The following is a 253,473-nucleotide window of genomic DNA, read 5'->3' as shown; positions in this document are numbered from 1 at the left end:
TTATCTTAGCCTGCTGGACACACTTTCCTCATTCCTGAAGAAGGGCTTATGCCCGAAACGTCGATTCTCCTGTTCCCTGGATGCTGCCTGACCTGCTGCGCTGTTCCAGCAACACATTTTCAGCACTATCTCACCCACCTCTACCAACTCCACTGGCAAAGTGTTCCAGGCACCCACCACCTTCTGCGTAAGGAACTTTCCAAACATATCTCCCTTAAGCTTTTCCCCTGTCTCCTTGAGCTTGTGACTCCTGGTGGTGGAGTCCCCCACACTGGGGAAAAAGCTTTTGCTATCCACCCTGTCTATACCTCAAATTTTGTACACTTCAATCAGGTACCCCCTCAACCCCTGTCTTTTTATTGAAAATAATTCTAACCTACTCAAAGTTTCTTCATAGCTAGTGCCCTCCATCCTGGTGAACCTCATCTGTACCCTCTCCAGAGCAGCCACATCCTTCTGGTAATGTGGAGACCAGAACTGAATGCAGTATTCCAAGTGTGGCCGAACCAAAGTCGTTACAATTGTGACATGATCTCCCAACTCTTGTACTCAATACCCCATCCGATGAAGGAAGGCATGCCGTATGCCTTCGTGACCACTATCGACCTGCGTTGCAACCTTCAGGGTACAATGGACCTGAACACCCAGATCTCTCTGTAGATCAATTTTCCTCAGGACTTTTCCACTTACTGTTTGCTCTAGAATTGGATCTTCCAAAATACATCACCTTGCATTTGCCTGGATTGAACTCCATCTGCCAACTCTCCAATCTAAATTCTGCTGCATTCTGACAGTCCCCTTCACTATCTGCTACTCCACCGATCTTGGTGGCATCTACAAAGTTGTTAATCAGATCACCTCTACCTTTTGCCAGATCATTTATATATGGTCCCAACACAGAAGACCACTGGTCAGAGTTCTCCATTTTAAGAAACTCCCTTCCACTACTACTGCCTCCTGCTGCCCATCCAGTTCTCTATCCATCTAGCTAGTACCCCCAGGACCCCATGCAACTTCATTTTCTCCATCAGCCTACCAGGGGGAACCTTATCAAATGCCTTACTGAAGTCCATGTATATGACAACTACAGCCCTTCCCTTAATCAACTTTGTCAGTTCCTCAAAAGAATTCTATTAAGTTGGTAAGAAATGACCTTCCCTGCTCAAAATCATGTTGCCTATCATTGATAAGCCCATTTTCTTCCAAATGGGAATAGATCCTATCCCTCAGTATCTTCTCCAGCAGCACCCCTACCACAGACATCAGGCTCACCGGTCTATAATTATCTAGATTATCCCTGCTACCCTTCTTAAAACAAAGGAACAACATTAGCAATTCTTCCACCTTCCAGGACCTCACCCATGTTCAAGGATGCTGCAAAGATATCTGTGAAGGCCCCAGGTATTTCCTCTATTACTTCCTTCAGTAACCTGGGATAAATCCTATCTGGATCTGAGAACCTGTCCACCTTAATGCCTTTTAGAATACCCAACACTTCCTTCTTACGCCAATTTGATCAAGTAATCAACATCTATCCCTAACCTCAACATCCTCATAAATACCGATGCAAAGTACTCACCCATTTTCTCTAACTTTCCTCCTTTGTCCTTGAGTGGGCCAACCCTTTCTCTAGTTATCCTCTTTCTCTCATATATAAATAAAAGGCTTTGGGATTTTCCTTAACCCCTTTTGCTAAAATTAAAAATCACACACCAGGTTATAGTCCTACAGGTTTAATTGGAAGCACTAGCTTTTAGAGCACTGCTCCTTCATTAGGTGATTGTGAAGTACACAATTGTGAAGCACTCCAAAAGCTAGTGCTTACAATTAAACCTGTAGGATTATAACCTGGTGTTGTGATTTTTAAACTTTGTACACCCCAGTCCAACACCAGCGTCTCCAAATCAGTCCAAACAGTTTATTTGGAAGCACTAGCTTGGAGCACTGTTCTCTCATCAGGTAGCTGTTTGCTAAAGGTATTTCATGACCCTTTTAGCCCTTTTAATTCTTCATTTCAGATTGGTCCTACTTTCCTGATATTCAGTCACCTAGGCCTTATGAATGCTTCCTTTGTCCTCTGAGCTAGCCTCACAATTTCACCAGTCATCTATGGTTCCCTGGTCTTGCCATTTCTATCCCACATTGTCACAGGGACATGTCTGTCCTGCACTCTAATCAACCACTCTTTAAAAGCCTCCCATATATCAAATGTGGATTTACCTTCAAATAGCTGCTCCCAAACTTTACGATAGTTGGCCATCCCCCAATTTAGCACTCTTTCTTTAGGACCACTCCAGTCTTTGTCCATAAGTATTCTAAAACTTATGAAGTTGTGATCACTGTTCCCAAGTAATCCCCTACTGGAACTTCAACCACAACAGTCCACAACACCAGGTCCAGTATGGCCCCTTCCTGAGTTGGAGTATTTACATACTGTTCTATAAAACCCTCCTGGATACTCCATACAAGTCCTGCTCCATCTAGACCTTCAACACTAAGTGAATCCCAGTCAATGTTGGGAAAATTAAAATCTCCTATCACTACCACCCTGTTGCTCCTACATCTTTCCATAGTCTGTTTACATATTTGTACCTCTATCTCACGCTCGCTGTTCAGAGGCCTGTAGTACAGTCCCAATATTGTTACCGCACCCTTCTAATTTCTGAGCTCTGCCCATATTGCCTCACTGCTTGAGTCCTCCACAGTGCCCTCCTTCAGCGCAACTGTGATATTCTCTGACCAGTAATGCAACTCCTCCACCCCTTTTACCTCCCTCTGTACTGCCTGAAGCATCCTGAGATAATTAGTTTCCAATCATGCCCTTACCTCAACCAAGTCTCAGGAATAGCAATAACATCCTACTCCAAGCCCTAAATTCATCTGCCTTACCTATTACACTTCCCGTGCTATAACAAATGCACCTCAGATCACCCATCCCTTTGTGTTTATCATCTGCTCCCTGCTAATTCTTCCATTAACTCATGCTGACTTCATTTAGTTCCTTTCAGACTTTAGTTACTACCTCCTTACTGTCCGCTAACCTCCTCATTTGGCTCCCATCACCCTGTCACATTAGTTTAAACCCTCTCTGGCAACATTAGCAAAAGCACCCTTGAGGAGATTGGTTCCAGTCTGGCCCAGGTGAAGACCATCCAATTTGTAATAGTCCCAACTGCCCCACAACCGGTCCCAGAATGTCCCAAAAATCTGAATCCCTCCTTCCTGCACACTCAAGTCACGCATTCATCCTGCTCATCCTTTCATTTCTACTGACTAGCACATGACACCGGTAGCAATCCTGGAGATTACTACTTCTGAGGTCCTACTTTTTAACTTGGCTCCTAATTCTTAAATTCTGCATGTAGGACCTCATCCCATTTATTACCTATATTAATTGGTGCCTATGTGTACCATGACAGCTGGCGATTCACTCTCCCCCACTTCAGAATGTTCTGCAGCTGATCGGAGACACCCTAACCTGTGCACTTGGGAAACAACATACTATTCGGGAGTCTTATTTTCCACCACAGAACCGCCTATCTACTCCCCTTACAATTCAATCCCCTATGACTATAGCCCTTCCATTCTTTTTCCCATCCTTCTATAGAGAAGATTGCCATGAACCTGGCTATTGCTGCCTTCTCCTGGTGAGCCATCTCCCCCAACAGTATCCAAAAAGGTATTCCTGTTTTAGAGGGAGATGACCGCAAGAGACACTTGCACTGCTTTCCTGCTCTTTCTCTGCCTCTTAGTCACCCATTTCCTTTCTCCCTCAGCTAGGTGACCAATTTGCTAAATATGCTGCCCAAATATCACTTCACTCACCTTCCCAGAGTGCAATTTGACCACTCCCACTCAGCTCTGCTGCCAAAAATGAAAGGGAAACTTATCTCCTGGCAGCCCCCTGATCCTTGCTCTCACTGCTCCCACTGCTGCATTGTGGTTTAATGTCTGTAATAAAACTGACCGTATACGATAAAGTGCCATATAGTATAAAAGGTTCTTTGATTTTTTTTTTGTAAAGTTGCTGCGCAAGAAAGTAACCCTTGGCACCATTCCTTTAAGTGCTTGGATTTCCAAAAACCAAAAAGTCCCTACTGAGGTTGTAACAATTGGTGGGTCTAACAAAATCACAGATTGAGGTGTGGTTGGAGTTAAAAGTTAACTGGTTTTCATTATACTAAGTGAACAGCAGTCTGGCTTTGTTAATGGTGAACACTATTTCTCAAAGAGGAATTTCTCACCCAAGAGTGTTTTATGACCAGCAAACACAGCTACAATAAAAAGCATGAACAGAAAAATTGAAGACAGTTATAAGCAAGGGCAAAAGCAAAAAGGATATTTTAGTACATTTGGAATAAGTTAAAATCAGCTAAAGCACAGATTGGAGATAATTAAAATGCAATTGTAAAGGGAGACAACTTGAATTGGAAGGGTACAAAGAAAACCAAAATCTTGAATTGGAAGAAAAGGAGAAAAGAAAGCTAAATGAAAAAACAAACAAACATGGAAGACAGATAGAATAGAAAGGAAGAGAAATGTGAAAATTTGAAATTGAAGGTAGCAAAGGAAGAGGAAACAAATGAAATTTAAACTTGAATTTGAGACAATGAAAAAAAAGGAAGAGACTGTTGTTTGCTATGGATGGAGAAATGCTCAGTCTATCTGGTGAATAAAGAACTGATGGTTGGACAATATCAAATAAAGTCAAAAATTGGATGTAAACCAAAGGATACTTGCCTCATGCATAAATTTACTTTATTTGAAGAGGCTGCAACACAGTTGGAGGCCCACAAAAGTATCAACCTTGATTTTCCCAGAATTGTTAGAGTGAAGAAACAGACCAAACACCCTACAATGTTTTCTCCACTGATTCCCTGATCATTTTGACTTCATGCCAATATCTAGCTTTTCCCCTGGAACTCTGAACATTCTTTCCATTTTAAATAATCATTTAATGTCCTCTTGAATGTTCCAACTGAACTGCCTTCACCACATGTGCAGGCAGTGCATTTCAAATCTGAACCACTCACTGTGTGAAAACATTTTCCTCCTCCATCCAGGAGGCCACAAGATTATAAGTGCAGGATTAAGCCATTTGGCCCAGAATCTGCTCCACCATTTGATCATGAGACAAAAAACAAACAACTGCAGATGATGGAATCCAAAATAGACAGGCAGGAGGCTGGAAGGACACAGCAAACCGGGCAGCATCAAGAGTGGAGAAGTCAACATTTCTGGTTTAACCCTTCTTCAGGGCTGGTGGTGGGTGTAGGGAGAGCTGCAGATAAAGGGGGTGTCTGGGGAAGGTGGTGTATTGGTGTTTTAAAAAATTCTCAAGGTCAGGTTCGTAGGAGAGTAGTCTGACACAGAACAAACGACCAAGAGGCGAGTCTGCTAGAATATGGGCATTTTATTCCCCGCAGCGTCGCCACAACGGGTCTGGCTTATACTCACTCTACATGTTACCAAAACTGGGAGCCGTCAGTTCTCGTAGAGCGGTTGCCAACAACCCACGCTCGGCGGTTAAACGTAACCCCGGAGCAGACTCACCGAACTGGAGACTTTTCCAGCTGATATACTCTTTTCCAGATATAAACATTCATGTGAACAGCAGAGCAAGGCTAAAAAACACATTCCATTCTGGTTACATACAGATAAGAAGATTCACACGGGACTAAGCAACACCTCCATTCCGGTTAGATTCACACATGTATTGGGACATAATTTTTAACCGTTTAACCACATTCCACTGCTTGGAATTTTACACCACATTCCACTGCTTGGCCCAATACATGTGTTACATTATGATTCACACATGTATTGGGACATAATTTTACACCACATTCCACTGCTTGGCCCAATACATGTGTTACATTATGCTTAATTCAGTTCAATTCGTTTCAGTTAATTTCAGTTCAGTCAATTCAGTGTAATTCAATTCAGCTCAGTTCAGGTCTGTTCAGTTCAATTCAATTGTGTTCAATTCAGTTCCGTCCATTTCAATTCAATTTAGCTCAGTTCCATTTTGTTCCGTTCAATTAGATTCACTTCAGTTCCACTCAGTTCAGTTCAGTTCAATCCGCTGGGCCTCCTCCACCGCCGCTCCCTCACCACCAGACGCCTGGAGGAAGAACGCCTCATCTTCCGCCTCGGAACACTTCAACCCCAGGGCATCAATGTGGATTTTAACAGTTTCCTCATTTCCCCTTCCCCCACCTCATCCTAGCTTCTAACCTCCAGAAACTCGATCCCCTGACCTGTCCGGACTTGTCCGACCTGCCCAGCTCCTTTTCCACCTATCCACTCCACCCTCTCCTCCCTGACCTATCACCTTCATCTCCTTCCCCACTGACCTATTGTACTCTATGCCACTCTCTCCCACCCCCACCCTCCTCTAGCTTATCTCTCCACGCTTCAGGCTCTCTGCCTTTATTCCTGATGAAGGGCTTTTGCCCGAAACGTCGATTTTGCCTGTCCTCGGATGCTGCCTGAATTGCTGTGCTCTTCCAGCACCACTGATCCAGAATCTGGTTTCCAGCATCTGCAGTCATTGTTTTTACCTCAATCCCATTCAATTCTGTTAACTCCGCTTCAGCTTTTTGGACATGCCCACATCCTCCGCTGTACCCCAGGCAAGGGGTTCTTCGGCAGGACTGGGATCCTTTCTCAAACAAACTGCCACGTACATGCCCACATCCATGCCATCCCGGGACGGTCGGGACCTCCACAGTTTGTTCTTCTGGTTTCTTAGTCTTTTTCCAAAACATTGTTCTGTATCAAAATCTCTCCTCAATTGCGCTTGACCCTGCTCGACTACGCCAAATGTTTTAAAAAATTCTCAAGGTCAGGTTCGTAGGAGAGTAGTCTGACACAGAACAAACGACCAAGAGGCGAGTCTGCTAGAATATGGGCATTTTATTCCCCGCAGCGTCGCCACAACGGGTCTGGCTTATACTCACTCTACATGTTACCAAAACTGGGAGCCGTCAGTTCTCGTAGAGCGGTTGCCAACAACCCACGCTCGGCGGTTAAACGTAACCCCGGAGCAGACTCACCGAACTGGAGACTTTTCCAGCTGATATACTCTTTTCCAGATATAAACATTCATGTGAACAGCAGAGCAAGGCTAAAAAACACATTCCATTCTGGTTACATACAGATAAGAAGATTCACACGGGACTAAGCAACACCTCCATTCCGGTTAGATTCACACATGTATTGGGACATAATTTTTAACCGTTTCACCACATTCCACTGCTTGGAATTTTACACCACAATTGGGGATAGGTGAAGACAGGTAGAGGGTACAATCTGGTTGGTCAGTGGGAGAAATGAATCCAATTGGTGGCAGGGAGGAGTGGAAGAGGGAGGAGGAGCTGGAAAGGGAGTCAGGGGACGGGAAGGGAGGTTATTCAAAATTAGATAACTGAATATTGAGTCCTCTGAGCTGTAGGCTGCCCAAGTGGAAGATGAGGTGTTGTTCCTCCAATTTGCGGTGTGGTTCGTTGTGGCAATGGAGGAGGCCAAGGATGTTCATGTCGGAAAGGGAATGGAAAGGGGAATTAAAATGGGCGATGACTTGGAGGTCCAGTCAGCACCTGTGGGCCTGGCCGCAATGCTCAGTGAACCATTCTCTAAGTTTAGGCTCGGTCTCCCAGATGTAGAGAAGAGAACATCAGGAGCACTGGATGCAGTAAACTAGGTTTGAAGAGAGGCAGGTGAACCTCTGCCTCACCTGGATGGACTGTTTGGGGACACCTCCACTCCTCCCTGCCACCCAACCAGATTCATTGCTCCCCTTGACCAATCAGGTCATATATCTACTTCACCACTCTGCCCCCACCACCCCTTTTATCTGCAGCACCTCTCCATCCAATCCCAGTCCTGAAGAAGGGTTAAACCTGAAATGTCGACCTCTCCACCTCCTGATGCTGCCTGGCTTACTGCGTTCTTCCAGCCTCCTGCCCACCATTTGATCATGGCTGATTTGACTTTTAACCTCCTCCTTCTGCCTTCTCCCCACAACTCTTGATCCCTTTCCTTTTGGAAAAAAAGCACTAAGACTGCCGTCTGGTTCTTGATCTTTTGAGAACAGTTTTTCCCCTGTCCAGAACCCTAATGCTTTTGCCAGCTCTATCAAATCTCTGCTTTTCCTCCAAGAAAAACAATCCCAACTTCTCAAATCTTCCTTCAAAACTGAAGCTTTTCATTCAGAGAAACTTTCTCATAACTTCTATGCTCTGTTCAATACATTTATCTCCTTCCTAAAGTGTGGCACCCAGAACTGACCACAATACTCCAGGTGAGGTCTACCTGGTGACCAAAAGGCTCAGCATAAAACTTGCCTGCTCATGTAATCCATACCTCTACAAATAAGATGCAGAATTACAAATGCTTTATTAATCCCTCTACACCTGTTCTGTCTTGACACCTTTAATTATGTGCCTATGTACACCCAGGTTTCTTTGCTCTCCCACACTCTCAAACAGTATCATTTTGGTTTTGCTTTTGGAAATCCTGCTTTGATAGGGGAAAAAGTACTGGACGTTTATTAAAGTATTTCATGAAATGAGACTCAATGTGGTACTTAACATTTGAGCCAGTTCCTGAGGCATAACAATTTCAATTTGGGATGGTCAGTAATAAAGTGGTGTAAAAAAATCTGTAAGTGCCTTTTGTGAAGAAATGGCCGCATGACAATGAATTATTGGAAACTTAAAAGAACAAGTTGCTGTCATAGGACTGTCTAAGGAATCTTAAAAGACTAATGGTAAAATAAATGAGTAGTAAATACATAGCAATAGTATAGTTGCAGATGCATTCATCAGTACAATGGTGAATATCATTTATTAGGCTAGGGTAGATGATTCTTTGCTATTTACTGAATAAGGAAATAGAATTAAATCACTGGTTTCAGTTCCTTTTAGTTAGCTTGTGGATACATGGTAAGAAAACCACTTAAATTTATTAAACAAACACTCATGAATTAGGAAGAGAAAGTATTTCCAATATTTAAGAGGGTGGTTTATGAGAATGAACTTCCTGAGGACGTGGCGGATGCAGGCACGGTTACAAAGACACTTAAGTACATGAATAGGAAAGGTTTGGAGGAATATGGGCCAGGAGCAGGCGGATGGGACTACTTTAGTTTGGGACTACGGTCAGCATGAACCGGTTGGACTAAAGCATCTGTTTCCATGCTCTATGACTGAGACAGACTGTCAAAAATGTGAATAGTTAATTGAGAACACTTTAATGTTTCCCAATGGGTAATGAAGATACAAGTAGATTAGACAACTGAAATAAAATGCACTTTTAAAACTTGGAGATCATAAAACCATAAGACAAGGAGCAGACCTAAGCCATTTGGCCCATTGAATTTGTTCTACCATTTGATCATGGCTGATTTTTCTCAACTCTATTCTCCTGCCTTCTCCCCTTACTAATCAAGGATCTGTCTTAAATACACTGTGGCTTGACCTCCACAACCTTTTGTGACAAGGATTTCAACAGATTCACCACTCTGGTTGAAGACATTCCTCCTCGTTTCAGTTCTAGAGGGTCATCCCTTCACTGAGACTGGGTCTTCGATTCCTGGTCTCTCCTACTTATTGGAAGAATCTTCTTCACATTATTTCTAACCAGATCTCTCAGTATTCTGTGTTTAAATGAGATTTTTCCTCCCTCAGCCTTCTAAATTTCATTGACAGACTCAGAATCCTCAACTGCTCCTCATATGATAATCTCTTCATCCCTGGGATCATTCTTGTAAACCTCCTCTGGACCCTCTCCAAGGCTAGCACATCCTTCCTTAGATAGGGGCCCAAAACTGGTCACAATATTCCAAACCAAATATGGTCTGGCTAAAGCCTTATACACAGAGCTGAAACGTGTAGTACTGGAAAAGCACAGCAGGTCAGGCAGCATCCAAGGAGCAGGAGAGTTGACATTTCGGGCATAAGCCCTTCACCAGGAATTCCTGATGAAAGTTTATGCCTGAAATGTAAATTCTTCTGCTCCTCTACTGCGCTTTTCCAGCATCACACTTTTTGACTCTGGTCTCCAGCATCTGCAGTCCTCACTTTCTCCTAGAGCCTATATAGCCTCAGCAGCACATCCCTGTTCTTCTATTCCAACTTGCTCTGAATAAGATGCAAACATGACATTTGTTTTTCTAACTGCTAACTGAACCTGCATGTTAACCTGGGCTAAGAGAATCCTGAAGCAGAACTCCCTAATCCCTTTGTCCTTCAGAATTCTGAAACCCTTCCCCATTTAGAAAAAAGTCTGCACCTCAATTCTTCATACCAAAGTTAATAACCTCACACTTTGCCACATTTGTCTTCCATCTGCCACCACTTGGCCCACTCTCCTAGCCTAATCAAGTTCATCTGCAACCTCTCTGCCTCAACACTATGAACTCAAATTCTCAGACCACATTTAAGTTGCAAACTAAACACACTTTATTGTGATTAAGACAGAGCGAGACCAATCGTCAATAATCCAGAGTATCAGTCATAGATATTCATGAATATGTTAAAAGATCTATAATTCTTACTGAAGATGCAGCATAATTAAACCCTTAATGTGCATTATCTCTAATTTCCACCATATAATGTTTCTTGTATTAATTAGATTACCATTAGATAATTATTTAGTTTTGTTAAACAAAGCTCACGTCTTTTCATTTGCGCCACTGCATATGAACCAGATAAATAATGCTTGTATAGTTTCACATAGGTTAAACAAAGCCATTAATGGATGTCATTTACATCAACATAGATAACATCTAGGTTGCAATCAGGATTCTGGTCATTACGTTATACCAATTGTCTGGGAAAGAGACAAATGCTAGTTTTTAAACCAAGATGTGTGCATTCTTTATTTCATTCTCATAGCCGCTGCACTTAGCCATTTTAGAAGTCAAGTCATTATTACAAAATGGACACTTGCAAAATGGAGGATTAAGGCTATTATTTCTCCAATACTCTATCACTACCTGTCCCTATCTTTGTGCCATCTGCAAGCTTAGCAATAATGTCCTCAGTTCCTTCAACCAAGTTGTTAATATGTCAAATAAGATTGTCAAATAACTGTGGTCCCAAAACTGCCCTATCATCAATAGCTGCCATATATCTCCATTGTCTGCCTCTGCCAGTCACTCCTCTATCTAAGCCAATACCTTGCCCCTAACACCATAGGCTCTCATCTTATTTAGCAGCCTCCTGTGCAACATCTTGTCAAAGGCTTTCTGGAAATCCAAATAGGTCATGGACACTGGCTTTTTTTTGTCTAACTTGCTTGTTGCTTCTTCAAAATATTCCAAACAGGAAGCAATATTTTACTATGCACTTCTAAGTATTCAGTCTCATCCTTAATAACAGGCTCTAAAATCTTACCAACAACCAAGGTCAGGCTATCTCTCCCTCACTTCACAAACGGAAGTGTTAGATGAGCCATTTTCCAGTCCTCTAGGACTCTCCCTGCCTCCAGAGATGTGGTCATAGTTCTGTTGCCCATGTTGGGTGAACCACTGAAGATTTGTTGAACACTTTATAGTTAAAAAGAAACGGAGGTAAACTCTCAGTCATTATAGTAAAGAATGAGCAAATCTAGGAGCAGGCATTATATTTTATTCACCATTGAGATGTGTATGTCACTGGTGATCAGGATTTATTGTTCATCCTTTGCTTTTGAGAAGGTGCTGTGAGCTGCGCTCTTGAACTGCTGCAGTTCAGATGCTAAAAGATATAAGCAGAACAGAGAGGGTGAGGGTTCACTGAGAGCAAATGGCAAGACTAAGATGAGGATTGGGAGTTTTAGAAATTTAGTTAATTCATTAACGGGATGTAGGCTTTGCTGCTTGGCCAGTACTTACTGTCCATCCCTAACTGCCCAAGAAGGTGGTACCAAACTGTCTTCCCGAACTTGCTGCATTTCTTGAACTGTAAGCCCACGATGCTGTTAGAGAGGGAGTTCCATTATTTTACCAGCAGCACTGAAGGAATGCTGACAATTCCAAATGATGGTGGTACATAACTTTGAGGGGAGTTTTTGTAGTGTGGGGTAGGGAGGTGACATTCCAATGTAACTACTGTCCTTCAACTATAGTGGTGTCCAGGGAGCCTCAGTGAGTTGTTTCAGTATGCCTTGTTAATTACACACAGCTGCTACTGAGAGTCAGTTACGGAGGGATTGATTTAGATATTGTGCCAGTCAGGTGAGCTGCTTTGTTTGGTTGGTATCAAGCGTCTTTGATATGTTTTTGGAGCTGCACTCTTCCAGTCAAGTGAGGAGAATTCCACCACACACCTGACCTTGACGGACTAATAGGTTTAAAAGAAAGATCGGGACAAAAGATGTGAGGAAAATCACATTTAAAAAACCCATAGGGTGATGAGAATCTGGAATTGGAGGGTGGGAAGGGCTGAAACCCTCAAAACACTTTTAAAAGTATTTAGTTAGCACTTGCGAAGCCAAGGCATACAAGGCCATGGGCCAAATGAATTTAAAATAAAGAAGTTAGTTGCTTTTGACTGGTCCAGATGGAATAAACCAAAGGGTCTCTGCTCCAAATCTCTAATGAATTGTACGTTGTAGATGATAAACCAGACTGAGGAGTCACCAGCTGAGTTACTCACTCCAAAATTCCCAGCCTCAACCCTGCTGTAAAGCACCTTGAGCAAAAAGCGACTGATTGATAGGATCTCAAGAGAAGCCAGTGAACACAATTGGACCTCTGACACTGAGGGGAGCTGAGACAGGTGCGCATGCGTAGAGGTGGCCGCCTGGTCGGTGGTTGTCAGTTGTCGCGCGGGGCGCATGCGCAGTGTTGTTGTTGTTGGTGGTGGTCGTGCTGGAGATGGAGGAGGTGTCGGACTGTGACAGTGAGGAGACGATTGTGGAGGCGTCGCTCCCGGACAGCGGCGGCGAGGACGAAGAGCTCCGACTGGACAGGTAAATCCGAGTGAAAACCAGAGCGGGGCGACGACGGACAGCTGCTGTCCACAGCCCTCACGCCTTGCCGCCTTCCCAAAGGCACAGCAACATCCCCTCAGGGCGCCCACCCACCCCCACGGCACCTTCCTCAAATACCAGCACCCTCGCCCACCCACCCCAGCCTCGTGTCCCCTCAGAACCCACCCCTCACCCACTTCCCCAGCCTTGTATCCCCTCAAATGCACCCATCTCTCACCAAACTGTGCCCCTCATTTTTCCCTTCTAGCACCTTTGTCATCCGCGTTCGTCTCAGGGACCCAACATTTGCTGGTGTGTCTTGTGGTAGAGATAGTTGGTAAATACCACTGCAGCAATGGGCCTGAACTCAACAGGAATCTATCAGCTATACAGATCTATGACTATTGTAGCAGGTTAGGTTACAATGTTTTAGTATTACTATTAAAATTACATTTGTGTTTATTCTCTATAGGATGCTGTTCATTCAAAGAAATGCTTTTCAGCTTTATCATACAATGAGTGATTTCACTTCAGGCAAGGAAGCAACATTTGGAGGTAATATTTCTACAGTTTTATTCATCCAATAAAAAAAAATGTATGTGTTCATCTTTTCTTGTCACTTTGTTCCCCACTCCCACCCCTTTCCAGAACACATCATGGCACTGACATCTAAGCTACGCTTCGCAGGTGTCAGCAATCTTGCTCACAAGTGCAATCTTACTTGAACCTACATGGTGTTATTTAGCCCAAGCTGTCTTATTGAGCTGAATACCCTATACAGGGCATCACAGTTGAACCAAAACCTTTCCTTTCACAATTCATGCATGGACACTAAGCCCAATGGGGCCACCAAACTTATAATTGAACTAGGAAGCAGAACAAGAAGTCACTTTGCATAAGAACCATTAATAATAAAAAAATGATATGTGAGACCCATCATTTAAATAAAGTTACATAAATGTTTGAAATGGATTAGAGATGGAGAAAAATTCTCCCTTCAACTTGGTTTTCATTGTCCTTACAAGCTTTTGTTTATATATAATTGGCCACATTTTTCCCTTACCAAAAAAACACCTAAAGGCTATTTGAAGAAGTGTCTTCATTTTTGTCACACTGAAGAAATGGAGAAAATTTCTTTCTACTGTTGGTAACACAGTTACTTGGAGGAGGATGATGATATTTAAGATCAGAAAGAGGGAGACAAGAACTTATGCAAAAAAGATTATAGACATGAAATAAGGTGATGGAAATCTGAGATCCCATGTTTATTGTGGAGAAAACTATGGAAATATACACAGCTTTAACAAAATGGAAGGAACAGGAAGTTACCAAACAGGTAGTTACAAAAAAAGCTGACAGACAAGGGTTTGTGCTACAAAATAATTTAGTTTTAAAATGCTGATTCCTCTCCCCAGGTCAGTGGGATTGAACTCACTTGTGTAATTTTGCCAGCTGTTCTTGAGTTCAATGTAAACCATTTAGTTAAATCCAAATTTTATGGTGAATGTGCATTAGTATTATATCTTGTGCCATTGTTACACAGAAGTTCTTTGGAAGAAAGTGTTTCATATCTCAGACAAATCTGTTACAGCACAGCTACAACACTGGGATCTACATGGCAATGTGGAAAATTGTTGAAACTTTATTGCTGGAACAGCACAGCAGGTCAGGCAGCATCCAGGGAACAGGAGATTCGACGTTTCGGGCACAGGCCCTTCTTCAGGAATCAAATGTGGAAAATTGCCCAGATATATCCTTGCTTAAAAATGTGTTGCTGGAAAAGCGCAGCAGGTCAGGCAGCATCAAAGGAACAGAACTGACGTTTCAAGCATAAGCCCTTCTTCAGGAAGAAGAAAGGTTTATGCCCAAAACGTCGATTCTCCTGTTCCTTTGATGCTGCCTGACCTGCTGCGCTTTTCCAGCAACACATTAAGCTCTGATCTCCAGCATCTGCAGTCCTCATTTTCTCCCAGATATATCCTTGACCTAATTCATAAATCCAACCTGGCTAATTACTGATTTATCAAAAGTAGACTAGAGGAGGAAAGGGATGGAATCAACAATGCTATCAAGCATTAGCCTGTCATTCAGTTTGTACCACCAGAGCCATTCCACTCTTGACTTCAATACAGCCATCGTTTAAACATAAGAGTTGAATGAAGGTGAAAATGATTGTCCTGGATGAAGACTGCATTTGTGCGTGATAATAAGGAGGAAACCTGAAGTCAATGGGAAACGTGGGGGAAAACTGGAGACAATAGAAATTGGAGAAAAATCTCCACTTGTTGTAGACATACCTCATAAATGAAGCAGCTTATCTGTTTCAGGACATCACTGCAGGCATCTATATAGTGACCTAGATCCAACCATTTTCAGCTATTACAGTGACCTTCTCTCCAGAGGACAAAAGGCAGGATGTTTACTGACAATTGCACAATGTTCAGTACCATTCACAGATCCTCATACCAAAAATAGCAAGTCTTGGATACTATCCAGGTTTGAGCTGACAATTGACTAGTAACATTCACATCACAAGTGTCAGCAAATAGCTATAACAGTTAGTAATGTCATTGAATGTCAAGGGCTAAGAGTCTATCAACATTCTTGGAGTTATCCTCAAGAAAGTGAACTGGACTAGCCATACTCAGTGCAAATGAGAGGATAAGAATCCTGCAGTGACTATCTCTCCTCCTGGATTCCTAAACCCTGTTCATCGTCAAGTCAGAATTTAAGACTGAGATGGAATAACTGTTTGTTGCCTGGGAGAGTAAAACTTTGCTGAAGCAACCAGATATCATCCAAGGCAAAGCAACCCACTCGATTGGCACCTCATCCACAAACATTCAACTCCTCCAATGTACAACTGTGTGCCACCTACTAGACACTGCAACGTTTCTCAAAGGCTCCAAGACAATACATTCTAAATCCTACCACTACCATTTAGTAAGACAAGGGCAGTAGATGCATTTGAACACTACCACGTATATGTTCTGAAAGCCACTTACCACCCTGACAAAATATATTGCCTTTCCTTCAGTGGCACTGGGTCAATATGATGGAACTCCCCTAATGGAGTTGAGTCCCCAGGCAACCTGCACAAATGGACTGCAGCATTAAGAAAGCAGCTCATCACCTTAAAGAGCAACTAGGGATGGATAAGTGCTGGCCCACCCTAAATCTAATTTTTGAAAAAGCTAGTTAATGAGAAGATTCATGATGTGGGTATTGAAATAGTTATTAACTACAAAGTATCAAGGTGTTATTGATTGCAGGTTGAGTTCAGGAATGTATATAGATGCTGATACCATGTGACCATAGTCCATAAGGCCATAGAAGTAGAAACAGGACAAGGCCATTTAGATCAGAGCTTACTCCACCATTCAGTAGGATTTGACTGATCCAACATGCCTCACATCCACTTTCCTGCCTTTCCCCTTGTAACGTTCAATTTCCCCTACTGATCAAGAATTTTACCAATCACAGCCTTAAATATACACAAGGACTGCCGATACAGCTTATTGCGACAAGGAGTTTCAAGGACTGTCAGAAATTCCTCTTCAAACGGTAACTCTTTTGACCCTGTCCTCCAGTCTTAGACTCAGAGGGGGAACAGTCTCAGCATTTACCCTGTTCAGCCCCTTCAGAAAAAAGTAGTGATTCCGTTGAAATGTGGGATTCTGAACTCCAGCAAATAAGAGTCCCTAATCTATTTACCCTTTGCTTACATCACTCCATTCTAGGGGTCATCCTAGTGAACCTTCTCAGCTACGCCCAATGAAATGATATCTCTTTATATGAAGGGGACCAAAACTACTCAGTACTCCCAATGTGATCTCATCACCTGCACAGTTGCAGTAAGATGTCCCTACTGTTATACTCCATTCCTCTTGAAATATTAACCTTCCTCTGACTTGCTGGACCTGTGTGTGAACTTTGTTTCATGCACAATTTACCAAAATTCCTTTGTGTTGCATCTTTCTGCAGTTTTTCTCCATTTAAATACTATACCAGGCTGTTAGTCTCGAGAGGAAGTAGCAAGAGGATACTGCTTTGCAATCCACTCGGGATACAGGGGTAGTGCCAGATTATTGGCAAACTGCGAATGTTTTAAACAAGTGAGGGAGAAACCTTATTATAGACATGTCAGTTTAACCTTGGTAGTGGCCAATATTGAGACCCGTTAAATTATCAGATTAATCAAGGCTGGTCAAGATGGTATTTTAGGGTAAAGAAGAAAAACATCTGACTAACTTGAATGAGCTTTTTGGAGGAACTAGTAAGGTGGCATATTGAGGGATGTACAGTTGATCTGGTCTATGGACTTTAGCAAGACCTATGTCAAGGTCTCACATGGCAGACTGGTTTAAAAGCCTCTAGGATTAAAGGGACAACGAGCTGGATACACAATTGTCTCAGTAGGAAGCAAAAGACTCAATTGGGGAAGAGTACTGATGAGTAGTCACAGATATGAAAGTATCTAATTAAACCATTACAGTGATCAATTTTAGACCATAAATAAATATCTTCAGTTCTACATTGATTGCCCGCAACCTTCTCACACTTATCCCCTATCTGTAGGGGAAGTAGCTAAATCCCTCACCCTTTCCATACTCTATCTTGTTAGATGTTCTGGAAGGTTTGATAGCCTCTGCTCCCTCTATTAATCCTTTCCATGGTTTTCCATATAACTGAACCCACCCCACCACTAGTTTAAAGCCCTCTCCACAAAGATAGTTCTTCTAATCACTAGGACTTTGGTCCCATCATGATTCAGATGGGGCCTATCCCATCAGATTAGCTCCTTCCTTTCCCACTATTGGGGATAGTGTCCTATGAATTGGGATCAAACTAATCTTTGAGCTGTACATTTGCTTCTAATCTTTTGATCCACAACCAATTTACTCATGGCTTATGCACTAGTCCAGGGATACTAGTTTAGTGCTCGTTTTTAAATTTAGCACTTAACTGCTTGTATTTCCTCAGCAGAGCTTTTTTTGTTCTATCTAGATCAGTACCTACAACAACTAGATCTACCCCTCCTATGCTAAATTCCTTTGCAGCCTAGCAATATTCTGAACTCAGGCACCAGGTAGGCAACACTGCTTTCACAAAATTCAATCCTGGCCATAGGACAGTATCCATTTCCTTGACTATATTTTACCCATTTATAGCTACCTCACCACCCCCCCCCCCCAAACTCCCTCTTGAATGATTCTCTGTACCGCAGAGCAATGATCACATTGCTCATCCTCCTTGCTGTCCCTGCCTTCTCCCACTTGGAGCAAGAATGGGGCATACAGTGGCTCATGGGTAGCATTGCTGCCTTGTAGCACCAGGGACTCAGGTTCAATTCCTACCTCTGGGTGACTGTCTCTAGAGTTTGCACCTTCTCCCCTTGTCTGCATTGGTTTCCCCCAGGTGCTCCAGTTTCCTCCCACAATCCAAACACATGCAGTTTAGATGAATTGGACATACTAAGTTGCCCATAGTGTTAAGTGCTTTAGTCAGGGGTAAATGAAGGGGAATGGGTCTGGGTGGATTACTCTTCAGAGGGTCAGTGTGGACTTGTTGGCTCAAAGGGCTTATTTCAATATGGTAGGGAATCTAATCTAAAAGAAGCTCCTTCAGCACTATTTCCTGATCCCATTATCTGCCTCACTTGTAGTCAAACCCTCCTGGCTGAGAAAGTTCACAATAGTTAATTTAAGAGGTGTGACCACCTCTTGAGACAGTATCCAGGTAACTCTTCCCCTTTCCTGATACCAAATGTTCAGAGGTCAGATTGGCTGGAGTCCCTGTTTCTCCATCATCTGCAGTCCTTACTTTCTCCTCCTGTAGTTCCTCAAGTAAGGAACTTGAGGCATAGTTACCATGAACTATAATGGATCAACCAGTTCTCGCACCATGCAGGTATAACACACCACCTGGCCCTTCATCTTGATTTAGAAATCTCTTAGTTGGATTTAAAATATATCCTACTGGTCTTTAAGTTTTAACCTGTAAATATGTCCCCTATTTCCCTTCAGTAGGAAAGTAATTTTAATAGACAGTCAAATTAGTAGCAATCACCAACCTGTAATATTGCTCTTTGTGCTAAGCCCCGATCTTGTGCTTAACATTATCTTGTTACAAAAACAAACAAAAGGCATTTCTTCCCCTCTGCACTAAATTCCCTGAATTTATCTACTCACTCAGGCTGTCACATTCACTCCTTCATAACCATACACAGCTTAACAGTCACACACATTCAACAGACCCTCTCTTAAATAAAGCTAAGATAATCACTAATTAAGCTTCAGTAGTAATCAACATGTATTAAGACCCTATTCATACTTCAGGTCATTGACTGATAACTCTTCCTCAGTCAGCTGTGTCAACTGCCTTATTAACCTTTTCACTGAATTTTAAGCTTTGAAAATTGAGAAAGAAAAGAGAAGTTTATCTGTTTATTTCCACGGTACCTACAAATTCCCAATTTATACTGATTCAGGCTGTGTCTCACTCTGGATAACATGTCTCCTGTGGACTGTGCACAGCTTACTGGTTGTGCGCTTTAAACAGGCCCTCTCAAATTTTCCTGACAAACTATTATTTCAGAACAGAAGTAATTCACAATAGGTTTTGTCATTAACAGGAAAGTGTTTATTGTAAAGAAACTTATTCAAACAACTGACCAAAAATGAATTATCAATTTACTACTACATGATTTAACATGACACTCAAAACTGAAGAACACACTAATTCAGTCACAAATAAGTCAGGCAATTTGATGTAAGTGTTATGCATGGAAAAATATATGAAGGAAACTATCTGTAGATCAAAAGTCCACACCACAAGGTGGAGACTATTTTCTCATACTCCTTTTGATTTTAGCAATTATGACACAATCTTTCGGGCGATGGTCCAACTTCGATTTGATAGCTGATCAGAGGGACCTAGATTTCCCCCCACCACCCAGCCAGAGGCTTGGTTACCCTCTAGTTATACCACTAGTTGTCTATCACTAATGAGGGAACAGCCCTGTGTGACAATAGCAGCTTTACCTTTTCATAAGTCAATAATTCAAGTTTTCTATGCCAATGGTTATAGCTGTTTTATTTATATTAAATCATAATTTCTTGTTACGTACAGAAATTTCTGTTGACTTTATCAGACGGAAAAGTTGGGCACTTGATTAATTTGGAGAAAGTGAGGACTGCAGATGCTGGAGATCAGAGCTGAAAAATGTGTTGCTGGAAAAGCGCAGCAGGTCAGGCAGCATCCAAGGAGCAGGAGAATCGACGTTTCAGGCATAAGCCCTTCTTCAGGAATGAGGAGGGTGTGCCAAGCAGGCAAAGATAAAAGGTAGGGAGGAGGGACTTGGGGGAGGGGCGTTGGGAATACGATAGGTGGAAGGAGGTTAAGATGAGGGTGATAGGCCACAGAGGGGGTGGGGGCGGAGAAGTCGGGAAGAAGATTGCAGGTCAAGAAGGCGGTGCTGAGTCCGAGGGTTGGGACTGAGACAAGGTGGGGGGAGGGAAAATGAGGAAGCTGGAGAAATCTGCATTCATCCCTTGTGGTTGGAGGGTTCCTAGGCGCAAGATGAGGCGCTCTTCCTCCAGGCGTCGTGTTGCCATGGTCTGGCGATGGAGGAGGCCAAGGACCTGCATGTCCTTGACGGAGTGGGAAGGGGAGTTAAAGTGTTCCCCTCAGACGTGGTTGACGATGCTCTCCACCGCATCTCCTCCACTTCCCGTTCCTCCGCCCTTGAACCCCGCCCCTCCAATCGCTACCAGGACAGAACCCCACTGTCCTCTCCTACCACCCCACCAACCTCCAGATACATCGTATCATCCTTCGTCATTTCCGCCACCTCCAAACAGACCCCACCACCAAGGATATATTTTCCTCCCCTCCCCTATCAGCGTTCTGGAAAGACCACTCCCTCCGCGACTCCCTCGTCAGGTCCACACCCCCCACAACCCAACCTCCACTCCCGGCACCTTCCCCTGCAACCGCAAGAAATGCAAAACTTGCGCCCACACCTCCCCCCTCACTTCCCTCCAAGGCCCCAAGGGATCCTTCCATATCCGTCACAAATTCACCTGCACCTCCACACACATCATTTACTGCATCTGCTGCACCCGATATGGCCTCCTCTACATTGGGGAGACAGGCCGCCTACTAGCGGAACGTTTCAGAGAACACCTCTGGGACACCCGCACCAACCAACCCAACCGCTCTGTGGCTGAACACTTTAACTCCCCCTCCCACTCCGCCAAAGGACATGCAGGTCCTTGGCCTCCTCCATTGCCAGACCATGGTAATATGATGCCTGGAGGAAGAGCGCCTCATCTTCCGCCTAGGAACCCTCCAACCACAAGGGATGAATACAGATTTCTCCAGCTTCCTCATTTCCCCTCCCCCCACCTTATCTCAGTCCCAACCCTCGGACTCAGCACCGCCTTCTTGACGTGCAATCTTCTTACCGACTTCTCCGCCCCCACCTCCTCTCCGGCTTATCACCCTCACCTTAACCTCCTTCCACCTGTCGCATTTCCAATGCCCCTCCCCCAAGTCCCTCCTCCCTACCTTTAATCTTAGCCTGCTTGGCACACCCTCCTCATTCCTGAAGAAGGGCTTCTGCCCGAAACGTCGATTCTCCTGCTCCTTGGATGCTGCCTGACCTGCTGCGCTTTTCCAGCAACACATTTTTCAGCACTTGATTAATTTGAATACATTTCTAACTTCTGTGATGACTCAAGGATTATTGGTGCTCAAGTGGGTCATGGCACTATTCTCAGATCTACCATTTCTTATGTGGAGAAGCAGGAGTGCTCCCTCAGGCCTCTTAATGTTTGGTCCCTATTGTGCTTCTCTTTGTTTCTTCTCTGATTGCTAGGAATCATTCCCTTCGGATGTTATTTTGGCCAGCTGCTGAATGGGAATGGATCAAAAATCTTAGAATGCTCTTAGTTCAGCAGGATTTCTGTGCTTAGTCAAGCTGATTATTGTTTCTGGCATTTACTGTACCCGCTACATAAATATTATGGTTTCTATCTCTGATTCCTTTATACCAAATTTTGTGAATTGAAATATTGTATTTAATTTTTCCTGGATTAGGTTAGTACATGAAGTGTATCATAACTTAAAGAGAGCGGACCACTTAAAATTGCTTTTCTTTTTAGGAAGTTCTTCACCTGTGATACAGATGATTCCTAAAACCAAATGTTTCCGAATACATCTTGAAAATTGTCAACAGCAAGTGAGAAGTCTGGTATGAATTATAAGATCAAATTTAGAAATTGGCATGGAATAGAGGCTGAGTGTGGGATATTTGAGTCCTGAAATGTCTCTGCTTGGCTAGAATCATAAAGTCTGAAGGAATTTGAACTGTAACCAAGTTGTTCAATGATATCAGAACGTCTTTTGTGGTTAAATGAAATCAGAAGAAATACTTTTATGGAGTCTTCTATGGTGATCTTGGGAATTAGATTTATGGGAATAGGTTATTTGCCTGAATTGTCCCTCGCTTGATTGCCCTCAATACTATTATGTTTGTGGTAGTTTTCCTTGGGCAGCCAATGCAGATCGTAGTACCACAGAGGAATCTCTCTCTTTCCGAGTCTGAGCCCATCTGATGAATGTAGGATTAACAGTCCTGACCCCAGAATTGGAACAGGGTCAATGACCCAATTATGAATAGGTAGAAATTACATTCTATTCCCCATTGACCCCTTCAATTCTTCAGATGAGGCTTTTCTTTCTCTCTGCTTTTTCAGTTGAAAATATATGTTGTTGGCATTCTTCCTACTGTCTGTACTTATTTAGATACTGTTTATAGTGTTCATCTGTGGTATTCTGACCACAACCTGTTCATATTTTCTCTTCACATCAAAATAGGTGAACTTTGTGCTTGGTTCTTCCATATCCTTTTCCACAGTAAATACTGATGTAAAATACTCATTTAGAATCTCCCCCATTTTCTGCAGCTCTACACAAAGGTTGCCTTGCTGATCTTTGAGGGGCCCTATTCTCTCCCTAGTTACCCTTTTGTTCTTAATGTATTGGTGAAAGCCCTTTGGATTCTTCTTAATTCTATTTGCCAAAGCTATCTCATGTCCCCTTTTTGCCCTATTGATTTCCCTGTTAAGTATACTCCTACTTCCTTTATACTCTTCCAAGGATTCACTCGATCTATCCTGTCTATACCTTACATATGCTTCCTTCTTTTTCTTAACCAAACCCTCAATTTCTTTGGTCATCCAACATTCCCTATACCACCAGCCTTCCCTTTCACCCTGACAGGAATATACTTTCTCTGGATTCTTGTTATCTCTTTTCTGAAGGCTTCCCATTTTCCAGCCGTCCCTTTACCTGCGAGCATCTGCCCCCATCGGCTTTCAAACGTTCTTGCCTAATACCGTCAAAATTGGCCTTTCTCCAATTTAGAACTTCAACTTTTAGATCTGGCCTATCCTTTTCCATCATTATTTTAAATCTAATAGAATTATGGTCACTGGCCCCAAAGTGCTCCTCCCACTGACACCTCAGTCACCTGCCCTACCTTATTTCCCAAGAGTAGGTCAAGTTTTGCACATTCTTTAGTAGGTACGTCTACATACTGAATCAGAAAATTGTCTTGCACACACTTAACAAATCCCTCTCCATCTAAACCCTTAACAGTATGGCAGTCCCAGTCTATGTTTGGAAAGTTAAAATCTCCTTCCATAATTACCCTATTATTTTTGCAGATAGCTGAGATCTCCTTAGAAGTTTGTTTCTCAATTTCCCTCTGACTATTAGGGGGTCTATAATACAATCCCAATAAGGTGGTCATCCCTTTCTTATTTCTCAGTTCCACCCAAATAACTTCCCTGGATGTATTTCCCGGAATATCCTCCCTCAGCACAGCTGTAATGCTATCCCTTATCAAAAACGCCTCTCCCCCTCCTCTCTTGCCTCCCTTTCTATCCTTCCTGTAGCATTTGTATCCTGGAATATTAAGCTGCCAGTCCTGCCCATCCCTGAACAATGTTTCTGTAATTGCTATGATGTCCCAGTCCCATGTTCCTAACCATGCCCTGAGTTCATCTGCCTTCCCTGTTAGGCCCCTTGTATAGAAATAAATGCAGTTTAATTTATTAGTCCTACCTTGCCCCTGTCTGCCCTGACTGTTTGACTTGCTTGAGTTCTCAACTGTACCAATCTCAGCTTGATCTCTTTCTTCACTATCTCCCTGGGTCCCCCCCCCACCTTATTAGTTTAAATCCTCCCGAGCAGCTCTACACATTTTCCTGCCAGTATATTAGTCCCCTTCCAATTTAGGTGCAATCCGTCCTTCTTGTACAGGTCACTTCTACCCCAAAAGAGATTCCAATGATCCAAAAATGTGAATCCTTCTCCCATACACCAGCTCCTCAGCCATGCATTTATCTGCTCTATCCTCCTATTCCTGCCCTCACTGGCTCGTAGCACCAGGAGTAATCCAGATATTACTACCCTTGAGGACCTCCTTTTTAAATTTCTGCCTAACTCTCTGTAATCTCCCTCAGAATCTCAACATTTTCCCTTCCTTTGTCATTGGTTTCAATATGGACAATCACCTCTTGCTGGCCCCTCTCCCCCATGAGAACATTCTGCACCCTCTCTGAGACATCCTTGATCCTGGCACCAGAGAAGCAACACACCATTCTGCTTTTTCGCTGCTGGCCACGTTTCGCTGCTGACCACAGAAACGTCTGTCTGTACCTCTGACTACAGTATCCCCTAACACAATTGATCTCTTGGAACCCAACATACCCCTCATTGCATTAGAGCCAGTCTTAATACCAGAAACTTGGCTGTTTGTGCTACATTCCCCTGAGAATCCATCACCCCCTCCAGTTTCCAAAACAGCATACCTGTTTGAAATGGATATATCCACAAAAGACTCCTGCACTAGCTGCCTACCTCTCTTACCTTTCCTAGAGTTCACCCATCTATGTGACTGTCTCTGAGACTTCCCCCCTCTTCCTGTAACTGCCATTCATCACATACTGTTGCTGTTGCAAATTCCTCATTGCTTCTATCTGTCTCTCTAACCGATCCATTTGATCTGATAAGATTCACAGCCAGCAGCATTTATGGCAGATATAATCCACAGTAACCCTTAAACTCTCTTTAAACTCCCACATCTGACAAGAAGTACATATCACTCTATTAAAGGCCATTTTTGCTCCTTCACAATCTACAGACCCAGAAAATAACACCGTCTTATTCCTCAACAAACACTGCCCCAGGTTAAAATAATAGTTATGGCTTATATTTTAAGCTTAATCAAGAGACATATCTCCAAAAACATATAATCAAGAAAGAACCCATTCCACTCACTACTGCAAATTCTCTGTAGGCCACACGATTAACTTATCTGATTCTGTGCTGTGAACTTCGCCCAACAGTTCCTCCAAGATCAGTTGTGAATTTCAATGTTTGTTAGTTTTCCCAGATGCACTCCGATGTCTAGCGATACATGAATTCAAACATCAAAGGCAGTAACTGTGCAGTCGTTCTCTTCTCTCTCTCTGTCTCCTGCAATGAGCTCACCATGTGCTTCCTTTGTCTGTTCTTCTGCCTTTTAAAAATGCTGTTGTTTTGACTTTTTTTTCCAAAGTTCCAAAACAATGCAACAGCTTATGAAACAGTAATTGCTGCTCCTGCAATTCGAGGAAATCAACTCCAGCATCTAAAATACCTCAAAAAAGGAGCAGCTGTTACAACCAGAAACTTTCCCCATCCTCTGTCTTGGATTACCCAGAATCGGCTCTTAATAATCAGTGAAGTGTTGGAGGCGGTTTTTAAAAGCAAGCAGCACTTGCTTTTTGCAATAATTTGCTGACTGATAGGAGAAAGTGACGACTGCAGATGCTGGAGGTCAGAGTTGAAAAGTGTGGTGCTGGAAAAGCACTGGAGGTCAGGCAGCATCCAAGGAGTAGGAGAGTCGACGTTTCGGGCATAAGCTCTTCATTAGGATGCCTACTTTTTGATCTGATGACTGATGTTTGGTTTACTTTCTGTCATGGCCAATCAGCTGCTGACCTCATTACAGCCTTGGTTCAGACATGGACAAAAGAGCTGAATTCCAAACTTGAATTGTTATGAAGTTGTGTACAATAGGAGAAAGTGAGGTCTGCAGATGCTGGAGATCAAAGTTGAAACTTTATTGCTGGAACAGCACAGCAGGTCAGGCAGCATCCAGGGAACAGGAGATTCGACGTTTCGGGCACAGGCCCTTCTTCAGGAGGGATACTGAAGAAGGGCCTGTGCCCGAAACGTCGAATCTCCTGTTCCCTGGATGCTGCCTGACCTGCTGTGCTGTTCCAGCAATAAAGTTTCAACAGTTGTGTACAATACTCATGAATTAAAAGGCAGAGCATGGTCCCTTTAAAGGATTGTGCTTTGGCTGTGTGTGGAAGTTTGCAAGCATTATACAGAGCCACAAAATTGAAACAAGTGTATTGAAGGGCCTTACGGTTGGCACGCAAAACAGCAGTCTTGTTTTCACATTTTGGCAATGAGCTGGACTCAGCCAATTATTTTAAATCAAGCCCTTAGATACTGAAAAACTATCAAATTTAAATCTGATGGTGTTGACAACCTTGAACCAATCTGATTGTAAATAAATTAATAGGTAATCAAGGATATAAAGAAAATTGGAGAGAGCCAGATGCCACCTAAAGAGATAAGAACTTACCAGCTGTCAGAAAAGAAAAGCACTATCTATTCGTAAAGGTACCCGACACTCTTGGATTATCTTTCTGACACCAGAATTCAGTGGAGAGAGGTGTTCGGGATAGAAGAAATTACAGAGGAAACATTTCTGACAGCAGAATCAGCAAAAGAAAGACTCGAGAGACAGAGGAGCACTTTAGCACCATTTTTCATACTTCTTTTATCAGATTACGAGACAGGGTTATTTTCTCTGGGTGTTTCGGTTTCAATTATCAGAGTGGTGTTGACTTTTGCTCCATAACAGAAGTGAAAGTGACTGCCCATGACATCAAGCTAGCACTTGATCAAATGTAGGCTTTGAGGATACTTAGCAGAACTGGAGACATTGAGAATCGAGGAAGAACTCTCTGCTGTTTGAAGTCATATGCAGTTATGGTTGTTGGTGATCAAATCATCTGTCTCAAGATATCACTGCAGAAATTCCCTCAGAATAATATCTCAGGCTAAACAACTTCAGTTGCCTCATTAATGACTTTCCTTCCATCATAAGATAAGAAATATAACTGCACAGTAAGCAGTGAAAAATGTTTAGCTTGATTTGTGATTCCTCAGACACTGAAGCAGTCTGTGTCATTATCAGAAAGACATAGAAGGAATTCAGGCTGTGACAGGTAAATGGCAAATAATGTTTGCACCACAAGCAATACCATCATGAATAAGTGATGATTTGGAGGTGCCAGTGTTAGACTGGAGTGTACAAAGTTAAATATCACACAACATCAGGTTATAGTCCAACAGGTTTATTTGTAAGCACTAGCTTTCGGAGCGGTACTCTTTTATCAGGTGGTTAATGAACTACCTGATGAAGGAGCAGCACTCCGAAAGCTAGTGCTTACAAACAAACTTGTTGGACCATAACCTGGTGTTGTGTGATTTTTAACAATGAATAAAAACTTTGTCATTCAGTGGCATTGCCATCATGTGGCGATGTTTGTAAATACCACTGACCAGAATCTGATTGAACCAGTTACATAAAATATATGGCTACAAGAGCAGGTCAGAGGTTGAAATTCAGTGGCATGTAACTCACCTTCTGATGCCCAGAGCATCTCTATTGTCTACAAGAGTGTGTTGGAACACTCTCCGCTTGCCTGGCTGTGTATATCTACAAGAAGTTGATGCTATCCAACAGAAAGCAACCTGCTTGATCACACCCTATCTGCCACCTTTAAACCTTAATTTTCTCCACCACCAATAGATAGTGGCAAGCTTTGTACGCCTTACACAAGCTGCACAGCAACAACTCAAGAAGACTTCTTGGACTATGTTTTCCAAATCCATGTCCTCTACTAACTTGAAGGACAACAGTGGCAACAGCAATGCAAATCACCTGCAAGATGCCCATAAGGCATGCTGACTTAGAGTGATATAGTCATTCCTTCACTGTCAATAAGCTCAAAATCCTGAAACTTGCTCCAGTCCTGAAGAAGGGTTACACCCGAAACATTGACTTCTCCACCTCCTGATACTGCCTAGCTTGCTGTTCTACCAGCCTCCTGCTTGTCTACTCTGAACAACATTGCAAAATTCCTTACTTCAAATAGATTGCAGAGATTCAAAAAAACAGATAATCACCAACGTCTTAATGATTGGACTTTCAAAGTTATCATAGTGCTGTTTAAAAAGAGAACTTCTCTGACGTCTACTCAACTGTTGTCCGTTCCACCAGAATTCATATAAGGTGGCGTGGTGGCTCAGTGGTTAGCACTGCTGTCTCACAGCACCAGGGACCGGGTGCTGTGAACGATTCTCGCCTCAGGCGACTGTCTGTGTGGAGTTTGTACATTCTCCCTGTGTCTGTGTGGATTTCCTCTGGGTGCTCTGGTTTCCTCCCGCAATCCAAAGATGTGCAGCTCAGGTGAATTGACCAAGCTAAATTGCCCATAGTGTTAGGTGCATTAGTCAGGGGTAAATATAGGGTAGGGAATGACTCTGGGTGGGTTATTCTTCAAAGGGTCAATGTGGACTTGTAGGGCCAAATGGCCTGTTTCCAAACTGTAGGGAATCTAATCAAATAAGGGATTCTGCACTGAATATCTGTGAAAGTTGGATCCACAGAAATGTGCAGTAACATTGAATTGGGAAATTTATGAAAGCTGTGACAATCTTCTTCATGCCTCTGCTTGAAATGTTTGGACCAAACAATGCTTACGTCACTTTCATTTTCTCTCGTACACTCTTTCTTTCTCTCTCTCTCAGACACACACTCTGTCTTTAATACTGTCTCTTTGTCCACCAAGATGGCAGTGGAGTAGGCTGCTTCAGTCGGAGTCTGTCTATTTCTTTCTCTTGTTTTCCTCTCTCGGTGTTTCTTTTCTTCAGTCTTGGCAAGGCGTCCTCTTGGCCCAGCCCGGTCTGTGGCAGTTTCTCGGCAACATGTGATTGTTTTTGCCCGACGTGGCAGTGACTTGGCCTGGTGTATGGTGGCCAGTGGCGGTGTCTCAGCCCAGCGTGGCAGAGTCTCGGCGAGCAAATAGGTCCTGACTGGGCGTGTTCCAGGAGCAGCAGGAGGAGGTCAGAGAGGTGGCAGCAACAACAATGGCAGTGGCGCAACACAGAAAGAGCGAGCGGTGAGGGAGTTCTTCTAGTATTTGTGGTGGCGGTGACAAGAACAGGTAGCTGAGGTGTTCTGGAGAGTGAGGAGAAAGTGAGGACTGCAGAAGCTGGAGATCAGAGCTGAAAATGTGTTGCTGGAAAAGCGCAGCAGGTCAGGCAGCAGCCAAGGAACAGGAGAATCGATGTTTCGAGCATAAGCCCTTCTTCAGGAATGAGGAAAGTGTGTCCAGCAGGTTAGGATAAAAGGTAGGGAGGAGGGACTTGGGGGAGGGGCGTTGGAAATGCGATAGGTGGAAGGAGGTCAAGGTGAGGGAGATAGGCTGGAGTGGGGTGGGGTGGAGGCGGAGAGGTCCACACACATCATTTATTGCATCCGCTGCACCCGATGTGGCCTCCTCTATATTGGGGAGACAGGCCGCCTACTTGCGGAACGTTTCAGAGAACACCTCTGGGACACCAGGACCAACCAACCCAACCACCCCGTGGCTGAACACTTCAACTCCCCCTCCCACTCCATCAAGGACATGCAGGTCCTTGGACTCCTCCATCGCCAGACCATAGCAACACAACGGTTGGAGGAAGAGCGCCTCATCTTCTGCTTAGGAACCCTCCAACCACAAGGGATGAACTCGGATTTCTTCAGTTTCCTCATTTCCCCTCCCCCCACCTTGTCTCAGTCAAATCCCTCTAACTCTGCACTGCCTTCCTAACCTGCAATCTTCTTCCTGACCTCTCAGCCCCCACCCCACTCCGGCCCATCACCCTCACCTTGACCTCCTTCCACCTATCGCATTTCCAACACCCCTCCCCCAAGTCCCTCCTCCCTACCTTTTATCCTAACCTGCTGGACACACTTTCCTCGTTCCTGAAGAAGGACTTATGCCCGAAACGTCGATTCTCCTGTTCCTTGGATGCTGCCTGACCTGCTGTGCTTTTCCAGCAACACATTTTCAGTTCTGGAGAGTGAGCTAAGCAGAGGATTCGTCAAAGATTATTGAACTTTTAACTTTATTCCATTATTTTTCTAGTTTATATTAAGAACGTCTTTAATGTTAAATGTTACCTTATTTCTTTATTTTTTCTACTTATTCTATGAAAATAATGCTTAACTTTTTTAACTTTGATTGTTTTACTACTTTGCACCTAGGTACTTTGTATCTAGGTACCTTTGTATCTAAGATGGTACCATCTGTGTGGCAACATAATACACGATTCACTGCCCTCCAGTGATTGAGTACGTGATAAAAAATCTAAATCTGTCTCTTGTACTCTTTTTCTTCTCTCTCTGTCTCTAGTACTCTTTCTCATACTCTCTCAAGCCCTTGAAAGCTGTATCTTTCTCACTCTGTCTTGTAATCTCATTCTGTTTCTTGCTGTAACTCTATCTTGCATGCTCTCTTCCATACTTACTCAATGTTCTCGCACTCTTTCTCTCTCATGATCTCATAGTCTCCCTCTATCTCCCTGTCTCTCTCGTGGTCTTGTCCACTCTCGTGGTCTTGCAGTCTCTCTCACGTTCTTGCATTCTTGTTCTCTCTCACTCCTTTGAACCAGTTTCCCAATTTGTGTGGCATTCAACAATGCACTCATAGCTACTTCTGTTCTTGCAACCTTTTATTAATTGTGCCTTTTTCTCTTGTACAGGAAGTTCTTACTTAAAATAGTGGTTTTGCCCCTGTAAATCACAACTTTAAATGAATTGATTGAGCGAAGCATGGATTCCTATGTAAAAGAATGTTAAAGCTAGAGCTAGTTTCCTGCAGACATTATTTGCTCAGACAAAATTCATTGGACAGATTCAAATACTATACTATATTTATAATCTATATATTCTTACCTGGAAAAAATATGGAAAATAAATTACTGAATACAAAAGAAACAAAATATAGTTAGATACTTCAAGGCTTTCTCAGCAGAAAACAACTTTAAAACATTAAGTTGAAATGGTGTACATTCCTAAATGTTTCTATTCATAAGTAAAATAACCTTAAATATGTCTTATAACTTAGAAGAAATGTAGTATACATGTAGTTAAATACTTGTTCAAAGTTCAATTTAGTATTGTTTCCTATAGGCCTCCTGTGTGGCCTACCTAGGAGCACTACCACTCTGCCACAAGAATCCCTCTAGTAAATTCTAGCTACCTGCTAGCCAACCTGTTTAGAGGTGGTATTACACGCCTCTGAAGCAGGTGGGGCTTGAACCTGGGTGATCTGGCTCAGAGGTGGAGACACTACCAATTTATCATTAGGGCGGCATGGTGGCTAGCACTGTTGCCTCGTAGCACCAGGGTCCCAGGTTTGATTCCCACCTTGGGCGACTGTCTGTTCGGAGTTTGCACATTCTCCCTGTGTCTGCGTGGGTTTTCTCCGGGTGCTCCGGTTTCCTCCCACAGTCCAAAAATGTGCAGTTCAGGTGAATTGGCTAAGCTAAATTGCCCATAGTGTTAGGTGCATTAGTCAGAGGGAAATAATGGGTCTGGGTGGGTTACTCTTCAGAGGGTCGGTGTGGACTGGTTGGGCCGAAGGGCCTGTTTCCACACTGTAGGTAATCTAATCCCAAGAAGTATATTATTGAAACAGCCTGTTCAGACATTATACATCTCTGGAGCAGGTGGGATTTGGTTGTGGATCTTCTGGCTCAAGGATAGGGACCTTACCACTGTGCAACAAAAGCTCTACGTATTGTAATTAGACATTTTTTCATCAACCTTTTCAGAAATGTTATGACACATGTCTGTAGCAGGTATAAATGTTATACGTTTAGTTGAACAGTCTCCATCTAGTGGTAGATATGGTAAATGTAAGTAGTTAGTGCTTGCACTGAATGGCTTCTGACACTAGAATCATCGAACCCCTACAATGTGGAAGCAGGCCATTCAGCCTATCGAGTCCACGCAAGCCGTCTGAAGGGCATCCCACCAGAAGCATCCCCCTACTCTATCCCCGTAACCCTCCATTTCTCATGGCTAACCTATCAAGCCTGCACATCTCTGGACACTATGGGCAATTTAGCATGGCTGATCCACCTAACCTGCACATCTTTGGACAGTGGGAGAAAACTCACACAGGCAAAGGGGGAATGTGCAAACTCCACTTAGACAGTCACCTGAGTGTCGAATTGAACCTGAGTCCTTAGCACTGAGGCAGCAGCCCTAACCACTGAGCTACTGTGCCGCCCAACTAGGTAAAGCCCTGGACTCAATTCTAAATTTGGAATGGCAGGCAGCCGAGAAAGCCGATACCAGAGCTTTGAAGGTAAGAACTTTAAAAGGGGGAAGGGTATGAAGAAGGTCTGAGGAAGGGAGGCCGGGTAACTGAATGTGGAAATGGAATCACTGGGTATATTATTGAGAGCAGTTAGGTCACACAGGAGGCCTGTAGGAAACAATATTAAATTGGAACTCTCAGTATTATGTATATCGTCACTGTTTCATTTACAACATTAAAGTAAAACAATTCTAAGTGCGTTGTCTTTAAGCAGAAGTTCCTGTATTACCTCTCATCATTCTTATTACCAAGTGCACTACATGACACTTTTCCTACATCACTACTTGAAGTTTACCACCAGCTTTCTTACAGTTCACTAATTGCCAAGTTTCATGTTGTCTGCAAATTTAGCAATTGTGCCCTACATGCCCAAGTTTAGGTAATTTCTCAAAAATTATGCATGTATTACTAGTAACGCCCTCTAGGTAACTCCACTTATAGCTTCCTTTAACCTGAAGGAGAACCATTCATCCCTACTCGTTTCCTGTCATACTGCCAACTTCATTTTCATGTTGCTACTATCTCTTTTATTCCATGCACTTCAACTTTGCAGTGTCTGTTATGTGGTATTTCGCAGATGACTTCTGGAAATTCATTTTCAGTGAATAAACTGAATTAGCCTCATAATCATCACTGTTGCCCTATTAATAAACTGCAAGTAGTTGCACATGATTTTGCCTTTAACAAATCTCTCCTAGCTTTCTTGAATTAATCCTCATTTGTCTGTTAGTGATTATTAGTTTTAGCCTGGATTATCATCAAAAGATTTTCCACTGCTGAGTTTGAACTAATCGATCTGCAGCTTCTTCTGTTCCTTGTGTCCATTTTTGCCAGTGTTTCTCTCTTATTCAATCTCCAGTCCTCTGGTATCATCCCTATATCTTAAATGAATTGGAAAATTATGGCCAGCATCTTGTTTGCTTCCGCATCCTTGGGACCATCAAGATTCTGAAGAAGGGTCACTTGACCCGAAACGTTAACTCTTGATTTCTCTCCACAGATGCTGCCAGACCTGCAGAGCAGTTCTTACTTCAGTGTAGATTGGAGTTGTACATGATGACCCTGCAGAATCCCCATTTTAGCAGACTCTGAAGGAAAGCCCTGAAGATTCATTTGGCAGTTCCCCCATGCTTGAAATCCTCAGAATCCCAATATAAATCTGAGAATTTGGAACGTTCAGATTGAAATTAAGTAACTATTTAGGAGAAGTTAGACCATTCAATGCATAGTCTAACTCCTGCATAACTATTCAACTGACCCCATTTTAATGTCATAATCCCCATATGTTCTCCCCCAGATGACTTGCCCTCAGACTTTGACCTGACACCCATCCCTAACCTTGGGCCTCCATTCTACTCTGTGGATGATGTACTGTTTCCCCCAGACCCAATTGCCCTTTCCCATCATTGATTCCCTATCCCTTGCCACTAAACGAACCTCTCATTCCAGACTTGACATCGCCTTTATCTCCCAGGAACAGATCTGATCCCCACCTTTGCTCTGGACATAATACCCACCCTATCCCACCCAATTTCACCCAAGCACCTGGACATACCTTAAACTAAATTATCTACCTGGATCACTAGCCCCCTTTCACACTACTCATCTTGTACACACCAACTAGCACCCTATTCACTTGATATCCAACAACACCTCGGCACTCTACACCCTACCCACCCTGGCAGTCTACTTACCTGGCATCCTGCCCCTACTCATTTGAAATGATACCTACTAGGCATCCAATGCAACTTGAATGTTATCCAGCTTACACACTCCTAACTTAGCTCCCTAGCATTCTATGCAGCTGGCACTCCAACATCTTGACACCATAACCTCTACAAGATTGGGATTCCGGCTTTCAGATTTCAGAATAAGCTGACCTCTATGAAAATGTGATGGTTTTCCTTCCCACAATATTAGAAATCTGTCAGAATGGAAATATAGCTTTTCAGAAAGAGCCCTGATGGGAATTTCTTGTCAGAAATGTGGAGTGCTCTCTTTTCATAAGATAGAAAAGATAGAGTGGCAATTTGCATGAGACTGCATGAACTCTTGTTTGCCTGAACTACCTTTACAATTGGTGGGAATGTACACCATCCCTGCCAGAACTACCTTCTCTTCTGTTCCATCGGAGAATTGTTTACCCTTGATTCATTACATGGGAAGAGATCTGTTCTCACCCCATTTCAGTTGGTTCTCATCTATTTAGTATGGTTCCATCTATTTGTTTGGTGTTTTTTACTATGGCTAAGATAAGTAATGAACCTGTTTCAAATCTTTATGAATCATTTTTATCTGTAGATGCCTTCCCATTAAATACATTGAAAACCTGTGTTTCTCACAATTCTACTTCTGAAACATCTTAAGCTTTTAAAAGAACTTTAAAGCTACTAAAAAGCAGTCTCAGTTATATTATAATGAAGAAAATATAATCAAACAATATTCTGTGAAGTTTGATCCCAGGCTGCCCTTGACCAAAATCTGGAGCTGAGGAATGAGGGACTAAGTTACCAGTAAATGAGTAGGTTTTGTTTTTGAGGTTGAGGAAGACATACTAATTTGGTAAAGAACCTTCCATGCATATTATTTCTTGCTGCATTTTCTAAACTGTCAGATCTCCATTAAAACAAACCTTTCCAAAATGTGCAAAGTTTAAAACAAAAACATTTACAGTTCTAAAGAGAGTGCAGGAGCAGAGGGACCTGGGTGTACATCTGCTCAGATCATTGAAGATGGGAGGACACCTAGAGAGAGGAGTACACAAAGTGTAGTATGAGATTGCTCTGATTGTGTTATATCTCAATCTCGTTTTAGTAAAAAGGCATTGAGTACAAGAGAAAGGAGCTGATGTTGAACTTGCATAAAACACTTATTAAGCCTCAGCTAGAGTACTCTGTACAGTTGTGGGCACCACATTACAGGAAAGATGCAAATACAATGGACAGTGTGCAAAAGTGATTTACTAGGAAGGTTCCAGGTATAAGAAACCGCTGCTATGAAGCTCTGAGTATAGATTGAAGAAAGTTCTTCCTGGAAAGAAGATAACTGAGAGATTTGATTGAGGTTTTCAAAATCATGAGCAGGCTGGGCAGTAGATAGGATGAAGCAGTTCCTGCTCGTAAAAGCAACAAGAAAGGAAGGGCATAGATCTATTATAATATGCAAATGAAGCAAAGGTAATGTGAGAGAATACTTTTTCACACAGCGAGTTGTTGGAATATGGAATGCACTGCCTGGAAATGTGTACAAAGGTTCAGTTGAGACATTCAAATGGGCATTGAGTGGTCATTTGGATAGTAATGGTGTGCAGGGATATGAGGAAAGGCAGGACATTGGCACTGGATAATGTAGCCAGTGCAGGCACAATGGGCCAAATGCCTCCTGAGCTGTAATAATTCAGTGATCTTCCTAGAACTGAAAAATCTTTTGATTCGGGTCTCAGTGACGTTTTTTAACATGCTGTTTTTGTTTCTGTAGGTTTGTGATGAGGTAACAGAATCAGAGCAATCTCAGTCTTTACTGAGGTAAGATTATATAAATACTTGAGAAATCAATTGTATTTCAAAATAGTAACTGGCTGTACATTATTATTTTGTGAAACAATAGCTAAGTTTCAGTAATTTTATATCCTGAACTATAGAATTGCTGACAATGTCATCAGATATCGATTCTTCAAGCTGATTTTGCCTGACTTCTGTAAAGATAAAATGACAAACACTAGAGAAGTGAGACATAGCCAAGGAGCACTCTGCCTCAAGAGGGTTAGATTTGCCTGTGTCTGCTATCTGGCGCTATTGACATAATCTGGATGCTACTCCTTCCTGTTCCTGGCCCATCCCATGTCAGGATCTTGCACAAGGAATGCATCTGCATTGAATGTAGGTTTGCTTGCTGAGCTTGAAGGTTCATTTCCACGCGTTTCGTCACCCTACTAGGTAGCATCTTTAGTGGGCCTCAGGCGAAGCACTGCTGAAAATTTCTGCTTTCTATTTATATGTTTGGGTTTCTTGGGTTGGTGATGTCATTTCCTGTGGCGGTGTCATTTCCTGTGGCAAAGTGACTCCCTGTTCCTTTTCTCAGGGGGTGGTAGATGGGGTCTAACTTGATGTGTTTGTTGATAGAGTTCTGGTTCAAATACCATGCTTCTAGGAATTCTCGTGGGTGTCTTTGATTAGCTTGTCCTAGGATGGATGTGTTGTCCCAGTTGAAGTGGTGTCCTTCCTCATCCATATGTAAGGATACTACTGAGAAATGACATCACCAACCCAAAGAAACCCAAACATATAAATAGAAAGCAGGAATTTTCAGCAGTGCTTTGCCTGAGGCCCACTGAAGATGTTACTCAGGGTGACGGAAAGTCTGGAAATGAACCTTCAAGCTCAGCGAGCAAACCTACATCCAAAACCTCAACCTGAGCAACAAATCTTCTCAAAACTCGCTCAGACCTATGGGCGCAATATGCTAAATATGGCCCGAAAATGGGAAACGAATACTATCTGACAGAGTGCTACCCGCGAACAGCTGTACTTCCTACACGAATGCCTAAGAAAACAGGTACTACCTAAATGTCTTCAATACAAACCTCCCCTTAACATCCCACTAGCCAAAAGAATAGCAGAGCAAAATGGCCGCAGAATGCTTCGAGAAATGATTAATGATGCCCACAACAGACTCCGTAAATACAATCGGGAAATTTTGCACCAAAAATCTTTACTCCCTATTCAACATACCATGAATGGATAGACACAGTACAACAAGCCATAGACATTAGACAGCGACAAACACAGAAAATTAAGAAACTAGACCTGCAGAAAAAACTAGACAAATTTACACAAAGTAACAACAGTGACAATACAGAAAAATGGGTAAAAAAACTTATCTGACTGACCCTTAACAGACTCTGAAAAAGCCGTCTTACTAAGAGGATTAAGTTACAACTGGCAGGATGCAGACAAGAAAGATTTCTTAGCATTAGAAACAACACTAAAAGAACCAACTCAGAAGAAACCCAGCAAACCATCAGACTGGTAGTTGCACCAACATTAAGCAGAAAAAAGGAAGGAAAGCACTGAAAAGACTAAAAAAAGATAAAAACATTGTTTTCCTACCTGCAGACATAGGACGCTTGACAGTCATTCTAAATCGAAGACATTACATTGAAAAAGCGAATGCACTACTTACAGATACCAACACTTAGCAACAGGTGGCGATAGACCTGACTCCACAACTAGAGAACTGAATCACAGCCCTAATCAAAAAACTTCAGAAATCTGGAGAAACAAATAAGACCGACTTTCAAAAAACAAAACCAGACAGATTTAACACACCACACTTCTACGGATTACCCAAAATTCACAAACCAGGAGTCCCCTCAGACTCAGACTCGCTACCTGGAAACACCAACTTACAGATTGGCCAAGGAGCTACACTAAAGACTAAAACACTTAGTAGAAGACTCACACCACTCCATCCACTCCACACAAGAATTCCTAAAGACCATCAAAAACACTGAGATAGAAGAGGGTGAAATAATATAACAGCCTTTGATATAACAGCCCTGTTTACATCAATCAACATTAACCTGGCCAAGGAAACACTGACTACACTATTAGAAGACGCAAAGACACATACACCAAACACCACTAACTTCTTCAACAAGGACAGTATCATCGAGCTAGTGGACCTATGCCTTACCTTACACTTCACCTTCAACATCAAAACCTACAGCCAAACCAACAAAACACCCATGGGATCTCCGATATCAGGGTTCTTAGCAGAGGCAGTAATGCAGGGACTTGAACAAACAGCTCTATCAACCATCAAATTCCGCTACTTGGATGACACCTTTGTCATCACTAAACAAAACAAAGTAGAGGAAACCTTCAAGACCATCAATAATACCTTTACTGGCATAAAATTCACTAAAGAGGAGGAAAACAACAACAAACTGCCATTCCTAGATGTCACAGTAGAGCGAACAGCCAACGGGGAACTTCAAACCAGTGTCTTCAGGAAAACAACACATACAGACCAAATATTGAACTACAGAAGCGACCACCCCAACAACCACAAATGAAGCTGCATCAGAACATTATTTCAATGAGCCAACATACTGCAGCACAGAGGAACTCCACAGAGCAGAGGAAAATCACCTATACCATGTATTCAAAAAGAATGGAACAAGCAGACAAAACACGTCCAGAAACCCTAGCCACTCTCCCATACATCAAAGACATCTCGGAAATGACTGCCAGACTACTCAGACCCCTTGGCATCATGGTAGCCCACAAACCCACTAACACACTAAAACAGCAACTAATGAAAGACACTATACAGACAACAAGCAAAATTAATGGCGTTTACAAAATACCGTGCAAGGACTGTAACAACACTACATTGGACAAACAGGCAGAAAACTAGCCACCAGGATACATGAACACCAACTAGCCACAAAACGACATAACCCTCTGTCATGAGTATCCTTACATAAGGATGAGGAAGGACACAATTTCGACTGGGACAACACATCCATTCTAGGACAAGCCAAACAGAGGCACGCATGAGAATTCCTAGATGCATGGCATTCCATCCGGAACTCTATCAACAAACACATCGAGTTGGACTCCATCTACCACCCACTGAGAAAAGGAACAGGAAGTAACTTCACCACAGGAAATTATCACCAACCCAAAGAAACCCAGACATATAAATAGAAAGGAGGAATTATCAGCAGTGCTTCGCCTGAAGCCCACTGAAGATGTTACCTAGTAGGGTGACGAAACATCTGGAAATGAACCTTCAAACTCAGCAAGCAAACCTACGCCCAAAATCTCAACCTGAGCTACAAATCTTCTCAAAACTAATGCATCTGCCTTCCTAGCTGGAAACTTCACATTTTCTAGCTGTCACTGGAAAGATTGGGAAGCTCAAATCATGTGGCGATTTACTTTTTATTTTTATATGGGATGTGGGAGTTAGTGATAAAGCTGGCATTTGTCCATCCATAATTTCTCTTGAGCTGATTAGCCCTCAAGGCTGTTTCAGAGGGCATTTAAGAGTCAACCATATTTCTATGGATCTGGACTCAGGTGTATGGGCAGACTAGATAAGGTATATAAATTTCCTTCCCTAATGGACATTAGTGAACTTGATGGGTATTTTTAAAAGTGACAATCGACATTCGTTACATGGACACCATTAGAATAGCTTTTTAAATTCTAGATTATATTGAATTAAAATTTGACCATTTGCTGTGATGAATTTTGAACTTTTGTACCCAAAACATTAGTGTGGAGCTCTGATTTACTATCCTAGTGACAACATCACTATGCCACTACAGCCTGTTGTGATATAATGCAATAGTTTCATTCTCATATGATTCCGTGTTATCAGAAAATTGCATAATAGCAGCACTGTTTAGACCAATGGGACCAGAATTGCATTATAGCCAAAACAGGTAAGGAAAGTTCGCATTCCACTAATAATGATCTGAACCCTTCAATCACATTATAGCCAATTTGAGTTGAAGAAACTCGCTTTATAGCAGAAAAGATTCTACCTCTGGAAAAGGGAAAATTTATCTTTAGTCAGTATCGGTCATTGCTTTTTCGCCATCTTACCCTTTCTTTGTTATTCACATGGGATGGGAATGGCAGCTGGAATTAATTTGTAGTGATTCATGTACTATGTCATATGGATTTTTCTCCGATTCAAGATACCATGTATGGGTCATTAGACCCATTTACATAAGTTATACCTGCCAAACTTGGCCCATTTCCACATCATAACCAGACCAACCCGTGACCTTGCCTTCATCTGAAATTTTAACACCTGCAAAAATTCTTATTTTTTCTGAAAACACATGGACTGCTCATCCAATTAAAAGCAAGTACTGTAAATATTAGAGACCTAAAATAAAAACAAAATACTGGAGAAACTTAGCAGATCTGGCACTATCAGGAGAGAGAGCATAGTTAACATTTTGAGTCAGATATAACTGTTCTTCAAAAGCAAAGAAGAGTCATATCGGACTCAAAATATTACTTGTGTTTCTCACTCCATCGATGCTGTCAAACCTGGACTGTTCATTCAATTCCTTCATGTAAATCATTGATAAAGAATGTGAAAATTAGTTGTTTGAGAATGGATTGCTCTAATAATCAGTTACCAAGTAGAACAATTCTCAACATTGACAGGTTTCTGTCTTGAGCAGGTTGATTGAAAATAATTAACACTCAGAAAGATTAGGATAGTTGAGCAATGTCTTGGATTGCTCTTTGGAGCAGTTGCAGTGCCTCTACCTCTGGTCTGGGAGACCCCGTTCAAGTTGTGTCTGAATAGGTTGATTAGAAAATAAATTTTAAAATGTCTGGATTATGTAAACAGTAAATCCACTGACTTCCCAAAGAAAATTGCCTTGTCATGTTCCATAATCCAGTTTTCCAATAAAATTTAGACAAGCTGTGTAGAAGGTGAAGGTGTTGGAGAAACCCAGCAGGTCTAGCAACACCCATGGGGAGAGAAACTAAATGAATGATTCTTGTCAAATATGACTCTTCAGAATTGAAGGGAGGTGGAAATGTGATGACTTTTGAGCTGTTGGAAACAGGGGAAGGGTGGACAAGTTAGTGAGGTAAAGGAGATCAGAGATCAAAGATGTAATGGAACAAAAGACAAAGGAAGCTCCAAAGGAGAGTTATATTGGTCTTGAAAGGTTAACTCCATGTCTCTCCCCACAGAGTCAAAAAGTTGTACAGCATGGAAACAAACCCTTCAGTCCAATTTGTCTCTGCTGACCAGATATCCTAAGTTAACCTAGTCCCATTTGCCAGCATTTGGACCTTGAAGCTGCACATGCTAAGTTTCCTGTTTTTAATTCAGGTCTCCAACATACAATTTTATTTATAGAAGATGAGATATGAGAAATATGTTCAATATCTCACTGCTTGTAAATTTAAATGAATTATATTTCCTAAGATAATGAGCTGGCTTGCAAATGTCAAATGTAAATGGACTTTTAATTTAATAATTACTACTTAGTTATAATTCATATGATTTACTTAGGAATTTAATTTTCCTTAGGCCTGATGTGACCTGTTTGGCTGATGTATCAAATGGTGAAAACATTAACTCTGCAGTGACTCATGTTTATGTTGATCATAACTACAGTCAAGGTATGTAATAAAATTTATTTCTGAAACTGAAAATCACACTAGCATACTGGTCACTGGATTTGCTGAGTAGATTTTAAATATTCTGAAGCAGAACACATTTTTAGTGGGCATTGTAACACCACAAAACTAACTAGCAAACAAAATTTGTGCCATATTATTAAGCTACACCATTGTTACTTCCAGTCTGATTCTTATAAACTGAGATGACCACAGCTTTGACTCTGACTTTGGGTTGTTAGCTGATTTCAGCAGGGGCAATAATTTCTGTAGTGACCTTGGGATCTGTTAGGAAAAAAAAACTGGCGAGGTTTCCAGCTTCTGGTGACTTCAGTGTTGTCCAGTCTAACTGTAACATGGTAGTTGTAGACTCTGACCATTAGGTTGCATTTGGAATGTATTTGTCTCCCAACACCAATAGCAATTTGAACCTAATATACAAAATAGCAAATGATTAGCCTATTTTGAATTTTCTCCAGCATTCATCAAAATTATGGCTTATCTTCTACCACAACACCATCTTTCTGTACCACCCTTTATGTACATTAGTACTTAAAAATATGTTGAACACAATATCAAAAATACACTGAACATCAATTTCAGAGCATTCACAGCTTTCTAGCACAGAGAATTCCAAATATCCATAACTAGTTCTTCAGTATGCTTTCACAAAGGAGTTAAGTGAGGCTTGAAGATTCTCTTGCAAGAAGAGTGGTGATGACATCATCCACACATTGAAATTCCACAAGCAAAACTGGTGTCGATTTCTTGGATTTCAACTAGTTGAAGTTAAAAAGTTTTTGGTTCATCCCATAGCTAGTGTCCATACCATTGGGAAGCTTGTTCTTGACAAGATGAAGAATGATGGTGATAAAGACACATCCCTGCTTATCATCTGTGTTGACCTCAAAGGATTTTGTCATATTACTGTTGCTGACATTTTATCATGGTAGAGATTGAGGATGTTGATAACTTTCACTGGACAGCCTGCCTTTGACTAGGTCTTCTGTTGTACTTCCCAATTGACTGAATCAAAAACCTTTGCCACATTATTAAAGGCCAAATAAAGTGGCTGGTGTTGTCCCTGGCATTTCTCTTGGAGCTCCCTCACAATAAAAATCATAGCCATAGTTCTATGGTTTGGTTGGAAGCCACATTGGGTTTCAGGAAGGATTTAGTCAGAGACTAGGAGAAGGTGCCTAGAGACAGTTCAGACGTTGATCTTCCAGCGATGGAGAGTAGAGCAATTTCTGGGTAGTTCCCACAGTCCACTTTGTCTCCTTTCTTGAAGATGGTAGCATCTTTGAGATTTTGTATTTTTCTCAGATTTTCAGGAAAGGGTTGATGGAGATTGCAGGTAAGCTATCTCCTGCAAGTTCGAAAAGCTCTGTTGGATTCCTCTTTACTTAAGGAGTTTTCCCAGTCTTCATATGTCTAATATTGGCTTAAACGTCTGCCACACGAGGTGGGAGTCCAATATCATCTTTGAAGGGGAGTTGGGGGACTTCATCAAATGTGCCCTCATTGACAATCCCAGTTTGAAGCCAGGGATGTTGGGTCCATATGTTGCTTTAATGGCACTGAAGAAACACTGGATGCCATGTTTTTCAGTGAGGAGTCACAGATCCTTAGCTTTTTTTGTATACCATTGGTTCTGACTTCCCTAGTTCTTCTTTCTAACTCTGCCTTTGCTGTTTGCTGAGATCTCCTTTTTGACTAGCTGGTGATGCTGTTTTGCAGGTTTAAAGACCTTTCATTTTCCTTTCAGTGAGGTCTTGGATGAGATAGTCATTCTTGTTGAACCAGTCTCTGTGTTTCTTGGTCTTAAAGCTGATGACTTCTTCACAGCATAAGGCTATTTCCAGCTCTTTCCAGATTTCCTCCACTCTAGATTTTGTTGAAGACATTGTAGTTCGCTAGTTTATTCTACTCTTGAAACTGTTCAATGTTGAGCTGTTTTTCTGAAATGTTTCTTCATCTTCAGGTGCTTCTGATGGCATCTGATGGAGGTAGAGAAAAACAGATAAGCCAGTAGGTCCTGCACTGATCATTGCTTTGGTAAGGAGGACATCCTTTTGATCTCAGCATCGAATATTGATGTCGCCAATCATGTGCCAGTGCTTTGATCGTAGATTCTTTGAAGAAGTCTTGAACTTGTTTTTTTGGCGCAATGATGTGTTGGTATTGACCAGCTGGTGTTTGCACATTTGGAAAGCAGCAGATGTCAAATCCTTCCCTTCCGATGGTTCCTTTCTACAGTTGGCAGTCCTTTTCAACACTGTTTTGAAGTCTTCAAGGAGGATAATTTTATCTTCCTAGATATGTTGGTGAGTATGGCCTTCTTTTGATGCATCTATGGCATCAAGGGTTGAAGCATACGCATACTCAACCATGGCCTGCTAATTCTTGGCAAGTTGTAGACGGATAGTTATGAAATGATTCTTGATGAAAATTTATGATGGTGAATCTAATTCCATTTGTTCTGGGATGATTCTTGGGTTTTCCTGTCCAGAAGAAGGACTAACCACCATTGCTTCCCTCAGCTGCCCTTCACCTGCTCTTGAAGTCTTCTGCAGGACAGTGATATCAGCATTGAAATGCCTGAATTTGTGAGATATCTTTTAATGTGGAATTACTGTTGAACATCAGACACATGGTTCTCAACAGAAGGTAGATCCAGTTCCTGTGGCAGTTCCAATCCATGGAAGGGAGTTCCAAGTAGAGTATACTGGACACAAAGCATTGTTTGTCTCTCTCTCTCTCTCTCTCCTCAGCTGTTGCCAGGTCAGTTTTGCCAGATCTGCAGTATTTTGCTTGTAGTTTAGGTGTGGCCTCACCAATGCTTTGAATGTAGTAGGACATTTTTACTCTTGCACTCCAGCCCCTTCAACGTACTATTTGCCTGCATAAATTTCTTATAGCAACTTTTTGTGATTCAGGTCCCTGTGAATGTGCACCTTTTCTTAACAATTTCATGCAATAATCTTTTGGAACCTTTTCAAAATCCAAAACCAGCATACCTGCTGGTTATCCCAGATTCACGTTGCAAGATTTGTTTTCAAAGATCTCTTCAGAGATTTGTAAAATTTTAGTTTTCTTGGAAAAATCCACATCACCTCTGCTTAATAATATGATTTTCTAAGTGCAGTACTACCTGAAAATGCTTTCTAGTATTTTCCCTACGCTAATATTAGTCTAATTATTACAATTTTTCTCTTCCTTCTTCCTTAAGTAGTGGGATTACATTTGCTACCTTCCAATCCTTGGAAACCGTGGCAGACTCCAGGGACATTTTGGAAGATCAAAGCCAACCTATTTACTGCAGCAGCAGCAGCATATTTTTTTTAATCCCTAGGATGCAAGGTTGTCAGTCCTGGAGATTTGTCTTTTCCTTGTCCCACGAATTACACTAATTTTTGTACTCAAGATGATTTGTTTAAATGCCTCAATATTGTTAGGTCCTTGAATCTGCACCATTTCTGGATTTTATTATGTCTTCCATTGTGATAGATAGTGACTATTTGTTTAATGTCTCTATTATTTTCTTACTCACATCGTAATTTCACCTGTCCCTATCTGTATATCTCATTATAATTTCTGATTTCTTGCAATTTAAATAGTTATAAAAGCTTTTGCAATCTATTTTTGCAGGTGTTAATAGTCTATTACAATTCTAGTAGCCTAATTCAAATAGTCTGTTCTAATAGTATATTCTTTACTCCTTTATCAACTTGTTGATCCTGCCATGCTGAATTCTAAAATTTTCCCAAAATCTCCGACTCTACAGTTCTTTTTTGTATCATTAGAAGATGTCACAGTTTCAAGATTGTCAGCAAGAAAATTAGTAGTGAGATGAGGAGAAACCTCTTGGAGATTTGTTAGAATTTGGAATGTGCTGCTTGGGAGAGTGGTGGTGGCAGATTTCATATGAGGGATTTCAAAAGAGAGCTGGATATATATTTGAAAGTGATAAATTTAGAGGGCTTTGGAGATAGGGCTAGAGAGTGAGACTAGCTGAGTAGCTCTTTTGGGAGGCAGTACAGATATGGTAGGTTGAATAGCCTCCTTCTGTACTGCAAGACCTTTGATCTATGATATTTTAAACAGTGAGTGGTAGGTGCTAGTGTCTTTATTTTGGGTGTTGGTTTGGTTGGGTTGATAAAGCTTGGGATAGTAATGGCTCTTTCAGTCACCAAAAGTTTGCTGGAAGTGGATGTGGCGACTTTGGAAGTTTTGCAAAAGCTGAATAAGACCAAGTTGTAGGAATTAGCAGACAAGCTGGGATTGGAGCTGCCTGCTTCTGTGAGGAAAGGAGAGATAATTACTGCAGTAGCTCAGCATTTAAACTTGCTGGAGAAACCATCAGGATCTCAATTGCAAATGAAGCAGCTTGAGTTAAAGGCGAGAGATAAGGAAAGGACAGCAGAAATGAAACAGTTTGAGTTACGATTAAAAGCAAAAGAGAAATAAAAAGAATGAAGGGCTTTAGCATAGAGAAAGAAAAAGGGTTTGAACTTCAGAAACTGACACTTAAAAAGGAAAAAACAATGATTGCAGATGCTGGAAACCAGATTCTGGATCAATGGTGTTGGAAGAGCACAGCAATTCAGGCAGCATCGAGGAGCTTCAGCAAAATCGACGTTTCGGGCAAAAGCCCTTCATCAGGAATAAAAAGGAAAGTCAGCTTAAAAGCATGGAAATGAAGGCTGAAGGCAAGTCTAGTGAGGAAGAGAGTGGGAATGAGCAAACCCATGGTGGACGAAAGCCTGATGAGATACTATTTAAGTATGTTCAAGCATTGCCTAAATTTGATGAGAAGGATGTGGAAGCCCTTTTCATCTCATTTGAAACGGTGGCTCGACAAATGAAACCTGTAGGTAGGGCTAGTGAGGTCTTCGCATTACTATTAGAGGAGGTATCTGGGGAGTATGAGGAGGTGAAAAAAGCCACTTAACGTCCATGTGAACTTGTACCAGAAGCCGGTGGACAATGTTTCAGGGGTCTCAGGAGGGACTCTGGTCAAACTTATATTGAGATCGAAAGGATCAGAATAATTTCAATAGATGGATAAGAGTTTAAAAATAGAGCAAACCTACCAAGCCCTTAGAGAGGTAATTATTTTGGAGGAATTCAAAAATTCACGGCCTGAAGCAACGCAAACTCATGTGGCAGAGTAGAGAGTTAAAACGGCAAGGTTAGCAGATGAAGTGACTGATGATTATGAGCTGGTCCATAAAATACGGTTTGGCTTCCAGCATCAATTTCAGTCCATGAGAAATAGAAATCGGGACAAAGAGAAATCCTCACGTGGAAAGGGAAAGGTAGACCTCGGTGAAGATCATAAGGATAACTTACCACAGAGAGACAAAGAAGTTAAAAAGCTCCGGTGTTTTCATTGTAATAAAGTGGGCCACACAAAATAATTGTGTTGGTGGGCTAGGAGAAAGCCAGATGTAGCAAAACTAGCCAGACAAGCCTGAGAGTTTTGTTGGACTAGTAACAAAAAGCACAAGGGAAGTTAGACAACTGCCTCAGAGGGTACAAGATGATCAGAGGTTGGTTAAGGAGGAAGTGCCAAATCTGCTTAAAAAGTATACATGCAAGAGTAAAGTTTATTCACATAGGCCAGGAGCAGCAGGTAAAGTGGTTACAATATTAAGGGACACAGTATCCTCTCAGTCTGTAATGCTGAAGGATGAGGAGATATGTACTTCTGAAGGATTATTGCCAGAAAAGGTACTGGAAACAGGAATTCCTGGTGAGACAAAAAGTGCTCAATTATGTAAAGTGAGGCGAGAGAATTGAGAGAAGAGTGGAGTATTTGGGGTAGAAGTACTGGACAAACTCTCAGCTCCAGGAATACAATTTGTCCTTGCAAATGATATAGCTGATTCACTGGTAGGCACGCTGCCTACTCTAGTTGAAAAGCCAGTGGAGACTCAAGCAACTGAAGAAATGTAGGAGTCTTATTTTGAAATTTTCCCAGATTGTGTCTTAATGAGGTCACAGAGTCACAAGCTGAAGTAGAAGAGATCAGAAGGTACAGGTAAGGAAGCTGACATAACTTTATCAGGGACTTTGTTGATCAGATAAGTGGTACAGAGCAGGAGCAAATAGGTAAACATGCAAGTATATTTAGCTCTGCTAAACATATCGAGTTATAGCAGAAAGATGAGAATTTAAAACAGTTATATCAAAAGGCATATACAGATAAGGAGAGTGAATGCATCTCTGTGTTATTACTAAACAAATTATGTCTTAAAGGGGAAATGGAGACTATCATACATTCAAGCAGATGAGAAATGGGCAGAAGGAGAGAAAGTTTAGCAGCCTGTTTCCACACTGCCCACAGTTGAACTCCCTCAAATGTCAGATTTCAGAACTGACCATTCCCCTTTCATTATGCAGGTTACTTCTAAAACATGACCAGTTTGGCCTGAAGTCTTATCTGTTCACATATAAACAAAAGGCCTCTGAAAATCAAAAGGGCAACTAGGGAGAGAATCGGGCATCTTAAAGATCAAGGTTGTCTGTGTGGAACCACAGGAGATGGGAGAGGTACTAAGTTAATATGTTGCATCAGTTTTTACTGTGGAAAAAGAAATGGAGGTCAGAGAATCTGGGAAATAAATATTGATGTGTTGAAAGCAGTCAGCATTACAGATTAGGAATTACTGGAGATCTTAAATGTGAAGCTGGATGAATCTGATCAAGTGTATTCTCAGACATTAAGGGAATGTGGAACATAGAACAATACAGCACAGTACAGGCCCTTCAGCCCTCGATGTTGTGCCAACCTTTTATCCTACCCTAAGATCAAACTAACCTACATACCCTACATTTTGCTATCATCCATGTGCCTGTCCAAGAGTAGCTTAAATGTCCCTAATATATCTGACTCTTCTGTCACTGTTGGCAGTGCATTCCACGCCCCCCACCACTCTCTATGTAAAGAATCTCCCACTGACATCTCCCCTAAACCATCCTCCAATCACCCTAAAACTATGCCCCCTTATGACAGTCATTTCTGCCCTGGGAGAAAGCCTCTGATTGTCCGCTCTATGTATGTCACTCATCATCTTGTACAGCTCTCATCCTTCTTTGCTCCAATGAGAAAAGCCCTAGCTCTCTCAACCTTTCTGCATAAGACATGCCCTCCAGACCAGGCAGCATCCTGGAAAATCTCCTCTGCACACTCCCTAAAGCTTCTACATCCTTCCTATAATGAGACAACCAGAACTGAATGCAATACTCCAAGTGTGATTTAACCAGGGCTTCATAGAGCTGCAGCATAACCTTGCGGCTCTTAAACTCAATCCTCCTGCTAATGAAAGCCAACACACCATATGCCTTCTTAACCCAATCAACTTGAGTGGCAACTTTGAGGGATCAATGGACATGGATCCCAAAATCCCTCTGTTCCTCCACACTGCCAAGAATCCTGCTTTTAACCCTGTAATCGTCTTTTAAGTTTGACCTTTCAAAATAAATCACTTCACATTTTTCCAGATTGTGCTCCATCTGCCACTTCTCAGCCTAGTTTTGCATCCTGTCAGTGTCCCGTAGCAACTTACAGTAGCCCTCCACTGTATCCACAACTCCACCAACCTTTGTATCATCAGCAGACTTACTAATCCATCCTTCTGCTTCCTCATCTAAGTCATTATAAAAATCACAAAGAGCAGAGGTCCCAGAACAGATCCCTGCAGAATACCACTGGTCACCGAGTTCTAGGCTGAATATTTTCCATTTACTACCCCCCGTCTGTCTTCTATGGGCCAGCCAATCCTGCAGAATAGCACTGGTCACCAAGCTCTAGGCTGAATACTTCCCATTTACTACCACCCTCTGTCTTCTTTGGGCCAGCCAATTCTGAATCCAGAAGTCAAATTTCCCTGTAACCCATGCCTCCTTACTTTCTGAATGATTCTACCATGGGGAACGTTATCAAATGCCTTGCTAAAATCCATACACTCGACATCCAATGCTCTGCGTTCAATGTGTTTTGTCACATCCTGAAAGAATTCACTGAGGCAGGACCTGCCCCTCACAGAGCCAGGCTAACTATCTCTAATCAAACTATGCTTTTCCAAATATAATAAATCCTTTCTGTCAGAATCCTCTCCAATTATTTGCCCACCACCGATGTAATACTGACTGGTCTGTAGTTCCCAGGGTTATCCCTATTCCTTATCTTGAATAAGGGAATAATATTTGCTACACTCCGATCATCTGGTATAACTCCAGTGGACAGTGAGGATACAAAGATCATTGCCAAAGACGCAGCAATCTCTTCCCTTGCTTCCCATAGCAACCTTGGGTATATCCCATCTCGCCCAGGGTCTTATTCTTTCTCATGTTTTTCAAAATTTCCAGCACATCCTCCTTCTTAACATCAACCTGTTTGAGCATAAAAGCCTGTTTCATGCTGTCTTCACAAATAACATGGTCCCTCTCACTAGTGGATACTGAAGCAAACTACAGTGGAAACTCGAGTATCCGAACGTGATGGGCAGGCACTATTTCGTTTGGATAATCGAGTATTCAGAAAATCGATTAAATGCCTTACCTCTGGGGCTTGGAGTTTTAAAGTCTGCTCCCTATTCAGGAGAATGCAGCAGTGTACAGTGCGCGAAGCCCAGCCCCAACACCACCCCCCCTGTCCAACACCGCCCCCGCCCCCCAGCACAAAGTGCGTGAGCCCCTGACCCCCCCAACTGAGCCCAACACCGCCTCCGCCCCCTAGCACAAAGCGCATGAGCCCTTCCCCCAACACTGATCCCCACCCAACCCTGCCCCCCAACCCAGTCCAACACAGCTCCCGCTCTCCAGTACGAAGTGCATGATTCCCCACGCCTCCAACACTGCCCCCCAACCCAGTCCAACACCGCCCCCACCTTCCAGCACAAAACGTACAAGCCCCCGCCCTCAAACCCAGTCCAACCCCTCCCCCCAGCACAAAGCGCGCAAGCCCCGGCTCCCAGCACAAACCCCCCACCCCACTCCTGGCCCCTATCCGGGGCATCTGGACTGTACACCAACAAGAAGACTGCTGCTGCTGCTGCCTTTTTGTGTGTGGGGGGGTGGGGGGAACGGGTGTTAGGGTACATCCTTCCATAGAACTCCAGAGAAAGAAGGGGGGGAGAGAGAGGCCGCGTGGTCAGTCATTTGAAGACGGTGTCTATTTAATCACTGTTTTAAAAAAAAGACGCGATCACTGCTGGAAACACGTCTTTGATGTAATCTTGCTATCGGGACCTCGAGATCTCTTTCGGGTAATCCGATTTTCAGATAATTGGTATTCGGATAATCGAGGTTCCCCTGTATTCACTAAGGACTTCCCCGACTTCCTCCGAATCCAGACGCAGCTTCCCTCCATTATCCCTGATCAGCTCTACCCTCACTCTAGTCTTTCTCTTGTTCCTCACGTGTGTAGAATGCCTTGGGGTTTTCCTTAATCCTACCCGCCAAGGCTATTTCATGCCTCCTTCTCGCTCCCCCAAGTCCATTCTTCAGTTCCTTCCTGGCTACATTGTAACCCTCTAGAGCCCTGTCTGATTCTTGCTTCCTCAACCTTAAATAAACTTCCTTCTTCCTCTTGACTAGATGTTCCACATCTCTGCAGATGCTGGAGATTAGAGTCAAGATTAGAGTGGTGCTGGAAATGCACACCAGGTCAGGCAGCATCCAAGGAGCAGGAAAATCAACAATTCGGGCAGGAGCCCTTCATTAGGAATGAGGCTGCAAGCCTCGGGGGTGGAGAGGTAACTAGGAGAGGGTGGGGCTGAGAAGAAGGTAGCTGGGAGTGCAATACATGGATGGAGGAAGGGTTAAAGGTGATAGGTTGGAGAGGAGGGTAGAGCGGATAGGTGGGAAGGAAGATAGACAGATGGGACTGATCATGAGGATGGTGCTGAGGTGGAAGTTTGGAACTGGGGTAAGGTGGGGGCAGGGGAAATGAGGAAACTGGTGAAGTCCACATTGATGCCCTCGGGTTGAAGGGTTCCGAGGCGGAAGATGAGGTGTTCTTCCTCCAGGCGCGGGTGGTGAGGGAGTACCAGTGGAGGAGGCCCAGGACCTGCATGTGTGGGTGGTGAGGGTGGGGGGTGGGGTGTTGAAATGTTTGGCCACGGGACATTGGGATTGATTGGTGCGAGTTTCATGAAGATGTTCCCTGAAGCGGTCTGCGAGAAGGCGTCCAATCTCCCCAATGTAAAGGAGACTGTATCGGGAGCAACGGATACAATAAATGACATTGGTGGATGTGCAGGTGAAACTTTGATGGATGTGTAGACTCCTTTGGGATCTTGGATGGAGGTGAGGTGTGGTCGCAGGTTTTGAAATTCCTGCAGTGGCAGGGGAAGGTGTCAGGAGGGGACGGTGGGTTGTTGGGGGGCGTGGACCTGACCAGATAGTCACTGAAGGAATGGTCTTTGCAGAAAACGGATAAGGATGGGGAGGGAAATATATTCATGGTGGTAGGGTCCGTTTGTAGGTGGCGGAAATGTCGCGGATGATGTGGTTTATGCAGAGGGTGGTGGGGTGGAAGGTGAGGACCAGGGGTGAGGTTTGAGGGTGGAGGTGTGGGACGTGGATGAGATGCGTTGGAGGGCATCTTCAACCACATGGGAGGGTCTTTAAAGAGGAGACCATCTGGTATGTTCTGTGGTGGAACTGGTCCTCCTGGAAGCAGATACAGCAGAGGCGGAGGAGTTGGGAATACAGGATAGCATTTTTGCAGGAGGTAGGGTGGGAGGAGGTGTAATCCAGGTAACTTTGGGAGTCAGTGTGTTTGTAAAAAAACGTCGGTGTTGCGTTGGTCGTCGTTGATGGAGATGGAGAGGTCTAGGAAGGGAAGGGAAGTGTCAGGATGGTTCACGTGAATTTAAGGTCGGGGTGGAATGTGTTAGTTAAGTTGATGAACTGCTCAACCTCCTCATGGGAGCATGAGGTGGTGCCGATACAGTCATCAGTATAGCAGAGAAAAAGGTGGGGAGTGGTGCCGGTGTAACTATGGAAGATGGACTGTTCTACGTAGCCGACAAAGATACAGGCATAGCTGCGGCCCATGTGGGTGCCCATGTCTACCCCTTTCGTCTCTTGTCATCCAAGGTTCCTTCACCCTACCATTCCTTCCTTGCCTCAGTGGGACAAACCTATCCAGCACCCGCAGCAAGTGCTCCCTAAACAGCCTCCACATTTCTGTGTGCATTTTCATAAGAACATCTGTTCCCAATTTATAGTCCACAGTTCCTGCCTAATAGCATTGTAATTCCCCCTCCTCCAATTAAATACTTTCCATTACCGTCTGCCCTATCCCCCTCCGTGACTATAATAAAGGTCACGGAGTTGTGATCATTATCACAGAAATGCTTTCCCACCAAGAGATTTTACACTTGACCTGGTTCGTCACCAAGCACCAAATCTAATGTAGCCTCCCCTATAGTTGGCTTGTCTATTAAGTTAGGAATCCTTCCTATGCACACCTGACAAAATCTTCTCCATCCAAACTATTTGCACTAAGGAGGTTCTAATCAATATTATGGAAGTTGAAGTCACCCATGACAACAGCCCTGTTACTTCTGCACCTTTCCAAACTCTGTTTCCCAGTCTGCTCCTCCGTGTCTCTGTTGATTTTGGTGGTCTATAGAAAATTCTTAATAAAGTGACTGCTGTTTTCCTATTTCTGACTTCCACCCATAATGACTCAGTCACCAAACCCTCCTCGACAATCTCCCTTTCTGCAGCTGTTATATGATCCCTGATTATCAATGCTGCTCCCTTATCTCTTTTACCTGCCTCCCTATTCCTTTTGAAACATCTAAACCCGAACATCCAACAACCATTCCTGACTCTGTGCTATCCAAGTTTCCGTAATGGCTCCAACATCATAGCTCCAAGTACTGATCCATGCTCTAAGTTCCCTTATTCTTATTCCTGATACATCTTGAATTAAAATAGACACACTTCAATCCTTCGCTTTGACCTATTGTGTACATCATTCCTCACAGATTCTCTGCTCACTGTATCTGCTTGTTCACCAGCTACCCCATCCTCTGACACCCCCCTCCCCAAACTAGGTTAAACCCTCCTGAAGAGCTCTTGCAAACCTCCCGCCCAGGATATTGGTGTCCTCCAGTCCAGGTGCAAACCATCTTCCTTGTACAGGTTCCATCTTCCCCAGAAGGTATCCCAATGATCCACATTTCAGAAGTCCTCCCTCCTAAACCAACTCTGCAACCACTTGTTCAGCTGTACTCACTCTCTGTTCCTAGCCTCTCTACCCTGTGGCACAGGGAGCAGTCATAAGATTATTACTCTGCTCTTCCTGCCTTTTAGCTTCCAACCTAATACCCTAATACTTTTCAGGTCCTCATCCCCTTTTGTAGTTATGTCATTGGTACTGACATGTACCACAACTACCGGCTCCTCCTTACAAATCCTGTAGACTCGATCCGAGACATCCATGACCCTGGCATCCAGGAGGCAACATACCATCCACAAGTCTTGTTTGCGACCACAGAATCTCCTGTCTATTCCTCTAACCATTGAATCTCCAATCACTATTCTTCCCCTCTTCCCTTCTGAGCCACAGAGCCAGGCTCAGTGCTAGAGACCTGACCCTGGTAGGACCCTGCCAAAAAAGTATCCAAAATGACATACTTGTTACTGGTCCTTACACTGCCTGCCTATTCCCTTTCCCACTCCTGACGGTCACCCTGCTACCTGTATCCTGTAATGTAGATGTGACTATCTCCTTATATAACTCTCCTTTATCACTGCCTCAGCTTCCCGAATGATCCAAAATTCATCTAGCTCCAGTTCTCTAATGCGGTATGTGAGGTACCCTTCTCGAAGGTGAAGTCAGCAGGGATCTTAGTGGTGACCCTTGCCTCCCACATCCTGCAAGAGGAGCATGCAACTTCCCTAGCTTCCATCCCCTCTGCTCTAAATTGCCAAAAGACATTTTTAAAAAAAAGCTATACCTTACCAAGCCTTGTTGAGGGAACTTAGGGAAGAAATTGTGGGGTCCCTAGCAGGTATATTTGTATTGTCTACTGCATGGGATGAGGTGCCAGAGGACTGGAGAGTGGCTAATGTACTTTTATTTAAGAAAGGTTGTAAGGAGAAGCCCAGGAGCTATAGACTTGTGAATCTAACATCAGCGGTGGGTAAGATATTGGAAAAGATTCTGAGAGGTAGGATTTACATGTATTTGGAGAGACTGATTAGGGAAATCATGTCTCACAAACCTGATTAAGTGTTTTGAGGATGTTTTGGGCATGGTGGTTCAGTGGTTAGCACTGCTGCCTCACAGCACCAGGGTCCCAGGTTCAATTCCAGCCTTGGGCGACTGTGTGTGGAGTTTGCACATTCTCCCTGTGTCTGTGTGGGTTTCCTCTGGGTACTCCGGTTTCCTCCCACATTCCAAAGATGTGCAGGTCAGGTGAATTGGCCATGCTAAATTGTCCATAGTTGTTAGGTGCATGTCAGAGTGGGGTGAGTTACTCTTCGGAGGTCGGTGTGGACTTGTTGAGCCAAAGAGCCTGTTTCCACACTGTAGGGAGTGTGGAAACAGGCTATAGGGACTCTAACCAAAAGGATTGATGAGGGCAGAGCAGTAAACATTGTCAATGTGGACTTTAGAAAAGCCTTTGGCATAGTTGATTAATTCGTAAAGTTAGATCACATGGGATTCAAGGGGAGTTTGCCAATTGGATACAAAATTAGCTTAATGGTAAGAGACAGAGGGTGGTCGTAGACAGTTATTTTGCAGACTGGAGGCCTGTGACCAGTGGTCTTCTGAAGGGGTCAGTGATGGGTTTACTTTTGTTTGTCACTTATATAAACAATTTGGATTAGAATTTAGGAGGCATGGTTCGTAAGTTTTTGGATGATGCCAAAATTGGTGGTTTAGTCACAGTGAAGAAGGTTATCTAAGATTACAAAGGGATCTTGATCAATGGGCTGAGGACTGGCAAATGGAGTTTAATTTGGATAAATGTGAAGAGCAGGACTTGTAAACTTAATGGTCGTGTTGTAGGTAGTGTTGTTGAACAGAAAGACCTAGGAGTTCATTTACATAGTTCTTTGAAAGTTGCATCACAAGTATACAGGGTGGTTAAGAAGCCATTTAGTACACTTGCCTCATTGCTCAGACCTTTGAGTATTGGTGTTGGGATGTCAAATTGAGGTTGTACATGATGATATGAGGCCCTTTGGACTATTGTGTACAGTTCTGGTCATCCCACTATAGGAAGGATATTATTAAATTTGAGAGGGTTGATTATCCACCCAGGATGTTGCTGGGACTGGAAGTTATAAGGATTGGCTGGATAGACTGGGACCTTTTTCACTGGAGCATAGAAGGTTGAGGGGTGAACTTAACAGAGGTTTATAAAATCAGGGAGATATAGATAAGGTGAATAGCAAAGGTCTGGATGGAGTTCAAGACGAGGAGGCATACTTTTAAGATGAGAGGAGGAAGATTTTAAAGGATCTCAGGGACAATATTTTCACACAGAGTGTGGTTGGTATGTGGAATGAACTGCCAGAGGAAGTGATAGATACAGGTACAGTTACAGCATTAAAAGACATTTGGATAGGTACATGAATATGAAAGGTTTAGAGGAATATGGGCCGAAACACAGGCAAGTGGGACTTGTTTAGTTTAGGAAATGTGGTTGGCAGAGATGAGGTTGACTGAAGTGTCTGTTTCCATTCTGTTTGACTCTATTTCTTCATAACATAAACCCTTCATCCTAGTAATGAGGTTCAAACATTGGTTCTTGGCATCATCCAAAAATATCTTATCCCAAATTCAGTAATGTCTTAAGTTTTCAGCATTTCAAAACCTAGTTTAAATTGCAGAATAAACATATTTACTCTAGAAAGCTCAGTTTCTAGTTCTAATTTGCAAATCTACCATTAATTAGAGATTTCTGCTCATGAGGCTAGAATGTAGCCGATGTGCTATAATATGTATTTAATCAACATTCCATAGGAAATGAACCTTTCGCATTAATCTATGCTATCAATGTTTATGGAAATGAGTGTAAAATATGCATAGTACATTCACTACTGGATTTTTCTATTTACTCTATTGAATCAACTAAAATATTTAGCGAAAAGAGAAGTTGCAGAAAAGGATCATATTGAGATTTGTAATAAGGATCAAACTACTGTTATGATGAGAACACTCTCAACGTTTTCAGCTTCTTGTTATTTCTCAGCTCCACCCTTCTATATTTCATCTGGCTGGCGCTATGGAAACCCACAACTTGTAAATTGGTGGGTGACAGCTGCCAGTGTGATGCATGCAGTGCTCTGTGATTGTATGAATGATAAGGTGTATTCAGGAAACGGAGGGTGGATGAATTGTGACTTCGAGCAGTATCTAACAGTTCACAATCTGCCATTTTTGATTTCTCACTTCTTGTGAACACACCTTGCATCAAACATGCATTTATCTATAATAATGCTATTGAAAGGAATCACCATGGAACTTCCAGATGAACTGTTTTATTGATGCATAATGAGTAGAATACAGCGTTTATTTCTGTTAGACAAATTTAGTAAATGTTTTAGAATTAAAAAGTATTGCTGGTGCACTTTGACAAAAAGGCTGGAGAATTTTGAAGGCCTGTTAGCGCATAGTTTCTGTCAGTAATCATGGTGGACATAGGAGACAGTCAATAGAGGGAGGAGATGGATCTTAATAACCACTAAGTGTTTTCAGGGAGCCTTACTCCTCCATCTCATGCAATAGCAGTTTATTGGGTAAGATCAGTATCAATTACCCCTAACTTCCTTACTCTGCATTTTCAGATAATACAAAATGACATCCTTATTGATGAATTTAGGATGGCCTGGTGGCTCAGTGGTTAGTACAGCTGCCTCAAAGTACCAGAGATCTGGTTTCAGTTTTACCCTTGGACTGTCTGTGTGGAGTTTGTACATTCTCTTCATGTCTGCGTGGGTTTCCTTTGGGTGCTCCAGTTTCCTCCCACAGTCCAAAGATGTGCAGGTTTGGTGGATTGGCCTTGCTAAATTGCCCATAGTGTCTAGGAGATGCGGGCTAGGTGGATTAACCCCCATGGGAAATGCAGGGTTACAGGGATAGGGTAAGGGGGTGGATCTGGGTGGGATGCTCTTCAGAGAGGCGGTGTGGACTTGATGGGTGGAATGCCCTGCTTCCACGCTGTAATGATTCTGTGATTCTATTTGATGATTCTGTGACTATAGTTGCATTTTATCAGTACTGTATAATCAAGTTTTGACACACAGTAAAGTCTGAGCAGATGAGTCAAAGCTCAGGACCGTTACGCTCTACATTAAAGAGCAAATAGTATTTAATTACTACAAATGGTCATGCTCCAGGAACTACCATCAGTCTGTATTACACGTTCACATGTAGACCCTCTGTCAGCTCATTCTTCGGCATGGATTTATTTGTAGAATGATCCCAAACCTTTTGTTCAAATACCTCTGTACCTTAAGTACTTAAAACACCTTTACTCATATGCTATTTACATAGCAAGGCGTATGGACACCATGTAACTGCTGTGATTTGAACTGATCATTTGAAAGAAAAACACAGACCTATCAACTCACCTTTTCAGATCAATGTCTTAATATTCCTGAAGCTGTCTGTTTCTCCACTTGTAGACCCGTATTTCAATGTTCATGCCTGACAAGAGTGAAGAAAACATTGACTTTATATACTACTGGCTATCTGGAATTTTCTACTGTACACCTATGTCTGGAATTATACAAAGGAGTTTACGTTTCAGTTCTGTCACAGTGACCTTGTTGAAGTTTTGAAAACCTTTGGTGTCAATTAAACTTTTGGCTTAAAAAGCCCAATTTAGTCATCAAGTCACATTGTCAATCATTTCTAACCAGGATATGTCATAAACTGGAAGGAAAAGTTCAATTCATTGTCACAATTAAGGAAACTTCTAGGTTGCAATTGGTCTCAGAATCCTTCAGCAGTCATTTCCTATCTTAGAAGGACAAGGCCAGGAATGTTTGAGAACACTACTACCTACAGGTTATTCTCCCAAGCTACACACTAACCTGAATTGGAATTCTGTTATGGCATCCATCAATGACATGGTCGAAATCCTGAAGCTTACTTCCTAACAACATTGTTGTATTGTGATTCAGAAGAAAGCACGCCACTAACTCAGGGTCACATTAGATTTGAAGATATCAATTGTACTTCCTTTATTCAAAAGGAGGGAGACTGCATACAGAAAACTATTAGCCTCTTAGTTGTTATAGTCATGTCATAGGTAAAATATTAGAAGCTTTTGTTAGAAAAATTATTCAAGAAGTTACAGCAAGGCTATTGGATAAGGTAATCAGAATCAACAAGGTTTTATGAAAGGGAAATCATTTTGACTAATCTATGGAGTTCTTCAAGAAGGTTAACGTGTGTTGGGGAAAAAGGGAAGCTGATGGATATACTGTACTCAGATCTCAACAAGGTATTTGATAAAGTGCCATATCAAAGGTTATTGTGGAAAATAAAAGTTCATTGATGAAGAGAAGAGCATGGATAGAAGATTGGCTAACACGAAGCAGAATAGACACAAATGGGTCCTTCTCAGTTAGGCAAGATGTAACACAGGGTGTGCCACAGCGATCAGTGCTGGGACCGTAGCAGCTTACAACTTGTATGAATAACCTGGATGAAAAGAAAGAAGAATGGTTACAAAATTTGCTGAAGACAAAAATTTAGGTAGGAAAGTAAGTTGTAAAGAGGACATAATGATGCTACAGAGGGATATAAGTAAGTTAGGTAAGTGGGCAAAGACATGGCAAATGGAGTATATTTGAAATTGTCAATGTTGACAGGAAGGAAGAATAAAAGGCATATTACTTAAATAGAGTGAGATTGCAGAACTCTAAGACGCAGAGGAATTAGGAGTCCCAGTGCATGATTAATGTTAATATTCAGGTACAGCACGATAATAGAATATAGGAGCATCAGTATTCCATTCAGCCCCTTTAGCCTGTTCTGCTATTTAATGAGATCATGGCTGACCTGTGGCTTAACCCTATACCTGTCTTTGGCCTATATCCCTTAATACCTTTGCTTAACAAAAGTTTAATTACCTCAGATTTAAAACAAACAACTGATCAAGCATCAATTGCTGTTTGTAGAAGGCAGTTCCGAGCCTCTACTACCCTTTGTATGTAGAAGTGCTTCCTGAATGGTCTCCTAATTCACAAACGATGCCCTCTCATTCTAGATCTATTCCTGTTAATATCTTGAAGACTGTGATTAGATCATACCTTAACCTCCTAAATTCTAGAGAAAATGAGCCTAATTTATATAATCTCTCCTCATAACTTAACCCCTGAAGTCCAGGTATCACTCTTTTAAACTTACATTGTGCCCCCTCCAAGACATATGTTGCCCAGATTTGCTCACAATACTTTCTCCAAGTGAGTCTAACCAGGATTTTGCATACATATAGCATAACTTAGAGGACACCAGTCCTCTATATATAAAGGTCAGTATTCCATTACCTGCCTTGATTACTTTCTGCGTGTGGCATTTTAAAGATCTGTGCACCTAAATCGACAAGTCTCTTTGGACATCCACTATATTTAGCCTCATGCCACCTTGAAAATATCCTGATCAATTCAGTATTGGTCTAACATGGATAACCTCTCGCTTACTTATATTGAACTCCATCTGCCACAGTTTTGTCCATTGGACCCAATCTATCAATATCCCTTTATAATTTATGCTGTCATGTTGTCATTGTTTATTGTGAGGAGAATTGAATGCAAAAGTAGGTTATGCTTCAGTTATTGTAGGATGCTGGTGAGACCACATCTTGAGTAGTCTGCACAGCATTGAACAGCTTATTTAAGGAAGGATATAATTGTTGGAGACCATTCAGAGGAATGCATGGGTAGTCTTATGAAGAAAGATTGAACAGACTAGGCTCAGATCTGCTGGTGTTTAGAAGAGCAAGATTTGACTTGAATGAGAAATAGAAGTTCTTAAGATGTTGTGATGAGGTAGACATAGGATGATTTCTGTTATGAGAAAATATATTAGGGGTCACTGGTGATTTTTTTATTTCTGATGATTGAGTGTTTATGGAACTGTCTTCCTGAAAAGGTGGTGGAAGAAAAGACTTTGAATATTTTGAAGGCAAAGTTGGACGGATTGTTGTTAAGCCAAGGGGTGGAAGGTTGTCAGGAGTAGGTGGAAATGTGGTTTGAGATTGAAATCTGATCAGACCATGATCTTATTAAATGCAGAGCTGGCTTGAGGAACTGATTGATCTCCTTTTGTTCTTGTTCATATGTAGTTATGATTGGTGATAAATGTTAGCTTAGCTTGTGATGCCCACGTTTCATGAATGAAGAAAAAATAAGTCAGTCACCATATTTAAATTAATTTGCATTAGCTAGTAAGACTACCTAACCTGGAGATTTCTCAGGATTCTTGAGGGTGGTGACTGGATTGTCAACTCCTACTTGGACCTTCAGCCCCAAAGCAGTGCAAGGATGGCAGTACCAAAACCATGAATATCATTATGGCCCTCAGTTTCTACTTCAGTATTTCCTTCCAGGCAAGTGCTGATGATATTCCTGATATATTGGAATTTTCTTTTGCTATATGTTGCTGCACTATGGATCCGAAAGAGACCCCCATGTTCTAAAAGAGGGAACATCATAGACCTAACTAAAAAGGAGGAGGAAATGGGATGTGGCTTTGCTACAGTTATGTTCATGTTTCTGCAGTCCCCACAAGTTTATGAAGATTACTGCAACAATACATGCTTTCATTACCTGTGCAATTGGTATTGACCATGTACGGATCACTTTGGTGATGAATGCTCATTTTTCTGTCAGTAGCCACAGCTATTTCATCTTGTACTGTTATTTGAGCCACCATGATAAAATCAGAGGTTAGACTTATCAACCAGCTTGTTGACAACTGTGCACCTGGCTTACAACACCACTATGCTACCTGCCCATATGTGAATGGCATGCATACAATGAGAGCTATCATTACATATCAGAAGTATCACTGAGCAAACTATTTACCTGAAACAATAGTTCTATCTGGACCACTTAAAGAAGAATTCCTCCAGTACTCCCTGGCCTTGTCTCCAGCTGTAGGGTTCTCTGCTCCGTTTGCCAAGCTTGCTGTCATCAGGGTGCAGCTCTCATTACCAGACCATCAGAATGTCACCATAAGAAGAATAAGGGGGAAGAATTTGGAACCCTTTCACTCTGAATCTGCTAAAATACCGAATTGAGTTTTGATCTACTGTCTTTAAGTATTAATAATTGCATAAAAGATCTGTAAGAAATCTGCAGATTATTTTCTCAAATATTTTCAGAGTAATAGTTGAAATAAATAATATGCTTATACTGTTATTTTGAGAGGCAGTACCTTTGCTTTTTGTTAGCTCCAACTAAAAGTAAATGACATGGAATTTGAAATCTGGCCAATGTTTAAAGATAGTCACTTGATGAGCTCAAAAACTTGGCGTACAGTAAATCATGAAATTACATTAATTGAAATTTTGTACAAATGTTATGAAAACCATGGCAGAAAAAGTATTGATGTAAAGGCTGTAGACGTGGGCAGAGACATCTTTTGTATGTCTAGATAACAATTCTTTGGATGTTCATAAAACTCTTGCAGCACCAGATAATCTAAGATTGATGGAGCCATTCTGGATGAGATTATTCTCTGGGATAACTTTTAATTTTTAAAAAATTTGTATCCAATCAGTTTGTTTTGACCACTTGTGTAGGAAAGCATCTAATAAAATTGCCAATAACTTGACCATGCTTGTTGAATGTTGAAATGTTCTGATATATTTTTACAACTGATTTGAATGATAATTATACATTAACTTAGCGAAACATCCACTAGCATTGTTATTCTTCTCCTCAAGCAGTTGAAGATAATGCAACAGATATGCATTTGGAACTTCTTCAACTGGAGAAAGAGAAGTTACAGTTGGAAATAGTAAATGCCAAATTATGGAACAAAGTGCTTGTTCTACAGAAAGATATTTTAGACATTCAAAAGCAGAATCTACAAACTTCAAGCACTGCATCAACAGTTCCATCCCCAAAAATAGCTTTACCACCTAACACAAGTGAAGTTCCGTATGTTTTGCCAAAGATTACTGTAAGAGTTTGAATAATGGTTTTATTTATATTGTTTGTAATTTACATAAAGATTTGAAAATTTGTGTTTAAAAATTTAAGTTGAACATTGTAAAAATTATCAAGTTTGTGAACTATCTTTTGTTAGTTAAGTTGAAATTTATTATAATACTTAGAATATCGAAAGCAGTAAATATTTTTAATTTCACAGGTAGATTAACATGATTCCTTGTAAAAGAAAATATCACAATTCATTATTTTGGCTCAATAATGAAGTTATAAACTGTGAATTGTATCAGATTATTTTCCTCTCTTTAATGGAGTCAATTAACTCCATTAAAAAGGGATAAAACCTCCACATTAAAAGGGATTTAGTACAGATGGCATACAATACTCACCATTGAAAGATTATCAATTTACAGAAGGTACCAATTAAAAATGTGGTTGAGTATATTTTCTGACCAAAGGTAACTCCAATTTTAATTAAGTCATCACCAAATGGAATGTGTGAGAGGAAAGGCAATGTGGAAATTGCAAGCTGCAGGGCGGTACAAAGTTGGAAGGAAAGGGAGGGATGTTTTGAGTTGGGGAGCACAGAAAGGGAAAGAGGTATTTGGAAAAGTAGGATAGGTGCAATGCCTTTTAGCTGCAGGAATTTCTGAGACCTGAGAAATCCTTGCTGGTCAGCATCAGATTTACAGAGGTAAATTCTGAGGTACAGAGCCTCATTTAAGTAATTAATTGAGCAATTCGCCTTTTGGGAATGTGTTGTTCTCCCATTACATAGAAGGTGGATTTGAGTTTGGGGATTTTAAGGTTTAAACTTTCTGCCCAACATTTTTTTTGGAGGTTAAAATTCCTTTAAGCAGAAATGTCAAAAACAATCAGGACCAGCCTTATTTTTCATTTTATCTAACGGTGACCACTTGAAGTGTAGAGCTTTAGAACATAGAAGAGTATATCACAGAATAGGCCCTTAGGCCCACGATGTTGGGCTGAGACTTAATCCTAATGTAAAATATAGTAACTTAACCTACGGACCTCTCAACTCACTGCTATCCATGTGCATGTCCAGCAGTCGCTTAAATGTCCCCAATGACTTTGCTTTCACCACCTCAGCTGGCAATGCATTCCATGCATTTTCAACTCTATGCATAAAGAACTTACCTCTGATGTCTCCTTTATACCTTCCTCCCTTCAAACTATGACTTCTTGCACCAATCAACCCTGCCCTGGGGAAAGGTCTCTGGCTATTGACTCTATCTATTCCTCTCATTATTTTGTACTCCTCTCTTCCTCCTTCTCTCCAGAGAGAAAAGTCCGAGCTTATTCAACCTTTCTTCATAAGGCAAGCCCTCCAGTCCAGGCAGAATCCTGGCAAATTTTCTTTGCACCCTCTCCAAAGCCTCTGTATCTTTCCAATAGTAGGGCGACCAGAACTGGACACAATATTCCAAGTGTGGTCTCACCAGGGACTTGTAGAGCTGCAGCAAAACCTCACAACTCTTAAACTCGATACCACTGTTAATGAAAGCCAAAACACCATATGCTTTCTTAACAACCCTATCCACTTGAGTGGCTACTTTGGGGGATCTATGTACTTGCACACCCAGATCCCTCTGTTCCTCCACACTGCCAAGACTCCTGTCTTTAATCCTATGTTCAGCATTCGGTTTTGACCTTCCAAAATGCATCACTTTGCATTTATCCAGGTTGAACTTCACCTGCCATTTCTAGGCCCAGCTCTGCATCTTGTCTATGTCGCGCTGCAGCCTGCAGTAGCCCTCTATACTATCGACGACACCTCCAATCTTTAGTGTCATCTGCAAATTTACTAACCCACCCCTCAACTTCCTCATCCAAGTCATTTATAAAAACTACAAAGAGCAGAGGCCTAAGAACAGAGCCCTGCGGGACCCCACTCAACACTGACCTCCAGGCAGAATACTTTCCATCTACACCCACTCTCTGCCTTCTGTCAGCCAGCCAATTCTGAATCCAGATAACCAAATCTCCCTGTATCCCATACTTCCTGACTTTATGAATGATGGGGAACCCTATCAAATGCCTTGCTGAAATCCATATACACCGCATCCACTGCTTGACCGTCGTTGACCTGTCTTGACACCTCCTCAAAGAACTCAATAAGTTTTGTGAGGCATGACCTGTCCCTCACAAAGCCATGCTGACAGCCTTTAATCACACTGTGCTTTGTCAAATAGTCAAAAATCCTATCCCTCAGAAGTCTTTCCACAACTTTGCTGACCACAGACGTAAGACTGACTGGTCTGTAATTGCCAGGGATTTGCCTATTACCCTTCTTGAAAAGTGGAACAACATTCGCCTCTTTCCAATCCTCTGATACGACTCCCATGGAGGGTGAGGAGGCAAATATCCTTGCCAGCGGCTTAGCAACCTCCTTTCTCGCTTCCCGGAGCAGCCTAGGATAAATCTGGTCTGGCCCTGGGGACTTATTAATCTTAATGTTTTCCAAAATTTCTATCACATCATATTCATCAATCTTGATCTTGTCAAGACTGTATCCCAGCTCCTCTAAGTTTTCATTTACAACAAGTTCCCTTTCCTTGGTGAAAAACTGAAGCAAAAAATTCATTTAGGGCTTCCCCTATCTGCTCAGACACCACGCACAAGTTCCTTCCGCTATCCCTGATCGGCCCTACATTCTCCCTGATCATTCTCTTATTCCTCACGTATGAGTAAAACACCTTTGGGTTCTCCCTAATCCTTCTTGCTAAGCCTTTTTTATGCCCCCTCCTGGCTCTCCTCAGTCTATTTCTGAGCTCCTTTCTAGCAAGCCTGTAATCCTCTAAAGTTGTGCTAGATCCTTGCTTCCTCCAACTAACGTAAGCTGCCTTCTTCCTTTTGATGAGAAGCTCCTCTGTTCTCGTCATCCAAGGTTCCCTTACCCCTTCTTACCTGTCACAGAGGAACAAAGTCGTGCATCACTCACAACAACTGCTCCTTAAATAGTTACATTTAGGCAGTATAATGGCTCTTGCAAATTGCTTTGCCATCATATTGAAAATCTTCCTCTGTGAAATGAATGAAATGCAAAGGGCTAAATTTATTTGGAAATTTATCCTGTTAGAATTTTCATCAATCTTTTTGCCTTTATCCCTCAACAAGGCAAACATAGAAAACATAAAAATTAGAAGCACAGTAAGATAATTTGACTCTTTGAGCCTGCTCTGTCATTTATTAAGATCATTGCTGATCTGATTTTAGCTTCCACCCACTTTCCTGCATAACCTCAGTAATCCTTTGACTTCCTTGTTAGTCAAGAACCTATCTAACTCTGTTTTAAATATTATTCAATTACCCTTTCTTCAATGCTTTTTGAGAAAGGATTCCACACACACCAACCCTCTGGGAAAAGAAGATCGGCCATTTCCAAGATTCGGAGATGCTGGTGTTCAACTGGGGTGTACAAAGTTAAAAATCACACAACACTAGGTTATAGTCCAACAGATTTATTTGGAAGCAGTAGCTTTCAGAGCATTACTCCTTCATCAGGTGATTATGGAGTATAAGATCGTAAGACACAGAACTTATAGCAGAAGTTTACGGTGTGATGTAACTGAAATTATTATATTGAAAAGGACCTGGATTGTTTGTTAAGTCTCTCAGCTTTTAGAATTAACATGTTGGTTTCAGTTCTTTCATATGTAAATCGCAGAACGTTTAAAAGTTACATTCTCAAGTGAACTTGTCGGCCCAGATAATGCATTTAAAGTGTGAGCTGCACTGTTTGAGACTGTGTCACAATGGTCAGACTAATTCTAATCTAAAAAATGGTTTTACAGAATCTTACATGGATTCATGCAGTTTTTGAGCAAAATAAAATGTAGTTCTGCAAGTACTTATATATGTACGTGTATGTGGGGGGGAGTGGTTATGAGCATCTGTGAGAGAATGTGTGTTTGTGAGTGGAAAGGGGTATAAATCTGTGAGAGGGTACGTGTGAGATTGTGGGAGTATTGGTGTGAGCGTATGAGATAGGGTCCGCGTGAGTGTATGGATCTGTAGGAGTGTGTGTGTGTGTAGAGTGCAATGGAGTCAGCTGTAATGTGACATGAACCCAAGGTCCTGGTTGAGGCCATCCCCATGGGTACCGAACACACGCACTCTCTCACAGACTCATACCCCTTTATTCTCACACATAGGGCAGCACGGTGGCACTGTGGTTAGCACTGCTGCCTCGCAGCGCCAGAGACCCGGGTTCAATTCCCGCCTCAGGCGACTGACTGTGTGGAGTTTGCACATTCTCCCCGTGTCTGCGTGGGTTTCCTCCGGGTGCTCCGGTTTCCTTCCACAGTCCAAAGATGTGCAGGTCAGGTGAATTGGCCATGCTAAATTGCCCGTAGTGTTAGGTAAGGGGTAGATGTAGGGGTATGGGTGGGTTGCGCTTCGGCGGGGCAGTGTGGACTTGTTGGGCCGAAGGGCCTGTTTCCACACTGTAATGTAATGTAATGTAATGTAATATATACACACTCTCTCACAGACACTCATAACCCTCATACTTTTAAAAAACATCTGCAATTTACATATGAAAGAACTGAAACCAACGTTAATTCTAAAAGCTGAGAGACTTAAACAATCCAGATCCTTTTCAATATATAATTTCAGTTACATCACAGTGTAAACCTTTGCTATAAATTCTGTGTCTTACGATCTTATACTCCACAACCACCTGATGAAGGAGCAGCGCTCCAAAAGCTAGTGCTTCCAAATAAACCTTTTGGACTATCATCTTATTTCCAATTTGAACAGGAGAAGTCTCGTTTTTCAATTTGTTTTCTCTAGTTCTAGTGTCTCCCATGGATGAAGCATTTTTTTCAACATCCACTATATAGTCCTTTGGCTATTCACTCTTTCCATGCCCTTCATGTTTTTATAAACCTCTATAAGGTCACCCCACGGCCTCCCATGCTCCTTGGAATAAAGCTCCCGTCTGTTCAGTTTCTCCCTATAAACCTAGCCCTCGAGACCCAGCATCCAAGTAAATCCTTAAAGCACCTCTCAAGTTTAACAACATCTTCCCTATAGAACGATGACCAGAATTGAACAAAGTATTCTAAAAGTGGCTTGTCAATGTTCTAATGCCCCAACTCCTGTACTTAATGCACTGACCAATGAAGGCAAGTCTTAGGAATGAGATGAAAGAACCTTCTCAGAAATACTTATGATCCAATTATGCCCCTTTTTCAACAAGGAGACTAAATCTGTGCATTGTACTTTACATGTTTCTTAACAGTGCCCTGTGCCATAAGACCATAAGGTATAGGAACAGAATTAGGGCATTCGGCATAATGAGTCTGCTGCGCCATTTAATCATGGCTGATATGTTTCTCATACCTGTTCCCCTTGGCCCCCTTGTAACCTTTGATCCCCTTACAGGTCGAAAAATCTATCCATTTCTGTCTTAAAGATACTCAATGTTTTGGTCTCTACAGCCTTCTGGGCAATGAATTTTACAGATTAACCACCCTTTGTCTGAAAGAATTCCTCCACATCTCAGTCCTAAAGAGACGTCCCTTTACAGTGAGGCTATGCCCTTTAATTCTTATCTCTCCTAGTAATGGAAACATCAACTCCATGTGAACTCTATCTAGGCCTCCCAGTATTCTGTAAGTTTCAATGAGAATCCTCCCTAGTTTTCTAAACTCTAAATACAGACCCAACGTTCCCTTTAAGCTGCCGGCTTCAATGTTTGATGCGTGGCACTCAGTGTGCCGACGGCAATCGTGGCATTTACTTCTGATTCTGATATTGCTATTTCACATGGACCTTGAAGGCCAAAGAAAATGAGAGGGAATGCTGCCCCATACATCTTAGTAAAATGTCCTTTATGTTTAATCAATTTCCCTTGCAATGTATTATAATGCTTTATTTGCCATCCTGATCACTTGCTGTACTTGCATACTTGTCTGTTGATTATGTATCTGAATGCAGAAACTCTGTACTCCCATTCTGCAATCTCTCCATTGAAATAAAATGCTGCTTATGTTTTGTTTTGCCTACGTAAACAGGTTCACATATTCCCACATTCTATTCCATCTGGGAACTTTTAGCCCACTCACCCACTTGACTGTAGCCTTATTATGTTCTCTTTGCAACTTACTTTTCTATCTTTGCGTCAGCCCCAGCCTCAACGACTGTGGGGTTAACTGGAATAGATGGTAAAATATTTTACAATTCCAAGTATCCATTAAGTAAATTTGCAATTGTGTATACCCGATATCAGAAAAAATATGTAAAACTATTCAATATTGCATCTCATTGCTGGTATTATAAGCTGCAACTGGTATTAACAAGTGTAGTTAGTATACTTGTGTGTTTTATGCAAATGCATTTTCCCTGCAGTGTGCTTTGAAATTAGTAATGTGAAAACCCAGCAGCCTTGTGCCTCAGATCACATGATTAATCACAACAGTCTATCAGTACATATGGAGATTAATAGTTTGCAAAATGTTGCAAGGCTATAAAGAAATTTGTGGCGTGATTTGAATTTTTTTTAGTTTATAATGTTATTCAAATGCTTTAGTGTAATATTGTACCATAGAACATAAGAACGAGGAATAGAAATAGGCATTTCAGCTCCTTAAGCTACCTTGACTATTTAATGCAAACATGTTTCTGTTTCATCTTTACTTTCCTGCCCGCTCTCCATAACTCTTCAACTCATTACGAATTAAAAATCTACCTCCTCCTGAAGTTTACCCAGTGTCCCAGCATCTTCTGCACTCTGCGGTAGTGAATCCCACAGATTCATGATCTTTGAAAATTAATTCATCCTCATCTCTTTTAAATCTGCTACCCCTTAACATAAAACTATGGCTTTGTGTTGCAGATTGCCCCACATGAGAAAGTATCCCCTTTACATCTGTTTTCTTAATCCCCTTTATTATCTGACATACCTCAATTAGATTTCTCATTCTTCTAAATGCTAGAGAGTTTAGGTCTAAACTGCTCAATCTTTCTTTATAAGAAATTAGAATTAATCTAGTGAACCTTCTCTGAATTTCCTCCAGTGCAACTATATCCCTCCTCAACCAAAATTATTTGCAATACTCGAAGTGCAATCTCAATGATGCCTTGTACAGTTGCTTTCCTGCATGGTAATTTTATGTGATTCATGTATTGATTCATTAATGTGTTTATCTTAATTGTATCCCAAATGGAAGGAGACATTTAACTTTTTTTATTGGTAATTTATTCTCACATCTCACTCTATGACTTGGAGAACAGTGGTGATATATCACTATTGTTTTGTGACGGTGCTGCCAAACATTATGAGGAAAAAAGATGCTTTCCACTAACTGTTTTAGAAAGCATATTAGCTGATCAATCATTTGGCCTATCATTTTGATTCTTAACTTTCTATTACTTATTAAAACATGGCTAATCTACCTGTGTTTGTTGATGTCAAATCTACAGTCTTCACTCTGTACCATTGTCCTATAGCAAATTAAATAAAAGAATTTATGCATGTCAGGAATTTCTAAATAAAACAAGTAATGAAGCTCAGGGTTTAGATGACTCACATTAAACCTTTTATTCAAATTTTGTGTGGCATCTTACACTTCTGCAAAGATTATCCTTGTGTGTTTATAATGTTGAAAGATATGCTTAGCTGTTTTATTTATATGATGGAATGTTAGATTTATGCAAAAACAGTTTTAAACATAGTAAATGTTATTTTAAACTTATTTTATTACACATTGTTATTTACTGTACTGTGATTTGGATACTTCCTCCAGCTGTACCCCTCAAAGTCTTTCAATCACATGAGCAAAGCACTTTGATACTGGCCTTATTCAATCATTGTTTTGCCATTGTGAGTTAATAAAATATTTAAGCATGCTTTCCATCCAGCTGTGCAGTTATATATTTATACAAGAGAACAACTTTGGGTAATTGTGGGCTGATGCCGTGACTACGCTAGAATTTAGGCAAAAGACCCAATAAATCCTAATGAAATGTGTGCTGGAGTATCTATTGCTGACTAGAAGTAAAAGAAATCTGACTTAATAGTAGAATATGCACAATATGACGATATTGAGTATTTAAGCTTGCTTCCAGTTTAAAGGAAAAAAGTAAATTGCGGCTGACTGAGAATGCTACTCAGCTTTTATTATCATGAATGTTGCAGAGATGTTTTGTTAATCTTTTATAATTGCATGTGTTTTTAAGTTCAGAGCTGGCAATGGTTTTATAATTGTAGCTTTAAAATTTGTTAAATCTAGGGGGCATAGTTTGAGAATTAGGGCCAGATCGTTCGGGAGAGATGTTAGGAAGCATTTCTACACACACAGGGTGGTAGAAACTCGGAACTATCTTCCACAAATGGCAATGGATTCTGGATTATTTGTTAATTTTAAATCTAAGATAGGTCATTTTTGTTAAACATAGGCATTAAGGGTTATAGGCCAAAAGCAGGTATATGGAGTTGGACCACAGATTAGCCATGATATTATTGAATGGTGAAATAGGCTCAAGGGGCTGATTGGCCTCCTCCTATTCCTGTATAAACTACAGCTTTAAGGTAGTTTGGGTGTGAAGAACTAAATGATAGGCGAAAGTGAGGACTGCGGATGCTGGAGATTAGAGTCGAGAGCGTGGTGCTGGAAAAGCACAGATCAGGCAGCACCTGACGTTTCGGGCAAAAGTCCTTCATCAGGAATCAGAAAATGGTGAAACCATCTATAAAAAATCTCAATGAAAATATATATCCTAATTTATATAGTGCTGAATTAAAGACCTGTAAATTAAATATTTAATTTCTATAATTATTTCTTTATTTTATTTGAATTGCTATCGTACTTAGATTCAAGTCTGGAAAATCTTTCTGCCTCATGCAATACAATTGGTTCATCGGTAACTTGTTAGCAAAGGATACAGAAGCAAGTTACTCTTTTTTGGCAGCTGACATTAGCTGCTGTTTAACTGCTTCAGCCAGTTGTCATGAATTAAGGGTTTGAACAACTATAATGCGACCATAATTTTTTTGGTTAGGATGTATCACTAAACAGATCTGTACACAGCTTAATCTCAAGTCCACGTCATTAAAGATGCCAAGAAAATGCCCAACAAGAAACAATCAGTAATAAGGGAGGACATCCTAGAAGAGTTTTCAAATGAAGCCATCTGGATACTGAAATATAAAAAAAATGACAACCTTGCTGGGATAATACTACAAGCCTCCTAACAATTAAGGGGAGATAGAGGAACAGATATGAGATTAGATTCCCTACAATGTGCAAACAGGCCATTTGGCCCAACAAGTCCACACCGACCCTCTGAAGAGTAACTCACCCCCGACCTTTACCCCTGACTAATGCTCCTAATACTTTGGGCAATTTAGCTTGGGCAATTTACCTAACCGGCACATCTTTGGTTTGTGGGAGGAAACCGGAGCACCCGGAAGAAACCCATGCAGACATGGGGAAATTTTGCAAACTCGACACGAACAGTCGCCAGAGTGTGACATCAAACCAAGGAAATATTAGATATTCTCGTGATGTGCAGGTGCGTAAATCCCTGGGCCTGATGAGATGTATCCCATTCTGCAGAGTCAATGGGGGAGATTGCTGGCCCCTGTTGGATATATTTAATACTTTGCTGGATGACTGCAGGATGGCTCATTTGATTCTTTTGTTCAAGAAAGGCAGCACAGATAGGCAAGGTCATTACAGATCTGTTAGTCTGGTGCAAGTGGTAAGGAATTTATTTGAAAAAGTCTGAAGAATTAATCAGTATTTGGAATTGCAGGAATTCATCAAGGATAGTCAGCATGTATTGTTAGAGGGAAATCCTGTCTGACTAATTTTTTTAAAAGGTGACAAAATCTATTGTTGTGGTTTACATGGATTTCAATAAAGCATTTGATAAGGTTCTGGGTCTAAAATTGACTCACAGATAGGAGGCAAAGGGTGATTGTGGTGGTTTGGTTTGAAATTGGAAGCTATGACAAGCAGTGTACCACAGGGATCACAGCCGAGACTCTTGCTGTTTCTAAATGTGGGGGGGGGGTGTAAATAACTTTTCGGAGGATCGGTGTGGACCTGTTGGGCCAAGTGGTCTATTTCCACATTGTCGGGAATCTAATCTCATATCTGCTCCTCTATCTCCCCCTGATTATTCATTAATAACTTGGATGTAGATGTACAAGGTTTAATTAATAAGTTTGCAGATGACACACAAATTAGGGGTGTTATAGTGAGGAGGATGATCTCAGGCTAGTTTCTTATTGATCAGTTGATAAATTGGATAAAGCAATGGCAGATGAAATTTAATCCTAATAAGTGTAAGATGATGCATTTTGGGAGGTCTAATAAGGGAAGGAGATACACATTGAATAGTAGATCCCTTGGGAGTAGTGAGGTACAAAGGTACCTTTGTGTACATTGATATCTGAAGGTGTCAGCAAAGGTAGACAGGATGGTGAAGAATGTATATGGGATGATTGCTTTCATTAGCCGGATGTAGAATATAAATACAAGGAAATCTTGATACAACTTTATAAAATATTTGTTACGCCACAATTGAAATACTGTGTGCAGTTCCATTGACACACTATCACAAGGATGTGATTGCGCTGGAAAAGGTGCAGAGGATATTCACCAGAATGTATCCTGGGATGAAAAGTCTCAGTTATGTGGAGAGACTGGATAGGCTGGGAGTTTTTGTCTTGGAGCAGAGGAGGCTGAGGAGCATCTGTTTGTGGAATACAAAATTATGAGAGGCATAAATTGAGTAGACTGTGAGAATCTCTTCCCCATGGCAAACATTTCTAAGTTCAGAGTGTATAAGTTTAAAGTGAGACACAAGTGGTTTAGTGGAGATCTGAGAAAAAAAATAGTCACCCAGAGGGTGGTAGGTGTGGAACGTCTAGCTTGAAAGTGTGGTGGATGCAGGTCTTTCCACAACACTTAAGAAGTGGAAGAGTACTTAAAATGCCAGACATAGTGGACTATGGACCAAGTGTATGTAATTGGGTTAGTGTAGTTTGATGTTTTTGGTGGGCTGAAGAGCCTGTTTCTATGCTGTATGGCTATACAACTCTCTGTGACTCATAGGGAACCCCCTCCAATAGAGTGTGCCACAAGATCCCTCGAAAATCGAGTCTTGGATTCTTAGTGGTAGGTTATTTCTGAATCTAGTAGCATTTTCCCTTGCTAACAGTTACAAACAAGTATATTTAAATTATATTTCAAATCAACAAATTAAAAGTAAAATTGGAGAGAATAATAAACTAGGTTAAAAGCGTTTGAATCATTTGGTACTTCAACTCATTGCCATTTGTTAAACCTAGTTGGGCTGTAAATTGGCTGAATAAATTTACCTACAAAATAACTTCAAAGGTGATTCATAGAATCTTTGAATCTTTTCCCCCATTTGTCATTTTTGCTCTTATGTTTATTGTACAGACTTCTTTGCAGAGTACCTTAAGAACTGTGTCTTGCTCACCCATTATCACTACTTTTCACAATGCTTCATTCTCACCTAATAATTTTCACAGTTCCAAGATGCATTGTCTATTTCATTCTGTCGACAATCTCTCATCCCTAAGTTTACTTAAATTATTAACTGCTTCAAAAAACACACACATTGAATGTATTTCAATGACGACCAAAGCAAACCACCTGGTCTTGTATTTTTTTAAAAAATTAACAAATATCAAATACTTTAAAATAAATTGCAAATATAATGCATGTCTTAGGGTATACATGAGATAGGTGACAGGATATAATAATCACTGTAAAGTATACATTGATCCAGATCTCTCTCATTCAGTTCCTCTTTTGAATTATGTATCCAACATCACTGGTCTCCAAATAATTTAATATGGATATCAGACTGCAAAGACTTATTTGCACTTTCGTTATCGCTTTATTTTAACTGAGATACTAATCTGTTTAAATAAGTTACAAAAGTTTCAAAAAAAAATTTAAGTATTAGTATACGAATACTTCTAGTGCATCTTCAAATTACCAAATTCATTTTCATGTCCTGTATCTTACAATTTTGAACAGGCTAAAAATATATAGTGTGGAATTAGGTAAACTTGATTTAAATTCTAACCTAAGATATGGAAAAAAGTTATTGGTGCATTCACACAAAAGAAAACATGCTCACATTAAAGTTGACTGTAAATGTACTTTGGAGCAAAATGTTCTGAATAAAACTGTCATAAAAGTTTAGTTAATATCTATGTAGTGTTAGAAAAAATTGCAGATTGTGCATGTGCCTAACACATTAACAATAATTTTTAAGTTCATGCCTTATTCTAGAATTCAGCATTTTCTGTGATATGCATCTGCAATGGCCAAAAGATAAATTTAATACAAATAAATTGCTTGTAATTTTTCAATGCATATTTCAGAAATTTTGCAAGAACCTAATTTATTAGATATCAAGTAGTTAACCCTTAGGTAGCAATTCTTCATCTTAGCTTCAGACTGAAAACAGTGGGCAAAAGTTATTTGTTTCGAAGGGCTATGTTCTACACACCAAGAAAGCCTGAATAACATCAAATGGCTCGCTGACCTTAGTTAACATTCGGATATCCAAGACTACCAAACTAAAACAAGTCCTTTGTGTGAAAGGAAGTCCCAAATCTATGAATTAGAATCTGTATTGAAATTAATTCGAATCTATGAGTTAGAATTTAGATTGGTCCAAGTAGGGATAGTGGGGGGGGGGGCTATCTTGCTGAGGTTTTCTTCATGTAGGAAATTGACTGTCACTGAGAAGATGCATTTAAATAAAAGTCAGGTGGAACCAGGCAAAGCAAATATGTTTCTTTCAACTCCAGTGCATTCCTCACAGTTGAATCCCCACCTACCCATATTCACTGATACTATTTGGAATAGAATGTGATATTGCCCCAATGTGCTGTCTGCCTTGCTGTAGTCGTGTGACCATTATCCTGAGCCACCTTGTAGTCAGTTTCTGTAAAGTCACAGGCAAACATTTATTGCTTATCCCTAATTGCCAGCACTCTACCTACCACCTTCAACATTCACTCCCTTCACTACTAACACATTGGCAATGATGATGGTTATGAGTTGCCTTATGAACTGCTGCACTCCTTGCGATGTAGGGACACACGGTCTGTTATTATGAAGGGAGTTCTGGGATTTTGAGCCAGCAATATTGAACAGATGGTGAAATAGTTCCAAGTCAGGATAGTGTGTAGTTTGGAGGGAATGTTCAATGTGTTCCCATGCATATGCTGCCTTTGTCCTTCTAGGTAGTAGAGATTATGGATTTGGAGTGTGCTTTCAGAAGAGCTTTGGTGAGTTACTTGAAGGTAGTGGATAGAGTGCTGGTCAAGTGGACTACTTTATCATGAATGGTGTTGAGCTTATTGAGTATTGGAGCTGTACCCATCTACATAAATGGAGGATATTCCATCACACTCCTGACTTGTATCTTGAAGATGATGAATAGGTATTGAAGAGTTAGGAGGTGAGTTATTCATGCTTCTGACTTTTATATGGCTGGTCCAGTTCAATTTATGGTCGATAATAATCCCCAAGATGTTGAAAGTGGGGAATTAAGTGATGGTAATGTCATGGATTGTTGAGTGATGATTCTCTCTTGTTGGAGATGGTTATTGCTTGGCATCTGCTTGCTACTTATCACCCCAAATCTGGATGTTGTCAGGTTTTGCTTTATTTTTATATGGACTGTTTCAGTATCTGACATGTCGAGAATAGCAAAGAACAGTGTGCAATCATGAGCAAACTCCCCCAATTGCATGACAAATTTGGCTCAGGATGGATGCAAATAGCTCTGTCTTGTCTTTTGTATTGTTGTTCTTCTTCACTTTTTACTTGTTTAATTGTGCACCACCATTCACAACTCGTGGCAGGACTACAAAATGTATATCCGATCTGTTGGCCTGGCATGCAAATTTTTCAGTAGATTATACCTCATTTTAAAATAGGTTTGGCATTTATAAAGTCATACAGCACAGAAACAGACCTTTCAATTCAGCTCGATAATGCCAACCAAACTAAACTAGTCCCATTTGCTGTGTTTGGCCTATATTCCTCTAAACCTTTTCTATTCATGTAATTATCCAAATGTCTTTTAAATATTGTAATTGTAATGGCATCTACCACTTTGGCAGTTCATTTCCACATACAAAAAGTTGCTCCTCAGGTCTCTTTTAAATCTTTCTCCCCTCACCTTAAAAAAGTGTCCCGGAGTTCTGAACTCCTCCACCCAAGGGAAAAGACCTTTGCTGTTCACTTTATCAATGCCTATCATGATTTTCTACATCTCCATAAGGTCACCCCTCAACTTCCTATTCTCCAGTGAACAAAATCCCAGCCTATCCTTGTAACTTAAACCTTCCAGACCTGGTAACATCCTGGTAAATCTTTTCTGAACCATCTCCAATTTAATAACATCCTTCCAAAAGTAGGATGACCAGAACTGTACTCAGTACTCCAAAAGTGGCCTTATCAATTTACTGTACAACCTCAACATGATGTCCCAACTCCTATAGTCAGTGGTCTGACCAATGATGTGGTGTGCTAAATGCCTTCTTGACCATCCTGTCTACCTGTGATGCAACTTTCAAAGAACTGTGTACTTGAATCCCTCGGTCTGTCTGTCCAGGAACACTACCTGGGGCCCTACCATTAACTGTATAAGTCCTGCCTTTGTTTGTTTTACCAAAACACACATACTTCGCATTTATCCAAATTAAACTCCATCCATGACTCCTCAGCCCATTGGCCCAATTGATCAAGGTCCCTTTGTAATCTTAGATAAGTCCCGATCCACCACTACCCTCCTCCGCCTGGCTGAGCTTGTCCTTATTTTGAACAATCTCTCCTTAATTCCTCCTACTTTCCTCTGGTCAAAGGTACATCCATGGGTACCTGAGTGGGTTGTAGTTATATCTGCCTGTTTGCGGGATACATGGAATATTCCTTGTTCCAGTTCTACACTGGCTGCCAACCACAACTTGTTCTCCGGTATGTCAATGAGATCATCAGACTTACTTTCCTCTCTTGTCCGGAATTGGAAAAATTTAGCAATTTTGCTTGCAGTTTCCACCCCACTCTCGCCTTCACCTGGTCCATCTCTGACTCCTCCCTTTCCTTCATTGATATCTCTGTTTCCATTTCTGGGGATAGGCTGGCTACCAATATCCACTGCAAACCCAGTGACTTCCACAGTTAGCTCAGCTATACCCTGCTTCTGGTAAAGACACTATTCCATTCTCCCAGTTCTGTCCTGGGCCACCTGTGTCGAGGCAATGATCAAGAAAGCACAACAACATCTCTACTTCCTCAGGGTGCTGAGGAAATTTGGAATGTCCACAAGGACATGGTAATTTTTATGAAAGCACCATGGAAAGCATCACAGCGTGGTTTGGCAACTGCTCTTCCAAAGACCACAGAGAGTCATGAACATAGCCCACTCCATCATGCAAACCAGCCTTCCATCTATTAATGCTGTCTATACTTCCTGCTGCCTCAGAAAAACAATCAAGATAACCAAAGACCCCTTTAACCATGGCTATACTCTGTTCTACCCTCTTCTGTCAGTCAAAAGGTGTAAACATTTGAATGTATGTACAAATAGATTTAAGAACAGTTTCTTCCCTGCAGTTATTAGAATTCTGAATGGACCTCAAATTTTAAATTTAATATTGATCTCGCTTTCTGTGCACCCTCTGTGCAGCTGTAACATTTAGTCCTTCGGTCTGTTCTATTACTCCATGCACTTTGCATGGTATGATTTGCCTGTATAGCATGCAAATCAACATTTTTTTCTGCATAGATACATGTGACAATAATAAATAATAAATCAAACCAGTTCCTCTGTCATATCTGTTCCAATGATGCCAACTTCGTCAAGGGGGCCTCCCAAGTGTCCAGCACTGTGGTTGACAGGGCCCTCAGCTGAGTCTGGCACATCTCCCACACTTCAGCCCTCACCTTCTGTCTTCACCCACAACTCTGGGACACCTTAGTCCACTCCTGCACTTGCAAAATCTTCTCAAATCACCACGGCACCTTCCCAAGCAATTTTAGAAGGTGTAACACTGACTCATTCACATCCTCACTCTTTACCAACCAAGGCCAGACACGTCTTTCACACCACATTTGAGAGCAGCTAAAACTCTCGACTCTAATCTTCAGCATCTGCAGTACTCACTTTCTTCGAATTGATTTCAACCTTATTGCGAAGCCGCCTCCAAGGATGCCTACCTTGAAGAGGTTCTCCTCCTCTCTCTACAAGATGAAGCAGTGATTTACTTGCACTTCACTCAATCTGTATTTGCTGGGGAGACAAAGTGCAGACTGGGTGACTGCTTTGCAGAATACCTACATTCTGCAAAAATAACTCTGAGCTTCTAGTTGTGGTTGCCTGCTATTTCAACACACTAGCATTTTCCCTGGTGAACATCTTTGTTTCGGGCTTACTAAAGTGCTTCAGCAAAACTCAGGACAGGCTGGAAGGACAACAACTCATTTTCTGCTTGGGAACCTTGCAACCTTCTGGTCTCAATATCAAGTTCAATAATTTTAGAGCCTGAGCACCTTCTCCCATGTCCGTATGCCCATCCCCACATACTAGGCCCTGCTACTGCAATCAACCATTGTCAGCCACTAACGATCCCCATTAGCATCTATTCATTCTCCCAGGCTGGCCTTGACCCACTGTTTTGCATAACTTTTTCTCTCTCCCGCCATTCGCTTTTCTTAGCTACAATCAGTTCTGAAGAAGGGTCACTGGACCTGAAATGTTAATCTCTCCATAGATCCTGCCTGACATACTGAATTTTTCCAGCAATTTCTGATTTTGTTGTTAATTAACAGTACCTGTTTAACTTTGGAGCCTACGTTTTAAAAAAAGAGTATATTCGATGGCATAAATACAGTTCACAGTATCCTGTGACATTGTGCCACTAATAGATGATCAAATTAAATAAAGAATTGTATAACGGATAACAGGTCCCCCAGTGAGAGTGCATCCACTGAGAAAGAAGAAACTTACTGACATGAAAGTAACTGAAATGCACAGAACTGCTGAGGTTGTAAATCAGCAGCTGGAACTTATTGAACAACAGACCAGGCTGTGCATTATGCTGATAGACTTTCCCAAGCCAAAGGACAGAACAATCATGGAGAAACAGCAGGATACAAATATTGCAGGACATGTCAGACAATGAAAAAGACTATCAGCTTAAGGTTCTGATGCATTACTGTACACCAAGCAACAGGTTGGTACAGTCAGGTCAATATGGATAAAATTATTTGTCACTGTTGGACCAATAACTGCAGAAGGAGAACATCAAGTCAATAAAAGTGGTAGTCACAGGTGTACGATGTAATATCAGATCTGTGCACAGTGGCTCAACATGCCAATCCAAAATGGAAACCCTCAAAAGTAAGGTTGGGGTTAGATGATGGAATTGTCCCAAGAGCCCTTGCACTGGCAAAAATAAATGTCTGGAGTTCCAAACTGCAGATGGCAAGCAAATGCTACTTACTTTAACTAGTGCAAATCTAAAGTTTGGACTGGTAACTCTCAATAAGCCTAAAGAGATTTGCAACATGTCACAGCGCATTAAACCATTGATCGCAGAACAGATCCTGGAGGAGTTCAACAACGTGTTTACCAGTCTTCCTGGAGAATATAATCTCGATGTAGAAAACTGAGTAACAGAAATTCAAACAAGGCAAGGTTTAGCTGCTAGGAGAAAATGAGAAAGTGGAGATCAGAGTCAAGAATATGGTGCTAGAAAAGCACAGCAGGTCAGGCAGCATCCGAGGAGCAAGAGTATTGATGTTTCAGTCATAAGCCGTTCATCAGGAATGAAGCTTATGGGTCAGGCTGAGGATAGTTGGGAGGGTGTGGGGCTGGTGGGAAGGTAGCTGAGAATGCAATAAGTAGATGAAGATGGGGGGAGAAGGTGATGGGTGGGAGAGGAGGGTGGAGCAAGTAGATGGGAAAGATGATGGACAGGTCAGGGCAGTGCCAAGTTGGAGGCTTGGGACTGGGCAAGGCGGAGGAGATGACCTGGGGGGGTGCAGTGAGAGAGAGACTCACTAAGATCCTTGTAGAGAGAGGAGGAGAACCTTTTCAAAGTAGGCATCCTTGGAAGATGCTTCGCAGTAGGGTTGAAATCAGCTCGGAGAAAGTGAGTACTGCAGATGCTGAAGATCAGAGTCGAGAGTTTTAGCAGCTCTCAAGTGTAGTGTGAAAGACAAGATAGAAGAGCTGGACAAGAACGGAGTCATGAAGGAGGTAACAACTTCTACAGAGCATGTTCACAGAATGGTAGCAGTAAAATAGCTACTAAGTTGAGAATTTGCATTGATATAAAGAATCTAAATAAAGTCCTGAAGAAATCTCTACCCATTGGCAACATTTGAAGATTTTTTTCCAGAATTTGAGAAGACAATCTTCATTACCCAACGAAAGCTGGATACTAGCAAGTGAAACTGAATGAAAGAAGCAGCTTTCTAACAGCATTCTGGCTGTCCTTTGGGAGATACAGATGTTGCAGACGTCATTTGGCATTTCCACAGCTCCAGAGGAATATCAATGCAGATGTTATGAGGTAGGGATGCGACTTAGATGGAAGCTATAGTGGATGCAAGTTTATTGATGTGGAAATAAAATGGAAGAAGCTATTGCTCACTACAGTCTCAATCTAGTGTGACTATTAGCAGACTCACTGGAACAAGAAAATATTGCAATTAAAGATATCTAATGTGAAGTGCATAAATGATGTACTGACAACAAAAAGACATGGCTGAGTGGAAAAGTGAGAGCTGTAGCAGCGATGCGGTGACCAACAATCACAAAGCAGTGCAGCAATTTGTTGACTTCATCAGCTACTCAGCAAAATTCTTGCATAATTTCTTGCCAAACTATGAGCCATTTCTCCAAGTTATTGGCAAAATCATACAGTGATATTGGGGCACAGAACCACTAATACTAAGCAAGTGGTGACAGCAAAGCCAGTGCCGAAACGTTGTGACATAAATAATCACATCACCCTGCACTGTGATGCCAGCTAGACAGAACTTGGAGCAATCGTAATACTGCAAGGACAACCAGTTGTACTTACATCCAGAGTGATAACATAATTGGAACAATGGTTCTTCAGACTAAGAAAGAGATCTGTCTTTGTCTGTGAATACATATCTACTTGGAAGAGATAAAATGATAATTGAGTCTTACCACATGTCACTTTAAAGCGTTTTTCTGGCTGTCCTTTGGGAGATACAGATGTTGCAGACGTCATTTGGCAAACTGTCTTCAAGGAGCGTTCCTCTGATTACGGAGATATCAAATGGATGTGACATATGACCAAGTGAAACAGACATATATCACTAATATGTGGCTGAGAGTAATGTTCCCTATGATGAAAGTAGAAGATGCTTAAGGCAGAGTGTGAAACCTTACAGATCCAATGAGAAATAATGAGAATTTGCTCAACATGCTTTGAAAGTTGTCAACAGACAAACAACTTGTTCAAATTAAGTGAACTACCGAACAAGGTGAAACTCTCCAGATTTTGAAAGAAGTAGTTATAGTTGGACAGACCTGCTGCTTTAGGAGCATATTGGACCTACAGAGATGAATTAAACACCAAAGAAGACATATTTTACAAAGGGAACAAAGTCATTGCTAAGGAGTTCAAAGGAGAGTTGAGAAAGTGTGTCCATGCAAGCCACCAAGACATTGAGCTGAAAATGTGTTGCTGGAAAAGCGCAGCAGGTCAGGCAGCATCCAGGGAACAGGAGAATCGACGTTTCGGGCATAAGCCCTTCTTCAGGAATGAGGAAGCCCTTCTTCTCATTCCTGAAGAAGGGCTTATGCCCGAAACGTCAATTCTCCTGTTCCCTGGATGCTGCCTGACCTGCTGCGCTTTTCCAGCAACACATTTTCAGCTCTGATCTCCAGCATCTGCAGACCTCACTTTCTCCACCAAGACATTGAGGTAAATCAAAGACTATTTCAGCCATTCACTAAGCATCCTGTTAACACATGATCATCAGGCTGAGGGGTGATCTTTTAAAGGCTTAGAAAATCATGAGGGACATGGATCGGGTAAACGAACAGGGTCTTTTCCATAGGGTAGTGAAATCCAGAACCAGAGGGCACAGGTTTAGGGTGAGAGGGGAAAAATTTAAAAAGGACCTAAGGGGCAAAGGGAATCCCTCCAGGATGTTGATAGTGGGGTGTCACTGATGGTAGTGCCATTGAATGTCCAGGGATGATGGTTAAGATTCACTAATGTTGGAAGTTACCATTGTCTGGCACCTGTGTGGTTCGAATGTTAATTATCACTTGTCTGCCTAAACCTGGCTGTTGTCCAGGTCATGTCACATTCAGAAATGGACTACTTCAGCATCCGATGAATTGCGAATGATGCTGAACATTGTGCAATCATGAATGATATCTCCACTTCTGACCTTATGATGGAGGAAAGATGATAGATAAAGCCTCTTGTAATGATTGGGCCTCAGTCTTAGATGGTTGATCTCTTGCTTCCATTATTTAGACTAAAATCCCTTTTACTCTCTAGTTAGACAGTTTGCAAAACATGGTCCACAGCAGGATTCAAATGGAGACCATCATCTTTATACTGATCACAGTTGCCCCACTATTGGTGCTGTTGGAACTCAGTTTTCCCCAACATTTTGAGCCACATTTCCATCTGTCCGATCTGATTTGCCTTTGCCAAATTGCACATGGCTCAGATAATATTGCATAAAGTATGACTTTTGAGATTCTGCTTTGACTTGGTGCCTCGCTTCTCATACTGACTATGCAGAAACTTCTTTATCCTGCCAGTGTTGTTGGTATTACCTATAACATGGTGACTGGATCTTCTCACTGCAAGTTCCTCTCCTGTACAGAAGAGATGTACCACACCCTGACAGAGGGTATGAAACACAGCCATCTGGACTCTCACTCTTTCTGCAGAGAACAGTGTCAATCCCTATGACTCTACTGCCCCTTATCACCACTATATTAATTTTTGTTGTTTTCACTTGAATGGCATCCAGTACCATGGTGTTCTGGTCCATTAGCTCACCCACCCTGCAGGCCCTTTTTTTTTTACAAATTGAAACCTGTTCAATAATTGCAAAGTCTGATGCCAATGTTCTTCTTCTCTCTGTCTAACTTGAAATCACCCTCTTATATCACTGAACACTGACCAAATTAGAAAGCTAAATTCTAAAAGGTGCAATTGCTTCCTATTTTAAAAACTCCAGACAATTTTCCCCCTCTGTGATGGGTCATAGCATTTGAAGTTCAATGTCCAGCTCACAAACTTTGAGTTGAAGTTGTTTGATCTTCAGCACTTACTGAAGGTGTGTATTCTGTGGAACAAACTGGCATTTCCACAAGCTTCTCATCTTGTGTAACTCATCTTGTCATGCTTCTAATTCATTGTTTAATTATGCAATTCAATTATTTATATCTACTTGTGTTTTTACATACTTATTAATTTTACCACCATGTATGCTAGTAAAAATTCTACACTACCGGTATTTTCATGTCAGGAATAGAATAAACCTTAGTTACTTACATGGTGCTTACCAAATAATTAGCTTCCTGTCCTCTTTTTGAAGGGTAAGAATCAGTTTCTGGACATTGATAAAATTAATAGAAGTAAAAGCAAAAGGGCACCCCTTTACCATTTTCCCTAACTCCCTTAGTCACCCAAGTCCCACATTCTACTGTGAGTTGCTCATCCTTAATTATGCAACTCTACTACTCTATTAAAAGTTGCATTTGTCACACAGCTGTTCCTTTTCTCAAGGATACTGTGTCCTTGGTTTTTTCAGAGGGGTCATAAAACTCTCCCGGCTCCAAGGTGACTGGTTTGATACAGAGATTAAAGGGTATTGAGAGGTCATTTTGTTTATATGTAAACAGATGAGACTTGAGGCCAATTATGAGGGGCATGGATAGGATAAATAGGCAAAGTCTTTTCCCTGGGGTCGGAGAGTCCAGAACTAGAGGGCATAAGTTTAGGGTGACAGGGGAAAGATATAAAAGAGACCTAAGGGGCAACTTTTTCACACAGAGGGTGGTACGTATATGGAATGAGCTGCCAGAGGATGTGGTGGAGGCTGGTACAATTGCAACATTTAAGAGGCATTTGGATGGGTATATGAATAGGAAGGGTTTGGAGGGATATGGGCCAGGTGCTGGCAGGTGGGACTAGATTGGGTTGGGATATCTGGTTGGCATGGACGGGTTGGACCGAAGGGTCTGTTTCCATGTTGTACATCTCTATGACTCTATGGTCATGTTTTAGAAGTGGCCTGTATAATGAAAGGGAAATAGTCAGCTCTCTAGCTGAGCAGTTCAGTCCAGAATTAGTTCGGAGTTCAACAGTGAGCTGTGTGGAATCAGGTTGCTAAACTGTCTCTCTCTCCTCCTGCCCTTCTAACCTCAACCTGTACGCATTTGTTCCATTTTTTACTGTTTTTTTTAATTTTGAGTTTTACTTATTGGGACTGTTGTATATATTCGGAACAGCATAATTAAGTCTAGTTTGGATAGACTGAGTTCTGTAGGGGTTCTTTATTCTGTTCTTTGTGTTTCATTGTGTAATTTTGTGAAAAACTTTTTGTCTGTTTTAAAACCTGGTAGTCAACCTAGCTAATTACTCTGGGTAATTTTTACTGTACACTTACTGAAACAAATTGCAAAGTTATGGTCTGGGCTAACTGCTTAAGAATGTTTTGAGTAGTTTGGCCTAATCCACAACACATTCCCTGAATCATCCAGCTCCTACGCTCTATACAAAGTCACATTCAAGTGCTAAGTCACATTAAGTTGGCTAGTTTTACTTGCTCTTAACAGAAAACCAGTTATAGAGCAACCAATTTCAACTGTTCTCTGAATTAATTTACCCCTCAATGAAAATCTTTTAGACCCTTTCTTAAGGCTGGGAACATCAGAATTTAAGCTGTAGTTCTCAGTTAAATACTAACTACAAACAAACTTAGATTTGTGCAAAAGTTAGGACTTTCTTGCCCACCAGCTACCAACATTCATTCATGCGATGTGAGTATTGCGGCGAGGGCTACGTACAGGTTCTTACTAATTTGGGTATGGCATGTGGTTGTCACTGGCTAAGCAAATATTTATCACTAATTGCTCAAAAGAATTAAGAGCCACCCCCATTACTATGAGTCAGGAATCATATGTTGGCAAGTCCAGATAAGAATGGAAGGTTTTCATCCATGAAGGGTATTAATGAACCAGATTCTTTTGTATATGACAATCAATAGTAGTTTACTGACCATTTTGATGGATAGGTACTCCATTTCCATTACCTAATTTGGATTTCAGTTAATGCTGTGAACTATGGTTTAGCCTTGGTTGACTGTACTTTTCAGTTGAGAAGAGCCAAGCATCTGCCTATCTGACAACAGCTGAGCCTAGGAACAGGTAGCTTATCAGCCCTGACCCAAATACTTTATTATGAAAATCATTACATTGTTATTATAAAAGTTGGCTTAAAATCTTTGTTTTTCTTGTGATTTTAATAATACTGTCATAGCAATGTTAAAATTATGTTTTATTTGTTAATTCATGTTACCGTTCAGAAAGATCACAAGCTAAGGATAAAACAATGTTGGATATTGATTTTATCAACGATGTGCCAGCAGAGACTACTGAACAAGTGGGTAATTTTTTTTTGCTAACGAGCAAAACATTGAATATTTTATGTAAACGTTATTTGGCATATCAATTATAGTTCATGTATATCTCATAGAGTCATAAAGATGTACAGCATGGAAACAGACCCTTCGGTCCAACCCGTCCTTGCCGACTAGATATCGCAACCCAATCTAGTCCCACCTGCAGCACCTGGCCCATATCCCTCCAAACCCTTCCTATTCATATACCCATCCAAATGTTGCAATTGTACCAGCCTCTACCACATCCTCTGGCAGCTCATTCCATATACGTACCACCCTCTGTGTGAAAACGTTGCCCCTTAGGTCTCTTTTATATCTTTCCCCTCTCACCCTAAACCTATGCCTTCTAGTTCTGGACTCCCCGACCCCAGGGAAAAGACTTTGTTTATTTATCCTATCCATGCCCCTCATAATTTTGTAAACCTGTATAACGTCACCCCTCAGCCTCCGACGCTCCAGGGAAAACAGCCCCAGCCTGTTCAGCCTCTCCCTGTAGCTCAGATCCTCCAACCCAGGCAACATCCTTGTAAATCTTTTCTGAACACTTTCAAGTTTCACAACATCTTTCTGATAGGAAGGAGACCAGAATTGCACGCAATATTCCAACAGTGGCCTAACCAATGTCCAGTACAGCCGCAACATGACCTCCCAACTCCTGTACTCAATATTCTGACCAATAAAGGAAAGCATACCAAATGTCTTCTTCACTATTCCATGTACCTACGACTCCACTTTCAAGGAGCTATGAACTTGCACTCCAAGGTCTCTTTGTTCAGCAACACTCCCTAGGCCCTTACCATTAAGTGTATAAGTCCTGCTAAGATTTGCTTTCCCAAAATGCAGCACCTCGCATTTATCTGAATTAAACTCCATCTGCCACTTCTCAGCCCATTGGCCTATCTGATCCAGATCCTGTTGTAATCTGAGGTAACCCTCTTCGCTGTCCACTACACCTCCAATTTTGGTGTCATCTGCAAACTTACTAACTGTACCTCTTATGCTCGCATCCAAATCATTTATGTAAATAACAAAAAGTAGAGGGCCCAGCACCGATCCTTGTGGCACTCCACTGGTCACAGGCCTCCAGTCTGAAAAACAACACTCCACCACCACCCTCTGTCTTCTACCTTTGAGTCAGTTCTGTATCCAAATGGCTAGTTCCCCTGTATTCCATGAGATTTAACCTTGTTAATCAGTCTCCCATGGGGAACCTTGTCGAACGCTTTACTGAAGTCCATATAGACCACATCTACTGCTCTGCCCTCATCAACCCTCTTTGTTACTTCTTCAAAAAATTCAATCAAGTTTGTGAGAAATGATTTCCCACGCACAAAGCCATGTTGACTATCCCGACTCAGTCCTTGCTTTTCTAAATACATGTACATCCTGTCCCTCAGGATTCCCTCCAACAACTTGACCATCACCGAGGTCAGGCTCACTGGTCTATAGTTCCCTGGTTTGTCTTTACCGCCCTTCTTAAACAGTGGCACCACGTTTGCCAACCTCCAGTCTTCCTGCACCTCACCTGTGACTATTGATTATTCAAATATCTCAGCAAGAGGCCCAGCAATCACTTCTCTAGCTTCCCACAGAGTTCTAGGGTACACCTGATCAGGTCCTGGGGATTTATCCACCTTTAACCATTTCAAGACATCCAGCACTTCCTCCTCTGTAATCTGGGCATTTTGCAGGATGTCACCATCTATTTCCCTACAGTCTATATCTTCCATATCCTTTTCCACAGTAAATACTGATGCAAAATATTCATTTAGTATCTCCCCCATTTTCTGTGGCTGCACACAAAGGCCGCCTTGCTGATCTTTGAGGGGCCCTATTCTCTCCCGAGTTACCCTTTTGTCCTTAGTATATTTGTAAAAGCCCTTTGGATTCTCCTTAATTGTATTTGCCAACTATATCTCATTTCCTCGTTTTGCCCTCCTGATTTCCCTATTAAGTATACTTCTACTTTCTTTATACTCTTCTAAGCATTCACTTGATCTAACTATACCTTACATATGCTTCCTTTTTCTTAACCAAACCCTTAATTTCTTTAGTCATCCAGCATTCCCTATACCTACCAGCCTTCCCTTTCACCCTGACAGAAATATACTTTCTCTGGATTCTTGTTATCTCATTTCTGAAGGCTTCACATTTTCCAGCCGTCCCTTTACCTGCAAACATCTGCCTCCAATCAGCTTTCGAAAGTTCTTGCCTAATACCGTCAAAATTGGCCTTTCTCCAATTTAGGACTTCAACTTTTAGATCTGGTCTATCCTTTTCCATCACTATTTTAAAACGAATAGAATTATGGTTGCTGGGCCCAAAGTGCTCCCCCACTGATACCTCAGTCACCTGCCCTGCCTTATTTCCCAAGAGTAGGTCAAGTTTTGCACCTTCTCTAGTAGGTACATCCACATACTGAATCCACATACACACTTAAGAAATTCCTCTCCATCTAAACCTTTAACACTATGACAATCCCAGTCGATGTTTGGAAAGTTAAAATCCCCTACCATAACTACCCTACTATTCTTACCGATAGCTGAGATCTCCTTACAAGTTTGTTTTGCAATTTCCCTCTGACTATTGGGGGGTCTATAATACAATCCCAATAAGGTGATCATCCCTTTCTTATTTCTCAGTTCCACCCAAATAACTTCCCTGGATGTATTTCCCAGAATATTCTCCCTTAGCACAGCTGTAATGCTATCCCTTAACAAAAATGCCACTTCCCCTCCTCTCTTGCTTCCCTTTCTATCCTTCCTGTAGCATTTGTATCTTGGAACATTCAGCTGCCAGTCCTGCCCATCCCTGAGCCATGTTTCCGTAATTGCTATGATATCCCAGTCCCATGTTCCTAACCATGCCCTAAGTTCATCTGCCTTCCCTGTTAGGCCCCTTGTATTGAAATAAATGCAGTTCAATTTATTAGTCCTACCTTGTCCCTGCCTGCCCTGACAGTTTGACTCACTTCTGTTCTCAGTTGTACCCATCTCAGATCGATCTCTTTCCTCACTATCTCCCTGGGTCCCACCCCCCCACCTTACTAGTTTAAATCCTCCCAATCAGTTCTAGCAAATTTTCCTGCCAGTATATTAGTCCCCTTCCAATTTAAGTGCAATCATCCTTCTTGTACAGGTCACTTCTACCCCAAAAGAGATTCCAATGATCCAAAACTGTGAATCCTTCTCCCACACACCAGCTCCTCAGCCATGCATTCATCTGCTCTATCCTCCTATTCCTGCCCTCACTAGCTCATAGCACTGGGAGTAATCCAGATATTACTAGCCTTGAGGACCTCCTTTTTAAATTTCTACCTAACTCTCTGTAATCTCCCTTCAGAGTCTCAACCTTTTCCCTTCCAATGTCGTTGGTTCCAATGTGGACAATGACCTCCTGCTGGCCCCTCTCTCCTGTGAGAAAATTCTGCACCCTCTCTGAGACATCCTTGTTTCCCTTGACCAGGGAAACAATACACCATTCTGCTTTTTCTCTGCTGGCCACAGAAACGTCTGTCTGTACCTCTGACTACAGAATCCCCTAACACAATTGATCTCTTGGAAGCCGATGTACCCCTTCTTGCATTAGAGCCAGTCTCAACACCAGAAACTTGGCTGTTCGTGCTACATTCCCCTGAGAATTCATCACCCCCTACATTTCCCAAAACAGCATACCTTCTTCTAGTAGGTCTGAAATATTATACCCTTAAAGATGTTGAATATCATTGAATATAAGAAATCATTTTAAGAGCTATCATTCCTTTTCAAGTATTTAATGATTTAGCTATTAGTGTAGTTAATGTGTTTCAATGTGACGATGCTATGAAAATAGATATTTTTAATCAACCTGTTCAGAAATGTCAACTTCCTCAGTACGCTAAAGACATTTGGCACGCTCACAAGGACTCTTACCAATTTTTATAGGTGCACCATAGAAACCATCCTACCTGGATGCATCACAGCATGGTTTGGCATCTGCTGTTCCCAAAATGGCAAGAAACTACAGAAAATCAGTAGATCAGTTGATCACGCAAACCAGCCTTCCATCTATTGGCTGCATTTATACTTCCCGCTGCCTTGGGAAAGCATAATCAAAGACCTGTTCCTCCCCATTTATACTCTCTTCCTCCCTCTTCCATCAGGCAGAAGATAGAAAAGATTGAATTCACATGCAAACAGTTTCAAAAATAGTTTCTTCACCGCTATTATCAGATGTTTGAATGGGCCTCTCAAATATTAATTCTGATCTCTTTCTCTTTGCACCTTCTCTGTGGTAGTGTTATTGAATTCTGCATTCTGTTCTGCTACCATGATGCACTTTGTTTTGTAGTATCTGCCTGTGTAGTACGAAGAACAACACTTTTCTTGATATGTGTGACAACACTCAATCAACCAATCACCTCTGGAACAAATAAGACTTGAACCCATGCCCCGTGGCTCAAGATAAGGACAGTACTATTGTGCTACAAGACCCCCTGCTTTAAACATAGAAGACAAGCCAAATAAAGTGGAGCAGATGCACTGAATTCAGAAGGATGACATTCTTTAGAGGCATTAGGTAACAGATGCAGTTCGATGAAGCGAGACATAATTATTATGGAATCAACAAACTAAAGTAAGACACAAGTTTATTAGGAACAAAAGCAAATTGCTGGAAAAGCTCAGCAGTTTGGCAGTATCTGTGAAGAGAATTCGGAGTTAACATTTGGTCTGGTGATTCAAGTTCTGTGGCATGGTCACCAGATCTGAAATGTTAACTGATTTCTCTTCACAGGTGCTGCCAGACCTGCTGAGCTTTTCTAGCAACTTCTGTTTTTGTTTCTGATTTATAGCATCCACAGTTCTTTCGGTATTTATATGTTTACTGGGGCAAAAGTATAGTATATAGAATCCTTGCAGTGTGGAAGGAGGCCATTTAACTCATTGGGTCTGCACTGACTCTCTGAAGAGCATCTTACCCAGACTCATGACCCAAAGCTTTCCCCCATAACCCTGCATTTGCCGTGGCCAATCCACCTAACTTGCACATCTTTGATCTGTGGAAGGAAATCAGTGGAAACCCCTGCGGACATGGGGAGAATGTGCAAACTTCAACAGACAGTCACTGAAGGCTGGAATTAAATGTGAGTCATTGGCGCCATGAACCACCGTGCTATTGTACCGCCCACAATTGTGGAAAAGAAATAAAGATGACGCTGCTTCATTTATAACGATAAACAAAATATAAAATTGTATTAGCAGCTATACAAAGCCAGTCCTGTGCCATCAAGAGTATTTTTTAAAAATTCCAGTTACTTAATTATAGCAAAATGGCATTACTGTTGGTAACCTACAGAAATGAACAGCAGATAGAATTTATGAGGGATGCTTTTATGATTTTATGCTGCCTGTGATGTGTCTCAATTAATGACATCGATATTCAAAATTTGAGTGCACATGACTATGATTCTGAATCTCGATTTTCGATTCACACTGCCAAGAACATCCCTAATTACAAGTGGAATACACAGAGCACAACAGAAGGTGCACTTATAGTCTCTGTGGCAAGTTTCCATGGTTTCATAATAAAAGATACAAGCAATTAAATCATAAAGTAAGATTGTTTATGAAAGCAATGGTGAAGACATATAAAGCCGGGAAGTGAGGTTGAATTTCAACAGAGATCAGGTCGACATTTTTAGAATTTTGCCTCAGTTAAGATATTATAAGAACATAAGAACCAGGAGCAAGAGTAGCTATCTGGCCCCTCGAGCCTGCTCCACCATTCAATACGATCATGGCTGATCTTTTTGTGGACTCAGCTTCACTTACCTGCCATCTCACCACATCCCTTAATTCCTTTATTTTTCAAAAAAAATCTATCTTAGCTTTAAAAATGTTTACTGAAGTAGCGTCAACTATCTCATTGGGCAAGGAATGCCATAGATTTACAACCCTCTGGGTGAAGAAGTTCCTTCTCAATTCAGTCCTAAATCTGCTTCCCTCACTTTGAGGCTATGCCCTCTTGTCTGAGTTTCACCTGCCAGTGGAAATATCCTCTCTACTTCTATCTTAACTATTCCCTTCATAATTTTGTATGTTTTTGTAAGATCCCTCCTCATTCTTCTGAATTCAAATGAATATAATCCAAGTCTACTCAGTCTTTCCTTATAAACCAAACCCCTCAACTCCAGAATCAACCTAGTGAACCTCCTCTCCAGTGCCAGTACGTCCTTTCTCAAGTAAGGAGACCAAACCTGCACACAGTACTCTAGGTGTGGCCTCACCAGCACCCAGTAAAGCTACAACATACCCTCTCTATTTTTAAATTCAATCCCTTTCGCAATGAAGGACAAAATTCCATTTGCCCTCCTAATTACTTATTGTACCTGCAGATCAACCTTTTGTGATTCATGCACAAGGACACCCAGGCCCCTCTGCATTCCTGAAGAAGGGCCTGTGCCCGAAACGTCGAATCTCCTGTTCCCTGAATGCTGCCTGACCTGCTGTGCTGTTCCAGCAATAAAGTTTCAACCCTCTGCATAGCAGCAATGTGGAACTTTTTACTGTTCAAATAATAATCCCTTTTACTGTTACTCCTATCAAAATGGATGACATCACATTTATTAATATTGTATTCCAATTGCCAGGCCTTTGCCCACTCACTTAAAGTATTTATATTCCTCTGCAAAGTTTCACAGTTCTGTGTACACTTTACTCTGCCATTTATCTTAGTGTCATCTGCGAACTTTGACACACTACACATGGTCCCCAACTCCAAATCATCTATGTAAATTGTGAATAATTGCAGTCCCAACACTGATCCCCAAGGCACAGCACTAGTTATTGATTGCCAACCAAAATAGCACTGATTTATCCCCACTCTTTTCTTCCTGTTAGTCAACCAATCCTCTATCCATGTTAATTCTTTACTGGTAACACCACGCATCTTTATATTATGCAGCAGCCTTTGGTGCGGCACCTTGTCGAAGGCCTTTTGGAAATCTAGGTACAGCACATCCACTGGGACCTCATCCATCTTGCTTGTAACGTTTTCATAGAATTCCAAGAGATTTGTGAAGCATAACCTGTCCTTCATGAACCCATGCTGCATCTGCCCAATGGGACAATTTCTATCTAGATGCCATACTATTTTCTCCTTGATTATAGACTCAAGTATCTTACCGAGCGAAAGTGAGGACTGCAGATGCTGAAGATCAGAGTCAAGATTAGAGTGATGCTGGAAAAGCAGAGCAGGTCAAGCAGCATCCAAGGAGCAGGAAATTTGACATTTCGGTGATGAAGGGCTTTTGCCTGAAATGTCGATTTTCCTGCTCCTTGGATGCTGCCTGGCCTGCTGTGCTTTTCCAGCACCACTCTAATCTTGACTCAAGCATCCTATCTTATCCAGTAACTGCAGTCCTCACTTTTGCCTTTGTCAAACATCTTATCCACAACTGAGGTTAAGCCAACCGGTTTATAATTCTCCATCTTTTGTCGACCACCCTTTTTAAACAGTGGCGCTACATTTGTTGTTTTCTAATCTGCTGGAAATGCCCCAGAGTCCAGCAAATTTTGGAAAATTACCACAAGTACACTTGCTATTTCTCCCACCATCTCCTGCCATCTCTTTTAGTGGAATGCATTCCTTCATGGGTTCTGAAGTCTGGTCTCCATTACCTCCTCTTCTTGGTGGATTTGCCCCGTTCTAACAATGACCATTGCTTGAACCTGGCACCGCCCTGACCAAACATCCACAGACAAATTAGATTGGCCAGCAATTGTCTAAAGTGGCACCTCAGTTGGAGGTGTAAATCTCACCTTGAGCCAGTTAATGCTCTGCTATGTAAAAAGACTGAAGAGCGGCTGGCCTTTTGGGCTGGGTCATAGAGTCATAGAGATGTACAGCACAGAAACAGACCTTTCGGTCCAACCCGCTAATGCTGACCAGATATCCCAACACAATCGAATCCCATCTGCCAGCATCCAGCCATATCCCTCCAAACTCTTCCTATTCATATACCGATCCAAATGCCTCTTAAATGTTGCAATTGTACCAGCCTCTATGACTTCCTCTGGCAGCTAATTTCATACACCTACCACCCTCTGCCTGATAAGGTTGCCCCATAGGTCTCTTTTATATCTTTCCCATCTCACCCTAAACCAATTCCCTCTAGTTCTGGACTCACCCACCCTAGGAAAAGACCTTGTCTATTTACCTTATCCATGCCCCTCATAATTTTGTAAATCTCTATAAGGTTACCCCTCAGCCTCTGCGCTCCAGGGCAAACAGCCCCAGCCTATTCAACCTCTCCTTATAGCTCAGATCTTCCAACCCTGGCAACATCCTTGTAAATCTTTTCTGAACCCTTTCAAGTTTCACAACATCCTTCCGATCAAAAGGAGACCAGAATTGCACACAATATTCCAAAAGTGTCCTAACCAATATCCTGTACAGCCGCAACATGACCTCCTAATTCCTGAGCAATACTCTGACCAATAAAGGAAAGCATACCAAACACCTTCTTGACTATCCTATCTACCTGCGACTCCACTTTCAAGGGGCTATGAACCTGCACTCCAAGGTCTCTTTGTTCAGCAACACTCCCTAGGACCTTACCATAAGTCCTGCTAAGATTTGCTTTCCCAAAATGCAGCACCTCACATTTATCTGAATTAAACTCCATCTGCCACTTCTCAGTCCATTGGCCCATCTGGTCCAGATCCTGTTGTAATCTGAGGTACCCCTCTTCGCTGACCACTACATCTCCAATTTTGGTGTCATCTGCAAACTTATTAACTATATCTCGTATGTTCACATCCAAATCATTTGTGTAAATGACAAAAAGTAGAGGACCCAGCACCGATCCTTGTGTCACTCCACTGGTCACAGGCCTCCAGTCTGAAAAAACAACACTCCACCACCACCCTCTGTCTTCTACCTTTGAGCCAGTTCTGTATCCAAATGGCTAGTTCTCCCTGTGTTCCATGAGATCTAACCTTGCTAACCAGTTTATAATGGGGAACCTTGTTGAACACCTTACTGAAGTCCATATAGGTCATGTCCACCACTCTGCCCTTATCAATCCTCTTTGTTACTTCTTCAAAAACTCAATCAAGTTTGTAAGACATGATTTCCCACACACAAAGCCATGTTGACTATCCCTAATCAGTCCTTGCCTTTCCAAATACATGTACATCCTGTCCCTCAGGATTCCCTCCAACAACTTGCCCACCAATGAGGTCAGGCTCACTGGTCTATAGTTCCCTGGCTTGTCCTTACCACCCTTCTTAAACAGTGGCACCATGTTAGCCAACCTTCAGTCCTCCTGCACCTCACCTCATTGATGATACAAATCCCTCAGCAAAAGGCCCAGCAATCACTTCTCTAGCTTCCCACAGAGTTCTCGGGTACACCTGATCAGGTCCTGGGGATTTATCCACTTTTATGTGTTTCAGATTCTAACCGACCTTGTAGTCATTAGGTCGGCAATGTAGTAGCTGTAAAGTTGAACCCCATGACCTCTTCATAAAGACAAAGGCTAAATTACAACTTCCTGCTGACCCTCCCAGAAACTGAAAGTATGCTGGAGGTGGAAACATGCCAGTAGACTGGTAAAGCGACTGGTAGGGAGAAATTGCCAGTGTGGCCAACTCTATCCTTGTCTTCACTACCTTATTAAAAGTTGTACCAGAGTGCATAAGTGATGACAAAAGCTACTTGTTTTCTTATACTGCTAGACATTAAATGGCCTTATCTTCTGTGTGGTAATGTTTTTGTTGTGACAATTTTAACGTAACCCACCAGTTACAAAGTCTACAGGACAAGGTGGAACTATCATTTTACACCTTGCTCAGTATTACTTATTGACCTCAGTGGAGACTAAAATAAGCCATAAAATCCCTACAGTGTGGAAGCAGGCCATTTGGCTCATCGAGTTCACACTGACATTCTGAAGAGCATCCCATCCAGACTCACCACTATCCACGTAACCCCATATTTCCCATGGCTAATCCACCTAGCTTGCACATCCCTGAACACTATGGGCAATTTAGCATGATCAGTCCACCTAGCCTGCACATCTTTGGACTGTAGGAGGAAACTGAAGTACCCGGAGGAAACCCACACAGACATGGGGAAAGCATTCAAATATCACACGGAGGGTCACCAGAGGATGGAATTGAACCTGGGTCACTGGTTTGTGCGACAGCATTGCTAACCACTGAGCCATGATGCTGCTTGTCACTAGGATTCGTACTCTGATAAATTGAGTTATTTACGAATACTAATAGAGTTATATTTGTATAAGCAAGGAACACAGGTCTGTCCAGTTGACCTTTCCAAGCTGTTTCTTTGTCATGATTTTGTAACAGTAATTTCTTAAAAATCAATTACATTCACGTAACTAACGTGAATTCATCTTTTTTTTTTAACTCTTCTATGATTTTCTCTTCCAGCAACCTTTAAAGCCACCATAAATATCTCTGCCTTCATTGTTTCCTGCTTTTGGGATGCTGTTTCAGACTACCTTTTCAATTAATCTGTGGCCACTTGCCCTTTTATCTCCTTGTGTAGCTGTGTTAAATTTTGTTTGCTAAAGTTCTGAGAGGCATTGGGGTCTTTTACTTTGTAAAAACATGAGTAAGTTCATGTTGTAGAACTAGTAAGGTCATCTGTTGATACCTTCATCTGTTCTGCACTATGAATCCGGTACCCATTAAGCACTCAGCAGTGGTTGAACTCTCAATGGTTAACTTCAACTATCTGATCTCTTCAAATAGGCTAGGGTGGAAACCAAACATTTTACTCAATCTCATCAGTTTCCTGACTTTCTGGATAAATCAGATTTGCCTTCATTGAGTGAGGTGTAAAATCACCGTCTACTTGATTCCATGTATTTTTCACTAGGAGATTTAAGTTAAAATTGTCCCTGTGGTCTTTATCATCAAACAAACTGATTGTTAATTTTTCTTAGATAATTTCTGAAGAAGAAGACTCTCCAGAAATAAATCTACTCACAGGCGCTGTTATTACCCCAGGCATGTCAACAAAAAAGAGGGGAGTATCGTTATCTAAAGATATGTCAGAAACAGACTGCACAGTACAGAATGTGCCATCAGTACTCTCAAGACAAGCATCTTCATTGGGTCCTGGTGACTCGTCCATGGTGGAAACCTTGATATCAAATACATTGCCACCTGAAGCAGAAATGGCTGAACAACAAATGCAGGGCTCATTGACTCAAAGCATTATCTCATCCCAGGAAGAGAATTTAGTTGCACAAGGCAATGTTAATGAGAAAACAAATTCACATTCAAGAGACAGTGAGTTAACGCTCACAGATTTGTTGAGGCCACTGAGCAATGAATCTATGACTAATACATTTACACCGATGAATATGTCACCTTTAATGGATTCTGAGATTGCACTGAATGATGGTTCAATAACAGTTGAACCATTGGCAGAAAGAAAGGATGCATTGCCTGTAGATTTGTTGGCAGCACTGAACAAAATGCCATTAATGGTGTCAGTTACACCAGTCATTCAGGCATTATCATCAGCAAATGGCAAATCAGCAATTGATGCTGGCATTCAAGACAACCTAGGACTCAGGACTGGAACAGTTACACTGCATGATAATGATACACACGATGATGATGATGACCTCACACAAATAACACATTGTGAACCGGACTCTCAGCCTTCGAGGAAAACTGATCAGCCGGAACAGACAAGTATTGAGGTACATTTTTAAAATCACTTACCATTGAAACTAAAAGAAATCAATTATTATAATGGAATTTTCTTTGTCAGCATTAATCATTGTAAAATCCCATCTCAACTAGTCAACATTTTGCTAAAGTCCAGGCTGGTGAAGTCTGATATCATTTCCAATTTTGCTAATCCAATTGAATACTCTTAAATGCTAGATGCTCGAAACAGTACCTTTGCTGGAAAGACTTTAGACTCATTTGCTGGAGGCATCAGAATTTGGAAAGATTCCTTCAAATTGTGACCCTTCTGTTTAGCTCAAGAAAATTGTGAAGTGAGACAAATGAATCGTTCTACTTATTTCTTATGCTCAAAAATCAGCTTGGGGGGAGAGCACAGACAACAGTGCTGTTTGAAGTTGTAATTCAGACCCGCCAAGTATGAATTCAGTAAGTGAGTCCAAATCTATTCTGAGCATCCAGCAATGAATTACAAGAATAGCATTCTATTTTCTTTAAATGCAGATTTTTAACATTTGTTCATGGGTTGTGATCTTGCTGGCTCGGCTGGCATTTATTGCCTTCCCTAATTATCTTTGAACAGGTGGTGGTGAGCACTTTGAACCACTGCAGCACAGGTACACCCATAGTGCTTTTATTTTTATTTATTCATTCTTGGGATGTGGATGTTACTGCCTATGCCAGCATTTATTCCAATCCCCAATTGTCCTTGACAAGGTGGTGGTGAGCTGCCTTCTACAATCTACTACAATCCATGTAGTGTAGGTACATCTCTCATGCTGTTAGGAAAGGAGTTGTAAGATTTTGACCCAGCAACCATGAAGGAACAAGATAATTCCAAGTCAAGTGGCCTTCAACTTGGAGCAGAACTTGCAGATGGTGGTGTTTTTGTGTATCTTTGTCCACCAAGATATTAGAGGCTCTGAGATTGGCAGATACAGTTGAGGAACCTTGGTAAGTTGCTGCACTGCAGCTTGTAAATGGTACAGTGCAGCCATTGTGCATCGGTGCTGGATGGAGTGTCAACCAAGTAGACTGCTTTGTCACTTCACCTCTTGCGTTCATTTCCTTTGTCAATATTTGAACTAGGGCTGTAATGAACTCAGGAGCAGAGTAGCCCTTGGAGAATCTAAACTGAGCATCATTGGGTATGTTATTGCTGAGTAAGTTCTGCTTGATATTATGTTCAATGATCTTGTCATCACTTTTCTGAAGATTGGGAATAGACTGAAGCTATGGTAATTAGCTTTGTGAAGAAGGCATACCTGGCAATCTAGATGTCAGCATGTATCGGAACAGCTAGGTCAGGTTGGATTAGTTCTGGAATACACAACTTTAATATTGTTGCCGTATTGTTTTCCAATCCCATAGCAGTATCCAGTATTGTCAGTGGCTTCTTGATGTCACGTCGAGTGAATTGAATTGGCTAAAGACTGGCATCTGTGATACTGGGTCCTCAGGACAAGTCTGAAATAAAATTGCCCACTTGGAACTTATAGCTGAAGATAGCTGCAAATTCTTCAGCCTTATCTTTTGAACTGATGTGCTGCGCTCCCACATTATTGAGGATTGGAATATTTGTGGAACTTTCTCCTTCCGTTAGTTGGTAAATTGCCCACTGCCGTTCATGACTGTATGAGGAAGACTGCAGAGCTTAAAAATGATCCGTTGGCTGTGGAATCACTTTGCTCTGTCAATCATATTCAGTTTCCAATATTTGGCATGCAAATAGTCCTGCGTCATAACTTCACCAGATTGACACCTCATTTTTAGGTATGTCCAATCCTACTTTTGGTATGTTTTCCTGCATTGTTCATTGAACAGGACTGATCCCATAACTTGATGGTAAGGTTGGGTGCAAAATTTGCTGGGCCATGATATTACAGATTGGAGTTGAATACATTTCTGTTACTGCCAACGGGCCTCAGTCCATCATGGATTCTGAGCTTCAGTTGCTAGATTTGTTTGAAATTTATCCCGTTTAGAATGGTGATGCTGGAGAGTAGCGTCAGTGTGAAGATGAAACTTTGTCTCCACAGAAGTGATCACCACCTACAGCAGATGTAATCTAGCAGTTATATCCTTCAGAACTTGGCCAGTTTAGTCAAAGGTGGTGCTACTAAGCTATTCTTGGTGTCGAATATTGAAGGTCCCACTTGGAACACTCTCTGTGCTCTTGTCACCTCAGACCTCTTCCAGTTGATGTTCAACATATTCCCATGTTGAGTGGCAACTTCCTAACTATTTCTGATCCTGGATGTTGTGAACTGCTGCCAACAAATTAATGATGCCCACAAGAAATTTGGTTTGGAGCCTGGCAGGATCATCAGACTGATCATCAGGTTGAATCCTACCACATTTCCAGTGGCACCACTAGACTGATTACTGTCGAGTACTTACCTCAAACTGTAAAAAAACCACACATGCCATCAGTGTATTTTCATCCTTAAAACTCAAAAAGACAAAAAATAAATACATAATCATGGACAAATATGTTTACATAGAATTGTGTAGAATTTACAGTACAGAAATAGGTCATTTGGCCCAGTTGGTCTCTGATGACATTTATGCTCCATATGAGCCTTCTCCTATTCCACTTTATCTCAAGATGCAACAAACATATTAGTACATATGAATTAGGAGCAAACGTAAGCCAGTCAGCCCCACAAACCTGTTGTGCCATTCAGTAAGATCATAGTCACTCCTTATTCTCACCTCCTCTGATAACCTTGAAACCCCTTGCTTAACAATTCCTGATGAAGGGCTTTTGCCCAAAACGTCGATTTTCCTGATCCTCGGATGCTGCCTGACCTGCTGTGCTTTTCCAGCACCAGTCTAATCTAGACTCTGATCTCCAGCATATGCAGTCCTCACTTTTGCCAAGAATCTATCTACCTCCGCCTTCAAAATATCCAAAGACTTGGCTTTCAGGAAGAGAATCCAAAGAATCACTAACACTCTGTGGAAAAGGATTTCTCCTCATTTCATGAATCCTCATTCTCCATCATTAATTGGGCAACCCTTTAGTTTTTAAGCAGTGACTCTAGTTCTAAATTCTCCCACAGAAGGAAACATCCTTTCTACATCCACCCTGTCAAGAACCTCAGAAACATATATGTTTAAATCAAACCACCTCCTAATTTTCTAAATTCCTGCTGATACATGCCAAGCCTTTCCAACTTTTCCTTGTAAGATAATACACCTACACCATAGTCTAGCAAACCTTATTTTAAAAGTTTCCAATACATTTGCTCATTGACACTCAAATTGGGTCACCTGGCTGCTGACTTCAATACAGTCTTGGTTCAAGCATGGACAAAAGTGCTGAAGTAAAAGTGACAGTCTCTGATATCAATGCAGCATTTGACCAAGTATGGCATCAAGGATCTCTAGCAAAACGGTGTCAGTACAAATCGGGTAAACTCTCTGCTGGTTGTCATACCTAGTCCAAAAAAGGAGGGTTGTAGTTGTTGGAGATCAATGATCTCAGCACCAGGACATCTCTGCATGAGTTCCTCAGGTCCTTGGCCCAATCATCTTCAGCTGCTTCAATCTTCCCTCTATCATGAGGTTAGACGTGGAGATGTTTACTGATGATAGTGATGCAATCTTATCTATATGCAGTAAGATCTGGACCACATCCAGATTTGGGCTGATAAGTGTCAAGTAATATTTCTGCCACACATGTGCCAGGGACTGACCATCTCCAACAAGAAAGTACCTTAGTATTGCCTTCTTAATGTTCAGTGACATTACAATCACTGAATTCTCCCATTCTCAATATCCTAGGGATTACCATTGACCAGACTCTGAACTGTACTGGCCATTAGGAGTTTGCACGTTCTCCCCGTGTCTGCGTGGGTTTCCTCCGGGTGCTCCGGTTTCCTCCCACAGTCCAAAGATGTGCAGGTCAGGTGAATTGGCCATGCTAAATTGCCCGTAGTGTTAGGTAAGGGGTACATGTAGGGGTATGGGTGGGTTGCGCTTCGGCGGGGCGGAGTGGACTTGTTGGGCCGAAGGGCCTGTTTCCACACTGTAATGTAATCTAATCTAATATAAATACTATGGCAAGCCAGAGGCTAGGAATTGGTAGCAAGTAACTCATCTCAGGACTCCCTAAAACCTGTTCACCATTTACAAGGCACATATCAGGAATGTAATGGAAAACTCTCCACTTGTCTGGAGTGGATAAAGCTCCAATAAAGCTCGAATCTTTACACCAAGCAGAATAAAGCAGCCTGCTTGATTGGCACTGGATCCACCACCCTCAACATTTACTCTCTTTACCACTGCAATAACTCTTCAAGGCTCCTCTGATAGCATCTTCCAAACCTTCAATTATTTCACCCAGAAGGACAAGAGTAGTAACTGTGTTGGAATAGAATTGTCTGCAGGTTCCCTTCAAGTCCCACAACATTATGTCTGAGAAATAGATCAATATTCTTTAACTGTAAAAATCCTGGAGCTCTCTCCCCTGCAACACTGTTGACGTTGCTACACCCCAAGCACTGTGGCAGTTTAGGGTGGCAACTTCAGTTTTGATGGCTAGGAAGGGTATTTTACATTGAGAACATATTAAGGTGATGCAAAAGGAAATTAAGTTCAAGGAAATCTTTGTTCTTTTATTTCTCTACAGTTTTCAAATAAGAGTGAAGCTGAGGTGAATACTTCTAAATGTGAGACCATAGACAAGTTAGCGAAAGAGCCAATTCTCCAAACAACAGACACAGACTTAACAACCTCTTCCCAACAAGATAACGTAGCTGGTTCTATTACCCTTCGGAAATCATCTCGGAAAAGAGCTTTAACTGACTTTACCTGTCCCTGCTGTGAGTTTTCTGCTTCTAGAATACAAAACTTTGATTTTAACGATGGATCAGCAGGTAAAAAGAGAAAAACAATGTCTCCTGTACATGAAGATCTCTCAAAACCGCAAAGCTCAGGAACAACTTACAAGAATAATTTAACATCCAATGGCCAACAAGCAGCTTGCAATGAAGTATCACATTCTAACAACAGACCAAACCCTAAAACTAGTGTTAACATTGTTGTTCAGCCTCTGAATCATCAAAGACAGTCCAGGCAAATATTGAATTGTGTACGAGGTTGCACAAATACCAGGAACAGGTAAGTGTGATACACATATGTGGATTTTATCTGTTATGAAAGTGTTTAATGATTAACTAGTCAGTTTTTCTGTAGCCAAAGTGTTTCTTCTAAGGAGATAGCTGTTCCAGAGTAATGGGGTTTTGTTTTCATTGGGAAAGTTTACAAGCAAATGCAGTAAACTGTTACACATTAGGCTTTTTGTGTGCAGGATTCAAAAACACCTGACAAAAGTATAATCCCATTACAGTACTGAACACCAGAGAGGATTCCCTTCTGTTTCACACCTATAGGACTTAATTTAACTCATTTGAAAACCTGATAGCCTCTTCCCCGAGGTTGTTTCTTTCCTCTTTAGATTAGGGGAAACACCCTTGGCGTGAGGAAAATGTTTGAGTTTTGGTTTGGCAGTTTTGAAGAAGTCCTGGTTGAAGTTGGATGTGTAAACAGTTGTCTCTAAAGAAAGGCAACTGTTAATAATCTGTTTACATACTGATAAAAAAATTACTGCAGTATATGTGGTTTAGTTTGGAAGTTACAGACCAGAAGTATTTGGTTACAAAGCTGGAGGAGTTATTTGAAGTGAGAATGTCTAAATTCAGTTCAATGAAGACTCCAGGGAAAGCTCAGCCTTAAGTATACACAGGTAATCTGCCCACAGTTCTCTGTGCCAAGGAGTTCCAAAGGTCCACAACCCTTTGACAGAGAAAAGTTTTCCTCATCTTAGTCTTAAATTGGTGCCCCTGAATTCTGAGACCATGCCCTCTGATCCTGGACTCTCACATGAGGGGAAACATCCTCTCAACATTTATCTGTCAAGCTCCTTAAGAATCCTGCCTGTTTCAATGGGATCACCTGTCATTTCTTCAAAACTCTAGTGAGTAGAGTCCCAATCTGTTTAGCCTTTGCTCCACGTTGGGGGAACGTCCTAGTGAACCTTTTGCCACCGATGAAGTAATATCTTCTCTTAAATAAGGGAACCAAAACTGCTGACAGTACTCTAAATTTGATCTCACTAGCATCTTGTAGCTTTGCATAAGATTGTTCTTATTCCTATCCTAAATCCCTATTCTTATACTCCAACGTCCTTGAAATAAGACCCACCATTCCATTATCCTTCCTGATTACCTGCTGCATCTATGTGCTAGCTTTCGGTGTTTCATGCACAAGCACTCCCCACTACACCTCACCCTGGTCCCTTTTGTTGCAGCTTTCATTGAAATAATACTGCTCTTCTGTTCTCCATTCCAAAATTAACAACGTTTATTTTCCCACATGATATTCCATTTGCTTTTTACCCACTTAGAACATAGAACAGTACAGCACAGAACAGGCCCTTCAGCCCACGATGTTGTGCCGACCACTGATCCTCATGTATGCACCCTCAAATTTCTGTGACCATATGCATGTCCAGTAGTCTCTTAAATGTCCCCAATGACCTTGCTTCCACAACTGCTGCTGGCAATGCATTCCATGCTCTCACAACTCTCTGTGTAAAGAACCCGCCTCTGACATCCCCTCTAAACTTTCCTCCAACCAGCTTAAAACTATGACCCCTCGTGTTAGTCATTTCTGCCCTGGGAAATAGTCTCTGGTTATCGACTCTATCTATGCCTCTCATTATCTTGTATACCCTCAATTAGGTCCCCTCTCCTCCTCCTTTTCTCCAATGAAAAAAGTCAACCTCTCTTCATAAGATAAGCCCTCCAGTCCAGGCAGCATCCTGGTAAACCTTCTCTGAACCGTCTCCAAAGCATCCATATCTTTCCTATAATTGGGCGACCAGAACTGGACGCAGTATTCCCAGTGCGGTCTAACCAAAGTTTTATAGAGCTGCAACAAGATCTCACGACTCTTAAACTCAATTCCCCCTGTTAATGAAAGCCAAAACACCATATGCTTTCTTAACAACCTTGTCCACTTGGGTGGCCATTTTAAAGGATCTATGTACCTGCACACCAAGATCCCTCTGTTCCTCCACACTGCCAAGAATCCTATCCTTAATCCTGTACTCAGCTTTCAAATTCGACCTTCCAAAATGCATCACCTCGCATTTATCCAGGTTGAACACCATCTGCTACCTCACAGCCCATCTCTGCATCCTGTCAATGTCCTGCTGCAGCCTACAACAGCCCTCTATACTGTCAACGACACCTCCGACCTTTGTGTCGTCTGCAAACTTGCTGACCCATCCTTCAATCCCCTCATCCAAGTCATTAATAAAAATTACAAACAGTAGAGGCCCAAGGACAGAGCCTTGTGGAACACCACTCACCACAGACTTCCAGGCAGAATATTTTCCTTCTACTACCACTCGCTGTCTTCTGTTGGCCAGCCAATTCTGTATCCAGACAGCTAGGTTCCCCTGTATCACATTCCTCCTGACCTTCTGAATGAGCCTACCATGGGGAACCTTATCAAATGCCTTGCTGAAGTCCATATACACCACATCCACAGCTTGACCCTCATCAACTTTTCTAGTCACATCCTCAAAGAACTCGATAAGGTTTGTGAGGCATGACCTGCCCCTCACAAAGCCATGTTGACTGCATTTAATCAAGCCATGATCTTCCAGATGGTCATAAATTCTATCCCTCAGAATCTTTTCTAACACCTTGCAGACGACAGATGTGAGACTTACTGGTCTGTAATTGCCGGGGATTTCCCTATTTCCTTTCTTGAAGAGAGGAATTACATTTGCCTCTCTCCAGTCCTCAGGTACGACTCCAGTGGAGAGCGAGGATGCAAAGATCTTCGCAAGTGGCGAAGCAATTGCATTTCTCGTTTCCCAAAACAGCCGAGGACAAATCTGGTCCAGGCCTGGCGACTTGTCAATCTTAATGTTTGACAAAATTTTCAGCACATCAGCTTCCTCCATCTCTATCCATTCCAGCATGCACACCTGCTTTTCAAAGGTTTCATTCACTAAAATGTTCGTTTCTTTCGTAAAGACAGAAGCAAAAACTCATTTAGAGCTTCCCCTACCTCCTCAGACTCTACATACAAATTCCCTATGCTATCCCTGATCGGCCCTACTCTTTCTTTGACCATTCTCTTATTCCTCACATAAGTGTAAAATGCCTTTATGTTCTCCCTAATCCATTCTGCCAAGCCTTTCTCGTGCCCCCTCCTGGCTCTCCTCAGACCATTTTTGAGCTCCTTCCTCGCCTGCCTGTAATCCTGTAGAGCTGAGCTTGACCCTAGCTACCTCCACCTTATGTAAGCTACCTTTTTCCTTTTGACGAGAAGCTCCACTGCTCTTGTCATCCAAGGTTCCTTTATCTTACCACTTCTTGCCTGTCTCAGAGGGACATATTTATTCATTCACTTGCAACAACTGTTCCTTAAACAGTCTCCACATGTCTATAGTGCCTTTACCATGGAACAATTGCTCCCAATCCATGCTTCCTAATCATGTCTAGTCACATCATAGTTTCCTCTTCCCCAATTAAATATCCTCCCATTTTGCCTAATCCTATCCTTCTCCATAGCTATGTAACTACTTACTGAATCTATCAATATCTCTCTGTAAATATTTATATCCCTCTCAGGAATTGCCTTTCCACCTATTTTTGTGATGCCTGTAAATTTGGATACAGTATATTCACTTCCTTCCTCCAAGTCATTAATATATATTGTACAAAGTCATGGTGCCGGCGCTGATTCCTGTGGAAACTCAATGGTCACAGATCGTCCGCCTGAGAAATAACCTTTGCTGTTATCTCCACTTGCTGTTTCCTGCCCAATAACCAATTCTCTATCTATGCCAATATAATACCTCTGACACCATGGATTCTTATTTTATGACTTAACCTTTCGTGATGTACCTTGTTGAACACCTTCTGGAAATTCAAATATGGAACATCTACTGGTTCGCCTCCATCCATTCTGGTTGAGACTTCTTCAGAGTTAATTTCCCTTTCGTGAAGCCAAACAGTAATAAAACAAATGGTGGTGGTAAGGATTGAAGGAGTGTTAATTATTTGAGAATGAGAGGGATTGCTTATGTGAATGAATTATACTAAGTTGCTCCTGTTCTTTCTTATTTTTGCTGCTCTTCCTCCATCATCTGTTAAATATTTGCTGCCTTAGCTAGTAATGAGTTCTCTCATTATTGTAAATATGTGCAACATATAGTACAACCACAAGTCTGGATATATATTCCGCACTTTTAAATGGTCCATAACATCAAACAGGGAGATGGTTCTGGTCACTTGCTTCATCCTGGAAGAAACCTATTGCATTAGCTTTAAAGACCATGGTGACTCAAGTCTTAAACACTGATTTGAGGACTTCTGTTGTAACTGTAATAGCTGATGTTGCTTGATGATAGTCTTCTTGGTGAAGTGAAGGTGACTGACATATTACCTCCTAGTCAAGTTCAATTAGTGGTGTGTTCACTGAGGATTCTTCGAGAAGGATCCTATTCAGTGTTGACCTCTTCTTTCCTCTTTTGCACCAGCTCTATCCAATCTTCTTTGCTGGCTCCATCGTCCTCTAGCACTACACAATTATTACACGCATACATCTACTTGAAGATAAACAAAATAGTTCAGTTCCAGACCAAACCTAAGAGAAGTCAAAATTAAGTTACAGAAGGGAGGTCACAAGCCAGATAATACGTAGCTAGTAAGCATCAGTCAAAAAGAACAAATCAGAAACTGTAAAGAAAATTACTGCAGATACTAGGAATCAGAAATAGAAACAGAAAATGCTGGAAATACTCAGCTGATCTGGAAGATCAAGTTGGAGAGATCAATAGAGTTAACATTTCGGTTGTGACTTCTCATCAAACTAATAACTAAGTTAGAAGTATAAATTATAAAATAGGGGGAGGTGCTCATACCCGAGTACTAACATCCCTGGACTAGTAGCCTTGAACACGAGTCCAACATTCTATGGAATGACATGTAGGGAAATTTGGATTTAATGTAAATTTGCAATTTAAACGTAATCTAATGATTATCATGTAACCACTGTTGATTGTTGTGAAAATCCATCTAGTACACTAATGTCCTGTTAGGGAAGGAAATCTTCTGGTGTTCATGTGCCAACAGACCCATGGTGTTTAATTCTTAGCTGCCCTCTGGCTGTAACATGACTTTTTTTTAAAAAAAAACACCTTTGCTAGTGCCATGAGTTGCTAAATGAGATGAAAGTGTGAAGATTCAGACACTGGTGCAAATCAATTTCCTAAAGAAGCTTACGTGCCTTATTCAAACATATTATGTCTTTTACATGATCCTTGGTTGTACTTTTAGAGAAGACCGATCCAACACGATGGGCAAAACACTTTCATTGTGGAATGGTGGAGTGTGCCCATGTTGCTCACCGCACTTAATAATGATCTGTTATATTTTGACAAGAAATATGATAGACCATTATTAAGTGCTCATTATGTGCTGGTAAAAGGGAGATTGCATAAATGTTGAAACAAACACATTTCAACTGTCCCAGTAGAATACGTTTCAATATTTTATTGGTAATAGTTTAAGTGACAGTAGGAATAATAGAATGAAATTACTAGTTTTATATTCATTATGTGAGTTTGCATTTTCCTGATCATTGGCTGGAATTGACAGTACTCGGTTGTAATGGAAAGGTAAAAGGAGGCAACTCACAATCTGGTATATAGCTCCATTGCATTACACCAGCATCCCCTGTGGCTCCTCTAAGTACTCCACTGGGACTGAGCGTTCCAATGCTATAGCAACCGAAGCATTTCTAACTTTTGCCTCACTTTGCTCTTCCAATGTACTTTGTGTGTCCCAGCAGGGGCACTCTTGAAGAAACCTCGCGTAAGAACCAGTACCAGGAGTGCAGAGGGCATATAGAGATCAAAGTGTGTACTGTAGCACTAATGTTTTCCAAGATTTGAAGCCTGTAGGTGATTCTCTGGCTTTGGGGTCTTGGTCAGAGCAAAAAATGCACATGGGCAAACTTGCCAGTGATGCTCACAACCCATGAAAAGATTAAATAAACACTTTTCATGTTTGCAGCTGCACTGTTGCTTCCTGCTCTATTTTTAAAAGTAGCTATGATACAGGTCTTGTTTAGGGCAAAAGAAAATGCCTTATCCCCTCCACTGACAGGTGCAAATAAACTTTTTAAGGCAACCAACTTACAGAAGAAAGATAATTTGGAACTGTAATATCTTCAAATATTAAAATCACATGTATAAGCATAGCAGTATTTATTGTAATAAGTTGCTCTTTTCATTCAGAGAGACAGTTTTGCTAAGAAATGCCAAAATCAAGAAAGAAAGGGAAAACATAGCTAATGTAGAATATGAAAATCCACGAAGAGCCTTACAACATGGAATGATGTCTGTAATGAATGCATGTCAGAGTTCAAGAGCTCAAAAAGAAAATGGTGAGCATCATCATGTCCAGTACCAGGACAGAAATCTTAGGAATGAAGCAGAACCTGGTGAGCATAATTTTACCTGAATGTCACTAATAGATTATCTCTTTGACCATTTATTTCTGCACCCATAAAATTGTCTGACTCTGTTCTTGTCTCAGGTAATCTGCTGCTAAAACAACCAGGATCCCTTCTTTTGTTACTCCTAGACAAGACTATCCAAAAGCACTTCTTGCTGACCAACATTTTCTTTGTTAATCTCAGGACACCCAAAACATCCCAACTTGCCCCAAGTATCACAGACTCATCAATTCTGTGCTTATGGGCTATATTTGCTCCCTGTTAAGCAACATTTCCATTTTCAAATTCTCAGCCTTGTTTTCAAATTTCTCATGGTCTTGGCCCTCCCTTTCTCTGTAACCTCTGACAGCTTGATGGCCTTTTGAGGTATCTGCACTTCTCCAGTCGTTTTGCACAATCCCAATTTCATTGGCTGCACCATTGGCAACTCTGCCTTCCACTGCTAAGGAATTCCCTCATTAATCCTTTATTTCCATCTCTTCTTTCGCTTTAAAGATGTTTATTAAAAACTATCTGATATTTCCTAACATTGGATTTGTGTAGAAAAGAAATTTTTAAAAACCCAATAAAGCAAATAACTGCAGATGCTGGAAATCTGAAACAAAAACAGAAATTGCTGGAGAAACTCAGAAGGTCTGACAGCATATGTGGAGAGAAAGCAGAGTAAACATTTTGGGTCCAGTGACCATTCTGCAGAACAGATTGTAGCTAGGAAAAGGTTGGTATATATGTTAAAGATGGGGTGGAGGAAGGGAGAAGAGTAAACAACAGATAGAGATAGAGCCCTGAGAGACACAACCACAGTTGGATAGACAAAGGATTGGGTAATGGCCAGCCTGGGAGAATCAGTAGCTGCTATTGAAGGACCCAATATTGATTTACTAATTTTAGAGCCTGAGCACCTTATCCCATGCCCTTCTCCCAACCGTCACACACCTGGCCTTGTTATCACATTGGCTACTACCATAAACAATCTATTGTCAGCTACTAATGGTCCCCATTAGCAGTCATGGATTCTCCCAGGCTGACCATTGCTGTTCTCTCTTTCTGTTTCTCCATTTACTGTTTACTCCTCCCCCATTGCTCTACCCCACCTTTAACATATATACTGATCTTTTCCTACCTGGAATCAAGAAGGGTCACTGGACTGAAACATAAACTCTGCTTTCTCTCCAATAATGCTGCTAGACCTGCTGAGTTTCTCTTGCTGTTTTTGCATCCATTTCTGTAGCTCAATTTCAATTTTTACTTAACTTTTTTTATTCTACTTATTTTACTAATCAAGCTATTCAGAGTTGTTAGTACATTCCTCTGGAGCAGGTGGGACTTGAGGAGTAGGGACACTACAACTACACCACAATAGGGCCCTTGATAATATATCTGTGAAGCGCCTTGTACCATTGAATTATGCTAAAGGTACAAATAGTTATTACAGCATCTAAAAATCCCCACCCTCTCAGAATTTGATTGCATCCATTCCTTTGAAAACAAGTAGATTATTGTACAGTAACCATTGAACTGTTCATGTATGATTTTCTATTACACTGATTGTAAGCTCACTGCTGGTGCTAAATTATGTAATGCAATATCATTTAGTCCAGATTGATGAAAAAAATAATATTGTAATTATTTGAAGGGAGACTTAGATTTAACTAACATATATTAATATATAGGATCCTGTTCTTTGTAGAGAGAAAGAACATGTAGATTGCACCTGTTTGAACTTAAAAAAATAGATAGCAGACATTCTCTTGTTTGTTTCTCAGGGTAATGCATTGACTATTCACTGTCAATTTGCCTGAATAAAATTTCATAGACTCCCTATAGTGTGGAAGCAGGCCATTCAACCCATCAAGTCCACACTATCCCTTTGAAGAGCAGCCCACACAGATCCACCCCCCGTACCTTATCAATGCATTTCCCATGGCTAATCCACCGAGCGTGTACATTTTTGGATTGTGGGAGGAAATCTACACAGACACAGGGAGAACATGCAAACTCCACACAGAGAGTCGCCTGAGGGTGGAATTGAACCTGGGTCCCTGACTCTGTGAGGCTATAGTGCTAGCCACTGTGCCACCCTAATTTAAGACTAGGCAGAAAATTGTGTGGTTGAAACTTTATTGCTGGAACAGCACAGCAGGTCAGGCAGCATCCAGGGAACAGGAGATTCGACGTTTCGGGCACAGGCCCTGCTGAACACTCTCTGCTCATTCCTGAAGAAGGGCCTGTGCCCGAAACGTCGAATCTCCTGTTCCCTGGATGCTGCCTGACCTGCTGTGCTGTTCCAGCAATAAAGTTTCAACTTTGATCTCCAGCATCTGCAGACCTCACTTTCTCCTAGAAAATTGTGTGGCCCTTGCCTGCCCCAGATCAATACCAGTAAAAACAGCCATTACAACTTGTACTGTTACTGTAATCTACTTCTTTATTTATCATTCACTAAGTTTAACACAACAGAATAAATTGCATCAGGTTACAAACAAAGCTGTCTCAGTCTCACTATTGAGGCTGAGGTATTACCCACACTGGTGAGGGATAGCTGGTCAGGCTTCAGTCACTCAGTTTGATCAGTTATTCTTCTCTGAACTCGCAGCTTGGGATCTTGCTTCTGTGATGGTTGTTCCTAGGTTACATTTGCTGATGTCTTGAAAACACTTATTTTTATGTGTTTTCTCTTGAAAGTTCCAAAAAGTGTGATTCTTGACTAAGACCCATTAACTCTAAGAACTTCCATCCAACTGTTGTATAAACAAGATGCATCTGTTTCACAAGAAATATATTTCCCTCCCCACCCCAATTGGCATTCCACAGAGATCATTCCCTCCGAGGGTCCCTCGTTAGGTCCATGCCCACCTCCAACCCACCCTCCACTCCCGGAACCTTCTCTTGGATCCACAAAAGGTGCAAAGCCTGTAACCCTCACCTCAATCTGAGCCCCAATGGATCTTTTCACATCTGGCAGAGATTTTCCTGCGCACCCAAATGCCTCTGCTGTGTCCGTTGCTCTTGATGTTGTCTCCTCTACGTTGAGGAGACAGGATGCCAACTTGTGCAACATTTCAGAGAGCATCTCTGGGACACACGTACCAAACAACTCTACCGCCCTGCAGCCAACCACTTTAACTTACCCTCCCACTCCGCCAAGGACAAACAAGTCCTGGGCCTACTCCACTGCCAAAACCAAGCCACCCGATGCCTGGCGGAAGCATGCCACATTTTCCACCCTAGGACCCTCCAACCACACAGCATCAACATTGACCTCATCAGTTTCCTCATCTCCCCTCCCACCTCCTCATCCCAGATCCAACCCTCCAAGTCAGCACTGCTTTCTTGAACTGTCCTACCTGTCCATCGTCCTTCCCACCTAGCTGCTCCATCCTCCCCTTCGATAGGTTGAAAAAAGTGATAGACAGACAGTCACAGTACTTTCAGATACACTTCCCCTCAGTGCTGAGACCCAGCATACAATAGGAGAAGGTGAGGTCTGCAGATGCTGGAGCATATAATGTTGTATTTGTACAAGGCACTTGTTAGACTGTTGTATACAATTCTGGATTTCATGATATAGGAAGGATGTGAACGCATCATAAAAGAGTTCAGAAGAGATTTACAAGACAGGTTCCATGGATGAGCAACTTCAATTATTAGGGTAGATTGAAGAGTTTGGGACTGCTCTTCTTGGAAAGAATGCAACTAAAATTTTTCAAATCATGATCGGCTGGATGGTATAGATAAGGAGAAAATGATCCCAGCAGGAAAATGGCACTAATTACAAGAATCGATGCAAATATGATGGACCAAATGGCTTCCTTCTGCACCATAACACTTCTGTGATATCTGATATCCAGTTCCAATTAGTACATCTTAATATTACCTTATATGAGTTCTCAGCATTAAAATCAGTGAAGGTTAATAATGAAATATCTGTATTGGGCATTCATTTCTGGTTTTCAAAATAATGGATAGAGTCAGTACTGAAAACAAAAAGTCTCAGGATACCCATTTAATATTTGATTTATTCAGTCACTACACTATTACTGTGGTATGTGTAAGTTATGACTCACTGTAAGCAAGAGCATGAAGAATTTGCAATTATTCAAAATAAAAAAGCTTCAATCTAATAGAATCATTGAGGAACTCAAGAGGGACTACGCAGGTTGGAGAACCGTGAAGCCTCTCTTTGAGTCCCCAGCGGACTGGTGGGAAACAGTAAAAGGGAACATCAAGAGGTTCTTCATCCTCAAAGGTGTTCAGGAGGTGAGAGAGAGGCGGGGAAAACTGTCCCAGCTCCAGGAAAGTATGCAGGACCTGCTCCTGCTGCAGACGATGGGGGCCGATGTCACGGAGGACCTCAAGGAGGTGAAGGGCCAGCAAGCCTCACTCTTTGCCTCGGAGGCCTCCAAGATAATCTTCCGGTCCAGGGTCCGCTCAGTGGAGCAGGACGAGACGGGCTCACGTTTCTTCTTCCAGAAGGTGCACAAAGAGATCTTCGTGCTCAACAGCCTGAAGGAAGAAGATGGCTCGATAACGTCATCTCAGGCTGGTGTCATGAGGATCAGCAAATCCTTCTATGCCAGTCTGTATGACGCGAAGCCAACCGACAGCGCGGCCTCCCAGTCATTCCTGTCTTCTATCACGGAGGTCTTAAATGACAGAACACGGGAGAGGCTGGACCAGCTGCTATCTCTGGACGAGCTGACCAAGGCCCTCAAGTCCTTCGAAAAGAATAAAACTCCCAGAAGCGACGGCTTACCGGTCGGGCTCTATTCTGCTCTGTGGGACTTGATTGGTCAGGACCTGCTGGAGGTGTATGTCAGTATGCTTCAGGCAGGTACCATGAGTGAATCCATGAGGAAAGGCATCATCACCCTCATCTACAAGCGGAAGGGGGCGAGGGAGGAACTCAAAAATTGGAGACCAACCTCACTGTTGAATGCGGATTACAAAATTCTGTCAAAGGTTATCGTCAACCGGGTCAGGTCTGTTCTGGGGTTGGTGATTCACCCTGACCAAACCTGTGCTGTACCAGGCAGGAAGATCGCTGAGAGTCTCGCACTCCTCAGGGATATGATCGCCAACGTGCAGGACAGAAGATTGGACACCTGCCTGATCAGCCTGGACCAGGGGAAAGCCTTTGACAGGAAATCACACACGTATATGAGAGATGTTCTGACCAAAATGGGCTTTGGGGAGGGAATCTGCAATTGGATCAGACTGCACTACACCAACATTGTCAGTGCAGTCTCAATCAATGGGTGGGAATCAGATAGCTTCCCAGTCAGATCTGGAGTCAGGCAGGGCTGCCCTTTCTCTCCTGCCTTGTTTGTGTGCTGCATAGAGCCATTTGCCGAGTCCATCAGAAAGGATGCGAGCCTGAGAGGGGTGACTATTCCTGGCAGTGGGGGCCTGCAGGTTAAGGCCCCCCTGTACATGGATGACGTCGCCATTTTCTGCTTGGATCCGCTGTCCGTGCACAGATTCATGCGCATATGTGACCAGTTCGAACAGGCCTCGGGCGCCAAGGTAAACCGAGGCAAGAGCGAGGCCATGCTCTTCGGGAACTGGGCCGACCAATCCTCGATCCCCTTCACTGTCAGGACCGACCACCTGCAGGTGCTGGGTATTTGGTTCGGGGGGGCTGGGGCGTGCGCCAAGTCTTGGGAGGAGCGTATCAGCAAACTGAAGCAAAAACTAGGCAGATGGAAGCTACAGTCGCTCTCCATCGCGGGACAAAACCTGGTTATCAGGTGTGAGGCACTGTCATTGCTGTTATACATGGCACAGGTCCGGCCTATTCCCAGAACCTGTGCCGCTGCAGTCACCCGGGCCATCTTCCAATTTATATGGAGGTCAAAGATGGACCGGGTCTGAAGGGAACTCGATGTATAAAGATCTGGGCAACGGGGGGAAAAATACACCCAATGCCACCCTCACCCTGATGGCCACCTTTGTGAGTGGCTGCATCAAGCTGTGCGTGGATCCCCAGAACACCAAGTGTCACTACGTACTGAGGTTCTACTGTCCCTGGTGTTGGGAAGGATGGGCCTGGCCTCGCTGCCGCGGAACGCTCCAAGTAGTTGGACCATTCCGTATCACCTGTCCTACGTGGAGAGGTTTGTGAAGAAAAACACCTTTGACCACAAATCCATCAGGAAGTGGTCAACACGTAGTGTCCTCGAGACCCTTCGGGAAAAGGAGAGTGCGGATCCTATCAAGCGGTTCCCTGAGCAGACTGTCAAAGCCATTTGGCAGAATGCCTCATCGCCAGAACTTTCCAACAAGCACCAAGACATGGCTTGGCTGGTGATGAGAAGGGCTCTGCCTGTGAGATCCTTTATGCATGCCTGGACTCTCAGCCACACCGCACGCTGCCCTCGAAGCAGCTGCGGGGGGGGGAATGAGACTGTCACACACCTCCTTCTGGAATGTGCCTATGCAGAAGAAGTCTGGAGAGGAATGCAGTGGTGTTTGTCGAGGTTCGTCCTGAGCAGCGCCTTGACGCGGGACTCCGTGTTCTACGGTCTGTTCCCCGGGACGCACGCTGAGACAAACATCAACTGTACCTGGAGGATCATCAACTCGGTGAAGGACGCTCTCTGGGCCGTCCGAAACCTGTTGATCTTCCAACTGAAGTTGACCCTGACTGAGTGTTGCAGACTGACACATTCCAAGGTCCAGGACAACGTGTTGGGGGATGTGCTGAAGCTTGGGGCAGCTGCTGCCAAGGCGCGGTGGGGAAAGACCACCGTGTAACATCTGCCTGCCTAAGGAGTACAGGGGGCCCACGCCTCAGCTAAATATGTAATCGTACAGACCTGTATATATGAATGATTACTCAGTCTCTGTATACCAGTCTCTGTATACCATGTTTACGGATATATGGCATGACCAATTGTACAGACCATCAAAATATTTTATGAATAAAGTATATTTTTGAAATAAAAAAAATAGAATCTGTATATTTGGTTTTCACTGGTATAAGATGTTGTTATTGCCAATTTTTCTTAATTTGTTTTCATCAGATGGTGAACAAATGCAGACTCGATCTGCCTCCAGCCATTCTATCATCATAAATTGTCGCAAGATTATGAATAAAAGGAACGTATATGGAGAGACAAAATTGCATGAAGCTGCTCTAAAAGGGGATGTAGATCTGCTTCGAGCCCTCATACAAGCAGGTGCCAATGTAAATCTGGTAGATTATGCAGGTAGGGAGGATTCCATCACTTTTGAAAGTTTTATACTGCAAACATATTGGCAATTTTGGATGAAAAGTATGGATGATGCCTTGTATGAATTTGATTTTATCAAAGGACTTCAGTGAATCCAATGTGCAGCACTAGAGTTTTCCAGTGAACATGTCGGGAAAAGCAATCAAAACATGCAGAACACTGTAATGTAGTGTTGGCTTCAAAGAGAATGGAGCAATTGGAGGGGTGCAGAATTTTTGCAGCTACAACTGAATACAAGGAGATGAGTACCAATTCAAAGAAAGGGGGCTTGGCCTGCTGATTTGAAATGCAAGGCAATGAAAGAGTACCAACATGATACAGCATGCAACAGGACAGCAGCCCCTCTGTGAGGAGGTTGGCAAACTAAACTGTATGAACTATCCCCACCCCCCAGAACCCTGAGGGGAACACTACCCCTGCTCATGACTCCACCCCCATTCCCCACCACCACCACACCCACTCCAGTTACAGGTTCCGCCCCCACTCCCAGCTCCACACCCACACCAGATCCCAGCTCCCAGCCCTGCTGAGTTTTCACCATTCCTCCAGACTTCCCCCTCACTGAGGATGAGCGATCAGTCCTCAGCAAAGGACTCACCTTCGTCCCCCTCCGTCCACGCATCAATGAATTTAATACACACCATGAAGTCGAACAATTCTTCCGTCGCCTCCACCTCCGAGCTTACTTTCACAATCAGGATTCCTGCCCACCTTCCGAGGACCCCTTTGCCCACATCCAACACACTGCATCCACCTGGACACCCCACGCTGGCCTATTACCTGCCCTCGACCTCTTCATTTCCAACTGCCGCTGGGACATTAACCGCCTCAACCTGTCTACCCCCCTCCCCCCCCTCCAACCTCTCACCCTCACAACGCGCAGCCCTCCAATCCCTCTGCTCTAATCCCAACCTCACCATCAAGCCAGCGGATAAAGGGGGCGCAGTGATAGTCTGGCGCACTGACCTCTACACCGCTGAAGCCAAACGCCAACTCGAAGACACCTCTTCCTACTGCCCCCTCGACCATGACCCCACCCCCCATCACCAAACCATCATCTCCCAGACTATACAGAACCTCATCACCTCAGGAGATCTCCCACCCACAGCTTCCAACCTCACAGTCCGGGAACCCCGCACTGCCCGGTTCTACCTCCTTCCCAAGATCCACAAGCCTGACCACCCTGGCCGACCCATTGTCTCAGCATGCTCCTGCCCCACCTCCATCCGCCATGACCAGGGCCTCCAAGCCTTCCGTTTTTTCCTCTCCAGACATCCCCAACAGTACCCTTCCACCGACACTCTCATTCGTTTGGCCGAACTGGTCCTTAACCTTAACAATTTCTCCTTCGAATCCTCCCACTTCCTCCAGACCAAAGGGGTAGCCATGGGCACACGTATGGGCCCCAGCTATGCCTGTCTCTTTGTTGGCTACGTAGAACAGTTGATCTTCCGTAATTACACCGGCACCACTCCCCACCTCTTCCTCCGCTACATTGATGACTGCATTGGCGCACCTCGTGCTCCACGAGGAGGTTGAGCAATTCATCAACTTCACCAACACATTCCACCCTGACCTTAAATTCACCTGGACCATCTCTGACACCTCCCTCCCCTTCCTAGACCTCTCCATCTCCATTAATGACGACCGATTTGACACTGACATTTTTTACAAACCCACCGACTCCCACAGCTACCTGGATTACACCCCTTCCCACCCTACCTCTTGCAAAAATGCCATCCCATATTCCCAATTCCTCCGCCTCCGCCGTATCTGCTCCCAGGAGGACCAGTTCCACCACAGAACACACCAGATGGCCTCCTTCTTTAGAGACCGCAATTTCCCTTCCCACGTGGTTAGATTAGATTAGATTACTTTACAGTGTGGAAACAGGCCCTTTGGCCAACAAGTCCACACCGCCCCGCCGAAGCGCAACCCACCCATACCCCTACATGTACCCCTTACCTAACACTACGGGCAATTTAGCATGGCCAATTCACCTGACCTGCACATCTTTGGACTGTGGGAGGAAACCCACGCAGACACGGGGAGAACGTGCAACCTCCACACTGAGAGTCGCCTGAGGCGGGAATTGAACCCGGGTCTCTGGCGCTGTGAGGCAGCAGTGCTAACCACTGTGCCACCGTATCGCCCACTAAAGATGCCCTCCAACACATCTCATCCACATCCCGCACCTCCGCCCTCAGACCCCACCCCTCCAACCGTAACTAGGACAGAACGCCCCTGGTGCTCACCTTCCACCCTACCAACCTTCGCATAAACCAAATCATCCGCCGACATTTCCGCCATCTCCAAAAAGACCCCACCACCAGGGATATATTTCCCTCCCCACCCCTTTCCGCCTTCCGCAAAGACTGTTCCCTCTGTGACTACCTGGTCAGGTCCACGCCCCCCCCCTACAATCCACCCTCCCATCCTGGCACCTTCCCCTGCCATCGCAGGAACTGTAAAACCTGCGCCCACACCTCCTTCCTCACCTCTATCCAAGGCCCTAAAGGAGCCTTCCACATCCATCAAAGTTTTACCTGCACATCCACTAATATCATTTATTGTATCCGTTGCTCCCGATGCGGTCTCCTCTACATTGGGGAGACTGGGCGCCTCCTAGCAGAGCGCTTTAGGGAACATCTCCGGGACACCCGCACCAATCAACCGCACCGCCACGTGGCCCAACATTTCAACTCCCCCTCCCACTCTGCCAAGGACATAGAGGTCCTGGGCCTCCTTCACTGCCGCTCCCTCACCACCAGATGCCTGGAGGAAGAACGCCTCATCTTCCGCCTCAGAACACTTCAACTCCAGGGCATCAATGTGGACTTCAACAGTTTCCTCATTTCCCCTTCCCCACCTCACCCTCGTTCCAAACTTCCAGCTCAGCACTGACCCCATGACTTGTCCGGACTTATCCTACCTGCCTATCTCCTTTTCCACCTATCCACTCCACCCTCTCCTCCCTGACCTATCACCTTCATCCCCTCCCCCATTCACCTACTGTACTCTATGCTACTTTCTCCCCACCCCCACACTCCTCTAGCTTATCTCTGCATGCTTCAGACTCTCTGCCTTTATTCCTGATGAAGGGCTTTTGCCCGAAACGTCGATTTCGCTGCTCCTTGGATGCTGCCTGAACTGCTGTGCTTTTCCAGCACCACTAATCCAGAGTATTAACTGTGAGCCTCATTCCTGATAAAGGGCATATGCCCAAAACATCGATTTTCTTGTTCCTTGTATGTTGCCTGACCTGCTGTGCTTTTCTAGCATCACACTCTCGATGCTTAAACTATGAGAGAAGGAATTAGAAAGTACAGCATGAAAAGAATGAGATATTTACATAGCACCACTCATGATCGCTGGCATTTCAATGTCCTGTATAGTAGCAAAGTACTTTCATAGAGTCATAAAGTCATAGAGATGTACAGCATGGAAACAGACCCTTCGGTCTAACCCGTCCATGCCGACCAGATATTCCAACCCAATCTAGTCCCATCTGCCAGCACCCAGCTCATATCCCTCCAAACCCTTCCTATTCATTTCCCATCCAAATGCCTCTTGAATGTTGCAATTATACCAGCCTCCACCACATCCTCTGGCAGCTCATTCCATACACGTACCACCCTCTGCGTGAAAAAGTTGCCCCTTAGATCTCTTTTATATTTTTCCCCTCTCACCCTAAACATATGCCCTCTAGTTCTGGACTCTCCGACCCCAGGGAAAAGACTTTGCCAATTTACCCTATCCATGCCCCTCATAATTTTGTAAACCTCTATAAGGTCACCCCTCAGCCTCCGATGCTCCAGGGAAAACAGCCCCAGCCTGTTCAGCCTCTCCCTGTAGCTCAGATCCTCCAACCCTGGCAACATCCTTGTAAATCTTTTCTGAACCCTTTCAAGTTTCACAACATCTTTCCGATAGGAAGGAGACAAGAATTGCACGCAATATTCCAACAGTGACCTAACCAATGTCCTGTACAGCCGCAACATGACCTCCCAACTCCTGTACTCAATACTCTGACCAATAAAGGAAAGCATACCAAACGCCTTCTTCACTATCCTATCTACCTGCGACTCCACTTTCAAGGAACTATGAACCTGCACTCCAAGGTCTCTTTGAAGTGTAATCACAGATATACAATGCAATGCATTCAACCATTTTATGCACAGCAATCTCCCATAAACAGCAAAGTGATAATGATCAAATGATCTGTTTTTGCAATATTGATTGAAAAATAAATGTTGACCAGGAAGCCAAGGCTAACTCCCCGCTCTTCAAAAATCATATCATTGGATCTGTTTGTCCACTTGAAAAGGGAGGGCAAATCTCCGTTTAATCATAGTGTAGGGGGACGAGCTGAGAATAGTTCACAGGTTGGCGCAACATCGAGGGCCAAAGAGCCTGTTCTGCGCTGTATTGTTCTATGTTCTATCTCATTTGCAAAATACTACCTCCAGTAGTGCACTGGATTCTTTTGGAACAGCTGGAACACAAGAAGAATGGCAGTGTTGATCTGTGCTATAATTCTTCCTTTTTCAGGAAATTTGTGAAAATACTCAATGAAAGTACACAATCCTATTAACATTATGCCTAATCTTTGCCATCATTCCCTGTGAAGTTCTAAATTATGCCCTCAGAGTTTGGTCTTGCACCTAACTAAGTCTTCAAGCAGTACATGCTTTATGTGAATCTGCACTGATGTTTACCTTGAGATGGCAGCTTCTTGCCACCGGCATCACAGGTGCTTGGGCAAATATACGATTGCTGCAGTACCTTCTAACAATGCCCTTTTCGAACCATAACGTTATCCAGACTTAATTTATATCACCCGAGAAAATGACAATGTGGCTTTGGCATGCAGCAACTAACAGGAGCACTTGCCATGTCTTCATAGCTCTCTTTACCACGTGTGCAAGGATGCAACAGTCAACCTGTTAGAGCTTGCATTCCTTGCTGAGGATCTGCCGTCGCCAATGGGGACAATGTGGTATTGACTGAATATTTCTGCTCCATTGGCTCTTATAGACCTGTGACATTATGAGATGTCAATCAGGCTTCATGAACATTAGTTACAATTGGAAGATGTAAGACATGTAGACGTACTGCTTATGTGGGAAGTGAAGGTAGATGATAAACAATTTGGCAACAATTGGGTGGCACAATGGCACAGTGGTTACCACACTGCTACCTCACAGTGCAAGCGGTTCAATTGCAACCTTGGGTAACCTTGGTCAGTGTGGAATTAGCATAGTCTCCCTCTGTCTGCATGGGTTCCCACTTTGTGTTCAGGTTTCCCCCGGCAGTCCAAAGATGTGCAGATTAGATGGATTGGCCATGCTAAATTGCCCATAATGTTCAGAGATGTGCAGGGCTCGGTGGGAAATGTGGGATTATGGGGATAGAATGGGGGTGTTGGTGCTAGATCTTGGTGGGATTCAAATGGGCTGAATGGCCTCTTTCCATGCTGTAGGATTCTATGAAACAGTTACGGGATTTCTGAATTCTGGCCACACATTCTAGCTGTCAACCACTCACCTTTTCAAAAAATAAAGTTACTCACTTGGTGTATAGCTTTAATCAAATTGAAAATGCAATGGGCATTTGATTTCCAGATCAAGGTGGTAAGCTTCAGAATTTGCATATACTGCGGTGAATTGCAGCTTCCCCTGCGACCCACAATGTACCTGCAGTCTGAATCACTCCCAGTGTCTTGGAACCTTTTTTTCCCAATGACCTTTTATTTTCCACCTCCATGTTACTATCAATGTTCCAATTTTACACCCAGAACCCTTCCAGTCAATATCCTGATACCTTTGCTGGCCCTGTATTCTCCCCACATTTCAGGCTAGTCACCTCGAATTTTTTTGACTGCTGTCCCCACTACCTACCTAAACCTTTCTAGATACTTCTATCTTATCCTACAGTATCCCACTCTACTACATTCAGTTACCCCATAGCTGTAATCATTCCTCCAGCTCGCCAGTACCATGAGGCCAGTCCCCAGACTTGAGCTGCCTGCAGCCATGAAAATGCCATGCTTAGATTCTACAATTTCCCTTGTGCATCTATGACTACTGAAATGACTATTTCTCCAGGACTGCTTTTTTTCAACAGCCCTTGTTAACTATGGCCCACTCCCCCAGATGCAATTAACAAGGCTTCCTGTCAGATAGGCCATAAACAAAGCTTCATTTGCTTGACTTCTAAAATTGATTGTTGTAGAACTGATTCAACCCCTCCCTCCCTGGACTGATAAGGTGCCAGTCGCTGGACTTAACTGCCTGACTGACCTTGGCTAATATTCTGGGTTAGAAATGGCTTAGCTTCTGGACTGACAGTGATGGTCCACCCTGATTAATAGGAGCCCATATTCACCCCAGTAATCGTGCTTATGCTTTTCCTTTTACGCATTACCATGCTTTTGATCAACATGCGCTGCCTCTGCCACATGCTCTGCAGGCATTCTGATGTTGACGCAGCATCATACCCTTAAACCACATGTATCCCCCTTTCATGTTGAGGCTTGTCCATATCCTGCAGTTGAAGATTTACCTTGTGTGCTACATTGGTCCTCTCAGATGCAAGTTATTGCCTTACCTTCTGTGTAAGTTTGCCACCTCAAAAGCATAATTTGCTGCATTGCCATTCTCAGTTGGTCCCCTTGGATGCACCCAATTGTAGAGTTTACATCAAAAGTGAAAAAGACAATGAATGTTTATAATGTCTCCTTAGAAGAAACAAAGGCAAAGAGCTTACCCAGACTGGAGGCTGAAGACAATGCTGCCTGTTTTAGGTGGTCACATTTGTGTGGTGTTGAGGTATCTTGATTGGGCAGAAGCCTGAATTAATTCCAGCTAGCTGTATAAATAATGAGAAGGTTGACTTGCATTTTGAGGTGGATAACTTAATTGCTAAAGATTATCTTGATAGCGAGAGGTTGATTTTTGGTTTTTTACCTGATTGAGTTCTCACATCTGCCATTCATCTCACCTTCACTGATGGGAGAAAATCATGCTCACTAAGAAAAAAGAATTTTGTGACAAAGAAAAACAGAAATTGCTGGAAAAACTTAGCAGGCCTGGCAGGCATCTGTGGACAGAAATCAGAGTTAATGTTTCATCTCCCCACCCCAACCCAACATGTCATGTAAAATTTCACTTTTAATAGGTACATATCAGAAATTTAATCAGCTAACTTTGCATCTTCAATCAGTCTCCTGGGAAAACAGCTGTGTAATCAGCACAGGCAGTCTCATTTAAATGTTATTTATCCAGTTATTTATAGACCTGTGACAGAAAGGAAAGAAAACTACAAATTTAAGAGCAAATCCACAGACAGGTCTCGAAGTAAATAATGAAAGGACAATATAAAGGATACAAGTAACATTTCAGAAATAGTTATAAATCAGTAAATGAAAGACACGGAGGAATGCAAGAAAAATACAGTCAACAGGGAAGCGATACTGAGAAAATTCTCGAAGCTGTAGCTTCCCAGTAGACTTCATCCTAGGAGCTTAAAATAAGTTGTATAAAGTTAAGGCTTCAACTAAGACTCTGCATAAAAACTAGGTGGAGCTGAATTCCCTTGACCTTGCCCACCGAAGTTGTGGATCTAAGCTTTACGTTTTTCCATTGGGAAAGAATTGTTTTTGTTTTCTATATGATGCTCTAAAAATAATACTTTTCTTCATCATTTCTAGCTGCTCATAACTTTAATCTGACTCTTTCTGAATAGAATTATTGTTATCTCTTTGGGAATAGGTGGGGTGATGATGTGGTTCTTCCTGTGTACTACATAATAGGAAGAACAACTCATTCAGTAGCTACTGAATTGGGCTTCAATTGCATTTCACACGTTCAGGCAGATCCACCACTTCTTCTGTACTTAACCACCTCATTTCAGAAGATTTTTAAAGTGTGTGATTTTCAATGTGATTGTTTAATTGATTACCATGACATAAGCGATCCTAAGACTAATTTTATGATAATGGAAGAATAACTCTAGATTGTTATATCTTAATGTTAATCTGTGCTCTAGGTTGGACAGCTCTGCATGAAGCAAGTGTAGCAGGTTTTCATGAAGCTGTGGGGTTACTGTTGTCAGCTGAAGCACATGTAGATTGTAAAGGCTTGAACGGTGTGACACCTCTACAGGATGCAGTGAAAGGTGGACACTTTGAGGTACCTTTGAAAACCTTTATACATCTCTGCAAAATTCAATTGTATACTTTACACCCCTCAAAATAGCTGAACCGATAATTCATTAGGACCAAAGTTCAGTGTGTGCTGGGAAAGCACCAATAAAACAAACAATGATTTTCAGCTTCTTTGAGAACAAAGAACAAAGAGAACAAAGTACCTTACAGCACAGAAACAGGCCCTTTGACCCTCCAAGGCTGCGCCAATCCAGATCCTCTATCTAAACCTGTCACTTATTTTCTCAGGATCTGTATCCCTCTGCTCCCTGCCCATTCATGTATCTGTCTAGATATATCTTAAATGACGCTATCGTACCTACCCCACTACCTCTGCTGGCAACTCATTCCAGGCACTCATCACCCTCTGCATAAGAACTTTCCCCGTATATCTCCCCTAAATGTTTCCTCTCACTTTGAACTCGTGACCCCAGTAATTGAAATGGGAAAATAGGCACACAAGATGTAACTCATAATAATGCAGGACTCTTACAGCTACATACAGTGTACCTTGGCAGTGTTGATCCATTGATTTTTTTTCTCCATCAATAATAGGGATCATTGCTGAAGTCACAATTATTTACATATACATTAAAGAGTTGGATGAGGGAATTGAATATACTATAGTCAAGTTTGCAGGTGAAATAAAACTAGGTGGGAAGGCAAGTGGTGAGGATGACACAAAATGCCTGTAGATGGTTATGGACTGAATGGGCAAAGACGTGGTAGATAGAATAAAATGTAGGAAAATGTGAGGTTGTACACTTTGGCAAGAAGAATAAGAGGAGCTGAACATTATTTAAATGGAGAAAGTTGCAGCACAAAGGGATTTGGGAGTGTTTACACATGAATCGCAAAAAGCTAGCATCCAAGTTCAGTGGGAAAAGGCTGGCAGGTGGAATGTTGACTTTTATATCAAAGAGAATAGAGTACAAAAGTAAGAGGTTTTCAGAAAACTGTACAAGGTGCTAGTCAGACCACAATTGGAATACTGTGGACAATTTTGATCCCCTTATCGAAAGAAAGATGTGCTAGCATTGGAAACAGTCCATAGAAGGTTTATAAGACTGGTATTGGGCAGGAAGGGGCTATCTTACAAGAAGATGTCCAGTAGTTTGGCCTGCATTCATGGGAATTTAGAGGAATGAGAAATTACCTTACAAAAGATACTTATGGGATTTGATAGGGTTGATGTGGAGAGGTTTTTCCCCTTGTGTGAGACTCTAGGACCAGAGGGCATAATCTCACAGTAAGCGGTTGTCCATTTAAAACAGAAATGAGGAGAAAGTTATTCTCTTAGAGGGGAGGGAATCTTTGAAATTCTTTACCACAGAAGGCTGTCAAGTATATTCAAGGCTGAGATGTACAGATTTTTAATCAGTAGGGGAATTGGGGGTTATATTGAAAAGGCAGGAAAATGGAATTGAAGGTTATTAGATCAGCAATGATACTGAATGGTGAAGCAAACTCAATAGGCTGAGTGGCCTACTTGAGCTCCTATATCTTATGGTTTTGTAAAGATCCTAATATTAACATCAGTACAAACTATTAATGTCTGTTAATTCACATGTTTAAATAAAATGCAGTCAATGGCAGTAAATCTCTTCAAAAGGTGCAGTTTATTGTTTCAAACATTCATGGAGAAATGGGAGAATCTGAACAGAATTTTTGTTTTGTAATCTTACTCCTTTGTACTCTGATAAGATCATTGTAATTAGTGCTGTAGCTGGTCTAATAAAGCCTGAAATTTGTGGTTACCAGGGAATAGAAGAAAATGCACAATGTGATGGATGAACAAATTTACAATCAGAAGTAATATTTTGCTACCTGCCCACAGGAATATCCAAGATTAAGGTTTTAATTATTTGTTATGTCTATAGGTAGTCAGATTGCTGCTGCAGCATGGAGCTGACCCCTTTGAAAAAAATGAATTAGGGGAATGTGCATTACAAGAAACAATGGAAATCCAGATGAAGAGACTAATCAGAAGCCGTGTACAAGGAAGAGCAGGTATGAGTCTATTCTGTATGCCCAACACTTTAACTCCCCCTCCCACTCCACCAAGGACATGCAGGTCCTTGGACTCCTCCATCGCCAAACCATGGCAACACGACGGTTGGAGGAAGAGTGCCTCATCTTCTGCCTGGGAACCCTCCAACCACAAGGGATGAACTCAGATTTCTCCAGTTTCCTCATTTCCCCTCCCCCCACCTTGTCTCAGTCAAATCCCTCGAACTCAGCACCGCCTTCCTAACCTGCAATCTTCTTCCTGACCTCTCCGCCTCCACCCTACTCTGGCCTATCACCCTCACCTTGACCTCCCTCCACCTATCGCAATTCCAACGCCCCTCCCCCAAGTCCCTCCTCCCTACCTTTTATCTTAGCCTGCTGGACACACTTTCCTCATTCCTGAAGAAGGGCTTATACCCGAAACGTCGATTCTCCTGTTCCTTGGATGCTGCCTGACCTGCTGCGCTTTTCCAGCAACACATTTTCAGCTCTGATCTCCAGCATCTGCAGTCCTCACTTTCTCCTTGTGTACTGTATTACAGTTTTCAACCATACTGATATGGAAAACAAATTGTAGAGATCAGTGGTTTCTTACAGGAAGGAAGGTTAAGTTTGAAAGCAAATCATCACTGGGTCATTGTTATAGATCACTTTTGGATAAATGTGACTGGAAGCTTAAGGTCAGGTTATCCCCCTGTCTTAGCTTCAAAATTGTAAGTGGTCAATGTAAAGGAAGCTAATGCATAAAGAGGAAGTCTCTTACAGTTACTCTTAATTTAGGTCATTTCCTTTATTTTCTAAATTGTTTCAACTAGAAAAGTCTGCACCTTAATTCCTAAATAACATACTCATTGGACTGGATTTCGCCAATAGACTTGGAAATACGAAGTCAGTAAAATGGAAGTTGTTGCTGGATTAGTTGTTAATTTTAATTCTGAGATTGATAGATTTTGTTCACCAATGGTATTAAGGTATATGGGGCTAAGAGGAGTTAAGTCAAAGATCAGTCATGATCCCTTTGGATAAGGGATTTGAGGGGCTAAATGCCCTATTCTTGTTCCTGTGTTTTAAACTAAGACTTTAGTGTGCCTTGAGGAGTAAGTGTGGATTGTTCTTGATGGTGCACCCTGCTGGCATGGTCATATCATTGAACCCCATGGTGAAATAGCATCATAACATTCAAGGCTATGGACCAAATGCTGATAAATAGGATTAGGTTGAATGTCAGGTGTTTCTCACAGGTGTCAGTGCAGACTCGATGGGCCGAAGGGCCTCTTCTACACTGTATGATTCTATGAAATCAAACAACTGATTTGTTTTGAAAACTTCTGTAGGTCAGTCCACGCTGACAAAAGCATACATGTGCATACACCATTGCTGCACATGTGTGCTCAATCAAGCCTTTTGTTGCAAACTCAGACCAGTGTTCTGGGGAGATGGGCTTGAATCTCACAATAGCAGGTGGTAAGGTCTGAATTCAATTATTAAAAAAAACTGGAATTTAAAAGGGGCTGTTGTGACACAGTGATAGTATCCTTACCTCTGAGTCAGAACGCCTGAGTTCAAGTCCCACTTGTTCTCAAGGTATGTCATAGTAATTGATGGCTAAATTAAACCACTGGTAAACACTATCACTAGCTGTTTTCAAACGTAATTGTAGAGCATTTTTATAAAAGAGACCGCACCTTGATTAAACTGCTTTCATTGCTATATTGTAAAGCAATTCTTGAAAAATGTGGGAAATTCTGATTTAAGTTGTAAAAATAGGATTTGATACAAACCTCAGTTCTCTTATCGAGCAAAAAACCTGAAAACTGGATTGGAATCAAACTTCAATTTGAAATTAATTCTCTTTTCTAACAATGTTAGCGATTAGAGTCAAAAATTAACGGTACTGTTGGTTTGTGTACTATTGCTCTAGCTTCTTGCCAATAAGTTATATGACTAATTCTGAATGTAGCACACTTCTTGTTCTTGTCCCTGAATGTACTGGAACACCTGAGCATGTGAAAAGAGGAAATTTGGGAGTAAGGTTTGTAAAGGAGCTTTCCTGATTTTCTGTATAATTAAGGCCCTTCCCATTCATGTTTTCTCTATTCACTGCACTTAGACAATCCAATGCCAACAGTCCCAGAAAGAGGAAATTGTTACAATTTAAGTGTTGAAGTAGATTTGATTATTGTGCTGACAGCACTACAGGTGGGGCTGGATCACATGTTAAGAAATGGGCTCCCTGCACTCTAGCACAAAAATTGGGGACGAACTTGTGTATGCTTTGCTACACTGCACTGTTTAATTTTTCCCACAATGGCCTTATAGCTAGTATGAAGCGACATTTTTGCCAATCTCCAGGAGATGAAGCTGCCTCATAGAGCACTGGCTAATTGGAGGCTAGCACTCTGTGCATCTACAATCCTTGTCAAAGTGATTGGAGGCATGTTGGACAGGGCAGAAGGGAAGGGTGGAAGTAAGGAGCCAAAATGTGAGGAAGGGCCTCTAATTGGCACTCGGGGCCAAGCAAGATGCAACCCTTACATATAACTGAACAGCAACCAACAGGATCATACCTACTAGGTTGCACTTTGTGCATTGACCTCTCCTGCAAGCTTATGAGACCAGAGTGATGGCAGGATGAGGTGACTCATTCAGCATAACCCCATCAATGAAATGTTGAAGCAAGTAGATGGCATGATACTGATGGCATGGTTTCGTAACTTATAGGTCAATCCACCTTCTTTCCCATCAGTAATGGCCTACTAAATTCATCCATGTTGCAGAGGAGGAACCTTATCTATTTTTGTTTATTATTATTTTAGTTGCTGCCAAAGTTGGAGCTAACAGCAACATTTCAAATAGTAACAGCTTTAAAAATTCAATGGACAGTAAAAAGCTTGAGGTAAGTGTCAATGTTATTTAGCAGATCTGAGAAATATAGTTTGAAGTGAAAAATTATAATAAATTCAGCACAATTATTGCACAATACACATTACTGAACTCCTGATTAAGAACATACAAACATACAAAATGGGAGCAGAAGTAGACTATTCAGCCTCTCAAGCCTGCTCCACCATTCATCAAAATCATGACTGATTTGTTTGTGTTTTGATTTCCACATTCCCATCTATCTCTGATAATCCTTGATTCTGCAGACTAACAAGAATCTGTCTACCTCTGTCTTAAAAAGATTCAATAACTTCATCCCACCATGTTCTGAGGCACAGAGTTCCAAAGTCACACAACCCTCTGTTAGAAAAAGAAAGTTCCCTTCGTTCCTGTCCTGGAAGGAGAATCCATAATTTTAAAACAAGGTCTCCTACTTCTGAACTGACCAGTAAGAGGAAATCCATGTCAAGACCATTCAGGATCTTATACACTTAAATTAAGTCACCTTTGATTCTTATAACCTCCAATGGAATTAATCCCTGCCCAACTTATTCTTATAAGACACCTACCTCTTCGAGGTGTAAATTTAGTAAACCTCCTCTGAAATGGCACCAGTACACTTATATATTTCCTTAAATAAGGAGACCAAACTGCATACAGTTTGAGAGATTTAGTCTCATTAATGCGATGTACAACTGAAACATCCTTACTTTAATGTTAATTTTTTTCTTAATAAAGGATTGATTCTTTTTAGCCTCCTTGTTTATGTGCTGTAGGTACACACTAACATCTTGAGAAAGGAACCAGACCACCTAAACCCTTGGAAATTCTGTAGTCAGTCTCGATTTAAAAACATCTGCTTTTTTACTTTTTCTGAATAAGTGAACATTTTCACATTTTCCCACATTATACTACATCTGGCAGATTTTTGCCAATTCACTCAACTTATTGATATTTATCTGCAGCTTCCTTATGTCTTCTTCACAACATATTTTATAACAATAATTCTGTTATCTGCACATTCAGCTACCATGGCTTCACTCACCTTGTCTAATCATTGATGTAAATTGTAAACAGTTGATGTCCCAGAATAGACCCCAGTGGAAGTCCATTCATCTCACAGTGATCAAAGATGTATCTCAGAGCTTGCATATTTCATAACTCCTTTATTTGTTCAAGGGATGTGAACAGATATGTGTAGAAGCTACTACTATTATTGTTAAGTTGTTCTGATTATTTTAATTAATCATGTTTATTTTCTGATGTATTTAATTCCAGGAGAGCAGGAATTCTAAAATGGCTGCAATGAGTGACAGAACCCTGACCGTAAAGAGAAAAACAGAAAACACACATCAAGTAGAAAGTCACATGGAGTCCAACAAAAATACCCAAAATACAGTAGCTACCAGTAATATAATTGAAAATCAGGTTACATCTGTGGATGTGATACAGCCTCAGAGAAGCGTTACAACTCGTCACATGTTGAAATTACAGTCTCAGCTTTCTAGTCATCCAGAGCAACAGATAACACAATGTAACTCTTTAAATAACAAATCTCAAGCTGCAGGCAGAGATGAAATTCAGAATGTAGCTACCTCTGTAGCTATGAAAGAGATCATGACAAAGCCCATTAGTTGCACTTCGGACTCTGTTGTAGTTCCTGATGGTACAACTGAAGCTGAAATAGCACTGAGACGATCTACAAGGATCAGAAATTCAATGTGTGGACTTTCTGACCAAACGGAGAAAACATCAACAGAATCCAAACAACCCAGTGCTGAAAACCTCCAACAAAATATATTAACACTTAAACCCTGCATTGCTGTGAGAAAAAATACAACAAAAGCTACCCTGAACTGGAAGGAAAAGATAAAAATGGAAAAACGAACAAGCCAAGTGAGTGCTCAATGAATGCCAATGGCAGAACACTTGAAGTGCAGAGGAACTAAGGAACCTTGGGATGCTTATCCACAGATCCTTAAAGAGGGCATGGGGTGGTTAAGAAACATATGGGTTACTTGCCTTTACATTTGTGACATAGATTATAAGAGCAGCGGGTTATGTTGTAACTCTACAGGACTTTGCTTAGGCCACAGCTGGAAAACTGTGTGCAGTTCTGGTTATCACACTGTAGGAAAGATGCAAATGGACTGGAGGAGGGCGCAGAGGAGATTCTCCAGGATATTGTCTGGGATAGAGTACTTCAGGTATGCATCGATGCTGACTGAGCATGGGTTGTTTTCTTTAGATAAGAGAGGGCCGAGGGAATGTCTTATTGAAGTATTTAAGATTATGAGAGATGTAGACAGAGTAGATTAGAAATATCTGCACACTTTATTTGAAGGGTCACAAGGTTGCATAATTTTAGGGTGAAACACAAGAAGTTAGTGGGGATTCAATGAAGAGTGTTTTCACCTAGAGGGTGGTGGGATCTGGAATGCACTGCATAGGATGTTAGTTGAGGCATGAAACATCACAGCTTTTAAAAAGTTCTTGGATGAACACTTGAAATGTCATAACATTCAAGGCTATGGTCCAAGTACTGCAAAGTGGGATTATTGTAGAGTAGCTTAATTGGTGCAGACTGAGTGCCTTTTCTTTATTGTATGATTCTGTTAATCCATGCTGGGGTCCAGAGTCTTGGTATTTGCTGCAGTCCTGTGAGACAACAATACGAAGTGGGTGAAATTCAGTCATTGTCATTCCACCGGGCCATGGAGCTGTGTACACTGATAAAAGCAAATTACTGCAGATTCTGGAATCTAAAACCAAAAAAGAGAAAATGCTGGAAAATCTCAGCAAGTCTGGCAGCATCTGTAAGGAGAGAAAAGAGCTGACGTTTCGACAAAGGGTCAGCTAGACTCGAAACGTCAGCTCTTTTCTCTCCATACAGATGCTGCCAGACTTTCTGAGATTTTCCAGCATTTTCTCTTTTTTGTGTACACTGATAAGCTGGAGGAGCCTCCCAATGACTACTAATGGACTATGAAAATCCATGACAGAGAGGGTGCTGTGCTGACTGCTTTGTTCTCTCCACCTTGTCATGCCTAGAGATGAAATCTGTTCTTCTTTGAATGTGAAGGTCTTGGTTAATCTCGGGTTGCATTTTTGTGGATTCTGCTGCTAATTGCAGTGATATCATCATAGTGTTGTGCCTTGAAAAGAAACAGGGAGCTACAAACAAATTGTAGACTCAAGAACTATGCCTGTGAACTACCACACAGATAAAGAGCCTTTATCTTTCATAATTTTTTTATTTTTTTAAAGGGATGTGAACAGGTATGTGTAAAAACTAGTACTATTATTGTTAAGTTGTTCTGATTATTTTATTTAATCACGTTTTTTTTTTATTTATTTAATTCCAGGAGAGCAAGAATTCTAAAATGGCTGCAATGAGTGACAGAGCCCTGACCCTAAAGAGAAAAACAGAAAACACACATCAAGCAGAAAGTCACATGGAGTTCAACAAAAATACCCAAAATACAGTAGCTACCAGTAATATAATTGAAAATCAGGTTACATCTGTGGATGTGATACAGCCTCAGAGAAGCGTTACAACTCGTCACATGTTGAAATTACAGTCTCAGCTTTCTAGTCATCCAGAGCAACAGATAACACAATGTAACTCTTTAAATAACAAATCTCAAGCTGCAGGCAGAGATGAAATTCAGAATGTAGCTTCCTCTGTAGCTTTGAAAGAGGTCATGACAAAGCCCATTAGTTGCACTTCAGTCTCTGTTATAGTTCCTGATGGTACAACTGAAGCTGAAATAGCACTGAGACGATCTGCAAGGATCAGAAATTCAGTGTGTCAACTTTCTGACCAAATGGAGAAAACAACAGAATCCAAACAACCCAGTGCTGAAAACCTCCAACAAAATATATTAACACTTAAACCCTGCTTGGCTGGGAGTGAAAATACAATAAAAGCTACACTGAGCTGTAAGGAAAAGATAAAAATGGAAGAGGGAACAAGCCAAGTGAGTACTCAATGAATGGCAGGACTCTAGAAGTGCAGAAGAGCAAAGGGACATTGGAATAGTTATCCACACATCCTTAATGAGGGTGGGACAGGTTAATAGGGTGGTTAAAAGACATATGAGACACTTGCCTTTGCATTTGTGACATAGATTATAAGAGTAGGAGGTTATGTTGCAGCTGGAAAACTGTGCAGTTCTGGTTATCACACTGTAGGAAAGATGTGAATGCACTTGGAGGGGTGCAGAGGAGACTCACCAGGATGTTGTCTGGGATAGTGCACTTTAGATATGAATAGAAGCTGAATGAGGGTGGATTGTTTTCTTTAGAGCAGAGAGAGCTCAGAGGGTGTCTTATTGAAGTATTTAAAATTATGAGCGATGTAGACAGGGTGGATTGGAAGCATCGGCACTCCTTATTCGAAGGGTCACAAGATTGCATATTTTTAGTGTGAAATGCAAGAAATTAGTGGGGATTCAATGAAGAGTGTTTTCACCTAGAGGGTGGTGGTATCTGGAATGCACTGCATAGGATGTTAGTTGAGGTGTGAAACATCACAACTTTTAAAAAGTTCTTGGATGAACACTTGAAATGTCATAACATTCAAAGCTATGGACCAAGTGCTGCAAAGTGGGATTATTGTAGAGTAGCTTAATTGGTGCAGACTGAGTGCCTTTTCTTTATTGTATGATTCTGTTAATGAGTGCTGGGTCCAGAGTCTTGGTATTTGCCGCAGTCCTGTGAGACAGCAATGTAAAGTGGGTGAAATTCAGTCATTGTCATTCCACCGGGCCATGGAGCTGTGTACACTGATAAGCTGGAGGAGCATCCCAATGTCCACTAATGGACTGTGAAAATCCATGACAGAGAGGGTGCTGTGCTGACTGTTCTCTCCACCTTGTAAAGCCTAGAGATGAAGTCTGTTCTTCTTTGAATGTGAAGATCTCGATTAATCTCTGGTTGCATTTTTGTGGATTCTGCTGCTAATTGCAGTGATATCATCATAGTGTTGTGCCTTGAAAAGAAACAGGGAGCTACAAACAAATTGTAGACTCAAGAACTATGCCTGTGAACTACCACACGTGATCAGAGACATATTTCAGAGCCTTTATCTTTCATAATTTTTTTATTTTTTAAAGGGATGTGAACAGGTATGTGTAGAAACTAGTACTATTGTTGTTAAGTTGTTCTGATTATTTTAGTTAATTATGTTTATTTTCCAATGTATTTAATTCCAGGAGAGCAGGAATTCAAAAATGGCTGCGATGAATGACAGAATCCTGATCCTAAAGAGAAAAACAGAAAACACACATCAAGCAGAAAGTCACATGGAGTCCAACAAAAATACCCAAAATGCAATAGCTACCGGTAATATAATTGAAAATCAGGCTACATCTGTGGATGTGAGACAGCCTCAGAGAAGCGTTACAACTCGTCACATGTTGAAATTACAGTCTCAGCTTTCTAGTCATCCAGAGCAACAGATAACACAATGTAACTCTTTAAATAACAAATCTCAAGCTGCAGGCAGAGATGAAATTCAGAATGTAGCTTCCTCTGTAGATGTGAAGGGGACCAAGACACCTGAACCTATTAATTTCACTTCTGACTCTGTTGTAGTTCCTGATGGTACAACTGAAGCTGAAATAGCACTGAGACGATCTACAAGGATCAGAAATTCAATGAGTGGACTTACTAGTAAAACTGAGGAAACATCAACAGGATCCAAACAACCTCGTGCTGAAAATTTCCAACAAAATATTTTAACACTTAAACCCTGTGTGGCTTTGAGCAAAAGTACAACAAAAGCTACTATGAATTATCAGGAAAAGATAAGAATGGAAAAAGGAACAAGCCATGTGAGTACTCAATAAATGGCAGGGCACAGAGGAACAGAGTTATCTTGGCATGCTTGTCCATATCCTTAAAGAGCGCAGGACTGTTTAATCGGCTGATGATAAGACATATTGGACACTTGCCTTTACAGTTGTGACATAGATTATAAGAGCAGGGAGGTTATGTTTTAGCTGCACAAGACTTTGGTTATGCTAAAGCTGGAGAACTGTGTGAATTCTGGTTATCAGACAATTGGAACAATGTTACTGCACTGGAGGGGGTGCAGTGGAGATTGACAAGGATGTTGCTTGTGATAGAGCACTTTAGCTATGAATAGATGTGGAATGAATGTGGGTTGTTTTATTTAGAGCATAGATGATTGTGGGGGGGGTGTGATTGAAATATTTATGATTATGAAAGATGTGGACAGGGTGAATAGAACATAAGAATTAGGAGTAGGAGTACGCAGTCCAGCACTTTGAGTCCACTCCACCATTCAAAAAGATCGTAGCTGATCTCTTTATGGCCGCAGCTCCAAATACCCGTCATAACCCTTTACTGTTCAAAAACAATTTAACTAAACATTCAGTGAGGAAGCCTCAACTATTCACCAGGCAGGGAATTCCACAGATTCACAACTCTCTGGGTGAAGAAGTTGCTCCTCAATTCAGTCCTAAATCTGCTCCCCCTAATTTTGAGGCTATGTCCTATACCCTCTTATTCTAGACAGGAAGCGCCTGCTGAGCTTACTTGCAGGGTCACAAGTTTGCAAGATGTCAAAGTGAAAGGTAGGAAGTTGGAGAGGATTTGACGAAAAGTGATTTTAATCAGAGGGTGGTGGGGGCTGCAATACACTGTCTGAGAGGGTAGTTGAGGCAGGAAACCTCACAGTTTTTAAAAAGGACATGGAAGAACTCTTGAAATATCACAACATTCAAGGCTACAGAGTAAGTGCTGGAAAGTGGGATTAGTGTAGAGTTAGGATAATTTAGTCAGTGTAGACTGGGACCTCTCTGTACTGTCTGATTCTATTAATCGATGCTGGGGTCTGGAGGTGTGGCACTTGGTGCAGTCCTATGAAACAGCAACATGAAGTAGGTGAAATCCAGTCTTTTTTCATTTCCCAGACCATGGAACTGTGTGCACTGATAAGTTGGATGAGGCTCCGAATGACCACTAATGGATCGTGAAAAGAGAAGCTGCTGCGTTGGCTGCTATTTTTATCTCCATCTTGTTGTGCTAGAGATGAAGTCTGTTCTTCCTTGAATGTGAAGGTTTTGATTAACCCTTGGTTGCATTGTTTTGGATTCTGCTGCAAAGTGCAACTTGACATAGTTTTGTGCCCTGAAAAAAAAACAGCTGCAAACAAATTGTAGACTCAAGAACTATGCCTGTGAATTACCATGTGATCAAAGACGTATCTCAGAGACTGTATATTTCATAACTTTTATATTTGTTAAAGGGATGTGAACAGATATGTGTAGATACTGTTACTGTTAATTTGTTCTGATTATTTTAGTTAACTATGTTTATTTTCAATTCCAGCAGAGCAGGAATTCTAAAATGGCTGCGATGAATGACAGAACCCTGACCGTAAAGAGAAAAACAGAAAACACACATCAAGCAAAAAGTCACATGGAGTCCAACAAAAAAACCCAAAACACAGTAGCTACCTGTATTGTAATGGAAAATCAGGCTACATCTGTGCATATGAGACAGCCTCAGAGAAATGTTACTACTCGTCACATGTTGAAAATACAGTCTCAGCTTTCTAGTCATTCAGAACAACAGATAATACAATGTAACTCTTTAAATAACAAATCTCAAGCTGCAGGCAGAGATGAAATTCAGAATGTAACTTCCTCTGTAGCTATGAGGGAAACCGAACCCAAACCTATTAGTTGCACTTCTGGCTCTCTTGTACTTCCTAATGGTCCAACTGACGCTCAGATAGCGCTGAGACGATCTACAAGGATCAGAAATTCAATGTGTCGACTTTCTGACCAAACTGAGAAAATATCAACTGATTCCAAACAACCCAGTGCTGAAAACCTCCAACAAAATATATTAACAGTTAAACCCTGCATGGCTGTGAGAAAAAATACAACAAAAGTGACCCTGAACTATCAAGAAAGGATAGGAATGGAAGAAGAAACAAGCCAAGTGAGTACTCAATAAATGGCAGGACACAAGGAAACACAGATCTTGGGATGCCTGTCCACAGCTCTTTAAAAAGGGCAGCGCAGGTTAATAGGGTGGTGAAAAGACATATGGGACACTTGCCTTTACAGTTGTGACATATTATAAGAGTAGGTAGATCATGTTGTAGCTGTACAGGACTTTGGTTAGGCCACAGCTGGAGAACTGTGTACAGTTCTGGTAACTACACTTTGGAAGGATGTGACTGCGCTGGACAGGGTGCAGAGGTGATTCACCAGGATGTGGTCTGGGATTGAGCACTTTAGCTATGAATGCACACTGATTCAGCATGGTTTGTTTTATTTAGAGCAGAGAGGATGTGGGCGTGCCTGATTGAAGAGAGACAGGGACAACTTAGTTGAAGGGTCGCAAGGTTGCATAATTTTAAGGTGAAACGCAGGAAGTTAGAGGGGATGTGACAAAATGTGTTTTCACTCAGAGGGTGATGGGATTTGGATTGCACTGCCTGGGAGGTTAATGAGGTAGGAAACCTCACAGCTTTTAAAATATACTTAGATAAACACTTGAAATGTCATGGCATTCAAGCATAAGGACCAAGTGCTGGAAAGTGGGATTAGTGCAGTTTAGTCAGTGCAGACTGAGAGCTTCTGTATTGTATGATTGTATGTTTCAATTCTGAGGTCCAGAGGCCTGGCTATTGCTGTAGTCCTGTGAGACAGCAATATGAGGTGGGTCAAATTCAGCCACTGTCATTCCACCAGGTCATGGAGCTGTATGCACTGATAAGCTGGATCGGCCTCCCAGTGACCATGAATGGAATGTGAAAATCCATGACAGAGAAGCCGCTGTACTGGCTGCTTTTTCTTCCTCCACCTTGTTGTGCTAGAGCTGAAGTCTATTCTTCCTTGAATGTGAAAGTCTTGATTAACCACAGTTGCATTTCTTTGGATTGAGCTGCAAAGTGTAATGAACTCAACATAGTTTTGTGCCTTGAACAAAAAAGGGAGCTGCAAACAAATTGTAAATCAAGAACTACGCCTGTGAACTACCACATGTGGTCAGAGATGTGTCTCAGAGCTTGCATATTTCATAATTTCTTTTATTTGTTCAAGTGATGTGAACAGATACATGTAGAAACTAGTACTATTATTGTTAATTTGTTCTGATTCTTTTAGTTAATTATATTTATTTTCTGATGCATTCAATTCCAGGAGAGCAGGAATTCTAAAATTGCTGAGATGAGTGACAGAACCCTGACCTGGAAGAGAAAAACAGAAAACACACACCAAGCAGAAAGTGACGTAGAGTCCAAAAAAAAGATCCAAAATACAGTAGCTACCTGTATTGTAATGGAAAATCAGATGAAGTCTGTGGATGTTAGACTGCCTCAGAGAAGTGTTACTCCTCATCACATATTGAAATTACAGTCTCAGCTTTCTAGTCATTCAGGACAACAGATAATACAATGTAACTCTTTAAATAGCAAATCTCAAGCTGCAGGCAGAGATGAAAATCAGACCGTAGCTTCCTCTGTAACTATGAAAGAGATCAAGACAAAACCCATTAGTTGCACTTCTGGCTTTGTTGTAGTTCCTGATGGTACATCTGAAGCTGAAATAGCACTGAGACAATCTATAAGGATCAGAAATTCAATGTGTGGACTTTCTGACCAAACGGAGAAAACATCAACAGAATCCAAACAACCCAGTGCTGAAAACCTCCAACAAAATATACTTAAACCCTGCATGGCTGGGAGTGAAAATAGAATGATCGCCCCTCTGAACTATCAAGAAAGCTTCAAGGTACTCACAGCAAATCGACTAAACTCTCCAAATATGGAAACTAACTCAGCTGATAAACTTTGCACAGTGAACATGTTACAAAGTGTGAGTAACAAATCCAATACCAACAACACAACAAACAATAAATTAGGTACAATAGAAATGCTGGATGCAAGCAACAGTAATGTGCAGCCAGCACAGCTGAAAAAAACTTCAAATCATTCACAACATTCATCACCAAAACCACAAACTAAAGACGATGTGATGAACATAAAAACCATTTGTGAGAATAATGTGATATTGGTTCCAAAAACCTTTGTTCAAGGACACACAGAAAACAACATTGATGATCACTCCATCGATCATGCAATTTCACTGGAAACGGGGAAATATAATTTTCATAATGATGTTGATTCCACAGAATACTCTGACTCTGCTAGACATTTGTCAAGCATGGAATATAGTAGAACTACTGAGTCAAATACGATGGGTGAGAGTAGGAAGCATGAACCCACCAAAAATAAAGTCTCAGAAGAGAATTGTGAATGCAGTGTAGAAGCTTCTGTCATATTAAAACACAGATGCAGTGACTCCATGATTTCTGAATATGAATCTGCGGAGAAGCCATTTGTTTCTATGATCTCAGAATGTGTGTCCTCACAGCAAGAATCCAATTGTTCTACAGCGTCAGATTATGAAAGACTTGATAACGGGATCACAGAATATAAATTAAGTAGCAATGTGGTCCCTACTGGAGATGTTAGTAAGGCAGTGATATTTGAACCAGTTACTCTCAGAGAAAAACCCAAAGGAGTCATGTCCGTGACTGATCAATCTATTAGCAGTGCTTCCACTTGTGAGACAGTCTCAATTTATGAGTTTAGTCCTGCAGCTACAAATTCACACCCAGGCCCTCAAACATATTTGAATGAATCTAATGCCAACACAACTGGACTGAGAATCAATAAGCTACATGTTGCATGCCCCTTGTCCATGGCAATTAACATGGAAATAAATAAAGAAGCAAATGTAAATGAAGCCAGAGATAACTTTGCAAGGAACAAGTGCAAAGGATCAATGCAAGACCTCATTAAAAATGGCTCTGCCCCTGTAACTCAAACAGAAGGCAATGATGATCAAAGGAATAAACTGCAAGTGACTAAGAGAATGCACAGCATACAATCTACAAATATGAAAACTGAAGACAAGACAGCAAAGAGATCTGGTAGGCAACAGACTGCCAAAACTATTAAGCATATTATGCTTTTGTTGCATTGCAGATGAAATATGGTTTTAAACTTTCAGCAAGTGTAAATTATTAATGTTGCAGCTATGTTCTCCTGAGTTGAAGTCTAGTGAGTCACTATCTGCTCTGAGTGTTTTCAAGCTATTAGGGGGGTTGCTTCAGCTGGAGTGGATTGTGATCAAGTAGGTCAATGACAATACCACTATTTATCAAGGACTGCACTCACTTATTTGGATAATTAAATATTCCCATTTTCTTCCCTCTTCTTCCGTCATGGAGGAAATCTAACCATTTTCATCCCCAGTTCCCAAACTCCGGTCTAATTTTTTTTCTCACTGAAACACTTCTGACTCGTCCAGTTTTTCCCTCTTAAAATATATTCTTAGATTCTTTGAATTATTTCTTCTACTTCTCTTGAGCACCTGAACTTGATTTACTCTAATAGCAAACACCTCTTGCTCATCTCACTTTGTTTAGCTCCTGTACCGAGTATGCTTCTAGCATTGGCAGCTCAGGCATTTAATTTTGGTCTGATGAAGAGGTCACTGTTATGAGAACAATGAAGTTTATTTCCTATGCCAATAAGCATCATAGATATTTTTGCTTCAATCTACAGGAAACTCAATTTCAAAGCTATGAACTTGTATTCCCTTTTTTAATTGTAACAGATTGTCCAATGCCTGATATTTTTACACCAACCTCTGAATCTCATATTCCAAAACTAAGTGCGCTGAACAAGAAAAATGGCAAGGGAGAGACTCGTCTACACCTTGCTGCGATGAAGGGAGATTTAACTTCTGTGAGATCTCTAATCTCAGCTGGAATCGATATAAATAGCAAGGACAATGCAGGTTTGCTGACTTTAAAATGAATTTAAATAATACTAGGGTAGAATAGGACTTAAGCATTGCAGAAAAAAAACAGAAGTGCCGGCCTTGCAGTCATCAGAACAGAGGCAAGAAAAGCAAATTTCAAAGGGAACAACAATTTGTATTACATGAGAAACAGGTTGCTGATTGCTTGGCTTTGGTCAAGGAGAATGTACCAGGAGACAGAGACCTCAAAGCTTTGGTTTAACTTCAAAAATGGCCATGTTGACTGTGGTTGTTTGAGATGTACAATTGGGACTGCATCAAGGAACAGTATTTCCAAAGTTTTTGTTTAATTAGAAGAGTGCAATGCCTGGACAAATATGTTTTTTTTCATTTAGAGAACTAGGCTTTGAGTTTGAATATATGAATAAGCACATGAATCCACATGATTAGTTATGGTTCACCAAGGCATTGCCAATTATAGTCATAGGGATGTACAGCACGCAAACAGATCCTTTGGTCTAACTTGTCCATGCCAACCAGATATCCCAAGCCAATCTAGTCCCACTTGCCTGCACTCAGCCTATATCCCATCGAGATGCCTTTCAAATGTTGCAATTGTACTAGCCTCCACAAGTTCCTCTAGCAGCTCATTCCATACACGTACTTCCATCTGCATGAAAATGTTGCCCTTAGGTCTCTTTTATACCTTTCCGCTCTCACCCTAAACCTATGCCCTCTAGTTCTGGATTCCCCCACCCCAGGGAAGAGACTTTCTCTATTTATCCTATCCATGCCCCTCGTGATTTTATAAACCTGTATAACGTCACCCCTCAGCCTCCGACGCTCCAGGGAAAACATCCCCAGTCTATTCAGCCTCCCACTATAGCTAAAATCCTCCAACCCTGGCAACATCCTTGTAAATCTTTTCTGAACTCTTTCATGTTTCACAACATCCTTTCGATAGGAAGAAGATCAGAATTGTACACGATATTCCACGTGGCCTAACCAATCTTCTGTACTCAGCCACAACATGACCTCCCAACTCCTGTACTCAGTACTCTGACCAATAAAGGAAAGCATACCAAACGCCTTCTTCACTATCCTGTCTACCTGCGACTCCACTTCCAAGGAGTTATGAACCTGCACTCCAAGGTCTCTTTGTTCAGCAACACTGCTCAGGATCTTACCATTAAGTTTATGAGTCCTGCTAAGATTTGCTTTCCCAAAATGCAGCAATTCGCATTTATCTATATTAAACACCATCTGCCACTTCTCAGCCCATTGGTCCATCTGGTCAAGATTCCGTTGTAATCTGAGGTAACCTTCTTTGCTGTCCACTACACCTCCAATTTTGGTGTCGTCTGCAAACTTACTAACTATATTTCTTATGCTCACATTGACCTTTTAATGTGGCTCATTTATTTTTAAGAAATGGCGTACAGTCATGTTCTCCGTAAATAAAAGGACTATATTCAAACCTTGTGCCTTTTCTGAATTAACTGGAGCCAAAGGGAATTCCCTTCTGCCATCTATGTGGCAATATCTTGGCCCATTTGAATTAACTTGTCAGCTGTTCAGATCCAGTTTCTCCTATTGTACAAATTGTTGCAATGATTTGAAATTTGTTGTTCCTACATTTGTCCTAGGAAGTACGAGACAAAAAGCTTTAGCAACATGTCTCTCAGCAATATTCGAGAAAGAAATATGTAATCTTTCTGGTTTTCTCATTGATACCATTAATATTTACCAAAATGTTTTATATGGCTACCACTGTACCACAACATGTCATTGGTAAACTTTTAAATATCTCCCATTTCAGACATTAAAATATAACTGTTTTGACTTAGTCAACATTCCAAAAGAAATAAAATGCTCTTAAAGTTCAAGGAGAAAGCTTGCTGCAGAGCTGTCTCTACATACCCCACCCCCAAATTCACACCGGGGAATGTACACAGATTTTCTGGCTGTATGCATGCACCATATAGATGTCTATGTTAATGAAGCTGTCTCACAAAATACAGCAGAGTCAGTGTTGAAGGTCACAGGCTTGTGATGTGTGGGGCAACTGCCATGATCATGACCCATGCCTGCCCAGTACCTTTGGCCTGTTGTGTAACTATCTCCCTGCTGACTGCAATATACAAGTTAATGTCAGGCCAGGGATGGGAAGTCAGAGTTTGAAAGTTTAAATTACTGAAGTCAATGTTGGTATGTGACATAACTTTGGTGGTATCTGATTTTGTATATGCTGCAATTTTCTTACAAGGTTGGACAGCGCTTCATGAAGCTTGTAGCAGAGGCTTTATTAATATCATACAAGAATTACTGAAAGCCGGTGCTGATGTCAATAGTCGTGGAATGCATGGGGTGTTACCATTGCATGATGCTGTGAGCGGGTCTCATTATGAGGTATTGTGCTTTTTAGCAGTAACACTTGTCAAAAACTTTAGTTTCTCAATAAAAACATTCCTGGGAAGCTAAGACGAGCAAGTGTATTTCTCAAACTCCATATTCCTCACGCTTGGCACCATCCCCCTCACTACTACCATTGCCACCATCACCACACCAACCTCCATTTGAAACTTCCTAGACAAATGGGCTCAGGTTCACATTTTTAAAATGGCCAGGCTGTATATGAAAATATGGTAGATAATAGCAGCTCTCCAGAATATTGGTAATAGGATCTGAAGTGAGAATGTAGCAGTGATCTTCTACCATCATAACGTTAGAAATGGGATGTTTGCTAATGATTGCACAATGTTCAGCACCATTTCCTAACAGCATTGCAGGTATACCTACCAAGCATGGACCACGTTGGTTCAAGAAGGCAGGTTACCACCACCTTCTCAAGGGCAGTTAGGAATGGACCGAGGCCGAGTAAGTGGAGGCCGAGCAAGCAATGCCCAAGTCTAATTAAAATAATGAAACAAAGTATCAGGATATGGCTTTTATTGTATACACACCATACACAGATATTGTGTATCAGCATCATTGGCAGATGTGAGTCAGTTGATAGCTCTTGTTGCCCAATCTTCAACCTTTTTGATTGTTCAGATGCAGCTAGTGCAGTGAACAATGCAGAAGAAAAGTAGCATGGCTCCTGCTAGATTATTTTACATTGTCCTGTAGATGTACAGATATGGTCACACTCCAGTTGTTCATTGAGGAAACAGCCAGCACCATGTGGAAACTTGTATTCCTCGTACTGCAACATGCTCACTCTGCTTGTTTCTCTTTGGTATAGAAGAATGAAGTGTAGTTAGCTCTCACTGAATTGAAAACATAATAAGTTCTTTCATAAATCAGTGAATGCCAAACTACAAGCCTGAAAGGAGCTACACAAAATAAGTTAAGCTTGTTGGTCTAAGCTTACATTTGTAGCAGCAACAGATGTCAGATTACAAATGACAGGTATTGATCATCTCCAATAAGAGGGCAAAAGTGAGGACTACAGATGCTGGAAAGCAGAGTTTAGATCAGAGTGGTGCTGTAAAAGCACAGCAGGTCAGGCAGCATCCAAGGAGCAAGAAAAATTGACATTTCAAGCAAAAGCCCTTCATCAGGAATAGGGCTATTTTCTTGCTCCTTGAATGCTGCCTGACCTGTTATGCTTTTCCAGCACCACTCTGATCTAACCTCCCATCTCCAATAAGTGACAATCTAACCGTCACCCCTTGACATTCAATGGTGATACCATCACTGAATCTCCCAAAAGGTCAACATCCTGGAGGTTACCACTGACCAGAAACTGAACTGGACTTGCCATGTAAATAATGTGACTCAATGCATCTAGTAATCCACCACCAGGCTCCCCAATACTTGTCCACAATCTATAAGGCACAAGTCAGGAGTGTGATGGAATACTCCCCACTTGCCTGGATGAGTGCAGCTTCAGTAACATTTAAGAAGCTTGACATCATCCTGGACAAAGCAGCCTGCTTGATTGACACTACAGTCACTTTTTTGCAAGGTTTGTGAAGGTTTGTAGCTCAGGTTGTAGGGTGTAGGTTTGCTCACTGAGCTATAGGTTTGCTATCCAGACGTTTTATTACCTGGCTAGGTAACATCATCAGTGGCGACCTCCAAGTGAAGCGAAGCTGTTGTCTCCTGCTTTCTCTTTATATGTTTGTCCTGGATGGGGTTCCTGGGGTTTATGGTGATGTCATTTCCTGTTCGTTTTCTGAGGGGTTGATAGATGGTATCTAGATCTATGTGTTTATTTATGGCGTTGTGGTTGGAGTGCCAGGCCTCTAGGAATTCTCTGGCATGTCTTTGCTTAGCCTGTCCCAGGATAGATGTGTTGTCTCAATCGAATTGGTGTTTTTTTTCATCCGTATGCAGGGCTACGAGGGAGGGAGGGTCGTGTTTTTTTGTGGCTAGCTGGTGTTCATGTATCCTGGTGGCTAACTTTCTTCCTGTTTGTCCTACGTTGTGTTTGTGGTAGTCCTTGCATGGAATTTTGTAGATGACGTTGGTTTGTCCATGGGTTGTACTGGGTCTTTTAGGTTTGTTAGTTTTTGTTTGAGAGTGTTGATGGCTTTGTGTGCTACTAGGATTCCGAGGGGTCTGGCTGTCATTTCTGAAACTTTTTTGATGTATGGTAAGGTGGTTAGGGTTTCTGGCTGTGTTTGGTCTGCTTGTCGTGGTTTGTTCTTGAGGAATCTGTGGACTGTACTTTTTGAGTATCCGTTCTTCTTGAATATGTTGTATAGGTGGTTCTCCTCTGTTTTCCGAAGTTCGTCTGTGCTGCAATGTGTGGTGGCTCATTGGAATAGTGTTCTGATACAGCTTTGTTTGTGTGTGTTGGGATGGTTGCTGGTGTAGTTAAGTATTTGGTCAGTGTTTGTCGGTTTTCTGTATACGCAGGTTTGTAGTTCTCCATTGTCCTTTCTTTTGACTGTGACGTCCAGGAATGTGAGTTTGTTGTTGGTTTATTCCTCCTTGGTGAACTTTATACCTGTGAGGGTGTTGTTGATGATGTACTCAAAAAGTACAGTCCGCAGATTCCTCAAGAACAAACCACGACAAGCAGACCAAACACAGCCAGAAACCCTAACCACCTTACCATACATCAAAGAAGTTTCAGAAATGACAGCCAGACTACTAAGACCCCTCGGAATCCTAGTAGCACACAAACCCACCAACACTCTCAAACTCCCCATCCTGACTTTGAAGATCATCAGCATTCTCTTTCCCTCTTGAGGGGAGGTGGGGGGGGGGGGGGCGCAAACAGACCTAGATGTGAGTGTAATGGCATATGCTCACCTGTGGATGTAGTGGATTTGGCAAGGGTGGTTATGTGAAACGTCAAAAAGACATGTTTGCAAGATATGAGGCAGAGCTGTGAATGTGGAAATGGTTGTGGTGTGCACAACAGGTTGTAAGTGAATGTGCAGCTGTATTCATTTTTCCTGACCAGGTTAAATTATTAATGTATTTTCTACATTAAAATCAAGCAAAATTATATTGTGAATTATATTTTTGGCTTCATCCAGCCACACCTTCCTTGTGACAGTAGTTGGGTTGCTTCCTCCCTTTAATGGGCAAAGTTATCTCTTTCTGATTCTTTACTGCTCCTAGTCATGCATCAGGGACACATGATTAAAGCTTTGTGTTATCTGAGGCCATCCTCTACAATTGGTTGTCTCTGTGCAGAACCTCCCAAACTCTCCAAATTCCTAAAATGAATTGACTCTTTAAATTTTGGAGATGTGAGTGCAGAGTGTGGATCAGCACCTCTTCCTCTGACACGCAATCAGTGCCAAACTCAGTGGTAAAGCTAAAATGAGATAGCCGTTTTCAAATGCTATACACATTTCCTGAAATTCCTTCCAGTTCTATCATGTGGTAGCAGGCATGGTAGCAGAATGAATTCCAGAGTTAATGACTGGCACTCTTGTAGCTATTACTTTTGTCGATATTATTTTTAACCATAATGAGGATTAGAGGCAGATTTAAGTGCCTTTTTGGACAAATTTAACCAATTTAATGAGTGTCTACTTTAAAATAAAACAAAGTCAAGCATTATTTTCTCAGATGAATACTTCTTTTTCATAAGCGTAAGAATTATAGGTTATTATATTTTATGATTGAAGGGATCCAAAAACCATTTATTTTGTTGATGATAAAGTGAAGTGGGTGCATTCTATTAATACAGCCTCGCTGCCCTATAGAAGATATGAGGTTGCTGAGGAAAATGTCTGACTACTAGAAAGTCTCTCACAGATTTTTAAGTGTTTCCACATATTGTCACAGCACATGCAAAACAACACTTACAGGGCAGAATTCAGCACAGCCCACTGGAACAGGCAAGCTGGTGAGCGAGCTCTGAAAATCTTGCAAAGGTAAAACAATCCCATATTGAGTTAAGCCAGTGCACGTCACTTGCCCGCTTGTGGTGGGAATTTACGCTCATTAGGGAACCTCTTAAATCCAATTATTCTTAAAATCATCAGGATTTAAATGTCTTGACCTTCCACTGAGAAAGGATGTGGTGTTCTCCAATCTGTCATGCAATTAAATTCCATCCATAGCCACAAATGTACCATTAAGAAGAACACACTCCTAAATTTCAGAAGTCAGATCATTACTTGATAGTTTCAAAGGTGGAATTTAGCTCCTTAAGTGTAAGAAGTGTGAAATAGCAAAATATATAAATTACAAAGTGATTTAACCCAAATATTCCTCAGCCTTTTAGCTGAATGAGTTTTCATGATGGTATATTGTATTTTTTAGGCTGTGAAACTCCTGTTACAGTATGGAGCTGATCCTAAACAGAAGAGTGTAGCTGGAAGGAGTGCTTTTGATGAACTCGCTGATGATAAGATTAAAGATCTACTTGAGACTCACTGCGATGGTGAGGTGACTGTTCATGAACAATCACAGCCAATTATAGGTTGGTTCTCCAGTGGTTCAATCCATTATGAAATGTGGGTTTCAAAAGCTTGTACTGAGTTTCTAAAATGTTCTTGTGGTAGAGTTTTAATGGACCACAAATTATTTCTTTACAAAGAAAATACTTTGATGGTGAACTGGAATCAGAAACCTTTGGTTGCTGATCATAATGTGTGTTAGGATCTTCTAAGAATTCAGGGTTGCAGAAGTTCACTGTCGTTCCCATTTTGTGAGTTGAAAACAAACAAGTTGGACGTGATTGGTTACAAGGTTCCAAGCTAGTCGCAGGACAAATGACATAATCAATCCTACAGGACTCTCCAGACGTTTCTTTGGAAGTAAAGGTTAACCTACTGGAGAATTTGGAAGTAGAATCATAGAGTAATGGAACATTCTAGCAGTAGGTGGCAAGGATGAGTGCTGAGTAGGGGAGCTCAAGCAGTTGTACTGGGACCTCAAGCAGCAGTTGGAGATGGTGAGTGAGGGCAGCTGGATTGAACAGAACTTCATTGGGAAGAAAGGGCATCTTCATGGGAGAAAGGAGCAGACAGACAAAAGATTTCTCAACCCAGTGTAAACATCCATGTAAATACTTCCAAGTAACAATAATGATGATGACATTGGATATTTGACCTGGTAAACTACAGGATTGTGACTGAAGATGAGCTAAAAGGAAAGATTCCTTACCCATGCCATCATTGGAAGGAAGTTCAAGACTACCTGCCAAAGCCTTTGGAGCAAGGTGTCGTCCAAGAGTTGTGAAGTGTTCTCCTATAGTCCTCGGGATTTAGATGAAAGACAGAAACCTGGGGGTCCGTGTCAGTTATGAGCCCCTCAACGGAAAGCCTCATAAGGGATGCTGAACCTTGATGTAGGCTAAGGAAGGATTGCAAATCCTCAAAAGTGCAATGTAATTCTGGTCTCACTTTGACTCACAATAATAACCAGCTACCCATCACTGAACAAGACATTGAAATGATGACTTTCCCAAGCACAAGGGGAATACAGAAGAACGCTGTTTTGGGGTCTTTAATTCATGCATGTGATGGATAAAACTTCAGGAAATCTTTCATTTCCAGTCCATCCTTGTGTATCTGAATGATATACTCACCCTCAGCTTGACATTTGAAGAGACCCTTTCAAGACCAGACATCATTAGCCCGCTTGTCACACATTAACTTAAAAAAACAAACCATTAGAAGTGTCAACTTTCTAGTATGGGAACTTTGTTAGTAAGGAAGGCATTATTCCTGATGATAAGAAAATTGGGGTGGTAGAGAATTGCCCCAGCTTAATATGGAAATGGAATTACATGCATTTCTTGGTCTGATTCACTTCCACAGAATGTCTATGCAAGGCTATGTACAATCAGATGCCCCATTCCAAGATTTGCTGAGGAAATCAGAGAATGTTGCAGGTGAGATTGAGAAAGCTTATAAGTGGCAGCATCAAAGGGAGCTGGACTACAGCATGTGAAGACTTTGCACCATCAAGCAGAAGCTTATCTGATCACCTGCCCTTGGCTGGCTACCCACTTTCATAGGAAACTGACCCTGGTTGACTTAGGAGTGCTGTCATAGGTTCAACAGCTGAAATGAGTAGTTAACGCTTATGCCAATCAGAGTCTTAAGCTGAAAGTGAGGAATGCAGAGATTTACTCCAGTATGGAACTCAAACTCTAGCTTTGAGGTACTTTGTTTTCCAGAAGTTCAGAAACACTCTCATCAGTGCCAAGTTTGAAGTGTTTACAGACAATAACCCATTCAGCTAATTCAAACATCTGTCAAACTTAGAGCATTGGAGACCCAATAGACAGTTGAATACCAGACTAAGATTCAGCTAAGTGTCACTGATGCACTTTTGAGTGAAATTGAAACTAGGTCCAGACAGATGGAGCCAGATGTGGTTTCATCTTTGTCATCGAAATTGAAAGAAGACCTCAGACAGCTTCAGTTAATTTTCGTAGGTTTCAGTAAAGTGCACCATTACTGGAAGGCTCACAATCCATCAAGCCAGTGTGAACTGACAAAGGAGTCCAAATAGGCATTGAACTATTGATGTGCTGGAGGGGATTAGGGGGAAGGATAGAGTCTTCGACCATTCTTCAACCTTGATTCATGTCAAGGAGAATGAGTGAAGCAACCCATCCTTACTGACAGCTTGAAGTGTCAAGCATTGATAGCAAATCATAATCAAGCGGGCCATCAAGTAATAGGAAGACCAACCATAAAGCAGTGTTATTGACCTAGATGGCTGCTGATATTGATGAGTGCTGTCAATCTGTGAGAGGAATAAATTGTGAGAGGCAACTGCTTGATAAATGGTCATTGTATCCTTCCCCAGCAGCAGAAGGCAACAGTGAAGGAATATGCTGAGCTAGGGAGCCCGAGCAGTTCTGCTGGGACCTCCATCAGTTGGTGGCAATAATGAAGGAGGTGTCAAACGGAACCCTTGGTTAATTGGATGTCTTTTAACAAAGGGAGGAGCAGACAGATAAAGGATTCCTCAATCCAGTTAAACCACAGGCTTCATTCCACTGTAATTTCCCTTAATGTTTGTAATGAGCTAATGCCAGTGGAATAAATATCCCTGCATCATGAACTTTGGGCAGTTCGATGTGTTCAAAAATCATGCTACTATAGGTACTTTAAAACAATATTATCTTTATTTAAAAAACCTTCAACATCTTTGTTTATTGTTTGTCCAAATATTGAGGATATGGGGAAAGACAGTTGTTTAACTTGGGTGGGTGAGTGGGAATCAGAGGCAATTAAAGTATGAAATCATCTCAGGATGCATCAAGAAAAATGTCCAGTCAGCGTTGGTCATCGGAAGTAATGATGGTCATTTTGTAGGATTAGTCTCCTTATATCATTAGTATAAGGTTGTAGAATAGCTTTTCTTTGGGGATGGAAACTAGTGAGGGTGTTGAAAGGTCTGGCTAGCAACTAAAATTTTAAATGAAGTATGTATTTAAAGACAAGTACATTAATAGAAGCATCAAGAACTTTCATTATAATTAAATCAGTGGGTTGGCATCATTAGTCCTGCTGTTAATTGTCAGGCTGTCTGGTGTCCATGCCACTTATTAAAATGTCTTAAAAAGAGATGTTTATTTTGACTGCAGGAAATGTTGAAAGGTAGAGGCATAGAATCTGTTTGGGTTTTCTCCAAATGTGAGGAGTAAGTCATGGAAATTCTGGGGGCTCAGGGCAGTCATATGTGGCCAGCCAGAGGATGCATCCTACAAGATTATTGACTACATTTCACTCTTGTTCATTCAAATCTCATCCTCACACACCGAGAGTGGCAAAGTGTGGCCACTCCCAGTTGTCTATCTTTGCTCCTTAATAAGTTCTTGAAAAATCTAACCCTTGTCCCTCTGATTCCTTCCAGATCAACAAAATGTAGAGTACCGGGAGGAAGAGAAGCTGACAGAAAGCATCGCAGGAGATCCAACTGCACCACATGACCTAACTAAGCAGATGCCTCAGGATGGGCTGGTCGGGTCTTCAGTGAGAACCTCATCTGGTATAGTAATGGCAGGGTTATGGGATAGGATCTGTCTGCTAGAAGGAGAAGTCATAGGCTAGATTTATGGGAGAGGTTAGAGAAGATAATTTTAAGAATGTACCCTAAAGACAAAGACTGATCCTTATAGTCAAAGACCTTTCCAACCCACAGGTTGTCTGCTAGACAGCTTGTACCCAATGACACAGAACATGTGGGGATTGACTCCAGCTTGTATAGGGCCATTCAGCAAGCCATTAAGGCCCTCTAATAAATGATGGATGAGTAGTCAGCTCTGTAATCTATGCAGTAGAGCCCCAAATAAGACTGCTCAGACAGTTTTGTTTGGTGCTTTGATGGTTGCTAACATGATTTTGAGGTCTAGTTTCTCCTTAGACTAAGTTCCCTTGAAGAATGCAACTCCCACGTTATATGTTCTTGAGGCAGAAGAACAGAAGTGGGACTGCTGGAGTAGGTTAAGGCATCCTTACTTCTACTTAACCAGGAACAGCCTGAATCTGTTCCTTTTGACCTCTTCATATCATCATGTCAGTTTCCCTAGGTTCCTGCTGAAAAGGGGATGTCATTGATCATTTTATAAGTTACCTCTTGATCGTCAGTCATTTCTGATCATATGGTCTTAACATTTTTAAAAATGGGATGAAGGCATCATTGGCTTGCATTTATTATCCAAACTTAATTACATTAAGGCAGGGAAGACAGTTAAGAGTCAACCACATTGCTGTGGTCTGGAGTCACATATTGGTCAGATCAGGTTAGGATGGTAGATTTCCTTTCCTAATGGATGTTAATGAACTAGATAAGATTTTACAACAATCAACAGTAGTTACATGGTTGCATTAAGTCTAGATTTTTATTGAGTCCAAATTTCACCATGATAGGATTTGAACCCATGTCCCTCCAGCTTTAGCTCTGGATTATCAGCCTAACAATATTATCACCATGACGCCGCCTCCTCTTGATTGCTCCCTGGTAATCACACAAGTCCTGTATTTAAAAAGAAGAGGACAACTCAAAGACTTCCCCATCAACACTTTGTAGGAGCGTTAGACCACTTTTTTTGGATATTTCATATCCATGGTAATTTTCTTGAAGGACTCAAAGCACATCTGTGCTCTTCATTAAATTTTTTTTTATAGATATTTTTATTAGAGATTTAACATTTTTACAAGTTTACAAAAATAAACAAAACTGTCAAATACAAACATTGATATGCAATTAAATCAAATATACAATAGCCAAACTTTAACAAAAGAAAAAATACCGAAAAAGGAAAAAAAAACAAAACTCAAATATCTACTAATCTAACCTACAACTAACCAGAGTGTATATTTAAGTCTCTTACATGCTCGGAATGTGTTAACATCAAATGTAATAAAACCCATATTCATGCCGGATTCCTCTCCCAAGGGGCCCCGGACCAGCCAGGATTGTAATCTCAATTAAATAAAAGCCCTTGTTAGGATAGCCGAAATATCTGTATTTATGTAATTCAAGAAGAGCTGCCATATTTTATAAAATAATTCGGTCTTTTGGTGCACCATATTTGTAAGGAAGTCAAGGGGAATACATTCCATAATTAATCTGTGCCAATTTGAAAGTCCAGGGGGGCCCTCAGCCACCCAGTTCACCAAAATATTTTTCCTTGCACAGAAAGAGAGAATAGAAAATAGTCTCTTCCCGTACATGTCCAGGAAGGGAAAGTTCGAAAAGCCCAAAAGGAGAGATACAGGGTCCACTTTAATTTCCGTTCCTAAAATTTCTGTCAGGGTACTTGCTACTTTAGTCCAATATCTACGGATCTTATGACAGGTCCATAGGCAATGTACAAAAATGCCCACCTCTATTTTACATTTGGGACACGTTGGAGATGCTCCTGCCTTAAATTTTGCCAATCGAACTGGTGCTATATGGGCCCTATGAAGTATCTTCAGCTGGATAGCCTGGGTTCTGTTACAGATAGTAATTCTTCTAGCATTTTCCCAAATATCATTCCACGTTTCTATAGAGATTTCTAGTCCCAAATCCTGATCCCATGTTTTAAGCAGATTATCCATATCTACTTCATCATGTAGTAAATGATAAATATTACTGACGGAAGATACCCCCACTGGTCGTAGGACACTACATTCTCTAACTGATTTATAAAGACTATCTAATAACGTAGTCTTCTTCTGTATATAGTCTCGAATTTGGAAGAATCGAAAGAGGTCTCCATTAGGTAATCCGAATTTCTGACGCAGCTGTTCAAAAGACATCAGGACCCCATTTTTAAATAGGTCCCCTACACATGAGATACCCCTGGATCTCCAGAGTTTAAAAGTGGCATCTGTAAACCCCGGTTGGAATCCCCATGCTCCCACTATTGGTGCATAGGGTGATGTTTTATGTGAATTGCCCTCATTTTGCTGCATTACATTCCAAGCCTTAATTGTGTTTAGTATTATAGGGTTTTTACAGTGATCTGTAATGATTTTCCTCTTGTCTGAGAATAAAAGGTTAATAAGTGGGTATTTTACTTGAGAGGCCTCGATGTCCAACCAGATTGATTGTGGATCAGACAAGACCCAATCAGCTATGTATCAGCTAGGGAACTTAACTCATATTTCCTAAAATCTAGGAAGTCCAATCCTCCCCTTGCCTATGGAAGCTGTAGCTTCTTCAGCTTAATGAGGGGCCGTCTATGATTCCAGATAAAGGAACCCAGCCAGCCATATAATTTACGTAGAGCCAGCCTCGGCAGCATCACCGGAAGCATTCTCATAGGATATAGGAGACGGGGCAGGACATTCATTTTAATTAGTGCTATTCTACCCAACCAGGAAATTGGAAGGTCTCCCCATCCCTGGAGGTCCTGCCTTATCCTTTCCAGTAAATGCACAAAATTAGCCTTATACAACTGACCAAATACTGGAGTAATAAAAATGCCTAAATATAAGAAGCCCTCCAGGGACCAATGAAAGGGAAAAAGGGATCCGTCCACTAAGTGGGGTATCATAGCAAGGCCACTCATTGGCATTGCCTCCGATTTTGAAAAATTAATTTTATAGCCTGAGAATGCGCTAAATGTATTAATAACTTGGATTAGGCGAGGTACGGACATCAGAGGATTACTGAGGAATGGAAGAACATCATCTGCATAAAGGGTAATTTTATGTTTACCTGTACCAATCCTCGGGGCCGTTATATTAGGATCAGCTCGTATAGCTTCTGCTAGTGGTTAAATTATTAGCGAAAATAACAATGGCGAGAGAGGACATCCCTGACGCCAGCTCCTACCCATATTGAAGCTATCCGAACCTAATCCATTGGTAACCACAACTGCTTTGGGATCACTATACAATGTTGAGACCCATTTGGTAAACACCTGTCCAACGCCAAATCTTTCCAATGTGTAAAACAAATATGACCATTCAACCCTATCAAATGCCTTTTCCGCGTCTAATAAAACTACTACTCCTGGTATCTTTCCCTGATGACAGGCTTGAATCATATTCAAAACCTTTCTAATATTATTGGATGATCTACGGCCCTTGATAAACCCTGTCTGATCCTCCTTTATAATATGTGGCAGTACCCTTTCTAGTCTCAATGCTAACATTTTAGAAAGGATTTTAAAATATACATTTAGTAAGTAGATTAGATTACTTACAGTGTGGAGACAGGCCCTTCGGCCCAACAAGTCCACACCGCCCCGCCGAAGCGCAACCCACCCATACCCCTACATTTACCCCTTACCTAACACTACGGGCAATTTAGCATGGCCAATTCACCTGACCTGCACATCTTTGGACTGTGGGAGGAAACCGGAGCACCCGGAGGAAACCCACGCAGACACGGGGAGAACGTGCAAACTCCACACAGTCAGTCGCCTGAGGCGGGACTTGAACCCAGGTCTCTGGCGCTGTGAAGCAGCAGTGCTAACCACTGTGCCACCGTGCCGCCCTAAATATGTATGACGTACAATCTTCTGGATCCTTTCCTTTTTTAAGGATAAGAGAGATATTTGCCTCTTTCAGCGAAGGCGGGAGACAGCCCTGACTATATGCATAGTTATACATGTCCATAAGTGGACCAGCCAATATTTCTGTGAATTCTTTATAGAATTCAGCTTGAAAACCATCTGGGCCTTGTGCCTTACCGCTCTGAAGTTGCCTAATTGCATCAAGTATTTCTTGGACTGTTAGAGGAGCATTTAGGACCGATACCTGTTCCGGAGTTAGGCCCGGAAAGTCAAATTTTTAAAAAATGACTGCATCCTCCTAGTCCTGTCTTCACAATCCTGCGATTTATATAACTCAGAATAAAATTCTCTAAAGATCGCGTTAATCTTTTTATGATCATGAGTCAAAATGCTCTTCATTAAATTTAAGTACAAAGTGAAAATTCTGTGTACAAATCAAATTGAGCCAATCTCATTTCTTCACATCAGCTCAAGTTCATATAATTGCAATCATGCTCCATTTTTACTTTTTTTAAAATCTGTTTAACTTTATCTCTTTTCTGCAAATTTAGCACCCTCATTCAAAAAGGGAAAGAAGCAGAAAACAAGTAACTATAAGCCAATTGGCTTAACATCCATTATTAAGAAAATGTGAGAGTCAATTGTGAAGGATGTAATAGCAGAGCATTTAATCAAGCAGAATCAACATGGTTCTGTGAAGGGGAAATTATGTCTGACAAATTTATTAGAATGCTTTTGAGAAGGTAACAAGCAGGATCAATAAAGGGAAACCAGTAGATCTAATAAATTCAGATTTAAAAAGGCATTTCATGACGTACCGATTGTTAGAACATAGAACGGGATAGAACAGAAACAGTCCCTTTGTTCCACCATGCCTGCATCAACCATGATGCCATTCTAAGCTAATCTCAGTTGCCTGCACGTGGTCTGCATCCCGCTATTCTCTGCCTGCTCACGTTTCTGCCTAAATGCCTCGTAAATGTTGCTATTTATCTGCTTTTACCACTTCCCCCGACGCATATTTCAGGCACCTACCACTCTCTGTATAAAATCATGCCTTGCTCATCTCCTATAACCTTTCCCTTTCTCACCTTAAACCTATGCCTCCTAGTATTTTACATTTCCACCCTGGGAAAAAGACTCACTTTCAACCGTATCCATGCCTCTCATAATTCTATATACAGGACGACCTCTGAATCCATGGGTCAGGTTACCATGGTTTCAGTTACCCACGGTTTACCACAACCTGGACGTATAAAAGGAAATGTTCGAGAACCAGGGACCAGGAGGCTGCCAGGAAGGGACATTCCTATTTAAATGAATGGGTTTGCACCTATCCGCAGTTTCGGGCTTCCGTGGTAGGTCTTGGAATGTATCCCCCGCAGGTACAGGAGGACTACTGTACTTATATTAGGTCACCCCTCAAATTTCAATATTCTATCAAAGACAATGCAAGTTTGTCTAACCTTTCCTTACAGCTAATACACTTCAATCCAGGCAACATCTTGGTAAACCTATTTTGCATCCTCTCCAAAGCCTTCACATCCTTCCAGTGCCCAATACTCCAAAAGTGGCTTATTGTAAATTTTATACAGCTGCAACATGACTTGCTCAATTTTTATATTCAGTGCCCTGACCAATGAAGGCAAACTTGGTGTATGCCTTCTTTACAAATTTATCCACTTACATTGCCACTTTCAGAGATCTATGGACTTGCACCCAGGATCTCTCTATATATCAATGCTCATAAATGTCCTGCTATTTATGAATACTTGCCTCTTGCATTTGACCTCCCAAAATGCATCACCTTACACTTGTCCAAATTAAACTCCATTTGCCATTTCTCTGCTCAGCTTTCCAATTATCTATATCCTACTACATCCTTTGCCAACCTTCCTCACTATTCATAATTCTTGCAATTTTCATGTCATCTGTAAACTTACTAATCCGATCACCTACATTTTAAAACAAATCATTTAAATTATAAACATCCGAGGTTCCAGCACTGATTCTTGTGGAAAACCCATGGCTGCAGACCTCCAGTCAGAAAAACAGCCCTCCTCAATTAGCCTGTGTCTTCTATGACTAAGCCAATTTTGTGTTCAATTTACCAACTCACTATAGATCCCATGTGACTTGATCTTCTAGTCCAGCCTACAACAAGGGACCTTAGCAAGGTCCATGCAGACAACATCCCCTGCCCTAGCCACATCATTCATCTGTCACTTCTTCAAAAAACTCAATCAAATTCATGAGACAAGACCTTCCAGCAAAAAGGTTTACTGATCATCCCCTATTCATTTCCAAATGCCAGTAAATCCTATCCCTAAAAATCTTCTCCAATAATTTCCATTTCACTGATGTAAGGCTCACCAGACTATAATTTCCTGAATTATCCCTGTTGCCATTCTCAAACAAGTCTCTTCTACAGTCTTCTGGAACCTAATCTCTGGCTAAAGAAAATACAAAAACCATTGTCAAAGCCTCAGCAATTTCCTCCCTTGCCTCCATCAATATCCTGGGATAGATTCCATCAGGCACTCGAGACCTATCTGCCTTAATGTTTTTCAAGGCACCCAACACTTCCTCTTTCTTAATATCATCATGCCTTAGAATACCCCTCTCTAATCTTAACAGCCTTATATATACTTCCTTTTTCTTTTTTGATGAAGCTTCCAACATCTTTTGTCATTCAGGGTTCCCAAATCTTGCCATCTTTATATTTTAACCTCACAGGACTGTGCTGATCCTGAATTATGATCAACTGGCCTTTAATAAATTCCCAAATGTCAGATGTGTATTTACCCTCAATCAGCCACCCCGGTCTAAATTAACCAGTTCCTGCCTCATACAGTTATAATTAGCCTTACCCCAGTTCAGCACTTTCGCCCAAGGATCAGTCTTACCCTTCTCCATAGCAATCTTAAAACATGCAGAAGTATAATCCCAAAATGCCCTCCCTTCCCCAATACAAGGTCTAGTATGTCCCCTTCCCAATTTGGACTGTTCACATATTATTTGAAGAAACTTTCCTAGATGCACTTGACAAATTCTGCCCCATCCAAGCCCAGCACTAAGGGAGTCCCAGTCAATATTGAGGAAATTAAAAATCACCTACTACAACAATTCTGGATGTAGGTTTGCTCGCTGAGCTGGAAAGTTCATTTTCAGACATTTTGGCACCATACTAGGTAACATCTTCAGTGAGCCTCCGGACAAAGCACTGCTTGTGTTTCCTGCTTTCTCTTTGTATGTTTGGGGTTCCTTGGGTCAGTGCTGTCATTTCCTGTGGTGACATCATTTCCTATGGTGATGTTATTTCCTGTTATTTTTCTCAGGGGGTGGTAAATGGGGTCCAAGTCAATGTGTTTGTTGATAGAGTTCCGGTTGGAATGCCATGCTTCTAGGAATTCTTGTGCGTGTCTCTGTTTCCCTTGCCCTAGGATAGATGTGTTGTTCCAGTTGAAGTGGTGTCCTTCCTTATCTGTATGTAAGAATAATAGTGAGAGAGGGTCATGTTGTTTTGTGGTTAGTTGATGTTCATGTATCCTGGTAGCTAGTTTTCTGTCTGTTTGTCCAATGTAGTGTTTGTTACAGTTCCTGCATGATATTGTGTAAATGATATTCGTTTTGCATCTTTTTTCTGTATAGGGTCTTTCAAAATGAGCTGCTGTTTTAGTGTGTTGGTGGGGTTTGTGGGCTACCATGATGACAAGGGATCTGAGTAGTCTGGCAGTCATTTCAAAGATGTCTTTGATGTAGGGAAGAGTGGCTAGGGTTTCTGGACACATTTTGTCTGCTTGTTTGGGTATGTTGCTGAGAAATCGGCGGACTCACATCTCTCCCACCCCTTATACATCCCTCCTTATCATGCCTGAAAAATCTAAACCCTGAAACGTTAAGCTGCCAATCCTGCCCTTCTGTCAACCAAGTTTCTCTAATGGCTACAACATTGTAGTTCCATGTACTGATCTAGCCTCTAAACTCCTCTATCTTATCTGTTATACTTTTTGCATCAAAATAATTATACTATGGACCACCATTAACATGGTCCTGCCTGTTCTTCTAATTATAGTTACTTGCCTGTAACTTCTAAAACTGTAACTTCTCCTCAATCCCTCCTCATGCTGACCCACTGCTTTGGTTACCCACCACACTATACTAGTTAAAACTCTCTTGAATGGCCCTAGCAAATGGCCCTGCAAGAATATTGGCACCCCTCTAATTTAGGTGCCACCCTCCTGTAATGGAAGAGATCTCAATGATCCAGCTGCCTGATGTCTTCCCTCTTTAGCGCCGCGTTCATCTGTATTATCTTCCTATTTCTAATCTCCTAGCACACGGCACAGGGAGAATCCAGAGATTACAAGCCTAGAGGTTGGGCTGCTTAATAAGATAAGAACTCATGATGATGAGTGTATGTATTGGCATGGATAGAGGTTTGATTAACTAATAGAAGATAGAGATTTAGGATAAGAGGATCATTTTCATGACGGCAATTTATAATTAGTGGAATGCATAGTGGAATAGGCTAGCATTGGAGACAGTCCAGAGAAGGTTCTCTAATTTGATCAGAAGTACGGAGGGGTATTATTTAAACAGGTTGAGTAGATTGGGTCTGTGCTTATTAGCATTTTGAAAAATGAGAAGCAACTTTATTAAAAGAGTTTTACGGGTCTTGTGGAGAATCTAGGACCAGAAGGTATAATCTCATAATAAGGAGTCACCCAGATAAGATAGATGAGGAGGAATTTGCAGAATATGTTTACCATTAATATTGGTTAGAATTGATTCTTGGCACCAGTGTGTTCTTAGTTCAATGCAAAAATTCAGAAGTTGTCAGAGATACCCCACTCTTTCTCAGGGCACACTGTTCAGTCTTCCTTTATCTATCATGTATGTCCCAATCTTTCACTTTCTGTCCAATATTATAAACATGTTTTTGTTCACTACTTTTTACCTCCTAGTTTGCCTATGTTTGTGCGAATGAAACAAAGTTCAGTTGCTGCACAAAGCAACAACTTTTCTTGGTCACCGCAATGAGAAACTTTATGCTCTCGTGTCATTTATGATTGCATAGTCAGGTGTTAGATTTCCATTGTGAAGAACCAAACAACATTAAGACTCAGCAATTATTTTTCCATCTGCTAAAATATACCTCAATCTATGCGCCTGGTAGATAATTACCAATGGAGGAGTTAAAACACAGAATAATCAAATCACTCCTCTTCATAGCCAACCCTGTACTGACATGTTGTTGGAAATGACTGATCACTGCATACGAGAAGTCATGCAGTTCAACGTCCGGGAAAACATCCAAGTAGATTTGGCAATGTACTTAGCTGTAATTGCTTACATGTTTTTTTAAAACTTTGTCAGCTTTTACCAAGCTATAAGAAACAAAATGAAATCAGGGTGTTTGCAGTGGAAGAGAATAATGCCCCGAATACCTGTTTCACTGTTAGTAAAACAGACAAGCTGCTGTCCCCTTCTATTGTACATTTGAGTTGGTTGTGAATATTTTCTTGTTTAGAACTTTCAGGCATTTCTTGCAAAGGACAGCAGTGCACTTTGGTGGTCAGGAGATGGATGCTCTGCACCAGGGTATGTGCAATTAATGGGTGCCATATACTATTGCAAGTCTTGGCACCTGGGAAATATCCTGCATTCTGTCGAATGGCATAATTTTTGATGTGGGAAGTGGTTAATGTCCTGTCTTTTACAAATTGGGAATTCTTTATTTGTTTGGTGAATTTGTGAAGAACTGTGATCAGTGTGGTTTAGAAGAATCTAATGTCAGAAATGTTTATTGTAACCACAAAAGCAAAACATAATGCTGACAATCTGAAAGAAAAAAGGTAGAAAATATAGGAAATATTAAACAAGGCTTGCAATATTTGTGGAAACTAAAATGGGGTTAATGATTGGAATCTTTCTGCATGGTATGGTCTGTGGTGAGAAATTGGAGAAATTCAGGTGAGAAGTTAAGCAAGTACCTTCTTGACATTAAGAACAGAAAGTCCCATTTTCCAAAGTGACAAGATGAGATTCTCGCTAGTGAGCTATGAGAGGCCCATTTGCATGGCTCACCCATTATCATTTTCTAATTACTATCTAAGTTTACCTCATTAATATACAGTTTTCCATTCTCGCACCTACTGGATAGAAAGTAGACTTTGAGAATTCCCAACATGAAAGTCAGTGTAGTTATCTTGAAACTTCAGCTTGATTCTTTCTTTCATTGCAAACGCTGCTGCCAAGACACTTTGTGTGCAGGCCCAGGCAGCTGTCCTATGAATAGGACCAGGCTGCATCTCAGGGATCACATTTCCTGTCTTAGAATTCACTCACATTGATTCAAATCAATGCAATTTAGCATCTTTTCTCTGCCTCGTCTTGCTGTGCTTTGCTCCCTCAGCCATAGCTAACATGTTCACATTCCTTCTGTTCCACCTTGCCTTTGAGCAATACCTCAAAGCCAGTAAGCTTGTCATGCTATGACAATTTCACATCTGCATCATGTACTAGCAATGATGGCTGCAAATATGCTAGCAATGGCCATATCTCAAAGCCTAAGGGAGTAGTCCTCAGTCAAGTCAAGAAAACCACTCTTCAGGGAGGGATTCCCAGCACTATGTGTCCAGCAGCTCGGGCATGGACAGTCAACTATTTGGGATGGTCACAGTCAGGATCCTGTCCTTGCAGGGGGTGAGAAGTCAAATATTATTGTGAGCCATTTTCTCATGGCATGAGACAAAGGGAGGGATTGAGTGAGGTGCAAGTGACTGCCACAGTTGTTAGTGCTGATGGTGGAAAGGCAAGTTGTGAGCTGTCCTAAGTGAGTGAGTAGAGATATGGAAAGCATCCATTGTCTTGGGGAATTAAATGGCTGAGAGCAAGCAAGGGAAGATGTTGCATATGACAAGGAGAATGATGGAGCATGAGTCATGGTGAAAGTAGCAGAGATAGAATAAGTGTGAGGTATCAGAAAGGATATAGTGTACTTATCCTGGCACAGCAGAGAAGGTTATTGACTTTCTTTTTGAGTTGCTGGGCACTTCTCTGGTCTATGGAGGCTCCACTGTATAGGATGGCAACCTCAGACCAAACCGGCAGGATCTAGTGTTGTTGACTCTTCTGCCAATCCTGAGGGATAAGAACACTTATCCTCTGTACTACTCCATCCACCATAACCCGTCTGCAAAGCAGGATATCAATTTCCCCTTATCTGCCATTTCAGTGGCAAAGTCACAAACCTTGCTGGGCAGCTCCAGAAAGCATGGCCCTTTACCAGATGCACAACTGCCTTTCAAAGATGGCACCTTGCCAGGCATTCTGGAATGTCCTGGTAAGTACTTCTGCCTATAGAGAGTGGGCAAAATTGATTAGCATCAGAGGAGAGGGGTTCCATAAGGGAATTCTGCATTGTCAGTGAGGCTCATTTGGGATGATAGCATGGACCTTGTGGATACTGATGAAAGGTGAAAATTTTTTACATTCTTTTTGCTATTTAACTTTTTTTAAATTACAGCATGCGAGTGTAATAAATATAAAACCGCCTTGTAAAGGGTGATATTGGGCAAGTCTGGTTGGATTACAGCCTCCTCTGTCAAGAAAACAAAGATAATTATTTGGTCAATGTAAGTTTGATGTTTCTCCAAGTAGTCATCTGTTATGTATTTTACAGGTCCTTCAAATGACAACTGTGCCTCTTGTGATGATAAGCAAATTCCACCACCTTTACACAATGCAAAGGACTTAGAGAGCCCACCCAATGTAAGTACCACAGCAAGTACATTGAACATTTGATAAATATGAATATTTTATTGAAGTGGTCTGGCAAAGAGTACAGGTCTTATGTATTTTATATGCTAGTGAACAACGCTATTTGTTTTTTCAGTATATTTTACAGCATGAGTCAATTACAATGACATTGAATGAAATAGAAATGAAGGAAGAAAGGATGATGAAATGTAAACTCAAGGAGCATGAAAACGCAGGTCAGTAAATTTGAATCTCAAAGGCTTGTGAAAGACCATGAAAGCTGATGTACAATTGAGACTTTGTGATTAACCATGTCAAAAACTATACTAAAGTTAAGTGAATAAGGAGAGGTAATGTATTATAGTCAAAGAAAATATTGTTCTTCACTTTGTTGATGTGCAGTTGGTAGATAATATAAAGACCTTGGAGAGGAAAACAAGGTGAGACTGGAGCAGTAGCTTATGGTGAACTGCAGAGTAAAGGCTGAGGGAATGAGTAATGATAACAATCATGAAAAATATGAATGCTTAAGAAGAAGGAATCTTTTACAATCTTGGCTAACAAGATGATTTGAATTAATCTATCGGAAATGGGATTACGGGAACAAGTCTAATATAAACTTGGAAAAGGCATGAAGGAGAATCTCGAGAGGGATTTGTATTCTAGTAGAGCAATAGGGTAATGTGGTAAAGGTTTGGCTGAAGGCTGAAATGAAATGAGAGGCAGCTGAGCATATGATCTTTTTCATGAACAGTTCCATTAACTTGTTAGAGGTGAGGGTGGAGGTAGTAGGGTGGAGGGGTTTCAGGAGAATCTTGATAATGACAAAAAGAAGCTGGATTTGCCATCATTCTCTGGGGTAATCTTTGTGTAGTAGGTGGTTATGATAAATGAGAGTGAGGCCCTGTTGGATTTTTACATATTTCAACCTATCTGGTGTTGGATAGGTAAACTCAGAGTTTGTAGGATATACTTATGCCTGCAGTTCTCCAGTTACAGAACTGAAGATGGGAGCTTTGCTGGTTTAATAAATCAAGATAGGGGACAAGCACTTCAAGGATGGAAGTGAGAGTGTGGTTGAGCAAATCACCTCTGGCTGTATGGCATCTTGGTGAATGAAAGACCAAACAAAGTTTAAAAATGGAGTTGTTAGCAGCATGGGAGACAGAATTTTGTGGGAACCTTTAGAAAAAATAATAATTGAAATGTATAAGCAGAGTTGAGTGGTAAGATTCATAAGAAATTGCTCAACAGTGATCAAAACTATTTGACTAAAGAGACTATTAGCTCACAACGTTGGGGAAATGGTGATAGATATGGGGGGAATAATTTGTTTGAAGGGAAAAGTTAAGTGAGCACAAGAGCTTAATGAAAAAAGAGTTCAATGGTGTTGAATTCGAGGCAGGAATTATTGAAGGAGATTGAGAAGTCACTCAGTGTAGATGCTGAGGATTGGAAGAATGGAAGGTGTCTGAGGGAGAAACAGGGTGTTGGTACATGTTGATAATACTAAAGGGGCAGCCAGCAGTATGGCCTCAGCTTATGATGCTTGAAGAATAAATAGATGCCAGAGGAGAAAGGCGTTGTTGGTGGTATTGGCCATGGTTGTGAGGATAGCTGGTGAAATATATAACCAGGCAGAAAGGCTACAGAAAGAAATTTATGCTATACCCTTTGAGCTTACACCAGTGTTACTTTGGCTTTCGGGGTAAGATACCAGGATTTGTGGTTCCATAGGTAATTTGGACATTAGGACATTGGCCTGTTTTTAAATGCATTTTGATAATTTTTCAACAGTAACTCTCTGTAGTATCTCCATCATATGTGGCACCTATTAAAGAATTCAATGTTTCTGAAAGAATTCAGACTATAAAAATTCCGCGCTTCTAAAAGCTATCATTAAAAGCAGTACAATGTACAAGCATTCATCACAATCAGCCTGACTAAGACTGCTTACATATTGCAAGCAAAACAGGCACAGTATTGCTTCAAAGCGTTTGAGTATCCAAATGAGCATTGAAATACCTTCTCCAATCCTCACTCCCAACAATATCTGAAGTAGCAACAGAAAAGTATCTAAGGAAATTGGGCAAGAGTTTCAAGGTCACATGCTGTGCACAAGTGTAGAGGTAACCCAGAAAGTGTAAGAATATATGAAATGTCTACTCATTCCAATAAAAGTATTACTTGTCAATTATTGAACTGAGTTTCCTGTAAGATGCAGTTATAATTGGACTTATGTATTTTGTTGTGAGATTATTTGTATAAGTTTCTGATTGGAGGACAAATATCATGACACCATTACACAAACAAAAGTGCAGCAAGTTGGAACTACTCAGTTACTGTAATATTCTTGTGACTTCCATCTCGATTACTGGGGACAGAGTCAATTTAATTATAGGGTTGAGTGCCAGCAACTCAGTTAGTTATCCATTTCACAAAGGCTAGTCATTTTCAAAGCTGTACTATTTTCCACTATGAGGGATTGGCAGAGATTAGATTAGCCTGGAGACAAAGGTCTGTAGGAATCCTTTCAAATTTCTTATCTGAACTTACATTTGGTTATAACAAAGAACAAAGAAAATTTACAGGCCAGGAACAGGCCCTTCAGCCCTCCAAGCCTGAGCCAATCCAAATCAACTGTCTAAACCTGTCTCTTAATTCCTAAGCATCTGTATCCCTCTGCTCCCCACCTACTCATGCATATGTCCAGATGCACCTTAAATGAATCTACTGTGCCTGCCTCTACCACCTCTGCTGGCAACGCGTTCCAAACGCCGACCACCCTTTGTGTGAAGTACTTGCAGCGTGTATCCCCCTTAAACTTTCCACCTCTCACCTTGAAAGAGTGACCTCTCGTTATTGAATCCTTCACCCTGGGAAAAACTTGTCTCTATCCACCCTGTCTATATCCTTCATGATTTTGTAAACCACAATCAGGTCCCCCCTGAATCTCCTATTTCTAATGAAATAAACCTAACCTACTCAACCTCTCTTCATAGCACCTTCCATACCAGGCAACATCCTCGTAAACCTTCTCTGCACCCTCTCCAAAGCGTCCACATCCTCTTGGTAATGTGGCGACCAGAACTGTACACGGTATTAAGTTGGTAAGGCATGATCTCCCCCGCACAAAACCATGTTGCCTATCACTGGTAAGCCCATTCTTTTCTAAATATAAATGGATCCTATCCCTCAGTACCTTCTCCAGTAATTTTCCCACCACTGACGTCAGGCTCACTGGTCTGTAGTTACCCGGAATATCCCTATCCCTGGTTATAATGCTGTTTTGCAATAGTTATTTATTTCTTTGTGAATAGTCGTTCATCCTTGTGGTCAACTTACTATCAGGGACTTCCACTGGCTCAGATGAGTCCATTTATATCTTAGGTCTGTCAGGTACTTCTGTCATAATTGCCGGTGTGCAAAACCTGAACAAATGCTCATTGTCCCTTCCCTGCACCTGGTAAGGTTGTGAACCTTTTTCTTGGTACTGCACCAGATCCTGTTGAAAATGCTGAAAAACCAAAATTGTCTCCAAACTTTCAGATACGTAATGATAACATATGTTCAGGATGATGAAGATCATGCTCAGGATAAATATCAGAAGCTGAATTTCAGAATCAAAAGGGTGATGAACAACTGAAATGGGTCATCAGAAAAAGATGGCTGAAACCAAAATATTATATTTCTTTTAAACTAGAATAGGGACTAGGAATCACCAGACATAGAACACTATGTTGTATTTCCATGGTCTAATTATGTAGTCAGTTACTTGAGAACATATTTTGAAGCCAATACCATTCAGTTAAAAATCGCACAACACCAGGTTATAGTCCAACAGGTTTGTTTGGAAGCCCTGGCTTTCGGAGTGCTGCTCCTTCATCAGGTGATTATCAACAGTGCTCCGAAAGCTAGTGCTTCCAAATTGACCTGTTGGACTATAACCAGGTGTTGTGTGATGTTTAACTTTGTACACCCCAGTCCAACACCGGTGTCTCCAAATCATGAATACCTTTCAGGTGAATGAGGGGTGAAGAATCAGGCAAACAGGTCTTAGAACTAATATTTGGAGAAAATCGTTCCACAAGATTTTGTGTCGAGGCGAATTGTATTTGTGTGATATATATCTGATATGTACATCAAGCGTTTAAAAATTAGAAATACTTATTGGCACTGTTTTCTGTGACCATTGCCAGAAGTCCACTTAACTTGCTAAGTAATCCTTCAAACATGTTTTTCCGTAAGGATATTTTCAGTCACTTTCCATATTATATCCTTAAAATCAGTTTTTAAAATTTCAGTACTGTTTATTCAGCTTTTTTTTAACTCTATTTCATTGCATTTGCAGCTGGTTTCATTTCTGATTTTTTGTTGGTTGTTTAAGATTTATTTAGGATCCACTGCTTGGCTCACAGCAACACTATCTGAGAAAACACCTCAGGTCCACATTTCGATACAGACTTTGACAAACTGTGTTCAATTCCAGAAATGCAATCAAATTGATTTTGCCTTGACCTCAAGTCTGACTTTGACCATGCAGTACCAATAATCTTTGCCAAATTCCCACCATTTATATCTTAAAGTTACCAGTGAGCAGAAATTTAACCAGATCAGCCATATAAACCAGCTATTTATGCTGAATATGGATATCAATATGTATGAAGTAATGATATGTAATTGTCAGAAAATGCAGATCAGCCATGATCTAACTGTATGATCATGCCACACAATTACTAGGCAATGACCATCTCCAACAAAACAGAATCTAACCTTGACATTCAATGGCATTACCATCTCTGAATAGCCTATAGTCAACATCCTAGGAGTTATCATTGACCATAAGAATACCATGGCTAAAAGAGGAGGTCAGCAATTGGGAATTTTGCAGCAAACTAACTCACCTCCTGACTCCCAAAAGTCTGCTCACTTGCCTGGATGAGTGTGACTTCCAACAACATTCAAGAAGTTTAACACCATTCGGGACATCCCAGCCCACCAATCAGCATTGCATCAACAATTTACACATTCATTACCCCCCCCCACCTCCACTGATGCAAAGTGGCAGAGCTGTGTACCATCTACAAGAAGCGCTGTAGTAACACACCTTCAACTACACGTTCCAAACCCACAATCTGTGCGTTACAAAAATACAAGGGCTGCAGATGCACAGAGACACCAGCACCTACAAGTTCTACAAGCATTAATCTGATTTGGAACTATATCCTGAAACACCCTGCAATTTGGCTGTACCTACACCAGGCAGACAGAAGCATTTTAAGAAAGTGACTCATCTCACCTTTCCAATTGGGAATGGGCAACAAATGCTGTGTTTGCAAGAATTCCCACATCCCCTAAAATAATTTTTTTTTTAATTGTACCTAACGTGGGGATTGATTGTTTGCTTGCTTTTAATGTTCCTGTGTACAATATATGTGACCTCAATCCTTCCCTCTGTCAAATATTTGATGTATGGTGTATACAATCTAATCTAGTGTTGGTGCAACAAATACTCCAGTTGTCCTCCAAAGAATGTGTGACACTAAAATATGGGACAGAAACAGTACTAGGCTTCTTCTGCTGTGTGCTTTGCTTCAGGAGCTGAATGGTTCTGCATGAACTCTGATGTATTAGAAAGTCGTTTGTGTTAACACCAGCCTGGAATGATATGATGAGCTTCTGAAAAAAAATGTCCTAGTTTGTCTGCAATACTCTGGGCAAATTACATTTACTATACATTTCCAGAAAACTTTTCTGTTTGTATTTGCTATTAGATTTTTCTGGGGAGGACGATGAAAAGCTTGTAAATCCAGCATAATGGGGTTCAATAATACATTCGATTCGTAAACTTGTACAATTTTTATGGGGTTCCTATCACAGTGACATAAAATAGATAAGTGTCAGCAAAGCATAGTATAGATTTCATCAGATTGAATAATCTGCTTTGTTTGTTTGAACAGCTCAGTTTGAGCTGGAGTTGTCCCAGGTACAGAAGGTTTTAAATGAAGTACTTACGAAACATAAGGCTGAAAAGGAAGATCTTGTGAAAAAAATTAGGTAAGGTTCAAATTGTAAAACTAAATGCATTAAAAGTGTGATGGTGAGTATTCTGTGATAAACTGCAGTTTACCTGTCCGTTTGTTTAACTAAATGCAAAAATAGGTTATGTGGTTATGCTGATTATGTGTACATGGCTGATTTATGCTGCTGTCTTGCAGACATTTGGAGCAGAAATGCTAATGCATTAAATCTACCACAAAATGTTGTAGAATTTAATTCAAGGTAGACAGTTAACAAAAGAAAAGGTTTTAATGAATGAAAAAGTATTTATTGGTGAGTATTCTGACACAGAAGACATCTTGTGATGCAGTGGGTAACATCCTTGCCTCTGAGCCAGACACTTGGGTTTTAAGTCCATGATCAAGGAAGACACATTCAGTACACAACTAAAAAGATTAAGTAACAAACGTAAACCCTTGTAACATACATCAATGGTATGCAATAAGTGTGGAACAGATTCCTGATCAGTTAAATTATAGAAAGAAATTGAAGACTCTATCATCACTATTGCTCCAGGCTACAAAATGCATGTAAGAGTGTATGTTGCCTGAACAATTCGGAGGTCAAGGAAGCTCCATTGGTTGGACAGCTGGTATGGATCAGAGTGCTGCCAATAACACAGGAGTTTTCGCTTTTTGTTCCAGCTGGGGTAGATTGGGACCTGTCTTCTTTCCCTACACATGGTGGAGACTGTGGCAGTGTGAATCGAAATCTGCCATCAGGTTGAGAAGAAAGGTGAAACAGAGGGAGTTCACCTCACCAAGGATCGTGAAACATTGATCATGGATCAGTGCCAAACTTTCCAATAAACATGTCTTATTGTTTACTATTTGATTAAATTATACATTTGTTATCTTGTGCATGAAAAGATACTATTGTACATTGCTAATTATACTGGTAGGTAGCTGGAAAAGAAAGCATTTACAGGGACAAATGAAATTTCAAATGAGCATACAAGGTTTTTAAGTGAAATTGGAGTCAATGCATCATTTCTATTATTTTGCCAGTAATGTGAATCTACTTTGTATATAATTCAATTTTTCCATGCTACCACTTTATAAATTGATATTTTCAAATAACCTTTTTCTTTCTGGTGACAGCCTTCAACTCTCCTTCTGTTTAGTAATGCAGCCATGTAAACAACAGCATAAGTTATTGACAATGAAAAAATTATATTCATATCAATTGGGACTGAAATGTGAGCCTGCTTCCACACAGCTCATTTTACACAGAAGATCAAACACAATTTTGACCTGAAATTGTTCAATTTCCATCAAGTGCTTATATTTTGTTTGCAGACAAAAATAGGCAGATTGCTCAGTAGCTGATATTATTAATAACCAAGCACACAAAAGGGAGTTTTAACAGTTAGGGGAAGATGTATGCAGAGTTAATTTTTCTGAAAGTGATAACTGGTTGAGGTCCCAGTGTCATCCTGTCTACTTCACCTGGGTGCATTTCAGGCCAATGAAGCAGTTCCTTGGATATGCTTGGTAACTAAAAGTCAAATTGTAATTAGGTCACCAGCTTCTTTTTTTAAACTAAATTTCTAACTTTTTAACAGCCAGAGCACTTTTTACTGAACGAACTCATCAAAGTCAAATAGATGTGTGAATGTGAAAAACTGTTTCTTCAATAAAATGTACTAGCTGGACAGTCTTTGACCAATAAAACTGAAAGGTGGTTAAGAAGGCATTTAACATGCGAGCCTTCATTGCTCAGTACATTGAGTATAGGAGTTGCAACACCATGTTGCAGTTGTACAGGATGTTGGTGAGGCCACTTTTGGAGTACTGTGCACAGTTCTGGTCACCCTCTTATAGTACAGATATTATTAAATTAGAGGGGTTTCAGAAAATATTTATCGGGATGTTGCCTGAACTGGAGCGTTGGAGTTATAAAGAGTGGCTGGATACGCTGGGATTTTTTTCACTAGAACGTAAGAGATTGAGGAATGACCTTATTGAAGTTTACAAAATCATGAGGGGCATAGATACAGAGAATAGCAAAGATATTTTCCCTAGGATAGAACCCAAAACTAGAGGGCATCTTTTTAAGGTGAGAAGAGAATGATTTAAAAGGGACTTGAGGGGCAACTTTTTCACACAGAGAGTGGTTCGTATGTGGAATGAACTGCCAGAGGAAGTGGTGGATGCAGGTACAGTTACAAAAAAAAGATTTAGAGGGATATGAGCCAACAGCAGGCAAGTGGGTCTAGTTTAGTTTGGGAAACTTGGTCGGCATGGACGAATTGTACCGAAGGATCTGTTTCCGTGCTGTATGACGTTATAACTCTATAAGTCACAGTAGAAGTAGGCCACTCAGTCCCTTTAGACTTTCTCTGCAATTCAATAAGATTGTTGTAGTCTCAATGGCACTTTGCAAACCCACCACAAGCCACTATCTATGCCGGTGTTGGACTGGGATAGACAAAGTCAGAAATCACATGACACCAGGTTATAGTTCAGTGGGTTTATTTGAAATCACAAGTTTTCCGTGTGCAGTTCCTTCATCAGTTGAATTGTCACCTGATGAAAGAGCAGCACTATGAAAGCTTAGGATTTCGAATAAATCTGTTGCACTATAACCTGGTGTTGTGTGACTTCTGACTTAAGCCACTATCTAGAATGACAAGGGAAACAGACACATTGGAACACTACCATCTGCAAGTTTGTCTCATCTCACCATTCTGACTTGGAAATATATAGCTATTCCTGTACTAAATCTGGTCAAAACCCTGGAACTCCCTCCCTAAAAACTATGTACAGCAAATGAACTGAAGCTGTTCAAGAAGGCAGCTCACCTCCAGCATCTTAAGGGCAACTATGAATAAGTAATAAATGCTGGTCCAGCCAGCAGTGTCCACTATTGAAACAACTACATAAAGTATTCCTAACCAGATTGCCTCCAATAACAATGTGCAATTTGCAAACGAATACTTCTTGCACTTTGCCGAAAATTTGATTTATACACTTTACAAGTTCCCCATGATATACTCAGTTCAACGGTAAAGCTGAATGAGTATCAAAAAATTGTTAACGAGTAATGGAGTGTTTCAAACAGCATTCCTAAATTACAGATCCAATCAGGTCTGCACAAACTATGGACAGAAGAAAGCTCAGAATGCAACTTTCCATTCTACAGTAAAAATTATCTCCAGGGCAAGCAATCAAAGATTATCACTGAGTGCAAGCCACAGAGAAGTCTTATTGAAGCCCACAAGCTTCAATAACAAACTATAACAACAGAAATTGCACCAGGAATGTACCCAATGGAACATAATGATACAAGATCAAGGCAGATAAGGAGTCGTCATGCAAGGAGATAACATCAACAAAGATCTTATTTTGTAAATACCTCAACAAGTGCTATAAAAAGAAGACATCTTATTTCTATTCAACAAAAATGTCAATCAGTCAATACATTTGATGAACCAGATGGTGAGTCTGAAACTCAGAAAGAAGCTGATACGACAAATCTCAATGAAGGCTTTCTAAGTCAAGAAACAAGAATTCAGAGAAAGACTATCAATATTCTAAATCTGACAAAAATACAATCAGAGAGATTGAATCAATGGTCTCAGAGACTTGGTGGATTTAGGTAATACATAAATATAAAAATTGTTATATTAAAATATATACGCATAGACTTTGAGAGGAGATGTAGTATAAGTCTTTGAAAGGGTTAAAATCTGAAAGTGTAACATATCCCACTCTGATAATGTAAGAGATTATGTGAGAGAGAACTAATTATTGTTCAAACTATTGAAGACTTGGTAACGTTTCCTACCTAAATATACAGCAAAGATCATCTGTATTTTTGCACCATCTCACCACTAATAGATGTCCTGCTGAATCGTTGGCATTGGGCATTTTGCTTTTGTGCCTCTGTTTGGGGCTCCAGTAGAGGGGTTAGCAGCCATTCTTTCATGGGCCTCTGTTGTCTTCTAGGATCAATCTGCACTTTACGGGTTGGAATGAAAATCTGAGGCAGCCTGAGGCAAATGTCATGTCCACTGCCAACAGATGGAGAAAGCCCATGTGGAAGAAAACCAGTTGAACATCAAGAAATTGCATACCCTCCCTTTTGGAAGATCTGACTGGTGAATCACTTGGTGCCTTGATGGTTGCATAGGTGAAGTTGAAGAAGCACTGAACCTGGAGTGATCCAATGATGGAGGTGGCAATGCACTATGTTCCCCCAATGGCATGCCTGTTATTAAAGGAATATGCTGTCAGACTTTGGTAAAATGTGACCCATGCAATACAGATGTGCGCAAGTGTTGTAGAATGCTATTGAGGTCTGGTGCCAGAAATGAAGACATTTAAGACCACAGTGACTTCCTGCAGACGGTTTTGTCCCTCATGTCATGGGGAACAATATCTTACAGTCTTGTTCTCGTTGTCAGCTGGAGCTTTTGTTTACCATCGCTGGCCATCTTATTGATCTTGGCTGTTTTGTCTCCTCAATGCCAATTACATTCAAAGCTTAGTCACAAACTGCCCATTCACCTTTTACCCTCTACCATGTATGCACTCATCTTTTGCCTCCAGATCCACTTACAAGGACGAGGTGATGTTTCCAGCAGGCATGACAGGCTCCCTATTCTGGGCCCTGAAATATTCCATTCTTCCATGTGTAGCGTGAGTATTTTAACAATTTTAATAGGAATAGGGATGAGAATGGATTCCTGTCTCAACCTTCTCCCGTGTTACTTATTATTGCCAGCACCAGTATCAGTGCCTTGAAATTGACACTGATATTTGTGAATCCACTCAGTTTCCATTCATGTCTCCATAGAGCCCTAGAAAATTCACCGTAGTACCTTTCTAATATTCCAGTCTATTTGAATCATCATTTGTTGATTTTTTTAATAGATAAGATTGCTTGGTGTGGCCATCTGTTGCACTATTGTATTATCTTATCTTGGTTTCCTGACTACAATCCAAAATTTCATTGCTTTATTGATCTGAAGCCATAATTGTATACAAAGAATCTTGAAGCCTTTTACTTTCCATCTCAGTCAAAGTTCCAGGATAACTCCTGTAAGCAGATTTTTGATGGCTTTGTATGTAAAATCATTCAAACACCCCATATTTTGAAAAAGGCTTCTAAATCATATTCTTTTACTTTGTGGTGAATTGGTTTCCAGTCAGGTTTCCAAATGGCACCTGAAAATATAACAATTTAGTGTTTAACTTTAGGTCTCAGTATGTCTTGTTGCTCATTGCTTTCCAGTTATTCCTAACTCAGTTACTTATTCTCTACTGACCCCTATATATTTAGAGTCAAACCTGCCAATTAACATTCTGTTCATCCCCCAGTTATTTTTTGTTGTTTGAAACATTTATATCAATAGGTGCATTTTTATATGCGTAGTGCTATTTTAATGTGCTAATGGAAGCAGATGAGAAAAACAGATAACTATAGGCCAGTTATCTTAATATCTGTTATTGGAAAATGTTCAAGTATTATAAAGGATATAATAGCAGAGCATTTTAAAATACATACAAGCAGAGTCAGCATGGCTTCATGAATGGAAATCAAGTCTCACAAATTTACTAGAATTCTTTGAAAGGATTTGATGAAGGCAGAGTGGTAGATGTTGGCTGTATGGGCTTCTGTAAGGCATATGACAAGGTTCTGCGTGGTAGACTGGTTAGCAAGGTTAGATCACATGAAATCCAGAGAGAGCGAGCCATTTGGATAAAAAAATTGGCTTGATGGTAGGAGACACAGGGTGGTGGTTGAGGGTTTGTTTCATACTAGAGACCTGTAACCAGGGGTGTGTAACACGGATTGGTGCTGGGTCCACAGCTTTTTGTAATTTTTTTTTAAATGATTTGGATGTGAACACAGGAGCTATGGTTCGTAAATTTGTAGATGACACCAAAATTGGTGGTATAGTGGACAGTGATAAAGGCTATTTCAGAGTACAGTGAGATCTTGACTGGATGAACCAGTGGGCTGAAGAGTGGCAGATGGGGTTTAATTTAGATAAATGTGAGTTGTTGCATATTGGTAAGACAAATCCGAGCAGGACTTACACAATTAATGGTAAGGTCCTGGATAGTGTTGCTGAACAACGAGACCTTGGGGTGCAGGTTCATAGTTCCTTGAAAGTGGAGTCGCAAGTAGGCGGTAGTGAAGAAAACATTCGGTATGCTTGCCTTTACTGGTCAGAGCACTGAGTAAAGGGGTTGGGAGGTCATATTGAGGCTATACAGGACATTGATTAGGTCACTCTTGGAATTCTGCGTTCAGCTCTGGTGTCCCTACTATAGGAAAGATATTGTTAAACTTGAAAGGTGCAGAAAAGATTTACAAGGATGTTGCCTGAGTTGGAGACTTTGAGCTATCGGGAGAGACTGGATAGGCTAGGGCCGTTTTCCATGGAGCATCGGACTCTGAGGGGTGAGCATATAGAAGTTTATGGATGGGGGGCATAGCTTGGGTACAACATTTAAAAGCTATCTAGATGTTACATGACCAGGATGGATTTAGAATGATATTTATCAAATGCTGGCAAATGGAGCTAGATCGTTACTACCAAATCTTGTGCTACAGCAATGCATTGTACTTCTTGGGCATGTTATTGATTTAAAATGTTCTGATAATCCAAATATACCTGTGATATTTTCGATGAAGTATCTGCTTAACAAAAATTAACAATCCTTTGCAAAACAATTGTATATTTATGGGCGGCACAGTGGTTACCACTGCTGCCTCACAGCGCCAGAGACCTGGATTCAATTCATGCCTCAAGCGACTGTCTGTGTGGAGTTTGCACATTCTCCCCGTGTCTGCATGAGTTTCCTCCAGGTGCTCCGGTTTCCTCCCCCAGTCCAAAAATGTGCAGGTTAGGTGAATTGGCCATGCGAAATTGCCCATAGTGTTGAGTGAAGGGGTAAATGTAGGGGAATGGGTCTGGGAGGGTTGCGCTTCGGTGGATCGGTGTAGACTTGTTGGGCTGAAGGGCCTGTTACCACACTAAGTAATCTAATATATTTGCACCTTGCTTAAGTGCTCACTATTTTCTATAGAAAATGTCCATGTCTTGAATTAACTCCAATGTGGCTAAAATCAAATGCTTTTTATAGTACTTGAGTAGATATTATACTGCTCAATAACGTAGGCAGACATGCTATTATAAATAAGGAAAGGTTTTGCCAGTTGCTTACCTTGTAAGTAAGTTCCACTGATCACCTTCACTGTCGGTTCAGGTTGTTTGGATTCAGAGACTGGATGACGGAGTGCCAGGCATGTACTTTCTGTTAACTGCATTGATTCATTTTCTTTCTTTTTCACATGAACTGAACTAGAACCCTGTTGGAACCACACAAATCTGAATACATTTAAAATGGCAAGGAATGACCTGGAAGAGGGGTTAGAAGGTTGGGTGAGCAAGTTTGCGGATGATACGAAAGTCGGAGGAGTTGTTGACAGTGAGGAAGGATGTGGCAGGTTACAGCAGGATATAGAGAAGCTGCAGAGCTGGGCAGAAAGGTGGCAAATGGAATTCAATGTAGCTAAGTGTGAGGTGATTCACTTTGGGAAGAATAACAAAAAGATGGGGTACTGGGCTAATGGTCGGATACTTGGTAGTGTGGATGAGCAGAGGGATCTTGGTGTCCATGTACACAGATCTCTGAAAGTTGCCACCCAGGTAAATAGTGCGGTGAGGAAGGCATATGGCGTACTGGCTTTTATTGGTAGAGGAATTGAGTTCCGGAGTCCTGAGGTCATGATGCAGTTGTATAAGACTCTGGTGCGGCCGCATCTGGAATATTGTGTGCAGTTTTGGTCGCCATACTATAGGAAGGATGTGGAGGCACTGGAACGGGTGCAGAGGAGGTTTACCAGGATGTTGCCTGGTATGGAAGGAAGATCGTATGAGGAAAGACTGAGACACTTGGGGCTGTTTTCATTAGAGAAAAGAAGGTTTAGGGGTGACGTGATTGAGGTGTACAAGATGATTAGGGGGTTAGATAGGGTTGACAGTGTGAACCTTTTCCCGCGTATGGAGTTGGGTATTACAAGGGGGCATAGCTTTAAATTAAGGGGGGGTAGATATAGGACTGAAGTTAGGGGTAGGTTCTTCACTCAGCGAGTCGTAAGTTCATGGAATGCCCTGCCAGTAGCAGTGGTGGACTCTCCCTCTTTATGGGCATTTAAGCGGGCATTGGATAGGTATATGGAGGATAGTGGGTTAGTATAGGTTAGGTGGGCTTGGGTCGGCGCAACATCGAGGGCCAAAGGGCCTGTACTGCGCTGTATTCTTCTATGTTCTATGTGGATTTTGTTTACGATTTTTCTGAGCAAAGACAATATATTCTTTAAAAAACTGGTTCCTGGAAAAAAAGTGTAGTTAATAATCACCTACTTGTTTGCAATCATCCACAATGCTTAGAATGTGGTTTTGGGCTGGCTCCAATAATTTGTTCAGACCATGAAACTGTGTTATCCTGGCCACATAATCCTGGCCAAGTCTTCATATTTATGAAGATCTCCTCTCTATTTAGTGATTCACATTTCCTTATGCACAAGTCATAGGGAAAACACTAACAATAACGACTAAGCTAATTGCACATCAGTCAAATATCAATGTTTTGCCGTGCTGAAATACTTGTTTAACATGGAGCCTCATTCACCTAAAATACAAACTGCTACTATTTTGTACTATTTCTATTGCGTTAGTGGTGGCTCAGCTGATAGCATTCATGCCTTTCAATTACCAGATTCTTGGTTCAAATATCCCTCCAGGTTTTAAGACATAGCAATTGTGACTAGTAGAAAGAGATCATTGCAGTGAGACAGCATCTCGGACTACTGGAGGAGCTGTTAAATCTGCCTAATGGGGGAACAATCCAGTAGTGCCTGGAAATGGGGCGGCATGGTGACTCAGTGGTTAGCACTGTTGCCTCACAGTGCCAGGGACCCAGGTTCAATTCCCAACTCAGGCAACTGTCTGCGTGGGTTTCCTCCAGGTGCTCTGGTTTCCTCCCACAGTCCAAAGATGTGCAGGTTAGGTGAATTGGCCATGCGAAATTGCCCATAGTGTTAGGTGAAGGGGTAAATATAGGGGAATGGGTCTGGGTGGGTTGCTCTTCGGAGGGTCAGTGTGGACTTGTTGGGCAGAAGGGCCTGTTTCCACACTATTGAGAATCTAATCTACATAGCGAATCTAATTAATGTAGATATCTGGTCAGCATGGGCAAGTTGGACCAAAATGTCTGTATCTGTGCTGTAGAACTCTATGACTCAAGGTAACAAACCGGATAGATAAAAGAGAAGCAGGGGATATAATATAAATAGATTTCAGAAGGCATTTCATAAGGTACCACGCATTAGGCTACTTAAGAGCCCATGGTTTTGGAGGTGATATATTAGCATGGATGGAGGATTGATTGACTTATAGAAGACAGCACGGTGGCTCAGTGATCAGCACTGCTGCCTTGCAGCACCAGAGACCTGAGTTCTATTCCATCCTTGGGCAACTGTCTGTGTGAAGTTTGCACATTCTCCCCTTGTCTGCCTGGGTTTCCTCTGAGTGCTCTGGTTTCCTTCCGCGGTCCAAAGCTGTGCAGGCAGGTTAAGGTGAATTGGCAATGCTAAATTGCTCATAGTGACCAGGGATATACAGGTGAAGTGGGTTAACAGTGGAAATGTGGAATTACAGGGCTGGGGTAAGTCTGGGTGGGATACTCTTTGCAGAGTCAGTGTGGACTGGATGAGCTGAATGGCCTGTTTCCACTCTGTAGGGATTCTATGATTAAGATAGAGAGTGGGGGAAAAAAGAGTTATTGTGAGGATGGCAACCTGTAACTAGTGGAGTCCTAGAGAAATAAGTGCTGAGACCACAATTATATGCAATACATCTATATATTCATGACTTGGATGAGAAAAGTGAATATGCTATAACTTGGTTTCCAGATGACGTGACAATAGATGGAAAAGCAAGTGGTGAGGATGACACAAAGAGTCTTCAGAATGGTATGGAGAGGTTAATCAAAATCTTGGCAGGTGGAATATAATGCACTTTGGTAGAGAAAAAAGAGGGCTGACCATTTCTTAAGTAGTGAAATATTGCAGAACGCTACATGAATCACAAACAGGGTAGCATCTAAGTTCAGCAGGCAGTAATGAAGGTAAATGGAATGTTGACCTTTATTTCAAAGGGAATGGAGCATAACAGAAGGGAGGTTTTGTTAAACCAATAAATAAATATAATAAATAAATATAAGTAAATATATTTTGGGTTTTTGGATAGGTTAAGTTATTCTGTATTCTGTTCTGTTTTGTTTGTGTTTCTGTAAATAAATTCTATTTTGTTTAAAACTGAGAGGTTTTGACCACCTGTATCCCTCCTGAATTATCCACTACACACCTGCTTAAAACAACTAGAAAAGGTAGGGTCAGGGCTACCTTTTTGAAATGTTTTAAGGGGGTCTGGCCTGGTCCATAACACTGATAGATTAGTGAATTTGTGGAATTGTTTACAGCAAAGCACTCTCAAGGCTGAGATAAACTAATATTTAATCAGTAGGGGAATCAAGGATTATAGGGAATTTTTAAAAAATTCATTTACAGGATGATGGCATCACTGGCCAAGCAAGCATTTATTGTCCATCTAGGCCTAATTGCTCAAAGGGCAGTTAAAAGTCAACCACGTTTCTGTGGATCTGGAGTCACATGTAGGCCAGACCAGGTTAGGATAATGGATTCCTTCAGTAAAGGTCATTAGTGAACCAGATGGGTTCACCCCACAATCGACAATGGATTCATGATCAAATTTTACTGAGTTCAAATTACATTACCTGCCATGGCGGGATACAAACCTGGGCTCCCAGAACATTATCTGGGTCTCTGGATTAACAGTCTAGGGCTAATCCCACCACACTATTGCCTCCCCCAGAGAGGCGGTGGTGCAGGGAAATGAAGTTGAGAACTATCAAACCAGCCGTGGTCTAATTGAATGGCGGAGAAGGCTCAGTGGGCTGAATGACCTACTACTGCACCTCTGACTTTTGATCTTCTGTGAGATGTGTTTCTTTTTCATTTGGAACCAGTACATTATTCCTTCCATGTGCAGTTTGATGTATTAATTTGTTTCCATTTGGAATGATATATTCATGAATCAGATAACTTTTTTGCGTATTTTATTTAACAAGAGAACTCCAAAGGTACTAATGCATGGTATCTCCACATGCATCATTATGGTATGCACACTGACTTTGTATTAGAAATTCTGTCACTTATTAAAAATTACATCTAAAATTTTGTTGAATTAAAATGATTCGAAAGGCTAGTCTATGTGTGAGCTAATGTGCTACTGGAGGATTCTTTCTCCTGATCTGATCAATTCCGAATTTAGCTTGCTAAAGAAAATAGTTTATAGCATGAAAACTGTTGTTGAGAATAATGTGCACATCAGCCATATAATTTTGATTATCATCATCCACTTGATAGAGAATCGTCATTAAATTTTTGACCCTTACCTAAGCCCTAATTTTTGGAGTTTATTTATTTATGATGACATCTGTTGTGGGACTGTACATGATAGGAAATATGAACTAACTGATTAAATAAATTTATGTAAAATAAAATAAATGATTTAGGTTGTATTTACTATTGTTCTACATCCTTGCTGCCCTTTCTCAACAACTATATGTTGCATGTAAACTGTATCAGTTTGTTCCCATTTTTTATCTTACAGGATATCTCCAGGATCATTCAAACAGGGCACACTACAGAAACAACTAACAGCTTTAGTCTCTCGACAAAGGAGATTTCTAAATCTGCTACGGAAAAGAAAAGCATTAGACCAGAAGTTGCGCAATTACAAATTAAAACAGCAAGTGCAGCAAAATAATACAGTAAATCCAACCAAAAGTTTGGCTTGTACTATTGAGAGCAGCATCAGGACCGTCACAAGCTCAAAAGAAGGACAAGTTTGGAATCAAAGTGAGGAACTGAGTGCTAATTCTGCCATAGAAACATCTAAAGAAACATACATACCTTGTCCATCTTCCAATCCAGAATGCATACAAAAACAGATTTGTTTGAATCAGGGTGACACAGGTATTGCTGCCAATCAGAATACAAATCAAAGAGATATTCTGCAAGAAAATACAGCTGGGTGTCGCAATGAAAGATCTGATAGTGCTTGTCTGCTAAACGGCACAAGTAGTAACAGCAATATAACAGCAATAGGTATTTCCAAATCTGTGTCAAACAAACAGAATTCAAATACTTTGCCGCTACATTCTCTTGACGCATCACATGTTCAAATGGAAACATTAAACACAAAACAAACTGACTACACAAATTTAACAGCATGCAGTACCTCTGGCCAGAATTGTCTTTTGAATACCATACGGTCAACTAATAATATAGAAAAGAATTTTGAAAATAATACTAATTATACACTCTTGAACACAGAAAAATCCAGTGCTAATCACAAGGAGGTCGTCAACACAAATCCAATTCAAATCTGCCATAACAGTCAAAATATTAATTTTCTATCAGTTGTCACACAACCTGTAATAACATTTCCACAAAAGAATTCAGGGCAGACATGTACTATCCAACCCATAACATTACAATCGAAATCATTGTTGCCAAGTACATCACGTTGGGTCGGGAATTACCAACAGAGTTTGCACTCTAACACTGCAAAACTGAGTGGTATATGTCAGCCTGTTGGGATGTTAAATGCTGTTCATACAAATCAGTGCACTATGCCAGTAAAGACCACTCAGGTTACCCAGAACATTCAAAATGACAACTTGGTGAGTGTTTCCACTCTGTCTGGAAAACAGAATGATTCAGAATCTCTACCAGAGGATAAAGGAAGTGGACACAGAAAGCTGCTACACTTAATAGACTTAATCAGTGATGGATTAATTCAGCCGGGAGAAGATGTCCTGGAAGTCAAACTACAGGTAAATCATTAAAACAAAATAATGTCATAGCAAGAAGTATTTTTGCTAAAAAGTGCTCCTTTTACATTAAATAAATTGATTTTCCTACCTGATGTGACATATCATAAGTGGACATAGAGAACCGTCTCCCTAAAAGAAATTGTAAAATTTTTGTGAGATGAAGTTATTTCCAAAGTTATAGAATGGCACAGCCTAGTTTGAGGCCGTTTGGCCTTTGTGTGTGTGCTAGCTCTTCAAATGAGCAATTCATGTAGTTCTGCTCCCATGTTTTCCTCCCCATAACCCTGTATATTCTATCAGACAATATTGCAGTTCACTTGTAACCACCTCTATTGAATCTGTTGCCATCACACTTGGTCAATGCATTCAAAGTCTAACCACCCACTGAATGATAAGGATTTTTGTCATGTCACCATAGCTTCTCTAGCCAATTATTTGTAAACTGTGGTCTCTTTATCTTGATCCTTGAACAGCTTTTGTTTCTCTACTCTGACCACACTACACCTCATTTGAATATCACCATCAAATCTCTGTACAACCTTTCTTGTCCAAAGAAATCAGTTCCAGTTTCTTCAATCTAGCCTCTTAACTGAAGTTCCTCATCCCTGGAACAATTCTTATGAATCCAGGTCCCTGGTGCTGTGAAGCAGTGGTGCTAACCACCGTGCCAACCCCCCCGCCAGAGAGGAGGTAGCTGTTTCTCCTGGTTGAATTGTTAATCACAAGAGGGCATAATTCCTAAGGAAAAGATCCAGCACTGCTTTCTTTTTCATTCAGTAGGCAACACACTGCAGTAGAGACTTCCTTGAACACAGTCTCGGAAACCTTGCTATCTCTGCACTTTACACCATTACTATTATTCATTTCTATATTTGCATAACTAGAGTCCTCAAATATGATGATAATTCTTGTAATTCTTTGCAAATTTGTTCCTCTACATTTTTCCCACTAGTCAATAGTCTATAGACTGTACTGAGCAATGTAATTACACTATTTTGTTCCCTAGTTCTAGGGGAAAAAAAGATTCTGTCCCTGATCCCTCTGTAACATCATTTTATTTTCTCTCTCTCTCTCTCCAGCATTGCAATATTCTCCCTAATCAATACCTATACCTCTTCCCTTTTCCTCTATAGCTTGGATCCAGGGATTTTAATATCCAGTGCTACCCTTCTTTGAGCCTGGTCTCTGTTTTAGCCACAGTATCACAAGCTGAATTTAATGTCCCATTGGGGTAGCAAACCTGGAATTGTCTAAATTACGGACTCCAATGTCCACTTTGCATAGACTTAGACACATATTATAAATTGTGAAATTAGCAGGTGTTGAGTACGTTCTCAACCAACAAGAGTTCTTAAGGATGGGGCGTCCGGCCACCAAGCTGGAAGGCCATGGCCTGGAAGGAGGCTGTAGCCACTGATTTAAAGGAATATCAGGAGCCCCAGGCCTGAGAACTTGTGAAGAAAGAATTTTTAGTTTGTGAATAAGATTTTGATTTATGGGGTGAGTGCTAACGTTTATGTATTTGTGTATTTTTATCTGTGAGTCAATCAATGGAACTGCAGCAGGCTGGAGAAAGTTGAATGTATTTCAGGCAGACACCTGAGTATTGCAGGAATTTCTGGTGAATCAGTCACATTTCCTTGTGCTGTCACCTTGTGGTTTCACAAGTGGCCAAGAGAAGGCAGACTGCTGCTGACCAGCATGGAAAGGAAAAACAGTGATATGGTTCAATGCCAAATCCTGAGAGTCCTCCTTAAGCTGTAAATGTGAAGCGAGAGATCCTAATGCCACCTGACAGCAACAGGCATCTCACAAGCTAACCGAAGCAGTTTGAGAAGAGGTCAATAGCCTTGGAGTAATATGAGGAACTTGGATGTCATGGAAGGAAGTGTCTCAACAACCTTATATGATCTCACAGACTGAGGGAGGCTTCGCTTTGGAGTTGCACAAGCATGGAGAGATGTGGGAAGGTTCAAGGGTACTATGATGTTAAACTGGTCAGAAATGTAAGGTTCCATGATAAGCTGATAGCTGATAAGCTATATACTCTAGGTCTAATAGGGCAGAGGAAAGAAGTGTGAAAGATTCATTATCCATTTGGTGCTGCAGATTCCTGCACTGTGGAATTGGCAGAAGTCAGACGAGAGCAGTATATACCAAATCTTTGCAAAGTTGCCTTTCTGTTAAGGAGAAGACGGCTCACAATGCCTGCAAGAGGCAGTGGACAGGAGGTAGTGTGCCACACCCAATGGTCTTCATGCTTGTGAAGCAGAAGGCTTTGGAGCTGGTCCACTGGAGAAAGGGAGATACAAGGATGGCCTAGGGCTGGTGAGACTGCACGGGACATTGTGTACTAATTTGAAAGCTACGTGTCAAGTGCAGAATATATATGTACTCAAGTTGGATGTTGAAGATCCCTGTGTTTCTGTCTGCTGCAGAGGTAAACCACCAGAAGCTAATAGAAACATTCTATGGAGCTTTACAGTAATCTCTGAGGAGAAAGAGAAGGCCAAAGAGAGTGTAGTGGCACATCCCTAATCTGCAGTCAGTACCAGTGCAGATACCAGCACCTTGATGGGTAATTGTTCTTCAAAACAATGGAAAGCACAATCTGGTGAGGACAGATCATATCACATACAGCCAATGGAGTCAGAGTTAGATACAAAGAGTTCCAAACAAAAAAAAACTCACCTCTGTGCTAACTTTTAAACAGTAGCCCTTAGTTCTGGTGTCACCCACAAGACCATTCAGGACCCTATATAAAAGCAAAGTACTGTGGGATGCTGGGGATCTTTGAAATAAAAGCAGAAAATGCTGAAAAAACTCAGCATGTTTGGCAGGATTTGTACAGAGTGAAAAACAGAAACACTGTTTTGAAGAAAAGCCATTGGACTCGAACTGTTAATTCTGTTTTTATCCCTCCAGAAATGCTGCGAAATTTGTGGAAGCTCTACGGCACTTTCTGATTTTATTTCAGGATTTTATATACTGTACTTTAATCAAGTCACCTCCTACACTTCTGAAGCCTTGTGAAAACAAGTCTATAACATCAAATCTCTGAACCCCAGCATCCAAGGCATTTACATTCTTCCTGAAACAAGAAGACCAAAACTGCACAGTATTCAAAGTGTGATTTTAATGACCAATTTAAACACCTTCCCCATGACAGATGTCTAGCTAATTGGCCATTAGTTTTCTGTTTTCTGTCTCCCTTTTTGATTAGAGGGGTTATATTTGCTACATTCAAATCAATAGAAACTTGCCTGAATATTTGGGATTTAAAAATAAGTTAACACCAATGCATCTACCATCTCATCATCAACCTCTTTTATAATGCTAGGAGGACGTCCATCTGAACCCAGAGACTTGTTAGCCCATAGCTCCATCAGTTTGCTCAATATACTTGAGCAACTTCACAATGTTCCTCTCTCTGTCCCACCTCCTGACTTACAGTCATTAAGACATGCTTTTTGTATTGTTTATAGTGAAGACAGAAGCAATATATTTGTTCATTTTGTTCACCATTCACTAATTATCTATTGTTAAGTCTAATTGAAAGGAAGGATGCACCACCCATGAGTAATTAAATAAGTTAAGCTAAACTTAAGAAAAAACTTAAGGAGCTACACAAAGATGATCAGCAGATCAGATTAATCGGGGAAAGAAATTTGAGAGAAAGCTAGCTAGAAATGTAAAAATGAAAAGCGTATTTGCAGGTACTTACAAAGGAAAAGATTAAGCAATGCGAGAATAAGGAGCTAATGATAGAGATTAAGAAAATAGCAGATAAAATGAACAAATACTTTCTTTCTGTCTTCATGATACAGCATACAAGAAATATTCCAGGAAAATAAACTTTGGAAATTACAGTCACTAGGGAAGTAATCTTGAACAATATGATAGAGCTGTGGGTTGACAAGTCCCGAGGTCCTGATGGACTTCATCCTAGTATTTAAAAAGAAGTGACTAATGAGTTAGTAAATGTGTTGGTGTCAATTTTCTACAATTCACTTAGATTCTGAAAAGGTTCTATCACATTGGTAAATTTCAAAGATAAACTCTCTAGTCAGGAAGGGGAGGAGGTAGAATACAGGAAACTACAGGCCAGTTAGCTTGATATCTGTCATGCGAAGTATGTTAGAACCAATCATTAAGGAAGTTATAATTCGGCACTTAGAAAAACTCAAGGTAATCAGTCAGAGTCAGCATGGTTTTGTTAATGGAAAATATGTTCACCAGTTTGTCGGTGCTGACTCGATAAGCTGAAGGGTCTTTTCTACACTGTATGAATCTATGAACCTATTGGAGTTCTTTGAAGGAGTAACATTTGTTTAGGATAAAGGGGAGTCTGTGGATGTATTGCACTTGGATTTCCAGAAGATATTTGATAAGGTGCCACATCAAAGGTTATCATGGAAAATAAAAGCTCAAGTTGTTGATGGGTAATATATTGGCATGGGAGAAGATTGGCTGGCTGGTAGCAAACAGACAGAATGCACAAATTGATCTTTGAGTGGAGGGATGTGATAAGTGGAGTCCCACAAGAGTCTGTATGAGAGCTTCAAATTTTTTTCAATTTACATAATTGAATTAGATGATGGGAGCAAAAGGATGGTAGCTAAATTTGCAGATGGTGTCAAGATAGTTAGGAAAGTATATTATGAAGAAGACATAAGGAAGTTGCAGGCAGATTTACATAGGTTCGGCATAAGCCCGAAACGTCGATTCTCCTGTTCCCTGGATGCTGCCTGACCTGCTGCGCTTTTCCAGCAACACATTTTCAGCTCTGATCTCCAGCATCTGCAGACCTCATTTTCTCCACTGGAGTTTACATGAGTGAGATGGAAAGGAGATCAAGATACAGAGATGCTGTTCTTTTCTTGTGGATCAGTCCGGAGTTAATAGGATATTGTTTTAAAATTATGGATGGCTCTTTCAGATCAGAGATGAAAAGAATTTTTTTTCTCACAATGTTGTGTGACTATGGAACTTTCTGCCTCAGGAGATTATGGTAGCAAGGTCATTGAAGGTTTGTAAGACAGAGGTGGATAGATTCTTGTTAGGCAAGGGAATCAAAGGTTAGTGGGGTGAATGGGAATTGGAATTCAAAACACAAACAGATCAACCATAATCTTAATGAATAGCAGCACAGGCTTGAGAGGCTGAATAATCTTCTGCTCCCATTTTGTGTGTTTCCATTTAATTTTCTTTCTCTCTTTAATTAACAAACTAAAATATTCTTAAATGTTGACAGTGTCTCCTTCAATCATTCACTGTATAGATTCACAACCATCTGTAAATAAATTGTCATGCTCTCCGTACTAAATCCATTACTTTTAATTTCACATTTAAACTCTTTTGCATTGAAGTTCGCTCTTTCCCTTTCCTTAATTTCCAGCTAAAATATTCTTAAATATTGACATAGTGGCTGCTTCAGTTACTAACTGTACAGCCTCATAACCCTCTGTAAATAACATTGTCATGCTTTCTGTACTAAATCCATTGCATTCAATTTCACACTTAAGCCTCTTATTTAACATCCCACACTAGTTACATTCTGAAAGCAAATAAAAACCAAAACTGTTATGAAAATATGACCATCATAAACAACTTTCCCTACTTGATTGAACCCCCTCATAATTTCAAATATTTTTATCAAGCTCCTCCTTAATTTCCTCTTGTCTAAGATGAACAACCCCAGCTTTTCCAAGCTATCCAAATAACTGATCCATGTTGCCATCCTGTTACATCTTCTCTACAACGTGTCCAGATCTTTGATTGCATTCCTAAAGTACGATTCCTATAACTTCACACAATACTTCAGGTGAGGCTCAACCAGTGCCTCATAGAAATTTAACACAACTTTCTTGTTTTTGTCTTCAGTGATTCTGTAGTACAAAGCAAAGTATCCGTACATACCCTTCACTGCCTCTTGCCAACCTACCTTCAAAGATTTATGAACATGTATGCCCAAAGTCCTCTGCTAGCTCACTCCCATTGAGGTTATGTAAGATTATGCTCCCTGTCGCTCCTCTCAGGGTTCATCACAGTTTTAAAAAGGCAAAATTAATGGTTCTTTACTTGAATGCATGCAGTATTTATAACAAAGTAAATGAATTATTTGCACAAATACGGGTTAACAGATATGATCTTATATGGTTATGTAGAGATCAAAGGTGAGAACTAAGTGTTCAAGATATGTTACTATAGCTGATTTGGCTGGATAGTTGGTTTACAAAGCCAACAGCATGGGTTCAATTCCCATCACCAGTTGAGGTTACCCAAGAAGGACTCTCCTTCTCAACCTCTCCCCTTTCCTGAGTTATGGTGGCCTCCAGGTTAAACCACCACTAGCCATCTCTCTTTAATGAGAGAACAGCGCTATGGTGAGGTAAGACTGTAGTGATCTATTTGAGACAGGAAGGAAAGGGTGGTATCGTAGTGGGGATGGTATGGGATGGAATAAATATGATAGTAAGAAATAATCTTGAATCAGAAGATGTAGAATTCATATAGGTGGAGGCAAGAACTAAGAAGTGAAAGAAGACACTGGTAGGAGTGGTCTATTTGCCTCCGAACAGTAGCTGTATGTGGTGGGATGAAGAATGATTCAGGGAATAGTGAGGGCATGTAATAAAAACAGTTCAATAATCATGGATGATCTTAATGTTCATGTTTTGAGATAGTCAGATTGGAAGTCATGTGGAAGAATTCACAGACAGTTTTCCAGAACAATATGTGACAGATCCAACCAGGATCAGGTTTATTTAGATCTGGTGATATGTAACGAGGCAGGTTTAATAAGTGATCACAGATTTCCTCAGAAATAGTGACCATAAAATGGTAGAATTTAGCATTCAGTATGAGAAGGTTGAACTTTGGTTGGAAACAATTTTCCTAGCTTAAATCAGAGTAATTGCAAAGGAATAAGAGCAGATCTGGCTGAAGTTAACTGGGAAAGAAGTTAGCAGCAATGATGGTTGAGGCACAATGGCAGTCATTTAAGAAAATAGTTCATGGCTAACATCAAGGACATATTCCAGTGAGGATGAAGGATTCTAGAAAGGGAATAAGCCAACCAGGGTTAATCAGGGAAGTTAAGGATAGCATCATATTGAGACTAAAAAAACCCTACAATACAGAAAAGTTAGCGGTAAGCCAGAAGATCAGGGAAGTTTTAAAATTCAACATAAGGTGGCCAAAAAATAATAAAGAGGGAGGAATCAAATTTTGAGAGTAAATTTGCAAGTCCGACCAAGATAGGTATTGAGAACTTCTTTAGATATCTAAAGAGAAAGAGAGAAGCCAAAGTGAACATAGGCCCCTGAAAGAATGAGACTGGGAAATTATAATGTTTAGCAAGAAATGGCAGAGGAGCTCAACAAATATTTTGCATCAGTCTTCACAGTAGGAGACACTAATAAAATTTCAAAATAAAAGTTCAAGGAGCAAAAGGAAGAGAGAAATAAGTATGGTAACAATCACTAGAGAAAATGTGCTAGGGAAACTGAGAGGGATGATTGACTTAATGAGATATTAATAGCCACAGAGATAGTGGATGCAATGGCAGTAATCTTTCAGGAATCCTCAAATTCTGGAAAAGTTGCAGATGATTGGAAAATTGCCAATATAGCATATTTATTTAAAAGGGGAAAAAGAAAGACAAACAGTAAACCATAGGCCAGTTAACTTAATGTTATTAGGAAAATGTTAGAGTCTACAATAAAGGAATAGATAGTATGATTAAGCAGAGTCAACATGGCTTCATGAAGGGGAAATCGTGCCTGACAAATTTACTAGAATTCTTTGAGGAGGTAACATGCAGCATTGGTAAAGGGTAAGCAGTGGATATAATAGCTTTGGATTTTAGAAGATGTTTGATAAAGTGTCACAAATTAGGTTGTTTAATAAGATAGGAACCTTTGGTGTTGGAAGTAGGATATTGGCATGGCGAGAGAATCAGCTAACTAATAGAAAATGGAGTTGAGATACGAACTTGGAGGTGCTGGTATTGGACTGGGTGGACAAAATTAAAAATCACACAGCACCAGGTTATAGTCCAACAGGGTTATTTCGGAGCAGCACTCCACAACCACCAGATGAACGAGCGGTGCTCTGAAAGCTAGTGTGCTTCCAAATAAACCTGTTGGACTATAACCTGGTGTTGTGTGATTTTTAAGTTTGAGATAGGGAGGCATTTTCAGGGAAGCAACCTGTAAGTAGTGGAGTGCCACAGGGATCAGTGCTGGAGTGCCATATTTACAGAATATATTAATGACTTGGTTGAGGAAAGTGAATGTACTGTAGCCAAGTTTGTGGATAATACAAAAATAAGTGAAAAGGGAAGCAGTGAGGATGACACAAAGAGTCTACAGAGGGCTGTGAACAGATTAAACAAGTGAGCAATAATTTGGCAAATGAAATTTAATGTGGGAAATTGTGAAGTTATTCCCTTTGGCAGGAAGAATAGATGAGCTGGATATTATTTAAACAAGAAAAAGTTTGCAGAAAACCACTAAACAGAGGGATTTTGGAGAACTCATAGAGTTATATAGTCATACAGCATGGAAATAGACCCTTCGGTCCAGCATATTCACACCAAACATACATTCCCAATCTTACATAGTCCCATCTATCAGCATCTAGCTCATACCTCTATAAACCCTTCCTATTCATATACCTACCCGGGTGCCTTTTAAATTTTGTAATTGTACCCACCTTCATCACTTTCTCTTGTAGGCCTTTCCATAGATGGACCAGCCTTTACTCTTATCATAAAACTATGCCCTCTAGTTTTGCACTGCTCCACCCTTGGGAAAAGGCCTTGACTATTCATACTCATGCATGAATCACAAAAAACTAACTTTCAAGTTCAGTGGGAAATGATGCTAAACAAGATATTGGCCTTTCTTTTATAGGAAATGGAGTATAAAATAGAAAGGTTTTGCTAAAACCAAACAAGGCACTTGTCAGACGACAGCTGGTATGCTGGCAGTTTTGGGTCTCTTATTTAAAGAAAAATATACAGGCTTTGAAGACAGTGCAGAGAAGGTTCACTACACTGATACCATGTGTGGAGGGACAGAGTTATGACGAGAGGTTGAGTAGATTGGGCTTGTACTCATTGGTATGTATGAGAATAAGGGGTGACCTTACTGAAACATAAAATATTCTTAGACGACTTGACAGGATGGATGCAGAAAGATTGTTTTCCTTTGTTGGAGAAGACCAGAGAGCATAATCTCAGAGTTCAGAGTGGCACATTTAAGACAGAGATGAGAAGGAATTTCTTCTCTCAGAAATGTGTGGACCTGTGGACTTCTTTACTACAAAGGGCTTAGAGGCTGGGTCATCAAGTATATTCAAGGTTGAGATAGTCAGTTTTTTTTATCAGTAAGGGAATCAAGGGTTATACAGGAAAGGCAGTGAAGTAGAGTTGAAGATTATCAGATCAACCATGATCTCATAGAATTGTGGAACAGACACAATAAGCTGAATGGCCTATTTCTGTTCTTGCGTCTAATGGTTTTACCTGTATTCAATTGTCATCACTATGTATTTTTCTGAAGTCTTCTCTTGTCCTCTTCAGTATATACTGTGTTGCCAAATTTTATGTTATCTATAAACCTCTAAAATTTTATTCTTATACCCAAGCCTAGATCATTCATGTGTAAAATGAAAAGCAAATAGCTTAATACCCAATTGTGTTCTTCTATCTAGTCAGAAAAATACACCTGTTTATTATTTCTGACTAAAAGAGTAAGTGCATTTCATATGCTTTCATTAGCTACCATTTATGAAGAAGTACTGAATATGTATAATTCTACAATCATGACGAATGATGAACTTGTGCATCATTATTTTTGGTTTTATAAAAAGTCCAGATAATAAAAAAATTCTTGGTTTCTTACCCATAGGGATCTTGTCATAAAGCTGAATTACTGGCTTCTGGTTTAATCAAAAGCAAAGATGGAGCCATCCATCGTAATCCTGTGCAATGGATCAAAGCACTTCTAGGAGATCAAATACCAGTCAGCAAGAAATTCGCATGGAGCAAGGTACAAGACATAAAAACTGTAGTAAAGAAAATTACTTGGATAATTTGGTCAGTTTTACTCCAAAAGTGTAGTAATATTATGACTTGGACATCTCCAATGCATTTGTAAAATAAAATTATTAGAAAAGTCAGTTTCAAAGGCAAAGGATTGCTCAGATAGCTTCCAAAACACCAAAGCAAAATACTACCTGGCTTGAATGTTACGTCAGCCTACCTGGAAGAAGCCAGTTGGCCGGGTAGTTAAAAATTTATGTGATACTTATTATAACCTGTCTATTTCTGATTTAACCTGCTGTGTTTTCCAGGAAGATGAGGTATTCAACTACATTAGTTGGGATCCTCAGTGAATGATCCACATTTGCATCACTTTGCTGGATACTGGCAGGGGCACCAATTGAGTGCCCACTTGCCCATTTCTACTCTCTTAATCCCAAGTAGGAAATTGATTGAAGGCATTTACATGAGGCCCAGGAATTAAAATACCTTGAATTCGAAATTTAGGCCAACAAGTGCCATTTGCCCATCCAAAAGTTGCCCCCAGTTAAATTTGATGTTATCATGTCTTGTTTAGCAAAATAAGTTTTCCAAAATCTTTGTTTTAGCAAAACTTATGTATTCTCTTCAGCTGAATAAATTCATTATTGGTCATTCTCAATGAGGAACAGCAATCTATCTGCCTGAGCATTGTGAAAAAAATATTACAAATATTTTATGACTGGCTATGGCCAATTTTCTTTGCTCCTTTCCATTGTATTGCAATTGTTTGGATCCTCAGAAAAATTATACATACTCACTCTTTGGAATCCTTCTTGTTGAGTTACCATTTTGTAGAATTGAAGGTAGGAAATATCACTGCAGAGAAAAGCTTTTTCATTTCAAAGTGAGGCTTTACGTGGATTTGTTTACTTTTCAGGTTACATACAAAAAAAAAGAACTTTCTGAATACAGTTCAATGACTAAATCATCATCCAAGCTTCCAGAAATGCATCCTATTTCACAGTCAACTACATTAACAGATAAAACATCTTCAATGCCTCCACAGTGCAGAACTTTCAGAGGTTTGTTTATATGAACACAATGGCTAAAAAGGAAAACAGTGTATTCCATGCATGTTAATTTTATCTATCTTCCAGTTGACATATCTCAGTTATTTAATTAATATATTAATTAATTTATTTAATTAAATATTAATATGTTAGCAGGCCTATTCTCTTTATTCACACTATCTCTCATTAATCTCCTCTTTTCAGATGAACTGACCTAGATAAAATTTTCTTTCCAATATTCCTGATGTGAACAAAAAACTTCGCGTGATCCAAATAAGAGGGCATTTTACAATCAGATTATTTGTCCAGTTGACTGGTTGTAACAATTCACATCGGTGAAAGTGAGGACTGCAGCTGCTGGAGATTAGAGTCTAGATTAGAATGGTGCAGGAAATGCACAGCAGGTCAGGCAGCATCCGAGGAGCAGGAAAAATTGACATTTCCGGCAGGAGCCCTTCATCACAAATGAGGCTGGAAGCCTCGGGATGGAGAGATAAATGGGAGGGGGTGAGGCTGCAGAGAAGGTAGCTGGGAGTGCAATAGGTGGATGGAGGAAGGAGTAAAGGTGATAAGTCGGAGCGGAGGGTGGAGCAGATAGGTGGAAGGAAGATTGACAGGTAGAACAGGTCATGAGGATGGTGCTGAACTGGAAGTTTGGAACTGGGGTAAGGTGGGGGGAGGGGAAATGAGGAAATTGGTGAAGTCCACATTGATGTCCTGTGCTTGAAGAATTCCAAAGCAGAAGATGAGACGTTCTTCCTCCAGGGGTCAGGTGGTGAGGCAGTGGCGGTGGAGGAGGTCCAGGACCTGCATGTCCTCGGCAGAGTGGGAGGGGGAGTGGAAATGTTCGGCCACGGGGTGGTGGGTTTGATTGGTGTGGGTGTCACGGAGATGTTCCCTGAAGCTCTCTACGAGAAGGCGTCCAATCTCCCCAATGTAAAGGAGACCGCATCGGGAGCAACGGATGTAATAAATGACATTTGTGGAAATTCAGGTGAAACTTTGATGGATGTGGAAGGCTCCTTTGGGGCCTTGGATGGAGGTGAAGGGGGAGGTGTGAGCACAGGTTTTGCAATTCCTCTGGTGGTAGGGGAAGATGACAGGAGGGGAGGGTGGGTTGTTGTGGGGGCATGGACCTGACCAAGTGGTCATGGAGGGACAGTTCTTTGCGGAAAGCAGATAGGGATAGGGAGGGAAATATATCCCTAGTGGTGGGGTCCATTTGTAGATGGCGGAAATGTCGGCGGCTGATGCAGTTTATGCGGAGGTTGGTGGGGTGGAAGGTGGAGCAACTCACATATCCATTTCAAATTAGAACCTGGAATAGATTTTGGTCTCCATATCGACAGCCTTGACCTACCTCCTTCAACATTGATTCATGGAGATAGCGAACTGGATTTTCTGGCACTTTCTCTTTTATGAGTGAAGGGAGTTCTGCATTTCTGGCAGGAAATTCCTCTCAAGTCTCCTTGAGAATTGTGGAGCCGTACTTCCATTCTGACAGTTCCTTAACACTGCAGAACTGTCAGAGGAAAACAAACCATGCCCTCTTATCACAGTAGTCAGCTGCCATATTCTGACATTTAAAGCTTCTGGCAGCCACTTAGCCACACGCTGTCAAACCATAAATTAGCACTGAGTATGATGTAATAATAATCCTTTGGTCGAATCAGATCCAGTCGGGCTGGGGGATGTCAGGTTTGGTGAAGTTTGTCAGGCGAGTAAGTGGGATTGTCAAGTGGGGTTTGGTGGTGAGTGGAGATTGTCGGGTTGGGTTTGGTGAGAGGGGATAGCTGGATTGGGGATGGGGGAATGGGGGAAGTTCGGTTGGGATTGATTAGGGAGTGGGATTGGTCAAATTGGGATTGGTGAGTAAAGGGATTGTCAGGTTGGATTGGTGAGTGAGTGGGGATGGTCAGATTGGGAATGGTGAGTGAGTGGGGCAAGGTTAGTTGGGATTGGTGAGGGAGTGAAGATGGTCAGATTGGGATTGGTGAGTGAGTGGGGATGGTCAGGTTGGGATTGGTGGATGAGTGGGGATGGTCAGATTGGGATTGATCAGTGAATGGGGTTGGTCATGTTGGGATTGGTGAGTGAGTGGGGGAAGGTCAGTTGGGATTGATTAGAGAGTGGGGTTGGTCAGATTGGGATTAGTGAGTGAGTGGGATGGTCAGATTAGGATTGGTGAGTGAATGGGATTGTCAGGTAGGGATTGGTGATTGAGTAGGTATGGTTTGGTGAGGTCTGGCAGTGTTTGGGGATGTCAGGAACAGCTGGATGGTGTGTTTCAAGGTGATCTGGGTTGGTCAGGTTGGGATTGGTGGGTGAGTGCGAATGGTCAGGTTGGATTCTGTGAGTAAGTGGGTGAAGGTCAGTTTGGGATTGTTTAGGGAGTGGGGTTGGTCAGGTTGGGATTGGTGAGTGAGTGGGGGAAGGTCAGATTGGGATTGATTCGGGAGTGGGGTTGGTCAGGTTGGGATTGGTGAGTAAATGGGGTTGGTCAGGTTGGATTCAACGAGTGAGTGGGGAAGGTCGGTTGGGATTGGTGAGGGAGTGGGACGGTCAGATTGGGATTGGTGAGTGAATGGGGATGATCAGATTGGGATTCGTGAGTGAATGGGATTGTCAGGTTGGGATTAGTGAATGAGTGGGTATGATTGGTTGAGGTCTGGCAGTGTTTGGGGACATCAGGTACGGCTGGATGGTGTGCTTCAGGGTGATCTGGAGCTGGTGTGGTTGGTAAAGGTCTGAGGGTGCATGTGCTTTGGGGAAGGTGGAGTCAGGGGGGTTATTTGCAGTAAGTATGGGATCTGTTAACTAGTTACTCAGGAGTTAAATTTACAGGGGGAATTGCTAAAGAGAGGACAGTGGTTGATGGGCATGTTACCAGATTGATAATCTAGTAGCTCAGGTTACTGCTTGAGGGACAGGGATTCAAATAGCACCTACAGCAGTTGATGGAATTCAACCTTAATGAATTAACCATGAATTTTAAGAACCCACAAGCTACTACATTGTCATTAAAAAAGAAATCTGATTCATAAGGTCCTGAAGGGAAATAAATCAATTGGTCTTGTTCTACTTTACATTTGACTCTAGATCCTCTCGATGTGGTTGATTCTTAACTGCCCCCTGATTATGGTCTAGGAACATACAGTAGTCAGCTGTAATAAATTGCTAGTGGAAAATGAAAATAGAATAAAATCAAATATAAAATAAATAATTTTTCTAAAAAGTCAGTTCTTTCTTTGTGATTCTACCTGACTTTAACTTTTATAACCTTTTAAACTTGTGTTTATGTAAATTGATAATTTTTGATCCCTGTACAGATCCCTCTCCCAAGATTCAGAAAGAGAAACCCAGCAGCAATTTCATGCAGTTTCATGAGATTCTCCTTATAAGAAATGAAGAATTTCTGCCATGTCACATTATGGATCAGTACTGGAAGTTCTACACAGAGTGTGACGAATGGAATTTCTAAAGTTACTCTTAATACAAATGCCTTTTTTGATGATAAGTCAGGGCAATATCCACCTCTTTCTCAAAATTGTGGCTCATAGGCAGTAACAAACCATTGTAGAAACATGGATGTTGTAATTTGAAATCAATGTTAATAGTTTCCCTTCATAATGCTGATTTTTGAAACTTCCCCCAGCATTATTTGCAATAAAGGTTAACATTTGGTTATGGTTTTTCTATTTACTTTGGTTTTGATACTTTCCCATGTTAAACTGGATAATGACTTTAAAACTGAAGCTTTGGTCATAACCAAAACAAAATCTGTTGAAATCATTCACTTACCCATTCGTCCTTTGCAGGTAGTAAAATTTAAATAATGAACATCAATAAGTCAGTGAGAGATGGACAAATATGAAAGAAATATGAATACATTTCTGAAACTTACAAAGGAGAAGTGTGAGATTCTGCTTTAATTCAACTGTATTACATTACACAAGTTAAAAGACATATTTAGTCCGATTCTTTTAGCTGAAGAGTTTGTCATTCGGTCTTTCTGTGTTTCTCTACCAAAATGGTTAGCAAAGTGCATGTAATTCAGTTAAAATTGTCACATGTTTAACAGTTATTGCTTTTATTCTTCTTGCATTGTGTGCTTGTGTTATCAGAATAAAAGGGACAATGATCATTTGAGAGGAAAATGTGCTTCACTGCAAGTTGACCATTTTACTTCCTTTTTTTTCACCATGCCATTTATATTGAAGTGCAAGGCATATTTAGAAAGTTTAGGGATCACTATTTCAAAACAGTTACTGCTAAGTGCAGAAGTTAGATGATAAAGAATGCCGAATTAAAATTAAGCCACTTTGTAGCTGCAACAATTGATCTATGGATATTATTTATCAACTTGAATTTACATGGCGCCTTTAATGTGTTGAAAAATTGTGAGGCAGTTCATGTGGGTTGGGGCAGTGAGGCTTGTTATTGAGACAAAAGTGGACACAGAGCCAGAGCAGGAGTTTTTAAGACAGGCAACTAAAAACTTAGTCAGAATAGAATATCTGAAGGAGGAGATGGAGAGATTCAGGGAAAAAATCGAGATGAGTGATATCACATTGTTTGATATAATGGGCAATAGCACAGTAGTTATGTTACTGGAGTGGTAACCCTGAAGTCTAAACTTTCAGGCCAGATACATGAGATCGGGAGAGGTTAGGAAATTGGAATTCAGTTAAGTAAATCAATCTGGGATTAAAAACTTTGTACCGGTAATGGGGGCCATAAACTACAAGATTGCTGGACAATCCCATGTGGTTTACTAATGCCCTTGAAGAAAGGAATTCTCCCCTCCTTACCTGGTCTAGCCTCCATGTAAGTTTGGACACAGTTGACTCTGAACTACCCTCTCAAATGACCTGCCAAGTCACCAGTGGGATTAAAATAGATGAATGTTTGATTACCAGTGTGGATATGATGGGCCAAATGGCCTCTTTCTTGTTCTGAAAACTGTACAATTAAGCTCATTTCATTCTGAAGCACTACAGGAAATGTGGATGTAAACCACTTAAGGAGCAGTAATAAAATATTGCACAACTTGGTCATATTCAGCAGGGAGTGGATTCCTGGATGTGATTCATATGTTTATTGCACAAGAATCATTTTGTTGCAAACGTCCAGGAGGGTGTGGCAATGGAAGTGCGAACTATATACAATCTACTTTCGTGTTAATATTGGACCAGGGCAAATTAAGCAGGATGGTTTACCCCATGTCATCTCATCTGGGTAAAAGAACTTATCTACTTTCAAGCCTGCTAAATCTGCTAATGCCTCCCCTCTCTCACTAATTCATTCAAGTATACCACAGTCCCCCTTACTGACTTATTTGCTTACATTATCCTTCTCTACAATGAAAGCAGATTCTTTAAAACCTCACTAAACAGGTAGATGAGAGTAAACCGGTTGATGTGGTGTATATGGATTTCAGCAAGGCGTTCGATAAGATTCCCCAAGTAGGCTATTGTACAAAATGCGGAGGAATGGGATTGTGGGAGATATAGCAGTTTGGATCAGTAATTGGCTTGCTGAAAGAAGACAGAGGGTGGTGGTTGATGGGAAATGTTCATCCTGGAGTCCAGTTACTAGTGGTGTACCGCAAGGGTCGGTGTTGGGTCCACAGCTGTTCGTCATTTTTATAAACGACCTGGATGAGGGCGTAGAAGGGTGGGTTAGTCAATTTGCAGACGACACTAAGGTCAGTGGAGTTGTGGATAGTGACGAAGGATGTTGTAGGTTACAGAGAGACATAGATAACTGCAGAACTGGGCTGAGAGGTGGCAAATGGAGTTTAATGCGGCCAAGTGTGAGGTGATTCACTTTGGTCGGAATAACCAGAATGCGAAGTACTGGGCTAATGATAAGATTCTTGGTAGTGTAGATGAACAGAGAGATCTCGGTGTCCATGTACACACATCCTTGAAAGTTGCCGCCCAAGTTGACAGGGTTGTTAAGAAATCATACAGTGTTTTAGTTTTTATTAATAGAGGGATCGAGTTCCAGAACCAGGAGGTTATGCTGCAGCTGTACAAAACTCTGGTGCGGCCGCACTTGGAGTATTGTGTACAGTTCTGGTCACCACATTATAAGAAGGATGTGGAAACTTTGGAAAGGGTGCAGAGGAGATTTACTAGGATGTTGCCTGGTATGTAGGGAAGATCTTACGAGGAAAGGCTGAGGGACCTGAGGCTGTTTTCGTTAGAGAGAAGAAGGTTGAGAGGTGACTTAATAGAGACATATAATCAGAGGGTTAGATAGGGTGGACAGGGAGAGGCTTTTTCCAAGTATGGTGACGGCGAGCACGAGGGGACATAGCTTTAAATTGAGGGGTGATAGATATAGGACAGATGTCAGAGGTAGTTTCTTTACTCAGAGAGTAGTAAGGATATGGAATGCTTTGCCTGCAACGGTAGTAGATTCGCCAACTTTAAGTACATTTAAGTCGTCATTGGACAAGCATATGGCCGTATATGGAATAGTGTAAGTTAGATGGGCTTCAGATTGGTATGACAGATCGGCGCAACATCAAGGGCTGAAGGGATGTACTGCGCTGTAATGTTCTATGTCCTCCTGCTCCTCACATAAATTACTATCTGGTCCCTATTCTTTCCCTGATTATTTTTTTGCCCCTAATATATTTAAAAAAAGCCTTTGGATTTTTCTTAATGTTACCCACCAGTGTGTTTGTCCCTTTTTCAATCTCTGAATTTTTTCTTCGAGTAACTCTCTGCACTTTATGTACTCCTCAAGGGTATCCACTGTTTTGACCCTTCCAGTATTTTCCATAAACTTTCTTTCTTTATCTAATCCTGTACATTGCAATGCCTGAGCAGTGTGTATCTCTACAAGGTGTACTGCAGAAATTCACCAAGACATCTCAGACAGCGCCTTCCAAACACACATCCACTGGTATCTAGAAGAACAAGGCCATCAGATACATGGGAACACCACCACCAACAAGTTCTTCTCCAAGCCACTAATCGTCCAGAATTAGAAATATATCACCATTTCTTCACTGTTGTTGGGTGAAATCTAGGAATTCCATCCCTAACAGCATTGTGGGTGGACCTCAGCCATTTGGACTGCAGCAGTTCAGGCAGACAGTTCTTCATCACCCTCTCAAGGGCAACTAAGGATACACAAACCAAAAATGATTTTGTTAAAAATCCTCACTGACAGCAGCTTGTTCCAGCAGCACAGGCTGAGCCTGTGTGCAGGACTCGGTCATCGCAGAAGTGGCAAGAGAGGAGGGGGAGTGGCAATTTTGATAAGGGATAGCATTACAGCTATGCTGAGGGAGGATATTCCTGGAAATACATCCAGGGAAGTTATGTGGGTGGAACTGAGAAATAAGAAAGGGATGATCACCTTATTGGGACTGTATTACAGGCCCCCTAATAGTCAGAGGGAAATTGAGAAACAAACTTGTAAGGAGATATCAGCTATCTGTAAGAGTAATAGGGTGGTTATGGTAGGTGATTTTAACTTTCCAAACATAGACTGGACTGTCATAGTGTTAAAGGTTTAGATGGAGAGGACTTTGTGAAGTGCGTGCAAGACAATTTTCTGATTCAGTATGTGGATGTACCAACTAGAGAAGGTGCAAAACTTGACCTACTCTTGGGAAATAAGGCAGGGCAGGTGATTGAGGTGTCAGTGGGGGAGCACTTTGGGGCCAGCAACCATAATTCTATTAGTTTTTAAATAGTGATGGAAAAGGATAGACCAGATTTAAAAGTTGATGTTCTAAATTGGAGAAAGGCCAATTTTGACGGTATTAGGCAAGAACTTTCGAAAGCTGATTGGGGGCAGATGTTCACATGTAAAGGTACGGCTGGAAAATGGGAAGCCTTCAGAAACGAAAATCCAGAGAAAATATATTCCTGTCAGGGTGAAAGGAAAGGCTGATAGGTATAGGGAATGCTGGATGACTAAAGAAATTGTGGGTTTGCTTAAGAAAAAGAAGGAAGCATATGTCAGGTATAGACAGGATAGATCGAGTGAATACTTAGAAGAGTATAAAGAAAGTAGGAGTATACTTAAGAGGGAAATCAGGAGGCAAAAAGGGGACATGAGATAATTTTGGCAAATAGAATTAGGAAATTCCAAGGGGTTTTTTCAAATACATTAAGGAAAAAGGGTAACTAGGGAGAGAATAGGGTTCCTCAAAGATCAGCAAGGCGGCCTTTGTGAAGAGCCACAGAAAATGGGGGAGATACTAAATGAGTATTTTGCATCAGTATTTACTGTGGAAAAGGATATGGAAGATATAGACTGTAGGGAAATAGATGGTGACATCTTGCAAAATGTCCAGATTACAGAGGAGGAAGTGCTGGATGTGTTGAAACGGGTAAAGGTGGATAAATCCCCAGGACCTGATCCAGTGTGCCCGAGGACTCTGTGGGAAGCTAGAGAAGTGATTCCTGGGCCTTTTGCTGAGATATTTGTATCATCAATAGTCACAGGTGAGGTGCCGGAAGACTGGAGGTTGGCAAACGTGGTGCCACTGTTTAAGAAGGGTGGTAAGGACAAGCCAGGGAACTATAGACTGGTGAGCCTGACCTTGGTGGTGGGCAAGTTGTTGGAGGGAATCCTGAGGGACAGGATGTACATGTATTTGGAAAGGCAAGGACTGATTAGGGATAGTCAACATGGCTTTGTGCTTGGGAAATCATTTCTCACAAACTTGATTGAGTTTTTGTGAAGAAGTAACAAAGAGGATTGATGAGGGCAGAGCAGTAGATGTGATCTATATGGACTTCAGTAAGGCATTCAACAAGGATTCCCATGGGAGACTAATTAGCAAGGTTAGATCTCATGGAATACAGGGAGAACTAGCCATTTGGATACAGAACTGGCTCAAAGGTAGAAGACAGAGGGTGGTGGTGGAGGGTTGTTTTTCAGACTGGAGGCCTGTGACCAGTGGAGTGCCTCAAGGATCAGTGCTGGGTCCTCTACTTTTTGTCATTTACTTAAATGATTTGGATGTGAGCATAAGAGGTACAGTTAGTAAGTTTGCAGATGACATCAAAATTGGAGGTGTAGTGGACAGCAAAGAGGGTTACATCAGATTACAACGGGATCTTGACCAGATGGGCCAATGGGCTGAGAAGTGGCAGATGGTGTTTAATTTAGATAAATGCGAGATGCTGCATTTTGGGAAAGCAAATCTTAGCAGGACTTATACACTTAATGGTAAGGTCCTAGGGGGTGTTGCTGAACAAAGAGACCTTTGAGTGCAGGTTCATAGCTCCTTGAAAGTGGAATTGCAGGTAAATAGGATAGTGAAGAAGGCATTTGCTATGCTTTCCTTTATTGGTCAGAGTATTGAGTACAGGAGTTGGGAGGTCATGTTGCGGCTGTACAGGACACTGGTTGGGCCACTGTTGGAATATTGCATGCAATTCTGGTCTCCTTCCTATCGGAAAGATGTTGTAAAACTTGAAAGGGTTCAGTAAAGATTTACAAGGATATTGCCAGGGTTGGAGGATTTGAGCTCTAGGGAGAGGCTGAACAGGCTGGGGCTGTGTTCCGTGAAGCGTCGGAGGCTGAGGGGTGACCTTATAGAGGTTTACAAAATTATGAGAGGCATGGATAGGGTAAATAGACAAAGTCTTTTCCCTGGGATCGGGGAGTCCAGAAGTAAAGGGCATAGGTTTAGGGTGAGAGGGGAAAGATATAAAAGAGACCTAAGTGGCAACTTTTTCACGCAGAAGTGGTACGTGTATGGAATGAGCTGCCAGAGGAAGTGGTGGAGGCTGGTACAATTGCAACATTTAGGAGGCATTTGGATGGGTATATGAATAGGAAGGGTTTGGAGGGATATGGGCCGGGTGCTGGCAGGTGGGACTAAATTGGGTTGGGATATCTGGTTGGCATGGACGGGTTAGACCGAAGGGTCTGTTTCCATGCTGTACATCTCTATGACTCTATATGTGCAGATCACAATGCATCTTCCTGGGTTGCTCGCTCATTCCTGCCTCCCTGTGACCACAGCAATGGTCCTGACCAATTCCAGCCAGTACAACTGCCCTGAGGATCTCATCGTCACCCACACCTAACCCCCATTCCCTACACCCACTGTATCCTGGTGTTCGTGCTCTTCTCACAATTCCGTATCAGATTTTCCTGTGATAAAAGAAGGATTTAGTGTTACATGCGGTGGTATAGGAGTAGTTTGTGAGCAGGACAGGTGAGGCGCCACTAAGTGAGTAAGAGATGCAATGGGCAGAATGGGTATGCAGTTTGAGAGAATAAAGTACATATGATCCTTTGAGTGTACATCATACATTAATGCTTTCATGCTATGACTTTTGCAGTGGCAGAGTTTGATTGAAAGCATTGTGAGTGTGAGGCACCAAAAAAAAAGCACGGTGTATAGAAATCATTCGTTTTTCTTGAGGGACTTGCCATTCCTATTGTGTGGGCCAGTGGCACTGGCTTGCACTGTGATCTGCTCCCAAGCTGGACATTTCTGATGGGCTTCTTGGTACCATTTCACTGGGAACAGGATGGACCTTCCCTCAGACAATTAATCCATCAGCATCTGCCAGGCAGCATCAATAAACCTGCAAGCCAGATTCGACTTCTTGGCTTCTGGCTCTTTGGAAGTTTCTAGCTTGCTGCAAGTGAATTGGTGTGTAGCTCGCCTTTAAATATGGAGAGTCTTATCAGTGGCAAGAATGTCCAGCTCGCTTGCCACAACATCCTGCTTACAAAGATAATGAGCTGATAAACCTCTGATGGTGTGACAATTACTCCCCAAACTCATTGGTGGATCTGATTGTCATCTCAGGTGCTCTGTTTGCATTGCATTCTTCAGACATACAGTAAAACCTGAGCTAATAAGATGACACACAATGGCGCAGACGCCATATTTTTCTTAAACTGGCATCTGCATTGCCAAACCTATCCACATTACAGAGCCAGATTTTGTAGCAGAGAGAGATTTTTGCTTGGTTAATTATTAATGCTATTGGATTTCTTTAATATTTTTCTTGTAACAGGGAATAACAGCAGAATTTGCCTCTTGTGCATACATCACCCAATGGCTATTTATGTCTCATTTTCAACTTCCCTGTCTGCTATTAAGACTATCCTCAGAACCCACTTCTTCGATGATGCATTTGGTTACCCCTGTTAAAAATCCCTAATCTACTTTGTCCTTAAGAGACATAGTTTGAAATGTTTTTCTATATTGAAGGTACTTTAAAATGCATGTTTTTGTTGCTGATTTGTCACTAGGTATGTGTCCTGTTATAAATTTAGTCATATTAAGATAAAATATTCACTGTTACAGGTGAATGAGAGAGTAGAGGTTTAACCTCCTTTCATTAATGTTTGGACTTTGAAGAGGTTAGAATACTTTAGTTCAGCATTGAAACAGCCAACTGCAGTTGGAATTCGCATCAAAATTGCATAGCTGCTAGTCCTTCGAAACATTGCAAAGATGCACCTCTGTGGCTGAATCTTGGTAGAAATCAGCTGTGTCAATTTTGGCAAATTTCATGGAGGACTTCTGTCCATTATCTCATGCTGTCTTCCAAAACTTGCTGCACTTATCATATTGTTCTGTTCACGACAGAGGTATTGACCACTGCTAGGATCTCCTGGGTATCCTGGTGAAACGTTTAAGCCCAGTGAAAGTCTGGTCAAGACCGGCATGTCCACAGCTGTTTGCTTTATTTGCCCTGTACATGTTGGATAAAGGGTAGTTGGCACCCTGAATTGCCAACAGGGATCTGAAGATTTTGCTGGCTGGAGCTGGAATGCTAAGTTTTCATTCCTTTATCAGGAATTGTTGCTGTCAACTTTCTAGACGGTGAGTGGAATAATGGGAAACTGCAGATTATGCTAGCCTGCAATTATGTTAGTCTGATAACTAATTTATGTACTCAATTGTTGAATTGAATTGATTGCTTGATTGTTGCTTAAGCCTGTATGGAATTTTGAGAGCTCAGTAAACTGCAAATCAATGAGAAACTGTGTATGTGAAAGCGCAGCTTCCTTCAAACAAATCCAATTTTCATTAACAATGCTGTGGATCATAAGATTAATTTCATGAACGTGCATTGTCACACAGGAATTGCCAACGCTTATTGAAATAATAGGATAATTGCAGGTATTCCATTGAATTTTCGATCTCGGTCCTTATCCACCAGCAGCACAAATTTGGAGATTATTCCTCTGTTATTGACCCAATCGGATTATTCTTTCAAAAAGCCTGGCAAACTGCAAAATGGGCCAAATGACTACCTTCTAAGTTACATTCCTGATGAAGGGCTTTTGCCCAAAACATTGATTTTCCTGCTCCTCGGATACTGCCTGACCTGAAGTGCTTTTCCAGCACCACTCTCATCTTGAATACCATCTGTGTTTTTGATTATGAACAAGGAATCAAAGGAGGCCACTCAGCCCTTACTAAATATCCCCTTAATTTTTTGAAACCAAATTCAATTCTATGAATCTTTACAATCTTAGAGCCCCAGGTTTGTAATCTCTCAAATGAATGCATTGATGCCATTTTAAATAAATAGTTTCCAGAATTAAATATTCAAGATCAGGCCTAATAAATGAGGCATAAGCTAGTTTCATCTGTTTGCTGTCTCCTGAGATGTACCTTAATATTTGATTAGTCTCATATTTCACAGCATTGGAAATACAAGTATTGATCAACACAACAAGAAAATTGTTTTCAGGGAATCTTGAGCTTGATTCTTCTACTACCATTGGTTACCGCTTATTTTGGTTGTTTTTTGCTGTTTCAATGTTAACCATAATACAAAGGAACAAACCTAAGAGCAAGACTGTGGTCTGAATTTTAGCCCCACATGCTCCCAGAACATTTGATGTGGTGGCCAGTAATAAAATGAAGTGGTTGGTCAGGTCCCCACCATCCTGCCCATCCTGACCTGTCCCTTATATTGGAGGAGACAAGAAGGTATCGGGTGGCATTTCTGCCCTTAGGCCTATCGAGGCCTTTACGTGGCCAATTAACTGCTGCCTCATTCCACCTCCACCATGATTTCTTGCTCTGTGGGGAAAGGTGGGCACAAAACTTGGCAGCTTTGACTGCTGGGATATCTGTCAGGCAGGAAGGGGGTTATCACTTTTTGCAGAGTTCGCTGTGCCCATCTCATGGGATGTGCTGTACTGACCATGGCCTGCCTACACCGCACCCCCACCTCCCACACTGCCAGTCTGTGAACTCTTAACCAGCCTCCCCAGACTCACTCCAAGTTGAAGAGTCATCTTCTTCTCTCGGATTGCTTGTGGTCCCAACAGCATTGAGCACAACCTGCTTCTGTTGCTGCTGGACTTGGAGATTGGTGAGCAGCTGTCCAGGCTCCAACACCCCATAAAGTTCATCTGTATGGAAATAGGAAATATTGGAAATATTCACAATGTCTGTGGAAAATAACCCAAGTTCATTTTTCTAATCAATGACCTTTTGTTAGAACTGGAAAATTATTAGAAATGTAACTGGTTTCCAGGATGTGAAGAGTTAGGGGAAGTGGAATGAAGAAAAAAGGTGAAGGATTGGGATAGAGTGAAAGGCAAGGAAGATTACATTATAGAAGAAATGGGTCGTATAAAGCAAAAGCATCACTGCTGGGTCCCTTATTGTGTGTGGTATATATTAATGGTGCAGAAGAGAATGCAAGGGTATGATAAGTAAGTTTGTGGATGACATGAAAATTGTCTGGGTGATTGATAGAGTCAAAGAAAGTCTTAGTTTACAGGAGGATATAAACTGATTGGCCAGACAGGCAGATCAGTGGCAGATGGAACTTAACCCTGATAGGTGTGAGTGATGGTGCACTTTCAAAGAAGGAACAAGACAAGGGACTAGTCAATGAATGGCAGGACCCTGGGAAGCTCAGGAGAACAGAGGGACTCTAGGAAGCTCAGTTGTGGCCTAGATTATAACAGCAGGAAAGTTATATTGGAGCTATGCATAACTTTGGTTAGCCACAGTTGAAATACTCTGTGCAGTTCTGATTACCACGCTATTGGAAAGATATGGTTGCACTGCATTGGGTGCAAAGGAGATTCATCAGGATGCTGCCTGGGATACAGCACTTTAGTTATGAAGAGAGGCAGGATAAGCTTGGTTGTTTTCTTCAGAGCAGAGAAGGCTGCAGGGGGCCCTGATTGGATAAGATTATGACAGGCATAGACAGAATGGATAGGAAGCAGCTGTATCACTTCGTTGAAGGATCAATAACAAGTGGGAATCATCTTGAGGAGAGAGAGGTTTCGGTGACTTGAGGAAACATATTTTCACCCAGAGAGTGATATGGGTCTGGAATGCATTTCTTGGGAGGGCTGTTAGGCAAGTAACTGAACAACCCTTAAAACGTATTTGGGTGAGCACTCAAAATGTCATACAATTCAAGGCAATGGACCTAGTGCTGAAAGGTGGGAATAGTGAAGATTTAGTGTAGCTATTGAATAGACTAGATGGACCAAAGGGCCTTTTCTGTACTGTATGATTCTATGAACAGTGGAACACATTCAAGAATAAAATAGGGACAGTGCAGGGCCAATAAGTTGCAATAAAGAGTCTGACAAACAATTCCTGTGAATATTGAGGGCTATCAAGGGATATGCAGGATTGGATAAAGAGAAAAAGGCAGGCTTGTAGCTAATACTGGGAGCTCAGAATCACAGAAGCTCTAGCAAAGTATAGAATGTTCAAAAAGGAATATAAAACAGGAAATTAAGAGAGCAAAATGGTGTGTGAAAAGATAATGGCAGGTAAAAGAAAAGCGGAATTTATTTTACAAGCACATTAAAAGTAAAAAAATAACACACGGAAGAGTAGAGCCCATTAAGGACCATTGTGGTAATTTACATGTGGTGCCAGGTGGCATAGATAGGGTTCTAAATGAATACTTTGTGTTGGTGTTCTCTAATGAGAGGAACAATATGGGAATAGAAATCAGGGAGAAGGTCTGAGCACGGACAGAGTGGTCTGAATGGTCTGACAGTCTTAAGAGTAGATAAATCTCCAAGACCAGATGGAATGTATCTACAAGTTGTTTGAATGGGAAGAATTTCCCATACATACATACATACACACACAGACGCACACACATATAGTAGAATAGACATGAAATAGTTGACCGAGAATACTTAAGCAAGGCTTATTCAAGTAGAACAATTTGACATTCAATTAGACCACAGGACCCTGCACCCTGACTGTTGACGAGATTAAACAGGATGATAGGACAGAAGGAGCTGATAAAGTAGATAGCTGATTAAAGTATTAAACTAAAATGAAAGAACATGATGTGCCCGAAGGAGTGACCACACTAAAAAGTGGGTGGAGACAAACTGCTGATGATTGCTAGACAACTTGTTCATTTTTGTGTACAAACAGCTGTAACTCTTGCTCATGAATCAGAGTGAGTCCAGTGTTCCTGCATGTCCACCTGAAACTTCTGTCCCTGCATTTACTGGGAACTGCTTGTAATAAACCAGTCGATTCACTTGAGCGAACTCCTTTGCCTCCAGGTTGTTACTTCCTCCGTGAAGGTTGCTCTTGCATTGCTGAATGAGGTAAAGGAGAAAATGCAGGGATGCTTGCAAAAATTTCCATTTCTACTCTGGCCACGTTGGAGTTTCGAGAGTATGGAGCACAGCCAATGTGGTACTGTTATTCAACCAGGAAAATACAGGCTAGTCAGCCTAAACTTCGTGGTCAGAAGTACTTTTGAGAGACAGAATTAATCTGCACTCAGAGAGATAGGGATTAATAGCATAGTTTTGTTAAGGGGAGGTCATGTCTGACCAACTTCATAGAATCATAGAATCCGTACAGTGTAGAAATAGGCCATCCAGCATGTTGGGTGTGCATGAACCACTAAAGACCATTCCACCCTGTAACCCTGCATTTCCCATTGCTCATCCACCTAGCCTGCACATCCCTGGGCACTATGGCAATTTACCATGGCCAAACCAGAGCACCTGGAGGAAACCCATGCTGACACGGAGGGGGCAATGTGCAAACTCCACACAGTCACCGAAGGTTGGAATCAAACTTGGGTCTCTGGTGCTGTGAGGCAGCAGTGCTAACCACTGAGCCACCGTGCTACTCAACTTAAATGAATTTTGTGAAGAGGTGTGAATTTTGTGCTTTGATGAGGCCAATGCTTTTGATGTAGCCTTCTTGGACTTCAACAAGGCTTTCGATTAGGCTCCTCATGAAAGACTGAGATCCAAGGAAATTTAGCTAATTGGATCCAGAATTGGTTGAGTGGCAGCAAGCAAATGCTTGAGCGGTATTTTTGTGACTAGAAGTGTGATTCTGCTGGGATCAGTATTGGGGACATTGCAGTCTGTGGTTTTATAAATGATTTAGACTTGAATGTAGGAAGGTATTCCTGATGAAGGGCTTTTGCCCGAAACGTCGATTTCGAAGTTCCTTGGATGCTGCCTGAACTGCTGTGCTCTTCCAGCACCACTAATCCAGGTTGATCAGTAAATTGATGGATGAGATGAAAATTGTTGGAGTGGTAATTAATGAGGAGGTTAGCCTTAGATTACAAGAGAATATTGATGAGCTGGTCAGATATGCTGATCAGTGGCAAATGGAATTCAATTTGGATAAATGTGAGGTGGTGCACTATGGCAGGACAAATAAGGTAGGGAAATGCATGATGAACAGTAGAATCTTGGGACAACTGGGAATCTGAGGAACTTTTGTGTGCATGTCCACCAGTCTCTTAAGATAGCAGGGCAGGGAGATCAAGTGGTTAATAAAAAAATTCTTTGTCAAGACAGAGAAATGTAAGAGTTGGGAGGTTATACTGGAACTGTATAAAACGTGATCAGATCACGGCTAAAGCATTGTGTGCAGTTCTGGAATTCGTGTTATAGGAGTGGTGTGATAGTACTGGGTTGGACAGTTTTAGTTATGAAGAGAGATTGAGAGACTGGAGGTGTTTTCCTTAGAGCAGAAGAGACTGAGAGGTGACATGATTGAGATGTAAAACATTATGAGGGGCATAGACAGAGCAGACAGGAAGGAACTTTTCCCTTGGTAGAACGATCCATGACCTTTGTTAAGACGGACCCGCGGGGTCCCGTCTTTGCGTGTTCTTTCGGAAGGAGAGACTCACACTGGCAACTATGGTTAGACGCAGACAGCAGTTTATTCACAGAATCTTAACTGGTACAACGAATCTACAAGCATGCATTCGTTGGAGAAGGCGTTCTCCCTTCCCGTTCAAACTTGACACAATTATACTTCGCGCTGCCTGGAGTCCCCGGTCAGTTTGCCTTCCCCATTGGTCCATTCATCTGTGCGCGCTGGGGATCCGTCCTCCTATTGGCCGCATCGAAGTGCCTGTCCAGCTCCTGCTGTGCTTGACAATGGCTCAGCCATCCCCGGGAGCGGTTCCGATCCCGTATTCAATAGTTCATTGTTTCAAGGAATTACTATGCGTCTGACAGGCTAGCCATTTTCAATAGTTTTAGTTTAACTAAATTGTCAATTACACTTATCAACTTTAGACTTAAATAGAGCCATTCACACTCAATAGTTACAGGTTCCGATAGAGCAATTCACACTTGTCTAACAGTTACAGATTCCGATCGGTTTCTTTATTAATCCCGAGTTTCGATGGGGCAATTGATACTGGCTGGTATTTACAGGCTCCAAGATTTAATTAACATTATGCATATCCCTTACAAGCTCCAGCAGTCATGCAGTCGCCTGCAGCAGCTCGCTTGGCTGTTGTTAACCATTTCAGGGCTGGAAGTGTCACCCTCCCTAGCCCTACATTAAACACCCCAGTGAAATCTCCCCAACACCTTGATGGGGGTAGAGGGGGAAATGATTTAAAGTATGGGGCAGGAGGTTAAGAGGGGATGTGAGAAAGGAAAATTAACTCAGCGTATGGTGGGAATCTGGAACTCATTGTCTGTAAGGTTGGTAGAGCTGAAAATGTGTTGCTGGAAAAGGGCAGCACGTCATGCAGCATCCAAGGAGCAGGAGAATCGATGTTTCGGGCATAAGCCCTTCTTCAGGATTCCAGCAACACATTTTTCAGCTCTGATCTCCAGCATCTGCAGTCCTCACTTTCTCCTGTAAGGATGGTAGAGGCAAACACCCTCATTCATTTAAGAGGTATTAGATGTGCATTTGCAATTCCAAGGCGACGAGGCTATGAGCCAACTGCTGGACACAGGGATTAAAATGGTTAGCTGCTGATTTGACCTGCACAGATTCAATCGGCCAAAGAGCCTTTTTCAGGTTTTAGGCCACTGTGACTCTGTGTCCCCATGAGGCAATGCCAGCCTGCTGGTTACCAATGGTGGTAGGGGGGTGGGTGCCATATGGTAAAGTAGGAAGCTGGATATTAAAGAGCTGTGTTGGACTGATAATAAGGCATTTAACATGTTATAGTCCCCTATATTAGGTTACAGCAGTCTCAACCTTCTGAAGGCATGCCCAGCACTTCCAGGAGGAGGAAAGTTAATGTCATTCACCACTCCGCCATCATAGGCACCACCAACCTCTCTCTGATACTTCACACTCACTCTTTCTCTGTTCTTCCCTGAGATATTGGGGCCTGGTGACCAGCACCGTTGGAGCAAGCATCGACCTGAAATCACCAGGTACCTCCTCTGGTTTCCATGCCAAGGTTTCTTGATGCCCTGCTTGTTCCGCACATTTGGCAAAATGGAAAGCTGCCCTCTCCTTCAGAAAATAACAAAGGTACATCACACAGTTCAGGAGCTTCTAATTTTATAATGCCACAATAATCAGAAAAATAAATTATAAGACAGAATCTTATAGGGGCCTGAGTGATGTGGCTATGGTGAGATTTCTGGCAGAACTAGACAAGATCTATCCTGATGAAGGGCTTTTGCCCAAAACGTTGATTCGTCTGCTCCTTGGATGTTGCCTGACCTACTGTGCTTTTCCAGCACTGCACTCTCGACTCTAATCTCCGGCGTCTGCAGTCCTCATCTTTGCCAAGGTGTTTGGCAAGCTCTAGCTCAATATCAGGAGCATCTCAAACACCAATGTTTATGCTTTTGACAGGTAGTGTGACGTATTTCTCACTCCCAATAATGAGCTACCAATTATAGGATAACAAAGCTTGTCAAATGCCTTATTAATAGCCCAACACACCTTTAATATTCAGTGTTCCATTTTATCAAATGTACTGAACATTGACAAATCTAGTAGTAGGATGCCGGCAGTGGGGAAGTAGGCCATTCAGCTCATCAAGTCCACATCGACCCTTTGTAGGTCATATCACCCAGACCTACTTTATCCCTACATTTCCCATGGCTACCTCACTTTGCCTGCACACCCCTAGACACTATGGACAACTTAGCATGGCCAATCCACATAACCTGCATATCTTTGGACTGTAGGGGGAAACCAAACAGACATGGGGAAAATGTGCAAACTCCACACAGACAGTTGTCTGACGGTGAAATCGAACCCAGGTCCTTGGTACTGTGAGGCAGCAGTGCTAATCACTGAGCCACTGTGCTGTTTGGTTAGAGATGGAAGTCAGGATGGGCTCTTCAGCTTGACGCTTGCTCCAGAGCATCTCCATGTTGGACACCGGGCACCAAAGTCTCAGGGCACTCTCCATGGGCACCTATTGCATGCACTCCATGTCGAGTGACATTGGCATCCAACATGTGCCAGCCTCTAACTACCCTCATGGCTCATGTTTGATCCACTCACTGAACACAAAACACTAATTTTGCAACAACTGACTGCTGAATGGATCAAGGAGTTGTAAGAAAAGAAAAAGCAGGTTATGTTTTGGTTGTCATATTTTCATCTTAGTTCCATGGAAAATTTTGAGTTTAAATGATTGCATTCATGGGTATTGTGCTAAGTGCTAAGCACTTGCAATTTGTGGCCCAAGGGGCAGAAATTGCACTAACAATTGTTGATTTGCAAGATGTGAGACTAGTAAAGGAGTTAACTCCATCTATTGGCTTAAGACTTAATTCATAACATGGAACTGGATATTGAAAACAATGGATTGAGAACTATGTTTAGAGATATGTATCGGGAAGTTAATAGCCTAGGTTTAATTCAGCCAGAACCAGAATAGAGGGAAGCATTAATGATGAACCAAACTCAAAGGAATGGGTGCAGGTATATCCTCTTCAAACAAGTTGTAAAGATTTCTCATGGGCCTTTATGACATTGGTGCTTCCACACATGTAGCACCATTAGTTACACAACCCTGTACTGTTTACAATGATTAAAGAAGGCGATTAAGTTGTGTATCATGACCATGACTGTGTGGTTCCAAAAGGAACTAAATTGGAGGGGTACAGTTGTGCAAGGTGTAATTGTTTACCCTCAAAGGCTGCATTATGTGCCTGAGGCAATGTGTAAGTTTTACACAACTAAACTCTTACACATGATCACACTCACACAGACCCTGTCTCATTCACACGTGCTCTCTCAGATACACACACGCACATTCAAACCCTCTCACAGGCATATATTCTGTCACACTCCCATGTGTGGACACACTCACACACACTTTCCCTCTCTCTCTCTTTCTCTCACACATGTATACACATTCTCACTCTCTCTCTCTCTCTCTTTCTCTCTCACTTGCTCTCTCTATCCCTTACTCTCTCTCTCTCCCTCACACGCGTGCACACACACATAAGTCTATGGGTGAATTTGCATTTGCAGATTTGCATTTGCTGATACATTTTATTTTGTTCAAAAAGCACACAATCTGTAGGCAGATTTTATAACTTCCTACTTTGGAAATAAAACTGGTCTGATGTGAATTATAAGGAGAAGCTGAATAGGCTGAGGCTGTTTCCCTGGAGTGTTGGAGGTTGAGGGGTGACCTTATAGAGATTTGTAAAATCATGAGGGGCATGGATAGGGTAAATAGACAAGGTCTTTTTCCTGGGGTGGGGGAGTCCAGAACGAGAGGAGATATGTTTATGGTGAGAGGGAAAAAATTTAAAAGGGTCCTAAGGGGCAACTTTTTCATGCAGAGGATGGTACGTGTATGTTATGAGCTGCCAGAGACGTTGGTGGAGGCTGGTATAATTACAGCATTTAGAAGACATCTGGATGGACACATGAATAGGGAGGATTTAGAGGAATATGGGCCAAGCATTGGCAAATGGGACCAGATTAGGTTGGAATATCTGATCGGCATGGACGGGTTGGACCAAAGGGTCTGTTTCCATGATGTACATCTCTATGACTTTATGACTCAAGATTGGAATACAGATAGATTCTAACCTCACACCTTTAAAGCATTGTTTGAGCTGAGATGGCACCTTTTCTTATAAAACCTTACGTTATCTTGGGAATATGACTTGAAAGACATTCTGGGCTTTACATATTAATGAATCAAAAGCTGCAACCCATTCTAAATGATTAAGACTTAACAGCAATCTAGGTTTGTTCAATACATGGCATCAGTTGTATGACACTTTGATCTTTTACGATAAATTCTGTGTCCCACAGTCAGGGCAGGCAGGGACAAGGGAGGACTGATAAATTAAACTGCATTTATTTCAATACAAGAGGCTTAACAGGGAAGGCAGATGAACTCAGGGCATGGTTACGGACATGGGACTGGGATATCATAGCAATTACACAAACATGGCTCAGGGATGGGCAGGACTGGCAGCTTAATGTTCCAGGATACAAATGCTACAGGAAGGATAGAAAGGAAGGATAGAAAGGGAGGCAAGAGAGGAGGGGGAGTAGTGTTTTTGATAAGGGACAGCATTACAGCTGTGCTGAGGGAGGATATTCCTGGAAATACATCCAGGGAAGTTATTTGGGTGGAACTGAGAAATAAGAAATGAATGCTCACCTTATTGGGATTGTATTATAGACCCCCTAGTAGTCAGAGGGAAATTGAGAAACAAACTTGTAAGGAGATCTCAGCTATCTGTAAGAATAATAGGGTGGTTATGGGAGGGGATTTTAACTTTCCAAACACAGACTGGGACTGCCATAATGTTAAGGGCTTAGATGGAGAGGAATTTGTTCAGTGTGTACAAGACAATTTTCTGATTCAGTATGTGGATGTACCTACTAGAGAAGGTGCAAAACGTGACCTACTCTTGGGTAATAAGGCAGGGCAGGTGATTGAGGTGTCAGTGGGGAAGCACTTTGGGGCCAGTGACCATAATTCTATTAGATTTAAAATGGTGATGGAAAAGGATAGATCAGATGTAAAAGGTGAAGTTCTAAATTGGAGAAAGGCTAATTTTGAGGGTATTAGGCAAGAACTTTCGAAACCTGATCGGGGCAGATGTTCGCAGGCAAAGGGACAGCTGGAAAATAGGAAGCCTTCAGAAATGAGATAACGAGAATCCAAAGAAAGTATATTCCTGTTAGGGTGAAAGGAAAGGCTGGTAGGTATAGGGAATGCTGGATGACTAAAGAAATTGAGGGTTTAGTTAAGATAAAGAAGGAAGCATATGTAAGGTATAGACAGGATAGATCAAGTGAATCCTTAGAAGAGTATAAAGGCAGTAGGAGTATACTTAAGAGGGAAATCAGGAGGCAAAAAGGGGACATGAGATAGCGTTGGCAAATAGAATTAAGGAAAATCCAAAGGGTTTTTACAAATACATTAAGGACAAAAGGGTAACTAGGGAGAGAATAGGGCACCTCAAAGATAAACAAGGCGGCCTTTGTGTGGAGCCACAGAAAATGGGGGAGATACTAAATGAGTAGTTTGCATCAGTATTTACTGTGGAAAAGGATATGGAAGATATAGACTGTCGGGAAATAGATGGTGACATCTTGCAAAATGTCCAGATTACAGAGGAGGAGGTGCTGGATGTCTTGAAACGGTTAAAGGTGGATAAATCCCCAGGACCTGATCCGGTGTACCCGAGAACTCTTTGGGAAGCTAGAGAAGTGATTGCTGGGCCTCTTGCTGAGATATTTGTATCATCGATAGTCACAGGTGAGGTGCCAGAAGACTGGAGGTTGGCAAATGTGGTGCCACTGTTTAAGAAGGGTGGTAAGGACAAGCCAGGGAACTATAGATCGGTGAGCCTGACCTTGGTGGTGGGCAAGTTGTTGGAGGGAATCCTGAGGGACAGGATATACATGTATTTGGAAAGGCAAGGACTGATTAGGGATAGTCAACATGGTTTTGTGTGTGGGAAATCATGTCTCACAAACTTGATTGAGTTTTTTGAAGAAGTAACAAAGAGGATTGATGAGGGCAGAGCAGTAGATGTGATCTATATGGACTTCAGTAAGGCGTTCGACAAGGTTCCCCATGGGAGACTGATTAGCAACATTAGATCTCATGGAATACAGGGAGAACTAGCCATTTGGATACAGAACTGGCTCAAAGGTAGAAGACAGAGGGTGGTGGTGGAGGGTTGTTTTTCAGACTGGAGGCCGGTGACCAGTGGAGTGCCTCAAGGATCAGTGCTGGGTCCTCTACTTTTTGTCATTTACTTAAATGATTTGGATGTGAGCATAAGAGGTACAGTAGGTAGGTTTGCAGATGACACCAAAATTGGAGGCGTAGTGGACAGCAAAGACGGTTACATCAGATTACAACTGAATCTTGACCAGATGGGCCAATGGGCTGAGAAGTGGCAGATGGAGTTTAATTTAGATAAATGCGAGGTGCTGCATTTTGGGAAAGCAAATCTTCGCAGGACTTATACACTTAATGGTAAGGGCCTAGGGAGTGTTGATGAACAAAGAGACCTTGGAGTGCAGGTTCATAGCTCCTTGAAAGTGGAATTGCAGGTAGATAGGATAGTGAAGAAGGCGTTTGGTATGCTTTCCTTTATTGGTCAGAGTATTGAATGTAGAGAATATGGAAGGTATAGAATGTAGAGAAATAGGTGGTGACACCTTGCAAAATGTCCAGATTACAGAGGAGGAAGTGCTGGATGTCTTGAAATGCATAAAAGTGGATAAATCCCCAGGACCTGGTCAGGTGTACCCTAGAACTCTGTGGGAAGCTAGAGAAGTGATTGCTGGTCCACTTGCTGAGATATTTGTATCATCAATAGTCACAGGTGAGGTGCTGGAAGACTGGAGGTTGGCTAACATGGTGCCACTGTGTGGTAAGGACAAGCCAGAGAACTATAGACCAGTGAGCCTGATGTCGGTGGTGGGCAAGTTGTTGGATGGAATCCTGAGGGACAGGATGTACATGCATTTGGAAAGGCAAGGACTGATTAGGGATAGTCAACATGGCTTTGTGCATGGGAAATCATGTCTCACAAACCTGATTGAGTATTTTGAGGAAGTAACAAAGAGGATTGATGAAGGCAGAGCAGTAGATATGATCTATATGGACTTCAGTAAAGCATTCAACAAGGTTCCCCATGAGAGACGGATTAGCAAGGTTAGATCTCATGGAATACAGGGAGAACTAGCCAATTGGATACAGAACTAGCTCAAAGGTAGAAGACAGAGGGTGGTGGTGGAGAGTTGTTTTTCAGATTGGAGGCCTGAGACCAGTGGAGTGCCACAAGGATCGGTGCTGGTCCACTACTTTTTGTCATTTACATAAATGATTTGGATGTGAGCATAAGAGGTACAGTTGTAAGTTTGCAGATGACACCAAAACTGGAGGTGTAGCGAACAGCGAAGAGGGTTACCTCAGATTACAACAGAATCTTGACCAAAGGGCCAATGGGCTGAGAAGTGGCAGATGGAGTTTAATTCAGATAAATGCGAGGTGCTGCATTTTGGGAAAGCAAATCTTAGCAGGACTTATACACTATATGGAAAGGTCCTAGGGAATGCTGCTGAACAAAGAGACCTTAGAATGCGGGTTCATAATTCCTTGAAAGTGGAGTTGCAGGTAGATAGGATAGTGAAGAAGGTGTTTGGTATGCTTTCCTTTATTGGTCAGAGTATTGAGTACAGGAGTTGGGAGGTCATGTTGGCAGCTGTACAGGACATTGGTTAGGCCACTTTTAGAATATTGTGTGCAATTCTGGTCTCCTTCCTATCGGAAAGATGTTGTAAAACTTGAAAGGGTTCAGAAAAGATTTACAAGGATGTTGCCAGGGTTGGAGGATTTGAGCTATAGGGAGAGGCTGAACAGACTGGGGCTGTTTTCCCTGGATGTTGGAGGTTGAGGGATGACCCTATAGAGGTTTACAAAATCATGAGGAGCATGGATAGGATAAATAGACAAAGTCTTTTCCCTGGGGTTGGGGAGTCCAGAACTACAGGGCATAGGTTTAGGGTGAGAGGGGAAACGTATAAAAAGATCTAAGGGCAACATTTTCACACAGAGGGTGGTATGTATATGAAATGAGCTGCCAGAGGAAGTGGTGGACGCTGGTACAATTGCAACATTTAAGAGGCATTTGGATGGATATATGAATAGGAAGGGTTTGGCGGGATATGGGCCGGTGCTGGCAGGTGGGACTAGATTGGGTTGGGATATCTGGTTGGCATGGACAGGTTCGATCGAAGGTCTGTTTCCATGCTGTACATCTCTATGACTCTATGACTCTATGATCCTGCCCCACTAGCTACCTGTCGAAAGAGCGGTGCTCCGAAAGCTGGTGCTTCCAAATAAACCAGTTGGACTGTTGGTGTTGTGTGATTTTTAACTTTGTCCACCCCAGTCCAACACCAGCAAGTCCACATCATTACTAAAATCAAAGCCAATTGTATCATGGACATCATTGTCAAGTACAAACCCACACATACTGCTTATACTTGTATGGGAGATTACTGTGCAACTTCTACTCACTAGGAAGTGAAAACATTGCATTGAAATGTGAGGTGTAATACTGTAAATTGCTAACTTCATATCAGGGAGAGATCCTAATGAAGTTTGCTGAGGTATCTCTCCAGCGTATACTTGTAAATAGAGTCTGTAACTGCTGAACTTCACTAAGCTCCAAGTGGTTGTTTAATCCACAAGTGGTCCTTTTCTTGCTTGCTCCCGGGCATCAGTTGTAGGTCTGACAGTTTGTGTGACTTCACTGACTTGGGTTAATATTCAGGTTGAGTCATGTGAACCTGACTTTTTCAAAAATTCTGAGGTCTTTGCCTGTAGCAAACCCATGTGCTGGGCACAGAATGAATGGGAAATAAGCTCTATTTAATCCATTCACCCCATTCTTAATGTGCACAGTGCTGGGATTGGGGAAGAAAGTTAAAATCAAGCTACATTCAGTCTCAAGTATGTTTTCCATTATACACGTCAAAGTCTTGGAACTCAGTATGAAGGAAAAGCTTCTCAAGTGCTGTGTGTAATGACACTGTAAATACTTAATTACTGATGCATTTAAAATGTTGTCAAACCAGTAAGCAGAACCATTCCTCCCTTACATACCTCCTGCTACTGCTAGTAAACAATTCTTTTTAAAATCTTGAAGTGTTTCAAATGCTACGTAAAGAAAACATTCTGATGAAGTTTACAAATGGCCTTGAGGTTTTTTTGGAATGAAGCATTATTCCTTTTCAAGATATACAATTCAAACTACTTACTCTGATAAATAGATACTTTTTTCTCAAAGTACAAGTTATTTAACTCAAAGTTAACAATCTTGGTTCATTGCAAGTTTATATACAGGCTCGAATACTGTACCATGATAACTTAGGAACAAATGTAACCCTCAGGATTAACTCACCTGCAAATACGTAGTGGAGAATCTCCCGGTCACTTTGAAATACTAGCCATGGTTAAACCTTTTACACCCTGCCATAGATGTACAAGACACATTAATTAAGTTGAAATTCATCTTTTATTCTCCATGCCAACAATGCATTGACTTCCTCTGGCCTCTCTGTAAGATCTCATCACTTAGTTAAGAGGTGGGTAGAGTGATAAAATGAGAACTGGTTGAAAAAGAGGAATTTTGCATGAACATATTCACTGATTAAAAATGTTACAGGCATATACTCTGTAACATTTAGCTGAGCCTCACATTAGCACAACACTTTGCAAAAATACTGGATCAAGCAATTTTTTTTATTCTTGCATCTGATCATCACTAGCAAGGCAAGCAGTTGTCCATTTGTAATTGCTCTAGAACTGATATTCCTCTTCAGAGGGCAGTTAGGAGTCAACCACATTGTTGTGGGCCTGGTGTCATATGTAGACCAGACTGGGTAAGGATGGCAGATTTCATTCCCTTAAGGGCATTTTGTTTTCCTTCCCTGAAGGACATTACTGAACCTAATAGTGTTATGGTGGGATTTGAACCCATATTCCCAGAACATTAGCTTGAGTTTCTGGATTACTGGTCAGTGTCATTACTACTATGTCCCCTCATCGTTGGTAAGCCTGGAATGTGGCAATTACTTAGGATATTTATATGAACAGAGCCCATGCAAAGTTCCCCAACTCATGACAGTTCTAAACACTATTAAGCTCCCGGGTGAGGAGGGATGGACTGACTCCCCTTCCTTATTCACCCATCCCTTTCTCAGTTTGTTGCAATGTACATAATGTTTTAATAAAGGATTCCTTACTTTGTGGGTAGCCTTCTGCCAAAACACATTAACAAATGATGTAAAAGGTGTCAATTTAACCAGGGTTTCTTGAATTACAAAAGAAGAGTGAGCTTATTAAGTACTTCACACAAGAGTCAATATTAAACCAAAACATAGATTATAAATAAGCAAAGTCAAAAAAAGACAAAGGTTAGAAAATAAGGCTATACAGATCTGTGTATGAATTGTTCATGAAAGGGTATTATTGTGATTATTGTAAGGTTCCATCTGTAATGTTGACATTAGCATTTCAACAATTGATTTTGAGATTCTTGGCTTTGTAGGTCGATAAAAATTCCTTTATCCTAATTTCCTTTTATAAAACTGGTTTGTAGCATGCTCAGTGAGAGACTTGCTTCTCTCTCTCCTGCAGTGCAGAGGTGCTTATTGGTTCTTTCCAAGGTGTGACTTCTGTAAGAAGCTACTCAAGCTCTAGTTCACAGGATGCTAACAATCGCACTGAAATAATCTTTTGACCCCTCTTTTGTATATTTCTGGAAAGGGGAAACCATATTAAATGTCTGCAACTGGTGGCTTTCTGCTGAGGGGCGTGGTATGGGCTGGTAACAGGGAGCCACCTCAACAGCTTGAGTCACTTACTGTGTTTTAAATTTCTTTGACACATTTAGGTGTCACATTTCGTCACACCCACAGAGAAATTGTGTCAGCCACCACTGAATTTACATCTGCAGTAATTTTGTCTCTTTGAAAAAACACATTTTGGAATTAGAGGATCAAAATGTGTATAAGCTTTCAGAGTTGTGACTTGTCATTATAGCACTACTCCTGCCAGACTAATGAAATGAGATCCATTCTAATTTCACTTCAAAGGGTGAAAAAGTGATAAATATCTAAAATAAAACACACAGCCACATAGATATTCATTCGCTTAAGCTTGATCATTATTATATTTTCAATTAAAACTAGATCTCCTTAAGTTCTGGCAGGAAATCTCTGATTACATTTGATTTCTTGGTAATGTCAGTGATTTTTAAGTGCTTTCCTTTATTGGTCATGGTATTGAGTACAGGAGTTGGGAGATCATGTTGCGGCTGTACAGGACATTGGTTAGGCCACTGTTGGAATATTGTGGGCAATTCTGGTCTTCTTCCTATCGGAAAGATGTTGTGAAACTTGAAAGGGTTCAGAAAAGATTTACAAGGATAGTGCCAGGGTTGGAGGATCTGAGCTACAGGGAGAGGCTGAACAGGCTGGGGCTGTTTTCCCTGGAGCCTGGGGGGGTGACCTTATAGAGGTTTACAAAATTATGAGGGGCATGGATAGGATAAATAGACAAAGTATTTTCCCTGGGGTTGGGGAGTCCAGAACTACAGGGCATAGGTTTAGGGTGAGAGGAGAAAGATATAAAAGAAGCCTAAGGGGCAACTTTCTCACACAGAGGGTAGTACGTGTATGGAATGAGCTACCAGAGGATGTGGTGGAGGCTGGTACAATTGCAACATTTAAGAGGCATTTGGATGGGTATATGAATAGGAAGGGTTTAGAGGGATATGGGCCGGGTGCTGGCAGGTGGGACTAGATTGGGTTGGGATATCTGGACGGCATGGACGAGTTGGACCGAAGGGTCTGTTTCCATGCTGTACATCTCTATGACTCTATGAATCTAAGTGGTGTAGTTGAAGCACAAGCTCCAGTGGTATATCTCAGTATTCTGTGCCTTAAACCTTCCCACAAAAGTCAATGAGTTGTGCTCAGTATGGACTGTGTTCTCTTTGTACAGATTTAGGACATAGATCTTGAACTGTTTGATAGCCAGTAATAAACCAGAAGTTTCCTTCTCTACAGTGGAGTACTGCTTCTAAGGTTTGTTCAGTTTTTTGGAGAAGTACACGACTGGTCTCTGTATTCCTGATTCATCAGGAGGACCCTACCTGATTTCACTCACAATGATGGCTACTTTCATTGCTTGTTTAAAGTTTGGAGCTACAAGCACAGACCCGCAGGTTAAATTAGCTTCTGATAATGTTCAACTCCATTTTCCTGTGTTTTCACCATAACATTTGATTCCCTAACTAATTAAAACTCTACCTCAGCCTTGAATATGCTTAATGACCTAGCCTGTACAGTGTTATGTGGGAACGAATTCTACAGATTTAGGATTTAATGACCGAGCCTGTACTGTGTTATGTGTGGGAAGGAATTCCACAGACTCACCACCCTGTGAGAGAAGAAATTCCTCCTCGTCTCAGTCCTACATGTTACCCCTTATTCTGAATTAATGTCCTCTGGTGCTAAACATTCCAAAAATAACCTTTCTGCACGACAGTGGTAAGCCCTCTATATATCCTGTATGTTTCAAGAAGGTTACCACTCATTCATTTTTATTCCAATGAGGACAGGCCCAACTTTTACATCTTCTTCTCATAAGGCAATCCCTCCATACAGGAGCAGCTTAATGAACCTTCTCTAGAACGCCTCTAGTGCTGCTATATTTTAGAGAAGGTGGCCAAAACATATTTTACATTCATGGAATGTATGCAAGCTAGCCATGCCAGCATTTATTTCCCATCCCTTATTTGTTCTTGAGAAACTGCTGGAGAGTTGCCTCCGTGAATGCTGCTGATATAGGTAGACTCACAATGCCATCACCTTTTAATCAATGAATGACTAGTAAAGCTCTTTTTGAAATACATCCTACTGACATTATAGGATTTGGTCATTCTAAACAGAGGTCATAATCATTGAATTGACATGGAAATGCAATTGCTTGATATGGGGTATAAGAAAGGCCATAGGGAGGATGAGGTGGAAGGAGAAGCTTGGCATAGAGTGTATGAGGAGCCTTGGGATGTAAGCAGAGGGTTATACATTGGCATTGGATGAGGCGAGGACCCATGGAGGGTGGATGGAGGGCATGAAGTGATTAACTTGAGGCATGGGGATGTGTGGGATGTGAGGGATGTGAGTACTAAGGATTACTGTATTTACTATAAATGGGACATGGTCAGCCTTCTAAACAACCACCCTTTTACTCAGCAGAACTCATTCTGGGGACTGCAGGGTTAACTTTAGCACTGAATTGAATCATTTAGGGCACATATATTCAATATAAAATACAGTGAAAAATGTGTACCGTCACCATGCATAGGCACAATTCACATGAACTTAAAATAAAAATTAAGAAATAAAATAAGATAAGTTAGAGTCCAACATTTTCTTCTCTGCCAACAATCAAACATCCTTCTGGAGTATTAATTGCAGTTTCGGAGCCAGTCTTTCCTGAGGTCAGTGTGTGAAGCCAGGAGTTTTCCTAACTCCTGCTACCCACATCAATGATGAACATCCAGTCCGGGATGTCTACTGTGGTCCACCATAGTGGGAATAAATGCCCATTGCATTGCCAATGAGCAAACTCTGAAACAATTGGTGTAATATTGTACATTGATCCTAAATATGGGTACTCATGCAACACGTGTTATGGAAATTGTGGAACGATGCTGTGTTCTCAGGGATGTTCACACCCAAACCCCTCCCTGTGGGCATTGTGGGCCTACCTACAGCAGTTGGACAGCAGCGGGTTCAAGAAGGCAGCTCACACCAGCTTTTCAAGGGCAACCAGAGACAGGCAATAAATGGTGGCCAGCCAACTATGGCTACGTCACTGCCGGGCCAATAAGGGAATTTTTTAAAGTGTCACTTCTGGGATTTATTGCTAGAAATAATTATTGAGGATGCAACATAAATTTAATCAAAAACAAACAAACATTTGCATTTGGAAGTGAAAAGAGAAGGCAAAATATGTGTGTGTGTGCAGCAAATGGGCATGTTATAACAAGGTTTATTTTCTCATTATTTCAGATCAGGAATTGGTATGTAGTTCTCAACCAATGTTTTCTCTCTTTGTATTTGTGATGTTTTGAATTAGTTTTTGTTCAAGCCATGACTGCACTGAAAGTTTAACCAGAAACTAGTCTTGTTACTTGGAATAGTTGACAATGAGGTATCACCCAGGATTTGGCTCATTGTATCTTAGGTCACTAAGAGCAAAGGAACATTCTTGGTGTTCAATGTTGCTACAACATGTGGTGAGGATTACAATTTTAACTCTAGAGAGCTGGGACTTTGTAACTTTGTTTATGTTTTCTGCTCTTTTCAACTCCCCAAGACTGAGTGACCTCCTTTAGTGTTGCACAATTTCTATGTTTTTACATGGCACATAATCCTGTGGCAGGCAAAGATGCCTGTTGTTGCAATCTTCCTTCCCCCCTCCATGGAATTAGCTCTCTAACAGAGTCTGCTTGAAATATTTCAATTGGTCTGACTGCACGAGCAGAGCCCAGGAGGAATGGGGTTGAACCCAGGCCACTGAGAGCCTACTATAATTAAGGTCAGATGGAAAACTTGGTTTGAAGACTCCTACTCATGGTGATGAATTTCTGTCCCGCCCAGCACCAAGCACCAAACACCAACGTATTATACTCTACTCAGAGGAGTGCTCCTCAGTGTCCAACAGTGGCGCCAACATCATGAACCTATTTGGCATGACCATCCAGGTGGCAATATGTGCTGGTTTTTGTTAACTGGGAGGAAGAAGAAGATGTGGCGTGACAGAGTCTGCAATTCTAAAAATTGCAAGGGTTAACCTAAGATAGGATGCTTGTTGAGAGTTAATATAGTGTTTATCCCAAAAGAGAAACTTCGGCATAAATTTTAACAAGAAAAGGTCAACTTAACAATTTTAAAGCATATGGTTTTATTTATAGCCATGTAAAAGCCATTGCTGTGTTTCTCAAATTTGTTTTAGCAAAGATGTGATTACTATCAAATAGATTTCACCATGTTCTTTTTTGTGCTGAATCATTTATGTTGCAAAGTTGAATTAACTCCACTGTTATTTTGTGTAAAGAACAGGCTGTCTCTGTAAAGTGCTTTGCCCTGCTCAGAGTTGTGCTGTGCCTCTGTTTTGGATTTCAACACTAGGGATTACCATCCACTTCAATAAATGCAGCTGATGCTACAGGGCCGGGCTTGAAAGTGTGCAGTTACATAGGCCAGGATTTCATTCCTGGGAGTGTACCATTCCCCACATTTTGGGCAGATTCTTAGTATTTTGTGGCAAGGTGGGAGTCATGTTGAGGTTGGTGGAGTGATTCCTGCTGCAAGGCTGGGTGAGATATCTCACCAGGTCTTACAGAAATCCCTACTTTAGTTGCTATTTGAGCTCATGCAGTGGGATTTCTGGCCTATTTTCATCTCATCTTTCTTCACACCGTTCCCAAGCAACTAACAAATCACCGGAGCTCTGGGAATTCATTGGCATCCATTCCATCCGCGCAATCTTTAAAATCCTGCTGTGCACCTGGACAAGAACTATAAGACCAGAGCTGCCCTACGTGGTTCTGACATTTGCCCTGGACATGGTGGACAAAGGGAGTTTGTCTCCTGGCTTTGTATGCATGCTCCTGGAGCTGCTGCTGGACAGGGTGGTGCACAGACAGGACTTCCTCTTGCCCCAGGGCCAGCAGTGGAGGCCATGACATCAGAGCGTGCCAGCCTGCTCTGTTTCAGCCGTTTGGAGAAATGCCCAGCACTGTAGGAATATGGTCAATGTACTTTTCCGTTCTGCCAGCATAGGTTTCACCATCTTATCTTCAATATCTGACACTCTATCTCTGCTACTGGACCCACCTTCCACTAAGACTCACCTTCTACAGCTCTCCCTAATACATGTAAAATATTGTCACTCACCCTTGACCCTGCCCACCCTACATACCCTGTGCAGTGACTGCTCACTTCTTCTACTGTAATAGCTGTGTCACCTACTTTAACCTTCTATAATATTCACTTCTCTCTCATCCCAAGGGCAAAACAGCCCACAATATGGTAGAAAGAGTCAAGCTGGGTGGTGTGCTGCCTGTCATTTGGCTCCTCATCCCTTACGAGGAGGGCATTGTGTCTATGACTGCCCTGAGCAGGGCCTGGACAGGTCTTGGAGACTGGCCTAGACTCACTGTGCCTGGACCCTCCGAGCCAGAAGCTAACAATTTTGACTGGACTGAGGCCTGCCAACAGCTATAATAAACTGCATTGCTTTCCACATTTGACTGTCGGGTCAGAGATCCTGTTGACTGGCATTCTAGAGTAAGAACAGAGCCACTCTAGAGTTAGACTGTTTTAAAACAAAAAGACAGATGTAAATTATGGCCACCCAGGGTAAGCTGGACTGAGCTCCACCCAGTCTGATGGTTAACACAGATTTAGGATGAGGTAACACCCTATAAAACAATGAGTTATTTATCAAGACCTTGTTGTGAAATCATTCACCTGCCATTAGATTCTCAAACCATCACTTTAGTGAATAGCTCCATAGTTCAACTGTTTTCACACGTACCTTCTGCTCTGAACAATTTGATCTGTGTTTATGTCATCTCCTTTCATACCTCAAGCTGTATAGGCATCCAGCAGAGGTTCACTCGGTTGAAACCAAGTGTGGAGAAACTGTCTTAAGAGGAGAGCGAGTAGATTGGGCCCATACTCATTAGAATTTCGAGGGATGAGGGACTGAACCCTGGGGAATTCCAATACGAACCTTCCTCCACCTTAAAAAATATCCATCGACCATTAAACATAATCAATTCCATTTTCCCAAGAAAAATATACTTCTGTCTTCAAAGCCAAGTTGCAGATGTTTCACTATAGTATCTTTTTGCTACTTGTTATTTATACTTAAGAGTGTTTATATGTCATATTATTCAAATATTCAGAATGGCCATTCAGTTCAGTGTTTCTCATCAAACAGTTGAACTATGGAGCTATTCACTAAAGTGACTTGTGTACTCAAAATGAAAAGCTTTGACAAAATATGTCCTTTTCTCAGCAGCTAAGTTCTGTACTAAATGATGAAAAGTAGCTTCCATCCTGCAGTCATACACTCATTATTATTTCATAAGCTTTGTAACAAAGTAAAGTTAAATCAAAAGCCTAATATTTTAGTATAGTTTTTAGATTAAACATCTACCAGTTACTCTCCCACTAGGCCCTGTCTGACCATGGGGCACTTATTCAGCTAACTGGAGATGTAGCTAAGAAAAAAAAAGAGAAAACTACAGAACAAAGGGATTTGAGAGTTGTTATGCATGAATCATAAAAAGCTAGCATCCAAGTTCAGTGTGTAACAGGGAAGGCAAATGGATGTTGGCCTTTATTTAAAGAGGAATGAAAAATAAAATTAGGGACATTTTCTGAAAACTGTACAAAGCACAAATCAGACCTCAGCTGGAATACTTTCAATCATTTATCTAAGAAAAGATACACTGGCATTGGTGTCATCCAGGCAGGGTTCACCAGGCTGACACCAGGTATGGACAGGCTGCATAGATTGGGCTTGTACTCATCGGAATTTAGAAGGATGAGAGACTGATTCTCGGGGAATTCCAATACAAATCTTCCTCCAGCCTAAAAAAATCCATCAACCATTACACTTAGTTTCCTGATGTACATTAGTGATGTAGATTCTAGTGCACTGAGCCTTAGATGAGGGCCTTCTCAGTCTCATAACCCCTTTGTACAGGAGAAGAGTTAACCATTTCCCACATTCGGTGAACACTTAGAATGTTAAGAAATGGGAGGGTATGGTTAGACACAAACAGAAAACTCAGATAGAGTAAGAACAAGATTGGGCGGACCTTTACCAAGGGGAGTTTCATGGAGGGTTCCTCTCTGCTAACTCATGTGGGTTTTCTTACACACATGACGAATGCATCTCACTTCCTGTGATGCTGTGCCTACACTATCTGACACTCACCAATGGCCTCACCATGGCCAAGGTTGTCTGGGATATAAAGCTGAGCTGTGCACGAGGTCAATTGCAGCCAGCCACAGTTGCAGTTTCAGAACTTCTGCCCCAAAGACGGCTGACAGAAGCAAGTAGGTACCTCAACTTGCTGACAGCTTCCTAAAGGTACTGGGGGAGGTGGTGGAGAGAGAGTCACTCTTCTTCAGGACTGCCAGAGGATAGTTACCACCTAGATCAGTGTGTTGTCCACAGTCTGGAGAAACACCCAGATCAGTTTGATGTTCAACAGCATTTAAACAACGTGAACTACATAGAAAGTTCAATGCTGTAAGCTGCATTAGTAATTGAGAATACAGGGGGTACACAGGCCCCTGCAGCATCAAAGATAACTTCACACAACTCAGTTCCTTTCAGTGATGGTCACGAAGACTTTCTGCCTGTGTCACTTTGTCCGATGCTCTGTAAGGTGCTGTAGCTTCTAAAGAATGTCTTCATTTTCTGACTCAGCACAATCCTCATCGTCTGTCACATTGTTTGGTGTGTCCTCTGGTTTTCCACAGCAGGGATTCCATGGATTAAGCAGCGTCTTTATCTGCACAATACGGTACTAATCCCCAGACATGACCCACATGATGCTGCTGTGGACAGGATATCCTAGTGCAGGAAGGTGTTCCATTACAGATACACTGCACATCGTGACGTGTCATTCCGACTGCCATCTCTAAGCAGGATATGGTGCCACCGACCCTTCCACATCTGTACGGCAATCCATCGAAGACCAGTGACTGTAGGTTTCCTTCATCTTCATCACATCATGAGGCCACCTACAGCTGGAATCTCACATTGAGAGGCTGTTCCACTTCTGTTGGGGGTCGATGTGGTCCTGAGCTTCAGACCCATGTGTTTCTCATTCATTCCTCTAACAGCTCTTACAGCCACACCGCTGACCATTGCTTCTGTGCCTGGATCCATTGGAGATGTTCCCAATGAGCCGCTGTGGGCAATATCAGAGACAAAGCAGCTCCTCAATCATTCAGCTGTCGCAGCAATCACAAAAAATATTTCAACAGCATCCTCCAAACACTGGGACATGGGGATCCCAACTAGAAGGCCAATGGGACGCTTCTACAGTGACCTTGCCCATGGCGGCCCAGATTCAGACATAAACTGTTCAGGTCTTTTGGGGCACATTCAGTGGGAGATTGTCCGTGTAGCAGCAACAATGAAGACAATTAGGGATGGCTAATAAATGCTGGCCTGGCCTGTAACATTCACACGTGTGAATGAATAACAAAAAAAGCCAATGCATGAGGTCCACATACGGTGTTATGTAATAACAGACGTAATTCATCTGTACTGCGTGTGTATGTCTGTTTAATGCTGTTGCCTCTTGAGGGGTCTCATATCACACAAAAGTGGAGAACTCTCCTGTACAACAAGAAAGAAATACTTACTTCCCCCAGTGTAGATGTTGCTGCACCTGTGATTTGGATGAGATAGATAGTGCTTCACCGAGTGAGTCACTGACACCCCCAAACTTCCATGTTCCTTTCTGCCTTGTCCTCCTCATCAACTCCACTGTTGAAATCTTAGAGGCCTGAACAATGTAGGCTATGGTGAGATCTTTGGCAAAATTGTGTGAGAATTTCCTGTGACACTCACCTCGGTCTCAGGAGCAAATTGTTGCATCTTTCATTTATTTGTTAAGCGGTTGGCGTGTTCCTCTCTAGGCACTGGTGAAATGTCAACTAAGAGGGATTAAGGTTTATTAAATGCCTTATAATGGCACAAGTCACCTCATTAATAATCAACTTGTTATCTTATCAAAAGAGCAGAACACGTTAGACATCAAGAATTCTAGAATTCAGACCAGGCATTTGATGACTTCAGCCTATTCCAAAGGACCTCCATTTTGGTCACTGCACAAAAACATTGCAGGGTCTGCTTCACACACACTGGGACACATGTACCCCATATTCACATGCACCGGGACACATGTACCCCATATTCACACACACCGGGACACGTGTACCCCATATTCACACGCACCAGGACACATGTACCCCATATTCACACACACTGGGACACATGTACCCCATATTCACATGCACCAGGACACATGTACCCCATATTCACACACACCGGGACACATGTACCCCATATTCACACACACCGGGACACATGTACCCCATATTCACATGCACCAGGACACATGTACCCCATATTCACACACACCAGGACACATGTACCCCATATTCACACACACCGGGACACATGTACCCCATATTCACACGCACCGGGACACATGTACCCCATATTCACACACACCGGGACACGTGTACCCCATATTCACACGCACCAGGACACATGTACCCCATATTCACACACACTGGGACACATGTACCCCATATTCACATGCACCAGGACACATGTACCCCATATTCACACACACCGGGACACATGTACCCCATATTCACACACACCGGGACACATGTACCCCATATTCACACGCACCAGGACACATGTACCCCATATTCACACACACCGGGACACATGTACCCCATATTCACACGCACCAGGACACATGTACCCCATATTCACACACACCGGAACACATGTACCCCATATTCACACATACCGGGACACATGTACCCCATATTCACACGCACCAGGACACATGTACCCCATATTCACACACACCGGAACACATGTACCCCATATTCACACATACCGGGACACATGTACCCCATATTCACACACACCGACATCCAACATATGCCAGTGTCTAAGAATCCTTACGGCATATCTCTGAGCCAATTACAAAGACATTTCTGCACTTCAATACTACATTTTGGACTCTCACTTTTTATGGTGCAACAGGACACTCAGGGACACGCACCCAGCTCATGGACTGCACCAGGCTGCATCTCCAGATTGTATGCTCACAGTCATAGTGGTCACTTGCTCTAAGCTTACTCGGCTGTTTAATGCACCCTGCCTTACATTGCCTTGCCAAGTTCTTTTGTGTTTTTCCTCCTCAGCCAGAGACACCAGACCCTTATTACTTCTGGGCAAAAATGAGGACTGCAGATGCTGGAAACCAGAGTAGAGATCAGAGTCGTGCTGGAAAAGCACAGCAGGTCAGGCAGCATCCAAAGAGCAGGAAAATTTACGTTTTGGGCAAAAGCCCTTCATCAGGAATGGAGGCAGGGAGCCTCCAGGATGGAGAGATAAATTTATTTTGGGAGGGGGGGGGGGTGCGTGGGGCTGGGGAGGAGGTAGCAAAGGGTACAATAGGTAAATGGGGGTGGGGATGGAGGTGATAGGTCAGTCTCCCAATAGCCAGTGGGAGATATGTAGACAGATCATGGAAAGCTGTAAAAGCAACACAATGTAGAGGGTTGTTTTAACTTCCCTACATTGACTGGGACTCCCTTAGTGCCAGGGGCTTTGATGGAGTATAATTTGTTAGGTGCATCCATGAGTGGTGATGGAGGAGGCCCAGGATCTGCATGTCTTCAGCAGGTTGGGAGGGGAAGTTGAAATGTTGGGCCACGGGGCGGTGCGGTTGATTGGTGCGGGTGTCCTGGAGATGTTCCCTAAAGCGCTCTGCGAGGAGGCATCCAGTCTCCCCAGTGTAGAGGAGACCGCATCGGGAGCAACAGATACAATAAATGATATTGGTGGAAGTGCAGGTGAAACTTTGATGGATGTAGAAGGCAATTTTAGGGCCTTGGATGGAGGTGAGGGGGAGGTGTGGGTGCAGGTTTTGCAATTCCTGCGGTGGCAGGGGAGGGTGCCAGGAGGGGAGGGTGGGCTTTTGGGGGAGCGTGAACCTGACCAGGCAAACATGGAGGGAATGGTCTTTGCGGAAAGGGGTAGGGAGGGAAATATATCTCTGGATTGGAGGTGGCAGAAATGTCGGCGGATGATTTGGTTTATGCGGAGGTTTGTAGGGTGGAAGGTGAGAACCAGGGGCGTTCTGTCCTTGTTGTGGTTGGAGGGGTGGGGTCTGAGGGCGGAGGTGCGGGATGTGGATGAGATGTGTTGGGAGGGCATCTTCAACCACGTGGGAAGGGAAATTGCAATCTTTAAAGAAGGGTCCATCTGGTGTGCTCTGTGGTGGAATTGGTCCTCCTGGGAGCAGATATGGTGGAGGCGGAGGAATTGGGAATATGGGATGGCATTTTTGCAGGAGGTAGGGTGGGAAGAGGTGTAATCCAGGTAGCAGTGGGAATCAGTGGGTTTGTAAAAAATGTCAGTGTCAAGTCGGTCATCATTAATGGAGATGGAGAGGTCCAGGAAGGGGAAGGAGGTGTCAGAGATGGTCCACCTTCTCCCTAGCCCCACCGCCCCATTTATTTCTCCACCCTGGATGCTCCCTGCCTCCATTCCTGATGAAGGGCTTTTGCCCAAAATGTCGATTTTCCTGCTCCTCAGATGCTGCCTGACCTGCTATGCTTTTCCAGCACCACTCCAATCTAGATTGAGTGAAGTGCAGATAAAGTGCTGCTTCACCTGGAAGGTGTGTTTGGGCCCTTGGATACTGAGGAGGCAGGAAGTAAGTGGACGGATGTTATACTTTCTGTGGATGCAGGGGAAGCTACCGTGAGGCTGTGGGAGGATGCTGGGAGTGAGGGATGAGCGGATCCAGGGTCTCCCAAAGGGAACGGTCTCTGCAGAAAGCTGACAAAGGAGAGCAGAATTGGTGGCTAATGATCCTCTGGATATGGATTCTGGTGGGATGGCAGTTAAGGACAAGGGGGAGCTGAAAATGTGTTGCTGGAAAAGCGCAGCAGGTCAGGCAGCATCCAGGGAACAGGAGAATCGACATTTCGGGCATAAGCCCTTCTTCAGGAATGAGGAAAGTGTGTCCAGCAGGCTAAGATAAAAGGTAGGGAGGAGGGACTTGGGGGGGGGGGTCGGAAATGTGATAGGTGGAAAGAGGTCAAGGTGAGGGTGGTAGGTCAGACTGGGGTGGGGGCGGAGAGGTCAGGAAGAAGATTGCATGTTAGGAAGGCGGTGCTGAATTCGATGGATTTGACTGAGACAAGGTGGGGGGAGGGGAAATGAGGAAACTGGTGAAATCCGAATTCATCCATTGTGGTTGGAGGGTTGCTAGTTGGAAGATGAGGCGCTCTTCCTCCAACCGTCGTGTTGTTGTGGTCTGGCGATGGAGGAGTCCAAAGACCTGCATATCCTTGGTGGAGTGGGAGGGGGAGTTGAAGTGTTGAGCCACAGGGTGGTTGGGTTGATTGGTCCGGGTGTCCCAGAGATGTTCTCTGAAACGCTCCGCAAGTAGCTGGCCTGTCTCCCCAATATAGAGGAGGCCACATCGGGTGCAGAGGATGCAATAGATGATGTGTGTGGAGGTGCAGGTGAATCTGTGGCGGATATGGAAGTTTCCTTTGGGGCCTTGGAGGGAGGTGAGGGGGGAGGTGTGGGCGCAAGTCTTGCACCTCCTGCGGTTGCAGGGGAAGGTGCCGGGAGTGGAGGTTGGGTTGGTGGGGGGTGTGGATCTGACGAGGGAGTCACGGAGGGAGTGGCCTTTACGGAATGCTGATAGGGGAGAGGAGGGAAATATATCCTTGGTGGTGGGGTCCGTTTGGAGGTGGCGGAAATGACGGCGGATGATGCGCTGTACATGGAGATTGGTGGGGTGGTAGGTGAGGACCAGTGGGGTTCAGTCCTGGTGGCTGGTTGGAGGGGCGGGGCTCAAGGCGGAGGAAATTTCCCCCCTGACGTGGTCGACGATGCCCTCCACCGCATCTCTTCCACTTCCCGGTCCTCCGCCCTTGAGCCCCGCCCCTCCAACCGCCACCAGGACAGAACCCCACTGGTCCTCACCTACCACCCCACCAATCTCCATGTACAGCGCATCATCCGCCGTCATTTCCGCCACCTCCAAACAGACCCCACCACCAAGGATATATTTCCCTCCCCTCCCCTATCAGCATTCCGTAAAGGCCACTCCCTCCATGACTCCCTCGTCAGATCCACACCCCCCACCAACCCAACCTCCACTCCCGGCACCTTCCCCTGCAACCGCAGGAGGTGCAAGACTTGCGCCCACACCTCCTCCCTCACCTCCCTCCAAGGCCCCAAAGGAAACTTCCATATCTGCCACAGATTCACCTGCACCTCCACACACATCATCTATTGCATCCTCTGCACCCGATGTGGCCTCCTCTATATTGGGGAGACAGGCTAGCTACTTGCGGAGCGTTTCAGAGAACATCTCTGGGACACCCGGACCAATCAACCCAACCACCCTGTGGCTCAACACTTCAACTCCCCCTCCCACTCCACCAAGAATATGCAGGTCTTTGGACTCCTCCATCGCCAGACCACAACAACACGACGGTTGGAGGAAGAGCGCCTCATCTTCCGCCTAGGAACCCTCCAACCACAAGGGATGAACTCGGATTTCACCAGTTTCCTCATTTCCCCTCCCCCCACCTTGTCTCAGTCAAATCCATCGAATTCAGCACCGCCTTCCTAACCTGCAATCTTCTTCCTGACCTCTCCGCCCCCACCCCAGTCTGACCTATCACCCTCACCTTGACCTCTTTCCACCTATCACATTTCCGACGCCCCCCCCACAAGTCCCTCCTCCCTACCTTTTATCTTAGCCTGCTGGACAAACTTTCCTCATTCCTGAAGAAAGGCTTATGCCCGAAACGTCGATTCTCCTGATCCCTGGATGCTGCCTGACCTGCTGCGCTTTTCCAGCAACACATTTTCAGCTCTGATCTCCAGCATCTGCAGCCCTCACTTTCTCCTCAAGGACAAGGGGGAGCCTGCTGCTGTTGTGGAAGGGAAGCGAAGGGGTAAGAGCCAAACCATGAGAAGCAGGTCTGAAATGGCTGAGGGCTCTGTCATCCACAGTGCTGGAGAATCCTTAGTTGAGGAAGAAGGTGGCCATTTTGGGGGCTCTCTTGTTGAATTCGACATCATCGGAATAGAGGTGACAGAGATGAAGGAACTGGCAGAATGGAATTGAGTCTTCACAGGAAGCAAAGTGTGAGGATGTATAGTCCAGCTAACTGTGGGAGTTGGTGGATTTGTGGGGAATTTATGAAAGACCTGTGGCCAATCCTCAGCACAGTGAATGTTGAGTGCACCTTTCCTTTGCAGAAGAATGCAATACCTGGGCCATTATTGAAAACAACTGATTCATTCTTCAATGGACAGAACTGTAACTTCAATCTGGAAGTTGAGAAGCAGCTACAACTAAAGATGAATATCCTTTTCTCTCTGGTTCCAACCTTGGCTGACGAGATGAATATTCTTTCTTTCTGCTGGCATCAATATCCTAGAATTTGAATCAGCCTGAATGATCACCCCATTATTCTCAGTGGATGTATGCCCACAGGCTTAAATTGCTGCTAATTTGGCACTCAACTGGGAATCTCACAGAAAGGCCACGTGACTGACTGCTCTGGGACTCTTAACTGAGAGATTTGTGCTGTAGAAGATGTTTTTTTCTGAGGTTCAGGTTAAGCTGTGCTGCTGGAGTTGAATAAAACGAGCTTTGCATTATAACTAGCCGCCTTGCACCTTATCTGAGAGTGATGGTGGCGTTATGTTTTGGCTATTTCCCTGCACTCATATCCATTAGGAGGATCACACCCCTTCCTCAAATATTGCGACAATACCAGCAAAATGTAGATTTGAAATGAATGTTCACAGTAGATTGGAGTTCTGACATGCTGATATGGAATAGCCAAAGGCGACTTTAACAAGAAACTTCAATCTATTCTTAAAGCGCAAATGTCTAACATGATTTTGACCCTGCAGCTGAAACAATGTCCCCCCGCCCCCCTCATAGTTTAGTCCAATTTAACCAATTCCAGAGAGCCTTTGATTCCAGCCTATTGCCATCGATTAGAATTAGGTTTCGATACTGATCCAAGGAACGTAGAACTTACCCGCCTCGACACCATGAGTCCAGAAGAAGCAAAATACTGCTAGAAGACTGAAATACAAACGGAAAGTCCTGGAGAAACTCGGCAGGTATGGCAGCATTTGTGCAGAGAAAAACAGAGTTAACATTTCGAGTCAAGTGTGGGTTTTGTTTTCTCCAAGTTTTTAGCTTATCTCTTCCTCAGGATGAAAGTTTGAACAAGTTGGACTGAGGAAATTCCTGCAGCTCCTTCAGAAAACCCACCAGAGTGTGTCTCATTGAGAGCGATTTTCTAAAATGCGTTGAGCTTTGACAAAGGGTCAGTTAGACTCGAAACGTCAGCTCTTTTCTCTCCTTACAGATGCTGCCAGACTTGCTGAGATTTTCCAGTATTTTCTCTTTTTTTGGTTTCAGATTCCAGCATCTGCATTTATTCTAAAATGCGTTTGTTCGTGCCCCGTTTCCTATTGCTTTTCAAAACAGCTTGCCTATAGCGCCTTCTTGTTTAGTAAAACTTTTTTAAAAGCTTTACACTGGAGCGATCATGACACTGAGCTAAGTGAGCAAAAGTCATTACTTCCAACGTTGTGTCTATATCCTTTAGTGTTAAAAATCACCCAACATTAGGTTATAATTCAAATTGGTGTATTTGGAAGGATTGTACTAGCTTTCAGAGCAACTTTGTCCATTCCAGTCCAACACCGGCACCTCCACATCCTGTACAGTGAGCACAGGGAACGTGAACACTCACCACTTTGTAACTAGGAGTTAAATAAGGCAGGCCTCCCCCTGAAGACAGGGAATGAGGTAAGAAGGGGGGGTGCAGATAGGGGAATCAGTGTTTTCTGAGGTGATAATGTTCCTGCCGGTTTGGGAGATGGCTGGTGGGTGTGTCTCTGTTGTGATCAAATCTATGGCGTGCTGTACAGTGCTCCACAAGACCCAGTGGATTGGACAGGACGCGGGGAAACAGCGGAGAGCTGCAGTACGAGTCGATGCTCCGAAGCGAATGACAGCAGCCTGGCTGACTGACGGACGGAAAGCTTTAGCGCCGCTCCCCGCCAGTCCCGGGTCCGGGAAGCCGAAAGCGGCAGCTCAATGAAGGAGCTGGCGGCGTACGGAGCTGCTGAAGAGTTCCCTCGGAACATTCCCAAAGAGTCCAGCGCCACTATACTTTCGCAAGTGACTCTGCTTGGATGTGGGGGTGTGTGTGAGAGACAGGCTGGCAGACAGACAGAGGTAAGCTGGAGGGGGCAGGTCATTGGCTCCTATGGATGACCGGGGTCTCACTGACAGCTCGTGGGGGGTGGGCCATGGTGGAGACTGGGATCTTTCCTGGTCTTGAAATCAGAGCCATTCCAGGATAAAGGAGGCGAGCCAGTCTCTCACATGTGAACTCTCACCTTGTGCACTTGGGTCTAGCCCCGCGTGTGGAATTGCTCGGTGGAGTTAGTTAGTTAGTTATTCGATTTGGCCTGTTCCCCAGCTGGAGTTCATATCCGCCTGTTGGTGGGTGGGACGGGTCAGTGGTAACTGGTTCAAGTTGCAGCCAACTGTGTGATCAGTTGGTTTGGCGTAGACTCCTTACAGCACAGAGTAGGAACACATTACTGCAGATGCTGCTATCTGTACTGAAAAGAGAGAAATACTGGAGATGACAGCGAGACGTCCACCCCCACCCCTTCACCTCCTCCCTCACTCACTCCACAAAATGCTCATTTGAGTCCATTTCTACTTTTCTTGGAATTTCAAAGCGAGTTCCTCGGTTTTGTTGGGAAATGGGAGTTCAGTCACCGGCTGAGAGGAATCTGAAAGGGTTTTCTCCCCGTGAAGGCTTGAGCGTTTTAGGTTTCATTTTTATTTCAAGACACCTACTTCCGCAGTTTCGCCACAGTAACACATGGCACAGAAGTGAGCCCTGCTTCCCATCAGCTTCCTCACTACTCGTGACACAATCTTTTCCGGAAAGAGTCGGTTTAACCAGCCCTTGAGGAACTCAGCAGATGAAGTAAATTGCTGGGAACTGTCTCTCTTTAGTTTGTTCGAAATCTCTTCAAAAAAGAACACTTTATTTCGATTTTCATCCGTCAAAAATCTGTAATTTGATGCATGAAAAACAGTTAAATATATTTTTAAAAACGACACACGAGCTGAATTATAGAGGTGATGGGAGTATGTGACGCGCCCTCCTGACCTCAGTGGGGTTTGGTTTGGGAGCACTGTCCAATGGCTGAATACATGCAGATATAAAACATATAGGATGGGGGCTGTGGTCAATGGAGGTCAGTCAGCTCATCTCCAGGACATCTCTGCAGGGGTTTCTCAGGGCAGAAACCTAAGTCCAATCACCTTAACATGCTTCATCCATGGTTTACCCTCTATCATGCGGTCAGAATTGGGACGTTTGCGGATGATTGCCACGTTTAGCACCATTTGCAATGTCTCAGATATTGAAGCTATTTATGTCCGTACTTAGCAAGACCTGGACACATCCAGATTTGAGTTGATGTTGGGAAATAGCATATATGCTCCCGAAGTGATCATCCCCACCATCACATCGTTTGTAAGAACTGAGGCCAACTTAATTCAAAGGTGTTACCATCACTGAATGTCTCCACTAGCCACATCTTGGTGGTGATGGGAGATGGTGACATAATGTTGTCCCTGGATTAGTGATCAAGTGGTGCAGACTAATGGTCTGAGGAAGTGCATTCAAATCCCATAGTAGCCTGGAAATAGGGATTTCACTGGCTACAGGGCTTCTTGAAGGGTAATAAGACAGAGGTGGTTGTACACATTTGGTGCCAATGATGTAGGTAGAACGAGGGATAAGGCTTTACATCAAGAGTTCAGGGAGCCAGGCAATAGATTAAGAAGCAAGACCTCAAAGGTTGTAATCTCAGGATTACTCCCAATGCTACAGGCTAGTGATTACAGAAATAGGAAAACAGGGCAGTTAAACACATAGCTCAAGAGTTGGTGCAGGAAGGAGTGTTTTAGATTCTGGGATCACTGGGACAGTTTCTGGGATGGTCTGAACCAGAATGGGACTAACAGCCTTGCAGGTGGCTTTGCTTGTGCTGTTCAGCAGGGCCAGGGGTCACAGTGGGTTAGTTCAACAGCAACTTAGCACAACTTAGCTGAACTCTCTCTATGTTCCTTTTCTATGTTGTGTCACAAGAGAGCGAGGCGAGGCTAGATGGCCTATACTTTAAAGGCAGGAGTATGATAAGTAAGACAGATGAGTTGAGGGTGTGGTTAGACTCATGGAACTGTGATGTTGTTGCCTTCACAGAGACATGATTGAGGAAGGGACAGAACTGGCCAATCCAGGCTCTGGGATCTTCAGGAAGGATAGGAGAGGGTATAAATGTGGAAGTGTTATGTTATTAGGTAGGGAGTCAGTTACTGCAGTAATGAGGGATGATATCGAGGACGGATCGTCAATGAGGCTTTGTGGGTAGAACTTAGGAATAAAAAGGGGGCAGTCACATTGTTAGGAGTGAATGATAGGCCCCCAAACTGTCAGTGAGAAATAGAGGAGCAGATATGTAGACCATTCACGAAGGCATGTAAAAGTAATAATAGGGTCATTATATTAGGGCCTTCCAATACCCCAGTATCAATTGGGATAATTATAGTGTAATGGGTTTAAAAGGGGCAGATTTCTTGAAATGTATTCAAGAGAACTTTTTATGTTAACATGTCGATGGTCGAACAAGGAACAGTACAGTGCTGGACCTAATTCTGGAGAATGAAGGCAGACTGGTGTTTGAGGTGACAGTGCTGGAGCATCTTCGTGACAGTGACCACAACATCATATGCCATAATTTATGAGAGAAAAGGAGAAAGATGATCTGAAGAAAGGGTTTTGGATTGAGATAAAACAGAATCAAGGCCACAAACCGATTCCACCTCCTGGAAACACTTGCCGAATGTGTGGTAGGAAATGGGGCTCATCAGCCCACCAGCCACAGATTGACGCACAGAACCCGTGACCAATGTCCCAGAATTTCCTAGTTGGGCAATCATACTCATTAGCAAGTGATTGCTGACAAAGGCAAATTTTATAAAAATATAGCAGGATCTGGCCAAAATAAACTAGGAACAACGACTTGAGGATAAACCTACAGTGGGAGGTATTCAAAAAGGAACTGGGGAGAGTACAGGCCCAAATGTTCCCTTTAGGGTGAAATGAAAGAGTGACAAGCCCTGAATGTCTGGGACTTTTCAGGACTGAATAAAAATGAAAAGAGAGACACATAACAGGTATAAAGGGAGGCCTGAGAGGAGTATAGGAAGTGCAGGGAGGAGATCAAGAAAGTAATTAGGAGAGCAAAGAGAGGGGGAATGACAAAATGCTGTCTGTCAAGATTAGAGAGAATCCCAAGATATTCTATATCAGGGCAAGGGAATAACCCAACAGAAGCGTAGGGCATATTAGGGCCTGGGGGAAATCTGTGTGTAGAGCCAGCAGACATTGACAGAGTGTATTGAGTAAATGAGCATTTAACATCTGTCTTTAATCAGGAAAAGGAGCACGCAAGCATAGAATTCAAGAAGATGGACTGTGAAGTTCTTGAGCAGATTGATTAAAAAAGAAACGAGAAGATATTGGAGATTTTGGCAAATATAAAACTGGATAAATCCCCAGATTCGGATGAGATGTATCCCAGGCTGCTTCGGTAAATGAAGGAGGAAATTATAGGGGACCTGACCCAAATCTTCACATTGTCTGTGGCCACAGGGGAGGTGCCAGAAAACTGGAGGAAAGCAAATGTCGTTCCACTTTAAAAGCAGGATGATAGCAATAAACCAAGAGACAATGGACCAGTGAATCTAATATCAGTACAGGGTAATTATTGAAGAAAACAATGAAAGTGAAAATTAATCTTCAATTTGAGAGGCAAGGTTTGAACAAGGATAGTAAACATGGCTTTGTCAGAGGGAGGTAATATCTAACAAATCTGGTGGAATTATTCGGAGAGGTGGCCAGGTGTGAGGATGAGGGTACATAGAAGATGGAACACCATGTCTGTGCCCACCATGATGCCATTCTAAACTAATCCTGTTTCCCTGTCCATGGTCCATATCCCTCTATTTTTTAGATTAGATTACATTACATTACAGTGTGGAAACAGGCCCTTCGGCCCAACAAGTCCACACCGACACGCCGAAGCGCAACACACCCATACCCCTACATTGACCCCTTTAACCTAACACTACGGGCAATTTAGCATTGCCAATTCACCTGACCCGCACATCTTTGTGACTGTGGGAGGAAACCGGAGCACCCGGAGGAAACCCACGCAGACACGGGGAGAATGTGCAAACTCCACACAGTCAGTCGCCTGAGTCGGGAATTGAACCCGGGTCTCTGGTGGTGTGAGGGAGCAGTGCTAACCACTGTGCCACCGTGCCGCCCACATGTTCATGTGTCTATCTAAATGCCTCTGAAGCCTCTCCATCTGCTTCTATCACCTCCCCAGCTGCATGTTAACATTCTCTGTGTAAAAAGTAGTGCAGTTATTTAATGTCATTTAATATGGATTTCAGTAAGACATTTGGTCCCACATGGGAGACTGATAAAGAAGGTCAAAGCAGATGGGATTCAGGGTAACTTGGTAAGTTGGATCCAAAATTGGCCTTATGGCAGGAGACAACGTGGAGTGATAGAATGCTGTTGGTAAGACTGGTGTCCAATGGTGTACCACAGGAATCACTGTTGGGTTCATTATCTTTCTTGATATTCATAAATGATATTGAGAAGAATGTGGGAGTGATGGTAAGTAACTTTGTGGATGATTCAAAGAGTAATTGGATAGTTGACAGTGAGAGAAAGGTGTTAGATTGCAGGAGGAGATAAATGGATTGGCCAGATGGTCAGATCAGTAGTAGATGGAATTTAATCCTTATAAATGTGATCTATTACACTTTGAAAGATGGAACGAGACAAGGGAGAACTCAATGAATGGTAGGATGGTAGTAAGCTCAGAGGAACAGGAGGATGTGGTTAGCACTACTGCCTCACAGCGCCAGGGACCCGGGTTCAATTCCCGCCCCGGGCAACTGTGTGTGTGGAATTCGCACATTTTCCTCGTGTCTGCATGGGTTTCCTCCGGGTGCTCCGTTTTCTTCCCACATTCCGTAGATGTACAAGTTAGATGAATTGGCCATGCTAAATTGCCCATAGTACGAGGTGCATTAGTCAGGGGTAAATGTAGAGGAATGGGACTGGGTGGGTTGCTCTTCGGAGGGTCGGTGTGGACTTGTTGGGCCGAAGGGTCTGTTTCCACACTGTAGGGACTCTAATCTAATCTAATCTTGGAGTTCTTGTCCACAGATCCCTGATGGTGGCAGGTCAGGTTAATAGGGTAGTTAGGAAGGCATACAGAGCACTTGCCTTTATCAGTAATAGCATACATTGTAAGAACAGGGATGTTATGTTGGAGCTGTACAGACTTTGGTTTAGCCACAGCTGGAGTACTCTGTGCAGTTCTAGTCATCACACTATAGGAAGAACATGATTGCACTGGAGGGGGTGCAGAGGATATAAACCAATATGTTGTTTGGGATGGAGCATTTTAATTGAATAAGCTCAGGCTTTTCTTTGGAGTAGTGGAGATTAAGGGGGATCCTGACTGAGGTATATAAAATTTTGAAGGGCATGACGAGGGTGAATAGAAAGCAATTGTTTCCTTTAGTTGAAGGATTAATAACAAGGGTGCATAATTTTAGAGTGAAAGGAATGGGTTTAGAGAGGATTTGAAGAAAGCCTTTTTCACCCAAAGGTGGAATGCACTGCCTGGGTGGGGTAGTTAAGGCAGGTAACCTTACAACCTTACAAAAGTACTTGGACGATCATTTGAAATGTCACAACTTCAGGGCTCACCGGCCTAATGTGGGACAGTGGGACTACTGTATTAGGAGTTTATTTTTGGTTCCTGACCTGCAACAACAGCACTCACCTCTTGTTCAGGCTGCCTGCCTGGTAAACAAAGAAGTTACCAAATAAGAGGTTGGCTCCAAAGAGAATGTACCATTAAGTGCAGGCTCAGTATCCCATTTCACACATACCTGCCTTCGATATAGGAAGAGATAACTGGAGTGACAGAGTCATAGAAATATACAGCGTGGAAACAGACCCTTCAGTCCAACTCGTCTATGCTGACCAGATATCCTAACCTAATCTGTTCCCATTTGCCAGCACCCGGCCCATATCCCTCTAAATCCTTCCTATTCATATACCCATCCAGATGTTATAATTGTGCCAGCCTCCACCACTTCCTCTGGCAGCTCATTCCATACACATACCACCCTTTGCATGGAAACGTTGCCCCTTAGGTCCCTTTAAATCTTTCCCCTCTCACCCTAAACCTATGCCCTCTAGTTCTGGACTCCCAACCCAGGGAAGAGACTTTGTCTATTTATCCTATCCATGCCCCTCATGATTTTATAAACCTCTATAAGATAGCCCCTCAGCCTCTGATGCTCCAGGGAAAACAGCCCCAGCCTACTCAGCCTCTCCTTATAGCTCATAACCTCCAACTCTGGCAATGTCCTTGTAATTCTTTTCTGAACCCTTTCAAGTTTAACAACATCCTTCCTATAGGAGGGTGACCAGAATTACACACAATATTCCAAAAGTGTCCGAACTAATGCCCTGTACAGCTGCAACATGACCTCTCAACTCCTATAGATTTAAAGGAGCTCCAAGAAGACAGAGATTTGGATTTGTTCAAGCAAAAATCTTTGAATGTGGCTGAAAAGTTTAACAAATAAATAATTACACTAAAAACAAATAATAAAAACACTTGGGATCCTGATCTTGATAGATGCAGTGGGCCAGATGTAATGTTATCCCCTGCAGATGAATTGAAGGTCCAGCAGGCAAGCAACCACTGCCTACCTCCCAACCTGGTTGATAAAGCAGTGATTGGGCAGCCTGACTGACAGTGGCTGATTAATGCTCATCTCATCACCACTTGGATTTAACTCCGGGAGGCCCATGCCAAGTGTCCAGGTTGTCCCCTCAGCAGTCTTCCTCTGGACCTTGTGGGCGGCACGGTGGCACAGTGGTTAGTACTGCTGCCTCACAGCGCCAGAGACCCGGGTTCAATTCCCGACTCAGGCGACTGACTGTGTGGAGTCTGCACGTTCTCCCCGTGTCTGTGTGGGTTTCCTCCCACAATCCAAAAATGTGCAGGTTAGGTGAATTGGCCATGCTAAATTGCCCGTAGTGTTACATAAAGGGGTAAATGTAGGGTAATGGGTGGGTTGTGCTTCGGCGGGTCGGTGTGGACTTGTTGGACTGAAGCGCCTGTTTCCACACTGTAAGTAATCTAATCTAATCTTTCGATCAGGAGATGGCGCTAGGGAATCCGGCATTTTGAATAAATCAGCCCTGAAAGTACAAAGTCAGGATGTTATTGCTAAACCTATGTTAAGCACTAGTACATCCCCAAATGGAGTATTAAGTGTAATTCCGGGCACCGTACTTTAGGAAAAGCTTTGTCAAGGATACGAAAGAGCTTTGCTCATTCCAGAAATTTACTAGCCCTGGTTACAGTTCCACAGAAGATGCAGAAGCTTGATCACATGCACCAGCAGTTTCAAGAACAACTTTTTCCCTGCTGTTATCAGACCGATGAGTGGACTCTCCCAACTTCAAATAATGCTGATCTTCTTAATGTTGATCCTGCCTAGCGCACATCCTGTACAGTATAACTTGTATATCTTACTCTGTCCAAGTTCTTTTTCAACCCTATGATCTGTATGTCCTTGCTTATTATGATCTGTCTGTACTGCTGACAAACAAAGCTTTTCACTGTATTTAAGTACATGTGACAAAAAAAATCAATATATCAATGTATTAACTGGAGAAGCTGAGGTTATTCTCCTTAGAACTACTAGCAAACAGGATATTTAATAGACGTGTTTAAGATCATAAAGGCTTTAGATACAATGAATAAAGTGAAATTATTGTCAAGGGCTGAAAGCACACATTTAAGATGATTTGAAAAGAAGAACTAGAGGTGACTAGAGGAAAAACCTTTGTACTCAACAAAGGTCTCGGATATTGACTGCACTGTCTGATGGGGAAATGAATGTCAATTTAATTGTGACCTTTAAATCAAAATTGAAAAATTACTTGAAGGTCAAAAAGTTTCAAGAATAAGGAGAAAGAATGATGAGACTAACTGAAGGATTCAAGAAAATGTTGGGCCACATGGATCTGAATGGCTCGATGATTGTATTTAAACTTACAGCATGAAATCTTGTATTCTAAATGATGCCCAAATTTGATTTTACTGATAGCCAATGGTGTTTTTACATTTTGCAGAATGCTTTGCAAGTGGTCAACTGTGAAATTTAAGCTGAAGAAGATAATTTTACTGCTTTTGTCCTTTGCACTGCCCTGCCTATTAAAACTTCTCTACAATCATGGAATGGTCGTAGGTTCACAGAAAACATGGTTGGTCGAACCTTTCTGGAGCACCTCTCAGTACGTGCGCAATAGAAAGAACAGCAAGTACTTGCAACTAAACCTTCAAATTAATTGCACTGCCATCTATGAATGTAGCCCAGTGGAAGTGGGTAAAACATTAGAAATACGCAAGGGTAATATTATTGATCTGGAAGACGAAGATGTTGAGTTGATGACATCTGACTGTGATCAATATCTTTTGCAAAGAGGATATCGAAACAATCTCATCTCGGAAGTGGAAAAGGAGTACCCTTTGGCATTTTCTATGGTGGTTCATAAAGATGCTGTTATGGTGGAAAGGAGCTTAAAAATGATTTACATGCCTCAGAATATATACTGCATTCATTATGACCAGAAATCCTCAAACTCATTCAAATCCGCCATGGACAACTTAGCCAAGTGCTTTCCGAATGTGTTCATTGCATCAAAGTTGGAATTGGTACATTATGCTCACATTTCCAGACTACAAGCAGATCTTAATTGTTTGTCTGATCTTCTTGAGTCGTCTGTCCAATGGAAGTATGTGATCAACTTGTGTGGCCAAGATTTACCATTGAGGTCCAATTTTGAACTGGTGTCTGAGTTGAAGAAACTGAATGGAGCTAACATGTTGGAATCTATGAAACCCAGCGATACTAAAAAAGAGCGATTCTTGTATCGTTACAAGCTTTCAGATAATTCAAACGAAGATGGACAGGTCAAACTCATCAAAACTGATGTTGAGAAGGAGCCCTCCCCCCATAATATTGAAGTATTTACTGGCAGTGCCTATTTTGTTTTGAGTTACGATTTTGCCAAATACATCACTTCCAGTGTGGTGGCCAAAGATTTTCTTGCCTGGTCCGCAGATACATACTCACCAGACGAGCACTTCTGGGCAAGCATGGTCCGGGTTCCTGGGGTGCCAGGTGAGATCTCCCGCTCGGAGGCTGAAGTGACTGATCTGCAGAGTAAGGTTAGGCTGGTGAAATGGAGCTACCTGGAGGAGGCGCTATACCCACCCTGCACAGGCACTCACCGCCGCAGCGTCTGCATCTACGGCTCTGCTGAGCTCAGGTGGCTCCTTGACTATGGCCATTGGTTTGCCAATAAATTTGACTCCAAAGTGGACCCTGTATTAATTAAATGTTTGGAACTGAAGATTAGAGAACGCCAATACTTTTGGATAGATTTGAATTCTCAAAAGTTCTCTATTTATAATCATAGTGAAAACTTTTGGGGCTGAAGTAATGTAACATTTTGTGTCAGAGGTGTTCACCAGCTTAAGCTTGAAAGGCAAATACAAAATCAAGTGATGTTCTTTCCAACTTTGTGGAAAGCTGAATCAGTGAATTTACAAAGAGTAACATGAAAATCATGTGGGTTAGTGGTATTAACATGGGGCTTTTATGAATTTAATGATGACCATGAAACCATTGTAGATTATCTGGAGAAAAAGCCCATCTGCTTCATTAATAGCCTTGAAGGAAGGAAACTGCCATTCTTATCTGATCTGTTCTATATGTGACTCCAGACCCATAGCAATGTGGTTGACTCTTAACTGCACTCTGGGCAATTAGAGATGGCTAAAGAATGCCTGTCTAGTTAATACCATCCATATCCTGTTAATAAATAAATAAAAACATGCTTGCTAGGTATCAGTTGATACAATTATTGGTAATGAACAGAAGGTGCCAATTATTGACGTGTTTGACATTCCCTTTATCCAGTATGTGAACCTGATACTATCATAGCTCATTGTTCAAATGTAGGATGGAGAGTGTACTACACAGTCAGTGATAAGAGTAAGGGTGATAACTACAATGGAAATTTCATGTTTTGTATTTTCTATATTCATTGTATGATCCTCTGTTGTCCTTGATCCTGGAAATGTAATAATGTCATGCCATAACCGGTATCTCTTAAAGCTGCAAATGATTTAACATGATGCAAGTTAAAAGTTGAAGGGTGGAATATTAGATTATTAATAAGGTACACACCAGAAAGTGGAAACTAAATATGCAATTTTCAGGACACTTGGCTGTGGTTTAATGAAAAGAGGTTGTTTCCTGAGGAGCTTGATGTAATAACGTAATCCATTTTCTCATTCAAATGTTTCCTACTGAATGTTTTTCAATAATTTATGGCTATGGTAATGTGATCTGCTTTGACAATATCAGGTTTGCAGGCTTCGGTAAGCAACTTCCATCAATGTCAAGCCACCGCAGTGTGTCCTGACTTTAGCCTATATGACAATATCTCTCAGCTGCAAGCAGACCTCCAGTAAGTTGTGCCAATTTGCTTTATAAGCAGAATTGAAATTCCCAGAGCCATCAATGTGTAGCATTTACTTGCATTGATTTTGTTAAAAATATTGGTATTGGCATGGGTAAGGAGGGAATAATTTTATCTGAAGGTTCAGTACATGGTGTAAATATTCATCTGATGTGATTTTATCATCATGCCCATGTGAAAACTGTAGTGGATTCTTGGTGAATTTGTATTGGGTTGAACATTGGCTTGTGTTTTATTGGATTTTTCAACCCTGAGCCCTGGAATCTGCCTGGACTAATGAGATGGAATAGCAAACTAAACACAGGAGGAATAGGCGATAGTGAGGACTGCAGATGCTGGAAATCATAGTTTAGATCAGAGTGGTGCTGGAAAAGCACAGCAGGTCAGGCAGCATCCAAGGAGCAGGAAAATCGACGTTTCGGGCAAAAGCCCTTCATCAGGAATAGAGGCAGGAAGCCTCCAAGGTGGAGAGATAAATGGGAGGGGAGGAGATGACCTGGAGGTTGCAGTGAAAGAGAGACTCACTGAGACTCTTGTGGAGAGAGGAGAACTTCTTCAAGGTAGGCAAGAGGATTCGCAGTAAGGTTAATATCAATTAGGCAAAAGTGAGGACTGCAAATGATGGAAACCAGAGTTTAGATTAGAGTGGTGCTGGAAAAGCACAGAAGGTCTGGCAGCATCCGAGGAGCAGGAAAATCGATGTTTCGGGCAAAAGCCCTTCATCAGGAATAGAGGCAGGAAGCCTCCAGGGTGGAGAGATAAATGGGAGGGCTGACTGAATACATTTTCCTCTGGTTTGCTACTCATGGGTATCAGAATGGAAAAATGTCCCACAAACAGATCAATTAGAGATCGGGTCTAAGGCATATGGAACCAGTTCCTGATCTTGGAATGCTAGCATGGAGTGCCTAATATGAGAAAGTAGTCAATTTTTCCGCATCCTGATAAGCACAATATTCACAAACCACCAAACCGCACCAAGCACTGCTCCTAATAATATTGAAATGGTGTGGTATGATAGTACATCCATCTGCTGAGGAAAGGTCAAGGAGGTTGGGCCTGTACTCATTGGAGTTTAGAAGTATAAGAGGAGTCCTTCTTAAAACATCCAAGATTCTTAGGGGTCATGACAGTGTAGATACATAAATGTTGTGGGAGAGTCATGAGCCATGGGTTTAATCCCACAATAAGGGATCATCCATTTAAGACAAAAATAAAGAAGAATTTCTTCTGTCAGAGTGTAGTGATTGTTTGGGATTCTTTCCTGCATAGGGCTGAAAGGTTGGGACATTTAAGTATATTCAAAGCTGAGACAGACAGACAGAGATTTTTAATCAGGAAAGGAATCAAAGGTAATGAATGGGATAAAAGTGGATTTGAGGATTAATTGATCAGACATGTTCTCATTGGATGGTAGAGCAGACTTGAAGGGCTGAATTAGTCCACTAGCTGCAACATTGTATGAACTTATTATGTCTTTTTCTGGCCTTGAAGTTGTTTGTTGCTTCCAAGTCTTGCATAAAACATCTTTATGGGAAGAGGTCCATAGAAAGATAATTTAAGAGGGGAAAGCAAAAAAGTTAAATCATGTTGTGACTGTACAGGACATTGGTTAGGCCACTGTTGGAATATTGCTTGCAATTCTGGTCTCCTTCCTATTGAAAAGACGTTGTGAAACTCGAAATGGTTCAGAAAAGATTTACAAGAATGTTGCCAGGGTTGAAGGATTTGAGCTACAGGGAGAGGCTGAACAGGCTAGGGCTGTTTTCCCTGGAGCGTCGGAAGCTGAGGGGTGACCTTATAGAGGTTTACAAAATTATGAGGGGCATGGATAGGATAAATAGACAAAGTCTTTTCCCTGGGGTCGGGGAGACCAGAACTAGAGGGCATAGGTTTAGGGTGAGAGGGGAAAGATATAAAAGAGACCTAAGGGGCAACGTTTTCACGCAAAGAGTGGTACGTGTATGGAATGAACTGCCAGAAGATGCGGTGGAGGTTGGTACAATTGCAACATTTAAGAGGCATTTGGATGGGTATATGAATAGGAAGGGTTTGGAGGGATATGGGCCGGGTGCTGGTAGGTGGGACTAGACTGGGTTGGGATATCTGGTCGGCATGGACGGGTTGGACCAAAGGGTCTGTTTCCATGCTGTGCATCTCTATGACTCTCGATGCTCGGCATAACATTGTGGTCTGAAGGATCTGTACTGTGCTGTACTGTTCTAAGTGTTATGGGGATAGCGAGGAAAGTGGATATATTTTTAATCAGCCATGATCTCATTGGGATCAGACTCAATGGGCTGAATGGTACACTTCTGCACCTTTATCATATGGTCTTCTGGTAACTCAATATCAAGGAGGGGGTATAGCATGTAATTGATTCAATACCACCCCAAACAAATTTCTACCCTTTGGACATTGTCCGAATGTCCACTTCTCGCTTGTCATGTTAACTGTGTATTATAACAAGCTCTTTCACCAATCCTGATTTTAACCTTGCTGATGCATATAATCTTACCAGCTATCTCTCCTCACTTGGCTCACCTGTCTTTGTCCCAGTAGCTGAGGCAGAATGAATTTGAGGCTGTCCTTATTTGTGTGGCTCATTACCTTATTGTGCCATTCATTTGCCCACTAAAATGAGCATTGTTTTGAGAGTTGTACTGTATTCCTCATGGGACCTTGATCTGAAGAATTCTAAACCAGTTGGAATTAAGATAGCAACATCAAATAAGAGTGCGAGTTTACCTCGTTCCTGCTTTGCATCCAGTTTTTAATCCCAATTACAAACCGAATTCTGCTGATGTGGAAACCTCTGAAATTTGAAAGCCAATCATTAATTATTGAACATTTGCAGAAAAGAATCAGAACATTGTACTTCAGCAGATCTGCTAAATGCTTGTGATGTGGGAGACAGCAAGGTCCACATTTCCGATAGACCTGACTAAAAGCAAATTTGTGACATCTATCACACACAAGGACTCTAAATGTATGGGTCCATGTCTTTTCACAACACTTGGAGCATTACCCTGGCTTATGTACAAAAATGCCATTGTCCTTCAATTGCAAACCTCAGTACCAACCATGGGACAAAGACAAGTAATGACCACCAAAAGGCTGCATTGAAGCATTGGAAATGCATCTCATGAGTCTTGCAATATTCTGAATTCCTAACCTATTTGATGCTACTTTTTGAAACAGGATAAAGTAATAGGAATAGGTTTCAGAAAAGCAGGAGTGAAAATAGCGTTTGCCAGTAACACAATATGGTAATTTTACAAGTGTCAATGGTTTTGTACATTTAAAATTTGCAAGTATGAATTATTTAATTTATAATGACTCAGGTAGAAGTGACATTTGGGAAATTTAAGAATAATGAACACAAACCACAGCTGTAGTGTGGAGCCCAGAATCCCAGACACCAAGCTTGGGTTTTCCTGAGGGCCATCTAATCTGGGTACAAAACAGCTACAATATACCTCAAGGTAAAAATACTCTAAATTTCAAGTTATTGCTCTGTCCAATAAATGTTATTTCAAATTAAAGTGTGACAAAACCATTGTAACAATATCAATATCTTAAGTTCCTTTGAAAGTTTCTGTCTCTGTTGATGATTTGTATTTAATTTACTGGAGAATATATTCATGATAGTTGCACTAACTTAAAAACAATACCTTACTTGGTTGCAACAAAGATGGAGTTCTACTAAGCTCTTATGAATTGTGTGTAATACTAAGAATTTCCTTTGATAGTGAGTAAAATGATTTTTGATATTGAAATGAATGATTTATTCTTTATATAAAATGCAAACGATAGAATATGATTATAAGTAAGGATATATTTAGCTGTAAAATAAAACACATTGTGAGGTTGATGGAGAAGAGCACAAGTCATTGTCAATAAATTCACTGATCACCAGACTTCATTAAGACTGAAAATCTTTGATTGTCTCTGTGTATCCCCACCTATCAAGAACTACCAGATGGACAGGAGAATAGATTTGGTCCTGGATACGGTAGGTTCTGGCTTTCATCTGCCAAGAACAAAGTCAACATTGTATAATGGGATGCGCCTGGAGGTGGATGGTGGGATGGGTTGGTACACCCTAACATAGAATATTGGTTTCCTTTTAGGTAGAAGGGGAGGAATCAATATGGGGAGAAAGTGAGGACTACAGATGCTGGAGATCAGAGCTGAAAATGTGTTGCTGGAAAAGCGCAGCAGGGCAGGCAGCATCCAAGGAGCATGAGAATCGACGTTTCGGGCATGAGCCCTTCTTCAG

At 41.8% G+C, this 253,473-nt stretch overlaps 3 protein-coding genes across 11 annotated transcripts; all 3 read left to right on the top strand.

Annotated features, from left to right (window-relative positions):
* Window positions 1–12,865: 12,865 nt before the first annotated feature.
* LOC148151977 (uncharacterized) lies at window positions 12,866–103,175 on the top strand. The gene is made up of 9 exons (XM_087994010.1): window positions 12,866–12,960; window positions 13,433–13,515; window positions 22,128–22,216; window positions 36,012–36,058; window positions 41,616–41,707; window positions 86,506–86,582; window positions 97,556–98,323; window positions 102,949–103,113; window positions 103,161–103,175. The coding sequence occupies exons 1-9, from the start codon at window positions 12,866–12,868 to the stop codon at window positions 103,173–103,175; spliced, it is 1,431 nt and encodes a 476-aa protein (XP_087850136.1).
* Window positions 103,176–103,194: 19 nt separating this feature from the next.
* On the top strand, window positions 103,195–199,325 carry LOC122556192 (uncharacterized). Of its 6 annotated transcripts, none has more exons than XM_088000291.1 (22): window positions 103,195–103,439; window positions 109,642–109,847; window positions 116,888–117,073; window positions 125,147–125,289; window positions 127,184–127,313; window positions 130,130–130,209; window positions 131,475–132,092; window positions 133,562–134,176; window positions 135,413–136,033; window positions 137,559–138,173; window positions 139,382–141,176; window positions 141,866–142,048; window positions 144,279–144,421; window positions 148,748–148,907; window positions 152,303–152,437; window positions 164,089–164,177; window positions 164,302–164,401; window positions 170,126–170,222; window positions 181,942–183,169; window positions 193,087–193,227; window positions 194,140–194,284; window positions 197,602–199,325. In XM_088000291.1, exons 1-22 carry the CDS (start codon window positions 103,213–103,215, stop codon window positions 197,751–197,753), a joined length of 7,809 nt encoding a protein of 2,602 aa, XP_087856417.1. In that variant the 5' UTR covers window positions 103,195–103,212; the 3' UTR covers window positions 197,754–199,325. The 6 variants fall into 6 exon arrangements, with proteins under 6 accessions (XP_087856417.1, XP_087856412.1, XP_087856427.1 ...); XM_088000286.1 differs by having other exon boundaries at window positions 137,556–138,173; XM_088000301.1 differs by lacking the exon at window positions 133,562–134,176 and having other exon boundaries at window positions 137,556–138,173.
* Window positions 199,326–237,324: 37,999 nt separating this feature from the next.
* Window positions 237,325–253,111, top strand: LOC122558626 (beta-1,3-galactosyl-O-glycosyl-glycoprotein beta-1,6-N-acetylglucosaminyltransferase 4-like). 4 transcript variants are annotated; one of them, XM_088000261.1, is made up of 3 exons: window positions 237,964–238,669; window positions 241,961–242,115; window positions 246,774–253,111. In XM_088000261.1, exons 2-3 carry the CDS (start codon window positions 242,096–242,098, stop codon window positions 248,140–248,142), a joined length of 1,389 nt encoding a protein of 462 aa, XP_087856387.1. In that variant the 5' UTR covers window positions 237,964–238,669; window positions 241,961–242,095; the 3' UTR covers window positions 248,143–253,111. The 4 variants fall into 4 exon arrangements, with proteins under 4 accessions (XP_043563365.1, XP_087856387.1, XP_043563356.1 ...); XM_043707430.2 differs by lacking the exons at window positions 237,964–238,669; window positions 241,961–242,115 and adding an exon at window positions 237,325–237,540; XM_043707421.2 differs by lacking the exon at window positions 241,961–242,115 and having other exon boundaries at window positions 237,965–238,669.
* The last annotated feature ends 362 nt before the right edge of the window (window positions 253,112–253,473 follow it).

Source organism: Chiloscyllium plagiosum, unplaced genomic scaffold (assembly GCF_037043375.1).
Source record: "Chiloscyllium plagiosum isolate Xiang-an unplaced genomic scaffold, Cpla_swu_hap1 HiC_scaffold_2, whole genome shotgun sequence".
NCBI lineage: Eukaryota > Metazoa > Chordata > Chondrichthyes > Orectolobiformes > Hemiscylliidae > Chiloscyllium > Chiloscyllium plagiosum.
Note: the sequence above shows the minus strand (reverse complement) of the source record. Positions and strands in the feature narration are given on the sequence as shown.

Excerpts from the sequence above, each read along its gene's own strand:
- LOC122556192 (XM_088000286.1), top strand. The coding sequence starts at position 103,213 with ATGTCTCCTGTACATGAAGATCTCTCAAAACCGCAAAGCTCAGGAACA. Across the intron at positions 127,314-130,129 it reads CCGTGTACAAGGAAGAGCAG|TTGCTGCCAAAGTTGGAGCT; the intron begins GTATGAGTCTAT and ends TTATTATTTTAG. Across the intron at positions 142,049-144,278 it reads AAATAGCAAGGACAATGCAG|GTTGGACAGCGCTTCATGAA; the intron begins GTTTGCTGACTT and ends TTTTCTTACAAG.
- LOC148151977 (XM_087994010.1), top strand. The coding sequence starts at position 12,866 with ATGGAGGAGGTGTCGGACTGTGACAGTGAGGAGACGATTGTGGAGGCG. Across the intron at positions 13,516-22,127 it reads CAAGGAAGCAACATTTGGAG|GAAGTTCTTCACCTGTGATA; the intron begins GTAATATTTCTA and ends TTTTCTTTTTAG. Across the intron at positions 86,583-97,555 it reads CAGCAGAGACTACTGAACAA|ATAATTTCTGAAGAAGAAGA; the intron begins GTGGGTAATTTT and ends AATTTTTCTTAG.
- LOC122558626 (XM_088000261.1), top strand. The coding sequence starts at position 242,096 with ATGTATCCCAGGCTGCTTCG. Across the intron at positions 242,116-246,773 it reads ATGTATCCCAGGCTGCTTCG|AATGCTTTGCAAGTGGTCAA; the intron begins GTAAATGAAGGA and ends TACATTTTGCAG.